This window comes from Bombus bifarius, unplaced genomic scaffold (assembly GCF_011952205.1).
Source record: "Bombus bifarius isolate JDL3187 unplaced genomic scaffold, Bbif_JDL3187 scf7180000008050, whole genome shotgun sequence".
NCBI lineage: Eukaryota > Metazoa > Arthropoda > Insecta > Hymenoptera > Apidae > Bombus > Bombus bifarius.
The window spans coordinates 356620-644977 of NW_022884416.1; the positions used below are offsets into that span (position 1 = coordinate 356620).

At 38.7% G+C, this 288358-nt stretch overlaps 14 protein-coding genes and 1 long non-coding RNA gene across 29 annotated transcripts; 6 read left to right on the forward strand and 9 right to left on the reverse strand.

Moving 5' to 3' along the window:
• The first annotated feature begins 5010 nt into the window (after window positions 1–5010).
• Window positions 5011–18637, forward strand: LOC117208041 (octopamine receptor Oamb). The gene is made up of 9 exons (XM_033448867.1): window positions 5011–5531; window positions 9998–10135; window positions 11145–11243; window positions 11319–11446; window positions 14136–14273; window positions 14533–14815; window positions 16504–16662; window positions 16834–17144; window positions 17444–18637. Exons 1-9 carry the CDS (start codon window positions 5271–5273, stop codon window positions 17559–17561), a joined length of 1635 nt encoding a protein of 544 aa, XP_033304758.1. The 5' UTR covers window positions 5011–5270; the 3' UTR covers window positions 17562–18637.
• Window positions 18638–21016: 2379 nt separating this feature from the next.
• Window positions 21017–26001, reverse strand: LOC117208054. 2 transcript variants are annotated; one of them, XM_033448882.1, is made up of 4 exons: window positions 25612–25705; window positions 24416–24608; window positions 23339–23631; window positions 21017–22474 (listed from the first exon to the last, which is right to left on the reverse strand). In XM_033448882.1, the coding sequence occupies exons 1-4, from the start codon at window positions 25615–25617 to the stop codon at window positions 22019–22021; spliced, it is 948 nt and encodes a 315-aa protein (XP_033304773.1). In that variant the 5' UTR covers window positions 25618–25705; the 3' UTR covers window positions 21017–22018. The 2 variants fall into 2 exon arrangements, with proteins under 2 accessions (XP_033304773.1, XP_033304772.1); XM_033448881.1 differs by lacking the exon at window positions 25612–25705 and adding an exon at window positions 25889–26001 and having other exon boundaries at window positions 21459–22474.
• Window positions 26002–35581: 9580 nt separating this feature from the next.
• LOC117208056 lies at window positions 35582–38680 on the reverse strand. The gene is made up of 2 exons (XM_033448883.1): window positions 38293–38680; window positions 35582–37228 (listed from the first exon to the last, which is right to left on the reverse strand). Exons 1-2 carry the CDS (start codon window positions 38302–38304, stop codon window positions 35963–35965), a joined length of 1278 nt encoding a protein of 425 aa, XP_033304774.1. The 5' UTR covers window positions 38305–38680; the 3' UTR covers window positions 35582–35962.
• LOC117208057 lies at window positions 38324–38734 on the reverse strand. Its single transcript, XM_033448884.1, has one exon. The coding sequence runs from the start codon at window positions 38731–38733 to the stop codon at window positions 38347–38349; it is 387 nt and encodes a 128-aa protein (XP_033304775.1). The 5' UTR covers window position 38734; the 3' UTR covers window positions 38324–38346.
• Window positions 38735–41146: 2412 nt separating this feature from the next.
• On the reverse strand, window positions 41147–43221 carry LOC117208046 (serine protease HTRA2, mitochondrial). Its single transcript, XM_033448874.1, has 7 exons — window positions 42799–43221; window positions 42594–42717; window positions 42412–42498; window positions 42138–42332; window positions 41922–42072; window positions 41672–41840; window positions 41147–41575 (listed from the first exon to the last, which is right to left on the reverse strand). The coding sequence occupies exons 1-7, from the start codon at window positions 43185–43187 to the stop codon at window positions 41413–41415; spliced, it is 1278 nt and encodes a 425-aa protein (XP_033304765.1). The 5' UTR covers window positions 43188–43221; the 3' UTR covers window positions 41147–41412.
• A 302-nt stretch (window positions 43222–43523) lies between these two features.
• LOC117208027 (rRNA N6-adenosine-methyltransferase ZCCHC4) lies at window positions 43524–45801 on the reverse strand. Of its 2 annotated transcripts, none has more exons than XM_033448849.1 (4): window positions 45495–45801; window positions 44875–45428; window positions 44085–44784; window positions 43524–44016 (listed from the first exon to the last, which is right to left on the reverse strand). In XM_033448849.1, exons 2-4 carry the CDS (start codon window positions 45346–45348, stop codon window positions 43652–43654), a joined length of 1539 nt encoding a protein of 512 aa, XP_033304740.1. In that variant the 5' UTR covers window positions 45349–45428; window positions 45495–45801; the 3' UTR covers window positions 43524–43651. The 2 variants fall into 2 exon arrangements, with proteins under 2 accessions (XP_033304740.1, XP_033304739.1); XM_033448848.1 differs by having other exon boundaries at window positions 45528–45800.
• Window positions 45802–48010: 2209 nt separating this feature from the next.
• Window positions 48011–54943, reverse strand: LOC117208026 (phosphatidylinositide phosphatase SAC2). 2 transcript variants are annotated; one of them, XM_033448846.1, is made up of 13 exons: window positions 54712–54943; window positions 53883–54259; window positions 53536–53799; window positions 53310–53464; window positions 53056–53228; window positions 52807–52999; window positions 52402–52729; window positions 52215–52285; window positions 51657–51881; window positions 51095–51316; window positions 50675–50988; window positions 50375–50584; window positions 48011–50229 (listed from the first exon to the last, which is right to left on the reverse strand). In XM_033448846.1, exons 1-13 carry the CDS (start codon window positions 54806–54808, stop codon window positions 49274–49276), a joined length of 3585 nt encoding a protein of 1194 aa, XP_033304737.1. In that variant the 5' UTR covers window positions 54809–54943; the 3' UTR covers window positions 48011–49273. The 2 variants fall into 2 exon arrangements, with proteins under 2 accessions (XP_033304737.1, XP_033304738.1); XM_033448847.1 differs by lacking the exon at window positions 51657–51881 and having other exon boundaries at window positions 54712–54942.
• Window positions 54944–55256: 313 nt separating this feature from the next.
• Window positions 55257–57009, reverse strand: LOC117208029 (ubiquitin-like domain-containing CTD phosphatase 1). Its single transcript, XM_033448850.1, has 2 exons — window positions 56653–57009; window positions 55257–56432 (listed from the first exon to the last, which is right to left on the reverse strand). The coding sequence occupies exons 1-2, from the start codon at window positions 56810–56812 to the stop codon at window positions 55594–55596; spliced, it is 999 nt and encodes a 332-aa protein (XP_033304741.1). The 5' UTR covers window positions 56813–57009; the 3' UTR covers window positions 55257–55593.
• A 9704-nt stretch (window positions 57010–66713) lies between these two features.
• Window positions 66714–140465, forward strand: LOC117208067 (U-scoloptoxin(05)-Sm1a). The gene is made up of 4 exons (XM_033448907.1): window positions 66714–67686; window positions 116235–116365; window positions 135982–136039; window positions 140184–140465. Exons 1-4 carry the CDS (start codon window positions 67626–67628, stop codon window positions 140309–140311), a joined length of 378 nt encoding a protein of 125 aa, XP_033304798.1. The 5' UTR covers window positions 66714–67625; the 3' UTR covers window positions 140312–140465.
• On the reverse strand, window positions 110223–190697 carry LOC117208064 (MICOS complex subunit Mic60). 11 transcript variants are annotated; one of them, XM_033448901.1, is made up of 15 exons: window positions 190572–190691; window positions 190126–190211; window positions 189660–189737; window positions 189229–189441; window positions 189045–189130; window positions 188772–188879; window positions 188477–188687; window positions 187979–188390; window positions 187757–187891; window positions 182197–182425; window positions 166068–166226; window positions 163347–163450; window positions 162555–162742; window positions 158228–158420; window positions 110223–110267 (listed from the first exon to the last, which is right to left on the reverse strand). In XM_033448901.1, the coding sequence occupies exons 1-15, from the start codon at window positions 190623–190625 to the stop codon at window positions 110238–110240; spliced, it is 2286 nt and encodes a 761-aa protein (XP_033304792.1). In that variant the 5' UTR covers window positions 190626–190691; the 3' UTR covers window positions 110223–110237. The 11 variants fall into 11 exon arrangements, with proteins under 11 accessions (XP_033304792.1, XP_033304787.1, XP_033304786.1 ...); XM_033448896.1 differs by lacking the exon at window positions 110223–110267 and adding an exon at window positions 155718–156147 and having other exon boundaries at window positions 189669–189737; window positions 190581–190697; XM_033448895.1 differs by lacking the exon at window positions 110223–110267 and adding an exon at window positions 155718–156147 and having other exon boundaries at window positions 190581–190697.
• On the forward strand, window positions 190443–191911 carry LOC117208066 (39S ribosomal protein L35, mitochondrial). Its single transcript, XM_033448906.1, has 4 exons — window positions 190443–190744; window positions 191088–191247; window positions 191390–191530; window positions 191604–191911. Exons 1-4 carry the CDS (start codon window positions 190714–190716, stop codon window positions 191836–191838), a joined length of 567 nt encoding a protein of 188 aa, XP_033304797.1. The 5' UTR covers window positions 190443–190713; the 3' UTR covers window positions 191839–191911.
• Window positions 191912–192394: 483 nt separating this feature from the next.
• On the forward strand, window positions 192395–203312 carry LOC117208065 (fumarylacetoacetate hydrolase domain-containing protein 2A). 2 transcript variants are annotated; one of them, XM_033448904.1, is made up of 7 exons: window positions 192395–192669; window positions 195049–195210; window positions 195681–195716; window positions 200930–201146; window positions 202017–202351; window positions 202495–202582; window positions 202848–203312. In XM_033448904.1, exons 1-7 carry the CDS (start codon window positions 192530–192532, stop codon window positions 202908–202910), a joined length of 1041 nt encoding a protein of 346 aa, XP_033304795.1. In that variant the 5' UTR covers window positions 192395–192529; the 3' UTR covers window positions 202911–203312. The 2 variants fall into 2 exon arrangements, with proteins under 2 accessions (XP_033304795.1, XP_033304796.1); XM_033448905.1 differs by lacking the exon at window positions 195681–195716 and having other exon boundaries at window positions 192396–192669.
• A 17658-nt stretch (window positions 203313–220970) lies between these two features.
• LOC117208040 lies at window positions 220971–222036 on the reverse strand. The gene is made up of 3 exons (XM_033448866.1): window positions 221711–222036; window positions 221566–221637; window positions 220971–221487 (listed from the first exon to the last, which is right to left on the reverse strand). The coding sequence occupies exons 2-3, from the start codon at window positions 221611–221613 to the stop codon at window positions 221074–221076; spliced, it is 462 nt and encodes a 153-aa protein (XP_033304757.1). The 5' UTR covers window positions 221614–221637; window positions 221711–222036; the 3' UTR covers window positions 220971–221073.
• Window positions 222037–239297: 17261 nt separating this feature from the next.
• Window positions 239298–240159, forward strand: LOC117208052 (histone-lysine N-methyltransferase SETMAR-like). The gene is made up of 2 exons (XM_033448880.1): window positions 239298–239660; window positions 240047–240159. Exons 1-2 carry the CDS (start codon window positions 239298–239300, stop codon window positions 240068–240070), a joined length of 387 nt encoding a protein of 128 aa, XP_033304771.1. The 3' UTR covers window positions 240071–240159.
• A 7318-nt stretch (window positions 240160–247477) lies between these two features.
• On the forward strand, window positions 247478–249777 carry LOC117208047. The gene is made up of 2 exons (XR_004487623.1): window positions 247478–247518; window positions 249277–249777. It is a non-coding gene; the product is annotated as an uncharacterized LOC117208047 (long non-coding RNA).
• The last annotated feature ends 38581 nt before the right edge of the window (window positions 249778–288358 follow it).

Here is a 288358-nt window from a genome sequence, read left to right on the forward strand (position 1 = left end):
TTTTCAACAAAAAAGATCCTCTGTTTGCTATACGTTATATGTTATCTGGAAACAGCAATACACATACATTTTCCTCGCAAAACAGCGACCTAAAATCTCTGTTTTTTTTTTCAGATTCCACAAAGCACATGCCAAGAATACAGTTCTCCGGTGGGACAGCCCAACAAGGTCTATCAACTTGCTGGAAAAAATAATGCGAGCGAAGCGCATCAAGGAGGAGACGCGCTTCAGATTGCTGAGGTACACGCTCCGCGCCAAGTGTCGCAAGATCATTTAGTCGGCCCTCGTGTTAATCTTCTCAGAAGCAGATTTCCACTTGTTGTCGAACGAAAATCAATCGATCTTGGTCGATCATCCGCAGTGGCTGTGATTTGTCTTCGTGATAACGATTATATCCGAACGTCGCGATAAAAATAACGAAATCGCTGCGTGTGTGCACACGTGCTGCATGTTTCGACGTGTGTACCTATCAAATAATATACTCGTATGTGTAGTGATCGAGAGACCGAAAACCGAGGCTGGGGACACGGAAAAATATGCTCGTAATTGTAAGCTCCGCGGCTATCGATCGTTCCGCGGGGAACGTCGCCCAATAGGAGTCGTTCTTCGGTACTCGGCTTCGAGAAACACCTGGCTGTACCCGATGCTGAATTTTTGGTTTCGTCGAAACACCGCGATTCGAAGAAATTCGATGAAAATTTCGGTTGCATCGAAATAGCCAGGTTTCGTCGTCGAATCATAAGTACTTTGGTGCTATTCCAACTGACGTAGATAAAACACGCTGTCGAATAACTGATACGAAAGAAAAAACAAATTTGGAATATCGTGAAAAGGTTATGCCGTTTATAAAAGAAAGTACTAAAGAAGAGTACTGAATTTTCGACTAAATTGCATTCGTTGAAAAATATAAAGTAAATTGCAAAGTCTAATAGAGAGCCGAATAAAAGAGACGATCGATGTTACGAAAGATAGAATAACGAATAGCTCTGAGTTTTGAGCTGAATGGAATTTAGACTGAATTAGATCCGTCAAAGAATATAGTAAAATATGATTCTTATTAGAGGATTACTGTTACAAAAGAAAATTTTATATAAAATTGTTTGAAAATCGTAAAGGTCGAACGGGATTGAAAAATCCGTAGTGAATTGACTATTTTAATTTGAACAAAAGATCCGAGTAATTTATATCTGCAAATAAAAATTCGAAGACTTCATACTATGGTAGCCGGAAAGGAAGTTTGCAGACGACACTACAAAGAGAATCGTTAAATTCGTTAAGTCCTCCAAGTTCGAAACAAAAGAAGAAAATTTCCCGAATAGTTAGTTAGTGTAGCTCGTATAAAAGGACGAACGTTAAAGCTTCAAACCGTGAAGAAGAAAATCCTGAAACTGTTGAAAGATTCTCGTATAAAAGGTAACAGTAAAATTTCTTGATCTGTTGAAATGTCTGTATAGAATGAGATCGAAATACAGAAAGAGGAAAATCAAAGAACGTCGATAATAGCGAAGAACATGATTTTCCATAGTTCGAATATTCGATTTAAAAAAAAAAACGAAACGAAAATGGTAATACAGAATCAGATGTGAAAATATACTCAAGAATTTTTCAATTTATTGCAAGATTTTTGGATCTGGAAAATTATGAGGTTAAAATCACGCAACGGAAAAATGTTATCGAAAGTTTTCGACAAGTTTGGAAAACATGTCACGCGAGAAATAATAATTTGAAGAAGGCTAGATTCGTTAAAAAAAGGCAGATACTTGGAATTTCTCCACAGAAAGAAGCAGACGTTTAGAAGACAGAATTGAAGGAAGATGAGAAATTCTTCGTAGCAGAGCCGTAGGAAACCGCGAAATCACTAGAAAGATCTTCAGAAAAAGCACCAACGTCTGATTGATTCATCGTCACTGTTGCCAAAATACATCGTGTTGGCAATGAAATAATATCCGGAAGTACGGTGGATCCATGATTCTCCGTCGCAGCAAGAAAGGCGCTCGAAACTCTCGTGAGATGTAAGGAGAAAAACGACAGGGTAGAAAATCTTGGAGTCGATTTTCTAACCCCTTCCCACTCGCCACGCGTTTTCCTTTAACGAAAAGTATTTCGGTACGGATATTTACAAACTTATAATAAAGTAGATGGACTTGAGGAAAGTTTTTAAGAAGCAATACAGAGGACGCGAGACTTTTTTAATTCGAGGAAATAGTTTCTGCAACTTGAAAGGGCTTAGAGGATGAGTCGGGGCACTTGAATCGCAAGTAATTATTCCTGTTAATGATGAACGTGAAAGTTACGGAGACATCGGGAAAATTGCTGGTGAAAATGAATTTGAATAAAGATTCGGAAAAATATTCAAAAATTATAGACTAGGAACGAAGCGTAGAAAAAGAAATTAACGGTTGATCCCAGTAGTTTAGGAATTTTGCGCGATTGCGTCAATTAAAAATTATGCGAAGAATTATGAACACACATACGTATGACATACGTAAGTAAAGGGCGAGGTACATTACCTTTAACCAAAATTTCATAAATATAAAACCTGTCTCGTTATCAAAATTCTACTAAAATCACTCGGATCTTCTTTATCGTAAACAAACTTTAATACATCGACAACAATATAAAGGGATCATAGAATTGACGCTGAAAGGTTGCGAAACCAACAAGAGCATTACGAAAAATCGTACAAGTATCGCACAATTGCTTTTTATCGTGAATCAACTTTAGTAGGCCGAAAAACCCAAAAGAGAAGGAAAAGTAGAAGGAAATCGGCTGGAATAAAGGGTGAAGAAGCTGGTAGTGAAAGGTGGGAGTGGAAATGGGCGAAACACGAGAGTGGAACGAGCAGCGTCAGCGTGCCGATACGATTTTCTCGATGCAGTAGAATCGGGACACGTCGGTGACGGTGAACCGAAATTTCCTGAGTGAACGCGAGACGGAGGACCGCCATCCTCGACGAACGAGCAACCGTCTCTCTGCCGGCTAAAGGATAGAAAAGGAAGGAAGAGAAAGTTGAAACGACGCGACGGCGGATACGTTTAATGAAATCGAAGTAAAATCGTGTTAAAATTGTTGAAGGCGTGGAAAAAGTCGATGTGGAAGAGAGGCTCGGGCTGAAATTAGCAACCGAAGGTGTGTGATAAGCACTCAGGACCGGAACAGCCGCTGAGATAATTGAAGTCGCCCTGGAAGAAAAATGTCTACTAGAGGGTGGTCACGAACAGAACTTGAATCGATCAAACTTTCTACCCCTTTTCTGTCTCGAAAATTTCTCTAGAAAATTTATTTCGTATAATCGCAGACACTTTTAACACGTTAGGCTACAGGGTTAAGTCGCGGATGATAATTCGTTCGTGCTAGAAACTTGACGTTTCGACTCGGCAGTTCTTTCGGCAGTTTCCGATACTCGTGTTAATCTCGAATACAAATGGTTGTTGTGCGTTTAGTGATAAAACGAATAAAGTTCTACAGGGTGATTCTAAATAAAATAAAACAAACAGATAGATATCGTATAGACAATTTCAAGCTGTAAAAAATATTGTAAGAAACACTGTACTGAAACCCTGTCGTTAGTGACAGCGGAATAAAAGTGTGTGATAAAAGAATAACAAATATCGATGGTTGTGCATTAATCCGTTGAACGTACGACTCTTTGAAATAAAATAAAATAAAAGAAAGATAGGTATCGAATAAAGGCATTTAGGAAGGAATATTAAATAGTAAATGTCGAGTCTTAAAAAATCGTACATTTCGCATATTAGATCGATAGATAGTTGAACTTGACTTTCGGTGGTGAATTCTTTTCTCGATCAAAGGTAAGAGGATAACGCAAACCGTCGAAGCGTGTCGGTGCTTGGAATGCTGTGATTTAAAGGCAGTTGAATGGTTTCTGTGTTTAAATAAGAACGTTTATACGGCACGGAGAGGAGCGTGGCTTGGTCGGGGGACTGTTCAGAGACGGTGAAGGGGTTCTATTAACGGAATTGCCCGAGTACAAGAAGTAATTAGATCGACCGATTGGAGCTAATCCTGCAGGCGACGACAGGATGATCCGTTTAGCAAACTGCGAGTAGAATAAAGGGAATGCAGGCGAAATTAGCTGGCTGACGAATGGAAAGAGACGAAACAATACGGGAAATCAGTCGCTGAAGAAGAGCAAGAACGAACGAAGGAGAAGTAAGAAGAGTCGAAAGACGGCGTTTGTCGAATTGGCTGTGAATGGTAAATCTCGAAGACGCTGATAGATTTCACTGTTCTTTCTTGGGCCGAGTTGCCGGGGAAAGAGATTGGAAGAGAAAACGTTGGTGGAAAGCAACTTTGACGATAGTTTCGTAATCGAAGTAGGAAAGTGAGAATATAAATATATGGTATTATTGATATTGGTGGAGAGAAATGACGAGGCAAAGCATGTAATGATATTAGAGGAATTTATTAATCAACTGTCGGAGAAGAGAGATAATTTCTACTAATTTTTGACAATTATACTTTCCTAACACGGTCATGCGTGTGCGATTAATCAAGTGTTGATTATCGAGTGAATGCCAAGTGAAATAATTACATATCGGACAAGCGAAGGAATCCGTGGAACTGGAAAGAAAGGATGTAAAAAAAAAGGAAAGATGAATTCTTGTCCATCTTCGACCAGCTGATTAAAATCCATTATATCCAGTTCAGAAAATAAGAAATTCCTCAAAACGTTTAGGTTGTTCGAACGTGTCTGACAGAAATAAAGAATTCACCGATTAAAATCGAAATACTATAAACGAAGAAACGAAGCGTGGTATATTTTTCAAAAAAGTTCAAAGAATCCGTCTTCAAGTTCGTAACATCCAAAAACGAATGCCGGATTAAGACTAAGCGTTGGTGAAACCGAAAAAGGAGAAGCATTACTACAAATTTTCCCTAACGTTTAAACAATTGAGAGAATTGAAAAAAGAGACGTAACTGAATTTGCCGCTCTGTCGTTTCAGCTTGCAATAACGCTTCGCGACACGCAAAAGCCTCGTAAACGTTGCTGAAATCGAACAGAAAAAAGCAAAAATTAAAAGAGGCGAAGGAAGCGAAAGGGAACGCGAAGACCGATATCGGTTGAAAACGACCGATGATCAACCGTTGATCGATCGATCGTTAATCGGTTCGCGTCGTTATGGAGGTGCAAGCGATCGCGCGACGTTTTTCCAGTAGAGTCGATCGAGGGTCTGGATTCGGGGGTTTGTTCAGCCGAAAGTGGTGCTCGGTAGTTGGAGACGCGGCGCGACAGCTTGCTAACTAAAATGCGAGAGCTGAACGCGACCGCATGTGCTGCCCTGTACGAGCGCGTTGAGTGGTCCGGCCCGTGGATTCTGGTTACTCTGATCGTGCTCGCGATCGTCAACGTGATGGTGGTCCTGGGTAACGTGCTAGTGATACTGGCTGTTTATCATACCAGCAAACTGCGAAACGTCACGAATATGTTCATCGTGAGCCTCGCGGTGGCGGATCTCATGGTCGGTTTGGCTGTGCTTCCGTTCAGCGCCACATGGGAAGTTTTTAAGGTGAGATTATTCCTGAAACATCTGTATTTCCTTTGTTTCTCCTTTAAAATTCTATCGTTTCGACCAAGTTTAGTAATTTATACATTCGGCACGATCTGTCAAATACAAAAAATTAATCGGCAAAACAAAAAGAAAATACTCGTAAAGCGAAAGGATAATCATTTGCAACCATCTCCTCGATTCGAGCCCTAAAATGCGACCTCGAAAAAGCTTCAGCCACAGAAAATCGTTCGAAAATCCGTTTTCTACGCGAACACAACCGTACAACGGTAATATATCGCGCTTTATATCTCGAAATTAGAACGCCTCGGCATCAAATAGGAACGAGACGCATCCAACGATAGAATCACTACATCCCGATCGACGATTCTTCGTCGTTCAGCAACGAATCTCGTTGCGTGCCGATCTCTCGTCCCTTCGATGGTTTATCTATCGACCATCGTCTCTTTTCTTTCGCTTTCGTTGTTCTTCACTTCCTCTTTTTCCTTTTCTTTCCATTTTTTCTTTTTCTTCTTTTCTACCTACCAAAAGGCAAGTATAACGGCGAAGCGACCAACGACGAGTTCTCGAACGCGAATCTGCGGCGAAATTCGAGACTCGCGAACGAACAGAATATCGGAGCGACGATGCGCGAATCCTAGCCTGTTAAACGTTCGTTCCACTTCAGGTATTGCTTCCGTGATTTCCACAGGGAGTAGGATTTTTTGCACGGTGATATTTTTGGTTTAGAATTGTTTACGGGTCGAAAGTTAAGGCACGGTGAACCTATTTGGCAAAGTTTTTGTTTTGTTTTGAGATAAGGTTCGTTAACCGTTACGATCTTTCGATATCTTGTTCGAGTCGAGGAAAATCTAACGAAGAGAAAAAGAAACGAGGAAACTAAAGAAAAGGAGAAATTTACCTATGCTCGTGTCGATATCCCCTCGCACGTTACTAAACTTCTCCTATATTTCTGCGTACTAAAAATTATCAAATTAACGCTGTGCTTGATCCAGACATAATAACGGGAAAATAAAATGATAAATAGATAAAATAGAAGAAATAAGACGAGACACGAGTAATATAAGAATCGACAACGAAGTCACCTCTTAAAAAATAAAGATTAAAAATAGAAAAGAAAAATCATCCGTTGAAATATTTGTTACACTCGTACATGAAAGACGCGGACATGACTAGTGAAGAACACCTCGATACAACTATCTCGACTATCAAAGATAACGTTCAACGCGCTATAATCGCGAGCCCTGAGGAACTCGTGGCAAAAAGCGTGCAGCCGAAATAACCGCGGACGGGGAGGGTTTAAGCGCAACAGTTTGCCGGCTTTCGTCCTTCGTTCCTCCCTGGCCCCCCTCTGAAAGATGAACGTTTCTAGCCAGGGGGATGAGAGCGGTGGATCGTTGCGCCTGGTATTCCGCACGAAGAAACTGGGATTTGGATTTACAGCTAGATAGAATTCGCGATAGATGGGATTTATCGTTGGTTTATCGAATGGGTGGATCCAGGAATTTTACAGATAGAAACGGTTCTCCTTATTTCGTTATATATGTCCATTTTAGATCTTTATTTTTATTTAATTTTTAGAGCCACACAGCTTTCGAAATGCGTAGATGGAATTGCTTTTCTCGAAAACTTTTTCTTAGGTGCTTCGAGGATATACTTTATTGGATCGGAGATATTTCTATACATAGATAGGCAACTGATTCTTTTTTTTTTTTTTTATCGTTATATGTCCGTTTAAAGGATTATTTAGTAGGAAAATGTCGGCCTCTATATCTTTCGTCCTTATTATCTAATTTCTAGGGATGACAGATTTCTACTTCAAATTTTCTGTTCTTTGTTCGAACGGTCGGTCGAATTTTACATAAAGAAGTGATTCTTTCTTATCGTTTTGTATAGCTAATACTATATAAAGCGATGTTTGGTAAAAGAGGAAACGAAGACGTCTTAACGGACATTTACATGAGAAATATTTCATATTATATGGTATTTCATATTTCATATTTCATATACATACACACTGTATATAAAATATTTTGTATGCGAAATATAAACATACAGGTAAATTATTAGATTTCAACGATAGCTGGAATGTATCTGGTATGTATCTGGTTAGCGTAGACCGCGGACCGTACGCTGTAGACCGGGGATCGTAGACGAACGAAACTCGAGCGTTAAAACGAGAGAGCGATGAACGGAATATAACATGCTTTCTGCATTATTTACCAAAATCATCTGTATTCGCCATCATTTCGTACAATTCTCTTACCATATTAATGAAGGCGTGTTTAATTTCAAATTGCCCGAATAATTTTTAAGAATCGTATGCTTCTCGATTCATCGATTTTTCATATACCTGGAACGATGACAAATTTGATATTCAAACTGCCAATCGGAATTTGAAAGAGAAAAGTAGGTAAAAAATTAGAGTAAAATACTTTAGAGCAGCTGAAATATTAAAAAGTAAGTTGCAATAAAAGTTGCGTTAAAAGACTAAAGTAATTTAACATTGATTAAAAGATGGGTAAAAAAGTTGGGAGAAAATACCGAGAGGTCAACGGATGAATAAAAGAAAATGATTATCTAAAGAACTGAAAGAATTCACTGACTGAGCAAAAGGAATTGGAAAATAATCGAGGTGAAAGAGTTAAATCCCAAGCAGGCGAACAAACAATCGTTTCGATGCTTGCTCTCTAGGCATACCGTATCAGATCAATGTCTAATAATTAATCATAATCCTGTTGTGAAAACAGGAATAATCCTCGTGATGAAAAATCAGAAACGCAAGAATCAATGTGGATATAGGGACAAGTATTCGATAAGTATTTTAAAGATTGTAAATAAAGAAACGAAATGGAAATTTCATAGCCCTTATGGAGCATTTAAGAACACGGGGCGTTTAATTTTATCCAGAATTTCTTATAAATTAAATTGTTGATCGTTGATATAGCGTTAAATTGCAACGCGACCTTTTCCAAGATAATTGCACTCTGGTTATTTATCGAAGAACGTATCGCATCGATGAAAAGCAAGCGGATGAACATTTTTATTGGCCGGAAGTTATTTTTACAATTACAACTGCGAATTTTCCAATGAAATTAAAATCGAACATGTTGAAAGGAATCGCCAGTTTGAATAGCCAGTCACGATTTCCGTTTCAAACATAATTCTCCATGAACACGATATTTGCTAGAAGATAAAGAGAGAACAAACATGAATTTAGATCATCTTTGAGAGATAGATAACCGTGCTTCCGTCTGTACAAAGCTTGGCAAATTTCTGAGCAGCGCGCAAACATCCGCAGGCGATCGATAATTAATTCGTTCCGAGTAACCTGGCAATGTGTATAAACCGCACGAGTAATCGATATGCGAAACTTTCATTAATGATTTCACTAACGATTCTGGCCGATGAACGAGAAAACGGTTAATTGGTATCCATGGTACGGTTATCTTCGAATATTCCGCTGATCGGTATTAATAACAAGCGTTATTGCGGAATAGAGGTTGGCGCAACGAGGGTATATTAATCGAATGGAACAGAGGCAGGGACAGGAGTAATTGGGAACAGGTGGTTGCACCGGCTACCAGCGTATGCACGTGCACTGTACGGTACAGTACAGTCAGCCGCCAATCCGCGTTACACCTACCGAGTGCAGCGTCCCGTTGCCGCGTTGGCCTGGCGTCCAGATCCAGGTGTCAGGCTACGTTCTCCTCTTATCTCGAACATAACGGACGACCCGATGGATTTTGGACGGATTTTTAACCCGGTCGATGGAATTCAGCTACGAATGTAAAAATACTATTTTGCTACTTTCAATTATCTTTGTCGTAGTATCGTAGCTGAGAAGATTTCTAGAAAAAAAAGTTTTCTTTCAATTCGTACGATATCTTCGTACGAAAAGACGAATCGAGTAAATTGCGTAAATCGGAAATTTTAGTTTTGGTATTTTAATACGATATTAGCTACTAGTATTAGTAAAGATTAGTAAAAAGAAAAAAGCCGAGGTTGCCTGAAAACGTAAAACCGCGTTCTAGTACGCGTAGTCGAGCGACGTTCCTCGGGTCAGGTTTTACCCGGCGATAGGATATACGGAGTATTGGTTTCGGCGTTGCGGAGAAGACGAGAAGATTGAAACGAAGAATAGGGGATAGACGAAGGTATCGTAGCTTGCAGAGGATGTATCGGTGAAAACGTGGATTCCACCGCGACCGTGCAACTTGGTCTCCTAAAAACGAAGGAAATGAGAGGAAAATTTATACGAGGCCCCTTTATGATAAAATAGTAGCAATTACCTCAATGTATATCGTGTACGTGACATCTACTTTGAAAAACTTATCGCATAATTAGGGATTACGGATTCAAGTATATTTGAACGTTTGAAAAATGAACGAATATGATACAATAGGATGGGAGAACATTGTCGAAACGTTTTTCGAATTTGTGACTTTTGTACGTTATGTTGGAAGGTGTGGATATTCGGTGATCTATGGTGCTCGATCTGGCTGGCGGTGGACGTATGGATGTGCACGGCATCGATATTGAATTTGTGCGCCATCAGCCTGGATAGATACTTAGCAGTGACCAGGCCAGTGAGTTATCCTCAGGCAAGTACCATTTACCGATTATTCGATTTCGCGGTACAAGGTGTACAGCTATGGGAACGCTCGATAAAGCCATTTGTCTACTATTCTACGCCTCTGTTTCCTCTCTTCTATTCTACGCTTCTGTTTGCCGCCTCCTATTCTATACGCCTCAGTTTCCACCTCAAATAGTCTCTGTGTTCGACGTTTCCCTTCCAACGGCTTAATTGATCGATCGTTTGTTCAACTTGCTACGTTTGACTTTCGCGACCGCTTCGTAATAACGTTGTTACCACTCTATTCCATGAAATTCTGCGATCCGAACGTTCAGTTTTGTTTCGTACGTCTACGGAGAAGTTTCTTACAGAAACACGTGTAGCTAAAACCTTCTTCAATATCGAATGGTCTGAAGAAATGTCCAATTTTTACTTTATTATATTATCGTGATATATTACACAAACAATGCAAATAATAACAATACAAATAATAAGATATATAGATACAAAGAATTGTTGGTAATTGTTTGTTTCTTTCTGTGAAAATATTATCGCATTACAATTGGTACGGAAAATGTAAAGAATCGTTAGTGGTTTGTTTGACCATCGCGCACGTTCAAATTTGAGAAAATCCTCGAAGGGATTTTCCGACCATTCGAGGCGGTTTCACTCGCCGGTTTCTATATTTCTGTATATTTTCTAGGAATTCTTAAATATTTCAAAAGATTTTGCAAGATTCCCAAAGGTTTTCTAAAGGCATTGAATAACGATCGTCATAAAGGTGTTCGATATTTAGAAATTTCCCAACATGTCGAAACGTTTACCCATATCCTTTTTCAATAACGCGAAGTAAAAAATTCTCGGCAATGATAAATTCTTTCGAAGAATGAAAAACAATCTGACGTCTAAAGACATTGAATTCGGTTGTTAAAATTCTTGTTTTACCGATATTTACTCCCTTTATTTTTAGCTTTATTATTAGCTTTATTATTCACGGTGTTTCAGTAAGCCTGTTATCATAACCCTTTAAAATCTAGATCATGTCACCGAGAAGAGCAAGGCTGCTAGTGGCAACCGTGTGGATCTTGAGCTTCGTTATCTGTTTCCCACCCCTGGTTGGCTGGAAAGACAAACGGGTAACTACCATCGACGTCGACAGTTTGTTCGCTCGTTACACGGTGTCCTTGTACATTTTTGCGCTCGTTTCGCAGTCTCACCCCACGTACAACGCGACGTTCGCTCAGAACGGACCGTTCAACACCACCACTATACTCATCCCCGTGAAACCGTGTCCCTGGATCTGTGAACTGACAAACGACGCAGGCTACGTCGTTTACAGGTAAGGAAAGAAAACGGTAGTAGGGAAAAGATATCGTCAAGATAAAGTTGATTCTTGAAATCCCCGGATCGAACATTTAAGAAAAGCTGGTGTCGTTCGAATGGCGTAGGATCTACGCTACAGCAGTAATTGGCAATTCGGCTGATGGAGATTTTGAAAAGAAATTATTTGCGACGAGGAATTCGAAATTACGAATCAAGGGAGTTAAGAGTCGAATTTACGGGAATAGAAATTTGAAAATTTCAAAATTCCGATACTTTGATATCCGAAAGTTAAGATATTTCGACGGCTTGACAGTTCTAAACTATAATATTTCGACGGGTTGACGTTTCAGAGTTTTGAAACTTGTATACCTTTGATACTGCGAATTCAGCTGCCTGTCGCTATAGTTTCTATATACATGTTTGCTATACTCCTTCTTCGATCGAAAGTACAACTTTGAAAAACTACTAGTCTCCACGATGCTATATAATATATATATATATATATAGCAAAGCGAAATGACGCACGTAAGCTTCGACTTCGATAGTTTCACTGCATCACGGGAACAGAAATTATCGAGTCGTCGAGCAGGAAGTCTGAATTTTCTGGCAAACGTCGCGTCTATTCTTACCGTGTTATCGCGATCGGCGTGTGCATCAATCCACGCCGGTTTATGCTCGACGTTGCATCTAAATCAACCTCCGAGTAGACGGTTAGCGTTCCATCGTGTGCCAGACGAATCTACATTTCTGGCTGGCAACGTTATCATTTTCACTTGGCTCGCGATATTTCAATCTTTTCCAGCTCAAGCGTAAAATCGTCTCCTTTCGAGAAACGCAGGCCGGGAACGAATAACGTATTAAAATTGACGTGGATCGATGCTGTAACAATTATCGTTAGGCAGAGAAAGATAAGGAAAACTAACTGGCAATGTACGTATTTTCTCTCGAAATACATTTTCATGGATAGCTCGCTTGTTATTCTATCGCGTCCAATTTGCCGAGAGTTATCAACTCTCAAATCAGATTGATTTACATATGTTTATGATAAATGGTATGCGGTAGAGTCTGCATCGTGGAAAATAATGGAAAATGGCAACGTGCGACTCCTTGCGAATCTAATATCTATCGACATATCGCTATGCGTATTCAAATTTTCTTTCTAATTAAAACGAGACACTCTTTCCAATCGTTGTACAAACGTATCGATTCAATTTTGTATAAATTGGATGGTTCGACGACCGTATTTATAAGCGCGTGGAAAGATATTGCGGTATAGAACTGAATTGCTTCGTGTTGTATTTTTGGAAAGGCAGTTACCGATGTTTCTTTCTATTCCACTAGATGTACATATACGTTATATCGTACGAGATAATAGGAACATTTGTCGAATCGAACGTGCCGACAAAAATGAAGATTCTTTTCATGGAAATTCGATAGTCGCCATTTATTATATCGAAGGATTTCTCGTCATTTGGAATATAGCGAACGAACGGGGACAGTAATAAATCGAAAGGATTGGCGAATATTTTTGAATTTTCAAATGCACGAGCCAAGAGCCTGAATTGAGACGTGGCTTGTCGTATTTTACGAAATATCATTGCAATGTTATCAAACTTTTTTTTCTCTGTGAAATATTTATTGTCGACCACAATTGAATTGTCTAAATGATTGTTCGGATCAGGGGTGTACAGTGCTTGGATCCGTGAGCGCGACATAGAATTTCATAGCACAGTTCGTTTCGTTTTTCCAGCGTCGCAGGTGCGATCGAAAGATAAAAGATAAAACGCTCTCTATTCATCGGCATCTATTGTGCCTGTGCCAACAAAGGGACACAACTTGATCCCTTATCTGATACAAAGAGCAATACCGTAGACAAACAGTAGCTTTATCCATAGACGCGAAGTTTACAAGGCTATCTGCGTGCCAGAGTTCCGTATCTTGTCGCCACGCCGCGCCATATAGAAAAAGATACGCCAAAGCGAAACTGCAAATTCAATGAAACTCGCTATCGCGCATCGCGTCCTTTTCGATACCACGTTTCCTCTCCCGTCTCTTCCATTCGTTCCTCATCTTCCGACATATTCTATAAATCGAATCGCAGAGAATAACCTGCAACTGTATCAATTTTTAACGATATAGGTGATCCTTTTATTCCAAAATCGTTTAACAACCAGCAATTTGTATGCGATAGACGCCCTTCTTTCCAAGTTGAACGAATTCTACCCGTAAATCTACGATTAATTTTTGACGGCAGTAACGATCTATCTTTCTAATGTTCCAACATCGGATTAAACGGAATTTACAAATCCTTTCTTGACAAAACTCTCGATAATTTCGCGTGACCCATGATGTGATTAACCGTTACCTTACGTAATCTCACAACCCTTCACTCGATATCCTTAAGTTTATAATTTTCAACTAATCCATCCGACCTCGACAAAATTCACCATTCTCCGATCAATTTCCTGCGCTTCGTCTGCAACCTTCCTAGAAACTCGAGGAAACACCACGACTCGATAAGAGAAAATAAGAAGGAACTTGACAAACAGGTGGCTCCATTAAACGCGATTCTCGTCTAATTGTAAGAATGCCCGAGAGAGAGAGAGAGACGAAGGACGCTTCCTCGTTGTAAAACGAAGTTATCCTTCTCCCTTCTTTTGCCACCTTCTCTATGTACGATGAAATTAAACAGTTGTTATTTGCAGCGCGCTCGGCTCTTTCTATATACCAATGCTGGTCATGCTGTTTTTCTACTGGAGGATCTACAACGCAGCCGTCTCCACTACGAAAGCCATTAATCAAGGCTTTCGTACGACAAAGGGCTCGAAAATGCTTGGCTCTAGGTAAATCCAACGCACCATAGCTTCTCCAAGGAATTGAAAAGATGGAGAATCGTGATACGTTGCTACTCTTTTGTCATTTTTTTGCCGTCATTTCAAACGAGTTCGATCAACAGCGATTTGGCTGCGAGTTTTATCGGGGTTAACCAGCTTCTTCATCTTTCTCGCTTTCCTCTTTTTCTTTCTATTCTTCGTCGATCTCTGATTCGTTAAAAAAGAAAAAAAAGACACAGCCTCTGGAACTTTGGACGATTGCTTACAGATTCGACGAGCAAAGGTTGACCTTGAGGATTCACCGTGGTCGAGGTAGTGTCCACAACGGGAGCAACAACGGGAGCCCGAGGAGTCCAGAGTCGAATAGCCGTAGCTCGGTGAAAAGGGAAAAGATAAAGATCTCGGTGTCGTATCCGAGCACGGAGACGTTGAATACAAAGTGTAACACCCTCGAGAGGACGCCCTCGAGGTGTTCTCAGACCTCCGTGCACTATAGTAACGGGCAAACGCACAGTCAACTGTGTCCCTCCCCCAGGAACACGCATCTCAAGGTAATTCCGCGTATACCACTGTACTGACCTTCTTCAAAGTGGCCTCGATGTCATATTTTTACATTTAGCGATGGATCGTATAGATTGAAACTATCGTATCCTGGCGAATAGATCGTAGCGCTTTTTAAATACTTGCACGAGTTTTCTTCAATCTTCGATTAAATGTGTTACGCCGCGCGACTCTCTGCCTGGCCCAGGTCACACACCGCGGGCCAGACGGACACCAGATGTCCGCTCTTCCGTACGGCGTACCCTCAATAGCCTAAGTACCCGTCATAAACCCGAGTAATTTGCTCGTTAAGGTCCTTCAGACCCTACAAATGTCCTTTTCTAAATCAGTTTCTAAAGACTATTGTTTACTACGGCTTGGCAAGGGAAAGTTGGGTTTTTCCACGTACGATGCTTCCTAATAACAACTTTCTATCAAGGGCAGCTAAGACCCTTCCTAATCCACCAACCTTCGTTTAACCAATTAAAAACGAAGCCTATTCCCTCACTCTCCTAAATAACATCGGCTCCAACAAATCCGATGGTCCCGTGCGCTGGAGGGACCGATCCTTAGCCTTCCACCGAGACAGCATCGTCTCCTAACGGCACTGATTCTACATCCTTCGAACGGTCAACATCCTTCGAGCGGGTATACACACCCGCAGATCAGTCACTCACTCATCTCGTACATACGCACCAGTGTAACTATCCTCGTTATAAGTTGTGGAATAAACGGTGACCTAACTTACTCCTGTGCAATATTCAATCAACCACCTCTGTTATCCTACCCGAAACAGGGGAACGACTACTTCGCGGCGTCGATTCACCGAATCGTAGCGAGAATTTACGCCTCTCGCTGACGCGTTTTCCTAGCGACCGCGTCTCTCCGCGATCGGTCGTAACAAAATGTAATGCTTGTTGCTTCTTCTCCCAGTTTATAAATAATAAATAATAAATAACAAATAATAAATAGTATACAATATATAATATATAATACACGTTGTCGATAATACATTTATCGTAGGAACGTGCAGGTTGAAGGACTCTCTGTATTCTATTTCTCTGAAGTAATTCAAGTCAGAGATACATGCTCGTATATTCAAATTTGTGAATTTAAAAAAATTCCAGATCGATATCCTCGGTTGGTTTATTCGCCTTCTTTTGGCAGCTATTCAATTTTCTGAAATGTAAATCACGCCACGCGAAAGAGAGAAGCCAAAAGCGATTACAGAGCGCCATAAATATGCATCAGCGGCAGGATACGCTACGAAATCTCCGGCTCTTTCTACCCTTAACCCTTACCAATAAAAATTCATTACCTTCAAATTCATAATTGTCCTCGTACCTATCGAGTATAGTTTGCCGAAACTATTTGCGTAAAGGAATTCTTACTTTACAGAGAAATTTGTTCTAATTACTTTCGATCGAAATCAGAAATCGGAAATCACAATTAGAAAAAGTCCACAACTAACATCAAATATATTTTTCCTTACTGATGGAATTAGCAAATCCCTTGATTAACATTGTTTTGCCGACTTTTGCCTCGATTATCCTTGCCTGAATCGGTAATTCTTGCAAAAAGCCGATAGAAAGCGAATATAATACGATCGTAAAATCGTGAAATGCTGATGACAAGTTTCCCTGGGGGAAAACGCCAGAGAAGGTTGTGGTTAAAGGTCGGTTCGATACGTCGGTGACAGGTGAGCGGTATCAACAGGGTTGGCAGCGCCAGGAGACCCAGCAGGCGGAGTAGCTGCGAGAGTCAAACGGGGGATGAGATGTCGTTGCGAGAGCTCAGCCAGGGTCCCGAGGAGAAGCCCAGGGCGATGAAGATGGGGAAGAGGAATATCAAAGCTCAGGTATCCCACTGAATTTTCGAGAAACACTGAAATTAAGTTGAGAGGAAAGGAGACCGGTACGTCCTTGCATTGTTATTCCATTCGCGCTTTACGCGACCGTTAGAACAAACAAAACAGATTTGAAGACTATACGGGAAGCAATTGATGCGTAAAGTATGATTAACGGTGCAGGTGAAAAGATTCCGAATGGAAACGAAGGCAGCCAAGACATTGGGCATCATCGTCGGTGGATTCATCCTCTGTTGGCTTCCCTTCTTCACGATGTATCTGGTGCGCGCCTTCTGTCCCAATTGTATTCATCCCACGGTGTTTAGCGTGTTATTTTGGCTGGGCTACTGCAATTCCGCGATAAATCCGTGTATCTACGCGCTTTTTAGCAAAGACTTCCGGTTCGCGTTCAAGAGAATTATTTGCAAATGCTTCTGCAAGCGGCGGGCGAATACTTTGAGACGTGGCAGCGATGGCAGCCAATTAGCCACGAGGTGAGCTTAAACTTAGTTTAAAGAATAATATAAATAACACGACCGATCCCTTTCGATCGTGAAAGCCGACGCGCACACGCCCCTTGAATAAAACACGTTCTAGCAAACGTGTTACACGCATACCATACGCATACATGTGAAAAGATGATGCAATTTGTTAGATTTTTATCAACGAGATACATAGCAAGGAGATAACAGATACATAATGCAAAAAGACCACCTTCCACCTCTTCCGATACAATTTGCAAATGTTTTGGCGAAAAAAATGTTCGTTACGATACAGACGTGTCTGTTGGCAGAAACGACCGGAGTCCCAGTTACTCGATGCAGGTGCCTCAACAAGGTGTATCCATCGACGATTCGGACCAAGATCCCAGCTCGGAACCGACGGTGCACTCGCACAGCGAATCAAGATGACTGTAGCGTGCCAGGTGTGGCGCTCAGCGCGTCACCTTCGACCCGACGACCTCGAAAGTAAGGATCCAGTCGTTCTAAATTCGAAAGAATCTCAACGATCCTCGACGACCATCCGAATCATCCGCACAACGATCCGTGCCGCGGAATCGAGCACGTTCGATCGTTTACCCAGAAACCAGTGTGTTCGCGAGTAATATATATACTAGTAGTCGCGACAAACGGTCGAGCTTCTTCGGTGTCTTACTTCGTTCCGTCAGCGAATGAAATACGAAGAGACGTTTCTTAGGAGATAAAAATTCGCTCAAGCTAGTCGTAAATCGAGACTGAAAACGATAAAATTAACAAAGAAAGAACAAATGGACCGACGAAGGATTCGCTGCCTAGAGATGGCAAACTGTTCATTGTATTCGTTGGAATAGTTAAATAGGAATTATGGCGAAAGTTGGAGCGCGAAGAAGAGGAAGAACGACGAGCGCGAGGGAAGCAACGACGGAGAATCCAGTGTACCATAAACGGATATTAAAAACGCAAGTTTCGTTATCTTTCAAAGTCAACAGCGTCTGTTGGCTATCGAAGCTGCCTTTGACTATCGAGGCTCTCGGCTAACCGTCGCGTCATCGTTGTCACCGTATTATTTCCGTAGATTTTTCACCGTTTCTCGTTGGTTATACGCAATGATGGCGTTTAACGATCGCCTTCGCTGAACACGCGACATTCTGTGCGTTGTACAGCTTTCTTCAAACATTATCGATCGTTAACTAGATCATTTTTCAGTCTGTGAAACAAGATGGTGAACGGATTTGAAAGAATTTTGTTTGGACATCCTGTAGCGAGCGTAATCGAGATACGCACGTATGCGCTGTAAAACATAAAGTATGTAAGTGTAAGTGTTGTTTCAAAAGAACGAAGGTAACTCGCTTTGGAATATTTTGTATGGACAGTTTCGATTCTTTCTCGAATGTATTACGATTGTTCGAGAGGGGACAGAGGAACGTACGAAATCGGCGAGATTCGTCGCATTATGTGATATACGTCTACGATACGTAAAGAAACAAACCGCACGAAAGAATAAATATGCGAATGAAATCCACGATAGTTGACCCCTTTCCTGCAAATTCCTCATTTCGATCCTCCGTTATTTCTGGTTTTTCGCGGAAGAACATGGAACGAGTTCGACGTTTGACGATAAAGTCTCGAATGTACCAATTTTTGCAGTTCCACATTTTGGAAAGTTTAAATTTCGAAGGCCTTGCAATTAAACAATTTTATGTTTGGAAATTGTTAACCTCGTTCCAAATTCGAAAATTTGCGAATTTGACAGTTTGCAGCCTTAAAGATTCGCAATGTTCAAGTTGCACAGGTTAAACTTTGCAGCTTCAAGTGCTCGAGATCTCGTGTTTTGAGATCCCGAATCAACAAAATAGAAGTTTAAAAATTAACAAATTTCAACGTTCGGCGATACAAGGATTTAGGACACCGGTACAGCTGCTAACCGCAGGTACGTATTTATACGTAAAATATATATATCGAGAGAGAAATACGTAAACTTATGTATTTCAATTTATCGCTCATCGAAATCTTTTTTTTTCCTATTCACATCTTTTTCCGCGTGGATCGGAACATATATATATATACATATAAAACAGTCATCCAGCAACAGTTGATAAGCTATGGAATCGAAAAAACTAACTTTTGGAATTTTTGTCCGTCCGTTTGTTTGTCCATTTGTACTGGCATCGTGTAAAAATTGTTGAATGGATTTTGATGGAATCTTCCCTTCTATAGTTTCGCGTCCGAGAAAGAAAATAGGAAACGAAAAGAAAACATTTTGTAAAAGCTGAGAAATAGCCTGGAATCCGAGTTACACGCGCTCCCATATTTGACAGAGATCAAGCAACGATGGCTATCTTTTACGCGGTGCTTGCTCAGAAATCGAATGTTTTTACAATTTTTACTACTTTTTAATTTAACTAACCGTTAATGCAAAAAATGTGTAGATATTTCGTTTATAAAAATTCATCCGCTTAAAAATTCTGCCGTATATTGGTAATTCACGCGAACCAAGTCGCGATCAAAATCTGGTTTTCTGTAAACGAAAAATTCATCGACAGGCTTTAATGTATTAAATCAACGTTTACTCCTATAATAGATCTATCGTATAATTTCCTATATTCTTTGTAACACATGCGTGAAAGCGACGATTCGAATTGAACGGAAACGGAAAGCAGATACGCGGTACACAGCATTAGGTGGAACATGGTAATTTATCGATCTATTCTAAAATCGATGGCAATTACGTAACGCGCGTTCGTTCGTCCATGCGTTAAATAATTATTCCAATCGAATCTATTTCAATTTTCGTTCGAAATTAAAAAAAAACTACGTTTTTCAATCGCTTGAAATTCCTAATGATGCGAAAAAATGAAAATAAAGAAAAAAGGTAATCGCGGACACGGAGCGAAAGCAGTTTCGGCAAAGACCGCTTAGCGACTTACAAACTAGTCGACGAAGGAGGAGAGAACGAAGAATGGAACGTGCGTTTTACGGTTAAAAGATCGTCGACACGCTCAGTTGTCCGGTCTTTTACCTTTCGTTCGCGTGATCCACGAATTCCTAACCGACGCGACGTAAGCGTAGGTCATGGTTGCCATTCGCGAGACACGAGGAAGTTGAGAGAGGCACGAGCGGCAAAGCGTCACGGACATCGAAGAAAGTATAAAACGAGTAAAAACCCGTCTCTTTCGTTTATCAAGTTGGACGAATAATTTCGTTAGTCCTTTCATCGGCATTTTTTTTTTTTTTTTTATATCAACTGCTTACGATTTAATTTCTTGCTGTTTAACGATGCAAATACGTACTACGATGTTCACGTTGTGTTAAAAATGAATATATACCGTTAAGTGTGTAGGAAAAACTGCTTGATCAAACACGTATCAGAGAATACCTTCGATTTACTTTTTGTCGATCATTGTCGGTATCACTGCCCTGCCGATCGACCGTAACTACCGAAACATTGTGTACTCTGTAGGAACCGCGCGAAACACCCATCGATAGTTTTATTATGTTTAAAAACCAGAGTTTAAAAACTAAAGTCGCTGGAAACTCCGCAGTCGAATAATTAATCGAGTAATTAATCGAGTAGTCGTCGTAAATTAATTCCGTGATGCGGTGGATCAAAGCAAATTATTCGTTCGACACGAAATCCCATCGATGGTGGCCCGTGACAGGTCAGATAGTATCCGGCTGTCCAGTAAATTAACGAATTCACCCAGTCAAAGCGGTGACCTGCTTTCGTAAAACTTTTATAAAACCCGATTACCTACCCCTGTGCGGATGCAACCGGACCAGCTGCAATTCGTGTTTTATTTTTCATCGCTAAGACAGCGGATTCCTTCGAGACGTTCCTTATTTCGCAGATACACGATGGAAGGGATTTTTATAAAGTAGTACGAGTCTGTTTACGATGTAACGTTTAATTTTTTCTTCGAAGATTTGATTATTCGGTTGTTGGATTACGTGTAAGATTCGTTCCAAAGTGAAAGACCTATTGAAAGACCTATGAAAGACTTAAAAATTACACAGGTATTAAAAATAAATAAAGAATCGAGTGAAACATAAGCCGAAATTAAGTGAAAATGAAAAGTAGACTGATTTATTCGCGTGTAAATTAATTTACTTGCGACTATTAACGAACAAGCAAGTGTAAGAGAAAAGAGAACGAATGCGAATTAAGTTCGTTCTCGTTGGTGTGTGACAGACGCGGTTGCGTGGAACGAACTCGAAAGGCATTCGTCAAGTTCGATTATCCCCTCACCGGTGAAAAAACCCCCCCGCGGCAGGAAACGCGTTTCGTCAGAAATTCTCGATCAAACGTCGCGATGCGAAGATTATTCTGCCTTTTTTCTTTTATTATTTTGACAAAGAAAGGAAAAGGCGGCTACCAATCGTTAGTAGCTTGTAACGAACCCAACTTCCCTTCCTTGGACATACGCTGTTTTTATCTCGATCGACGCGACTGTTAGAAGATAAAATTGGTTACGCCTGAGAAAACGAATCATACGAATATAGGTATGTAGAGGAGGAATTTTTCATGTCTTTATGTTGTTGATTTTATAGTTTTCTTAGCAGCGCGTAGATTTGTAACGAAAAATTTGGATTTTTCACAGAGGTCAAAAGAACTGTGCGATAAAAGCTCTTTTTTCCAATTCTATTTCTATCGCAGGACAATTATCTTGCTCCGTTACCATTTTGTCAGAATCGATTCTTCCGTTTCCAACTTTCGGTCGAATTTCGTTAATTGCGTCGTTCGAAAATCCTAGAGTTCCAAAAGGACGAAATTATAATATTCGAGAACTCTGACGATTCACCGCTCCTTTGCCAAGACGAATCGTACAATTTTCCCAAGCCGATGGTTGCTCGATAAAAAAAAACAACCAACGATCGACTCGATCGGTTGGTTACTTTGCTTGCGGCAGATTCGTGGCCATGACCCTGAACCCATTATGATCTGCCACGTAATGAACCTGTTGCAGAAGCCCGTTTGGATCGATATAGCTATAAGCACCCCTGGTCGTCCCATCCAAAGATCTAGATTCTGTTTTCGCGCTCGAATCTCCGGTATAACTGTAATCGTATTGGCCTAAAGAATCTTGAGTGTGGTGGAGGGCGCTGTGCAATAGTCTGTAGGGTAAAACCGGAAGTACATAGGGCGCAGGGACAGTTACAGGCGTCTGGATGGTGTCCACAGATGATTGTTCTTCGTTCTTGCGTTGTCTATCGGATCGAATGGATGACGATGGCGATGAGGAAATGGTCGACGAAGGCAATATCTTTGAGAGACTCGGGTCTGGCTTTGGCACCTCGATCCTTTCAGCTTCCGATTTCGACAGCAAGAATGGATTGTTCGGGTTTTGCTGAAACGGTATGACGGTTTTAGCGATTTGAAACTTTGCACGTCAATTCGCTGAAATTTGAGACAGAGAATTTTCGTCTCGTAAAATAGTAACTGTCGGTTTTTCAACGCTAAAGCTACCGATTAAAAGGATCGTGCAATCTTTACTGAAATACGTCACGCGTACAAGATGATAAATAAAGAGATATAAGGGTAATCCGCGTGCTTTCAGTAATTCCGAAGATAAAACGCTCGAGTCCAATGGTTTTCCCAATGGAACAATTATTTTAGAAAAAATTGCAGCCAATTCTACGAGATTAATAGAAAAGTCAATTCTCACTATCAGTTCTCGATGCTCGCGTAATGATAAAAGATATTTCGTATAAACTGAAATCCAAATTTATAAAACGAATATGTAATCGTGTTTTTAGACAGGAAGATTCACCGGTCGCGTTCGCAGCTAGTTTTCCAATCAACAAATTACCAAATTTTATCAAACGTTTCTCTTGTCTTGTCTCGAAGCCGGCCGGCTGAACGATATTCGGTTTTATTAACGTGCAACAAACCACTCGCGGAAAACAACAGCCGCGTTAACGTATATTTGCAGGGTTTCGTTCGTGTTTATCTTTGCGCGCGTTATATACATCTTATTAAGATCGCGGTGAATGTAGCATGTACGAGTACGTGGCAACGAGTAGTAGCAAGCAAAATTAATAAAAATTAGTTAATAGCAAAGAAAAACGATCGCAGTGCGCTATTAATTACGTACACTTGATCTTTTCAAAACGTACTTTCCTCGATCGTTTCTAGGAAACACGGAATAGTTTCGCGTCGAATTTTCATAGTTTTTATCCCTCGCCTTAAAACGTATTGAACGTGCACTCACTGCGATTTCACGAACAGCTAAATTCCTCGTGTCATGGTTCGCGAAGCTAAAATAAGGTGGCAGGATCTCGTAAGACAGGATGTTTGACTGATAATTCGATCGATCTGTCAGCCGCGACTCTTGTAGCTCCTCCGAGCGAGACTTCTTCTTCGCTTGCGGCTTATCCTGAATCACCCGAACATCGTTTTTCGGCGGCTGTGGTAAATTACTGGCGCTCACTCTGAATCCATTTTCATCGTCCGCCGTGTAAGTCACTGTTTGCAAAATGCCATTCGAGTCGATATACGAATAACCTAAACGAGCAGAAATTACTATAGAAAATCCACTTGTATACATGGAAATATACGTTTCGCTACTATCGAATGATATTAGAAAAAGATAAGAAGAAAAGATACAACGCAATTCGAATGTCGAATAACGTACGTATAGTAAGGTACATTTTTTATTTAGCACTAGAATAGAAAACGAGATAGAGGATCGGTCGTGGTACTTGGTTGGTGGAACGTACACGATGAAAAGGATGGCGGAAAAGGAAGAAGGCGCGCGTTGCTTAAGAGACTCAAGCAGCAAAGATGGATCTATCGTAGAGGCGTCGGTTGCGTAACATCGATCATCGTAAAGCGCACGTGGGCCATCCTGTCTATCTCGAAACGCTCGAGAAAGCAATGTATGGCATTCGTCGAACGATTTCACGAGTCGTCCGACAGATACGAATAAACCGTTTTATTTTATTTATAGAAGAAATATAAGGCTATGTAAAAAAAAAAATGCGATGCGATATTTCTCAATTTCTATGGAAACTACAAAAAACCTCGATACCGTGTTATCGAAAGACAAAAGGGTTAGATCATAATTAGAAAATGATATGGACGAATAAAGTTAGAAGACTCTGCCAACGAATCTTAAACTCGAAAGTATAAAATAGAATCTGTGCGAGAATGTGAGAAAAGTTAGGGACAATTTCAAGACAGTGCTTAAAAACGGGCATGACGACGATAAGATGATTCGGACGGCATTTACGGTGAAATCGCCAACAATCGAAGCAACCTTCGGGCAAAGGTAATCGCGACGACTTACCGCCCCGCGTGATGCCGTTCGAACTGGATTCCGATTTTGCGTGATGGGGTCCCGTGAATGAGTAACGATATCCGCCGGATCCGTCCTGTACGTGGTATTGCCTCAACGGCGTCACAGATCCTATCGGACTGAGCCAAACGTTCGCGATCGGAGTCGTGCAGATTCGTCCGAAAATCGCACTCAACAGAATCATCTGAAAAAAGAAAGTAACTTGTATGTTTCGTGTATACGAAATAGAGGAATTAGTAGATGGACCAGTCGCTTTTACAAAAATACGCCTAAAGGATACGTTATAGGAACAAAGTTTGGAATAAAATCTCGTTGCCTATTTTGTTGACGCTAGCGATTTCTATTCTTATTGTTAATAACTATAAAAACTATAGATCCATGTTGCGCGTTCTACCTACTACGATGGAATTGCACGATCTCGATAAGCTAGTCTTGCGGTTCACGCGAAACACGGGCATTTGCTTCCATGTGATTATGAATTCATCGGATCCGATTCTGGTCTATGCACTCGTGCTTCGCATGATACGACGATAGCGATAGCGATAGTGATAGCGATAGCGACGCGTAAGCGTTGCCGCTTTATCTTTGCTCTATTTCCATCAATTTTCCATCAGCTAGTCAAATATTAATCGTAACAGCGCTTTCATCATTTTTACCGTGCTTCCCCATATTTTACAAAATGAAAAACACGTCGTTTGAAAAAAGCTTAACAAGTTTTCACTTAACCAAACGACGAATGTATTGGTTTTTAACAGAGATATAGGCCATTTTCTTCTTTTAGCTAGTCGATAAAATTTCCAAACTTTATGCCTCTGCTTTGTATTTTACTTTATTTCCTGCATCGCGTTTTCTCTATAAGGAACAAATGCTTCCAACGATTATTATACATCGATAAATCCTCGAACCTTCGTGCCTATTTCTTTCGTTTCTCTATCTAAAATCATAAATCATAGAAAATCAGAGGAAAAATCTCTAAAATCATAGAAAAAGATAGAAAAGTAGAAAAATAGAAAAACGCAAGCGGAACAAAAATCGAGCAACGGAAATTGCAGCGAATGTCGCGTCGGTTCCACTTGATCGAAAGAAGCCACGGAACGACTAATGGATTAACAAGCGATTCGATTAGCGATAGTTTGTCGAGCAACACGACGTTGAACGGGGTGGCAGCATTCCACGCAAACGTTTACCAGCATTTAGTAGGGCGTCTGGCGCGAACACTTGCGCTTCATCCACCAATTTCCGACCCCGATCGCAGTCGTAGTCGTTGTCGCTTACTCGCACTCTTTCCACGATTATTTTATTTCCACGATATTTACGAAAGATTTACGCGTAAAAAATTCCACTTGAGATGGATCCTGTGGGAAAGCACAGACAAATACTTGACAAGAAAAGAAAGTAAAACTTATGGCCGATCGTTCCGCCCGTAAGCAAAATCGAGAACAAATATATGCATAATGCACTCACGAGTATCATGTTCGTGGTATGCAGAGCAGGTTGTGAAGAATCGGTCTCGGCAAGAGGTAAATCCCGGCGCGGCGTGGCTCGGCTAACGGTTACGTTACGAGAGTGTAAGCAGCGGCGCACGTCTTCTTATATAGCCTGGCGTACGCCGTGTCTCCCACCATGTAGACGCGGTGGTCAGAGCCCTACTACGAGCTCCTACAGGATGCTACGAGGTCCTATAGGTCCCTGTGGGACACCGTCGGCGAACCAGCTCGAAGCATTCGCGGCCATCGCAACACAAATCACCCCGAGTTCGATTTCCAGGCCGATAAATCAATGTTTATTGGCTATGGTAGGAGGCGTCGATCTCGCGCGCATTCCAGCCCGGGGATGCTCGTTTTCTAGACCGGATGCCATTCCAACGCCACCTTTTGAACCCGAGTCGGCTCGAGTTTCCTTCGATGTCGAGGCAGCGGCGTCGTTAATCCATGCTCCATCCTCCAGTCGATGGGTGGACAATGGTCCAACGAGATTGCTTGCCTACGTAGCGGAAACTCGACCATCGACTCGAACATGATTTAGTTTTAGCACACTGTTCTTCCATGTTTTGCGATTCGAAACGATCCAAGCTTCGATATCGGTTTTCAGCGGTGGATTCCATCGTTCCTGTTACCTGCTATTTTCTTCCTTCTTTACGTCTGTTTTATTTATTATCTGTCCTATCGCTGATCCTGACGATCGAACATGTACGAGTATTTTACGATAACACGATCGCAGGATGAAAATTCTTCATTTTTAATTCCTATAATAGGGATAAGTCCAACTATGTCATTGGTACCATACAGAGGATGCCTGATTATTACCTATCACACGCTATCCAAACAGTTTATTTATTTCCTTGTACGATATATACACGTATATACCCGTATATAGGTAAAAAATAGAGAAAACTGCAAACGCTCGTCAACCTTCTTATACGAGCAGCGACTCTCGCGTTCGTTGAGTCGTTTTGGACAAAAGTCGCACATTCTGCAAAGCCGAGTTCTTCCGCCCGTAGCAGAAACTACCATAACTCGTCAGGCACTAGTCGCAGAATTCTCTGAATTCTGCTGCGTGAAACAAATCTACCTTGACTCGTTTATTTCTTCAACGGTTATTGCCACCTATTTAAAAAATAGCCAACGTCTCGCTTCTCCTCTCTGCTTTCAGAAAACGACTATCCAGAATGCGAAACGGTCCAACTTTGTTAAGCGACCCGCGGGTCACAGCTGGAGCGGCAAGATGGCTAGTCGTGTAACGATGCGCCACGTCAGGCACTAGACGCGCTCCTCGAAGTAGCCTTCTCGGCTTCCAACTCGCTTTCCAACCGCCCGTTCTTGCTGTTTCGCCTATGCGCGTTGCCCGCACAGCTGCACGTTCCGTGCACGATGACTGTACGACGGCCATTCGATGCCGGCAACCACGTTTAGTGGCAATGTCAAAAGCGACGCGAGCCGCCCACGTGGTCCCGCAATGAAAAATCCTTCGTCGGCCACTCGTTGCCCGGACGCGAGTCGTGAGTTACGCCTTTACGATGGAATTGATGAACTCGTTGCGCTCCCTTTGCGTTCGTCGCATTAGCCGTGTCGAGCATAAATTTCCTACCTCGCCAGGCTTGAACTTTAAGTCCAGTCTTATCCTCTGGTTCCGTTTCTTTATTTTTTCCTTTCGCACGCCGTCTTTTGATTTTATATCAAACTTGATCGCGAATTAAACGGTAAAATTTCCTTCTGTCTTAATATCATACATCTAACGAGCCTGGTTTATTCGCCAGTTGGTTAGTCAGTTGTAGCAGTCAGTGTATGCAAATTGAAATTTTTATGAACGCAACTAAACGAGTTGGACTGGAACAGAGACTCGATCGCTCGTCGTGTTGCTTCTAGCGCAAGAACGTGTCATTCTGCAGAAGGGGAAGTTTACAAAAGACAAGAATTTTCGAAAGATCAAGATGTCTCAATCGGTCCAAGTTCAGACAGTTCAAAAGAAATTGTCCCTTCGGCCGTGATACGCAGCTTCCGAAATTATGAGCTTGCAAAGATCGGCTCGACGTCTTTATTGCGCGACGGTGCGCGTTTCGCTCGTAAAACTCTCCGCCAGAAATACATAATCCTTATGTTGCGTGCTTTTTAACGATCATTTTTTCCCTTCCTACTGGCCTATCTGTTGCTCCATCCACCTAACTCCTCCTCTGTCCCTCTCTCCCTCTCTCTCTCTCTCTCTCTCTTTGTCTCGTTCTTTCGATACAACATACCAACGCATGTGGACACGTGGGCAATTGCGTGCATACAACGTCTCTCACGCCGTACGCCCTATTGTACGTACGTGTTAAAGTGTTCAAGTAAAGGAAGCTCAGAAGAAAGATGAACAAAAACAGGTGCGTTTGTTTCTAAAAACCAAGTAAGTTGAGGATCCGGAGGATTTTTCCACGAAATCGCACATTTTTCGATAGTTTTCTTTATTATTGTAAAATAATTAATAATTAGCGATCAATTATAACGATCGATTTGGATGCAAATACAAAAAATGTCACGAATCGTCTATCCTGTGCGGAACCACGAATTAATTTCACCAGCTAAATATCGTAACGAGAACTCGTCTTTCAATATTTTTGATATTTTTGCGCTCAGCGTGTACGTTTACACTTTCAAATATCTCACAAGTATATAAAAATAGTCCACTTAATAAACCTACTAGTTAATAAAAGTAGATACATGAATATTCGCAATCCGATAAAACTCGCGTAATTTATAATTACCTTTTTGCACAAAGTTAACAACGATTGAGACTTTTGTACCTTACTGCATACGCGGCTGTAGAGACCTGTTGGTCGAATCGACACCGCGGCTATCGCAAAGAAAAATTCGCCAGGTGAAAATTACGAGCGGCTCTCGTAAAAGCTCGGCATAAATAACGTGGGGGGAGATCGTGACATAAGGGCAAAAGCGCGGTTTCAGTTCGAACCTGGAACAAAAGAAAAAGAGAGAGAATAGCGGTAGCTCGTCTCTTTAAACGTACCCCAGACCACCGTTCCTGTCGATCTCGATACGACTCTACGTTTAAGCTTTTTCCTCGATTTTATAAACCACCACCAGACGATTTCTTCGGCCGAAATAAATAACTATACGAAATAAATATCAAATATAGAATATTTGTAAAGTAGTACGATAAGTGGGAGAACTAAGTTTCTATGTATTTTATTTTTCACCCACGTAATTCTATTTACGTACAACCGTCGCTGCAAAGGGAAATTAAGACCTGAAAGTACATAAGTTACTCGCATCGAGTAAAGAACTCTCTTGCGAAAAGTTGGAAAATTTTGCCAAGGTCTGGTAGGACGTCTCTGACATTCATTTCGTAAAATACGCGAAAGGTTGGTCGGAAATTCTGGACCAGCCTTTGCTTGTCTAAAACCTGCTGGAATACGACATGACGACGTATACGTACATAAAATGTAGTACAGAAAATAATACGCGTCTTTCTTCGCAACTACGCGATACGATACCATTTTCGAACGTTCCAACCTGACAACTTTGTCTAAAACGACTTTCTTCCAACAAGTTCTACAGAATATTTATAAAGATAAAATAATAATGGAGTTAAGTGAAGCACGATAATTACTTTACGAATTCGTCAAAAGGTGCCGTGTTGGGACGCGACTGTTCCATAAATTTTTCTCCTCTTACAAGTCACCATTTTTCATACTCTATTCCCGAATCATTATCACTTTAAATATCCATCGACACGTTTTTCATATCTATTCTATCGTATTTCGTAAATATCCATTACGATTTTAAAAATCCATCGACGCATATTTTATATCAACACCGTTCGCGTTTCGCTTGATTCTATTTAAATATTTTTCCGCACGACGTTCTTCCAGCATTGTTATTTCACAAATCCAGCAAAAGTAGCCTTTATTCGGTGCTTCTAAACTCCTAGCTTCTACTATTCCGTCGACTTCCAAAGTATTTTTCTTACACGTTTCCCATCTCTTGCATCGATATCCACATTGGTCAACTGACAAACGCGACAAAATTTTGCGAAAATATTTTCCGTAACGGTTGATTTTAACGCTACTCGATTGTACAGCGTTCCCGACGATTACCCCTTCATTTCACTGTATACGTTTGAGATTCAGATGGAAGAAGATTATTTCTGTGCTAAAGATCATTGCCAAATTACGAAGAGCCTTGAAAAACATGCCATCCTCAGTGGAGAATCTGCGGAGGAAATGAACAATGCGCTAAGCGTAGAATTGGAGCTTCCTTATCGAGCAGCAATGTCAGAATTTATGGCGTATTATTCGGAATAATCGTAAATCATGGTGCAAGAGCGCAAAGGGACGATGAGAGGCTGACTGTTGAAAGCGAATCGTCGAAAAATATTCGTACGACCAGCGTTGTTGTACCGGTCTTCCCGTAAATCAGCCGGTTTTTCGACGTGGCCATCCGGCTTCTGTGCCTGTGCAGAAACCGCTGATCGATTCGTATTCGGTATTCGTATTCGTAATCGGCCAAAATCGACGTCGACTCCAAAGGGCAACAAAAAAAAAAAAAAAAAGGAAAAAAGAAAAAAGTTCATCCCACCGTAAAAGATTTTACTGCGGCGTATAAATATTACTGCTGCGTTCCTCTTGCGTAAGTATAGTCATTTTTTTGAGCCGCGAGCCGCCCGAAGAATGGGAAAGGGTTCGAAAGGTTTATCGTAACACGGTGTCGAAGGAATGTTGCTCCTTTTAGTTGCATCGCTCGTTCGTTTGTTTCCGATAATGCAAATACCAAAGTGAACGTTTGCGTCTAAATAATAAAAAAAAGCAGGAAAAATTCGTCTTACTGGTTTGGACGTGAACCTCGAGTTAACATTCAAAGTAGAAGGAAGAAGCGTGAGATCGATGGATCTCAATTGATCGGCGAACAGGCTAGATACAGCCTTGTGGTTTATCGAGTTAGGGGCTTCTAAACGTGGTCGGCGGTGAAGAAAAGTTCGCCTGGATAGTCGGCCAATCAGCAAATGGTGATCTCGGTTCGGACGTTAGTTCTTCCTTGTAGTACACACGATCGTACACGAGACTAGACTCACGATCGAGTTCACGGCAGTCGTGCATTCTCTCTGTTTATCGCTGTTCCACCTCCGCAAGCCTAATTACAGGGTTGTTTAGCGTTATCTAATCGATTTGCACGATCGTCTGCTGGAAAATCAAGGTAAAAACTGAATTCCGATATAAACGTCCAACGAGACCGTGCGAATTTCAATTTTAATCGTTATACTTTAATCGCGATACTTTATACCGATGTACTTGGTGACGTCGAAAGATGTTGTGCGTAAAATGAAACGAAATAAAGTGATTTCAGATTTTGCTGATCTATTGTGCCATGTGTATTGCGTTTGTGCTTGGTCGTTGGTGTCTTTCTCCGATATCTACGTATATTATATCTTTGAATACAAAGTCTTTTCGTTTAGCGATTCAAAGATGAGAGCTTGATAAGAGCGTTATTTCGTGTAATTACGAAACGAATTAAGTTTATTTTGCTTGGTACGTATATCGTTGTATCGCCGCATCTCTACAACGCACATGTATATCGTGTACTGTACCGATCTTGAATTGCATCCTTTGAAATAGCGAAAAAACGAATAGCGATTTCCATTGAAAACAAATAAATAAATATATACGCTAAAATTATATCTGTCATAATTTACGCAAGCGTAATATTCTATAACATGTATCTTAATATAAACATTCAAAAGTTTTCAGTATAACCGTATCGAGGAAAGGCTAAATATGTATACTTGTAGTATGAAAGTGGAAAGACAGGTTGGTTTCGCGATCTATCGACGAAGCGATCGATCCTGCTCCTCCACGTCGTTTCCCAACCAACTTGCAGATTCGATCGACGAAAGGATTCGCGTCGAGCACCTCCTACGAATTGCGTGGGCGTCGTTATCAGGCGGAAAGGGCCACGAATACGACTTTAAGTTAATATTGCTTCTCCGATAATGGATTAATTGCAAGTGGAACCGAGGATCAACTTCCTGCTTCGCGATATCTCTCGGCGAAAATAGAAATCGAGTACTTGCTCGTTATTACAGCAACGTAGAACTGAATCCCTGCTTAAATAAAACTACAAGTTTCTTACGGGCACGTCTCACTTTTCCAACGTATAACATGCAGTAAAAAATATCCGTGGTGGTTTAACTTTCGAAATTAGAAGATCTCTGGTTCTGAAATATTATCAAATAGACGAGTAAAAACGAGAAAACAGGGAGAAATGAATATTTCGAACAACCTCGTTTAAAGTCCACGCTTACGCTTTTACGCTTTAACATTTGCCTGTTGAAACAACTCGGTGAAAGAATTCGCTTCACGCTCTAAAATTCCATTTCTATTCTCGATTTCAAATTACGAATTCTTTCGAAAGTACAGAAATATGCTTAGAATCGTCGTTCAGCACACTATTCGGAAAGGATACGATTTAAAAAAATTCACAGCTGAATGCGCGCGTTTGAATAGGTGTTTTTTTCTTTTTGCAAGACAAGAGGGACTTGTTTGGCGAAAGGTCAAGATTCGTGACGACACCGTTATTACGCTTCCCGTTGTCGAACCACGAATTATCCGGTCACGGTCGCGTACGCGTAACATACGCTGAGCATTTTATCAGTGAAACTGGCTGGATGTTTGTATTATCTGGAGCGCGAATCGTCGTTCCTTTCCGCCTTCGTCGTGTTGCATCGTTGGCGGCCCCGTGCCGTGCCGTAGACACGCGCGCCAACGTTGCTCTCTTCCGTTCTACCCTTCCGCTTAAAAAGCTAATATACAAAACTATACACAGCACAACAGTGGGAATAAAACGAAACATACGTGCATGTATGTGTTGAGAAACTTGGGTTACACCAAAGTAATTCGTAAAGTTAATTATTCAAATTTTTTTAAACTATTTTATGGAAGGAGACCATAGAACTATATGCGATTAAGCGTAATTTCATTTCACTACAGGATAACGACGCGAAATATCGTTTCTCGGTACAGGGCTGACAATTACCACAAAACATAGCTACAAATTTCTTACAAGTCGTTACGTTCTTTCATGGTCTCGCAGCATGCGTCATTTATCTTAGATGTTTGCGCCTGCTTCCACCATACATTCTTCAATTCTCTATGCACCCTTAAATTCCAATTACAATTACAATTTCTTTACAAGATTACGAGTCGGTATAATCATTTGGAAAACACGATCAAACTACAGATAATGCTACATATGATGATTCCGTTTTACACGAGAGCCTACGTTTCATCCCATATTACACGTTGCAGCTTACAGCAGGATGAACCGATTGTTTTCTTATCTGAAACTCCCAAGGGAACGTTTCTATAGCAGCGTCGAATGTTTTCATTGCAAATATGGCACGGCCATCATCCAAAATCGACCACAAGATCGTTCTCACGTAGGACGAAATAAAGCGACCAATGCGAAAAACGAATATTCGGATAAACGTTGTTCCACGATATTCAAATACCGTCACTTGCTAAAGCATCAAAATCAGAAAATAAAAGTTCAAACATTCTGCTGCATACTATGTATATTTGTTTGGAATCTGGTAAAAGGTCGATCGATAATTTATCAACGTATTCACACGTTTACGAACAAGTGCATGTAACTTGGCTAAAATTCATACGTAATTTACATCAGGTTCTTTCAATTAAGGATACTAATGTTGAACATTGTCGTTCGAGTTTGCTATATTCGTTTCTTTTTACACGAGCACAGATACATACGTATAACGAGGAACGTATTATTATCATCGTAAAGAGATCAACTCGTTTGTAGATTTTGTAAAAACTCGTTGCTCTCGTAACCTTTGCATCCTATATCGATTGCATTCTAGCGTCACAAAAACGAATAAAGTATCGATCAAGTTACTATAGCGTATAAGTATTTCCAAATATAAAAGCAGATAAAACGAATTACAATGTAAAAAGTAGCGAAAAAAAAGTTAAAATGTAGCTACTTGAATCGTTTGTAAAAATCCTATTCCACGATGGAATAGTGCACAACTACGATATAACTTGCTTGGGATAATTTAACGATGAATCTATCGAAAAATGTAAAGCAATTTACATTTCTGCAAGTTCGTATAGCAAGTTAAATCGGCCTATTAATAACGCGTTAATAAATATGCTGATAAAATAAAAAATAGGATTGAGAGAAATAAGATCGAAGGATGTGAGAATTATCGGAAAATGAAGCTCGTTCGTCACGAGTCACGACACGCCCACGCGCGCGCGGACAAGCGCGACACGTATTAAGAGATACGTTCAGCCGCTTCTAATCGCGCCGCTCATCTGGCTCGAGTTCCTTCACCCTGACCGTGCACTTGACTTGGCTGGAAGGTGATCCGGATTCTTTGGCTTTTTTCCATCGGCTCGACTCTTTCCTCCGCTATCGCTCCTTCGAAAATCAACTTTATTCGAAAATAACTTTTCCATTTTATAACGGTATTGTTAAATGTACGAACCTCACGGATAACATCTATTACACGCTGTTCGAACTTTTGCGCCAATGTTTTCGCCAAGTTCTTCCCTCGCCGTTCCTTTAGATAGCCACGCAGCAAGTAATCGAGAGCCGAAATGTAATTCCACAGAGTAAATCTCTTACGTCTCAGCTCTAACATATACAAAGCGTAAACGTGAAATCAAACGAACAAGCGAGTACGACGGTACGCGGTCAGACATCTGAAAAGTCAGACTGATAACTAACACTGCTACAAGCTTATTTATCGCGATAAAGTGACACAAGGGATGGAAAATGCCAATGTAAATTGTACTTAACTGTTTCTACGATACCTTTTACTGGTTTCCGATTTCGATTCTACTTTCTCTAACTTGATAAATTTTACTTGATAAAATTATACAAAATGTTTATATTTAATATAAAAGTATGTTGGATAATAGTCTCTCGTCTCTCCCTATCCTGCAACGATTGGATGGAAAACGGTCCACGGAATTCATCGAGAAACTAGGAAGAAAGGGACTGGGAAGACGTTCGTAGTTAGCCGGGGCTAATCCGACGTTTCATTGGACACGCGCGCTGCTTTAATGCTGTAATATATTCCGGATAATGAGAAGCTGAATAGCGTTCAAGGCCAAGGGTATACGGCGCATTTCCCACGGTGAACAACGGTGACCGTGACAAACGCGCCACTACGTTTTCATCATTGCGCCGCGCCGTCCAGGGAATCCTTCCTGATTCGATACGCTAAAAACAAGCAAACGCGATAATCTGCTGCTATTTTCCAATCGGTCGACGACATGTTTTGCAGGGTGCGATAATTTATCAGTTAGTTTACACGTTCACTATATCGCTTGAAACCAGCTCTATATTGGCTAGTTTCTCGCGTTTAGTTTGTAATTTTTAAATACTTTACGCGCATCTTGCCCGAGATTATATTTCGATCGAGTCTTAATTTTCGTCATTCGATCAGCCGATCGTTAACTCGTTAACGAGACAATCCTATAATTTCATACGTATAACAGGCCGGTTATTCAACAGCTCGTTGAATTTTATCTAAATATCCGAATATTTTTTTCCCCTCTTGAGATTTCTGTCGGGAGTAGAAAGATAAAAAAGCCATTTTTAATTTTTTCATTTTCTTTTTCTTTAACTCACAAATACAAAATGTTTGAAACTGGAAAACTTTTCAATTCGATCTGAAATACGTCCAAATTGCGACATAAGCTCGTTCGAAAGATGTAGACAAGGGATGCGAAGAATCAGAAAGCAGGAATGAAAAACTATTTTACGCACGAGAAATCATTTTTATTGTCAATCACGGAGAACGATCGATCGTTAAAGTGATTCCCAACGCTAAATAGAGCGAAAAGGCGACAAAGTGTAAAGAAACGCAGTAGGCGCCGGTAGAATCAGTCATAGATCGATCGTCGATCCACACTCTCGCTTTCTGTTCGCCAGCACCGATGACCGATCTAATTTCTACTCGTTTCGCGGATCAGTTCGTTTCGATCAACACCTTTTTCCTATTTCATCCATTTTGACGAAGAATCTAACGAAGATAAATCGGTACAACATTGACAACGGGATGAAGCTGAGCAATGGGTGTAGCCTTAACTAGCCACGCAGGTTCGATATTCACCTTGGAGTCGCCATGAATCTGACTGATCCCATGACTGGAAACGGATGTAGTAACCGTAGCTGTAGCCAGATCAGCTTCCTTGGTAATTGGTATCACAGAAACAGCCTCTTTAACGATTCCAGCAGTAGTAATTGGTACGTTCTTCTTCTCCACAGCTACAGGAATACTTTCTTTAGCAACAACGTTTGGAATACCGGGGATAGCTACATCTCCGTCGGTGCTTTTCCATGGTCCATGAATCTGAGTGATACCGTGACTAGAGATGGACGTGGTTACGGACGCCGTGCCAATTTCAGCAGCTGGGATAACAGGTATAGATTGCTCGGCGATGACAGGCACCGCAGCAACAGTTCCCCTAGAGACGATGGTAGAAGCAATATGATTAGCCGGCGGAGAAGATCGGACGATGGTCAGTGGCTCTGGGTTTATCTTAACCGCATTTTTCGGCCTGTGCCCCTCGATTCCCAACTGCTTGTGCAATTCTATGCGGTTCTCGTGATAGGTAGGCGCGCGAGCGAGCACTGGCAACCCTTCCAATATGGTCTGCACCGGCAGGATCGGCTTCAGGTCAACCGGTTTCGCCTTGGCCTCGCCTTCCGCCACGTCCAACCGCGCGCTGCTATGCACTTGAACTTGACTCTGATGCGAGGTCGCCAGCGGAATGCCGTTGCTCAACAACAGAGGTTGCGACACAATCTGTGACGAATCTTGCGCGACATCCTTATCCTTATCGAAATTCTCAGATTGTCCATCCCGATTAGCATTATTTTCATTAGAATCCAGGTTTGAATCCTCCAAGCTACGTCTTCTGCGACTAAACGTCGAAGATGCTTTGTCTGCGCTCCTAGCGAGGATGATGTGAGTCGTTTCGCTGTTGGAATTTTCATCCGAAGGAATATTCGTCGCGGCTACACGGAATCCGTTCTCATCGGCGACGTAGAAGGCTGATTGAAGAATTCCATTGGCGTCCACATAGCTGTAGGAACCACGGACAATTCCATCGGCATCTTTGATTTCTTCTTTCGCGGATGGCCCACCAGCGTAGCTGTAAGCATGTTCACCTGTCCTCGTGTTCTGGAAATGGTTGAATACTGGAACAGGGGTGGACAAGTACGCGTACGGGACCAGGTTCAGACGCGCTCCTGAAGCTAGGCTCAGAGCCAGCATCAGCGGAATCTGAAAAGAAAACGGTGAATGATCAGCGGAGAAAATCGGAATATTTTATCGGAATAATTTACTTAATTAATAATATTCGATTACTCGCAGTTGAATTTTCTCGCTCTCTCTAATAAAGCACAATAATTCAAATTTCTCGAAATTATTTTGTATTGGCAACTGAAAATATCTACGTTTGTAGAGATTCACAACGTATCGTACACAACGACAGCGGTCGTTTGACTTTCAACAACGTAATCATCAAAACGACCAGTACAAGTACTCGCGTTCTAATAGGTGTTCGAGTTTGGCTTAATTACAAAAAGACATAGCAGTCCGTTTAATCAAATTAACTTGCAAGACTGCAAGTCTTATTACTTATTTTTATAGTTGAGTGTTCAGATATGCGTACTATCGTATTATAATTGCCCATGCGTTAGCAGGATTATGTAACATATAGCAGGGTTCCAAAAGATTTGAAAATTGCTGTTTCATAAGCGAAGAAAATTTTCACCAGTGATAAGGAAAATCTGAGAATTAGCATTACATACTGGACGAATTTTAACGTCTATCTGCTTTAACGTCTAACAAGCAACTGCGATTAGGCAGAAAAAATTAAATCTTCTGAATAACTAAGTATTGATCGTTAAAAAAAAGAAAAAAGTATTAATAATAATAATAGTAAGGAATAATAACCAGTTGATAACAGAAATCAGAATTTCTGTAACGTTGTTCTCATATCAACGATCTGATATCTAAAAACATGTTCCACCCCTATTCAACGAATGAATAGAAAGATATCAGAAGCGAAAAGCTATAACCTCTATCCTCGCGTCGTTGATCTTCGTATTACGATACCCAATTACCGTAACTCTCGACGAAAATCCAAATAATACAATTTCCCAATAACAAACTAGCTCAGCCCTCGTAAAAAACCATTCTCTATCCTCGAGCCTCTCTTTAGAAAATTTCAACGCTCTCATATTTAATCGCCGGATTAATCTGATGATTCATCGAATTAATAATAACTTAATCGATCATTCGCCTAACAAAAGATTAGAAGATAATAAGAGGGTGTCACTTACCAGTGATTGCATCGTGCGATCGGTTAGCGTATTCCCTGTGCGAACCTCCTTGCTCTACGAGGGACTGTTCAGGCTGTGCACCTTGCTTCCGATCTGGTTTTGACTTATATACACAGAGGCAGAGGGGAAGACCGAGTCGGCGCGGCGCGACGGTGTCTTCGAACCAGGAACCAGCGGAATCGTCGAAGGACAGGCGGATCCGTTCACCGAATCCCTCGATCCGGAATCCGGCATCTTTCGCCACGCCCTCCGCTTCTTCTTCTTCTTCTTCTTCTTCTTCCTCTTCTGCATCAATTGCCCGTTTATTTGCTCGCGTCTCGTTTTCTCATCGCTTCGGCCAAGGACTAGATCCGCGTTTTCTGTAATGGGATACCGGAGACTGCGGATACCAATGCTTTGCTCGATTGTTTGTCGAAAAGAATGGAATTTGTTTGAGATCATCCTTTAAAAATTGTATGAAAGAAATTGAAAAAGAAAAGTGAAAGTGACGCAAACATGTACATACTGCAAGCAGAAAAACAACATTTTATCTAGAAAACTTCTGAGAGAAACATTACAAACTGGTTATACTATTTACTTTGGTGGTTCTAGCGTTAAAAGAAAAGTCAATATTTTGCTATATATTATATTTTAATTCTAGCGCGAGTGTTAGATTAGAATATTCTAGAAAAGTAGCTTGTTACCCAATCCGTTTCACACTTTTACCTATTCTTGGATTTATCTTACTCCAACACTATAAGTAGAGTACTTTTTTAAACAGTTTCATCAAGTACGTATACAAGCTACTTTATGAATCGATAGCTTCTTGAATTGATAGCTTTCTAAACGTAATAGGACACATAATTACGTTTCTCGATGGCTCTCGTCTTTGCTATCTTCTGCTATCTTACAGCACGATAAAATTGTTCGGCTACCGCGGCCTTTTCCCCGGTTATCCGGGAATCCTCCCTTGTCGCGATAAAGTCGCCATGCCAAGGCTACTACTCACAATGACCCGGACGTGGCCAGACAAATGATCGAACGAACCCGATTGTCCTGTGCTGCGTATCGCGAGCATCCTGGCTCTGAAGCGTAATGGCAACAACGTGTCCGAGAAATTATTTGTCAGTGTCAACGACGACACGCAGCAAAGGCAAGTAGAATGCTTCGTTGTGCTTTTGCTGTAGTGAATTGCAATTGCAGCTAAGTTGCAGAAATGGATCCCCGAGTCTCGGGTTCTGCGTAGTACGACCTTTTCCTTGACCTTTTCATCTGTTTTTTCCAGTTCGAAGATTCATAGTAGTATCTTTAAGTAGTTGTACAATTATTTATAGGAAGATCGATTTATAGAAAGATCGACAACTCTAAGAGTGGTAGAAAACCAAAATTTTGAACGAATTTTGAACGTTTTTCTCGTTAAATCGCTAGTAATAGGAATTATCGCCTTCTCTAATCCTCTTAATTACTCCGCTAATTTCTTCGTTTTTTAAGGTGTCTTGAAGTATTTCAAGTTCCACGTATATCTTACGTTTACGTTAGTAAAGTTACGTTATACAGACTGTTTCAAAATAATAATTAAATATTTTAAATTAAACGAAGAAAGCGGTAAAATCTCAATCTTGTTTTAATGTTAATTAAAGAGAACATTGTCGACGAAGAACGGTTCAATTTGTATCGAAAAACAGAGCCTGCTCTCTTGAACGTCTCTCAGCGTGCCAGGTCTCTCAAGGAAATTTCTCGCTGTTGATCATCGTTCGATGGAAAATCAGCATGAAACTTCATCGAATCGTAGGCGATGCTGGTCGCTGTGTCGCTGTAGAGCCCTCCGATATCGAGTCTCGTTCGTCTTCATGGCCGTTTGTTCTCCAGCTACCGAGAATCGCCAAGCACGCACGTAGGAAGTGACAACGCTCCCGCGTAGGCGAGTTACGTTCGGCAAAATCGCGAACAATCGGAGGATAGATACCTGTGTACGCGAGAAACTCCAACTATCTGGCGAAAAGAAGATAAACGAGGAAAAATAGTGGAACGATGTAGAAGCGTGATGATCGTAGATAGACGCTCGAACCAAAATAGAAACTAACGCAAGGTAGCTTGGTACGTCAATTTATTTATCGTCAATTTTGTTCATCAAAGAGTGACTGAAAAGTGGAAAATATGTTCAAATATAGAACATTCGAGCACATAGAAATTATGTCTCCAAATTTAAAGATTTTATATTATTGTAATTATCGGAAGAACTGTATTGTATAGTGTATCGCTAAAACAACTACTCGTTCGTTTCTTCTTACCCGTTCTTTTTATAATACAATCTACTCGACAAAGGACCATGCATAACTACATATATACCTCAACGGAACAACTTTTAAAGTAATTTTATTAAAACATTCCACTCTAACTTATTTTACCAAATCATTGATACCCTATATACGATTTTATACAAATTTCTAGTACAAAATTACTTTTCATCCTATTCGTTAATCATTATTAATTTACAAATATTTCAAAAGTTGCCTGTTCTTATTGTTTCTAAGAGAATTATATAAGTATATATATAACATGATGACTAATGTAACGCCTATATGATGTTACAACAGTGCAAACGTAGTTAAGAATTCCAACAAGACGCTACGGCCAGTATAACGTTTTCAAAAAAAAAGAAAAAAGGATACTAAAAGTTACTCGGACCACGCCTACGCTACGCTCTTCGAGATCCGGCCACATATTTGCGGAGGTCGACTGATGTCGTAAACAACATAAACATAATACTAATGGACCACACCCGACGTACAAACGCATGTACACGTACGCAGAAGACAATCAGATAACATAATGAGGGCCTCGTCACGGCATCAATCTTCGTGACAACTGGAAAATATGAAGTAAAAGAAATGAAGACAAAGTAATAATCGGCCTGTCGGTAACTCTGCCGATTGAAATAAATCTTGTCAAATATTGTTTATTTTATTAATGAATAAATGATCGTGGCTCGCGAAACAATAACGCGGCGATACTGTATGGTATATAGATACAAAATTAAAGAAATGAAAATAATTCTAGAAAGAACGTTAATGACATATTTAGACGAAGCAGTTCTGTTTCAATTTTAGTTACAATAAATTGTACTACTAGATGCATAATTTAAATTTCTTCCGGCTCGATTCGCAAATGTAACACTTCTAGGCCTCTGATCACAGTCATTCTCAAAATCCTGGACGATTCTATGGCTTTGTAGATACTGGCGGATGATTCCACTTCTTCGTCATTCACATGCGTCACGATATCACCAGCTTGTAAACCTCCCCTGAAATTTTTACACAAACATATGTTCTTTCTGTATAGAATAGTTGCTCTTAACGGTACAACGAGTACAACGACAGTAATGATTTCTTAAACATACAAGTGTGCTGGCGACCCTACAATGACTTTATAAATCAGAACTCCATATCTGATGTTGTGTGGAATTCCTTTCAATTTTTTTTGCAATTCGTAGAAAAGATCCGGGGTAAGGGTGAGCATTGTAACCCCGATATATTGAGTTTTTGGTTTCTCTGCGGCAAATTGTGTACCTAATATAATATGGTCTCGTTTTAAAATTTTCGTCTTAAATATTTCTATTTCGCGCTTTCCTATTGTCGAGTATTATATACCTTTGCCTTTCCTGCGCATTTCTGCTTTTTTCAAAAAGTCTTTAGCATAGTCTATGGGTATCGCAAAAGAAATGCCAGATGTCACCTTCATTGCATTTATACCAATCGCTTCTGCATCTAAATTAACCAATGGACCACCTGAATTGCCAAACTGAAGCACAACATTTTTAATACGAAAATATTTCATAGAAATTACAATGCTGATGAAAAACTAACAGTGATTGCCGCATCTGTTTGTATATAGGCCATCTGTTTGTTAAGGAGGCCAAGTTCCTGGCTATGCCTGCTTACGCTGCTTATTACACCACTCGTTATTGTGTTACTTAAAGCTAATGGGGATCCAATAGCCACTACAAATTCTCCTGGTCTAAGATTTGTAGAAGAACCGAGCCTCATTACCGGTAAGTTCTTCTGTACAAAAAATAGACAATCGCGATGTCAAAATATGAAATTACGTATACTTTTTTTATCATATAGAAGATGTATAAACCTTGTTAATTCGCACAGTTGCAAGATCACTGTGCACATCGATGTCTTCCACGACGCCGGTATAAGTAGTTCCATCGTAAAGACGTACCTGTAAAATAGGTTGCATGAAAATTTCTGAAAGAACACGTACAATATTAATGCCTGTAATACAACAATAACTATTCGATATATCGCAATAGTTACCTTGACGGTTGTGTTAGGCTTAGCAGTAACAACATGAGCATTTGTCAATATCAAACCATCTGATTCAACGATGAAACCAGATCCATTGCTTATGTTGAACGGTTTACCTGTTTGAAAATCAAATCTATTTTCTCATTAATGATTACTGGAAATTACGATTACTTATGTTACAGTTATCTTCTTACAGATTGAAATCTGCATTTACCTTTTGTTGTTTTGGATTTCAATGTACACTACTGCAGGAGCTGATTTCTCAACCACATCAGCTATAAAATTATACCTACTTCTATTGTCATTTCCATCCCAAGAAACTGGTTTAGCATGTATCGTGAACATCGGATTTATCAGGTTGCTGAGTCGGTCCTGACAACCCTCTTTCCATTTGTACAAAATATAACCAAAACCGGAGAAGAAAATAGTGTAAAACAAGACATTTCTAATTGTTTTGTCAGAAATTCGCGACCTCTGATCTTGCGTGTACGAATATTTGTATTGTGTAAAACGATCCACAAACGAAATTGTTAAGAGTTGTTTATACTGGAACTGATTTCTTTTTAAAACAGACCAAGATGTACGTGTCAGGGGGGCAGCCATTTTTTGACTTCCAGCCAATAGTAGCTGAGTGTTTCAGTTGTATTGTTCAATGCCAAATACCAATCCCGCGAAAGTCGATTTCTAAATGAAAATGTATCAAACAAAAATATTAGTTACCTTCATAAAAATTATGAATAATATTCAATTCCTACAGAAATAAACAACCTTTTTACCTAAAGTATTATACTTATAGTATAATACTCAAATTCAAAAGATTATCGTAGAAACGATAACAATATTTGTAATCGCAATATCATAATGTAGCTCATATTTTCCTTCGGCTATATAGCCGATCATATGATCTGTTCGGATCATTAAAAAAATCATACAAACAAATCATATAAACACATATTTTCTTGAACAAGTTTCTTTTATTGAAGTATATGCACATATATTACATCAATAAGAAATCTTATGTACAATACAGAGAAAATGATTTGTAACATCCGTTTATGATAATCGTACTATGTTTGTTGTTTCTTTGTTCTTTTCTTTCTACTTACAACGCCGTTTGGCTTACTCTGTAACTTTTTAATTTTTTTATGCATCTTCAACAGTTGAGACTTTTTCGAAGCTTTTACTTTAAACTCCGTTGTTACTTTTCTCTTCGTTCCTTTTTTCTCCGAACTTTCCGCTGCTTTTTTAATATTTTCAATTATTGGTTCTTTCTTCTTTTCTCCGGATTCACGCGAATCGTTTACTTTCTTCTTTTTAACGTTGTTGATCACCTCTTTTTCGTCACTAGCCTTGCGTTTTTCAGTTTTCTTAGTCTCCGCCACTGTGTCTGCATGAATTTCTTCACTCGTATCACATTCTTTCTCAGTATGACCTACAAATAATAAAACAAGCCTCATATATAGTTCCATTACGTTCGTTACAAAAATAAAAATTACATACCAGCTTCATTACACTTTAAACATTTTCCGGTAACTTTCGGCTTTTGGCCACATAAATGTTTCGTTACGACACATCTTTTACATGTTATGCAATGTTTCCAATAAGGTTTTACACATCGTTTGCATATATCACAGTGTTTATATGTGAGGCCATTTTTCGAGGTACACTCTTGACATTTTTTGCAATGCTTATTCTCTTTAGCAACCCACTTCTGACATTTTTTACAATATCTATAACCATTCGATTTTGGAAGTTCAACTAAGTTTAACGGTACATTTGTAAAAATTCTAATAGGCGACGGTGACTTTGTAGCATTGGAGTCTGTTATAAATAACGGATGATTATCATAAGATACTTTGTAATCAGTCATTTTCAGGTCCTTCAGACCTCCTGGTACACCAGGTGGATTACTCTTTTGTTTCATTATAGATTCCATAAAATATGGGAATATGAACATAATTCTTAAACAATTCTCTTCATCCTCTATGTTATTCCACTTTTTATGAAGATCAGAGATTCTTTTTATAGTCCAAGACATTGGTTCCACCCTACTACCAAATGGTGGATCGCATACTAAGTATGTGCCCTTTCCCCCACCTTGCATAAGAAAGTCTTTAAACACATGGACAGCGGTTTCATTAAAAAAATGATTATTTAACAGATTATACCAACAATAATTGAGTGGTCCAAAAAAATTATGCTACAAGTAAAAAAAAAAGCACAGTATTAAGCTTATACAGTTTGTTTAGACATTACTGCCATAATTTCACAAATTTCTTAACAAACTTACGAATCTTCCATCAAAATCCAATAAAAGCGTGGACATTGTGTCTTCGTGATTTTCCAGAATATATTCATGAATTTTCGGAGTACCGATACAAAGAATTTGCTTTGCTCCTAATTTCACAAGTATATTTGCTATGTCCTCTGTTGATTGTTTTGTGAAGAAATATTGAGCTTCTTGCCTAGAATTTTCTAATGGTTTTAAAATTTCTGTTGGGTGCCTTATCTGATAATCTGTAAGACCTTCTCTTATATCATGATTTTTGTGTTTTTTCATCACATCTTTCTCAGTTTTAGATATCAATTGTTCACAAGTATAACAGTAACACCTGCTCTCAGGCGGTACCGACATTATATCATTAAAACGTACATATAATTGCCTGTGATGATAACGAGACATAAACTGTTTCCTCTCTTGTTCCCATTTAGCCGCTTGATGTTTTGTTAATTTTTCTCCCTCTCTTAAATAAAATTTACACATCTTTCTCTCGCGGCAAGCTGCACATACATAAAACTTCTTCAATTTGCCATTTTCATGCGTGCCAAATAATAAAGTTGGTCCTGCATAAACAGAATATCATAGTATAATCTTATAAAAATATTTTTTCTACAATTTCGCGCTATTACTTTATAATATAAGAAATCTTAACGAAAAATCACCATGTGGACATTGAGGATGTTTACTCAAGTCGGACCAAAAGCATTCCATGCTCGATATTTATCAAAATTATAGTTGCGGAGCAATTTAAAAACGTTTATTCGCGTCAATATCTGTTATAAGAAGAAAGATTAACCATGCTTGCTTGCGTAAATACTTATTTATTACACAATAAAATATTTATTTGTAAGAGTTGTCATCTCAGAAACCATGCGCGAAGCATTTGCTCACGTGAAAACAAAATATACCATGTGGTTTGCATAGCAACAGCAACATGAAGTTAATCGATTGTCGACTCAATTCGAGTGCCGCTTACGATTATCGAAATTATTTTAAACGCAGCGTCTTTCGCGAATAGTTCAAATGAATTTGGCTAATGATCGCTAGCAGTATATGTGATGAATCACTTTTTGGAGAATTGATCATAAAGTTGGATTAAAGAAAGGACCCGGATTGTTTGGATTAATGCAGAATACATGCTACTTCAATGTACGTATAAAATTACGAAGAAATTGTTTTATTTTAAATAGAAAAATTATTTCATTCGACGTGGAATAAGATATTGAGTATACATGGCTATTGTCCGTGACCTAATAATTTAATTGCTGAATGATTTTTTTTTAATTTTCCCTTTATATTAAGAACAGAGTTTAAACGAAAATTACAGCTTAACAAATCATAATATATTTAGAAAAATATTTGTTTAATACTTAAAAGAGTTTCACTTTAAGTGGAATAAAAAGGCGTTAGTTCGAGTTATTTATATTTTATTATAACATTTTTCCTACAATTGCTATGGTGTTTGCTGTATCACATACACGCACACACATACAGGCTGTTTCGTTTAACCGAAAATGGTAGAATATCTCACGGGAGGTTAAAGTTATCAAAAAAATGTTTTGACAAAGGTTACTTGCTTCGAAGGGGGGACAGCATGTGGTCTAGATTATCTTTTGCACATCGAGTAATACGGAAGATTTTAAAGTCAACTTCACTGTTTTAAATGGAACTATATATTTTTTAATAATACATTAATCTCGACATTCCTTATAAAAAGGTATTTTGTTTCTCCTTGTCTCTCATACGTTAATTTTTACAAATTAAAGTCAACATCCATAAACATCTTATAAATTAATAGTTTTCCAATGTAAGTAAGCTAATACTTTTCTTATAGGAAATTCCGAGATGGATCGATTAATATATTATGAAATACACGGTTCCATTTAAAATAATGAACTACTCCACTAGTCCACATGCAAAAATGTAATTTGCACCATAGAATGCCCATTTTTGCTAAAACAATTTTTTGATAACTTCAATCCTTCGTGAGACATTCTACCCTTTTTAGTCAAACAAAATATTCTGTATACGTTTATATGTATGTATTACATATACATAAGGCAATTTAAGCCTCTACAGGCTATATAAATATCTTCGTGCGTTGTTTTGTCATGATTGTTTGTAATGTCCTGTCATAAAAATACAGATAATAATATATTATATTACAATATTTGAATGTCTAATTTCAATTGGACCATAGGTATATACGTATTAATACGAAAAAGGGAACAAAAAAATATATAAATTTTCCATTTCCATCAGTAATTCTTTTCTTTCTAATACTGTATCGATAAATAAATATCTCGTGGATCGTTAAAATTATATTAAAAATAAGCTGGTCTATGTATATATACATAGAATTAATAAATCAGAATAAGATTCGTGTATTGAATTTTGTTAGAACAAGTGAAAACAGTTTTGTCTTTTATATTCGTTTTAAAGCATCTCTAAAGAATCTACAGAATCGACACATCCTTATATTTTCACGATTTTCTTTTTGTTTTTCTTTTCTTTCCCTTTTTCCTTTCTTTCTTCTAATCATTTTAGGTTGTGTTCATTCTGCTAGATTATATATCACAGACTATCCGTTTGCAGTTGGGAAAAAACATTCACTAAAAAAACTCTTACCTTGTAATACTTCTACTAACGTGTCAGTGCAACTATGAATACATGTTTACAGAATATTATTACACTAAATTGAATTATTCGTATGTACACACAAGGAAATAGCCACCTAGATTTGTAACTCGTGTTATTTGGTCTATATATACATATATTATATATATACAGGGTGGTTGGTAACTGTTGGTACAAGCGGAAAGGGGGTGATTCTACGCGAAAAAAGAAGTCGAAAATACAGAATAAAAATTTTTCGTTTGAGACTTTGTTTTCGAGAAAATCGACTGTGAATTTTCGCTCGGTACGCATGCGGTACGTTATAACGGATCTCATTGTAGATCGGTGTCTCTATGGAAAAATTAAAAAAAAAAAATTTTTTTTATTCTATATTTTCGACTTCTTTTTTCGCCTAGAATCACCCCCTTTCCGCTTGTACTACCAGTTACCAACCACTCTGTATATATATATATATAAATCATCGTACATAGATTAGTATTAAATAACAACGTGTACCTGCTTTTGCTTTATCGTCTACATATCCATATATATGCAACTCTCCTTCCTATTATTTATTAAATGTAATATACATAATACTGCAAATGTGCATGTATATGAATACTATGATTGTTCCTTTTTTCTGGAACGACTTGTATGTTTCAATTGTTATGAAATTATATACAGAAAAAAATGGATCGCCAACAAAGCACTTTTTCCTTTCCTTTCTATATCCAAAATAATTCTTGAACTTAATCATATTTGGAATTGTAAGAGTTTACCTACTGTTATCGTCGAATGTCTACGTCTAGACTTTATAATAATTAATAATTACTAGGTTTTTGCACATCAAAACGTCTTTCCCAAATTCATCTTGCTGTTACATTTTAATCAGCAATCACAACGTTGTTTCATTAAACTGCTAATGTTAAGTAATTCTTCGTATATATGTACATAATTGACTACAAAGCTTCTTCATTTAACTTACTGCATAAACAGATTTTCGGTTTACGAATGTTTACAAGTCATCACACAAACGTCGTTTGCACACGTGGCTCCAGAAATTTAGAAAACGGAAAGTCTACAACATATATTACAAATAAATAAAACCATTAAAAAATTTGTTTATGCAGCAGGCGTTAAGGCTTCAAAGAATGCTGGGATTAAATTTCATTGTATAAGCACGTACGTGTCTTTTCCTTTTTTCTTCTTCTTTTTTCTTTTCCTTTTCCTTTTTTTTTTTTTTTTTTTTTTTTGATAAATTCACAATCTCTAATGTCTAAATGCAATACTAGGAGTCGTTTGGTAAAATCCATAAAAAGGCTATCGCGATGAAAATTTCGTATAAATACGCCGGAAGCATATTGAAAATAGGTAACAATCAGTTCGTGTAGGCTTTCATCGATGTAGAGTAATAGAAAATTTGTTTGTAAGTAGATACGCACAAATAGATTTGATGCAGATTAAATATTGACCACATTGTACTCTGGAAAGTAATTTGTGAGTTTCTCCACGCGTAAGAATATATAGAGAGTATCTTATCGATTAATCGTCTCATGTTTCTTTTGCACGAAGCTTTTATTAGCAGGATGGCAATAATTGAGGTTTAAGAAATGATGGAAAATATTCAGACACGCGCACCGAGATGTTCGAACCGATTCTCTGAATTAAAAGATGCTAACAAATAACAAAATGATTATTTAAAAATCCTTTATGCAAAAGTGTCTCTAAATTATGTGGGTTTTAATTGTTTACTCGCTACTAGACATTCAGACTTCGAACTATGTTCGAAAAGTTATAAAGCTATTAGCTTGGATTGACATGAACCCCATCTCTCTTGCAATTTTCGTTGCTGTTCTACGTGATGATCTGAGAGATTTCTCTGTAATCCTACCTGTCCTGTCTTTAGCTTTCTAGGATCCAAATTTGCCCCTAAAGTCTGCACACCTTTAGCGAATTTTGAGAAAGGTGACAAGATATCTTTGGAAGTAGATGCCACAGGACTTGCTGCATTTATTATGTTAGTCTTCATTGACTTCAAAGCAGACTCACTCTGAGAAGATGTAATATTTAGACTTAAATCTTGCTCAGATGTAGACCTTTTCTTATCCTGCAATCTATTCTCAGTCTGCAATTTGCTTCCATTTATATTGCTGAGTGTCAGCTTACTATCAACCTCTCCAGTCGAATGACTGATGTTTTTGGACAGATTCAATGTTAATGGTGGCAGCATTCTTTCTTTGTCCTCAGTTACATTTTGTATAGTTATTTCAGGCGTCTTTTGAGGAGAAGCACTAAGAGTACTAGTACCAGAGCCAGATTCTGGCACGCGTAAGACTTCCTTATCGGAAGTCTGTTCAGAGAATTTATTAGGTCGTATAGAAAAATCTTGGTCTTCATTATTCTCACGAGGTTCCACTACGTCCGTGTTTTTAACACCCATTATGATACCAATAGATGGAGTATACGCCTCCATTAGATTCTTATTGTGACTGAAATTTTCTGGCTTTTCGAAAGAAACAGAAGGAACGTCAATGTCCTCGTCGTCACTACTGCTACTGCCACTGCTACGTTTCCCTTGCGCATTGCCTGAGATGTCTCTACTCCCAACGGTGAATGTCGGTTTCAGAGGTGCTTCAGACCTTCTACCTATGCTTCTTGCTATGTCAATTGGTTTCCTAGCGCTAAAGCTATGACTTAACTTATTTAGTTTGCTAAATTGCTCCGTCATGTTGCTTAAAGCTTTCGTTCCTACAATTACATAACGCATTTTGCAATTATTGCTAGTTATTACTTCAACGTTTACTTTAAATATATATTTATAAATGAAATCTGATCTAGTTTAACTAACAATTATTAATTGTTCGAAAGCCAGATTCTTTTGTTAGGAACGTACCTGCGCTTTTAAGAGCTAGTAACTGTGTCTCTGAAACATTTCTAGTCAATTCTGGGAATGACGAAATGTCCAGTAGACCCGTGGTTCCCCTGTTATTCACTATTTTACTCTTTCGTCTATCTAACGTGACGTTCATTGCTATAGGAATCTTTGGTAAACCGGCTATCTCCATCGCCACAGAGATAGCCTCGCAAATTGATCTTAAAGACTCTGAAATATACGAATTAACGTAGTAGCCAAAATTAATTGTCATAGATCCAGATATGAATATGATAGATCATATTTGAAATTATATCCTACCTATACTTTCTTCCTCTGTCTTTATAACAACAGCCATGTTATTGAAAAATCGTAAATTTGTACTGCGGAACATGTGAAAGTAACCGTACTCGTTGGCCATTTTGTAATTTATTCTAATGCAGTGGAAATGCTTATTTTTAAAAAGGGAGACAGTGCTCTCTGGCTGGCCAAACTCGATCAGTATAATGTCTTCGAGTGGAACTCTTTGGTAATTTGTGACTTTGTCGATTTGATCGTCATAATCAGCTACATAATAACTATCCCGTGTTAATATTAGAATAGTGTCCATTTCTGTCTCTGTTAAGTCACCAGTTCTGTTAAAATGGAATAAATTATAAGAGAAAACAATCCTTATGTATTATAAAAATGAAAAAGAAAGAAAAAAGAAGAAACAAATAGAAAGCTGAACATCTAACATACACAGGGTCAGCGTCTATGAGACCCCAACTGCCTAAAATAACTTCTGGATCGGGTATAAGTAGCTTCTTGCAATCCTCTATCAGCAATTTTACATGAATCGCTGTAGCAGCATTATCTTCTTCTTCTGTACGCTCTTGAAATACTTCTTCGTTCACCGAGTTTCCTAACATCATATCGATCGTGGCCTGCCTATAGACATCCTTGAAGCGATTTAAATAGTATCTGAAAGTACACGGGTCTCCTAAACACTTGCTTTAAAGCTACATAAAAAAGTAAAACAGAATTGAAATAAAAAATGATGATAGGACACTGTCATAAAGGGAGCAGGAGTTCCACTCAGGGTTATTAAGATAAACTGAAAAGCAACCCACCATGCAAAAAAAAAAAAGAAAATTCAACGTAACGTTAAACTGATTATAACGTATGGAGTCACAGTTCGAGTTTAAAATATCGTCTTGTATCGTCTTTTTTTATAAAGCAACAACTGGTTTATTGTTTTCAAAATAACACACTTTATTTATTGCTCGAGCGAAAAACTTTCAACCCAAAGCCAAGAACGAACCTTGCCAAATCATACATAGCACTGGCATAGAGAATGTCAGGATAAGTAGCAAGTTGAAGCTCTATGTTTGGTGGTTTCACGGGTATTAGCTCAAGGCAGCAATTGTCAAGGATGTCTAAATAGTGCGACCAATCGGTGTTCAGTTGATTAACATCGATAGGGTTCCCTAGCAAGGTATCTATCGCCGCTTGACGCATGTCATCCATAAAGTGTTGCTGAAAATATCTATGGGAAAATGAAAGGATAGTGTCAAGGATCGTATGTACGTATAAGATATGTCAATACTTAAGCGATGATTTGGCTTAAAGAAAAAAAAAAAGAAAAAATAAAGAAAGAAAGAAGACATTAAGTGTTATTGATATCTAACGACGATAGTAATAGCCTGTAAGACTTTATTTGTTCTAAGAAATTACAACACCTAACAGCTTGTATGTTCGCGAGATATCTTGAATAATGGACGATAATCGTAAAATGATGTATCGTGTAGGATATGTGAATGAGAATGGTATTCTATTGCAATGTGACGAGTAGTATGTCATAATTCTGATCCAATTGTACCTGTTCGCAGAATTCATGCCATCTTTCATTAAACCGGTAAACTTTCTTTCCCCTGTTCTTGTGTAATCTCCCTATAAGTAATAAAATAAACTACTATCATAGAAGTTCAACCATCTTTAGATTTTGCTTATGGTTAATTCGTAATGGTAAGAGTAAAATCAACGTGTTTTCTACGTGAGGTACGAACCTTGAGGGCGTTTGTACCGGCATATTGTTTACTGATAATGTCGCCATTATTCGCCCAAAGCAACTGAAACGTTTGTCGGATATTTGTCGGTAACGTTCCGTCCGGCGGTATTAGTCCTAGCTTTGAAAACTGCATTTCCATTACAGCTTTACCTAAAGCAGTTTGCACCACATTCGTTCTATCTAAACAATCTATGCAATTCACCCGAAACACTCCTTTCTGCATGCATATTGTGCCTTGCTTGTCGCGCCAACAGTACCCTATGTCTGACAATACCGCAGCTAATGCACTGACCAGGATAGACACATTTTCAAAATGCATCCCTCGACTGTGTTAGATATAAAAAAAAAAACATTAGCGATGATTTTTAATAATTCACTAGCTCAAATCCTTCTAACTGCTTACCAATATTCATGAAAATCGAAAGTTGTATATGTTATATCTGGATGATTATAATTTAGTACATGGTTACTATAGGCTTCCCAAATTATCTTCTCCTTGCCAGTTTGCTCTACAAGATTCATGATACAAATTGGGCCGTACAACCCTAGTTCTTCAGTAAAGTGTTTCTCGAACGCAATCTGCGTTTCTGCTTCATCTAGAGGATTGAAAATTATTATTGTTAACATTTAGATGAAATTTCTTGTTAGTTACCTCTATCTATTCGTGGTGGAGGCTTGTATTTATAGCCAGGTTGAGACCAGTATACAGGTACACTGCCTCGTACTTGGACAAAGGATACTTGGTGATCATGGTACCAAACTAATTGCTCTGTTTCTACATAGTTTGCGCATTTTCCTTCATCGTCCACACCACGTCGCTTATATCTTTATAATGGTAAAAAGATAAGATTTTTCCAAATAAATTACTCATTGGAAAAATAAGAAATAAGAAAAATATATAACTACCTCGTTCCTGCACGAAATCTACTTCTCCTCGATATTATTGCCAAATTGAAAGTTTCATGGTGTGGCTGTTCATCGATGCCCACTTCTACTTTACACTTCTCTATTTGCACATATCCCTGAATAACTGGTAATATCCATGAGTTTGCTTTGTCTGTCTACAAAAATGAAATATTTTCTTAATAATAAATATGTAACAAAAACCAATTAAATTTAGAAGAATCCTAACTTTTAAATTAATTATATCCTGTAACATGTGTTTATTCCAAAAAAATCTATCATCCACTCTTTGCCAAAGTGGTTTATTCTGTTGTTCCTCATTCCACTGTGAGTCTGTGACACAAAGCCTCTGCAAGCTATTTGTGATATCACCAGTTTGACAGAAATAAAAGGAGTCAGTTTCGGTGAAAATTTTATTTAACTCCTCCAGGATTCTCTTCTCAAATCTCTCCTTGTCTTTAACAATGCTTCGTTTACTTACTGTGGATTTTACCTGCAAACATTCTTGTCAATGCAAAATCATCTTCCTTTGTATAAATGATTTCTTTATTTCTAGTTACCCATAGGGAAACCTACTTGAGATGTTGCAAGTGCAGCTGCGTGTTGAGTAGTATTTTTTATTGTGTTTGTAGCACTTTTAATAGTTCCCCATGTTTTGGCAAAGGCTGCCTTCTGTGGCACATCAAACAGGCCACCTTGACTTCTTTTCTTTGGCAAATTCTGATGTTTCTTACATGGCAGAAGTCCAATATCATTATTTTCACTGCCAAGATGCAAAAATGCAATTGATTTGACCTTATATATAATATGACCTCCATATAACTCTCCAGCTGGTGAAACTTCTTTGATCAACATTAAACGAGGTTCCAATACGCATGGTTGTTCTATTTTCCCTACAATTCCATAAAATATTCCAAGACATTCCAAATCTTTTGGAGATGCCCATTCCCAATCTGCAAATAATTTACAACTGGTAAAATTTCATAAAAATATCAATGCAAAGAGATACTTGGCTTGAAACATAATATTATAATGCATTATTATGTTGCATTTAAATGCATTAATTAAACCATGACTTCCAGATGTTTATATAAATCATAATTTGTTGTTATTGTAAAATCTCATGCGCAGAACAGTCTTTAAGGTCTTTAAGGCTTTCTATCGCTTTGCATTATTTCAATAACGTTAATTTAATTATGGTCCAATATAAAACTCCCATTTCATCAAGTACTGTTACGAAATTGAATTCATAAATGAGAATTATGGGAAATCATTTCGATTAAGCTTCGTGGAGAATGAAAGGTGTTTTGAATAAGAACAGTGAACCGAGAATCGCAATGTGTATCGTACACTTGACAGGAATGTATGTATATACGCTCCTGTCAAATGAGAACCATGTACCCACCCGATTTAGCGGAAAACTCTCCGGTGTACTTGTCACACCATAGGCTGTGCCTCTCTTTCACAAAAATGAAATGCGTGTCGGTACGGAACAATTCCATGCTTCCGACTTTCTTACTGTACAACAATTTCTACGCAGCATGTGGAATGCCAACTCCCTGAACAAAAGTCCGCCTATAACGGACACTTCGCCATTTTGCTCGTACATGAGACTATATGAAACTGACAATAGACTGGTTTCGTCGACTATATTTTCGATCAGAGTAGATGGCGATTGGATAGGATATTAATTATATATACTTACTTGTCTATATATATAACGTTATATTATGTTTCGAAAATTTCAGCTGATAAGAATTTCCAATAATCGATGCAAGCTTATAAAATCCAATGCTCTTTTATAATTTAATAATATAGTACGAGATGTTAAATTATTTAAATAGATTCTGAAAGCGTTATATAAAAAATTTCGCTACTTTGAATCATTTTTAGTATCTTTACTAATATCTGTTGTATTAGAAAGGAAAGTAAAAGTTTCACTGTTTGAAATACACAAGATTTATTTCGATAATCTGTGATTACATATTTTATATATGTTTCACAATAACTGATAAGTACATCATAAATACAAAGAAGCGTGTGAAAATATGCAATTAACGATTAATCAAAGTACCAACGTATATTTTTCATGGAAGAATATTTAAAAGATGTCTTTTCTATACGCTGTGTTCATCTTCTGAACAAATTTAGATCATTGCCTATGAACTCGCGGGTTGGTCGATAGGTTTTAATTGAAATAGTTGAAATGTATCCTTTTTTGTAATGAAAAAATTCGTAAGATTTGACAAGCATTTAACATTCTTAAAAAAAGAAAAAAAAAGTTCGGTTACTCGGTTCTGCCTTCATTTCCTTCCTTAGTTTTCTTCTCTTCTTTGGTTTTGTCGATTATATATTCTTGCCATTTTCTGTGATTAAGTGTCTGAAAATCATCTACTTTAGCTATTAATTTTAGATATTGAGATAACTTTAATAATTCCCTATCTTTTCTTCTGGTGATGTGTGCGTGTCTGAATGGCTTTATCTTTAATCCCGATTGTGGATTCATAATAAAGTTCCTTCTGATATCGTCGAACATGATTGTGTTTTTTGCAGAGAACTGCTTGTATTTTCCCCAAATGATAGCAAGCGGTTTTGCTGTGATAGTACCATATTTTGATGTGTGAACATTGATCATAGCATTCGAGTCAAGATGACATGCTATTTTGTAATAAGGATTGCTGGAAACACCGAGCACTTTCATTTTTTCATTAATCCATTTCATACTAGTTGCTGACCAAATTACTATGTCATAATTTAGATAAGCCAGGGTTAAAAATTGATGTAGGAAGGGACGCATCAATTCCACACCACTTTCCGCTGTTGATTTGGGATCGAAAATGGTGTAGTCTATATCGAGCACCAGTAGTTTCTTTCCTTCTCTGAATGGATTTAATTCTACAAACCTGTACAAACCGATTCTACATTGGATTTGAAACAAGCACAGCTTAACATTCTCTATCTCTATCTCTTCCTCTTCAGTCTTAAAGTCATTAATTACATCAGGTAAGTCTTTTGGCGCGTGACACACTTTAGCAATGTCCTCTTCACGAGATCCCATTAACATTAGCTTGAATCCAGGCTTCATGCCCAAGTTCCTTAGGATCTCCTCATCTTGACATGCTTTGTCTGGTGAAAAGAAAGATTCTATAGACACTTGATGGAGTTTTAAACGACGTACAGTTAAACATGTCAAATCTAACATAACATGACATAATTTTAAATCAAAGCAGGAATCGCTTGAACGAATTTTATTTGAAAATTAACAACGAATCTCGAGTGATACATGTGATTTTATGTAGAGGAAACTGAAGGAAAGGAATGTCATGAAAACAGTTCAAAACATAACCTTTGGTTCGAAGGTTCAAAAGTTTTTGACGTTCCGGAAGGATGTTAGTTTCCTTGTATATTCGTTCTTTCAGACCGCGAACGGTATCATCCAGGTTCACGTCTGGAATTTCGATTCTTTTTCTGCCCCATACTATGATGATCTTCCCTACATTCTCCATTCTTTTTTTTTTTTTTTAAATAATGACGCGACACCAGATGATGTATACTACGAAATAGTCGAACGTATACAACTCTACTAGATTCTGTGTATGTATAAGAAGGCCATTGTGAAGTATGATGCACACATTGTATCTTTGTGTCGATACTGTAACGTGAAGTTCATCTTTTACTTAGATGGCGGTACGGTGGCTAGATATGGTCACAAACGAGGTACAAAATAGACGTGACATACAATGCTGTTTCGTGTCCCACGTTTGAGGGTTACTCGTACCCGTTACTATTTTCATGTTACATGTAATATTATTACTGAAAATTCTCAACGCGAGAATTGATTGTAATTTTAATAAATAAATAAAAAAAAAAAACATGTAATATTATCGATTCAGCATATAGTACCACCATTGACTAAAAACAAGATAGACATTGCATGCAATGCAGAAAGGTGTCCACGGCCTAAAGGCTACGTAGCAAGAGAAGTTTTCGCGGGGAATACGACGCTCCACAACATAAGACATCGAGGACAGTTAGGTACCGAATGAAATACAACCTATTATACAGAGTGCAACTTGTACAAAATGTGTGTATCCTTATAGCTTGCGAGTTATAAAAAATAACCGAATTTTCAGGGGTCCATTTTACTTGCTGAAAGTGACTTTGATCATCGACGATCGACAACGACGAATTCTCATGGAAATTTTGTAACATTTAATTTATATTAACTAAGACAGTGGTGTATGAACGATTCTATTGTCTTTTTATTCCAACGTGAGTATTTATTTGAAAATATATTTGATATATGTTTCATAATAGATAATTTCTTAATTATTTGGAATACTAAGACGTATGTATGAAATCATTCTCTTATTTCAAACGAATTTTTAACGGATTATCTCATCGTTTCAATGTAATCCGTGATATAGAATTCTTGATAATCTAACGATAGCTTCGTGCAGACAGAGTTTGAAACATAGAAATCTTAATAACAATAGCTTTAACTTATTTCGAGAGGTATCGTAACATTCGCTTATCGAATTCAAATTTTTTAGCTATATTATGTGAATTTCTACAGTTAACGTCATATACTTGCAACGTTTTTCATAGAGGTGGCGCGCAGTTAGGCTCAAATATTTCAAAGTAACGTTTCGCGCGCGTTTGCCATCGAGCCAAAGCTCACTGTCACTAATCTCGAACAATTACAATCGGATTGAATAACTACGATTGTTTAATTACAGCTATAGTAGACTCTAGATTACAATGTTAGGGGATTATCCTGAAGTTCCAAAGGGGAGGCTTCGATGTCCTTTCATCTCCGACATATATATGTGTTTTTTGAACACTGGTTTTCGGTATTAGAGTCAGTGACTCTAAAGGAACTCAAGAACGTAAGCAGTTTTACGTATAGTATTTCAATTTGTTCAATTTTCTATATTTTGTTCGAATCATTGTTAATTAGAAAATAAAAATTTCAAAACAAACGTTTTGGAATTTTTGGAATTATAAAACAAACGTCTAACATATTTTAGAAATCATTAAATTCTTAATGCGTAGATTCGAAACTTTTATTTTGGAGTTTCAGTTTATATATTCATTCGATATTTATTAGAATTTCAATCTTTATTATTAGTAAAATTACGAATTTAATGAACTTCCATTTTTCATTATCTTCAACTTTTCAAATAATCAGCAACCACTCATCGTGTTTTGTTTTGTAACAGGCTCTTCAGAACTTCTATTTCCACTGTTGGATTTTCAACGGTTCCTGTCTGATGTTAGTCTCCCTGATGATATTCGCTGGGATAGCACAGCATCCATGGTAACGTCCTCTGGTTCTCCGCTTAGAACGGTGAGTGGCATGCATTTCAGTTCCTCCGGTCACTCAATCATGTCGTAGGATGGAAGGTCCGAATCAGCACGAGTGACTGGTTGTATTACGTAGAAATTTTTGCGAGTATAGTGATCGCTGGTATTTTTTATACCCGTGAGTAGTAACATTCCTTTTTCAAATATATTAGTTTAGGATAGGTCTTCTTGCACATCGTGATTATAATAATTAGTTTTTTAATAGTTGATTTAAGCATACACATTTGAGAATAAATTTGTGGTACTCGTAAATATGTATATTAGTATTGAGTGAGAATATTTGCAAAAGGCAAATATCTACACGAACATATCTGTATGACACAAGTATAGTCGATCTTAAGCAGTGAATTTCAGTATAAACAAGAGATATCGAAATGATCTTGTTTGAGCATTTTGTAGTGGAGATATCGGATACCCTTCGATTTCGTTGCTATGAAAGCTGCAATTATCGCTCAATGGTAATGACGATACAGGCAATACACGATACAATAAATAACGTTGAATTTAATTTTCTCTTTCGTAACAATATAAAGTCACATTCGTTTATTCGACTTTAGATAGAGTTTAAAATACGAGTTAAAATTCATTTTTTTTCTTTTATCGTACAAGAATGCGTAAAGTTTTATGCGCAAGAAGAAACTTCGCGGCAGGCAGATTTTTGACTCGAGGCAATAATTTTGAACGCTGCTTCTGCATTTTTGAAAAAATGCTTTGACGAAAAGATCGCCTGAGATTATTTCTATCTTAGTAATACATTTCGATTTAACCATTTAAACATCGAGTCTTAGTCCTTCTTCAATTAATGCTACTTTTTTTGTAATATTAAAATTTCAGTCATTTATTAAATTAATAAAGTAGAGTTATTATAATCTGAAACTAAGTAATAAAATATAAAATCGGGGAATGTTAGTCCGTTAAATACAAATTAGACAAACTAATCATATTTTTAGATCAGGATTTTCGGATTTAACCCTTTCCGTGCCCATTGTCAGGGTCTCGCTCACGTGCCCAGGTGCTACTTGGATGGGAGAAAGACATTGGGCACGATGACCATAATTAATGCAAAAGTTTCTCAGCGATTGACGATGTGTTATTGTATCGTGCACGACGAATATTCCACATTACGTGTGTGTGTGTGTGGTTAGGCTGTGGAATTGCGTCGTGTTTTCATTCGTTACAACTTGGAGTATTAAAAATGTTGAGACATATATTAATTCAATGTATGTATCAATAAAATCAGAATTTGTGATAATATCACGTACGCGACTAAGTATAACCGCAGTGTTAACATTTCTGTCAGTTACAATCATAATTCCAAGTCTACTTATATTTATTCTAACGAGATAATTTCTTTAGACGTGTTTTATCGCGTTTTGCGCAATGGTCACTAGCCTTCGTCAGTCGATTTCAGGAAAATGGTACCTTAGAGTGGGCATGCTGTTTGTTAAGCTCGGGTGTCGGAGGCGTCCCAGGACGTCCTCTCTATTGTAGGACCTTTGCGCCCGAGCGTTTGTGTGAGAACAGTGGAGCGAATGTATTGGTGTGCTTGTTTTGCCATTTTTTAAATATAGGGCTAGGTAGGACAGGTAGTATACTTTCTGGTGTGCCTGTTAATTATAAGTAGGTAGGGTTGGGCAGGTTGGCACAGTCTCTGGTCGGGTAGGCGCGCTTTCGTGTGATCAACCTGTTTCTGGAAATCAGATTTGAAAAATCTACGGTGAAACTGGTACGAGTAGAACATGCCCTCGTCTCTGGTTTTGTCTATTGATTTTTCGAATTTCGCGGACGCGGAAGCGACAAGTGATCGTTGGTCAGTCCATGTGCACTTGAAACAGCTTCCGCGGTTTACATTTTTAGTTTACCTTTATAAGTTTTTTTTTTTTGTTTGCGATTAGAAAGACTCGAGCTTTGATTTAAGTTTCAGCGGGCATCGCGCCCGAAGAAAGAAAAGGCTATAAGTCGAAGAGGCCCGTTAAACTGCCACTCTAGGGGGCAATTACTAATGGCTCCCTATCCTCTGGGTCATCCAGAGCATGGAAAGTCATTCTTGTTCTACTTTGTCACTATGCTCGCTTTTAGTATTTGTAGTAGTAGTAGTAGTAGCTTTTTTTTGCCAATGTATATATAGTCTCATCATCCCACTGGGCTAATCGCGGTTTTTTTTCTTAGTGTCGCGAGAGGATGATTACGGTTTGAATCAGAGTTGCGATAAAATGATAATCGTGTTTGCCTGAATTGCGAATTACGATATTGCGATTGTCTTTTGCAATTTTTATTATGAATTTTTAGAACTTCTTAGAGAATTATACGTATCAAAATTTATCCAGCTTTATATTGTTTAAAATTAAATTGTAAAATTGTTAGTTCTTAATTAATTATATAGTATTATAAGTTGGAATATCAGAATATTTGAAGTAGCCTTTTCATATAATAAATAGTAATTTCCATTGAATTCAGTTTAAGAGTTAGCGTTGCGACAATGAGTGATCGCGTTTTGTTAAGTAGAGTTGCGTTTACAAAAGACCCAAAATTCCTCCGACTGTATTTGTCGGAAACTGTTCCTGGATCGCTAGATACAGCTACAAGAGCTGTACAAGTGCGATCGTTCATCAACCTTTTAAATGGTTGCACTGAGATCTCTCGCTATTAGTGTTGCGTAGTGATTCGATACGAGTGCGTAGATTAATATTTGTTAGCGTTGCGTATCAGATGTCGGGGGTTTTCAGACCTCTTTCTATCTTTTTTCCTATTTTTCTTTTTTTTTTTTTTGTAAATGATAGATTAATTGATATTGCAGATATAATAGAGCACTCCGAGTTTGATTTTGAGAATTTTCTGTTTCACAAATATTAGTAGTAAATTAGCGTTGCGGAACAAGAAGAATATTACGTTTCACTCACTGTTTGTTGATCGGAATTATATAGAGTGGAAGACTATTGAATTTCAGTAGCCCTTCTGGCTACTGCGTTGGTTCTTTTCCAGCGCTCCGTATTAGTGCGTTTGTTATTGAAAATACTGCTACAAGACATATCCTTTTGTTAGTGTTAACGTTACAATGACTACTAAAATACGGAACTTTACTAAAATACGAATGTAATACATATATATATATGTCGGAGATGAGAGGACACCGGAGACCTTCCCTGGAACTTCGGAGAATCCGTAGAATTGTAATTAAAGTTTACAGTTGTAATTAAGCGATTTGCTATCATTGTACTTGTTTGCGATTTGTGATAATAAACTTGGGCTCGGGGCGACAGTCAGTCGCCGAACGTAGCCACGGTCACGGGATGAACGCTTTGTCTAACAAAGGCATGGAGTAATTCTATAGCTCTCTTTAAAAAGGAAATAGCCGTAACACTCGACAGTAAACATTCCAACTGTCTCTGTCCCGTAGCTCGCCACACGCAGACCCTATTCTTCGAGTAAGATGATTGCCAGATGTCGATGCGTTTCCGCAGTACATGTTCAGCTAGCCTGAGTGCCCGTTATAAATCTTAAGATTTAGCTAACTAAAGTCTTTCAAACAGACAAACAGTCTTTGTCCCAACTACGAGAAGATGGAGGAAACCTATTTTTTAACGAACGACGTCTCCCACTAGAAACTTTCTCTCGAGGGCGGCTAGCATCCTTTTCTAACTACCGATATAGAAATTGACCAATTAGCAGCAACGCCAATTTCCCTTACTTTCTGAACGAAGGTTGTCCTCGACGAATCCGATGATCTCGCGTCCTTAGGCACACCCCATCATAGTTTTCCTCGGTGGCATCATCGGGACGGAGATGCATTCCTTTTTACGATCTCATCGACGAGGAGTAACGCCTTACGGTTGGTGAGTGTTACACGCTTGAGTTAGTGTATCGCGCAAGTAGATCTATCATCCCGTTGGCCGCGGATTCGTTATTGAACCTAAGACCAATATCACTACTATCGCGAGAGTCCAACCGCCATGGTTGATTGTCAAGCCTGTACTATTCATACTCGTGTTAGCAAACCGTCTCTTTATTACACCGCGACGATGGCCAGTTCCAATGAAGATTTATCAAACGCCCACAACCCTATGGCCGTCACCTCTCCGACATATACTATACATGCATGGAATTTTGAGTGGTTTCATATGTAACAAAGTATTGAGGTGATATGTCGTGATAGGTTCGGAAGGAAAACTCAGATGTGTTCAATAATAAATGTTTATTCACTGTAATGTCGGTGAGTACACTTGATGCAAGACTCGCGGTTATATTCGGTTCGCGGATGCGCGGTTACGAGTTGGAGCTCGGTTAGCTATGATTCGAGATGCGCTACGAGTGCGGACGATGATTGCACGAGATGTCGAGGGCTTAGGTAATTATTCGACTCGAACCGTGTAAGTGTAACGACCGTTGTGTGTTGACTCCCTGTAACAGACTGACTTTCCGTCACGACGCTGCTGCAAAGGAAAACTGTGTTGGGATGTGTCTAAAGATGCGAGGACATCGGATTCGTTGAGAAAAGCTTTGGTTCGGAAAGTGAGGGAAATGTACGTTAATGTTCATTGGCTAATTCGCGTTGGTCGTTGGAAAAGGACGCTAGCTGCCCTTGAGAGGATGTTGCTAGCGAGAAGCGTCGTACGTGAGAGAAAGCAGATTTCTCGTGTGTTCCTGTAACGTCAATTCACATCAGAGACCAGGCCACACACCACGGACAGAATGGCACCCAGATGTCTGCATATCCTTGGTGCGCACCCTCAATAGTCTTAAGTACCCACCAGGGGCCTTGGCATTTTCATAGTTAAGGTCCTTCGGACCAAGCGAGTATTTCCCTTTACGTTTATTGTCTACCACGTATTAGCTTAGAAAGTTGGTTTTCTTCACATCTGGTATGTTCCGTTAGCAACTTTCTCGCGAGGGCGGCTAAAACCCTTTCTGGTCCACCAACCGTCTTATTATCCAATCGGAGACGGTGTCTACTGCCCTCACTTCCTTAACCAAAATTGTCATCAACAAATCCGATACGGGACCGTGTCCTTAGACACACCCACACCCTAGCTTTCCTCAGACACAGTATCGTCAGTAAAACTTCACTTATTCTGTATCCTTAGAATAGTCAACATATCTATATCGGTCTCTACCCTTATAAGTCGCGTACTTAATGTATTGTTGTAACTAAGTCTTACATAACGTGGTTGGAGTGAATTGTGAAACGGTGTCACAAGACACGTATGTATCTCGTTTTATGCTAACAACTTTTAACTAGCAAGTAACAAAATACTAATTACAGGGTTATTCGCTTAACTCGGAACCCGAGCTTACGACGACATATGAGAATAATACATCAAGTGTGGCTCGCCATCTATAAATTGTTGTTAGAAGTATAATTAGGCGAAAACACAATGAGATTTGATTGTCGTCGAAGGACTTCAAATTTCACGTCACGATAAGGATAAGACGATCGCTTAAAAGGCGAGCGTCGCGTTTCCGCCCAACGATTTTATATCCCTGCACGCTCTCCGAACTCTCGAAGCTTTTATTGTCATGAGAGTGAAAACTAATTGATTATGATTAAGAATTATAATAATTAACCATGTTTGTTAACTATCTTGTGACACCGTTTCGAAAAACGAGAAAAACTGAGGTTTCGTAGCGAATCGGTGGAAATGCATCGAACACAGAAATCCTTTGGTCCTTTGTTTACTTACGGCTGTAGGAAATTCAATGATCGGTGCCCGTGTCACGTAATTTTTAGGGTTGGTTGGTGAAAATAAAATATAGTTGAGTCGTAACACAACTATTAACTTTGTTTTAATCAACCTTTATTATGAATTCAGCAATCACAATGTAACACGCACTGAATTAACATAAATCACAATTCACTCCAACCATGTTATGTAAGACTTAGTTACAACAATACATTAAGTACGCGACTTATAAGGGTAGAGACCGATATAGATATGTTGACTATTCTAAGGATACAGAATAAGTGAAGTTTTACTGACGATACTGTGTCTGAGGAAAGCTAGGGGTGGGTGTATCTAAGGACACGGTCCCGTATCGGATTTGTTGATGACAATTTTGGTTAAGGAAGTGAGGGCAGTAGACACCGTCTCCGATTGGATAATAAGACGGTTGGTGGACCAGAAAGGGTTTTAGCCGCCCTCGCGAGAAAGTTGCTAACGGAACATACCAGATGTGAAGAAAACCAACTTTCTAAGCTAATACGTGGTAAACAATAAACGTAAAGGGAAATACTCGCTTGGTCCGAAGGACCTTAACTATGAAAATGCCAAGGCCCCCTGGTGGGCACTTAAGACTATTGAGGGTGCGCACCAAGGATATGCAGACATCTGGGTGCCATCCTGTCCGTGGTGTGTGGCCTGGTCTCTGATGTGAATTGACGTTACACCCGCGTATAATACATAGTGCATAGGCATGCGCGATGTATACACGTTACCGATAGCTGTCAAATAAATGCACGCCCGATAACGATGATGCAACTGGATATGATGTAAACGGTAAATATTCACGAGAAAGTTAACCAGGGAAATTAAACGTCGCTGAAGAAACAACCACTGTTCAAATACGGCTAAAATCTTGCGAAGGCCACTGAGCAGGGTGATCTTGATGATGTACACATACGAGGTAAAAGCGACTGCAACTGTCGTTAATTAGATGAACGGATTGCATTACACTTCTGCCGATAGTTGTTTGGACCGGGCAAGGCTAGATAAAGGCGAGATAAAGGCGGCGAATCCAGGCAGATGCTTGGAAAACGGAATTGAAGTTGGGGCATTCGATCAACAGCAGTATTAGTAAGTAGAGACGCATCGAGCGGATGTTAGTTGGTGCGATACTCGGTTACTGCAAATTGCAGGATTTTTGCTAAAATAAAATTGTATTACCAAATAAAGTTGAAGTGATTGGAGGTGAATCCCACAAACAGCATTTTTACTGCAATAGTTATCGCGGATAAATATTTTCTACATTTAATTCTTTATAAATGCATGAACATTTGTAATCCATCTTGCTTAATATTATTATTACTTTATTTTATTTGATTATTTTATTCATTGTGTGTGCGTGAAGTGTTTTCATATGTCTGAAAGTTTTCAATATGTAATTCCGTATTTATTAGCGATTTACTATTATATACTATCTCATTTTCGTACAATTCTTGAAGTTAAGCAGATTCTTACGCAAAACTTTCAAACTATGATGAAATAAACGTTGAATTTTTGAAGTTTTGTTAGAAAAATATTTATGAAATAAATGAAATTGCTCATAACATTTTCTACTACTCTCTTCGTTCTATTGATCCGTATAGGCGTAGTAACGATAAACAATGTACAGAAAATGGGTTGAAAATTTGATAGTGGAACGTCAAGGAAATTGATCGATGGCGCGATTGTAATTGAACTATTGCCACATTTAACAAGTTAACAAGAAACGATGTGAACGATGAATTTCGGGTTGCGAATATTAGGATTACCTTTGACACAGCTGCGATTGTTTCACAAATTTCTGCGACGACACGCGGATAAACGAAAGAAAGGTTTAACGGGGCGCTGAGCAAAACTGATAACTAGGAAACTGGAGGTGACCGATAAAATGATAATTAAAAAAGTTCACCGGATAAAACGCCACGAAACTAAAGTTAAAGTATTACGCTATCGATATCGAATTTTTAACAACTATTATATAAATACAGCGTTTGTAATGCATTGAAATTGAAAGGCTTTGAGAATTTGAAATTATGCTATACGATCGAATAGATACGTCGATTAGAATTTTTGAAAGAATATCTAAAAATTAGTATTTTAGCTTTTTGTTTTCTCAAAAATTAATAAAACTTATACATATATATTAAATTTATATATTAAGCGGCTGCGTACTTTTTATTGTCGACATTACAGTACATATGTATGTATATGGCAGCCTAGAATAATGTAGGTAAAATAGCGTATGGTAGTGTGCAATTAAGTTGAAGTATATCAAATTTCGTATCATCTCGTAGTACGTATATGCTTTTATGTGATGAAGAAAATCTGATAGCACGAAGATGCTGAACTAGAAGTGAATTAGAAGCAAAATTGCGTTAAAGTAAAGAAAGTCAAAATCGTAGATAACAGATCGTGCGAACTCGAACGTAAATTGTGAATTGTTTTATCGAATTTGTTTATCGAACGATAATCCGGAAGCTAAAGTGGTCAGCTTGCGCAAATTACAAAAGAGGCCAGCGAAAGGGAACAGGCCGAATTTTGTAGCGGCCGTATGCACAGGCCACACAGAAACACATGAACATACATAGATGTGTGCAAAGGAAAATGGTGGAGGGCACAGAGGTGCGAGAAGATAAGCGCGCGCGACGACGCGGCGCGGCGCGTCGCGGCGCCACTACTGCAGCGTAACGTAACGGAGAAAGTCAGTCCGACGGCGGCGCCTCACCAGTCGTACGCGTTAGGACGCGCTCTTTCGTGGCCCAGCAATCAAAAAGCGGCCACTCGTGATTTCGTGTAACCCTTCAGTGCCTCCAAACAAAAATCGTCTTCAATCGAATAAATTTTTATCCAAACAAACGGAGAACAAACAATACACGAAGCCAGTTAAACAAATCCTAAAATAAGATCAAAAGTAAGGAATAGAAGAATTTGGGAAAAGAGAGGCATAGGATCGGAAAACAAGAAGAGACACACGGAGGATCGCGATTGGATCCCCGATCTAAAGATTGTCAGTGATCGTCTTGTATTAAGAGAAAACAGAATTTTGGTCTGCAGGCTGATCGCGAACGGATCGAATCGAACGGATTGATCATCGAAGATCGAAGAGAGGTTTTCAAGAGACGAAGTCGCTGGATCAAGTGCCTTGTTCTTTCTATATCGCCCCTGGGCGGCTCCTGGCTCTCGCAAGTATCATCGGTCCAAACTGACGGACTTATTCTCAGTTCTCGCAGTACAAGCTCCAACCACCGGCAGCAGAATGTTTTCCTTCTCGAGAGCTTTCCCGCCGATTCTCTTCGCGACGCTCTTCATCTGCATCGGTGAGTTTTTCTACGCTTCTGCTTCTCGCGAAACGCAAGTGGCCAATGTAGTCAACAAAATAGAATACTTCTCGGTTCTTATCATTGAAAATTATGTGATGATGAAAATAATGGTCGCGTTATACCTTTCTTCGTTTGAAAGAGTTCTCCTCTAACGGTTTCTCCAAATTAATTGTTAAAATTACCAAATTAATTACTTGACAAATTAATTGATTGTGTGTGTGTGTGTGCGTGCGTGCGCACGCGCGTACGAGGGTAGGGGGGGGGGAGGAGCAACGGTAAAGTCTACCGATTCTTTTTATAGATCTCTACTCTCTATCGAAAATGTTTATGAATCCAATTTCAGTACGCGAATAGTAGTAAATTTCGAAAAACGTAAATTAAAAATTTATTAAGAATGAATTTTTGATAAGCACTTGGCGCTTCTTAGAGTTTTGGGGTAAGAGCCGTGCGGTCCGTAGTAATTCGCTTACCAAAAAGCATCTCTATCTTTCTTGCTCCGTGACCAGATGCATTAAGGAATAGATTTTTTGTTTTATATATATTATATTCATCGTGGATATTGGTCGGGTCGCTTGTGCCATCGGTTTATCCCCTTATCAATCTATCATTGGTCAAATTGTTTCACGTATTCTGTGGTCATGTCATGAGTGACGTGACAGTCACGTCATAGGCACCTCATAGCTCGATCAGTTTTTCAAACATTCACTCAAGCATTCAACCGAGATCCTTATTAAGCCCTCGACGCAGTCATGAATCATCGTAAGGCTAAATAGTGACGGACTATTTGGCATTATATCGGCATGAAAGTGTGTTGCCGCTAACATATTTGCGCGTGAAATTCTAAAGGGAATGGTGTATGTAGGCTGTAGATGAAGAGAAAATTGAAAGTATCTACTGGACGGTGCTTGTTAATATAAAAATACCAACAAGCGATACAACAATTTCACGAATTACACGCAACTCGATTCTAGAAACGGCCGCGGATATAATTTGAATCGGACCATCCCGTATCACGTTTCATCCTCGACTCGTTAAACGTAACCGCTCGATAACAATCGTCGAGCACGCGATATGCTTCTTCATTCCGATTAACCCCCCGAAAATCCACTAAGCTCCATTAATTATTTCCACCAGCCTATTGTCATCGTTAAACGGCTCGATTATCCACTTTCCACAAAATCAGCGTTCGAAATGTGGCCAATTGTCTGCATTCTTCCGCAAAGTACATCTATTGAATGATTCTCGAACAGAATCATTCCGCCAGTAGCTTCGTGCGATATTCTATGCGCAATGAGTTCATTATCCGATCGACTATTGGTCGTGGTCGCGAAGGGATTGTTCCAATCCCCGCGTCGCAACGAAACGCATCGCCTTTTCAATGAATAGCATTATTTCCGAGGAGAAGTTTACGCTTTGATGGAGCTGGCCGAGCAAAGCCTGGGTAGGGGCGGGTCCAACCGAATTTTCGCCATTGCTAAACGAACGGCAGGGATAGGTTGAAAGGGGTGAAAAGGGAAACAGGAATTAGGCGAATAATCGAGTTTGGTATCTCGACGAACAGACGTTCCTCGATAAAAGCGAATGGCAAGCGTATGAAAAATAGTTTCACTATGGAATCTAATTTTAAGTCAATTTTTATTAATTTTAAGTCAATGATTTTGCATTCTACAACGAGAACTCGTAGGGTTTGAACAACCCAAATTTCGTAAAAGTAGTACTGAAGCTCTGTAGGCAAAGAGGCAAAAAATACCTATTTCCTATATGTATAACATTTTTTTGTCTTTTTATTCTTCATATGTTGGATCAAATTATGAAAATATGATATATGTAACCACGTAAAGTTGGAGTAGAAAGTATAATGGTCGAACTTGCCTTCCATTCATGGCTTTTAGGATCATTGGTGGAGTGACAATAAAGAGCGTTTCAAATTACACTAGTCGAAATTCTTACTGTTCGGTTTAGAAGTTGAATATTTTGCAATCCCTAAAGCTACTCCCAAATGTTAAAACTTATTCCTTATTTCCAATTTGTTTCATTTATTACGCCATTGGCAACTTCCATGCTTGTAATTTCAAACTTGTAAATCATCCATGTTGTCACTTTCATAATACGTAACGTGCACAATATTACCGTCCAATCTATACCGATTTCTGATATTGTAATACGATATTCATAAATTCGTTGCATTCCTGGTACATTGGCGAAAAAAAGAAATTCTCATCGCCTCCAAGATCTAACGGATAGATTTCTACGCGTTATCTATAATGCCAGACCAACCTATCCTCTGCACGGAACGCACCGTAATATCATCCTAGCACCGGATACTCACAGATTCTTGCCCTTTCAGCATTACTCGCGCGAAACGACAGCTAGCACTCCCAGCATTTGGTTCTCAGTTGGTCTTGATTGGTCTTCGATTGATCTTCAATTGGTCTTTAGCCGAAAGTGCAAGTGATCTCCTCTGTTTCTTTTTCTCCGATTTTTTACTTCGAACTGACACCGTACAATGTAACGCTTTAACGCCAGTGTTTCCCTTTTGGCGGAACCCACGCCAATCAACGTAATGGAGGCTTGTTGAAGGGCATCCTGTCTTTTTTTCCTCTGTCTGTCCGTCTCTTTCCCTCTCTTGCGCTCTCTTTCTCATTCTCCATTTTTCTCTCAACCCTCGTACATCCTCGTACATTTTTGCATCGCCGTACATTTTATACGCATCTAACAAGGATACAAATATCAAGTCCCTAAAAATCAGGCCGAACATCCACACTTCAGACCCGGAATTTCTCTCTCTCTCTCCCTCTCTCACTCTTAAAAGGGATAATAAAGCGATGTGGTGCCGTAAATATACGGGCTGCACCCTTGCGGTCCTTTATCACTTTTGTTAGCCTCGTCGTCTTTGACCCGCGAAAAGGCTAGCTTCTAGCTGGAAATCCAAACTGGCTGGTGTGCCGACCTAATGCGCGTTTTTATCGCTCCACTCTCCAAGTATCGGTACCTTTTGTCGGACGATCGATTGGTTTAGATCGAGAGAGACGATTTCGTTGTGTCGGTAAAACTGAATGGCGTAAATCTGTTTAAGATCGTGTTTGTCTCTTAGTCTTTTCTTTTTAAATCGTGATCAAGCATCTTTCAGATAATTTTAGATGTAACAATATATTATATGCATAAGATAGCATACTGTAACAAGTGAATATGGATTATCATCGTAAATGCTACTTACCATATTTAGAAGAATGATAAATTATTGCGTTACTGTTTGTTCGAATGGCTTTTAATAACTTGATAAATTGTTCTCGTGTTAATTAATCATATCCCGTATTTAAATTTCAGTTTCCAGACTGTTATGTCCACTAACATATTAACTTCAATTATAAGAGCCTTGCTCTATCCTCAACGAATATTGTGCCAGTGTATCGCGTCTCTATACGCTAGCTCATTGTCGACGATATATATTATAAGCAAGGGTGTAAATTAAGTGGAAAAATATATAATTTATAATTTTGTGAATCACAGTGTTATACAAACTGAATCACCCCTATTATCTTAACGGTAATCAGGGGATCGATCAACTCGTGGTGTCGGTTATTATAATCGTAACGGGAATTTACGACTCCCGTTGACGTCTCTCCTCGCGATTGCGTCTCCCTGCGATTGGTCGAAAATTCACAGACATTTGATAGCTTAAAGATCTTCCTCACAGTGAAATTTTCCATCCTTTTAATCGATCGATATCTTTTCTTCGTGTTATCTAAAGATTTCATAAAGTTTAGTAAATTGACAGCTTATTATTTTGTTCAAAGTTTAAATTCTTTAAATCTAAATTAGCGACCGGTTTTCACTCGATATTATATGCATTTTGGTTGAAAGTATGCTGGAATCGTAAGATGGCATAAAATTTGCTATTATATTCATTTGGCTTTAGATCTAAATTAGTGCAACTTTTAACTAATTCGTACGTAAATTACCTTGTTACCATGTTATTTGAAAGCTAACGACGCGGCAAACGACCCGACGTTTAGGCGTCTTCTGTAAATTAGCAAGTTACACTTACATGTCGCTACAAGTTTCTTTGCCGATCTAAATTTGAGTGTTTATGATCGATACCGACGAGATTTTTTACGTCTAAATTCACGTTGTTGTTGATAAAAGTTCCTATGTTATTTGCCAGATTAGAATCTCAGACTGGTTGTCTGCAATTTTTCTTTTGGATGTATTCGATGAGAAGAGAGGAGAACAGTTGGTAAAAATTTGAACAATCCGATTTTCCCACAGATTATTCTGTGATACGAGAAACTCGCATGGGAAAGATTAAATCGAGGGGAGCCGATGTTATTTAAATCTAGCTGAGTTTTATTATACATAAATGATGAAAATGTTAAGGATATCTTCGGATAAGTGAGAGCTTTACTTTTAATATAACTACACGTAGTTTCTTTCTTTTCAAAAATGAAATTCCTTTCTTACAATGTTTCTTATGCTTCGAGCATAAAATTTCTTCGTATCTTTTTATTAGAAAATAAAATATACGTATATAAAGGGACCCACAAATAACTGAACGTAGCAGTTTTTCGCGAGATTTTATGTTAATACGTACATGCGTATGTACATGCCCATCATCTAATACATATCTACAGTGATAAGGGTAAAAACAGAGAAACGATTATACTAGCAAAGTCAACTAATTGCATTCTGGATCTGTTTTGTAAATTTTCCCCATCACTCATCGTAATCAAATAAATTTTCTACATACGTACGTACCAATAATTAAGAGATAATTACGAACTAAATTAAGTTGGATTTGGTATAAGAATCATTTATATCCTGGCCATCGCATAAAGCATTAATCCTTTTCGTATTAATTTTCTCCGACTAAGCATCTTTTAAAGGAAATGACGGAAATGGATTTGAAGGAAAACAAATAACTTCGTAACACCTTTAAACCCAACAACATAATAACGTAATGCTAATTATCGGCTGTTAATGAGCATGTAGTTAGGAAACGTAGACATACATATGTATCGTAATAGAATAAAATTCAACGAACCATATTTAAATGGCTGACTTTTTGATAGCAAAGTGCCGTATACACGATGTTAGTTGGCTATTCTACAAATTATCATAATTTCCTTAAAAGGCCGGTCTTTGTTTGTTTCCTTGCCAGAAAACTATCATAAAGTCTCTAACGATCTTCTGTAGTCCAAATGCTCGTTGCCGGGTATAACGGTTCTCGGTATCTTGTAATGCCGAGCTTTGATCTCGCGAGATCACCTATCATCAGTGACCAGTATTTTTACCTCCGCTCAAGGGGTTAGGTCAGGTTAGGTTAGGGTCGCGCTACAGAGCCACAGGCAGAGGGTAAACGCAAGTTAGTTGTCCTTTAGAAATAAGAGAGCTCGTTGTTAATCGTTATCCGGTAGTTGCTAGTCGTTCTACTTGGTCGTCACTCGTCACAGAGTCGACGCTCGTAGCCATCGCTCGTCCTAACTGATAGTCGCTTATTGTCTCTAGTTTCTACTTGCAAAATCCAACAAACGCCGAGCAAAGAGATTACGATATTTATGGCTGCACCGGGTATAATATTGTTAAGCCCGCGTCGCAACGTCAATGCGACCAGAGGGGATGAAAATACGCATGGACGTGGTCGTTTCATATATATCCCTTTGCAGGTGCACTCACGACACGGTTAATTTCGACGAAAAGTCAGCTTACGAAGGCGTTAGGATGTTTAAGGGAAGAATCTTACGACAAAGTGATATCTTTTTTTCTTTACACGAGTCAAAAGTATAACGTTTTAAAGATATATTTTTGAAACCTTGAGGATAATTTTGTGCAGCACTATATATATACTATGTAGTAGTAATAATTCTAAAAGCATAATATTCGTAAATCTGATTTTCCAATTTGCAGCCATACTTTATGGTACGGTCATCGATTTCTTCCCGAATGTCATGCGTCACCAATGTAAAAGTCGTAAAAGTCGTAAAATTATAATTCGCAGGGAATCCGTGAATCTGTTGGCTTGTACATCATTGGGTCGCCGCCGATAGGGCCAAATAGCTACATAATCTGGACGCAACGAAGATACGCGTGGGCACTTTGAAACACGAGTACAACCTGATTCTGTTATCATAGAGCATCGTTTTGCAGATTTGAAGATTTTTCTAAATAAAACATACGACCCGAACGTTCGTCTTTGTTAGCCGTATCGCTGTATCAAGGGATAGAGCAATCCTCGTTTCTCTGCTGTAACAAAGCTATCCTGTGGGTGCGAAACCTCGTTGAGCACGGTATCGTGAAGTTTCTCGAGTGGTGTAAAGTCTAAGGCGTGGGTTTGAAGCGAAGAAAAAAGTTGAAGCGGTCCAGTGTCCGTAGCCTTAATTTTTAATAGCGTGTGTTCAGTTTAATGGAAAGGCGCGTGTGCGTTCGTTACATGTGCCAGCCAGTTCGTGAAAAGAACCAGATCCACTAGAGGAAACTTGGAAAAAATTGGACGTGGGTGAAAGGTGAAGTAGAATTTTTCTTTCGTCGATAGTCGTAAAATTCTAAAGCTTCGAATATTCCTCAAAAAAGATATATCTAACAAAGGAAGTGTCTCGTATTACCGTTTATTATTCATTTATTATCTTAATTAGACAAGCAGAGGAGTATAGAAATGTACTAAACAGATATTTATTCTTACTTTGATGAAAAATTCGTACTATCTCGAAAGTGACATTAAACCTGATAGGTCTTCTTCGTGCAATCTCTTCCTCTCTTCCCAAAGATTGGACCGGAAGTGCTCGAACGCAACAGCAGCAAAGGTCGAATAGCTCTGCTATTCGTTCCACAATCGTGTTTCGCCCAAAATTATAGTAATTTTTCACTGTCTTCGGAGCAGCTTCTCAAAGTTTCCCTTGTACTGCACTTTTCTTCGAAAAAGAAACTAATTCGCACGTGAAATCTTACTACACAGGATATTCTCTTCGAGCAGAAAGACGAGACGTGGGTCGCGTGAAATTGACCCTCTTATAATATAAACGCTTCTTTCACTGTGAAGCATTCCAGTGTCCAAGACGACGTAGCTTTATGCGATACGTTTTGCCCTTCTACGCACGGTAATGATTGCAAATATTTCTCGGAATTATTGAAAAAAAATCTTCTTTAACAAGCCTAAGAATTCTATAAATGAAAAAAATTCCACACAAGAAATGATACGAACAAACGATTTCTATTTCCCTATAAACAAACTACTTCCTTGTTGCTAGATTGCGATAGTACGTGCACTCTACTCGAAAGTATAATAGCTAGGCACGCGTGGGAGCTTTGTAAATCGACCCTGGTCAAATGGCTGGACGGACACGAGAACGTCGACTTTTCGAAATTCTCTGTCTAAGGACCTGGCCTAAGTGTCTGACCTTTTCGAGTCTGAAGAGGTCTAACAAGTTTCGTGGATGTAGCAGGATTTCCAGCATTTGCATATACGTGCCGCACGTCGATGCGCGATGCCGCCCAATTACTGAGAATCCATCGTTTCCTTCCGCAACGTTCAATGAAATCCAAGAATCTCCGGCCTCTACTACACTCTAAAAATCTTTCCTCTTTTCTAAAGCATTTTGCATCTTTGTACGATTTCTTCCTTCGTTTTGTCTATGTTCGGGATTTGGAGTGGCCGCCTGGTAATTACCGCGACGCTTTATGTGAACCAGATGCAATCCACGGGCAGGACGACCGTCAAGGGTCTACGCTACCTTAGTGCGGACCCATCATAAACGTAACCCATAAGGTACGTAACTTCTTTATTTTATGGTACATCTCAGGAAGACCGGAAACGCGGGTTTTCCTCAAGTGTAATGTCACCCGCACGCGATCCTTCATTAGGGCGGCCAGCCCATCCTTAAACATACGTCTTTACCCAATGATCAGATAGGAACAGACTTGAGACACACCCACCACGAACTTTTCTCTACGACAGCAACATCACCAAGGATCACTCTTGCACCAGTATTCTAAGAGTCAACATATAACAGTATTCAGTCAGTGACAATTATATTTAACAGTATAACCAGTGAACTAAAAGACAGTTGTACTCAGAGTATTGAGTGGAACAGTATAACCAATGTACTAAGAGACAGTTGTAATCAGAGCATTGAGTGGAATAAATAAGATGAACTAAACCTCGCTCTTTACATTTATTATAATCCTCCACCTTGGTCTCTAATAACGTTCAAGGCTCGCGATACCAACCGATCAGTTGTGCCTGACTGGTCGCTAGTTAGTTGAGTGTTGCAACAGTCTATATCATAGTTGTTGTATACAGTTCATATAGTTGACACGGTAAAGAGCTAGATTGGACCGATACAGTGCTTTTTATAGAAAATGATTTACATGTATATCACGAGAGGAAATGAAAGGAACCTACCACGTATATTAATTTACACTTACTTGTGTTATGGTAATAAGTGGAAAAATATCACATCCCAACCCAACACGCTTCAAAATGCGCCGAATTTCGAGAATAAAAAAAGTCGAGGCAAAAAGAACTCTGAAAGATAGAGCGCAAAATTGTTGTCTGTTTTGCGCGCTCTCAGCGGGCAGCTTAAAAGTAGCAGGAGATTCTCCGTTCCACTCGAGGGATTCGCACTTTCGTGTTCAACTATCGCGTCCTTGGTACACGAATACGACACAAATCCGTCACGAATTCTTGGCAACACGCTAAAGGCGTTCCTCGGATCAGAAGAGTACGTACGTGTGCGAAATCTCAGAATCCTACGGATCCTCTGTATAAAAATACGCGAGACATAGTAAACCGGGCGTTCGATTTCGGATATACCGCGAAGGAAATCGATCTTGTGCAAATGCAGCTTTTGTGCCAGTACATTCTTCGGCAAGTCAAACGAAGCTATAAGAGAGATCTAGCAAGCTCCTTCCGATACGCGTTCCTTTTCAAATCGTACTCTGAGCTTCGATTTCCCTATTTCTTCTTTTATGCTTTTACGTTCTCTCGATTATCGCAGTTGTTTTATGGAATGTATTAGTACGAAAGAGAGTTCAGAATTATGATACGCGTATTTGAGGCAGGGCATTTCTGTTGCCAAGCGGTAGTTTATTATAACGTTATAAATATCTCGATTTCTTTAAATTTCATACGATTGTAGCTGCTATCTGATCTAGCTGAAAGAAATAGCGACAAAAGAAAAGTCGAGCGAATCTCCTTTACTAATGTAAAACGATTAAACAAAATTTTCATATAATACGTTATTATATATGTTATTTCGTCATCGTGATAGTTTCAAGTCTCTATTTTCGTCTCTGCTGCAAGAATCTCGTGTTCGTTCACATGTTTGATAAGTGGACCGTGCAAATACGTCACGGTAGCTTTTGTTATAAAGGGAATTTTAAAAATTCTTTCTCCAACATCAGCATTTAGGGATACTTTATCGTATATAGGTATGTACGTAGAATTTCTTCGTATTAGAATTTGCTGTTAGAATCAGGACACACAGTAATCGCGTACTCTCTTATTTTCGAGTCCTGAGGTATCGTATCCACAAAATCTTATTTCATGGAAAATAAATCACGGTAAAAATAATATTGCAAGTCAGAATGCATCTGATAATTTATCAATATTTTCTATTCTCCTATTTTGTTTAATATTAGCAATTAACCAAGCAACGACGAATCTTATCGTTTCTTGCCAAAAGTGTATTTCCACAAATATCTTTTTCAAATCAAACTCGATAATTCATTGCGGTTATCTTCTGTCCCATTTCAACCAAAACTCTAAAATAAATGAATTACTTTTGAAATTAATAATTTTCCTGCGTGCTGAAAAAAATCCTCTTTGAACCGTTGAAAACGTTATTTGTTCGGTTTCGTTGGAAGAAGCAGCTATAAGAGTTTCGTTTATTAAAGCCAGACAAATGGGCGTGTGCCGCGTTCAGGCCGCTGCAGGGACGAAAACGTATCGACGCGACGGTCCCCGGTCGGCATGAGGACTTTACTTTACAGCTTACGGAATAGACGAAAGAGGACGGCACAGAAAGTTCAATCTCCCGGGGAACGAGCGCGACCCAGTTTCCCGTTGCCGCTTTGACCACGTGACATTCGCGCCTCGTATGTTTCTCAGTTCCTCAGTCTGTATTTCTGCAGAAATCATTGCAATATGTCATGCTTCGACTTCGATTCGTCAGGCTTTGCTCCATCATGCCATTTAAACGCCATCACCTTCGCTAATCTTGAGATTTCTCCTGAAATTCAATACCGTATCTTAAATACTATATTCCTTAGATCCTATCTGTGATTGGAATTTGATAACAGTCCATTCCCATTTCGATAGTTAATTTTCTAGAAAAGAGGAGAATTTTCATATCATTCTTTGTCATTTTCATTCTCAATTTTCAACATTTTTATTCTTTTCATAATTAATTTTAATATACTTTTTATCATTTTCATCAATTTTCATCATTTCCGTTTTGCATGTAATAAACGAGATTTTTTGCAATAATGAGATTGTTATTGAGATTCTAACTATTAGTTGAAATGTTTTAGCCGCTCAGGGCCACGAGGTTCCCTCCCTTTTCGATAACTGAGATTTCACCGTTTGTTTTTTATTAATATTTAATTTGTGCCAAATTAATTCAAAAACGTGGGAGTTTAAAAAATGAAACTGTTTTTTACACATTCCAGTCCCCGAGATATCGAAAGAAGTCGCTCCGATCATATAGACTTGGATCTTTAATTAAAAAGAAAAGAAAAAAATAGATTTTATCGAAATGATTCGACGCAAGCCTGATATATCTCCTCGTTAGTTTATCCGAATTCGATACTACGAATCATAATTGCTCCTACATCTTGTTCGAACTTTAGTATTCCCATCTATGCTTTTTCGCCTCTGTCAGATTTATTGCTTCGATTTCTTCGATTCTACGTTCGCCAAATCTCTTCCAGATATACTAGCGTATAAATATACAATAGCGTTAAAATCTCGTCTATATTGTTTCAAATTTGGTGTGAAATGTTACGAGATGTACTTCTTCTTTCCACTAAATCTGTTTCTGGTTAATTCCTTTACAGTTACATTCTATGTATTTTATCAGCGTTTAACGTGAAAAAGTAATTGTTAACACGCGAGATTCCTCCTTTTGAATTTTTTTATATTTTAGAATGAAAGAGAGCCTGACCCCAATCTATAACACCTCGTTCGTACAACCATTAAAAATGATTGACATTGATCAGCAAATTCGACAGAGAAATTACTCTGAAATGATATACTTATTGTTACGAACGATGAAAAAGAAACAGCGAACCGTGGCACTTTGCGGGTTAGAGTAATATAAATTTTCATACTATTTGAAGAGGGCCTAACAATATCGTCGATAGCCAAGAGCTTCATTACGAGTACGGTAGAAGGAAATTGGTCGTGGAACGAGATTCTTGGAGTTGACTGGAGATCTGCATAGATTAAACATCCGGAACCTACTAATCTCTTTAAGGGTAGATCTTGATAATACAAGAGGGGGAAAAAGAGTTTCTTAAAGATCTATTTGTGAATCCATTAGCTGCACCATCTTGTATCTCGACTTGTACGAATCGTTAAAATTAATTCGAGCCTTTTTGAATTAATTTGAGAAAGCTATTGCGTTAAATTGGGATTAACGTTATAACGTGTATAATTAATACCTATATACATACGTACGTATAAGTTCATTTTTATTAAACATGCGATTTAATACCAACTGTAAGTGGAAGCTCGTTAATGTAAAATATATTCATCCATATTTGATAAATCAAATTTGTGGAACAATATTTAGTTTACAATTGGCGTCGTCACATCGAAGACAATATCAGTAAGACAGATAAGAACTTTTAAATGTATAAATAATCTCATTTACGTATTTTGTATATCTAATTGTCATTCGAATGATCATGTATCTTCTATAACGATGAAATATTCCTCATAACTGCCCAATAATGCAAGTTTAGCACCATTATCGCAAAATTTCCGATACATCCCACTAAGTACTACCAAAACCAGTAAACTAAGTAAACCAGCCTCGTGCCTAAACATTTACCAATATTAGATTTTGTTTCAATTATTCCGATTTCTCCAGGGCATGCCAAAGGATTCACGAAATCTCGGTGATTAGCTCGATGATTAGTTCGATGATCAATCAATGTTCAAGAACTTCTTATCCGGAAATGTTCGTAGATTTTGTCAAATTGAATAAAATGAAAAAATAAATTAACCTTCGCGCTCCAGATGGACACGATCTCCCCTGGAAAGCATTAAATCACCGGTGGAATCGTTTCTGGCAAGAGTTTCTGTTTTTCAACCCCCTCGCCACGGTTGCCGCCGACCCTTATCGGTTCGACGAGCCGCAAGTTTCGTTGGAAATTCGATTATCAGTCGGAGATTCTTCTGCTCGAACGGTCGGCTAAAGGGAATTGAAACGGGGTGGCGCGGCGGTGGTTGAATGAAAATCAGGGACGCGCGTCACGATACGCTAACCTATTAGCCTAAAGTAATTTCCGTTTAATTTCGTAGCTGACGAGCCGGTAAGCTTTCCCTTCTCCGCAGTACCCGTTTAACGAGCTTTTAATACCGAATACCGGGTGCTAATAATGTCCGGATAATGAGACTTATTTCTCTCGTTGCACGGGCCTTTGTGCGCCATATGCCGTCGTCGATGATAAATCACCTGATTTCCACCACTTTGGCTTACGCGTTTTGATATGTGCGGTGTTTTACCGTTGCTCGACTGTTGCTCAATTGTTGCTCTACCATTGCTTCCACTGTTTCTCCACTGTTGCTCCACTGTTGTTCGATTCCGTGTACATTTTCTAATTCGCTTTCGTCCACTCCCTATAGAATCACTATGAAAATTTCTGAAATTTTGTAGAGAGTACGGACGAATCACCGTCAGTGCATATGACTTTCTGTTTCAATGGTATATTACATTGTTTCTTAAAACGTTCGAAACCTTTTTATTAATTAATACCAAAACAATACCACATGAAATTTCCGCATGAAATTTCAAAGACTACAGCTGTTTCGACCGTTCGCGGAGAGACGCGATCGCGAGATAGCACGTCAACGAGAGTTGTAAGTTCCCGTTACGATTAAATAATCGACGCCACGAACTGATCGATCCCCTTATTTCGATTATGATAATAAGGGTAGTTCAATGAAATTCCACAGAATTAACACAAATAAATTAATGTTTATTTCAACAACTTATTAAGTAGAAAGATCTAAATGGAACAAAAAAAAATGTAACTGCGTTTTGGTTGATAAGTAATGCGCGACATATGAGATGTGTTGACGGCTCGACTTCTCGAAAAGTTCTGAACGCCTTTCGATTTTTTTCGTTTTTTCTGGAAGGCGACCCCCACTACGTTCGGATCACGCCACATTCTTTTACGCGAGGTAAAATAACGGCCACGAGTCGACGTTTCTGGAAGTCGCCCTGCTTAATGAACCATGCGGTTGCCACTACAATGTTTGTTTGCCGGGCAGACGCGACGATCCGTCTGCGACATTATAGTGCCGCGATCGATAGTTAAGAATATGACCTATGGTAAGCCGCATAGCGTAACAACAGTAGTCTCGACACATAATTACATTGCTTTAATTCGATTCAGACACTTGAAATGCTACGAAATCTCGTTGCAAAGAAAATCTTGCAAAATCGATAGCTTCTCAACGATCCACGCTCCTTTATCAACTGCCTGCCATTCGTCGGTAATTGCTAGCTCCCACGTGCGTGTTACGGTGACAAAAATATACAGGAAAATACAGAAGAAACGGAGAAATGCGATTCGATCGATCGACTGCTCTCGAGCCGAACGACGTTAACAGGCATCGAAAACTCACATACGTCAAGGAATAAAATTATCAAGTCAGAAAGGGCGGACTTATTCCGAAAATATCCTCGTTTCGTGAGCTCGAGTCGGAAAAGTTCCAAGGTTGCTGAAAGATGATCGATCGCAAGAAAGGAGCACGTAACTAATATCGCGAGATCAAGGAGGTACGAACGAACAAATAGGGGTTGAACAACGGTCGAAAACCGGCTGATAGTTGAGAAAAAAGAGTCTTCACATCGCAGGACGCCGCACGTCGCGTACTTTTTTTTTGTAAAACTTGACAAAACTTTCGGCGATACTTCTGAACGTTCATTCTTGTAATTTTTTCCTTTTGTCAACGGCTCTTCCGTTTTTCTGACGCGAGCCTTTCATAGCCTGTCGGAAGCCGAAACGAAACTAAAACGCGAAATAATGGCGACACCGGATACGAGGCGTTTCCTCGAATATTCCTGCTTCGCTGCAATTCGATCTTCGCTGGTTCGTTTTGTGGACAAGGCTGAAACCTTACTAGTTTGATTTAACGATAGGTGGATTCCGTGGAAATATGTTTTACGCTCGAAATTTGGCAAATGCGAAGATTGCACTCTGACATTATATTATCGCCAGAATATGTCTAGAATCTTTTGCGACAGATGCGACAGTTTGGCATTTCTGGCAGTGATTCCTTATTTAATTATTTTTAATTCGTCCCAACATCCGCTGTATAGGTAACCCTTTAGATACATACGACAATTTATTCCAATTATAGAAAACTGAACTTTTGACATTGTTGAAAAAGACGAGTAGCTTTTCCATAGGTTACAGTTATTCGATACACGACAAAAAGTCATCCTATAAAGTGAATCACGTGTTATTTAATATATATGTCGGAGATGAAAGGAAAACCGGAGCCTTCCCTTTGCAATTTTGACGAAGCCTTCTAATGCTTTAGCCTAGATTTTATCATAACTGTAATTAAGCAATTGTCATTTGTAATTGTTTGATATTTGTGAAAGCGAAAGTGGGTTCGAGGTGACAACTGGTCGCCGAACGTAGCCACGGTCACGGGATAAACGTTTTGCCTGACGAAGGTGTGGATTGGTTGTATTGTTCTCCCTAGAAATCACATAGAATTGTACTTTAGAGATGTCGATATAATGGGACACACGTTGTATTAGGAATCAATCTCCAGACAGAAACTGCCTAGCAACGGCGTTTGGATCTTTCTCGATGTTTCCAAAGAGTATACAACAAACTTTTGACAGAAATTGCCTAGCAACAACAATTGGAACCTTCTCGATGCCTCCAGCGAGCATATAACAAACAAATGCAGTCGTATAGCGAAAAAGATTTTCATCAGATATTCATTCGTGTGATCGCCTTGGAAAGTGATACATCGAGCAATTTACCGAGTGTCTCAGCAATCGTATTTTTGTGTTTAAAATTATTCTACGCATAGTAAAGAGTTATCCCGCTGACCGTGGATTCGTTTGAACCCCGGAACATTGTTAATAGCGTTAATTAAATTCATTCGTAAAACCTATCAATCGTTAATCTCATTATTCGTTAAATTTATTATTCGTAAGACATATTATTCGTTCCTCTTATTGTTCGTTAAACTTATTATTCTTTAATCTAATTATTAGTTAAACTTATAGTTTGTTAATCTTATCATTTGTTAAACTCATTATTCATAATATTTTGTAAAATCTTGTTTATTCGCGTAAATATATTCTCTGTTTCGTAAAACAATGGCTAATTCAAACGAAGAATCATTACGCGCCTTAAATCCTAATGATAACCCGACATATATACGTCAATTCTATGATCCTATTAAACTTTTCCTAAATTTGTCCAGTTAAATTTTCTTTCAAGTTTAGTTTAATAAATAATACCTCTGCATCTTTTCGCTCCGCATCGTATCGAAAGAAATACGACAAAAATTCAGAGACCTAAGAAAGATGATGGTTTAATTCTGATAATTGTAATAAAAAATCGGTTTATTTCTGTACATTCAACCTTATTTTGCACGCCATAAATATTCATTCGCCGTCAGGTTTATTATACACGAGTTAACTCGTTATTAATCGACGTCGAGTCACGACGCGGCGCTGGAATTCATTAGCGACTACCGGTTCCTAAAAACATGGCCGCCGACTTGGAGCTGGGCCGCACGAATCACGCCAAAGTCGACGAGAGAAATAAAGGGAAAAGGAGGCCGGATAATACGTAGGGAGTAGCCGGAAACGACCCAAGACTCGGTGGTTCATAAACGGCGCACCGAGGCAACGAAGAAAGGCTGGTTAACTTAGAGTAAATTTTCCAGAATAATTTGAAAGATCCACGGGATTAGCAACTTGGTCGTTCGTTTCGATGGACATATTTTAACGTATTCCTCGTTATTCCTTGTTCTTTCTTTTTCTTTCTTCCTCTTTTTCATTTTTTCTCTTTCTTCTTTTTTTGAGGGTGAGGGGGCGGATTAAGCTGCAATTCTCTCGAGAGGAATCGACGAGTCGAAATGTCAAACGATATCGGTGTTAGAAACGAAAATTTTTAGTAAAAATAATAAAATGCGTTTTATCATCTTTGAATTTTTCTTTGTAGATTTCAAGGCGGTATAATAAATAAACGGTGTACAATTTTTGTTTCGATCGTTTAAACTTACTTGCTTGTAATACATTTTTCAAGATTCTTCTTTCACACCGATTTCGAAGAGAAAGCTCAAAGTAAAAATTGATTAAGAAAACTGATCAGTGAACCATGTAGCAACGAAATTTTTTGTCTCTTACAATTTGCAACGCTTGGCGTTGAGCTTCGTGTTGGACGTTTATTTTAAGAGTTGAACTTTAAGAATGGAATTTTCATACAGCAGAAAGAAAAGTTGACCAGACTATAAGTGGAAATACCGTGAAAGAATCCCTTATCTCGAATGGCGCTCTTTTAAACGCTTGTCTCTCGTTCGTTTGCGACATCTATTCTCGAAAACCAAAGCTCTTCGACCCAGCGAAATATCATTTTTCTCCGGAATAGCCAATTTGCATTTTTTATAGGAAAGACGTAATAATCACAGACGGCGTGTTTTTAGTAACTCCAACACCTTTTTCGACTGTTAATTAATATATCGAAAATGACCAATCACCAGTCTGGAATCGCCGATAGTATACGTCCTTTTTTTTCTAGATACGAAGGAATACGTGTTTAACAAATAATTCTTTGAAGGGCGAATAGCTTTAGTCGTTTATAATTCATCTCGCTTCTTGTTACTTTCATTCTATCTTGCTCGCCCACAAATTGCTAATATTATTAATATTATTGCTAATATTAGTAATGTGGTTTCTCGCGCGTTTCCTGTGCATCGTGGCAGCCAAACATCGGGGACAATTAACGATCGCGGCCGAAACTTCTTGGAACGTTTCTAGACAGAGCAGACGCTAAATTACTGTGTTATTTACAAGAGAAAAGCGCTTTCACGTATTCTATGTATTGTACGTACGCTAGACGCATCCCTTGATAACTTATTACGATCGTGTACATATTATTCGTATTAGAAAACCGCAAATACCAGGGCTTATCGTCCATCGTCACAATGTCAGACTGATAAAAATGACACGCTAATACAATACGATATAACGTGGTTAACAGACGATAATGGCGTCAGACGACGACCGACGTTGCGTGTTTCGTAAGAATATTTCAACGTGGAGAAAGATTTTCTGAGGAAAACTTGCCACGACCGCATCTTAAAGCCCGAACATTGTGAAAACCAAAGTGGTCGAAACGAGTTACAGAAATTGCTGGAATACATATAGAGAGACATTGCATTTGTTGACCTATTCAGATACATTTTTCCGCAAACTGTGCTAAATATTCCTTTCCTAATTTGTTACCAAAAGTATTTGAACGCGTGCCATGGAAAACTTTTATATCCATATTATATGCGTAATTATGTTATCGTACGTTTATCGTATTAAATCGTATCGTTACTGCACGCGTAATAATGTTAATATCTCTGACGTTAAAAGTTTTTGGTGGGAACAGAAGAGAATAGAAACATTTTAAACCTGCAGGATATATTCACTTGTATCGATGATACAATCGCGTTCGAAACGCGGCTTCACAGCGTCGAGGAAAAAAGCGATTCAAGACTCTTGGTTGGTGGCTCGTAAATCACGCTGAGGAACGCACGGTCCGGACGCGATAAATCTACCCGAGAATTTTTAATCCGTGGAAAAATGGAATGGCACCGAGGAACATCGTCGAGAAAATAGGAAACCGAGTTGCTTCGAGTGGGAATAGTTTTCGTGGTTAGAATCTAGAAAGGTCTGGAGAAACTTCTTCTCGATTATCGACTTATATCGACAGCCTTGCCGCATCTTCGCAGAGTTAAAAAGCCTTTCGTTTTTTAAATGTGAAACCTTCGTTGACGACTATTTTATAAATTTACGCACATATATATTTATTCTGAAAAATATATAATTCTTAGCTATACATATTACACAATTCCACTGTTCACTAATTTTTTTATTTCATTATATATGTCGGAGATGAAAGGACACCGGAGCCTTCCCCTGGAACTTCGGGAAAATCCATAAAATCGTAATTAAAGTTTACAGTTCTAATTAAACAATTCGCCGTCATTCTGTCCAATTGTACTTGTTTGCGATTTGTGATAATAAACTTGGGCTCAAGGCGACCATCAGTCGCCGAACGTAGCCGCGGTTGTCACGTAATTTTTAGGATTGGTTGGTGAAAATAAAATATAGTTGAGTCGTAACACAACTATTAACTTTGTTTTAATCAACCTTTATTATGAATTCAGCAATCACAATGTAACACGCACTGAATTAACATAAATCACAATTCACTCCAACCACGTTATGTAAGACTTAGTTACAACAATACATTAAGTACGCGACTTATAAGGGTAGAGACCGATATAGATATGTTGACTATTCTAAGGATACAGAATAAGTGAAGTTTTACTGACGATACTGTGTCTGAGGAAAGCTAGGGGTGGGTGTGTCTAAGGACACGGTCCCGTATCGGATTTGTTGATGACAATTTTGGTTAAGGAAGTGAGGGCAGTAGACACCGTCTCCGATTGGATAATAAGACGGTTGGTGGACCAGAAAGGGTTTTAGCCGCCCTCGCGAGGAAGTTGCTAACGGAACATACCAGATGTGAAGAAAACCAACTTTCTAAGCTAATACGTGGTAGACAATAAACGTAAAGGGAAATACTCGCTTGGTCCGAAGGACCTTAACTATGAAAATGCCAAGGCCCCCTGGTGGTCCCTTAAGACTATTGAGGGTGCGCACCAAGGATATGCAGACATCTGGGTGCCATCCTGTCCGTGGTGTGTGGCCTGGTCTCTGATGTGAATTGACGTTACACGGTCAACGGGACGGGCACTCCGTCTAACAAAGGTGCGGAGTGATGTTATGACCCTCATTAAAGGAAATACCCATAGAGATACCCGACAGTAAAACATGCCAACGGTTCCTTCGGACAATGAATACCTGATGTTGAGGCACGTACACAGCACAAGTCTAGTTAGTCCGAGGACCCGCTATAAAACCTGGATTTTTTGGCAATTAAGATTTGTGCAAACGGACAGGCAGCTTTTGTCCCAAATCGACCAATCGACAGCGACGTCGATCCGAGGATCTTGTGTACTTAGACACCCCACCATAGTTTGGCCTCGGTAGCGTCATTGGGACGAAAATTCGTTCTTTCTTGAGATCTCATCGACGAAGTGAGTAGCGCCTTACGATGAGTGAGTAGTACACGTTTGAGTTAGAGCAAGGATATCTATCCTCCCGTTGACCGTGGATTCGTTATCGAACCTAAAACCATTATCACTAGTGTCGCGAGTGCCTAATCGCCGCTGTTGATTGTCGAATCGGTAGTGTTCATACTCGTAGTATCAGGCCGTATCTTCGTTATAACACAACGCTGGCCAACTCCAAGGGACGCTCACAACCCTGTTCCTGACTCTTCTCCGACATATATTTTACATACTGTTACGACCGTTCGCGGAAAGACGCGGTCGCTAGGAAAACGCGTCAGCGAGAGGCGTAAATTCTCGCTACGATTCGGTTAATCGACGCTGCGAAATAGTCGTTTCCCTGTTTCGATTGAGATAACAGAGGTGGTTAAATGAATGTAACACTGTATAATAAGTTATATCACCGTTTATTCTAACAACTTGTAAAGAAGACAGTTACGCTGGTGCGTATGTACGAGATGAGTGAGTGACTGATCTATGGGTGTGTATACCCGGTCAATGTATGTTGACCGTTCGAAGGATGTAAAATCAGTACTGTTCGGAGACGATGCTGTGGCGGAGGAAAACTAAGGATGGGTGTGTCTAGCGCACGGGGCCATCGGATTTGTTGGTGACGATTTTGGCTAAGAGAGTGAAGGAAATAGGCTTCGTTGTTAATTGGTTAAACGAAGGTTGGTGAACTAGGAAGGGTCTTAGCCGCCCTCGAGAGAAAGTGGTTAGTGGGAGGAAAGTTGCATCATACGTGAGAAAAACTAACTTTCCCTTGTCAAGCCGTAGTAAACAAAGGTCTTTAGAAATGCTGCGGAAACAGACGTTTGTTCGGTTCGAAGGACCTCGATTAGGAAATTCCTGAGATTTATGGAAGGTACTTGAGACTATTGAGGGTACGCAGTGAGTATTCGAAGACATCTGGTTGCCATCCTGTCAGCGGTGTATGGCCTGGTCTAGGTAGAATGTCGCACGACGTAACACATACCCTAGGTGCATGATTAATATTCCATTCTGAAGAAATAAATAATAGAAATAAATAAAGTTTATTCGTCGGAAAAAAGGACATAAATAATAATAGTAAATTCTCAGGTAAGTTTAAAAAGTAGCAGATACTCGTAACATCGTCTCTCTTCTGTGCTTTTTCATTTATAAAATTGTTCGATGTGGCTTCCGAACGACTCAAATATAGTATATTATATCTCTCGTACATATTTTCGACGATGTTTTACAACGTTTAATATTTTCACGAACGAAGAAGTTTTCAAACACGCAAGTTCCACATTTGCAATGTCAACGTTCTTTTCTTAGCAATACCTTACTTTTTCTAACTTATATCTTACATTTTTCGGAAAACTATTTCCACAAACACAAAAATCAAGCGACAAACAGCATATGTTCGCGTATATTGCTCCGTTATATTCAAAAAGCGAAAGAAGAAGGATAGAAAATAACTTGGAAGATCGAGATGACGTTTCTTGTCGCATCTTCGCTAATTAACCTAGCAATTTGCGAATTTCTACATCAACATCGTTTTCCATCCGTTCCCAGCAATATTCCTCATCCACGCCAGACTGTTCGTCCCATCGCATATGCGTCCGTGCAATCTCATCCCCGTTAGAAGCTCTGTTCTGTACACTTTCTTCTTTTTTCCTCCTTTTTTCTCTTTTTTTCTCTTTTTCTTTCTTTCTTTTCATCCGTTTCTTTTCGGCGAGAAAGCGGTCATCGGTGACGAGGTCCGGTTCTAACGAAGCCACACGGAGAACAGAACGAAGGGGTGATTTCCAGTTGGTTTGCGTGGGCGAGCTTACAAGCTCACATCATTAGAGTCTTTGTGCCGCGACACGAGAGGACGCTTTCAGTTCGTTTCACAGCCTCTGAAACTCCACCGCGCCGGCATAATTCTTACGCTCTGCCCGTGCCGCCATTGATACTACCCTGTGGGCCGCTAGGGAAAATCATTACGGTACGCAACACTGCCATTTATCCGAAAACACTCTTTTCCCTCCTCTCTTTCTTCTTTTTTATCTGGAAAAGAAATCCCCTTTTAGCAAAATTATCTCGTTGTAGACTGAACGGGCACGATCGATTTGCAGAGTGCGATTATCTCTTCCGATCAAAACGTATTCACTTTGAGGATTTTATGCGTTATGGAATTTTCAACATTGCGCTGCTTCGAATGGAATAAGCTGCATCGTTTAGAATGGTATTCGTTAACTCTTATATTACCTATATTGATATATGATACTATATGATTACCTATATTTTGAAGTCTTCTCGAAGTGAATTTTAAGTTCCATGTGTTCATTTAAGACTGATCTTCTGCAACTGACAGTGCCGTTGTCGTATACACTATAATTAGCAATTATTGCCATTCATTCCTTCGGGAAAAGGAAAATGGAATTAATCAAATCGAATTTTTATTTTCATAACTGAATCGATACATACATATATATTGGGGACAATGGTTATTCCTCCAAGTTCTACGAATTGTCAAACTCGTTATTGTATTCTTTTCAATGGAATAAAGCGAATCTCTCGCGAGATTACTTGTTAATTGACTTTTCTAAACGAGATATTTCACATTGAAATTGCTGAATCTGTCGAGATTTTTATTCGTTTATTACATATATCGTAGTAGATCTATCTGGCTTTCTCTTAATGGCTTCGATTCACTAAATATTATATTTTACAATTTATTACACAGAACTGTGGCTATTATTCCTTTGAAAAAGAGAGGTAAATTTTTAACTAAATTATAATTAACTGATTTTTAACTAAAAGAAGAGAAGGAAAAAGAAAAATATGATTGTTAAAGTCGAAACATTTAAAATTCCAATTATATGTATTTAACAAATATTACATCAGCTAATGGTGACTACAATTTAGTTGGAGATATCTTGTGGCAACGTAATGTGGAACGATGTTTGAAAATTGGGCAGTCGGAGAAATCGACGGTAGAATAGGATCGTGTATAGGTCACATTGGGTCGAGCATCTTGTACGCGGTAGAATAGATTCATGCTTGGTCAGTCGGACCATAGTAGAATACGTAGCTCTTGCTCGAGTATTCAGCGTTGGAGGTCTATTCAGCTGGCAGCTAGTGGAGTAGTATTATGCGTGGTCAGACATAGAACGGATAGAATGGACAAGTGCGAGACCGAAATTATTCAAAGGTACAAGTGCCTGATCGGACGTTGGGCGAGAAAGTTGCGACTGTACCTAGTCAGACACCTGTGAAATATGTCTATCTGCTACCGTAGGTATTTCATAGGATATCGTGAAATATACTCAGGATTTGAAATACAGTAATATAAATTATATACACTACATCTTTGGAAATAATTATTCTAGTTTTTTAAGAATATCTTTCGTATATTTCGAATATTTCGCTATATTTTAAAATCCGCTATCACGTATTTCTTGTATATTTTAATAATCGATTTTCGCCACTACAAGACAAATTTTTGCAACTTTTACGATCGACAAAGCGCCACTTATAGCTAAAGTTTCGTTCTATTCCATCGTACATACATATAACTACTAACCGAACAACTTTTACCATTTCTATGACCAGTTCCAGAAATCCAAATTCCACGTTTCTACTTATATTCAAGTTTACAGAAGGCGGAACGATTTCTCGGGACCCGTAATTTGTAAAGTAAGTTGTAATTTGTAATCTATCTTTTCACACGTTTCTTTTCTCTTTTGTTATACGCGAAAATCTTGGCCAATGTAGCACTTTCCTCCAACTCCGTTCTCGAGACGTTCGATAGCGATCTATCCAGTTGCCGGAATAGAAATCTGCAATTCAAAGGTATGACTGACCGGTTGTTTGGTCAGGACGGAAATTAAACGACCGAGCTGGCCCTTAATCCTTCACCTTGGCATCCACGATGCTTGACAATTTGGATTTCCTTTCGCCAATAGTATCACAGTCCCTAAATCGTCAAGTCGAATCCTCTCTTCGATGCCAGAGAAAAAGTTTCTTGGGTTCTGTTTTTCCGGAAAGCCTTCTAACTCGAACCTTTCCCTCTTCTTTTTATCATCTTTTCAATTCTATTCGATACGATATTACGTCACCTATTACAAGGCTGTATTTGACGACGCGAGGATTTAGAGAATAATATCTTCGCGTTTGACTGCTTTTCCAGATTTTATTCGTTATACCGTTGAGATTTTCTTGACAACTTTTATTTATTCGGAGATTGAATTTTTCGTATCTTGGAGGCTTACGATGAATTTTTAACTAGTTTGGTGATCGCGTGCTTGGAAATGTGTTATATTGGAATTGTTTATTTTACTCGAAATTATTTTATTCGATTTTTCGATGATTTGGAATGTTTGATAGCGCAAGTTCGGTAAAAGTTGATGATTCGGATAGAGCAATAGATGGGTCTTTAATATCAGAGTTGGAAAATTAAAAATTTTATTAAGAAAACGAACAGCTCTTCCTTTTTCTAAAACTCGAAGAAATAAGTCGCAACTTTTAATTATTTGAAATATTATAACAATTTTGAAGACGACTGTGTTTGGTCGCCTCTGAAGATGTTTAGCGAGATATTGTTACATATGCATTCTCTGTTTTATTCTTTGAAATCTACCAAGACTCAAGAAAAGTTGCTTCGCGTTTCACTAGATTTGTAAAAGTCCAGACGTGATACTTTTGATATTTTTACTTTTGGTCGTATGTATTCGAGATATCCAATATTTTTGAAGATTCATGATTTCTTTCTTTTTTCTTTTTCTTAAAAATTTTCTTTAAAATAGTTTTCAACCTTTAAGGCGTAGTTCCCTATAAAAATGTTTTTTCCACCGAATAGATAACTAATAAAAATCTTGCAAATTTCAATATCGTGGACAAGATCTCGCTTCATTTAACGTAAACACCAAGAATTCGATTCCCATCGAGATCATAAAATAGTTTACAGTAGGAAACGAGCAATAAGCGAGTCGAAGGGGGACTGATTAAAATCAGCTTCAACTCTGGTCTCGAAAACAATGGAAACTTCTCTCTCTGCTTGGAGCGAGAAAGAGGAAAAAGAAAAAAAGACAGTGCCACCTGATTCGAAGGTTCTCAACCGTAAAACGAGCGTTAATTTAACGGAGTACGCTCGACAAAGTTGGCGCATCGCGAATCTCTCTGACGATTACTTCGCGCGAACTCGAAAGCGTAAAAGAGAGGATGAAATGGGAAAAAATTGCTGACGCTTCCGTGACGCCGCGGCACGCCGTATTCCTCAAATGAGAAAATCCTACAAAGAAGTTTGTGAGCCTCGCCCGCATTGCCGAATTTTGTTTTACTTTGCAAATTGAGTTGATAAACATTTTTTCTGTTCTTTTTTTTTTAACAAAAAGGAATGAAATAAAAATAGAAAATCCGTAAGATAGCAACATTGCATAGAACTAATACGATTTCTTTATCGTGAGTTTTTAAGTGTAACAATCTTTACGGAAGAAGAGTTCTTGTTGTTTTATAGAAAGCTTTGCAGGTCTAAATTGTAAGGAATTTTTATTAGTAGTTGGCAGTACCAACGTAGTAACACCTCTTACGATTAGTGCGCTTTTTCCCGTACAAGTATCTGTTTTCGTTATTACAACAAAGAAATTAAATTACGAAAATTACAGACAGATTAATAGAAAAATCAATATCATGTTGTACATATAAAATGCTCTTAAGCATAAAAATACAACTAAAATCCACTTAGTGCTATCGTTGTAACCTTCCTTCACCCTTGACCAGACACGTTATCGCTCACTGTACACGATTCTCTGTTCTGCATCGGTAGATCTTCTCCCAATTCTTACCATTATGAATGCCTACCCATAAGAGAATCTAGCAGTAAGCATTCGCTTCTTTCAAGAATATATCAGAACGCGCGAGCGAGCCTTGATATCTCGAGAAAGGAGTCGGCTATCGCGTATTCCATTTCTTAGAACGTGACAATGGCCGCAGGCAGCTAGAGTTCCATCGGCTTCCACACGGCTTCTTTCGTCGAGTCTTACGCGCTTTTGTCGTCGCGTCCACTTCTCTCCTCTCCTCTCCTCTCTTCTCTCTCCTCTTCCTTTCCTTCTCTCCATCGTTTCTCGCAACACGGTCGTTAATTAACCCGACCCGCTCCTCCATTGATCTCGGTATTGTAGCGAACGTTCCCCTCCACGTGGCTGATGGTCGCTGTGAAAACATAATCAGCCGCGGGCTGCATCCGGCTGTGTTTGCTCTCTCGTCTTCGTTGTAAGACGTCTTGGTGTAATGTATAGGTTTGGAAAGGCGGAAAGGATACGACGAAGTTGAAGATGGTTGATCGATCGATGGTGCGACTCGAAATATTTTTACAATTTTTCCTTCTTTTTTCCTTTATCTTAAAGGAACTTCACACAATGTATAATTATACAATATACAAAGTATAATTAAGATTAACATTTTATATATATATATTTGCAAATTTATACCGTAACATAATCGTTGAATAGAGTATACATGACTTGAAATTTACAATATACATATATCAACGTACTTATATTATCGAAATATTATTTTATTTATTTCCCATTGTACCGGTGCACTAGTGTACCGTCTTACTCTGACACTAACAATACGTTCCCTTCTATTGCACTGAGATAGAAAATTTATCTACATAAACTATTAGTTACTGTCTATGAAATTACAAATAGAAGTTGCACGGAACAGGATTTTCTTACCCACGAGTAAAACACCGTTGATTAATATCGCGAATCTGTTATTGGTTACTGAGAATCTTGATATGAAAAGCTCGTGAAAGACTCGACATCTGATACCGCGAATGAAATTTCGTTTCTTCATGGACCACACACCACACGTATCGTCGTCAAACATAACCTAAAATCCACCGTACCTATGTACGAGACAGACGCCCAGTTACGATGAACAAACCACGTTTTTAATTGCAATTTGAAAACGACTCGAGGAACAGACGAGGTCGAGGAACAGCCAGGAAACGTGACGCCCAGGAAAGCAATTAATTACTGTGATTACACTGCAATGACTACGGTAGGGAAACGAAAAGGAATTAAAACGATAAAAAATCTCGTTTCTCCTCTTCAAACAATTCCACGTTCGAGGTCAACGTGTCCCTCTCGTTGATGAGAAATAAAATTCCTTTCTATCCTCTCATCCCCTCAAAGATCCATCAGGAAATACTGTAAAACATTGAAACAAACGAACGTAGATGAAACGACACGCGAAATATAACTACTTTTCGCTCATGGAAGCTTTAGCTAATCATTTAGATTAAATCTCGAGCCAACGAATTCAATGATTTCTTGTCATCCGTACGGATTCTCGCCTCCACGGTATCTATAAATAAAACCAACAATTCTTAGTAGCTACAAATCGAATTAAGAAAACTACATACTCGTAAGAAAAGCAACTCCTCCTCAAATATCGTTTTTCACAAAAATAAAATACAATGCCTATCTTGAAAATCTATAGGATATCAGCAGCGATCGCGACGATGACGTATAAGCAATTCCATAAGACATTTCCAGCTTGAAGAAATCTCTTCCATTCAAATAGAGGATTACTGGAGGTCGTGGAAATGGCATACAAAACGGTCGCTGGAAAATAGTCTATCGGCTGTAAAACCGCCGAGAAAATCCTGGTTCGACGGGAATTCGTGAAATTTTGATAGGCAAGTACGGTCGCGAATCATCTGCCACCGGATAAACTTTATCTCCGCCGCGTCGTTCAGACCGGACGGCGTAACTTGGTTAATTTTCCGCGAACAAAAGGGCCAACTTCCAATAGACGAATAGAATTACCGGCAGCAAAGCCTCGAGTTTGGAATTTGGTTGTGCTGGTTGGAGCAGTGATTAACTCGATCTGTGAATGTTTGTTACAGGAAGTTTGAATTAATTGAGAGGTGAAATTAGTAATGAATGAATAAAGAAAAACTGACGATTACATAGGATATCTTACATAGGACAGATCAACAACAATTTTACAGCTATAAATCAATTAATCGACGTTAATTCTAAATTGTACGGGCGATTCAATTTGTTGAAAATAATTAACAATAGAATAATTAAACAACTAACTTCGTAGAGGCCAAGGGTAACGAAAACAAAGAATATTTCAACATTATGGTAAACGAGATTTTTAGAATGTTGAAATTCAAAGCTGCTTCTCTGTAAAAATAAAAGAAAAAGAAAAAGTTGATATTTCTAATGTTAAGAAAGCAATAACAGTAAAGTTTTTACTTTTGATGATGCACAATTTTCTAGTCAATTTCTACTAGCATCGGGATAGTACTCGATGATCGAGAGGACGTATATTTTAAAGTGAAAAGCGAAAGATCGGGGCGGAGACTGGAATGTTAACCCTCTTTTGCTTCCTCTTTCCTTGTGAGAGAACGCTAGCATTCCTCTTCTTTCTTTTAGCCACTACAAAAAATGTAGGGAAATCCTCAAGTTTCAGGACTCGCAATTGTTCAAATTTTCCAAGAATGTTTAAACATTCGCGGTCTACATTGATAGTTACATGTGTCACTGTTCCGTCTTTACCGAAGAAAGGGGTTAACAGGAGTGTTATCTTGCTAAAATTACCAAAGGTGAAACCATTCTTCCATGTTCTGGAACATGAAAAGAGCCGGTATCAGGCATCTCACGCCCTTCGCCGCAACGACTCAGCTGCTCGTAATTATCGGGACAGAACGCTCAGGGTCGCGACTCGCGCGCTTTTGTTTCGCACGCCGCCGGAAATAGTCAGTAGTTGAAATACCCCCGGCGACGCGACGGAGGCTGGCGGGTAAGCGGAACGCCGCGCCACGCCAGCGAATTAGCTGACCGAAAAGGAAAAGGGATACCAACGGGGGTGAGCGGAGAGTCGAAGAGCTGAAAACTCGGTAGAATCGAGCTTTTGAAGAATCTTGCGAGTCAGCTAGTTTTGCTCTTGTCACTCGCTGAAATATTAGAGCGCAAGTACGTCCGATTCAGATTAACGCTAGCCCGTCTGGCTTGTACTTTCCATGAATTTTCGCGGACGTTCTCCCGAGGACATGTCCCTTTTCCCTTTTTACCTTTGCTATGAATTCTTTCTAACAAACGATTTCTTCTTTTTTTCATTTTTTTCTATTTTTTTTTTTTTTTAATTCTCTTTCAGCTCTTTTCTGGTTTTTAAAGGAACGACTAGACTCTCGTATATGTTCGAAGAAACGGGACTCGGGTCAGTAAAAAATTCTTTTCGGAAACTGAGAATTTTTACTGCTTATATGTAATTTATGCGTCCAAATTTCGCATCTTAGGTTATAGTGTGATTTTGCTTTGTTGCTTTGACGAACCGAGTATCGAGTTGATCAAAATTGAATGAAAGATCGGAAGGCGCGTCAGTTTGGTTTCGACGAATTTTTGTTAAAATTTTTCCTAATTTCATAGGAACAAAAGTGAGGTATTTGGGTTTCACGAAATTCGTTAGGTAAGGATTATCCTTTGATCGTAGTAAATCAGGAGAACGATAAAAAAGTTTTCAACGAAATGACAATTGCCTCGATCCCGATCGACGAAAAATTAGCAGCTGACGTCAAAACTCTGTCGAATTTCATCGGTAGCCTCGTTATCCGTTTTTTATCGAGTTCATCGATCGACGTTCACGCTCCAGAAAATTGTTCGGTCACGAATCAAGAGACAAACGCGACCAGAAGGATTTTCCTCCAAGATTGGTCAACCTATATCTCATAATGGAAAACCGATTGCAGGATTTGACCATTTATCCTGAAAGTGTTAAATCTTTTGTATATTATAACAAGTACAAGCACAAAAGTAGAAAATTAATATATTTTTAACAATTTACTAGAATACCTAAGATAAGGTGAAAATATCGTATTAAAAACGAAACGATCGTTTTGAATCTTTTTCTGAAAAATCGAGAACTCACGACTAATAGCGCATATTTTGCGTAAGAATTTCTTAATAAACAAATTGCCATCAATACCTAAAAAGTTAATCGGTAAACAAAAAAGGCACATGCTATCGTATTAAAATTTGAGAATCTAAAATCGTATTTCAATTTGAGAATATTTAACGATTTTGCTCGATTCTAAAATAAACTACTATCAATATCGTTGTAATAATAGTTATGTACGTCCAATACTCGTTTAATAGCCGAGCACAAGTACAAATAGACCGTCGCGTCGCAATAATGTTGGTCACTTGAGTTGAAATTGAGTTCTCGTTGAAGTTTCACAAGGCCCGTAGGATCTTGACAATCTCTGGATGGTATCCGTGGCTGGAATCAAGCACGTCAATCGTAATACGTCGATTCGAGTTAAGGGATCGTACGACCGGACAGAGTTTCATTAACATTTTGGTATCTGCAGTTGTTGATTTATGACGACTTTGACAGTTCCTCATGCGGCTCGCCGAGTTGCTAATCGTGAAAATGTGTCCAATGATTCGACGAGTGTCATGTTACTGTCGTTTAAAGTGAAAAGGGCTTTTGGAATAGATTTAGAGGAGTATTCTCTATTCATTTTTTATCGAAAAGATTGTTGTTCGATGATTTTGCTCTATCGTAATGTTTCGTGAGATTTCTAGGTTTTCCTTACGACTAATCCATCTTACAAAGTATCGCTATTTAAATATACGTATCTTCTTTCTTTTATTAAGAAATTTAGATTCATTGATAAATTATTTTTCCATTTTAGCATGATATCTTTCATCTCCACTCGAGACTCGAAAAAGCCGAAGCTCTAAAATAAAAAGCACCACATGAAAATCACACATCTATAGAAGAAAGTATCTAAAGAAAGCATAGAAGGCATCGGCGGGAGTATTGTCTATAGAAGAACTGAGACTCTCGAGAGACGTTTAAACAACCTAGACATCTCGGGACAATATTGCCCCGTACGCGTGACAATGGAAGAAGCCATTGACATTCTTGGCCCCATTGTTTCGTGGTGAACAAGTGGCCGTGTATCTAGCTGTCACGGTAGAAGTTACTTAGCAGGGAGAATAGATCAGCGGAGTGAGAGCGAGAGCCGCGCGCGCGCCTGTGTGTGTGAGTAGGCGCCTCATGTGTTTTCATTGTCACAAGCTAGAAAACAATACTGAATGCCTGTCACCGACTGTCGACTGTGGCCGTCGCGTGTATATCCGTAGTTAACGATGCTAAAACGCCGTATCAGAGGGAAATGAACGCCACTGTGCTTGGGGAAGTAACTTGCAAATGAGCGATTATATTCTTATCGCGATGACCGATCCAGTACGGTATGAAGTTAGCCCTCCATCTTTTCAATCTCTTATTTTTTGTTGTTATTCCATGTTGTTCTACATTTTGTTCACATCGTTCCATAAAAATAATGAATTATTTCGATAGGTTTCCGAAACCACCTCGAGAAAGTGAATTTTCTGGTCGAAAGAGCAGTCGCTCCTATATATATATATAATGATAATTCAGAATAAAGATTATGTTTATCCGATTAAGTAACAAGATCGATATTGTATTCAACTCTTGGAGGAAAGGAAATCGAATGGTTTCGGAAAGGCCAATAAGGTCCAAGAAGACCTTGCTTTCCATTAAAGGCTCCGTGAACGATGACTCGCAAGTAGACTAATTATAAAGATATTTCAAGGATTGCCACTTGCGCGTTGTTCGTCTCGATCCATCAGTCACGGCCGTATTCTCGGTAACGTTTCCCTTGCTCGAGACACGACCGACTTTTCTTGAGATCTCGCTGTTTCGTAAGAAACTGGAGAATGATAGTTTCAGCTCGAGGAACGTGCACCAGTGATAAATAATCTTCTCTCGTCTGTCCAATTAATTTCACTGTTAGCAATATTGCTCGCCACTCGTACGATTCCTGTAAATCTTCATTCTGAACGCAGGTTATTGATTGCGTTTTTTTTTTTTCTTTAAATTGATGGCCATTTGTCGTGTCGAGCTTCAGCTTCGATCGGTGCAGTTTCATCGCCCAGGAATTTTTCGTGGCTTTTATTGGGCGACGCGAGATCGATGGTGATGGATATGTCACTTTTACGAGTGTATCGTATATCGTGTTTAGCCTTATGGCAAAACCTTTTGACATTTTTTCTATTGTTAACTGATTCTTACCCTTAACTATTCTCGCTTTTTTCTCGAATATTTATCTTGCATTTAATTGCTAAGAAATTTACTTTGGCTTGAATTCAATTAAATTCTATCTGCTTTCGTTACTTTATAATATATCGATTCAAAATTAACAAAATTATGTACTAACCAATTACGTTACGAACTCGTTCGTTAATCTCTCTTTCATCGCGTATTCTATGAAATTTGCTTACTATTTCCACTATCTAGCCTTCGCTACCAGCCTTCCATTATCTTTGCAATTGTTTTTTCGCTCAGTGGTATCGTGCGAATTCTACAATCGTTCTCATCCTAAAGATACAGATACATCTTAAACGGTAACTGTTCGTAACGTATCAAACGCTTTAACGTCTACTTGTAGCTTATTTTTTATCAATAAAAATTCTCCGGTTAAGAAAAGCACAACCTAAGAAACAAGAAGAATTATAAAGAAAGAATTATTTTTTTCATTTTTCAACATCAGCCCGTCAGTGGTCATAAGTAAACGCAGGTTATTTCTTGAAACGCAATTATCATCGTTCGAGCTTGAGTTTCACAAGGAACCCAAGAACCCAAGAAACCAAGAATATTCAATCTCGGAAGGTCATCTTTTTCCGCGCGTGTCGCGACTCATTTATCACAGTGTCTAAATCGATCATTTAATCGAGCTGAAAAGGAATCCCTATGAACGCGGCTCATTTATCATTAGCTGCCATCATCTCTGATTAACTTTTGATCTCGTTACGTCGAAGCACCTCGTTATCTGGATTACGTCTGCAATCGTAACCAATAACTAAGTGAGCTTGCTGTCGAACAACGTCCAATTTCGATCCTAATCTTAGTTTCTTATGGTAGCTGGAAAAAGAATAGGGAAGGAAAACTAGGAGACGAGATGTATGATTTACGAAGATAATTGGGAAGAAGTTGTGAAAGAGAGGTTAAAGGTTCCGATTTTTTAATAATTATTAGAAATTTTAAGGTGAAATTAAAGAGCGAAAATTAGAGCATCGACAAGCTAATTAATTGAAAAGTAAACCTTTACTTGCCAAAGAAAGTTTCTGATAACGAGTAAAAATCTCTTTAACGCTAATAAAACTTAGCCTTACCCTGGACCGAAGAATTCTCAGATATATGTCACGATAATATATGGCTTATAGAAATCAAAGATTTACCCCATGTTAAAGATGGTTAATAACGTTAGAAATCGAAAAGGGAATCGAAAATGGAAAATCCAAAACTGTCAGACGTAAATTTCTTGCGTTTCTTACAATGAATTTTTCGTGAAAAACTTCGTAAAACAAAAACTAAGAAGAATCCTCTTGGTTTTAAATATATCACGTCAAACGTAAATTTTTCACACTCGACTAGTAATTCATACTCGATAATCCCTGAAAACTTTTCACCTAAAGATAAATAAATCGAAAGACCAATCCCCCTATCTTTAAACATACGTCGCCACTTGACGAAAGAATTTTCTCAACTCCAGACTTACCAAATGCAAATTTCTCGGACTTGTCAAAAGTTGCAAAAAAATTGATACGGTAGCGACCGATCAAAAAGCAACCTTTTCATCATAAAACACGCGTGGCTCTTTGCAAACATATTTCTTACTTTCATTATCAATATAATCTGGAACGACCAGCTCTCTCAAAGAGGCTTGAAAAATGGGAAGAGCAGTAGGACAGGAAAAATTGACATCTATTTGACGGCATTGATCGTATGTCACCGATCAACGACATAGCTTGCGAAAGACTAATCGCGTCGGGGTGACGGGCTTTCGTGCGCAACTTAACGAGAGTCAAACTTTAAAGCGAAGCTCTTGCACGTCGATTCGGCAGCGGCAGCGGCAGCGGCAGCAGCAGCCAACGAAGATGGAGAAGAAGATGGTGACGCGCGGCAAGGGGCCGCAGAGGCCTGCGGCGAGCAGAGATTAAATCCTACCATGGTAAAGAGCTAATCTGTCCGTCTCTCTGCTCTTTTCTCTTCCGGCTTCCTCCTGCGGTGCATTCCTCGTCCTGCCTCATTCTCCATCACCCTCTTTTCATCCCTTGTCCCAACCTTTCTGCCTTATCCATCGGGGCTTTCCATCATTTTTCCTTCTTCGTCTTTCGTCCTTTCTTTTCTTCCTGGAAATGGAAACGTTCGAACCGTTCACGGTGGCCAACCCCCCTCGTACTCTTTTCCACGCGCAGAGCACAGGCCTTGTAACAGAAGACTCCGTTGAATTCCTCGTTTGGCTGTCGATCAAACGTTCAACTTTACGTTTTTTCCACTCTTTCTTCCTATCTCTTGCCGAGCCAACCCTGCTTTTTGACACAGTGATTCTCTTTCGTGGTCGTTTCATAGGTTATCCAATGAATGGACAAACGGATTTCAATCGTTTCGTTTTCTTCGTTTCGTGCGATTGCAACGGTGGCGGATTGGTGAACGTTTATCTCGACTGACCGAGTAACTAATTCACGCTGGAAATTTTTTTGGTAAATGTGTCGAACGAACAATCTCCTACGAATCTACATCTTAAAATAATTAGTACGAAATCACTATTTGCCCAGTTACTTTATTTTAAATTATTATTTATTGTCGTTAAATCGAAATAGAAGATATAATAGTACCTAATTATTGTACGACTTATATGAAGATCTAACCTGATAAGGAAATATATTTTCACAAAATAATCAACGAAACATCGTCGAAATTTTCTTCTTCCGCATGATGGACACTAATTTTCAGTTTCTACATTCTAATTAACATTTTGAAGAATCCTTTCGGTCAATTGAACAAATTATAACGATATTTTCAACCTTTTCATTAAATTTATTACACTGATCGAACTACTTTTCAATTCTTCAGCATGCACTTTATTATTAGTCAACTCGTACAGAATAGAAAATAGTGTTTTGAAGATCTTTTTGCCAGCAGATAACAATTTTCGTAATGTATTGAGAAATCTGTTCCTTATTGTATCTAAACAAGCTTTCTTTCTCCCGTGAAGAATCGATCTGTAAAAATTAAAGTATATTATCTATCTACGGCAATTAGAAACTTGCAACGACTTCATAGTTGAAAATTATCAGCTCTACAAGTCTCTCCACCTTTAGAATCTTTAACGATTATTTCTCCCAGAGATAATAATTTTTATGTCTGTTACTTCCAATCGTCAATTTTGCTAAGAATTGAATGGCAAAGATTAAACGAACGGGCATAACAATTTTTACAGCCTCTATCCTTTCGTTCCACGGAGATTTTTTTCAAGTCCTTCCTTCCCTCTCGAATAAATCTCGCTAGTAGAAAAAGCTACACTTTAACCGACGAGAATTTCCATAATCTGGACGAAAGGTCGTCCAACAATGTTTCAGATAACTCTTTCAGCTTCCACTTCTCCTTAATTAATTAACTTTCTTATGTACCTGGTACCCATCGACGGTTTCTAACGAACAATTCCACGCGTGTGTCTCGATTATATTTACATATCTTTCTTAATTCCCTTCGTTCGCGTTACCAGTTATTCCTTTGGTCGCGGCTACTGAAATGTCGGCAATGCGTTTCGAGAACTGAGAAGCAAACGAAGGCCGCAAATAAGAATTTCAGTCCCTCGTCTCCGAGAACAAATGTCAAGAATTTCATTATTCCTATTTTTCTGCAATTCCTCGACTGTAAGATCGCGACAGAGTTTGTTTTCCCCTCAGTGGAATTATTCGATAATTCGACCGTTTTTTTTATTATATGTATATACAGTGACGAGCAAAAGTGTAAACACACTCGATACTACGTAAAAGGCGATACTACGACTAATTTTTCAAGTGATCGGTAAAAATTAAGTAACAGTAACTACAAGCTGCGTCTGATTAACGAAATGTAATATTTTACAATAATTGTGTTTTGAAACAATGTTTACAGTTTTACACGTTTCGTCAGAAACGTTTATGATAGCATGTAAATATCAGGGAAACGAAACTGTCAATAAGCACTGATTGTCCACTGTTTCGCAGTCAACTGTTCCACACCATTGTTAGATTACTTTTCAGTTTGATATGCTTAATCCAAGATGAAGCCACTTAGTGAAGATAAAAAGAACAGTATTATTTGTTTGTGTGATAAAGGTTTGTCGTTGCGGCAAATTGCAGAGAAACGTGGTGTCAATCATACGATAGTTGCAAGAATAAGAAAAAAGTATGTTAGTACTTAGTTAATAGTAGCACCAATTTCTTCACAAAACGGTAGACCTCGACTTATTTCAGATAGAGCAGCGCGTGAAATTGCATACTGTATTCGGTCGGATAGTTACAAAACACCAAAAATTGCTGCTCAGGAAATCGAAATAAGTGCTAGCGAATGGACCATTCGTCGCTCTTTAAAGAGAATTGGTTTACGAGCGAAGGAAAAAGAAAGTAAACCAGCTCTTTCAAACAAAAATATTAAATTACGAAAACAATTTGTTGACACCTACAAAGAATGGACGACCGAAGATTGGAAAAGAGTTATATGGAGTGACGAAACAAAAATTAACAGATTCGAATCCGACGGAAGGTTTTGGTATTGGACTTCATCCGAGAATAATGATCAACCAGGTAGTACAAAACAAACTATGAAGTTTGGCGGTGGCTCGATTATGTGTTGGGGTTGCTTTACTCACAGAGGTGTTGGTTCCTTAGTTCGAATCAAAGGTATAATGCGAAAAGAGCATTATTTGATCATTCTACAAAGTAATTTGCCTTCCGTAGTTAATTCTACTGGATATAATGAACGTGAAGTAATATTTCAACAAGACGGGGATCCTAAGCATACTGCAAAAATAGTTAAAACCTGGCTAGAAAATCAAATTTTTCTGTGATGACGTGGCCAGCACAAAGTCCGGTTATGAATCCGATCGGAAATTTGTGGTCCATTTTGAAAAGAAGGCTAGCAAAATATAATAATCCACCTTCAGGTGTTCATGAATTATGGGAAAGAACACAACAGGAATGGTACAATATTGAACCACAAATAATTAAAAATTTAATTCACAGTATGCCTCGTAGATTAAAATCATGAAAAAAAAGTAAAGGAAAGTGGACGAAGTACTAGGTTGAAACCTTAATTCGACGAGTATAATTAAAGTACAAAACTGTAAACATGGTTTGAGATGTCCATTTTTGTAAAATGTCCTGTACATTATTAATGTTAATGAAAATGAACTATTACATTTCGTTAATCAGACGCAGCTTGTAGTTACTGTTACCTAATCTTTACCGATCACTTGAAAAATTGGTCGTATTATCGTCTTTTACATAAAATCAACGGAGTGTGTTTACACTTTTGCTCGTCACTGTATATATAGGTCGGAGATGAAAGGACATCGGAGCCTTCCCCTTGGAACTTCGGGAAAATCCTTTAACACCGTAATTTAGATTCTACCATAGGCGTAATTAAACAATTGTCGTCATTCGATCCGATTGTATTTGTTCGAGATTTGTGATAGTGGGCTTGGGCTCGAGGCGACAACCAGTCGCCGAACGTAGCCACGGTCACGGGATGGACGTTTTGCCTGACGGAGGTGTGGAGTGGTTGTATGGTTCTCCCTAGAAATGTAGTTGTGGCGGCATACTGCCTCGAGAACGAGCCTAGCCAAATGGGATTGTACCTCGGAGGTGTCAATATAATGGAACACACGTTGTATTAATAATCAAACTCCAGGCAGAAACTGCCTAGCAACGGCGTTTGGAACTTTCTCGATGCTTCCAACGAGTATATAACAAACAAATGCAATCGCACAGCGAGGAAAATTTCCATCAGTTTATTATTCGTGCGATTGCCTTGGAGAGTGACACATCGAGCAGTTTATACCGAGCGTCTTAGCAATCGTATTTTGTGCCTAAAATTATTCTACGCATAGTAAAGAGTCATCCCATTGACTGTGGATTCGTTTGAACCCAAGAACATTGTTAATAGCGTTCATTAAACTCATTATTCGTCAAACTTATTATTCGTTAAACTCAATATTCATTATACTTTGTAAAAGTCTTGTATATACGTGTAAATATAATCTCTGCTTCGTAAAACGATGGCTAATCCAAACGAAGAATTGTTACGCGCCCTAAATTCTAATGTTAACCCGACATATATATATAATAAATATTAAATACTTTTTATAATAGTGGATAATTATTTGTGAAGATTGTACGGGAAAGCGATACATTGTAAATGGATTATCGTGTTCTTCTTTACTTACTATTATATATTACTATACTATGCTATACTATACTATACTATACTATACTATACTATACTATACTATACTATACCATACCATACCATACCATACCATACCATACCATACCATACCATACCATATCATACCATACCATACCATACCATACCATACCATACCATACCATACCATACCATACCATACCATACCATACTATACTATACTATACTATACTATACTATGCTATACTATACTATATTATTATGTATATATACAGGAGAATGAAATCATTTAGTATCTCGTGAAATAGTACTCTCTTTAGTCTTTCATTTTCATAATTTGGAAATGTTTCAGCTTATATGTCGATTCGATATTCGCTGAATAATTTCAAAGCTGAATGAAACGTCGTTCAATATTCAGCCATAGCTTCGTAATTCTTCTTAGCACGCGCATTCCAACAGTATTCATTTGACAACTTGTAGTTTTCCAACGCACAAATTCTCTCAACTCTTTTGTATTATTTGCAGTTTAATCATCTTTCTACATATATATTCACTCGATATTGCACAATTTCAAACCAATAACATCGTCGTATTGACTAAAATTTATATACTAAAATTCCAAACGATGAAAAAGATGAAAGTTAAGAAGGTTTATTTTAAGAAGTTTCAAGGACTTTCAATCTCAAAGAGGATCTTTTCCCCTCGGCACTTACACAGAAAATTCTACTTTTCATCCTTCCTACCATCTTTATCGAAAGGAATCGAAACCAACGCTTTTTTCACATGGCAGATTTTCTTTGTAAAATGCTAACACGAAGTACTTATCGGAAATTCATAGATCTACAGGCTATCTATCATTATCGTCGCAACTAAAATAACAAAGAAAATGAAATATACCTTTGTAAACTAAAGTCTACGATAAACTGGCGGATGCTATTACGAGATTCCTAAAAAAAACAAAGAGAAACAATAATAATAAATAGTATCCAAAAGCCTGAGCCTCTCCGAACCAGATAGTCGAATGTTCATTGTCGATCTACGAACTTATCTACATGAAACAAAATTTTTCAACCGGAAAATTACTTATCACTGTATATTCTACCATTCTTAGTCTACCATAGGATTCCCCATACTCTGAAACTCTACTCTCAAATCTCTCTCAAACCTTCGTGTCGGACAAAAGACTTCGGCATCGTAAAAGACCCCACCTTCGGGATCAGCCAGCCCCTTTACCATCCACGTAATCCATACACGATTAGGCCGATGAAAATTCCGGCGGAAGCTTGTATTCGTACGAAGGCTACCAACTCTTGCTAACGGACAAAACGTTGGGTCACCGCGGGGCGGCGACTCGAAACCGAGGGGTGGAGGCTTTGGCCGTGCCGAACTACGAGGATTTCGAAGCGAAGCCCTCGTCTGGGTTGGGCAAACTGACCCAGATAGGTGAATAGTAAATGCACCCTCTACACTCCAGCACCAGCAACCTCCGTTTTGCGGAAAATATCTCTTCCCCTGTTCCTACTCTCTCGGACACCAGCCTTTCGTCGCATTGCTCCGCTTCCAACCCTCGCCAGTGAGTGACAATACAATTTCGAAATATGAATCAACGCGAGGGGATGGCCAGCCCTGTTTACAACCGCTCCGAGACAACGTCAAAAAGATGAAAATGTATCAGTCAGTCGATGGACGGCAGAAAGGAAAAGTTGCCGTGGTACTTTTTATTTATTCCATTCCTATTTTTTCTCTTGTTAATCCTTGTAATAGAGTTTATTGCTTTTTTCCTTTCCTCTAATTTTGCTTGCGGACGTTCATACATAGTTTTTTCACGTCGATACGATTACTAGGAACATTTGCAGATGAACCATGGACGAATTTTTTGGTGTCATCTTTTTTTTAATCATCGTGGAGTGGTTATTGTTCTTTCTTTCTTTATTTATTTATTCATTTATTAATTTACTTATTTATTTAATTGTAGAAAAGTTTGCGTCCTTTTTGAGTTAGTTAGTAGGAAATTAGTTAATTTTGAGTTGGTTAGTAGGAAAACGATAGGGGAAATTGGTTCGTTAGTTTTATCGGAAAATTGTGGCTTCTTTCAAAAACAGTGGCGGTTGTTTGCGAATGAAGAAAGCAAAGAAAGTAGACCGGTGCGATAAACATACCAGTGGATATTTCATAAAAATGTAATCAGGATATAAGCAGCGTAAGTAAACAAGTGATGCAAAGTAAAGGAACAATGTGAATAAACAAGGTAGGATGTCAACAACAAGCAAATCAACGATGTAAACAAACAATTTGAACCTTGAACTATATAAACTAATACAACTAGAACTATAAATAAACTGGTAGGCAAATAAGTCAAGTAATAGGTGGCGTAGGGTATAGTAATTGCAATTTCGCAGAAATTTTCTGTCATTTAGCAAAGGTATGTAGACGCGCAAATCAATCCCAAGAACCATAGAAAATTTCAATCGAACTACGTGCCCGCTACTGGGGAAGATTCACCCAAGGAGTGCTATTAATCGTATAAAGTAAGATTATAATATTTACGAAACTTGAATAATCGTTGTATTTAATTTCAAGTTTGTGCTGAAAATGTTATGCCAAAGTATTTTTCCAAGTATAGCACGATTTTCTGAAACTCATCCTTCGGTGGAACGCTCCAATGCGAAAGTATTTTATCGTTTTTATACAGAACTCGGAGGTTTATCTAAGAGAACCGAAAAATCAGTTAGGGAGTCAGAGACGGGCGAAAAAAGCCGGGACAACGCGCTCGGTTCTCGTTTATTCAAATTACTTGTGCCGGAACACACCGTGATCGCTTATCCCATCGAAACGAATTGTTATTTTGTTAAGCTTAGCCAAAGGTAGAGAAGCTCGATTATTTCGACTCGATGAATTTCAATGTTTGCCTCGTGCTGAAACCAACGAGATTATTAACATCCAGCTCTCCGTAGAGAACGTGCTAATTCTCATGGAAATTTTCGTGAAACGAAGAGAATTACTTTAACAAATGCCAAATGGAATCTTTGTTTTGCACGATGTCTTATTTGCTCATCTTTTTCCGACGAATAACGCTATTTTTAAATCGTCGATTTAATCGTGTCCTCGTTCTCACTCTACTCATTACTACTATCTTACCTTTATCCTTGCACTCCTCTATCTCGCTATTTCGTTTCATTCCCCATCTTTTGCGACGAAGAGTCGTCGACGATCCGCAAGTGCGCAAATCCGCAAATTTCATCGACCGCAATGTATCAAGTCTCGTTCGCGGAATTCAGAATAGCAATTAAGGATTCCATTCTTAGATTCCGTCGTAGTCTGTCGTTCTCTGTTGTTGTCTGTCGTTGTTCGCCGTTGTCTGCCGTTGTCTGTCGTTGTCTGCCGTTCTTCTGTCGTGCATGCAGCATCGCATAGCATCGCGCCACCGCAATGACCACTATGCAGGACTGCTATGTGACCCCACGAGGATCAGCATGTGACGCGCGCGTGCAATGCACCATCGCGGCAGGCATCCTGTTCTACCACTGTTTACGTGGAATTCGTGTTGTTCTCTAAAAAATTGAGGCCTACAACAATTGCAAGGTATTTGCACGTTCATAGCTAAATTGCGAAATTGCCAGTTTCTAGAATTTCTTAATAACATCGTGTATCGTTTATTGTCATTACATCGTCACAATTGATTAACATTTATTTTTGAAATCTCTTATAGTTGTCTTACAATTTCATGAAATAGCGCTCGTTTTTCGTCAACATCTATCAACACGTTTGCAAGTTAAATTCAGAAATTGTTTATTTCTGCAATTAAGAGAGCGCGGACAGTTGAATTTCAAACGCTCCGTACTGTGCTTCGTAGTTTTGGTAAGAATTACTATCCATGACATAAAAACGGCACAACAACTGACATCCAATATAAACGTTTCATCCTTTTTGACGATGTCTTGTTGTCAGGATAATTTACCATTGCATAATCATAGTGTACCAAGCGTTCAGCTGATTATTCCCGATCGAAACAATTTCTTCTCTACTTATTTTTCGCTAATTTTTCCAACAATCTTACATAAAATCATCACTGTAATTTGAATAGAAAATAATTTAATCAAATCACTTGCTACAAATAATCTGCCGTGCCGTTATAACTCGATTCTTTTCACTCGACTACTTCCTTCGTCAACGTTTCCAAAGACCTTGAAGATTGCCGAAATTGCCACAGGGGAATAGAAGGTCCATGGTCGGACATCGTTGACAATCAGATGACAAATGCCTCGAGCAAAGTCAAGCTTTTCTCACGTACGATTAAACGGTGTCAAGAGTAGTTCAGGTCGACGTTTCCTTCCATTCGTTCTGCACTTGGTTCGATGACTTTCATTCGACGAAAGATATTTCAACGGGATACACGACGACTGGTACCTGGTACCGCACTCTGCACGCCGGGAACACGTAGTAAACCAAACCCAGATAGTCCAGATAGCCCAGATAGGTAATTAGCTGGCTAAGCACTAGAGTACTCGGTACATGAGATCCTTGAAACAGAATGTGGCTTGGAGGTGAAGAAGCGTACGATGGCCCGCAAGCGGAAGCAGGGACAAGTAGAACGGTAGTCTGCCTGCGGCATGGCAGCCGTGACTAATCTGGATCTGTGGCTGAACAAGTACCACTTGACTAGCCTTCGTCCGGGAGTTGCCATCACTCAACGACCACTTTGCGCCCCTACGACCTCCTTAACATAATATACATATAAATATATATATAGATAGATAAAAGGTGCCTAGAAATAGGCGTCGAATAACTTCGCGAGCTAGTGGTAACGTTTTCTACTATTTCTACTATCCTTTATTAAAATGTGATATCGAAATACGGATGTATTTACTGCACTTTACGTGACTCGAAGAAGCTGTTTGCAATCGAACAAGCGGAAATAGAAATGTCAAGGTGCGATGCCGAAACCCGACTCGAAACATGCCTTAAGATATATATACAGAGTATAGTATATGTATACACCTCGCTCACCCTTCCCCTTTGTCTCTTACGATAGTTTCTACGATGAAGCTGAGATTCCAAGCGAACGCTACTTGCATTCTGCGGATCGAAATTCTTTAGAACCTGTGGATTATCGTGCATGTTACACCTGTTTCCCCAGAAACACATCTTGTCTTTCACTTCCAGATGTGAGATCCGATCGAGATAGTAAAATTTCAGTCGAGAATTGTCTGAATTTGGTTAATCTTCGATTGTGGAGCAGACAGATGACGGGCCAGTTCATTTCCGTTTGGAGATATTTTTATTTTTGTTCGAGTGTTTGTTCAATCTAAGAAGCTGCTTTGCAAATGCAAAGATACATACTTCAACATTCTTTGATTAAAAGATAACAAATTTGAGAAAAATGATTGAAACATAATAGATTATTCGCTTAGATGGAGTTTACGTACTTTTAAAGAAATGCGAACGAATTTGTCATTCAACTTAATAGGCGTTTCAAACCAAATTATTATATTAAATTATGTTCTATGCACTTTGCTTTGTCGTTAATCAAACGGGGCTATTTCGTGCTTAAAGAAAGGAGAAAAGTCGAAGAAAACTCGTTGGAAAGGGGTGAGACTCGAGGAGAACACGTGACGATTTCGCGTGACGCAAGAGAACTCACTCGGGTCTCGTTTCCTCTTTACGACGGATTTTTGCCGTCACGTTTACTTTCTCAGTGTCTCGGAAACGTACATATGCCCCTTTGTCGTCTAACTTGGCAACCTTAAATTACTCGCAAATTGTTCCTGCCACCAACAAACTTTTCCAGCAAGGATATTGCATAGTTTTCCACAACCGTATTCCTACGGTATTAAAATTTATTTTTTACAATCTTAACGAATTATCAACATGTTACCTACATTATTTTATCTGAAATAACGCAGACCAATTTATTATTTGCGAGTGATCTCATTTTATTTGTATCTCGTTTCTCCAAGTTAAATTTATTACGTTTAAATTTCGATACTGCTGTAATCTACTTTCAATTTCGATACTTTTTCGATACTTTCAAATTCAATACTACTACATCTACATCTACATCTACATCTACCATAATCGCTAAATTCATATATCATTCCCTTTTTGTTATTTTTTCTATCCCTTTCTATCTTATTTCTTGTAAAATTGTTTCCTAATTAAAATTATGTACTGTTAAAATTGGCAAAATTTTAGGCCGTGCTCTTTCCTGCTTTTTTCTCTCTTTTTTCTCTTCTTTTCCTCTTTCTTTTTCTCTCTTTTCTTTGCTTTTTTTTAATCCAGCTAGTTCTTTGTTCGAATCAGGCAATAAACAACGGAACAGTGTCCAACGGACGAAACTGTGCTCTTGATCTTGCTTCTATCAGATGTATCGGTTGGAAACTAGTTTCGTTTCCACCATTTCGAGACCCTGGATTTACGACGTTGAATCTGTTTGCCGTTTAGCGTAAACAAAGATTTAGGTCGATGAAATTTCATCTAGATACTCAAACAGTTCTGTAAAAGTTAACTAAAGGCATTTTCCTATTTAAAATGTAACAACGCCTGATATTCATTTAAGCCGAGCGATCTCCATTTTCGAAAAATATACTCGCACGAAAGCATTGTAGATTATCTCGTTGCATGCAAAAAGTTGGGGGAATTTTTGTCATTGAGAAATTATCACAGACTTTGAAAGTACTTTTAGATATTTAAAAAGAATTATCCCCGATACTCTTTTACCATGATGTGAAAATTCAACAAGATATTGACAATTTTTTAAAACAATTCTTAATGTTCGAAGAGAATTATCTATCGAAACAGCAAAGCAGATGAATTACTTTTTCACGGTAATATAACAATTGTACATGGCTTGGACTGGCTTTGGATTCATCCAAAATTCTTTAAAATCACATATCCATTTGTATGAAAAACTTATTGTGAAAAAGGGAAGATCGTTAAATCTCATTTTCACTATAACAAAACATTGCAGGGCCTAATCGTAATATAATTATCAAACTATCTTACGGATGACGCGTGAATAAACACTATGGATGCCTAATAATACACGTTATAAGAATATCGATTTCCGCCACCGAGGACCTCCTTCCATTTTCTGTGTCGCATTGAACGCCTTAAACTAACTGTCTAGATTACCAGAATATTTATCGATCGTCTGAAAAATAATTCGAAACTTTCGAGAACAATTTATTTGCAGCAATAGAAATAGGCAATTTCAAATTCATCGTAACGCGAAAGATTAAAAATCGTTATAATAATAATTGGTAAACGATCGTTTGATTTGTTCGTGATTCTCTAAATTAATCCTAAACACAAAACCTTCAAATTCACTATAATAATCGGTAGATACGCCATTTAGCGAGTAGCGTGTAATATTATTGTATTTCGTAGAATCAGCAGATGCTTGTTGTAGGAGTCGTAGGAAAAAGCGGAACGAGTTTGGTTCCGAATAAAAGTCACAGCAGAAGTTCCCTCCGCCCTCTCGCCAGTCCGAAAAATATTGCTTGTAAATTTCTAGCGGACAGACCAGTATATCTTGTCCTCTCTTGGCCACTTGATTTACCTCCTCCCATGCTCTTTTTTTTCCTCCTTTTTTCTCCCTACCACGCAACGGTTTGTTTTCACGCGCATTTTTAACGATCACTTGGACGAAGCGACGCTCGCGTTCATTTCCCGTCGCCGTAAATTCTTGCTTTCGTGATAGCATCCACCCTTACCCATCCTTATTTGCCTATTCTTTACCCAGATTATTTGTTTTCTCCAGGCAAATGCCATTACGCCAACCTTACGACGCGAATTTTTCCAAGTATCATCTAAAATAACATTGACAAAATTGACCCAGTCGATTTGAATGTTGAATTTTATGATACTTTGTCACGTATATCGCGTTCAAAACCAGGGGGATAGAAATCTTGAAAACGTATCTGCAAGATTAGTTATCTTGCCAAAAAACGTTATCTTGCCAAGTTTAGTTGATTATTTAGAAAGCGATACTTTTCGTTTAGTGGAAGATTTGTAGATCGATCAAATTTAGTTGCCCCACGCGTATACCTATTCTGTAGAAACAGCTACATACAGATACAACCGATCCAAGTGACTAGTTAGCAATGTATATACAGGGTGGTTGGTAACTGGTGGTACAAGCGGAAGGGTGGTGATTCTACGCGAAAAAAGAAGTCGAAAATATAGAATAAAAATTTTTTTTTTGTTTTTTAAATTTTTTTAAAAATCTACAGTGAGATCCGTTATAACGAGACATGATAAAGTGCACGCGTATCGAGCGAAAATTCAAAGTCGATTTTCTCGAAAACAAAGCCTCAAACGAAAAATTTTTATTCTATATTTTCGACTTTTTTTTCGCGTAGAATCACCCCCTTTCCGCTTGTACCACCAGTTACCAACCACCCTTTAGATGCGAACCTTACGCGTTTCAATCAGTTTGTAATAACTGATTTATGATAACCATAAATGTCATCTGTATCGTTGAGATTCCCATCATTGCTCTCGGATCTTATCGTTCAACATACGAGAACGCGCGTTCAAATTAACAATTGTCATTTTGTTATTATTATGATATATTAGTTACGAAAGAACTGCAAATTTATCAGTGTAAATATCTCTTGTGACAACAGAGAAGAAAGAAAGAGGATGATTTCTAGCGTTCTCAGAGTGCCATATATAGAAAAATTGGCACAGTAGAGGATATTTGTTCCGTTACTGAACGTTATCGTGCGCCAGTGTTTTCCAATTTCCAATCAAATATTTTTGTCGGTTCAGTGGTATATCTATATTAGTGATGTATAGGTATGCAAATTTGGAGAAAGCAGGCTGAAATGTAAGATCGAAGTTGTAAAAGATTATGTTTCAAGGCAGAAGTTATTTAAAATTATTTAAGATAATAGATAATTTGAACGAAGTAAAGTTTGTAAAAATTCAACGTTGCAGTTGATCTTGTAACAAATGCGATTTTTGAAATATTCAAGGTAGAAGCAGAATCTTACGATTAAGGTATATTCAACCCAGAAAATGAAGAAGAAAAAAAATAAAAGAACAGATATCTAATTAAGTCATAAAGGAGCAAATAAAACATAATAAAATAAATAAAGACAATTGATAAAGACAATTTTGGTAATATTCGATCTTAGAATTAAATGCTTCGCTAAGAAATGAGATGCGCTATTTGTCACATTTCTTTCGTTGTCTTCGATTAAAATGTTATATAGTAGAATAATAGCTTAGACGAAAACTCTTGGTGGCAACTGTAGATATTTGGGCCTGTTTTAGATCAGAATCTAGAAACTATCCTCGCCGGATACGTTAGCGGAAGTTTCGCGAATCTTCGAACATCGACGGGGCGGGCCGTAGGACGATAGAAACTTTCGAAACCCACTTGCACGGTCTGTATTGTTTCGTGGTTGTGTATCGTGTTCCTCTGGACGGGATAAGAACGCGTTTCCACAGCTCCAACAACTTCTACACGTCGAACGCGCATCGACGTCTCGGAACGCGAACGATTCTTTTCATTCTTACTCGAAACTTTTTCGCTTCAGAATGGCTACTTTGAAGTTTTAAGTTGTCCCAAGTTCGTTGCACGGGAATGGAAAATATTTCCTCTCTGTTATTTTCACGTTATTTTATATCTTTATCTTTGTTTCCATACATTAAACTATCAACTCGTTTAGGTTCTCCAAGTGTCCAAATGTACGAATATTTTGAATTTGCGATGAAATTTTTATCAAATTGAAAGAATTTCGAACGAGTTTGCCAGTATCTTCTCCGATTTTGCCAGCTTGCTTGGTGTAGCGTGGAGAATTCTACCGAGAGTGTCGCTGCCTCTCGGCGTTCCAAAGTTCAAAGCTCGTCATGGAGGCAGGTTGAAAAGTTTCGCGGCCCCTTCGACTTCAAAGCGGAAACGGGTCTGTAATTTCTACATTCGCAAGCAATCTTCCGTAGAACGGGTTACCCTAGACGACGCGACGCGACGTGGAAAGATGCGATACACTCGATTTACCGAGTTCGTGATTTAGTTCTATCGCATGGAGCTGCTTTGATCCTCTGTCGCGCTTGTACTAATTAAAAAATTCTACTTGACCCGTACCAATCGCGCAGAAATTCGTAAATTCTTTGTCAAATGAGAAAAATGTAAAATTATGGCAATTGTAGGTACGTACGTACCTACTTGTATACTACCGGTATTTAGTATCTATTCGATAATATTTTCTTTAATGTATTTTCTGCTTTTTTAACGTCTTTTCCAAATTTAGTTGTTGTTTGTTACACTACTTTTCCCCATATTTTTCAAAGCCACTCTTATTATTTTATTACTTTTATTGTTCATACTAGCATTCTTATCACAACTTGTGTTAAGGTTCAAGGTTTCAAGGTTCGGTTCAACAACTTTGAAAATAGAATTATTTTTAGCCGATTCTGCTGTTACTATGTTACCTTTTCTTTCAAATTTCTCATTAACAGACCCTTCACCATTTTTTAACTATGACAATCTCCCTATATTTATTTGTAATTTTGTCATAGTAACAATATCGTATTCGCTAACGATAGGATAATAGTAAATTTTCTTGTATAAATAATTTTAACCAGAGGTTTCGCACCATCGTTCATTTTATCAGTATTACCATTGAACAAAGGATCGTTTGAGATTTATTTCACCAAAGAATTCGCATTGTTTCAGGGCTGACACACAGTCTCAAATGTTATAAATGCGGACAGTACAACGAGGGAGTCGGTAGCATCACACCGTGTATCAATTATACCGCTCACATGCATCTAAAGGAGTGTTTACCCACGGCCGAATGGTGCATTGTAAGTAAACATTTGTCTTATCTTCTATTCCAAACGGCATTTAATTCAATTTGTTATTCATTGTCTAATAGAGGAAAGGAACGTTTTTCTTCTTTTCCTTTTTTTGCTTTTTTTGGTAACGGGGAAAATTTGGAGGATTTGATCAGTTTGAATGATGTCAATCAACGAAGAACACGAGTTTTCGTGGCCTACGCTAAAAACCGAAATTTAAGATCAACTTTCAACATACATATTTTGCTGGATGTTGTCATTTAGCGAGCAAATTGCGAGCGACAAATTTTAGCAGCAGTTCGTAGATAGCGAACGACATTTGACTGTAATGGAAAGCGTATATGTTACATTTGTCATTCTCGTATGTTCCGGCTAGCTCGGATTCCGACTCAAGTGGACAATTCTGTGTATCGATTTATAAATTAAATATTACAACTACAAGTTTGAGGTTTACAGAAAAGAAGAAAAAGAAACGAAAAAAGGAAAGAAAAAAGAGTTGGATGCAAGTAGCAGAAAGAGTTTCAAGAGACTTTCAATGAACTGGGAAAGCGAAGATCGAAGCGGGAAGTAGAACAGCGTACCGAGTCTCAAATGGCGATCGTTAATTGCGGATAATCGTGGTTGTTTCCAAGTCGTGGCTCTGTTTCGTGTTTTTGTCGAGGAACAAAGTGCCTCCAGACGCTGTACAAGTACAACGCTGTACAAAAAGTGCAGAGACGTTCACTTTTTGTCGTTGCGAGGCTGAAAAACACTTCAACTTGTTTCTTAAGAAGCGGAGCTTGTGGAATTATTTCGAGATAATGGAAAATGTTTGATACAGAGAGAAATTTCACTACTTTCTTCTTGTATAATAAATTTCTTCATTTCTATCAATATTTCGTACTTTCGTCGATTAACAAACAGGTAGACGGTTATATTCTTTATTTTAGCCCCGCAGCCCAGAAATCCTGACTCGGTGTACACTTGTTCTAACTTTACGATAAATTGAACCAAAGAACTGTAATTGGGAATTGCTGTCGACTCCATCTCTCAATTCAACGACCTCGAGACACTTAATCGAATCGCGTAATCTGTTTATCGTGTTCTGGCACGTGTCTCACAATCGCAATCCTTGCCAGGATCGTCCTTGAAGGAGATACAATCCTGGTGAATTAACGGGCCATCTCGTTCGACTCTATCAATTCCCAATCGCGCACTGCCTTCCGGCTAGATCAGCGTTCCCGTAACTGCATTATCATACCGTTGGATATTCTGACGTGGCCTTCGAATTACTGCCACCGGTGCGTTTGCCTGGTATTAATTAACATTTTGCGACAGCAACGGGATGACTGTCCGCTGTGTGAATAGATTTAGCCGATCTCCCATAGGACCGTCAGATCGTTTAATTGCGCGATAGAATTGGCAGCGAGTTAGATTCGATTTGGAAAGCGGGATTTTCGTTGTTTGGGAATTCTGTTGCTACTTGGAGTGATATATTCTACGGTGGAGAGGACGAATAGATGGCTCTTTAAAACCGGAAACGGTAACGGTAACACGTTGCAAACTTTCCAGACCAGCTACACTCGATTTAGATAGCTTCTCACTGTTTTAGTTGCGAGTCGTTCCATTTTCAAACTCTCTTTATTTGAAATTTTCCAAAAAAGGTTTTCCAAAAGGTTCCAATTAGAGATAGATCTCCGATTTGAGTGATCTTGCGTATTAAAATGTTTCGAAATGATGCAGTTAAGAAATATTCCAAATAAGAATTCGTTTAATATTAACAAATATTTCATCTATACGAGATCTCTTAAAATTAAATTAAAAGCTTCGCGATTCATCCGAATCAGAATTCTGCGAAATCGTAAAATCAGAGAATCTGTAAATTTCGGAGCTACGTATAAATCGTCTATACACGCGTTATTCGCAAATTATGATACTACCGTTTGGAAAGTATCGATATGAATGGTAGGTAGCGAAATATAAATTTCGATGTTGATTAAATGTGATCTAATTCTCGCTGACAGTGCTCGTACATACGAGTAACCGTAGCCTGTATTCGAGTGTCGCAGATACTGCCCGACTTTTATCCGGTCGAACAACGTGAAGAGGATCACGATGTATCGTGTAACCGAGAATCGATAGCAACGTTCCCGACGGTAACGGTAGAAAGAGCGTCGCACTTCTGCCGACTTCTGTCTGGTACGTTCCCGATGGAACAAGGAAAATCAGGACAGATGGTCCTACGATAAAATACAACCAGATGGAACACTGACACGTTAAACGTCCATAAAAAATTAACAATTCAATGGCAAATAAAGCGGGTAAAAGTAAATTTTCCAGATTTTCAATAGCTTGAAAATAAATAAACGGCGACCGCGTTTAATCAACGTGACCGTCAATTGCTTTCTTGAGCGATACAGCTGCTTTGCGGTGACACTGCAATCTCTATCTATCCACGCTCTAAATTCTCAATCAGACTCTAGCCGATATAGGAAACGATCAAAGTTGATATTAACGAATTGACAAAAGATATTACTACAACTATTGGCTTTTAAAAGAAGATGTTTAAAATGATTTGTCACCACAGAGTGAGCACCTCTCAGTACCAAGTTGTTCCGAGCATTTATCCAACACGATGTAAGAAATCCAATGAAACAAACAGCACAAGCAGATAGAATATGATTTGTACACTGAATACGATAAATTGAAAAGAGTGGAGCAAACAAGTAGAAAACTTTATTTGCTGGTATGACAGTCTGTTTGCGACGGTGTTGGGGAGGAAAAAGAGAAAAAGCAAGCAAGAAAAAAAAGAGACGATAGTGTATGAAAGCTACGTGATGCGCGCTTTTCCAGTTTTTCTACGTTCCACTTCTCACGTTTTAATGCATAAAACATTTAGATCGCGTCACCTCGACGCGATCCGTTTGAAGGTCGGAAGAGCTTTTTGACAAGTTTTCTAACAAAATAGGGCCACGGACAGGGTCCGGTTCCGATCTGGATGGAACCATTTCTCCAAACAAATTGATGCTCGTGTTAAAAGACACACGGTAGAGGTGTCGGAGCAGCGATACTTCTTTCTTCTCAAATTTCCTCAAGGTCTTGGAAAAAGCCCTGAGATATCGCGTTTCGTTGTTTGTTAAGTAGAAAAAGCTTGTAGCCGTTAGGAAAGGTTGACGGCGGCTACTTTGATCATATTCGGCACTACAACGACTGCATCGATTCCACTACAAAAGAATCTGCTTTCTGTTGCCCCCAAATGTCTTCATTGCTTGTGTTTCAAACGTATCCGTGTCAATCGTTCCCACCGGCAGACAAATGGCTCACAGAAAGGCGAAACTATGTTCCTTCATTTTCCAATTCTGTACTACCTAACCTCAACCAGGATTCTTTCGTATTACTTACATCAGATAAAAGTATATCTCTATCTAACCTATATCATTTGCCATATTTCTATCAAGTCTTTCGTTCGTAAAATTTCTTTACAGGCGAATATCATTCGTTTAAATTCGATTCTCAGAAACTTGTTGTCGTCTAAAATAATCTACGATACACAGCAGAGTCCTAAAATAAAATTAAGAAATAACTTAAAATTAATTTTCAATAAAAACAAACATAACTAAAGTCGCAGTTGTCAAAAGAAAGCATCATTAATTTTCACATTAGAATCCCCAAAGCTTATGCTTCTCATAACTTGTTAATTTTAATTCAAGAAACTTTGGCTAATCGATTCCGTCCCCTGAAAGCCCTTTTCATCCATCTTTCGACAACTCGTCTCTCGGAACGAAGATCGATGGATTAGCCATAGACAATCAAGCACGTGAACTCTGGGAGCCACTTACGTATTTCCAATGCTCGGCGCTAGACACCAGCGACACGATACAATACGACACGATACGAGACGATACGACAGAACGTCGATTATTCGCAGCTTGTTTTGTGATTATACATCGACTTCGTTTAAAGCTTTTTACAACGAAAAAACGCGTGCTACGCGTTTATAATTGCTGCCGAAAATGCCAAGCGGCAGTGCATGCTCGCGCGCGCTTGTGCGTCCAACTTAATCTGATTTGTAATTATTACACGAATGAAAATTTAGTAGCAGTTCTTAATTTATATAGTGTTCCAAAGTATAAACACACGCGCGTGCGCGCGTATGTATATGTGTATGTATGTATTTCTTTTCACTAAATCATACGAATTGTAGCTTTACATATGTGTACAGTATATTTATTGTATATTACACTGTAGTTAAAGGGTTAAATCGAGCTAGAAATTAGGAAAAAGCAGACAGCTTCTCTATGAACGTTGTCAGTAGCACAGTTGTTCGATTCAAGACCAACGCAACGTATTTACATTTCCCCACCCTCGTCCCCCATCCCCAACTGCTGATTCCAGTAGACATTGTTCGTATGCGTAGCGACGCGACACCAGGATTTCCTCTCCAGCCAGTACGCTTTAACCAGCAAACAGAGATGCTCGCAGTTTCGCAATGCAATTGGATCAGCGTGTACGTCGAAGTACCGTCTCCGGTTAAGAGGCGGAGAACCAGCCGTGTTGTCGATGAACGATGCTTCGAAACTTCGAGTTCGGTTAAACTTTGCTGGGACACATCTAAAACCCATCTTCCGAGATACGTAATTCTTTTTCTAACTAGAAAATCTTGCCGTGACAAGTTAAAAGAGGAGTAAAATATCTTAAAGCTGTCCTTTAGTTTTTACTACGCTTTTTAGAATTTCACTGGCTAAGGAATTATTCCGAGGTGTAAGTGTCGTCCGTGATAATTGTAGCTGCTGGCTGTAGATGTCGCTGCTGGGGTACTGCTATATTTTTCTTCCTATTTAAGAATCGTGGAAGAAAAATCGGACTACGGATGCTGGAATTTGAACCCGGGTCTCGAACGTTCGTAACCTAAGGCGCTAACCACTGCTTTTTTTTTATAACGTTTATTGACCAGTAGATGAGTATTGCATTTGTATGTTGTTCACAATAAACAATGGACTTCGATTGTGAGGTGGTTTAGGCAAAAGTATCGATACGTGACTGTACGACATAGCCATACAATGTTCTACGTGTCGAAATTACATTTTTTAGCTTACTATTTTTAAATTAGATTTAAGTCGCTGTAGAGCGGTGCTTATATATGATATCGTTTTTTTCTTCCTATCTCTGTCCTGAACACCTGATCGCAAAAACAGGACAGTTCAGTAGTCTACTTTTGGTTTCGGAGGGTCTGTGGGATTTTGGGAAGGGGTGGGAGAGGGCGGTTGGGGAGAGGAAGGGCGGGGTGTTCTGTAGAATTATTTACAATATTTACAATGTTTACAATATTTGCACTATTTTACACGTTTTGTGGCTCTTTCTCTTGTTATTTTTTTTTATTATGGTTTCGGTATCCACCAATACTTTTTTATCTTTTTTCTGTGATTGTCTTCTGTGTCTTTTTGGGAATGGGCCATGTTGTATCTCCACCTAGTGTCTACGGTCTGTCCATTTAAGTTTTCCTCGTAGAGTATTGTTTTAATCCCTATTTTTCTTTTTATATGGTAGATTATTGGGATATTAATTTGGTCTTGGAGATAGTTTCTTTCGTTTAGGTATAAAACGCTTCGGGGTGGGGGGGGGGGGGGGACCTAACCTGTTGTCAGTGTATTTTTGTAATATGAACGTTATTTGAAAATAAACAACCGAAGATTAAACTATTTTCTTTTATCTTTGCAGCTTGCGCGAAGTGGTGTTTTGTTAGTTTTAAGATGTGATAGTCGATGCGGTGGATGTTGGCTAAGTCGTAGATTCTTTTATTTTTTACGTATTTTTTTGAGTCCGCTGTGTTCGTATCTGCAAGTACTCAGGCAAGCCCTGATGCATTTTCTTTCGAATACGCGAATTTTTTCCATTAGGAGAGCTGATGTGTTGTACCAGATTGGGCAGCCGCAGGTTATGATCGGTCTGATTAGTGCTTGGTAGCACAGCATTTTTACTTTGCTGTTGAGATGTTTGGAGTAGAATAATCTTTTTGTTTTCCAGAATGCTTTACTGGCTTTGGAGAGTTGAATTTCGATGTGCTGCTTGTAGTTTAATTTGTCGTCTATATTTACGGCTAGATATTTTACGCAATTTTTATGTGGTATGAGCTCCCCTTCGTTTGCTTTTTCTCTTAGTTGAAATTTTTTACAGTGTTCTCTTTCTAGTGGGCCGATTTCACTTTACTTTGGTCTAAACAGTATGGTTTCGCATTTGCTTGCATCGATTTTTAATTTCCATGTATGGTAGTAATCGTTAATTTTGTCAAAAAGTTCTTGGAGTTCTGTTCTTATTGTTTTGGTTTTGCAAATACTATTGTAAATACTGAAAAGTAACGGAGAATTTACTGTTCCTTGTTGTAGACCTTTTTCTATGGAGAATTCTTTGCTTGATGTGTGTGAATCGTCGGTCATTACGAATGTTTTGTTTGTTATCATGTCCCAGACTATTTTAATTAAGTATTGCGGAAAGTTTTTCTTAATCATTTTGTATATAAGACCTGGGATACAAACTGTGTCGAAAGGTTTTTCGAGGTCTATTAAGGGGGGGGGGGTAAGGTTTAAGATTTTTTTGCATTTTTTTTAATTGAATGCATAACATCTTAAGAATATTGTGTCAAAATTTCAAGTCGATTGGAGCAAAATTGACGAAGTTACGAGTATTTTTATACATGTCGGATGATATTGCCTATTCGACCCGAGCGTGCTATTGTTACTTCGCAGACATTTTTTTCTCTATATAATACCTAATCTTACCCCCAGATCTATTTATAGTACTTAACGACTTAAGTACAAACCTCCTTATACCTGTACTGTATATTTTGTCAGTGTAGAGTAAAAAATTTAGTGTAGGAGTAAATATTCCATTTTCATTAAGTTTTGTGTTAAATTATTACTAAAATGCCATAAAAAAGTTACTAGATCTGATAGACAATCAACTGGTTCGAGATTATATCGACCTAGAAAAATTGTACCTCCGCATAAACGTAAATACGAAGGCACTTCAACAAATAGCGCGTCAGCTAAAAAAATAGGTCACTGTTGAAGATCAAATTACGGAGGATCGTGAAAAATATTATAGGATGATTGATTTTTTATTAGTCTTTTCAACAATTGTTACGCTAGTGAAGAGGTAAACCGATAAAATTCGCTTATGAACGTTTTATACCAGATTTTTTAGTGTTCAAAACTTTGAACCGTTTTCCCCACAACTCACGTTTTCAAAGTCGGTGCCCCCAATTACTTCAAAACTATTGCACCGATCCTTTTGAAATTTTGAAAACTACTTCTGTACATAATTTGCGAGGTAACGCTGTAGAGCTTTTTCAAATTTGTTAATTATTTTTACTTTAAAATAACAAATTAGCCGAAAATTTTCGCACAAAATCGCGTTTTTCCCTTCAAAGTGTTCCAAAAAAGTGCAAAATTGAAATTTCGAAAAAATCTTCGCACCGTTACCTGGGGAAAGCTGTTACCTAATGAACGAACTTTAATTTTTTGATTTCTGATGATCCAGCACCACGTTCTACAATTATACTTTTTTCCGAGACATGTCCGAATAATTGCTGCCATTGCCGTATTTTTTAATATTTCTCCGTGAAAATTTTATACAATATTCTTCGAATGTCATACTTTAATGTACTATTGGTTTTAAAAAAGAAATTTTAACTGTATCGTCAGAAAAAATTCACAAAAACATGCCTTTTTTTCTACGAATTAACCTTACCCCCCCCCCCCTAAGCAGGCGGCTACTCGTTGCTTTGCGTTAAGCGTCCAGCAGATGTCCGACGTAAGTTTGTTTATTGCGTGGATTGTGGAGTGTTTGTGCCGGAAGCCGAATTGAATTTCTGGAATTACGTTATTTTTTACGCAGGAGGAGGCTAGGGGGTTGTTTATGACTATTTCGAATACTTTGCTTATATTGGGGAGGAGGCTTATAGGTCGTAAGTTTGCAGGTGATGAACCGTCTTTATTCTTTTTTATAATGGCTATTAATTTGGCTTTTTCCCATTTTCTGGGAAAATACCTGTTATTTAGCGCATTGTTGAAGAGTACTGTGTAGTACCATTTTATTTTGTTACGTAAGCGTTTGAACAAAATGTTCGGGATACCATCGAAGCCGGAGGATTTGTTGTTATTTAGTTTGGAGAAGATTATTTTTAATTGGTTGTAATTTGTAAAGTAGTTTGTTTCTGGTTCTGGATGTTTGGGGTTGTCCGAGGTGTTTTCGTTTGAGAATGTGCAGACTGTTTTATTTAACGCTATGTCTTGTTCTATTTTATTTTTGAGTTTGTTTCTTTCGGCGATGATAATTCTGTTTAGTTGTTCTCGACCCATGTGATCGTTTTGTGTGTGTTTTGGAAAAGTGGGTGTCGATAATGTCTAGTTTTTTGCGTTGTTTTAGATATTTTGTTGGTATTGTGTAGCGGTGTCTTTGTTGGTATTGTGTATCGCTATACCTGCTTTTTGGATGAGCGAGGCTTTTTCTGGGGGCACTTTCAGAGATGGAGATATTTTTTATTTTGTTTGTCAAGTATTGATTTATAGAGTTTGCGAATTCTTGTTTCAGTTCCGATTTTATTTTGTATAGTAGATACTTTAGGAATTCTAAGTCTTTTGTCGTAAGAATAGTTGTATTTTAGATTGTCCAATTTCGATAGTACGTAGCTTTTGTCTCGTTATAGTTTTTTTTATTTTGTTGTTGATTTAGATTGTTTTAAGTTTGGTACGGATTCTTGAAGAGCTGTTTGTATATATTTTTCTATTTCGTCTATGAATGGGTCGATTTGTCTGTCTGTTAGGTTGACGTTGTTGTAGATTTTTAGATCGCAGTTTTGTTCGAGTAGGTTTTGGAACTTTCCCCAGTCTGTTTTTTTGTAACTGAACCTGGATATTTCGGTCTATGTTTCAAGTGTTAGGCGCTAATCACTGCGCTGTCGTTGTCCGGTAGTATCTGCTGTCAATTGCCGCAACAATTTCAGCTACGTTTGTTCGTTTAATTTTTAATTCCTAGCAGTTGAGAATTTTCGATATCAAGGGTGGTGTTATCTTCAGGAATGCAATTACCGACCGTCTCGTGAATTTTACTACTACTGTTTCAGTTCTTTTATTTCAGAAATACAGCTATAATTTTCGGATATTTAATAACCTAATTTTATCTTCTATGGAAATAGAATTTCGCTTTGATCTTACAACGATTCGCAAAAGTATTTTTCGAACATATGTACGTAATGTGTACACTTTTAAATCGATTTCAAATTTTACCAATAAAATTACAATAGCTGCCTCTCTCGCTACTTCTTTAGTATCCGTGCAAGCATACGAACTTTAATATACATTCTTATACCATATATGTATAAGTACAATTTGTTTATCGTAAGCGTTGAAATACTGTTTGTTCGACCAATCGCGGGGAGACGTAATCGCGAAGAGAGACGTCAACGGGAGTCGTAAATTCCCGTTGCGATTATAACAATCGACACCACGAATTGATCAATCCCCTAATTTCCGTTGAGATAATAGGGGGATTGAGTTTGTATAACACTGTGATTCACAGAATTATAAATTATATATTTCCAACACTTAGATTACACTGATGAGCATAGATAGATAATCACTTATCGCACGAAGATAAGATAGATATGTACGTTAGAGCAGGGCTCTTATAATTGGATTTAGTGTATTAGTGGACGTAGCACTAAAATATATTTAGTAGAGGAGATGTATGCTCGACAATATCGAGAACTGACATTCGCGTTATGCTTAGACTTAGTAGTTGACTTTTCCAACGATGTAGAAGAAGTGAAGTTGAATGACGATGCTGTGTCGGAGGAAAGCTAGTGATGGGTGTGTCTAGCGCACGGGACCATCGGATTTGTTCATGCCATTTTAGGTCAGGAAGTGAGGGCAGTATACATTGCTTCGGATTGGATAAACGAAGGTTGGTGGACCAGAAAGGGTCTTAACCGCCCTCGATAGAAAGTTGCTATGGGAAGCATCGTACGTGAGAAAACTAACTTTCCCGTGTCAAGCCGTAGTAAACAATAGTCTTTAGAAACTGATTTAGAAAAAGACATTTGCTGGGTCTGAAGGACCTTAGCAGGCAAGTTACTCGGGTTTATGACGGGTGCTTAAGGCTATTGAGGGTACGCCGTACGGAAGAGCGGACATCTGGTGTCCGTCTGGCCCGTGGTGTGTGACCTGGGCCAGGCAGAGAGTCGCCCGGCGTAACAAATACTTTTACGAGTAAAAACCCTCCTTTTTTTCTACAAATAGCCCTTTTATACAAATTTCTGTAAATCTGCACAGCCTTGATTTTCAGCGGTCGATAATTTTACCTCGATGAAATTTGTCCATCTCTCACGAACGATCAGATATCTTCAAACGATATCAAGTCGCGGAACCGGTGTTAGGACTATCGACAGGCGTGGACGAATATCGAGCCACCGTAAACTACTGTCAATCAGCGATATCCTGTTATACGTCGTTCGATCGCCGTGATTCGCGATATCCTGGTCGTTCCTTGAACGGTCAAAGGTATTCAACGGGTGACGCATCATCGGTTGGAAATGAAATTCGGTAGAACGATGCGAAGGTAATGATACAATTGCAAATTTCAAAATATTATGTTTAAAATTTAGGGGAAGATTTCTAGAATTTTTGTTGCGAAATAATTATTGCTGGGTTTAAACGGGAAATTTGGTTTATCGATTCGGTTTCGAAAAAATATCTTTTTTTACACGTATCTATTTCATACAATTTTAATCTCTATTTCCCTCGTTTATTCTTATTTGCATTTGCATTAATGCAACCATCTACCCGAAGATTAATCTTAAATTAATCTGAATAACGATTTTTATAAACCTCGTTCCGCATCCAATTTCCATTCTATCAAAGCAAACATCGCCATGCTAGCTAACAGTGTGTCGATGATACGGATAAAAGGCGAGTTCAAGAGGCTGCTGTTATATTAAACTCTATGCACAGCGCGTTTCCTAAGTGGAACAAATTTCCTCTACTTTTCACATTTTTTACATTGCAATTAATATTAGTGAATAGACTTTTCAGCGAAATTTTTGGTAAATTCTTCTGTAAGCAGACAACACATGGGCAAGAAGCAACGAAGAGCAAGCTGAAGAATTTTCCAACCACCTTTGCAACACATTTACACCACACAATATCAATAACAGCAACCTCAGACGAGGATACGTAAACCATTAGTGCCTCAACTGACAAGCACTACACCATACTTAAAACAACAGCACAAGAAATTAGAAACATAATGGAAAAAACAAAAAACAATAAAGCACCAGGAATCGACCTAATCAATGGCAAAATCTTGAAAAACCGTCCGCCAAAAGCGATAAGACAAATCGCAATAATATTTAACGCAATACTAAGAATCCAATACTTTCCTAAACTATGGAAACTAGCACAGATCATAATGTTACCTAAACCAAGCAAAGACCCACACCAAACTGCATCTTACAGTTAACTACTTCCTGTGTTTTCCAAAATACTAGAGAAAATAATATACGACCGCATAAACCGATAATAGAGAAGGAAAAATTAATACCAGATCACCAATTTGGATTCAGAAACAAACAGCCCACTATAGAGCAAATGCACAGGCTCATTAAAGAAATAATACTAACATTAGAAAACAAACAATACTATACAGCCCTCTTTATGGACATAGAGAAAGCATTTAACAAAATAAACCACGAAAGCCTACTACAAACAATCAGGAAACAATTCCCGGAGCAAATATACCAATTAATAAAATCTTACTTAAGCAGCAGAACCTTTGTAATAAAAATCAAGGACACATACTCCGAAGTTAAAGACATCAAAGCAGGGGTTGGTTCCACAAGGAAGCGTCTTAGGACCAATACTATACACACTATACACGGCCAACATGCCAACAACTACCAATAGCAAAATACTGACATTCGCGGACGACACAGCTGTACTAGTCAGGCAACCCAGAAACAACAGTCAAATTACTATAAGAACATATCACAAAAATAGAAAAGTGGCTGCAAGATAAAGAAATAAAAGCAAACCTCGATAAATGCAACCGTATTACATTCACACTGCGAAAAAAGATACCACTAAACATCCTACTGAACGGCACGCACATATCACAAACAAGGCAAGTCAAATACCTAGGACTCCATTTAGAAACACAACTCACATGGAACAGCATACTAAATCAATAATAGACAAAATACAGACAACAAGGAGACAAATACATTGGCTAACAAGTCGAAAATCCAAATTAAGCATAGAAAATAAATTAAAAATATACAAAACGATCATAAAACCAATCTGGACGTACGGAATATCACTATGAGGGACAGCAGCAATGAGCTATATAAGTAAAATAGAGACAATGCAAGCTAAAATTCTTAGAACAATAGTAAACGCCCCATGGTACGTTAAAAACGAGGACATTCGGAAAGACCTGGGAATACTAACGGTCAAGGAGGAGATTAGCAGATGTACAGAGAAAGATGTACCTGTGCAAGAAGGTACAGAGAAAGAATAGCAACGCACCCGAACCGACTTTTTTTTTTTGTTTATTTATTAAAATTACAATCAATTCTCGCGTTGAGAATTTTGAAAAAAGTTTCTCTGTCGTGGCGCAGTAACATGGCTAATTATTTATAATAAGTTAATACATTTATTAATTCATTATAAGTAAGTATAATTTATAAATAATAATATTATAAATACGTAAATATTACTTGTTAGAAATATCTAGCTAAATCTAGTGCTTAGGTCTAACCGATAGTGTTTTCTTAGCCTGCGGATCTAGTCCGACGTAACCTAGTAATTAACTGTTAACTCTTTTGATATATCTATTACTACATTTTGTTATTTCTTCTTTGACTATGGGTTACTTGAGGTCGCGGTGGATTATTTCGTTGGTGACATACCAAGGTGCATCCATTAAGGATCTTAGTGTTTTTGATTGAATTCGTTGAAGGATTTCTATGTTGGAGTTACTCGCTGTTCCCCATAGTTGAATCCCATAGATCTAGACAGGTTTTAGTATGGTTTTATATAGCATTATTTTGCTCTGAGTGCTTAAGTTAGAGCGACGGCCAATGAGCCAGTAAAATTTTTTAAGTTTAGCCTTGAGTTGCTTCGATTTGTCTATGATATGTTGTTTCCATGTCAATCTCCTGTCCAGAATCATGCCCAGATATCTGACTGAATCCTTGTTACGAATTGTTATATTGTTAATGGTGACCTGGCGGCAGGTTTGTTTTCGGAGCTTGAATGTTACACGTGTAGATTTTTTTTCGTTAATTTTGAAGCCCCATTTGTGAAACCACTTTTCCATAGAGTCGAGACATCGCTGGAGAGTGGAGGATGCAATTATCGGGTCTGCGTGGGATACTAATAGCGCTGTGTCATCAGTAAATGTCGCTATGGTTATCTCTGTTAAAATTGGTAAATCGGCAGTGTAGATGGAGAACAATAGGGAACCAAGGACACTACCTTGGGGTATGCCAGCTTCTATTGGAAATGTTGTGGTTGTGGCGTCTAGGTATTTAAACATGAATTGTCTATTGGCTAGGTAGGACTTTAGGATGAAGTAGTAGGTGTGTGGTAGGATTTTCTTTAGTTTGAATAAAAGTCCTTCGTGCCATACTTTTTCGAATGCCTCTTGAATGTCTAGGAATTCCGCTGAGCAATATTTTCTCTTTTCGAGGGTTTGGCGGATCGTATGGGTTATGCGATGGATTTGCTCTACTGTTGAATGTTGTTTTTGGAAGCCGAATTGGTGATCTGGGAGTATTTTCAAGTCCTCTAGGAGTGGAAGGGGTCGATTCGTGAGCATCTTCTCGAATAGTTTAGACAGGGTAGGTAAAAGACTGATTGGGCGATAGGAGCTAGTTTCGTATATCGGTTTACCGGGTTTAGGGATGAGAGTTATCATTGATATTTTCCAGGGCTTCGGATAATATTCAAGACAAAGGATTGCATTGAAAATTGATGTGATGATTGAAATCCCTTTTATGGGAAGTTCCTTGATTGCTTTATTACTTATTTGGTCATGCCCCGATGCTTTCCTGGGATTTAGGCGACGGATTAATTCTGTAACTTCTACAGAAGTGAAAGGTTCAATAGGAGGAGACATTTGGAAGGGAGAGTGCACGTATTCCGCGGCAATATTGGAGGAATGAGGTTTAAATACGTTAGATAGGTGATTAGCAAACAGGTTGACTTTTTCTATAGGGCTACGCGCCCATCCACCTTGCGGACAGCGGATAGGAGGGATTATTTGCGGGGGACGCGTAAGATTCCTGGAAGCCTTCCATAGTGAGTAGTTGGAGTCAGCTGTGGGAGACAGATTAGCGAGATATTTTTGGAAACAGTAATTTTTATAGTTTTTAATGATTTTGGTTAAATTCCTAGTTGCATTATTTAGTTTGCGTTTGTCGTCAGGTGTTCTATGACTCTGCCATATTCTTCTAAGTCTACGTTTTTCTGCGATTTGTTTTCATATGTCATGGGGATATTCATGTTTGCTGATAGAAGTCCTAGTAGTTGTGGAGGAGCGGATAGCGTTTGTTATGCCCGTGTTTAAGTATTCCGTGGCTGTTTCGATATCTTCATTTGTTTTTAGTGAAATTGAGGCTGAAGTTGAGCGATTAAAGACTTCTCTAAAGAGCTGCCAGTTGGTGAGTTGGATAAAGCCATTAGGTGGATTCTCGATAATTGTTGACCGACTGTTGCTATAACGGGGGAATGGTCAGAAGAGAGATCCGCCGAGGAATTGATTTGGACATATCTTGGCGAGATATTTTTAGTTATGAAGGAGTCAAGTAAGTCAGATATTTTGTTGTCAGTGGGTCAGTAAGTGGTGAGGTAGTTGAGTCTGTTGGTGTTTATGCTATTCAAGAAATTTTTGCCTCTTACTGTGGTATGTCTGCTGCCCCATTGGATATGTTTAGCGTTATAGTCTTCTCCAGCTATGAATCGATTACCCAGTGCATGATGGAAATTATCAAAGTCTTGTTTAGAAATGGAGTGTCTAAGAGGACAGTATACTGCTGAAGTGGTGATTGTACCATGGCAATCTTCTATCGCTACGTTTATATCTTGGAGGTAGTCATTCTGGAACGATGGAAGCTCGTAATGCTTAATGCTGGCTTTGATAATAATTCCGGTGTCGCCGTGGCACCCGTCACTAGCTTTCCTCCAACACAGCATCGTCATTTTACTTTACGTATTCTTCATCGTTAGAATAGTCAACATGTCATCATCGGGTTTCTATCCTTAAATCAATCACTTACTTAACTTATACATACGCATCAGTGTAATTATCTTCTTTACAAAGTTGTTGGAATAAACACTAATTTATACCTGTTAAATCAGTGTAAACTCAATTGAACCACCTCTTTTATCGTAACAGAAATTAGGGGATCGATCAGTTCGTGGCGTCGATTATCTAATCGTAACGGGAGTTTACGACTCCCGTTGACGTGTTTTCTCGCGATCGCGTCTCTCCGCGAATGGTCGAATAAACATCTTCAAAGAAGAAAAAGCAGGTATATTTCGTGCCTAATACATGCGTCCATGTATTTCATTGCCCGGTAAGAGAGAATCTATAATAATCTGGGGTATCGAATGCCACGCGGAAAATGCCGCAACGATAACCAGTCATACTCGATAATACGTTTACGTGCATTTGCCAGTGTTGTGTTATGTTATCTATCGGCGCAAACGACAGTCGATATTCGTGGTTGTTTGTAGCTCGTACTCCTGGATTATGCCTCGATCCACGATAGGTACGTACTTACGCACGTGCAAAAGAAACGAAAGGAAAGAAAGAAAGAGCTTGTATCCGTAATTTTAGTTGTAATTTTGGATAAAAAATTTCAGTCTATCGTCATTAAGAAATTCATGTTAGACGGAAAATGTGAGAGTCAAATAAAGTTAAGAGCGGAAAAATTTCAAGGTTGAAACGATAAATATAACAAATATGAATACTGTTTATTTTAATTCTTAGACTCGTCCGTTTTTAGGACAATTTGAATAAAAAAGGGAAAATATACTAAAATATTCCCGTGTATATATACATACGTATCAAAGTTTAAATTATTTAAAGTATCTAGAATTCGTCTCCTGCAATGTCTTTTTCATTATTTTCGATGAAAAACGTAATCGATTGAATTTAAAAGTAGGGCTAGTATCGTGTGTATTTTTTTTAAATGAAATCGAATTTTCCAGTACAGAGACTGGAAGAGGATTAACTCGTAATCGGTCGCCTCTGTGGAAAGGAGCACAATGAATTCGGTGAAATTTGAATTTATATTGGAGCCAGACTGGTCTGTGATTGTCTACCGGGCTTACTTACGATTAATTCCGTAATATTCTTGCTTCTCCCGTTCTATTTACCTATACATTATTCATGTCGACGACAGTCGTTGTAAAAATATGACGCAAGTATGAAAGCCCCACATTGGGATTTTCCATTCGCGGTTTTTAGTAGCACATACGTATATTGATAAATTTTATTTTAACTGTGAGAACTGTAGAAAATGTAGGGCGGAAGTTAAGATTGCTACTAATCGTAACTTATTAAGTTATAGTTGCTAATACATGATCAATCATCATTTTTAATCGTATAACGTCGGTAACTGTAACGATTTTATCTTCAGTTAATGACAAGTTTCATGTACACGTACCAGTTCCATTAACTTGTACGCCATTAATATATCGAGCGAAATTTGTATCCGCACGGACACGAGCAGCGTGTTGTAATTTAGCCACTAGTAAAACACAAATTTGTTGAAATTTTAATCATACGAACACAACCGAGTTGAAAGTTTCTATCCTCTTCCCGTAAAAATTAAACTCTTCTTTTCTCTCTTCTGCCCCTCTTGTACCGGCGTGAAGCCTTAGTGCGAATTCGTCAAACATCTACGTCTACTTTCCTCGGCAAATCGCTTTTTCGTATATCGGAATTTCTGAATGTCTACTTCTGTACATCTATCTGGATATCGACATTTTTATAGTTTCGGATATATACCGTTGGTCTGAATTTTGGTTTTATCGTAGACAGTGATAAGAAGAGACAGTGAATAAATCAACCGAACACTTAAGTATCGATTAATTGTTTCTCGATTCTGAAATAATGTAAAAGACGATCCGTGTAGTAAAGTTTGGAAATAGTAAGGGTAATCCGCGCACCGTATTATAATTTCACATAGAAGAAGAGAACCAAGGAAATTACAGCTCGGCTCGAGCGGAATAAGATTCCTAAAACGGAGTCAACGAGAATCGGCCACTTAATCAAAAAATAAAGTAGGTATTTGTTTTGTATCATTGCGAGTCACAGACATCGTCGCGAGTCGCATGAACGTGTAAACTCGATTGATTTTACCGACACGTCCTGTCGTGATGTTGAACGATATTTAACGTCAAATATTGATCTTCGTTCTTCGTTTTTCATCGCGCGTCGTGTACTCGTTACAGTAATAATTCTACGAGAACAGCGGGTAATTGCATGGAGCGTATTCGATATCTTTTAAGCAAAGACGATGAATTTAATGGAATGATACGGACACTGATCTGTGAAAAGAGATGTACATACTTGAGTTTAGAAAACGAACCTCGCAAAACTCCAACTACCATGACAACTTAACAAATATATATGTCGGGTTTACATTAGAATCAGGGTTAGGGGCGTGAAACGAATCTTCGTTTGGATTACACGTGTCGCTATGCAATAGAGAAGACTTCGACTAATGCAAATACGATTATCATAGAACTGGACAAGTAACCGTGGTAATTAGATACTCGAGAAACTAATGACAATGATCTTAGGTTCAATAACGAATCCGCGGTCGATGGGATGATAGATGAACGTGCTCACAAAATCTAAGTAGGACGCGTAATATTCACTGGTCGTAAAGGGGTACTCTTTTCGTCGATGAGATCGCGAGAGAGAATGAATTTCCCGTCCCGATGATGCCACAGAGGAAAACTATATGGGGTGTGTCTGAGGACCCGAGATCATCGGATTCGTCGAGGATAGCCTTCGTTCAGAAGGTGAGGGAATTTGACGTTGCTGCTAATTGGTCAATCTCCATATCGGTGGTTAGAAAAAGATGCCAGCCGCCCTCGAAGGAAAGTGGCTAGTGGGAGACGCCGTTCGTTGAAAAATAGGTCTCTCCTATTTTCCCGTAGCTGGGACAAAGACTGTTTGTTTGAAGGACTTTAGTCAACTAAATCATAAGATTTAGCCAAGGACACCGGAGCCGTCCCTCTGGAACTTCGGGAAAATCCGTAAAATCGTAATTAAAGTTTACAGTCGCAATTAAACAATTTGCCGTCATCCTGCCCAATTGTACTTGTTTGCAATTTGTGATAATAAACTTGGGCTCAAGGCGACCATCAGTCGCCAAACGTAGCCGTGGTCAACGGGGCGGGCGCTTCGCCTAACAAAGGTGTGGAATTATAGTATGACCCTCGTTAAAAGAAATACCAATAGAGGTACTTGACAGTAAAACATTCCAACGGTTCCTTCGGACAATGAATACCCGATGTTGAGGCACGTACACAGCACAAGTCCAGTTAGCCCGAGAACCCGCTATAAAACCTGGGTTTTTCCGGCAATTAAGATTTTCCAAACGGACAGACGGTCTTTGCCCCAAACTGGCCAATTGACAGCGACGTCAATCTCCCTTACTTTCAGAACGAGGGCTATACTCGACAAATCCGATGATCTCGTGTCCTTAGACACACCCCATCATAGTTTTCCTCTGTGGCACCATTGGGACGAAAATTCATTCTTTCTTGAGATCCCACCGACGAAGGGAGCAGCGCCTGACGATCAGTGAGTTTGAGTTAGAGCAAGTATACCTTTCATCCCGTTGACCGTGGATTCGTTATCGAACCTAAGACCAACGTCACTAACATCGCAAGTGCCCAACCACCGCTGTTGATTGTCGAATCGGTAGTGTCCATACTCGTAACATCAGGCCGTATCTTCGTTATCACGCAACGATGGCCAACTCCAAGGGAGGCCTATCAAACGCCCACAACCCTGTTCCTGACTCTTCTCCGACATACATATAACGGGAAAAATTGTTCCTAACCTAACAATTTTCCCAACCACGATACCGAATAATCAACATATTCTTTATCAACACTGTCCACGTGAAAGCAAGATAGAAATTTCATAGCATGGTTTATGATCGCTCTAACACACATCTCTCGTGTTGATCAGTCGTTTAGATGTCTCTTGATTATTTTTCCAATATACGATTACATACACATACACATATACATATACATACAGCGCTGTGCAAAAGGCTCGATCCGTTTTTATCGATTTTGTTAATCGAAATATGGCTAGACAAATTATTTTAATCCTTTACGCTATTAAAACTTTTACAATACGATCATCTAGTACAGTGCCATAAACAATTTTTATACCGTCAATCGCTATCGACTTCTCTATCGTTTTCAACCGACAATGAGTAACTATTATCATCATTCTTATCTATTTTCTAAAAAAAAAAAAAGAAAAAACATTGCTTCGCAACAAAGCTTGAACTGTATAGAAGTAATTAATCGAGTAATTTGTCCTATTTCTTTCAGAAATATGTCAGCGAGGGCTCAACTGTTCGAGACTGCGTGCCAGTGTGCACAGAGAAGGGTGAGTTGCATCCCCGTTACTAGTTTATCGCGATCTATTACTGCGATCCAATCGTAAGAAGAAAAGTCTTAGCTTTAACTTTAACACTAGAATTATCAATCTTTAACTCATACGTACGTACTGCATGTTAGTCTATATTCCTAAGGATTATATGCTCGTTATTCAAGAGTTATTATCTCCTTTGAAATCTTAGATTAGAATGAACAGGACGTATAGCATCCTACAGGGTAAATAAATGAAAAGTCCATAAATTTAACGTCGCACTAAAAATTTTACGTTTGTGATAATAACATTACATTTTTTTCATTTATATCCGTTTACCGAGTTTCCCAACTGTGTTAATCAATTTCTTTAATCCAATCAATTCTAACATTCGTGTTACCAATTCTTTCCATTCTACTTACATCCATTATGTGATTTGTGCGTTGTCATTCGTTATCGAGGCAAGGAGAGACGAAAGTAGAAAATTTGAAAATCCCGCTGCTTATCAAAATTGCTACAAATTCACGTAATTTCTCTTATCGTAAAGATATATCGTAAAGAATCGTTGGGAAATCGAAAAAAAGTCGACTTCATTTTTCTTTTTCTTTCCTTTTTTTTGTGGACGCATGCATTTATTTATCGTTTAAAAGTGAAGATTTAAAAACGTTTAATTACTTTTCTTCGCATTTTAGAAAGAGACCAACATATCCTTAACTCATCGACACCGAGGTATATCTGGCTATCCGGCACATTTCTAGTGGACAAATCACGTTGTCTGCAGACAGTCTCGATACGTCTTTTGTCGACTGTCGGCGTACGATATATTGTAATATCGTAAAAGAGTTTGATTAGAAGTCGGTTGAAAATAGAAAAAACCGTGTACGTCGTCCTTCTGTGGTTTGTCTACATTTAAGGGCGCCTATGTGACTAAAGTCACCTAGTTCTTGCAGAGATATGAAAAAACCAATAAACAACGCTAGAACAGAAGGACAGTTTCGGGTTCAAGGAGGGATGACCGAGAGGTCAGAGTGTGCGAGTCGAAAAGTGAGTGTGTGGCGAGAATCAGAGTTGATCGAGACATGGAAGAGTAGAATTGAGAGAGCTAATCGAGTCGTTTAAGTGTTGTGGAGTTGAAAGAGAGAGAGAGAGAGAGAGATTCGTCGTGACGAGAGTTGCCAAATAACTGTGAAGTTATTTAAGATAGATACGAGTATCGCATTTAGTTTCAGTTAAACAAACATCGTTTTCTGTCCAATTAATACCTGTATATTCAATTCATTATTAATAAATTGTAAGTAATCGGGAAAAAATTTATATCTTAATTTCCACGATACTACAATATGCAGACAGTCGACAGTGTAGACGAGGCTGAATCAACGAACGTATACGAGAAATAGATAGATTAATCGATTTAGTGGCCTCTCCGTCGAGAATTTATCTGTTACGACCGTTCGCGGAGAGACGCGGTCGCGAGGAAAACGCGTCAGCGAGAGGCGTAAATTCTCGCTACGATTCGGTTAATCGACGCCGCGAATTAGTCTTTCCCCTGTTTCGGTTAAGATAACAGAGATGGTTAAATGAATGTAACACAGCATAGTAAGTTATATATCACTGTTTATTCTAACAACTTGTAAAGAAGATAGTTACGCTGATGCGTATGTACGAGATGAGTGAGTGACTGATCTACGGGTGTATTCCCGGTCAAAGTATGTTGACCATTCGAAGGATGTAAAATCAGTACTGTCTTGGGAGACGATGCTGTGTCGGAGGAAAGCTAAGGATGGGTGTGTCTAGCGCATGGGACCATCGGATTTGTTGGTGACGATTTTGGCTAAGAGAGTGAGGGAAATAGGCTTCGTTGTTAATTGGTTAAACGAAGGTTGGTGGACTAGGAAGGGTCTTAGCCACCCTCGATAGAAAGTGGTTAGTAGGACGTGGTTAGTACGTTAGAAAAACTAACTTTCCCTTGTCGAGCCGTAGTAGACAATGGTCTTTAGAAATGCTTCGGAAACAGATGTTTGTTCGGTTTGAAGGACCTCGACTAGGAAATTCCTGAGGTTTATGGAAGGTACTTGAGACTATTGAGGGTACGCAGTAAGTATCCGAAGACATCTGGTTGCCATCTTGCCCGCGGTGTGTGGCCTGGTCTAGGTAAAGTGTTACGCGACGTAACACTATCGTTAAAAAGCTTTCCGGCAACGAAAATGACTCCCTGGGGGTTCGCGAACGCGTCACAACATTTTCATTCTCTGTTATCATTATTATTATTATTATTCCACGATATAGCAACGACGCGACGTACTTTCAACATTTTAAACCTGAATCATTGTATCGTATCATATCGAAACTCTAATAATTTTCAATCTTGAGAGATTATCATTTATCGCAACAATGATGTCGCATAGAATAAAAGAAAATGTTCTAACGTGGACACATAAGTAATCGATAAACGAACTTCAAACGAGTCTTAATCAGAATTCAAATCGATCGATCGCATCATTGAAAAAAAGCAATGGAAAGGAATAAGAATTAAGAGTCAGACAACTGGAGCAATGGTCTCGAAAAGCATGGAATCGGCTATCGATGGGGTAAGTGACCTTCACCCGTCAATATCCCAATAAAATAGAGTGTCGAATGTCTGCCGGGAAAAAGTTGAGGAGCTTTGGACATCTTGAACGAACGAGAGAAAAAGAGAAGCAAGTCGTTGGAAAAAATTCGAGTAACGCGATCGAGTGTAGATGAGACGCTTTCAAATTGAAAATCCGGCCTACACTTTTGTAAACTTGTAATCGGCCAGTGCGTTAAAATAGTCAAAATGTTAAAACGGAGCGTTCGCGTCGATGCACTCAACCCTCTCGGAAATTCTGTTTCACCAGATCCTCTGGCCTACCTCTGTGACAACTTTGCTGTCTGGTTGCTTCAAATACATAGTTTTATTTTCACCTCTTTCGCTACAATCTGTTTTATCCTGTACGTGTATTTTCGACTTTTATCTTAGTTTTTATTTTCAAGTTGGCAGGGGTTTAGTTGCGAAACAACTTTTCCGAATAGACTCTCGTATAATGCCGCGACCCCTCTTCATCCTTCTCATTCATCTACCTTTCACGGAAGAATTTTGACAAATTTTTACGCCACTTTTACTACACTAAATGTCGCCGTCGATTTATATTCTTGTTTACCAGCTGTGCTGGCGAAACGGCTGCCAGAAACAGTTCTCCCATACTCAGAACGGAAAACAAGGAATTCCTCGAATAGACAGAAAAACGCCATTTCAGACTTTCAATACGCTTTTCTTTTTCCTCTTCCTATCTTTTATTTCCGTCTATCTCCCGCCCTTTTTCTTTTTTCTTTTCTTTTCCTTTCTTTCCTCTATAAATTGATATTCGTTGAACTTTTCTCCACGATTCGATTGGAGTAAACGTTAAACGGAAATCCTTTCGTCGATGAACCTTCCTTCTTAACGAGGTCTTTTACCCCTCTTTTGTTTCAATAACTTTTCTCGTCCCTCTGGCCTACTTTTAACAAGTTTCTCATTTGCCTTACTTTTCAATGGCGGAAAGGGGGAGAAAGGTTCTTTCAGATTAGAAGAAATTGCCTTATTTTCTGACGATGCGTGAACGCTTTCATTCACGAAACCGCTTCTTCTATTTCTTCCGTTACTGTACGCGCCTTTTACGATGGTTCGTGTTTCTGCTTTTTCGAATTTCATTCAATGGGAGAGGATTATTCGAACAATGATAAAAGCAGTGACTTTATTTAACAACGAACTATATTTAATTGGACTAGTCCAACAACTGATTTTATATTGGTTAATATCATGGTTAATGATATAAATTACATTGTGCTGACAATAAATATATTAATAATATCATTGTTCACCCCTCCCCCTCAAATGATAGCTTTTCATATTCTGAAACGTTCTTATTCGTATTAGAACAAAAGAAATTTAGTCTAATTCTTGTAGCAAGCGTTCAAATAATTTCGTCTGAAATTCTCAAAAAAATATAGTCTAAAATTTTGAATCTAAAATCCGTGTGGTGTCCAATATTGCAAGATTCGATTATCGGACAAAACAAACTAATTCCTCGATACTAATTATTATGAAGCTCGATCGCGTAATAATTCTTGGAAATGAAATAAAGAATAAATCGTACTGTTTCAGAGGCCTGGAGCACGAGGACGTACTGTTGTCAGGAAGACGGTTGCAACTCAGCTCCATCGTTCGTATCTAGCAGCTGCTTGACGATGCTTGCGATCACGATGGCGGCCTTCCTGATGCTTCGTGGCTAATACGTCGTTTCCGGCGACCAAGAGACCGCGAATGGAAGCAACGGGATCCCTGTAACGCGAGAATCACCGCGCTAACCGATTATCGTCGATTATTGTCCTGGCCCTCTTGCTGACTGGACGCTGACCAATCGATAGTCGTCGCCGATCGATCGGCCCAAACCCTATCGCGTTCCTACCCTAATCGATTTTTCTTCTGCACGTTGGATAATTTCCTATAATCACCCCTCGCGAATGCAAAATATTTTCTGCTTCTTAATAGCAACGACTTATTTCTCCTTCTTGTTCTTCTTCTTCTATGAATTGATTTTAGTCACGAGATTGGAACAATGATAATCATTTAGGATAATATTGTTAAACGAATGGAAAATCTTTCATGACTTTTATTCTCGTCCATTTTCTCTTCTTTTCTCCCGCAGCAATTTATCTTTTCATTGTTGAAAGAAATATCTATCGGAGAACTGTATTTGCTAATGAACATGGTTTTACTAGTATAATACTCGGTTCGAACAAATTCATGTACAAATAACAACAAAATATAAACAACCAAGTGCTATCATTCCTTGTGGTTAAAAGTAATTCAAATATAAGTAGGAACGATCTTATTCAACTTAAATTTATTATATTAGCCATTTAAAATACTTTTATTTCGTTCTACAAATAAGGCTAATTGCGAAAAAATTCAATTTTCTTTCTTCTCCTAGGAACTCTTACGCGGGTACTCTTCTCCCCGGCCGAAACATTTCCGACATATTCCCAATCTAAATGCATATTTTTATATAAATTAAACGTATATTCTAAGTTTTCAAATATTTAGCATCGTAATTATTATAATCGCCGGCGTATATGTTGCCTAGTAAATTATTTTATATAATAATTCTGTTGACGCAATTATTATGTTCTTGCGAAACGAATCGAATATTCATTACCATTGCATCTACACTCTTAGAAGAAGAGCATCATACCGAACTTGTAGTTACCCTATATACTGTTCCATAAATTCTCAACTATCGGTATACTCGAATAAAAATTGACGACAAAGCAGGTTGCTAAGATACTCCTTATAAGACAGAAAGTACTAATTTTAAGAGTTCTTACATTTATTTCATCCTCTGAGGAGACAAAGTTAAATTTTAGTAGCAACAAAGAAGAAACTCGGTCTTACCGGTGAATTTCCATCGATCAAGCCGAATTTACATTATTTCACTTTGGAGGAAAGGTGTAAATTCGGCTTCGGATGTTCTTCCTCTTACGCTGTTGCTCGCCTCCAACATCTTCGCTACTGATCCTTCCATTCGATTTATTCCAAAACTTTCCATTCCATCACTGTGTTTCCTTGACTTCCCGTTCGCGGTTGCGTCCCGTCGCCATTATGAGCGTTGGATTTCTTCAGTCAGGCGTCCGCTCAAACTCGAGTTAAACCAATGAAACTCATTCTTCGAGATTTTGAATGTGTACTTCGATATCTTATTCGTATTATGTACTCGTTTTGAACATTTTTTTAGTATCGTGGAATAATTTTTCAACTTCTTAACTGATCAAACTAAGTTAATTCACTATTTAGATTCACGATTCATGATTAAATATAATTTTTGTATTTATAGAATATTTATTATTTAATCAACTAACCGTTATAGGTTTCATTTGGGGATTAAACAAGCTATATCGCATAGAAAACTTTTATTTTCGAAATAAACGATATTCAAAAACATATCGATCGAATCTACCGAAAATATAGATCTAAACCTGTTGATAAATCTAGAGCAAAGAATGAACCTAAATGTATAAAAAATAACCTGAAAATATTGGAAATGTTTTTATATACAGGTATATGTAGGTATGTATGTACGTACATATGTATGTATAAATACATACACACATAAAATAATACAATAATCTTAAAAAAGAAGTTATTTATCACTACCACACTGATATATCGTTTCATTTTTGTTAAACATGAAAAACAAACATAAATTATACCACGTTTATACTTGCATCGGATAAAGCCGCCTTATTAAATTAAATGTTTACATTGTATTTGATTTATCTAAACTCTGCAGATATTCTAATTTATAATTATTCATCGTTCAATTTTTTACTTCGACTTTAGTAGTTTTTCTTTTTCATCTTACGTCGATTGGGAGGCTCGAAGAGTACGGTAGATTTCTCTGTCGAAAGTGAATTTTACTTGGCATTCTGTATTTAACAAGAACGATGATCTTCTTTTCATTTTCAATGAAAAATTACTCCCTCCCCGTATTCTTTGTTCGCCGCGAAACCTTACTTCTCCGCTTCCCGCCTTAAAAGACTTCCTTTGGTTCTCGATAATCGATTTTCGATTTCTTCATTCCCTCAGAATCCTGCTCATTTTACAATCGGTTTTCCATTTGGCTCCTCAACTTCTTCCATTTACCAAGCTTATTCTTCCACATTTTCCTTCGTAACGCCTGCTTTTTTGTTTCTTCGCTGAACCTTTCCCGATACTCGAAATATGTTCTTCGATTCGCTCCTTCCAATCTTCCACGACGTTCATCCGATCCTTTTTCTCAACGAGACAAATCAATAAATAAAATAAAGCAAAACGGAAGGGAGACAAAAATATAAAATAAAGCACAAACAAAAGAAATATTAAGCCAAATATAACCGCGACGACTATCGATTCCAGTCGAGCAAGGATGGTCACCGTGATCTCGAGGCAAAATATGTCGGACCACAAGAAACTCGTGCTCGTGATCTCGATGGCGAATGAGCGCCAAACGTGAAATCGGAAACAAAAAAGAACACAGCGCGAAGATAAAGGGATTCCCAAACTGGCTGGATCGTTCGTGGTCGATCCATCTTTCTATAGATCGTAAGATTTCAGAACGAAAAAAGATGGAGGATTTGCGGGTAAACAACGCGATGAAAGTTGAAAGAGGAGAAAGATAGGAACCGCGGAAGAAAAAAAATTGAACCCGCGTGAATATACATACAATGTATATTATGTAACCTACATACAGACAACAGTTTAACGAGGAACAGTGAGGATAATAATGATAACGTTATTACTATGGATTATTATTACTATTATTATTATTGATTTATTATTATTATTATCGTGAATTATTATTACTATATTGCTACTAATTACTACTAATCACTACTATTACGATTAACTATTACCATTACTAAAGATTAACGACACTAAACAGGAAACATCACACCGATTATACATAAACTGAATTATGCATATATGTATGTATGTGTATATATATGTGTATATATATATATACACACATATATACATAGTAGAGATAAAGACCGATAGACGGCGAAATTGAGTGGAAAGTTTGTCGATTATTACTACTACCGTATTGTAACTTGTAACCGCTTTGAAGTAGCCTTAATAATTGTAATTAACGAACGCACGCGTGAGATATTAAAACAAACTGCGTGTACGTTATTGGTTGGCGTGAGGGGACAGCGCATTGCCCCGTTTCAATTCTCTCTACATTATATCTTTCTTTCTTTCATTCTTCTTCTTCTTTTCCTTTCTTGCTAAATCAAATCTACCAGGAAATCACCCTGTGGAATCTTGTGAGATTTTAAATTTAAGGAATAGCTTCTCAATCAACAGTTTCAATTTTTCCACAATTTCACTATTTCCACACTGCTCACAAGGTCTGTCAATTAACAGATCATTCGTCTAACAATGAATCGATTATCAAGAGTAGAGTATTTACGAGAGTAGCGATTGTTGCACGAGGTAGTTTCCGGTTCCATTCTATCACCGAAGCACCGGATTACATGTCTGTCTGTCTGTCTGTCTCTCTCTCTCTCTCTCTCTCTTTCTAGGCTTTACAAATTTAAATCAAATTAAAAAAAGCATAAATTTTCCTTCTCTACCAAGTTCTTTATTTTTTTTTATTAAATGGTAAACCGTCGTGCTCGCGATTTTTTTAATAATTTTACAAATTAAGTAAGAAACAAAGTGCCACTTATTTTCAATTGTCATCATTTTTAAAACACGGAATTCGGTCACATGATCGAGATCGAAACGAGCGCATCCGCTCTCTTCTCTCCGCTGACCAGCGTCTGAAAATTCCTAAACAGTATGAACGTAGTACTATTCATAGTAGTACTATTAGTCGGTAAGAGTAAGCCAAGCGAGTCACAAAACTGTAGAGGAAACGGTAATCTATCAGTTTCGCGAACGAGTGCAAAGAAAAACTAAAAAATCTAAAAAAAAGATCACGAACGTAGCGCGTCAGAAATTTACTAGCGATTACATATCTGTTCTTGTGAAATTAGGCCAAGAGACGATTTATCTAAAGTGAGACTTAGCTTGAGTCTAGCGTAAACGATACTTAACGCTTAATCAGTTTCCCGTCATGGATGTCGACCGATTGTTGTTGTTATTGTTGGGCGAATGTTTCGAGGTAGATATAGTAACGTGAAACTGTGAAGCGTAAAGTAAATATTTAAATTATTCGATTTCTTTAGGAAGATAACGCAAGTAAGCGGATTTACCTAGTCGCGGGTTTTTGATGAAACGTTATTTCATTCACGATGAAAAAGTTAGATTAAGTTTGGGTTAGGTACTGCCATTATGCACTGCAATGGAAATTTGTGAATTTGAATAGATAATGGATATAACGGAGAAATAGTATAACATGTACACGACAAAAAGAATTAAAGGTGGAAAAGTTAGCGCAGAATGGGATGGAATTTGAAATAAAAATTTCTCGTCTGGCGAGATCCGACGTAAAAATATATCAAGGCGCATCAAGGAAAGTACATGCATATACGATGATGAAAATTGTTTTAATATTCAGTGGTATCAGTATTGGAAATTTGTCAAGTCACGGTATCATGCGATATGGTACAAATGTTAGAAATTTGTCAAACGTTGTCACGTTGCAATATTCGTCATTCTTCCGATATTCACACCATATCCTTCTGCGCAACTATTCTTATATATAGTTAATTATATACATGCGTGTATATAATTAATATTCTGGTACTTACAATTAGTATAACGAAAGACACGATCACGAATTGAACTTAACAACGACACAACACGAACCACTCGTTGAAGCTTCCAATGTTTAAATCCGATAGCAATAAGGCGCTTCAGGCTTGAATTACGAAAAGCTACACGAGTTATCGATTTGATAATTAATTAAGAAAGATGTTTCGTCAGAGACGCAGGAGAAATCGAGTACGAATATCCTAATTCTATGATATTTTGAAGTAAAGAAAGAATGTTCGCATTACGGGCACAATCGTCGTGGATTGCCAGTTCAAGTATCGCTTACACTTTATCCATGTATTTTTATAACGCAAAGTGGTGTACGCGTAGATTCACGATCGTTGTGGCTCAAACCTCCATCTTCCACGCAGACATATGATACACGCGTGCATGATGATTGAACTTAACCCTTTCATAGGCGGCGAAAATAGTTGAAAATAAATTTCCCCTTTCCTCTATGCTGCTAAATCAAACGCGTAAACAATCGTAGAAAACGGAAAATCAAATTTTAGTATAAATATGAATTTAATAAAATATATTCGGCACAGCTGATGATATTTACCGCCATATTATTTACCACCCTTGTTTCTAAGGGATGGTACAAAGGAAAGAGATAAATTGGTTTTACCGAACTAATCGCACGTTTTATTTAATATGGTTTATGTCGAAAATATCGTATTAAAATTGTGATTTTACACGTGTGATAATTAATAAGCATCTACTACCCTTATTCGTAAGCAATGGTAGAAAGAAAGAGAGATAAATTAATGAAAACAAACATAGAATATATTTTATTGAATACGATGCTTTGTACTGAAATTGTTGCTTTCTTACAAAAATTAGTAGCGTCGAAGAAAATTTTGTGCCCACGAAAGGGTTAAGAAAAATCAAAAGTAGTAAAAAAAAACATAGATTTTTAATGATCTCTACCTCGAATCATTTCGTATTGTTATACGTATACAATAGAGAAAGGATTGTGAGAAGGAAAGGACGAAATGAGTCATTGAAGAAGAGAAGAGAGAACGAGATCAATGAAATGCTTTCGAACAATAAATTAACGAGTTGCAACGCCATATCACGATAATTCTAGACGACTTGTTTAGCGTGTAAGATTTTACTATATCCAACGAGGGAGTCGTTGTCTGTAACGATAATAAATCTAACATCGTTCCAAGCTCTTAATAAGTTGGCAAAGGTCAACGAGTAGACGAGAATAAAGAACGGAGTAAACGAGAAATTAGAAAAAAGACAAGCTTGCGCCTGAAATCGAAGAAACGCGTGTCGCGCAAACGAAGACCGACGTGCGCACGTGGACACATGATTTTCGCGAGAAAAAGTTGTTTGTGGCTGCGAGTATAGATGTTACGACGCTCGCTTCCGGCACTGTTTTGGTAGGTACGTTATTAAAGAGGTTCGTGAGAGATAAAAACCGATAAAAAAAACATACGTCTAAATAAGACAATTGTCCTTTTTTACTTCCTCTTTTTTCGTTTCTTAATTTAGAGTAAATAGTATGCGCAAAGAGAAGGACGAAGGGAAATGCGAGATCAGAAGGTTAAAAACTTAAGAAGAGTTGCGCAAAACTTTATTCGCTCGCTTCGGTGAATGAATAAACTCGTACTGTCGTCTTCTCTTTTTTCTTCCTGTAATGGTTTAGAAAGATGGTGGTAAGAGACGAAGTAGAGTGTGAGACTAGAAAGGGAAAAGAATTTTATGAAAGTTCATTTGTTCTTTACGGTGAATTATAAATTCTTGCGAGTGTACTAATAATTTGCATTCCGACGATTTATTATTTAGCGTGATGTGCGATTTATGTAGCGGTGGCTTCGAGTGCAAGAATTTTATTCTTCTGTTATTTTTCATTTTATTAATTATCGTGGAAGGAATTAACAGTTCTCGAAGTTTTAAGACGAAAGAGCAAGAGAGACAAAAGTGGTCAAAAGTGGAAAGAGCAAAGTGGTCAAGCTGGCTCATCGGATGGATATATACAGGGTGTTCGGCGGCAGATGTAACAAAATTTAAGGAGTGACTTTTAAAGCTAAAATAAAATGAAAGTCGAGAATAGACTTGACAGCATATCGGAAATTTTGCATAGAGTAGAAAGGACTAACGTTTCCTCGAATTCTTTGCCTCTGTAAATAACTAACAAGTATAAACATAGTAGCAGGTATAAACGATGTTTATATAAATTTCACACATGCACCGCGATCGTCCCGTCCGCGGCTGACCACACAACAATCGTATCAAGGATAACGATCGTTTTATATTACAGTAAACGTTCAATATAGCCTCTGTTTTCTTGCAAATAAGGTACATAAGAAGCACGATACATACAAGACACACTGTACACGCTCCACTGTACATACAGCTGCATACACTACACACCCAAATCACCCGCGTTGCAATGAAATAATACTTGATATTTCCCTTCTCTATGGAAATACATAGTTTGGTCGACTACAACTGCTGGTTTTCAAACCTCGACGCAAGGAACGAGATGGAAGTAGAAACTCGACCAACCGCACACTTTTCACGAGCTTCCGGTGGACCGCGTACTCGCGGTCGAGATTTCTGCCAATTACAAGACCGCATCGAGTGCTTGATTAAATTTGTAGAAACGTTCCACCACCAACACAGAAACGTGTAACTATATGTTAAAAGTGGAGAGCTGTGTCGCGGAGGAATCATCCGTTAGGTAGATGATCTCAATAATTTCAAAGAATATGCTTTTTACAATTACGTAGCCTTTATGTAATCATTGTAGAAATTACGTGGTAGAGTCAAGACAAGATTGGATTTCGTGTAGAAGGTCGGGGAATAGAACAGCTGTTCTACTTCTGTACATTGTATTTCAGTGATTCAAGTACCAGGGTGCAAGTAGATATTATTATTATTAGGATTCGAATCGAATAACTAGAAAGTTTCGAACCTTCTGGGACTATTTGCAACAAAAAAAAAAGAAATAACAAAAGATAAGAACAATACAAGTTTTAAGTAAATTGCGACTAAACGACGCAAATCCGAACTTTTTAGTCGTTATAGAAGCACTTTGAGAGATACACAGAGATACAGCCAAGTGCGATCAAACCATAACCAAGTATGTTGAAATATTCAATAAATATGTATACTTTAACCATTTATCAAAGTTATTTAGCCGATATTTTTTAAATGCATATCCTATATCGAGTAATAAATGTATACATTTATTAAATTGTCTGCTTGTACTCTAGCTTTAACAAAATAAGTCGTTTATTTGTGCTATCGTGCAACAGATTCCCGTCCGTTTTATTATAAATCCTGTTAAAAGTTTCATATTGCAACGCACCTTTTTCTGCTTTCACGGTGGCATGATAATGATTACCGAGAGAGAGAAATTGAATTGCGACACGCATAGTCCTATAGGGCAAATATATTACGTCGTAAACGGTGGATTTTCCGAACACAGGCTGGAAACATAGAAAATCAGACTGGAAATGTTGCTTGAGATGTTCTACCTGTGGATATTTTATATTGTAAATATTTTATATCCAAAGACTTGTATCAGCACGTGAAAGAGATTCTCAGAGTTTCTTTAAAAACGGCTGCATATCTAGTTGCAGTTTTTCGAAATTCGACTGTGTTACGTTATTTATTTTAGAATTTGTACGCTCTGTTGTCACAAACGATCTCACAGAGCGTACCGATTCTTTAATAAGTGTCGTCAACGATTACCACCCCCTGTGGATTAATCAAAACCATGAACTTTGACAAAGAACGAGTCTCAAATGATTCAGAGCAAGAAGATGATTCTATTCTACGATATATATGCATATATAGATATGAGGATAAACACACATTTTTAGTTTATGGAATCTGTTTTGATAAACGATTAAATAATAAAGCTACTATTAAGAAACGGAATCGTTTTATTTTTCTACTTGGTAGACAATTCCTGATATAGATGTATAGATGTTTCGGATACGAAATTTAGGGTGTCTAAAAAAAGCAGATTACAATTCAAAATCAGTCATCAGTTTTAGCCCGAAAACCGAAGCGTGCAGAAGTGTGTCTAGTGCCCTGCGAAGTTCACAAAACAACACGTGACGCTCATCCGTCGAAAGTGAATCGAAACAAACATAATCCAAGTGTTTCCTATCTTATTAGTGAAAAACCCCAACGCTCCTAAGCTCTACCCGAATCATAGCCTCATAGCCTCTCGAGTAGTTATTCAACTTGAATTAAGCTTAATTGAAGCTCGATGATGGCCCAAGAATCGCGACCAGGCTCCCTTGAGTAAGGCCATGATTGCACTGCGCTACCTCCTCCGTGGCAGGGGAGCAATATATCCCTCCATACTGTTGACACCAAAAACATTAAAAAGCGTAAACTCGAATCAGTTAAAACAAACGCAAACGCTAATCAGAACGAACAGTCAAGAAGCTGTGTAACCACATACGATAGATACTCAATACTAGAATTCACAAACGACTCCACGGACGTTGCAGATTCACCAACTAACCAACACACGCAAAAAAATTCCCCTCCCCCACCTATATTTGTTGACCATGTCATCGATATACAAACAATGGTAAAGTCCATTAAGAAAGAAATCAACAAAGAGGAATATAAACTAAAAATAAACAACAACCAAGACAAAATTCTACCGGCTAACCCAGGCACATATAGAAAGATAACAAAACTATTAAAAACATTGAATGCTAACTATCACACCTACCAACTTAAACAAGAAAGATCTTATCGAGTGTTACTACGCAACATCCACCACTCGGCTAACTTAGACGAACTGAAGTTCGAACTCCTTAAACTTGGTCATGAAGTAATTAACATCAGCAACATAAGACATAGAATCTCAAAAACCCCGCTATCCCTATTCTTCATCGACTTAAAACAAAAACCAAATAACAAACAAATCTATAACATAACTCGACTAATGAACTCGGTAGTAAAAATCGAACCTCCTTTAATAAAAAAAAAGAAATAGTGCAATGTAAAAGGTGCCAAAGGTACGGTCACACGCAAAAATACTGCAACCATACCTTCCGCTGCGTTAAATGTGCAGGTACACACCCCACTGACCAGTGCAGTAAATCACCGGAAACCTCAACGAAGTGCATCCACTGTCAAGGAGACCATCCTGCTAACTACAAAGATTGCTCAGCCTACAAAACTCTATACATAAAGAAGTATCCTAAACTCAGAGCCAAAGAGACAACCAACCAAATACCCAGTCCTCTAAAATTCACTACTACTTCAATCTCCTATGCCCAAGCAGTACAAGGAAATCAAAATAATCCGAAAACCCATAGGGACCATTCTCAAACTAGTGTTCCCAATCCACAAAACACAGACAACTTCTCTAGACTCGAAAAATTAATCGAAAAACAATCAGAACAAATAAATAACTTACTATCATTATTAATACTTATCATGGATAAATTAATTTGCCTCGACGCAAAATAAAACCAAGAAGCATAGCTCTTTGGAATGCCAACGGTCTAGCTCAACACAAATACGAACTAGAATTCTTCCTAAAACAACAGCAAATCGACATAATGCTCATATCTGAAACCCACTTCACAGACAAAAACTATCTGAAAATAAACGGTTATAACTTCTACCACACTCAACATCCCAGTGGAAAGGCCCACGGCGGCACCGGAATCATTATCAAATCCAGCATTAAACATTACGAGCTTCCATCATTCCAAAAGGACTACCTCCAAGCTACAAACGTAGCAATAGAAGACTGTCATGACACAATCACCACCTCAGCAGTATATTGCCCTCCCAGACACTGCATTGCTAAAGAAGACTTCGATAACTTCCTTGATACCTCACCACATATGAACCCAAATACAGGCCCACTGATACTAACAAAATATCTGACTTACTTGACTCCTTCATAACTAAAAATATCTCGCCAAGATATGTCCAAATCAATTCCTCGGCGGATCTCTCTTCTGACCATTCCCCCGTTATAGCAACAGTCGGTCAACAATTATCGAGAATCCACCTAATGGCTTTATCCAACTCACCAACTGGCAGCTCTTTAGAGAAGTCTTTAATCACTTAACTTCAGCCTCAATTTCGCTAAAAACAAATGAAGATATCGAAACAGCCACGGAATACTTAAACACGGGCATAACAAACGCTATCCGCTCCTCCACACCTACTAAGACTTCTATCAGCAAAAATGAATATCGCCATGACATATTAAAAAAAATCGCAGAAAAACGTAGACTAAGAAGAGTATGGCAGACCCATAGAACACCGGATGACAAACGCAAACTAAACAACGCAACTAGGAAGTTAACCAAAATCATCAAAAAATATAAAAACGGCTGTTTTCAAAAATATCTCGTCAATTTGTCCTCCACAGCTGATTCCAACTACCCACTATGGAAGGCTTCCAGGAAACTCACGCGTCCCCCGCAAATAATCCCTTCAATTCGCTGTCCGCAAGGCGGATAGGCACAGTCCTAAAGATGAGCATAGTCCTAAAGAAAAAGCCAACCTATTCGCTAAACATCTATCCAACGTATTTAAACCCCATTCCTCCAACATTGCCCCGGAAATAACGGAATATCTGCACTCTCCCTTCCAATTAAACCTTTCACTTCTCTAGAGGTTACAGAATTAATCCGTCGCCTAAATCCCAGGAAAGCATCGGGGCATGACCAAATAAGTAATAAAGCAATCAAGGAACTTCCCATAAAAGGGATTTCAATCATCACATCAATTTTCAATGCAATCCTTTGTCTTGAATATTATCCGAAGCCCTGGAAAATATCAATGATAACTCTCATCCCTAAACCCGGAAAACCAATACAAGAAACTAGCTCCTACCGCCCAATTAGCCTTCTACCCACTTTATAGGCAGATATAACACAAGAGTCAACAACCCATTACTACCCATTACAACCCAACTACTTGACCCGACGGACCAGATCCGCAGACTAAAAAGAAAATACCCTTCAGATTGAAGCATTAAATTCAACTAGAATCAACATAATATAAATTATTATAAACCAAGCTATTGTACCACGCCAAATGAAGTTACTTAAAATTCTCTACGAGAATTAATTGTAAATTGTCTACCAAAAAAAAAAAAAAAAAAAAAAATTCAAAATTCTGTGGCGGCACTTAGCAGCAACCCGGGTTCGAATCCCGGTGACCGGAGTCAGATTTTCCTTCCACGCCTATAAATGAGAAGAAAAAGCAGCAATACCCCAGCAGCAGCGACATCTACAGCCAGCGCTACAATTATCACGGACAACATCTGCACCTCAATCCAATATATCAGATATTAGATACCTACTGTGTATATTATATTAGAAGAAGCCAGCTTATAACACCGAGAAAGTTTAAGTGCGTGGTAACGTAAATAGATAGGCAAAACAACCTCAAAAGTCAACCACAATGTTATCTGTTCATCTTGGACTTGGCAAGTAGCGATTAGGTACATTAGGTGAATCACGGTTATACATCACAAACTAGAAGCTTTTACTGCAAATATGATATTTGCTTAATCTCCATCATGTATTTATGCTTGCTGCAGACACTGCAGAATATCCTAGATCTTTTCATCTGAATTTCATAATTTTGAAATTTGGATTAGATTTTGTATATTTGTAATTTGAATTGAATTTCGTGTATTCGAGCTCCAGGATTGTTTATCTTAAAGATTTGAAATTTCAATTGAATTTTATAAGCTTGAGATTTAATCTTTATTTTCGATTCCCTTCTTAATCAACGTCAACGTCAACGTCACCGTCAACGTCAACATCAACGGATAAGAATGTTAGGTTTGTTATTTCATATTTAAATCTGAAAACTGGCATTAAAGGTACATAGTTTCAATTCCAACTTACGTACGTAGAATCTGTATTTATTTTATACATCTGTATCCTTCATTCGTATCGCAATTTGTCATATAAACTTGATAATCATAAACGAACTGATTGTTAAACTAACAAACTGAAACTAGCCTCTAGACTTGATTGAAAATTAAAACTAATAGGAAAACAGGGCGTTGCAGGTACAGTTTCTACAAAGTTCTATTTACAATTACAGAACACAGTAATCAGTGTCGAATACCATTTATTGCTCGAATCTCTCGGCTTGATAATTGCATTGAAGCAATTAAACTTTCTTTACAAAAGTTTACATGCCATTTACAATACGTGATTTACTCCCGTTTGTCTCGTTTTTTCGTTCGATCCTGACTCACCATTTAAGACGTACCAGAGGTATTTCACCTTCTGCCGCCGATAGACTTCGTTATCGTCAAATTCTGTGAGTTACTCTCATTCTGCTTTGCCAATTCTAAGTAGGAAGAAGCTTTATTTAAGTAACTGTGCGCCTATTTAACTATTCGACTAACCTAAACGCTTCATCATCAGCAAGTAAAGGAGAAGCACAGAAGAAGCAACATTTTCTCTTCAGTTTCCCATTCTGAAACATGACACTTGGCAAATGAGCTCTCTCAAACTCTACTAAAAACAGACAAATGAAAGAAAAGGAAGAAATGGGCGAGAGAGAGAGAGAGAGAGAGAGAGAGAGAGAGTGAGAAGTAGGAAAAACCTACCTCATCGGCAAGCCTCGTTAGTGACTCGTTTCAAAAGGGGTAGTCATCTGGTTTAAAATTCTTTCATGTTCGAGGATTATTCCAAGTATTGCATTTTCGTTTTTTTTTTCGTTGATTTAAAGTTAAGATATAACAGCAGCAATTCGTTCAGACGGCATAGACGTTGTTATGGGATATTATAGATTTGAAACCGTCCAAAGATGGTGCTGGTAAAGCTTGAATTTTTGTTTTCAATTATATCGAACCAAAAGGATGACAAATTAGTATTTTGAATTGTATAGAACGGATGGTTACAAGGAGAACGTAACACTATTGCAGAGTTTGTGGACTTGAAAAATTCGTAGCTACTTCCTGTGACGATGTTCGTAGATTAAATTAGAATTTTTCAGCAGCTATTCTTATAAGATACGATGAAATAATTAAAGTTTGCGCGAAATCTTCCGCGAAATGGCACTTTACAATATTTTAAAAAAATATTTGTGGCGGCACTCGACAACAACTATGACCGGACGACGGCAGCGCAGTAGTTAGCGTCTTTGGTTTACAAACGTTCGAATCCTGGGTTCAAATGTCGACGCCCATAGTCCGATTTTTCTTCCACGACACCTTAATGAGAAGAAAGCAGCAGTGACATGTATCATACACCAGCAGTAGCACTATCACCACGACTACTATCGCACCTCATATCAAACGCCATATTATTAAATTAAATGATTTTCATATTTAATAGATGTAAAAAACAATTCTTTTTTGGCTGAAATTGTCATTAATTAATTTCTTTTTAGAAAAGTAATACCGATACATTTTTCGTGTTTCTTTCTTATCAAAAGAAATAAAAGAAAAATTGAATAAACAAACAAAATATTTATAAATAATGTAATTACCATATACAATTTAAACGCTAATAAGATGAACAAATTTCGAATACCTAAATATTTTGCACACTACCTAACGTTCTTCCTTTTACAACTTAAAAAGTCTATTTTCGCTTGTTTAAGATTTTCGCACATCGATCGTCGCGAAATGTCTACAATGTTGTCTGAAACGAGCAGATTTTGATCAGATTTTGTCGCTGCGGCACGATCTCGCCAACTTTTTCAAAGTCCTCTGGTTGTTTGTCTGAAACGAGCGGTGCCCCAGATGGTAGGTATGTATGTGATAAATCCGGGATTAAGCATCGGAAACGCGAAATAAAACATTTTAATCCTGCAGATAACCTTCCACCGTGCAGATTTCATATTTCTCTACGTTAAGACAGATAACCCTCTTCCTAAAATTTTTTAACATTTCTCCTTGTTTCTTCCATTTTATGCTTTATTTATTTATTTATTTTTATTTATTTCTTATTTCTTTTTTCCTCTTTTTTATTTTTTAGAAACGTTTCACAGGAAACAGCAACGTATCCTCGACTTAACACTTCCGTTTGTTCGTTCGAAATGTTGGAAACACACATCTTCTGCTACACTCTAATTGTCTTATCCCTATTTCTGTTGAACACTTTGATATCAATCGTACATTATTATTAAACAGATCATATGTATATCACAACAATAATAATGATAGCGATAGTGATAGTAATGATAATGATAATAACAATAATAATAATAATAATAACAACAACAATAATAATAATATTTCTCTTAATCGTTACACAGTACTTTATAGCCAAAGAAAATACAGAATGTATTCGGCAAAAATTTCATACTTTTCGTTTCTCATTCGTGAAAATATCGTATGATCCTATTGATTAAATATCCGTACATCGCGGCACCATACACCATTGTGGCAAATGGTAATTTTTTATCCAAAAAGTTCGGTGAAAAGGTTCTTGCGGGAAATACAGATTTTAAAAATTCGTTAAATCGTAATCGTAATAGTAATATTCTACGAATCTCTCTGCAGCAGAAGGATCGTTTTGCCTGCTTTCTCGTTCCAGCTTGAGTCTAACTGCAAAGAAACCTGAAATTTCGCTCGTTTCGCATTCGCAGAAATCCCAGATGTCTTTTTCCCACCTTCCCACAATTTCCATCCGAGAATACGATCGATAGCAGTCTGAACGCTGTTGTACGTCCATCCACGTGTCCTCAGCCTTCTTTGACGACGTTCCCGCGCGAGAATTCTTCTTCTTCTTTGACGACGTTCCCGCGCGAGAATTCTTCTTCTTCTTTGACGACGTTTCCACGCGAGCATTCTCCCCCTTCGTCGGTCCACGGCTTTTTCCAGGTGAGGCTTGCTGGAACACTTCGAACAACAACGAAAGGAACGTTCTCCAGTGTCGACGTTTCCCCTGTTTTTATTTTTTTTCATATTTTTATTATTTTTGTCTTTTGTATCGCATTTTTAGTTTTGTTTTTCCTTTCTTTCTTCTTTTTTTTTTTGTTTCGATTTCATGAAGCTGTCGATCGTTTGTTTCTTTGAAATGGTTTTTTTTCAATTTTGGTTTGCTTTAGATCTCTCGCTGTTCGTTTATGGTCGATTTCGGTATCGGCGGTTTGACGCGAGAATTCAAGAAACGACGAGAGCATTATGGCCGGCGGAAGTCGTTTCGATTTCTGTCGATTTTGCCAGCCCTTTGCTCTTTCTTTTTACTGCAAGCAAAAAATCGTGAATCATACTGTTAACGCAGCAAGAAGAGGGCGGTCAACCTTTCCAGAGGTGAATTTGTGTTTTGTCTTTCGTGTTATATATATACGTATGTTGGGCTGAAAATCATAACGATGTATCCATGTCGAGATTTTGAGAAGGTATTTCAGCTGTTAAAAGTATGATCGAACGAAACTAGGTGAGCTTAAATCACTATAGGATTCTCAACCCTCCATACGAACACCTTTCTTCGTATCTCGAGTTTTTCGTCTTTTTGTTTATTTAACAATCTACTAGTAATAGTATTATTATAGATGTATTTATTGAACAGTATTGTAAATCAAACGTTCGTGTAACACACCACTGGAACGATCAACACTGCTACGTTCTACCCTGCTTCGGCTCGCTTGGTTCAGCCAATCGTGTTTTTCTATCGTTAAACAAGTTTCCCAAGTTGAAGGAAAGTATGAAAGAGCCCTTTTCTTTAATCCTTTGCCTTATAACCTTTTTCGTACATACGTACATACGTACTTACGAAAATTTTAGCCGTTCACTGTTGTAATAAGAAGATATTATACCAAATTGTATGAAAATATTGAAATATTATTTATAATTTAAAAACTAAAAGCTGAGATTCAAGTTGAAAGTTACTCTAACGAACACGACATTACATTATGTCTTTGTTGAATTGAAATTATAACTTTTTTCCTTCTATAATATATAACCGTTATATAATAGTTTCAACACTTATAAGCAATCTGTGGACGTGTATGCAATATCTTTGTTCGTATCATAGTGAATTATTTAAAAAATTATTAAAGGAATAGAATCTAAGTGAAGTTTTGTTTCGTTCATTAAATACTGTCATTTTAGTTGAAGAGTTCTAACTTTGGATTTTATATAATACATTCTTACGCAATTTCTCATACGTTGTATACATTTGTTCCACGTTTCCTATAAATACATAATCATCCAGAGTCTAGGTATAAGACAAGGGGTTAATAGGTATATGCGTGTATCTTGTGCTTTAATTTCATGCTAAAGTTTCTCTCAAATACAAATACTCAAAGATAAAGGATGTTGAAAGAAAAAAAAACAAGTTTATTAAGTAAATTATGAGAGGAGGGAAGAAGAATAACGATGATTAATCTTCGATGGATAAATTTAGGCTATTTTTATTGACGATTTTGATACACTATTCAAAAAATTCGTGTCCATGAAGTTCGAACAGACCATACTCGAGCTATGCTCGATCCACAAAATTATTTAACAAAGTATCAAAGCTTCCGATACGAATCTCTTTTTTCTCTTTTTAATCCAATCGAAAAAATCGAAAAATATCGAAAGTATGAGACGATAGAAAAAACAGAAGATGCAACCGAAAATTATAAATAACGCAGTTGGAGAATTCTGTTAAACAATCCCAGTATATTTAAGTAGTATCTTCCAATCATTTATAAACAATTAAAAATACATCGATCGGACTGTCACCTCGAATTTGAATTTGGCATTTTTCTTTTTTTCTTTTTTCTTTTTCTTTTTTCTTTTTTTCTTCTTTTTATGTGAAATCCGTTGAAAGCGGAATTTCACCGAGAAAACTGAATACATTTTCGCGATACTTTGACAGAATTCTAGTTGAAACTATACAAAAATTTGCCCTAGACAAGATGTCTCTCGTTCTCTATTATACGTGATTCCCTTTTGTTGTTTTTGTTTTATTCTAATCGTTTCGACTGACCTTCGAATCTCCAGCGCCGAGGAACACTAGACCTATAGCACCAGCATACGCCAATAGCGTGTCCACCGCTTGCTGAGTCTCCAGAAGGATCCTAGTTTCGTTCATCCAGTCTCTGGCGATGGATCTTGACGCTCCTTTCAGGAGGTTCATGTAGCGGAGAGTCATCTTGAAGTCTCCACGATCGAGCCAATATCTGAAAGCAAAGATTCCAGAGCTATTAATCAATTTGTTAACCGGGGAGGACGAATTAAATTGTCAGTCAGATTCTAAATTTCTTCTTATTAATTAAATATCGATTTTACACGAAATGGAAATTATATTTATGTATACTTGAAAGAATTAAAATCCATTCCATATTAGAGAAATTTCTAGTTAACTGGATAATTTGGTTAACAGCTTCAAATATTGCTCAATTTTCTATAGTAAAACTAGACCTGCTACTACACCTACTAGTAAACTTTACTTTTCATTTCAATAACCATTGCGTCGTTTAATATCTCAATCATTGCCACGTACGTTTCATTTTTATCATCGAAATTTATAAAATTCATCTGGATCGAACGAATAGAATCGAAATAAGACGAAGGAGATAAAGAGATAAAGAGATAAAAAACAGTTGTGAAAATCAGTCGGAAATCAGAGTCTGATATCTGAGAATATCGTTGGCAGATGGTAGGCGAGGGGCTCGGGAAACTATCATCCGAATTACCTGTCGACCAATCAATGAACGAGTCATAGATATAAAAGCGTACTAGGCGAAAACCGGCAATTGCGCTCGTCACGAAAAATTTCTTTTCGAGTTTCGACTATTCGACCAAATTGCCTGGGCAATGGTTAAACTGCAGCTTTAGATCAACTTCTTGCACACCTCTGTATCATCTGTAGTATCTGTATTACGTTACATAGCTTCGTTTCCAACAAATATAGCCTACTTTATCAAAAGAACAATATAAACAATGCTTCGAAGAATCGGGATTTGACGCAAACGAGGTAGATCGCACAAGATAAGTAAAACCTGGATTATCAAGTGTCTGTGGATACAGATGCTCGGAGTATACTTGACATTTTTTTTAATATCTCGTTTGTTACGTCGCGCTTCAAACACTTCAACTTCCTTTATCCACAAATTTGAAGATTGAAGTAGGCGAGTTGAAATCGTTCCATTGATAACAAGCATCTCTCACCAAAAACTCGCAACTGTTAAAGGAACTATAACGGTTAATAACGTGTGACGCGTCAACCACTCTTGGAACGCAGTCGAACTCGAGGATGAATCGCTCATTTCCATTTCCATTTCCATTTCCATTTCCATTTCCATTTCCAGGCTAGGGGTTGATGTAACGGCTGTGTCGTCGATCGTTCTCCAAGAACTTCACCACGCGTATCGATTAATCGGCGCACGCCAGGATCGAGCTCTGTTTTGTCATGGATATCGTTACATAAAAATGGAAGAAGAACCTGTGATTGGTTTTGGCTTAATAGGCTTTCCGATAGAATTTCAATGAGAGTCGGGGAGATTGGATTGCATGTATGAAAAAAGGAGGGTACAGAAAATGGAAAAGGATTGTTTTGTGATTTGCGGACGTGTGTAATACGAATTCAAGTGGAACGTAAAACAGGAAAAACAAAAATATTCTATCGCATGCGTAAACAAGTAAAGGAGTACAGAAAGAGACGAGAATGTTGCAAGACGCAAGAAAGGCGAAAAAGTGTCAGGAGTAAAATTCGAGCAGCGTCCAGTGCCATTTGTCGGACGTTAAACTTCAATTTCCGATACTGTTATCAAGAATTAGTATAATTTTATCAATTACTAGGCTGATAATGCTAAAAGAAGAAATGAATTTATTAAAGAAGCCTGTATCGTGTACGTGATTCTCCAATTATTTAGAGCAGTTTATTTGAAAGATTCGAAGTTGCGGGAAAGCGGAAACATACTTTAGATGTGTCTGTGACAATTTTATAGAACGAAGTTATTTAGAACTCGTTTAAAGCGTTTAAAGAAACACACAAGAGGACAACTCTATACATCCTTTAACTTTATAAATGTCGTTGCTATTAATTGCGCACCATCACCGTATCAGAACTCGTTTGCTTCTCAAATTTGTAACATAAAATTGAGAAATTGCCGTGTGGTGCTATTCGCAATCGCGTGACTGTTTTATTATGGCTTGTTTATGGGTTGCGCCGTTTACCGAATTTCGATGCTAACAAGTTGAAAATCATTTGAAGAAACCAGCAAGACTTGTGTAAACCGCGAACAGCAACCATGAGCTCGTATCGTTAATGTTGCACAGCGGTATGACATTGCGCGACATGAGAACAACCAAGCCTTAATGCTGATATCGCAAACCAAGAAACAAGTTTCCCTCGCTTTACAAAAAGGTTCTCTTTCTTACATACCCTACATAATTCACGAAAATTCCGTAAATTATTCTATGTAATTCTCGTCAAACTACTCGTTTTCTAATTATCTTGAATTATTTGGGGTTCGTTCGCTCCGGAAAGTGAACGAATTTGACCAAAAATTTAATCACGAAATTCTCATACGACTAGAATAAACTGTCTAAAGAGAAGAAATTATTCATTATAAATAATTAATTACTGTTTTAGAGAATGGTTTTAAGCTGTTGGGGAACGCCAATATATATGTATTTATACATTTAGTTTTTCGTTCAGTCCAAATAAGATAATAATGGCCACTTACGATGTGCAATTTCAGAATATTTCCTAGTATTATTTGTCTTGTTCAATATTTATTTATAAATATATTTTAGATGCGCGCAACTAAAAGATAAGAAATACTTGATTCTTTTTCTGACCTTAACGAATTCATCAAATTCATCAAACAGATTGAGAAAGTGTTGCTCGATAAATCTTTCAAATTCGCTCCTCTTTCTTAAATGCAATATATATAGTATAATAATATTACAGTTTTCTTTATTATTATTCTATTCTAAAATCTTGCCTAAAATAAAAAATCTCTTATAACTTATTTCAACAAGAATTTCATATATACCGACAACAAATTTTCAGAGCAAGAACACTTTTATAATTTATAATCCGGTGGAAAGTACGATATAAAGACGACTTCGTTGTTCGATCATCGATCGCCACGTTTCAACCCGTGGCCAGAGAGGCTGGCAAACGGTATAACAAAGTCTAGAACGTGTTGGTGAACAAAGGGTCGACGACAATATCGTCCCATCGTCATCAAATCGCATCGCAGTCGCCTCGCCAAGAAGAAACAACGAAAACGTGATTGAACGCGATGTTGATAAACGTGGGCCGGAAAATTAATTTCTCTGTTTGGTCACAGTTGCTCGCTCGTTCCTTCCACAGGAATTCTCTTCATCTGCTAATTAGCAGACGCGACCCGATTTTCACAATCATATTCGACACTGTAATTATGCTTGTACTGTGATTCCGCGTTAACAACCATTGATAGAAACTGCCTCGATTCGCTTTTACAACGATTAACTTTACTACCATACATTGCACTATGTATTTCTATTGGTTCTAATAGGGCTTCCAATATACACTTAAAACGTACTCTGCCCTATTTCTAATTTTCTATTTCATAATTCTTCTCTAACTAAAATAATTTAAATAATTAAAAAATGAATCTTTGAGAGGATTTGAATGATATAGGTTTGAACGAAAGTTTTCAGCCCAAAATTTTTCTTGTCTGAAGTAGACGTATCATTAGTGAGTAAAAGAATATAAAGATATAACGTAGGTAATTGTGAACTTTTGAACAAAATTCGCCGAATATGAATAAATGAAGATAAAATGTCGGTTATATTTAAGCGAACTCGTCAGCACGCTACAAACTACGACTGAATTTTCTTTGATCGATAAATTGATAAATTTTGAATATATACATTATAATATCGATATATCTAATACAAATAAATGATTTCTTGGTACGTTTTCGTGGAATTGGTGATGAAACGGCTAGTGTAATATTTCTTCAAGTTGCACTATTTCTCCAACATATTTAACGATTCAGCGAAAATGAAGAATAATTTTTCAAAAATAAGTTAAATGTATCAAAAATAGTTCTGTTGCCAAGTTGACTATTTTCATTTACATTTTATCTACCAATAATTAAAATATTTATTTCTATATTATACGATATATGCATATACATACACACACACATATATTGCAAATAAATAAAAAGCAAACGATATAAATATATATATATAAATATAAAATTAAGAACAGGAAAAATTATATTGGGAGAAAACAATAGATAACATTCGAAAATAACTACCAGATCGATGACTGACAGTAAAACAAAATTCAGGTCGGAAAAGGTACCTACCTGGCCCGATGAAGAATCTCGAATGTGTTAAGATTGCTCGCATCAATCGGCTTGTCCTCGATCTCACTTTGAGGAATGGGATTGGCGTTCTTAATCATCAAATAGCTTTGAAGATAACTAAGGAAATAGACAGGCAGTGCAGCACCTTCCTCGGGTACCATGGCTAATCGTCTGGCCACCTCTTCCACCTGAAACGTAAAAATGGTAGACCATAAATTTGTCCTGTCCCTCGAATAACTCCTTATCATAAACTTTGTAATCGTTGGATCGACCAGCCATCACTGAAAATCCATCGAAATAAAAAAAAAGGATAGTGGCATCCGAACTGCAAAATTTTTTATCTGAATGAGTTTTATCAACGGTATTGTAGATCGTTAAAGGCGATAACCGGAGGCAGTTTTCACAGAAATGAACAGTTTAGAAAATTTGGCCCTATGAACATTTGACCGACAAAGGTGTTAACTGCAGAAATCCGCGTAAGATCGTGATACGGTAATAGAACGGTAAGCGGTAACAACTAGCGAGCAGGAAAACAAGCGATGTTGCAAAATATGTTATAAAATTGCAAAACGCAACGGCTAAATATGTTCTCAGAGTTTATGCAATGTCTTGTATTTTTCAAAGTTATTATGTAGTTTTCAACTCAGGACAAACAAGTGGTAAAGAGTTTACAAGGGTTGGATAAAGCGTAGGAAACATTTTTGGGTGCTTCTACAGTTAGCTGTATCTTTAACATATTCGTAGGGACTTGAAATTTTGACGCGATAATGACAAAAGTCAGTGTGAAATTACCTTAAGGAACCTTGCACGAAGCACATCCTCTGGGAACACTCCCCTCTTCGCAGCCTCCTCTGGAATGCCTTGAATCGCTGCTTGCACCAAAGGATCCTCTTTGGCTGGCAGAACAGAACAGAATGAATAAACCTATTAACGAATTTCTCGCAAATAATACATTTGTTTCTGAGAACTGAAAAAACAATCGATCGTTAAGCAATGCGATTAATATTTCGAATTCTATACGAGAAATTATTTGTTTAATATTTCCTACATTTAACATGTCGTGTTCTTTCCATTATCTTTTGTCTTCGTTCGTTCGTTCGTTCGTTCGCTGTTACGTTATCGTTCTATGAAAGAACAGATCGAGTGTCATTATTATATATTGGCTAACAAGTCGAAAATCCAAGCTAAGTATAGAAAATAAACTAAAAATATATAAAATGATCATAAAACCAATCTGGACGTACGGAATACCACTATAAGGAACAGCAGCAATGAACCATATAACCAAGATAGAGGCAATGCAAGCTAAAATACTTAGAACAATAGTAAATGCGCCATGGTACGTTAGAAACGAGGACATTCGGAAAGACCTGGGAATACGAACGATCAAGGAGGAGATTAGCAGATGTGCAAGAAGGTACAGAGAAAGAATAGCAACGCACCCGAACCGGCTGGCAGCGGAAACGGTCAACACATCAAGCACAGAAAGAAGACTAAAAAGGAAACACCCAACAGATCTCACAAAGGACATAACCTAACAAACACGATGATGGACCCCGCTGGGGGTAGCCACCCACATGTTATATTATATTATACTGCTATAATATTTTACCAAATGTCCTACTGGACAAATTGTAGAATTTAAATAAATAAATAAAAAAAAATTATTATATATGAGACTAATACACAGATCAATAGGTAAAACTGCGGAAAAGCTACCTCATCTGAAATTTTTTGCATGATTTTTGGATATGTTTTAGAAATTGATATTTTCAACCACTCTTTGAGCAGTGAAGATTCGGATAGACGTGTCGTGTCAAGTTAACATACTGCGTTAGTATTGGCGAGAGAAGTCGGATGTGTTTAGGAAAGGCGGCTAACGGCGTTGAGAGAGGGAAAACTCACTCTCAGAGAAAATGACTACGGAATCAAAACTCATAATAACAACTAAAATCGGTAAATCACCTCCTACCTATATTCACGAACAGATAATAGAACAATTAAGGCAACTTGTAAATGACATTGCAGGAATTCACAACTATAAACAGCTGAACTTGAATCAAGCAAAAGTAACTCGGGCACTTAAAATGAAATTATAACTGAAAGCAGCTATAAGGTTGTCGTTAGAGGCGTGATGACATGAGGCGAGTGTTTTAAAGCGTATGAGTGTATTAAAGCGAAAAACATATCGTCAACCGAAAAACTGCAAATAATGCGAACAACTGGAGAACATTAGGAAACGTAAACCTCTTTCGTTGTAACATGATATTTTATAAAGACTGAATACTACAGGTTACAGGTGAAACATGTATAATAGATCTATGATAGCAGTCAACACATCGTAGAAGAACTAACCATAGTTCTTCTATGCTTCTCTTCGGAATAGAAGATTTTTGAAAATGATCGAGATTTGAAGAGAAATTAAGCCAGTTTATTCGCGTAATTAACAGAAATTAAACGCGCGCAGGGGGAGAAAGGGGGTGTAACAGTTAAAAGGGCGCGAAATTACCACTCTTATTTCACCGATATTTCAAACCGAAATTTCCAGTGGAAAATTAATTAACATCGGACAACGTTGACACACTCACTCCCCTAACCCGATTCCTCTTTAACAAATCGCATTACACCAGATGCCGTTGCTTGTACCGACATACATTACTTTGCAATATTACGAAATTTTGCGAAATTTTGTTCGGCACATGGAAAATGCGTGACAAATGGCCAGAAAATTTATTCGTTCGGTGGCGATACTTGTACCGTAATATCGGCACTGCGGTGAAAAAAAAAAACAGAAAACAACGTGGTAATTGTTCTTTGAAGCTATTGAGAGACAAACTGATCAACTCTGTTTTTTATAAAATTCTCCACTCACGATTCACAAGAGAACGTGTTTCCTTTTTCGCGTTTACATATTCATGTTGAAGGGGCGAAAACTCTTAAGCATAGCATTATGTACGGCGGTACTAATTCTGCTTACTCAAGAGAAACGAACGAATCACAGTATATCATAGTCATATAGAACGTAGAAGATCACAAATCGTTGGGACTTTTACTATTTTTACGAAAGAAAAGCATGGTTAGATCAACAAACAGATTGTTAGGTAGGTAGATTATCAAATTCTATCCAAGTGTAAAATTATAAAATTAATTCTATAATATTGTAAAATTTTGAGATTAGTTCTGTCGTTAGTTGTAATCTTTCTTCCTGATTTCTACCGCAAAAAGGCATGATCTTTGTGTGGAATTTTTATTCTCTTGTTCATTGCAGATCGGGGTAACCGGTTTGCTAACATCATCGGCTACGAACCTTCCTCTAATCCCACGAAACCACAAATTGCGTCACGTTTCAGTATTCTAATTCAAAGAAATTTCATTTTAATCCATTCGAAGTATACTAGTATCAGATCACGATCGCGACAGGAGTAAAACAATGTTATATTATAAAACTTGATAGCTTTTGTTGGTATCAAAGCAAGGAACGTAGATTATTTGAAAATATATTGGAGTGCTTACGTGCTGCCTTGGTGACGGCCTTGATTTCCGGTTCCAGAGGCCTGATGACTTCCTCTACGGGCACACCTGCTGGCGCTGATTTAACAGCTCGAGCCAAGGCTTGGCAAGCTGACCAAAGAATTTGAGCATTCGATGCACCCCTTTCTTCCTCCATGCGAGCTGAAACAGAAAGCAGTACAAAAAACATTATGAAATATAATCGAAATAAAAATACAGTTACACACACGTGTATAGGGTAATGATATCTAGCGCCAGATACCACATAAGCTTTTACACTTAGATTCCATTTCCTTAATCCTTAATCATATTCATACATAATTATAATTATCGGCGACTCGATAATATAATTCTTTTCTCCACCTTATCAAATCTTATTCCATAGAAAGAAAGAAACGGAACGAGACAACGAAGAAAAATAGATTTTTACGTAAAAGGCGGTCGAATAGCCGCTTATCCGCCGCTTCTTACTCGTGGCCAGTCTTTCGGCTAACGGCCTAGCGTCAAAGATCAAAGGATCGCTTGGTTTCACCGTTAAACAATGCAACCTCAAAGAACCACGTTTCTCGTTTGGAACGTTTCTCGATGGAAGAAACATCGGAAAGAATTTACGAACTCGTCTCTCGCTGAAAACGCACGAACGTGCAGAATATGTACATATATGTACGTATATCGTTTGAAGAAGCTAGGGAACGGATATTTCAGCTGAAAAGCGACGGATTCGATGTGCCTTTTAACGGAGCTTTTTAGTTGACAGTCTCTTTCAAACGTGTAATATCCTCTGAAGTATAATGTCTTGCTAAGTTATGCGCCATGACAAGGAAGGGACCAAGGTAGATATCGGGACGTGTTACGTCGCGTGAGATGGTCCGTGCGACGCCCTTCATTGTCTGACCTTCAAGGCCCAAGCACCATTATACAGACCCTCAATAAACCTAAGGCCCCATCATAAACTGACTTTATTAACTTTATTATCTTATTAGCTGACAGGAACCTTTAATCATGCAAGTATTTTTGGTTTATGGCTGGTCCTTAGAACAGTCCTTAGGTTTATTGCGTGTTCTTACAAATTACGGAGAAAGCGGATATATGTCTAACGGAGAAGCAGGTTTTTCCAATAAACAATGTCGCCCATGAGCCACGTTGGTAGGAGGCTTCTTCCTCCTATCTTCATTCCTAACATTGGTCATAACCAATGGGCATCGCAGATCGTTACCCTCACTTTCCTAACGGAAAGTGTCCGCTTTCTTCATACAACAAAGACACCCACTCCGAGCTTTCCTGCGTAATCACACCAGAACGAACTTCACTTGTTCTCCTAACTACAGAGCAGTCACCTCATCTCTATACTTGTTCTCACGACTGCAGAACAGTCAACTTGTGCTCTAGACGTCCACAGTAACATTCCAGTAACAGTCTAAGTCAGTTAACATCAACTCGAGTTAAAACACAGTTCAAGGAACAGCAGGAGTCAGAAGTCAAGCCATCAGAATCTCCAAGTCGAAGACAGTCAATCGACAGAAGATACATTATCACAGTAGCCAACACGAAGCGAGTCTCAGGTCGTACTGATTCATAGTTTGTCATTCCACTTACGTAACCATGTATCTCATTGAAGTTGTTGGACCGTTAAAAATATATATTAACCCGTTAATACCAGCGTTATATTCATTCAACCAGCCTTATTATCTGAACCGAAATAAGGAATCGAACGATTCGTGGCGTCGATTAGTTAAATCGTAACGGAAATTTATGACTCCCGTTGGCGCGCTTCTTCGAGATCGCGTCTCTCCGCAAACGGTCGAAAGTTCAGGAGGAGCACGCAGAAGGAAACCTTCACAGCGAGAAATATGCAGGAATATATCGTTATAAATGGTTTCGACATTTTAAAATTGCAAATAATTGTAACATTCTTGGAAAATATTAGCTCATCCTGAAAATTTCCACCATCTTTTTCTTTATCTGATTATCCACCCACTAATTTCACTCTCTCGTTGCTGATTTAATCACTACCGTGATTTAAACTCCACTTATACAACTCGTCAGGCATACGTTTGGATGACATTCGAACACTCAATCTGTCCGTTCGTATCGTCGATTCGACTTCTAATTGAAGATTTCGCTTTCATTTTCTGCATGAGATTCTATATAATATCGACGTATTCGTAGAATTGGGTCGTTTCCATTAATAGGCAAAATAATGAAACTTGTATGTACACTTCACGAGTACATGCAACCTTATAACACGTTTCACGTAAAAAGAGAGATACATCCTGCTCCGGTTTCTCGATACAAATTAAGAAAACTTTTATTGCTACGAAACACCTTTCTTTCTTCTAACGTACGATGCGTTCTTTCACTTCATTTCTTTCAGAATTTTCGGCATTTTCGTAACAAGAGAAAAATTTATCAATAGATTAGCTTTCTTTGAAGAAAATCGACGACGTACGGATGTATGAATTAAAATGAACAAAGGAATATTCAAACATTATTTTTCCCGCTAATAACACTTAAAACATCCGAAAATAGAGTAAGGAAAAGCCCCTTAATTCTTAAAACAACAAAGATTAGAAGAAACGGAAAATCGAGAAAGACCCATATATCGAAGAAAAAGATATGAAGTCTTTAATGCTGTAAAAATTGAAAAATCCAAAGATCGGACGAAAAAGAAATTCTAAAATCCGTAAACACTGAAAATGCAAGAAATCCAAAGTGAGAGTAAAAGAAAATTCGCAGAACGATTCCCTCGAAAAGCTATCGATCGACCAAAAATCCAATAAACAAAAACCTCACCCCCAACCCACCCCATCGAAACAATGTAAATTTCAGTTGAAACGAATTGGACGAGGAAGGGAAGGATCTAGAAGGATCGCGAGAATTCGATCGTCTGAATACCTGAAAGAGAGGAAGCCTCGAACAGGTGGTAGTATGTTGGAAGATAGAAGGGGTTGTGACACTTCGCATGGAGACGGGGTTACTTGGATCAAATTATTCGGATTGACACGTATAATAAATCACGGCAGCGGCACCACTTGATCCACATATATTTCGTTTTTCTCGTGGCCGACATTACTGATAAGCTTGATTGACAGAATCTTGCCGATTCGCATAATTTACAGTCCATCGATTACGAATTGCAATCGAACACGGGTTACAACGTGTTACAACGGGTTACAGGGCAGAGGCGCGACGAATGTTTACGCAGTCACTTATTAAACTTGCATTACCGACAAGATTCGTCATGAATACTCGCGTGTGTTAAGATAATAGCCGTAAGTCGTGATCGACTGAATATCGTTTGATCCTTTTGTTTCTTTGCGAAATTTCTTGTTTCTGTCTTGCGCAGAGGTAGGCACTTTTCAATCGCTATACTGTGCGCGCATTCGTACAGAGAGTAAAATGCCAAGAAAGAGATCGAACGTCACCGCGAATCAGTTTCGCGTTGATCTCCACGAGACAGTAATCTTTGGAAACATGCAACCCCTCTCCATCTTTTCAAACCAGTCTGCCCTTCATGGCGCTTTCGTTGGATAAGCAAACTGCGGCTTGCGAGAGAGAAAGAGAGAGAGAGAGAGAGAGAGAGGGACAGAGAGGGAGAGAGAGAGGGACAGAGAGGGGGAGAGAGAGAGGGAGAGGGAGAGAGAGAGAGAGAGAGAGGGGGGGGATAATGCCGCGACGTGCCGGCTCTAAGAATACCGAAGAACCCTTCTAAACGTAGCATTTATTCTTATTTACGTGTTCCGTTTTGCGATAGAGGACGATCATAAGAGTCTGAAATATGAAGTAAATGAAGTAAAAGTTCGAGCTGCTCTTCGGCATTGGAAAATAAAGAGAGAACTCGATATTGTTCGCTAGTCAGAAGTAAGATTTGAAGAGTACCCAAGGTGTGTTGCAGCTCCTTTATTTGGATTTCCGAGTTTTGTAAATACGTAAATACGTATTACGTAGATGGGTAGATTCTTCTGGTTTGCATCCGATTCACGTAATCAAAAAATGGCCAGTTGGGAAACTGCCGCGCAGTCTGTTCTTTAGGAAATATCAAAGTATTTAGAATATTGTTTCTTCCTTTCGATATAAATCCGCATTACCAGTAAGAAAATACAGGCGACGCGAGGGTTAACAAAGTCTGTTACATGCTGTCGGCCTATCGGACATCGTCTAATCGATTTTCTAAATGTTTAACAAGAATACACACGTGTTCCTTCTCCCTATATTACTTACACACATTAACGGTCTCCTACCTCATTCGCAACTTGCCCGTCAACGTGACGCTATCGTTCCACGGTAAAAGCAACTATCTCGTTGCAGAGTATAGATGGAGACTAGAGGAGCCGGAAAACCCAAGTTAAATCGACAGAGGACGATTAAGCCCGACGAGCTATGGCCTGTCCATGTGACGTTTCACGCTTCGAAAGCCTAGAAAATTTGACACGCCTCTCTCCCAATTATCGTTCTATTCTATCGTCCTTCAACTTTTCTTGGAGAAGCCGTTTCTTCTCCGCTTTCTTCCTTCATTTTGCATCACATTTTCACCATAGGCGTTTGCTTTCTAGTAGTAATACCTTTCCTTTCCTTCTTCTTAGCCATAGCATTTCTTCTTTTCCTACCACGAGTCTTGATTCTTTCGTATTCGTCCCTATTTCACGTTCCATCCGCTTATCCGTCTTCCCATTTAGCCGGATCGTTCCATCCTTCTTTCAGACGTTATTCTTTTGTTACTCTCGTTTCTACTACCCCTGTTTGTCAAGTTATTTTCGTCTGTTCCGTGTCCTCCACCCATCCAGTTTCCATCGTGCTTTATACCGTTTCGTTTCCCCTATCTCCTTTCTTTTGTCCGTACGTTGCGTTGCAGCTTCAGGATCCTCTGTATCCGTTCCATTTCGCATTTCTTCTCTCTCTGTCTGTCTATGATTCCTTTGTATCCTGCTTTTCATATCACTTTTCACCATTATAATTCGTCCACTCTTTTTCTTTATGTGACATCTCTCCTCTTTATTACCCTCACCACCATCAACGTCTACATTCTTGGTGCATTCTTGTTCGCCCTTTTTTCTCTCCTTTTTGTTCTCTTTGTTCTTTTCAAACTTTGTGTTTGTATTTTTGTTCTCTCCTTACGCGTTCTTTGCCTTCTCGGTTACATGTTTCTCATCATATTCTTCACTTTCTAACCCCCGATTGAAAACCTCGCGGTGAAATTTATAATCCATAATATCAGCGTACATCAATTATATCAATTATATCAAGATACAAAAAATATGTATACCAGAGTAACAGACGTTTTATGCGGATGAAGGCTCCCTAAACAAATTTCAGCCGCAAGAAGGTTTCATATAGATATAGCAGCGTTATGCTTAAATGCACGATGTTACGACGGGCGACCCTCTGCCTAGATCACGCCATATACCGCGGGCCAGACGGGAACCAGATGTCCGCTCATCCTTGCTGCGTACCCTCAATAGTCTTAAGGACCCATCATGAATCTCAGTAATTTGCTAGCTAAGGTCCTTCAGACCCAACAAATATCTTTTTTCCGAATCATTTCTAAAGATTATTGTCTACTACGGCTTTTTTTTTTAATATTTATTAAAATTACAATCAATTCTCACGTTGAGAATTTTCAGTAATTTTTCTGACGTGGCGCAGTAACATGGCTAATTATTTATAATAAGTTAATACTTATTGTAGATAAGTATAATTTGTAAGTACGTATTATAAATAAGTAAATATTACTTAATTTAAATAACTAATTGAATCTATTGTTTAGGTCTAGCGGGTAGTGTCTCTTCAGCCTGCGGATCTGGTCCGACGTATCAAGTAGTCCAGTGATTAGCGGGTTTCGGTGTTTGTTGACTCTTTTGCTATATCTGTCGCTATATTTTGCTATTTCCTTCTTGACTGTGGGTATCTTGAGGTCGCGATGTATTGTTTCGTTGGTAACATTCCAAGGTGCATCAATTAAGGATCTTAGCGTTTTCGATTGGAAGCGTTGAAGTATTTCAATGTTGGAGTTACTTGCTGTTCCTCATAGTTGGATTCCGTAGGTCTAGACAGGTTTTATTACGGTCTTGTAGACGGTAATTTTATTCTGTATGTTTAGTTTGGAGCGTCGGCCCGTGAGCAAATAGAATTTTTTTAGTTTGTCCTTTAGTTGCTTCGTTTTATCTGAGATGTGTGTCTTCCACGTTAGTCTCCTGTCCAGGGTCATGCCCAGGTATCTGACTGAGTCCTTGCTAAGAATTGTTGTATTGTTGATGGTGACCTGGGGACAGGTTTGTTTTCGGAGCGTGAAGGTTACATGTGAGGATATTTTTCGTTAATTTTGAAGCCCCATTTATGAAACCACTTTTCCATAGATTCGAGACATCGCTGGAGAGTGGATGAGGCAATTACCGGGTCTGCGTGGGAAGCTAATAGCGCTGTGTCGTCAGCAAATGTTGCTATTGTTATCTCGTTTGATATAGGTAAGTCGGTAGTGTAGATGGACAACAGCAGGGGTCCGAGGACACTACCTTGGGGTATGCCAGATTCTATTGGGAATGTTGTGGAAGTGGGGTCTAAGCATTTAACCATGAATTGTCTATTGGTTAGGTAGGACTTTAGGATGGAGTAGTAGGGGTGTGGTAGGATCTTTTTAAGTTTGTATAGTAGCCCTTCATGCCATACTTTGTCGAATGTCTGTTGGATGTCTAGGAAATCCGCTGAGCAATATTTTTCTTTTCAAGGGTTTGGCTGATCATGTGAGTTATGCGATGGATTTGCTCTACTGTTGAATGCTGTTTCCGAAAGCCGAATTGGTGATCTGGGAGTGTTCTCAAATCCTCTAGGAGTGGAAGGAGTCAATTCGTTAGCATCTTCTCGAATAGTTTAGACAGGGTAGGTAAAAGACTAATTAGACGATAGGAGCTAGTTTCGTATATCGGTTTTCCGGGTTTAGGGATGAGGGTAATCGGTGAGATTTTCCAGGCCTTAGAAAAGTATTGAAGGCGAAGAATAGCGTTAAAAATCGATGTGATGAGTGCAATCCCTTTTATGGGAAGTTCCTTGATTGCTTTATTGCCTATTAGGTCGTACCCTGCTGCTTCCTTGGGATTTAGGCGACTAATTGATTCCATAATCCCTGCAGAAGTGAAGGGTTCAATAGGAGGGGACATTTGGAAGGGAAAGTGCAGGTATTCAGTAACGTCCGCGGCAGCTTTGGAGGAATGGGGTTTGAATACTTTAGACAAGTATTTAGCAAACAGGTTGGCTTTTTCTATAGGGCTACGCGCCCATTCACCTTGCGGACGGCGGATTGGAGGGATTATTTGGGGAGGGGGGGCGAGTTTCCTGGAGGCCTTTCATAGTGAGTAGTTGGAGTCAGCTGTGGGGGACAAATTGGCGAAATATTTATGAAAACAGTCATTTTTGTAATTTTTTATGGTTTTGGATAGCTTTCTAGTTGCGTTGTTTAGTTTGCGTTTGTCATCCGGTGTTCTATGGGTCTGCCATACTCTTCTTAGTCTACGATTTCCTGCTATTTTTTTTAGTATGTATTGGGGATATTCTTGTTTGCTGATGGACGTCTTTGTCGGTGTTGAGAGGCGGATGGCGTTTATTATGCTCGTGTTTAAGTATTCCGTGGCTGCTTCGATTTCTTCCTTAGTTTTTAGTGAAGTTAAGGCTGAAGTTGAGTGTGTAAAGACTTCTTTAAAGAGCTGCCAGTTGGTGTGTTGGTTGTGAATGGAGCCATTAGGTGTATTCTCGATAATTGTTGAACTGACTGTTGCTATTACTGGGAAGAGAGATCAGCCGAGGAGTTGATTTGTACGTATCTTGGCGGGATATTTTTAGTTATGAAGAAGTCAAGAAGGTCAGGTATTTTGTTAGTGTCAGTGGGCCAGTATGTGGGTTCGTATGTGGTGAGGTAGTTGAGGTTGTTGGTTATTATGCTGTTTAAGAGATTTTTGCCTCTTACTGTGACTTGCCAGTCTGCTGCCCCATTGGGTATTTTTGGCGTTATAGTCTCCTCCAGCTATGAATCTACTGCCCAGGGTGTCAAGGAAGTTATCAAAGTCTTCTTTGGCGATGGAGTGTCTGGGAGGGCAGTATACTGCTGAAGTGGCGATTGTACCATGGCAGTCTTCTATTGCTACGTTTGTTGCTTGGAGGTAGTCTTTCTGGAATGATGGAAGTTCGTAGTGCTTAATGCTGGATTTGATTATGATTCGGGTGCCGCCGTGGGCCTTTCCGCTGGGATGTTGGGTATGGTAGAATTTATAACCATTTATTTCCAGATAGTTTTTGTCGGTGAAGTGGGTTTCCGATACGAGCATTACGTCGATTTGCAGCTGTTTTAGGAAGAGTTCTAGTTCAAATTTGTGTTGAGCTAGACTGTTGGCATTCCAAAGAGCTATGCGTCTTGGTTTCATTTTGGGTCGGGGCGTATTAATTTATCCATGATGAGTGTTAATAAAGATAGTAAGTTATTTATTTGTTCTGATTGTTTTTCGATTAATTTTTCGAGTCTAGAGAAGTTGTCTGTGTTTTATGGATTGGGGATACTATTTTAAGAACGGTCCCTGTGGCTATTCGGATTATTTTGGATTCCTTGTACTGCTTGGGCATAAGAGGTTGAAGTAGTGGTGAATTTAGGAGAACTGGGTATTTGATTGGTTATCTCTTTTGCTCTGAGTTTAGGGTACTTATTTATGTACAGGGTTTTGTAGGCTGAGCAGCCTTTGTAGTTAGCAGGATGGTCACCTTGACAGTGGATGCACTTCGCTGGGGTTTCCGGTGATTTACTACACTGGTCAGTGGGGTGTGTACCTGCACATTTAACGCAGCGGAAGGTATGGTTGCAGTATTTTTGCGTGTGACCGTACCTTTGGCACCTTTTACATTGCCACAGCGGTGGTTCGAATTTTATTATTGCGTTCATTAGGCGACTGATGTTGTAAATTTCCTTATTGTTAGGTTTTTGCTTTATGTCGATAAAAAATAAGGATAACGGGTCTTTCGAGACTCTATGCCTTATGTTACTAACGTTGACGACTTCGTGGCCGAGTTTTAAGAGTTCGAATTTGAGTTCATCTATGTCCGCTGAGTGGTGGATGTTGCGTAGAACCACTCGAAAAGGTCTTTCTTGTTTGAGCTGGTAAGTGTGAAAGTTGGCGTTTAAGGTCTTAAGTAGTTTGGTGAGTCTTCTGTATGCATCAGGGTTTGTCGGTAGAATTTTTACTTTGTTGTTGTTGATTTTAAGGTTGCATTCTTCTTTGGAGATATCTCTTTCTATGGACTTGATCATCGTTTGTATGTCAATGACATCATCAACAAATATTGGTGGGGGAGGGGAATTTCTTTGTGTGTCGTTTGTGTTTGTTTTTGGTGTTTCTATCTTTCGCTTCTTAGAATTTTTGGCGTCATTGGTACGGAGGGATCTGTTGCACTTTTGCCACGGAGGAGGTAGCGCGGAGCAGTTATGAATTTGCTCAGGAGAGCCTGGTCGTGATTCATGGGCCATCATCGAGCTAGTTAATTCAAAATGAATAACTAGTCGTGAGGCTATGAGGCTAGTAATTCGGGTAGAGGTTAGGAGCGTGGGATTTTTTTCTCTAAAGGATAGGAAACACTTGGCTGTGTTCATTTTCGACGGTTGGGCGACACGTGTTGTTTTACGAACTTCACAGAGCACTAGACACACGTCTGCACGCTTCGGTACTCAACAGCGAACTGACTACGGCTTGACAAGGGAAAGTTAGTTTTTCTCACGTACGATGCTTCCTACTAGCAACTTTCTATCGAGGGCGACTAAGACCCTTCCTAGTCCACCAACCTTCGTTTATCCAATCAGAAGCAATGTATACTGCCCTCACTTTCCTGACCAAAAATGTCATGAACAAATCCGATGGTCCCGTGCGCTAGACAAACCCATCGCTAGCTTTCCTCCGACACAGCATCGTCACTCAAACTTACTTCTTCTACATCGCTAGAAAAGTCAACAACTATGTAGAAAAAATCTAACGCCTAACGTCTAAGTCTAAGCACAACGCTAGAGGAGTATAACTCACATCAACTATCTAAGTCGGTTATCGGGATTATCGAACATTCACCTCCTCTATTAAGTATCCTCTAGTGCTACGTCCACTAACATACTAAATTCAACTAGAGCCTTGCTCTATTGTGCATATCTATCTTATATTCGTGCGACAAGTTGTTATCTACGATTTATACCTACTCAACAGTGTAACTTAAGTGTTGGAAATATATAACTTATAATTCTGTGAATCACAGTGTTATACTAACTGAATCACCCCTATTATCTTAACCGAAATCAGGGGATCGATCAACTCGTGGTGTCGATTACTATAATCGTAACGGGAATTTACGATTCCCGTTGACGCCTCTCCTCGCGATTGCGTCTCCCCGCGATTGGTCGAAAATACACACGAATTTCTTCAAATTTCATAAAATTGCAAGAAGCAATTAACACATTCACTTAACTGACAGCTGCGAGATCGATAGATATTTTTTCTTTCCATTTTCAAATTACTGCAAATGCCATTCTAGTACTATATCTGCAAGCAATAAAATTTGCGTGGCAGTGAATGGGTTAACAGAAAACATAACGGCGAAAAATATATCAAGCGAAACTCCTTGATACACTGCTTCGTAATTAAAATATAATATTAAAAAATGTAAATCCAATAACGTAAATTGACTCTAAAGAGAAAGACGCTGCAAATAAAACATCGTATCAACACAACACAACATTAACCTTTAATGATTTACCTTTTCAAATCGTTATCGTTAAACTCTCATTTTCATTCGTCCAATCCTTCATCTACGATCCGTCCCTTTATCCCCTTCTTTTCTTTAGTGTTCCAATATTTTGTTCTAACAATTTTTGAACTGCTCGCTTCTATATTTCATTCTCTGTTCCCATTTTACACCCCCCCCCATTCCCACCCCTCTATTCCTAAGCGCGTGACCTTGTTTCGCTCTCAACGAAGCGACCGACCAATGATGCAACAAAAGCGACAAGAGCGACAAAAACGACAAAAACGGCAAAAGGACGGATTCCGAGCCGACCGAATCGATTTCCCGTCGATATGAACGCGCGTCGCTCTCTTTCGGGGCAAACGCAAATGAGCAAATTCATTGAGCGCGTAAACGACCGTGTATCGAAAACAACCGCTGCTCGTTCGACCGACATTCAGATATACAGGGTGGTTTGTAACTGGCGGTACAAGCGGAAAGGGGGTGATTCTACGCGAAAAAAGAAGTCGAAAATATAGAATAAAAATTTTTCGTTTGAGACTTTGTTTTCGAAAAAAACGACTTTGAATTTTCGCTCGGTACGCGTGCACTTTATCACGTCTCGTTATAACGGATCTCACTGTAGATCGTTGTCTCGATGGAAAAATTAAAAAAAAAATTTTTATTCTATATTTTCGACTTCTTTTTTCGCGTAGAATCACTCCCTTTCCGCTTGTACCACCAGTTACCAACCACCCTGTATAATTTTACTACGGTCTCGAAACGTGCAACTATCATCACACATATAATCGAATCTTAGTTTTGTGGAAAGTGCGCACGTTACTTTTTACAATATTATCGCGTACGTTGTCACGGACGCACACTTGTAGGCAAAATTTAGCGGTATCGACAGATTTTTGCGAATATCTGGAAAACTGGAAAGGCCCAGGGATGGGGGTTAGGTTTACACAGAATCATGCCCCCGACAAAATTACTTAAAAAATTACTGAAATCAGCGAGGTGAGCGAGACGTCGATATCACCTGTTTTGCATTCTGAGATTGGATAATAATATTGAATCATTTCACTTTAGAATTCGTAGAATTTAAAAAATTTTTAAGAATTTGTTCCGTTCCCTCTTAAAATTCGTTCCATAATTGCTATGCGATACATATTATTAGAGAAGAAGATGCGCATCCAATGTTTCATTTTTTTACGACGGTTTTCTACGCCTGATCAAATCTGAAAATAGCGATGATTTACCGCTAGATCTGTAATACGTAGATAGCGAGAGTAATTTTTAGACAAAGCGATACAACTTTTATAATAATAAATATAATTTCTATAATAATAAATGTGCTCCTTTGTCATTTTCCTTCTACTCAAAAAAGTTGTCTCGAGCGATTTATCTTCGCGTCAGAGTGAATCATCCGTTCCACGGTGACAGTTTATCTCTCCTCTCACGGAACAAAAGAAGGGACTCGATTGGTTTGCGGCTCCTTCGAACAGTTCAAATCCGGGACCCGCCTCGATTAATCTTTACCGTATACACCAGCAGCCTTCTCTACACGCTCTTTAAATCATCCCTTCGCACTTGCCCCACCCTGTATCATCGGCTACGAAATAGAATTGAACCGAACACAAAGAGAAGGAAGTGGAAACTTAAAAAATCACGTGCTTTGGATTCTCCATAGAAAGAAAGCTGCTCCTGATGCTGTTGTGCGACTGAAGGAAATAGCTTTAACGAGTTACGAAATCCTCGTTTCCATTTCTTTTACTATTCACGTTACGATGCTGTCTGTCGCTCTCTGATTCATATTTCATATTTCAAGCTCTGTTTACCTCTTTTATTATTATTTATTATTAAATATCGTAAGAAAATGTAAATTTGCAACGCCTGGCACGGCTGCCTGGCTGGCCTTCGTCACGATCCCTTGGCTGCGGGAAAAAGAAGCGTGTCAACACCGTGTCACGGTGCTATAGCGTAGCAGGCTGCAACGTTCTGCGACGACGAGATGCCCAGTATATTGCAGTATTCTTTGTGAAATGTTCGACGAGGTCGAAAACAGGCGAACGGAACCGACACTTTTACGCGTTTCCTATCCACCCCATTCATCCTTGAATAAACGCGGCGTCTCGGACAAATCGGGATCCGTCTATATCGATAATAGATTATATTCCACCGAAATTCGCTTACACTATATGATATATATTTCTTTTTAATAAGAATATTTATTTTGCTCGTGCCATATGCGTTTATAGGAATAAGAAAAATATAGTACAAGTAACACCAGCAACTCCGAGGCAAGGAATCGAGATGTATAGAGAATACAAGAATGCAGAAATTCAAATTTCCAAATCTATCAAAATCGTGCGGGGGAAAAAGGCATTCGATCGATTTTCAAGCGACTCTTAAACACGAAGAATGCGCGGTAACTCTTAAATAACAGCTTGCAGCAAAACAGAAGAGAAGAGAAGAGAAGAATAGAGTAGAACAGTGCCAATTATAATTGCGACACGTTAATTGCGGTGCGTTAGTTAGGTGATTGGACGAGGGTTGTAAAATCCATCTCTCCGCGGCCAGGTCTGCCACCGTCTGTTTATCGTTTTCGAACTGTCCAGGGAACTATGGAGCGCTCACTCCGCACCGAAACTGGCCCGAAAACATTGGCATTATGCCGGCGTGGCATAGTACCGCGAATTTATTGTCAATCGGTATAACGACTCGTTTGGAAACATTTTAGTCCCATATCAGGTTACACGACAAATCGCAGACATTCCTTGTAAAAAAATATACCTATTAATTCTATCCCTACCTAATGTCTAGAAATCTAATATCTAGAAGGCTTAGCCTTTCGAGGAATTACATAGCGCAAGGCGCAAGCGGACGATTTTAAACGGTGAAAACGAAAAGTCCCTCCCGATAAGGAATGGGAAGATATTACTTCGTATTTCCAATACGGAGCAGGATCTACGAATTACGATACCGGAATATTATTCGTAACAGAGCGATCCTTTTCAGTTCAGTCACGTAGATGCCGCGGCAACATTTCCATGCTCTGTTCCTTCCTGACCTGAGAAAGTTACAGCGGCAATACGTAAAACAGATTTCCCAGAAACTGCTTCCCCAGGTAATTTAATTTAGTTAACGTTTATGTACTTTATTCTGGCACATATATATATCGGAGATGAAAGAACACCGGGGCCTTTCTTTGGAATTCTTCGGAAAATCCCCAATACTTTAGTCTTTATGACTTAACCCGATTATAATTGTCCGAGATTTGTGATAGTGAGCTTCGGCTGGAAGTGACAACTAGTCTCTGAACGTAGCCGCGGTCACGGGATGAACGTTTTTACCTAATAGAGTTATAGAGTTGAGGTGTAAGTGTTGTCCGTGATAATTGTAGCGCTGGCTGTAGATGTCGCTGCTGGGGTACTGCTGCTTTTTCTTCTGATTTAGATGCGTGGAAGAAAAATCGGACTCTGGTCGCCGGGATTCGAGCCCGGGTTCCGAACGTTCGTAACCTAAGGTGCTAATCATTGCGCTGCCGTTATCCGACACTAGTTAGTGTCGAGTGGCTGTATTTGCTGTTGAGTGCCGCCACAGAGTAACTGTATAGCTCTCATTAAAAAGAAATAGTTGTAGCGGCACGCGACAGTAAACCCTCCAACGGTTTCTGTCCCGTGGCTTACTATACAAAGACCCCATTCTTCGGACAAGATGATTGCCAGATGTCGATACATCTTCACAGTATATTTCCAGCTAGCCTAAGAACCCGCTATAAATCTTAGGATTTTGTTAACTAAGGTCCTTCAGAAGGACAAACAGTCTTTATCCTAATAGTCCCTAAATCTACCATCTACTACGGGAAGATACAGGAAATCTGTTTTTCTTCCCGCTGGCAATTTTCTCTCAAGGGTGGTTAGCATTCTTCTTCAACCACCAACATAGAAATTAACCAATTAGCAGCAACGCCAATTTCCCTTACTTTCTGAAGGAAGGCTTTTCTCGACGAATCCGATGATCTCGTGTCCTTAGACACACCCCATTATAGTTTTCCTCTGTGGCATCATCGGGACGGGAAATTCATTCTCTCTCACGATCTCATCGATGAAAAGAGTAACCCTTTACGACCAGTGAATATTACGCGTCCGACTTAGATTTTGTGAGCACGTTCATCTATCATCCCGTCGACCGCGGATTCGTTATTGAACCTAGGATCATTGTCATTAGTTTCTCGAGTATCTAATTACCACGGTTACTTGTCCGGTTCTATGATAATCGTATTTGCACTAGTCAATGTCTTCTCTATTGCATAACGACAACGTGTAATCCAAACGAAGATTTGTTTCACGCCCCTAACCCTAATTCTAATGTAAACCCGACATATATAAAAGTAAAAAAATCCCAAAGGAAAGGCCCCGATTGAATACAGATGGTATACAGAAGAAACTTCATCTTCCTTAATATAATAATTAGTTGATGATTAGCCCGTCAAAGTCAAATTCAAAATCCAAATAAACAACATTTCATACGCATCGAACAGTTACTTAATATTACTGTATTACTAATAGCAATTATTAGTTATTACTAATAATAACCATAATCATAACCATAATTACTATTAGAAAATATTATGAAAAACGTCTTTGAATGATGAATCATCTGAATCATAAGCATCTTGCATGTCTTACAACCCTTGAATCTTATAGAAATATACAATCTTAATGAATATTTTCCTCCTTTTTAAACAATCTCACATTTATGTATGAATATAGCGGAAGGTTAGATTGATTCTCATGAATATGCAAACTAAAAGTCCACGCCAAGTTTAAAGGAAAGTTGGGAATTTTGCAAGTACGCGAACCTTATTAGGGTGTGAATTCGATTGGGAAATTATTACCTCGTGGAATAAAAACCAGCTTATCGAAAATTTTCATTTTCTCCTGTGAAAAATCTAATTTTACAGTTTTAATACAGTTCTGGATATTGATACTTATTATAAATGTTCCTCCTTGGTAAGTTGAACATTTCAACACCCTACATCTAATTAAAATTCCACTAGAAAAATTTCCGCATGTGCCCCCCAAAAAATTTAACTTTATGTTTTTCAGTTTGCTAAACTTCCTATTTCTTCAAGTGTTGTGACAATATCTTTATGTTGGTCACAAGATAGCTTCAGTCATAACTCTTACATCTTATAAACTGTACAAGTACATACATATTTATCTTGTAGAGCAAAATGCCTGTGACCACAATATAAATTGTACATATAATATAATAATAAATAAATTATACATCATAATCATACATATAGGGAACGTAGCACGTTTAATATAAACACATGTACGTGTATAATTGTCTATATTCTCTAAATTAAGTTCAAAGAGGCACTCACCTTTCAGCGCAGCTTCCAAACCACGTAACCTTCCGACGATTGCAGCAAGCTGTGACTTATACTTTAACGAATCTTTCTCAGTTTGCTCGCTGAGTGCACGTTTCAACTTCCTATCCGCTTCCTGTTCCTTTATCGCAAGTGCGTCCTGAATGTGATCGGTGTGCACCTGCCCTTGCAGTTTCAGCTGCCGTCGTATCTCGTCCTCGAATCTTTTCTGCTCCTCCAGCAACTATGATCACCACAGCATAAAAAGATTAATCATTCTTCGATCTGTCTCCGACGATTTTCGTTTCTTATTGAACAATCCGTATCAATTTAGTAGTCCATTTATTTAGACATTTATCAAACTAAAATGGATAGAACGAGTCTCCAGCGAATACAATGGGCCATCGAGCGCGTTTTCAGTCGAAGCGAAACGTCCCACGTACAGGTGAAATAAGAATAAAATGAAATAAAATAAAAATAAAAATGCGTGAAAAAGGAAAAACGAGAAGACGGGGCGGGGGGCGGCGGGCAGCGAAAAAGTGAAAAATATGATTCTTGACACTCCGGCAGTGTTTCCCACATGTTGCACCGTGAAAATTAAGTTAAACGGACGACCGACCGCCCGCGTCAACCAGAAAGAAATTTGAAAAGGGCACAAGTTAAAAAAAACCGATACTACATATCGGGATCGAACAAATCCGCTGCATCGTTTTCTAATCTATTTCGAAAGATGAGAAACTGTCCGGTCCACGGCCACCTGCCGTGATAATTGCGCAGTGAATTGGAATCGAAAGAACCGTGCATATCTGAATAATTTCACACTCGTACAAAGCAACATCGCAGAATAATCTTCTCATAAAAAAGTCGAACTTAATACAACCGACTCTAAACGTCCGAAGCAAAATGTGTTTTACTGCTCTTGGAATCTGAGTAATTTCCCATTGTCCTCGAAACTTGCAGCTCTGAGTCCAGAGATAAAAGTTGGACGGAACCGATTCACAGATCAATTTCTTCTTCGAGAGTTGCTTAAATCGACTCGAAAGTTCGGGTTTAATAACACGGAATCGAGTTTTTCACGATTGATACGTATTTCCCACCAATTTCCGACCCATTTCCGACCGACGGAACGCCTGAAAAGATATCCGGCAGTGATAGTTTCAGTTTAGCGGGCGATCCACCGGTGTCGATGTCGATAGCCACCCGATTTCGGCGACGAGAATGCACGAGTCGATTATATTAATATTCAACGGACGCCGATTCTTGCACTCGGGAACCTTTAAACTGACGGTGGGAAAAGCAGAGAAGTTTCTCGGCATGCTTCGATACTCCATCTACGAAATGAATTTTCTTCGAAATCTACCGCGAAAGTGGTAGGGAAATTTAGACGCTTCAACAATATGATTGAAAGTCGAAAGTCAATAAACTCCAATGATGTTTCTTCGATGAAATTTCACGTTGAATTTATTGATTCAACGCGTATTTTTCTAGATTTGTTGTAAAATTTCGAAATATCAGGAGCGAAATATTTAATTTTATAGAAAATACAAGTTAAATTTGATCTAGTTAAGAAGCAAATTTTGATTTTACTTCGCATTGAAATAAATAATATATAATTCTACTAAATATAAATATAGAATTGTCTGAGAGCACAACATACCAAATAAATGATAATGAGAATAAGATTCTCGTGAATATTCCTTATTTATTCTTGATTCAATTTACGAATACTTATTGCACGTACTGTAAAATAGATTTATCACATTCCCAAATATTTCAACTGTTATTTCGTAGGTAATTATTGAAATCCACGAGCAAAGCCCAAAACTAATATCTGCTGTAACAAAATAAGATTCATGAAATTAATAACAGCCGTACAGCGCAACCGAAGCTAGGAAAGAGATCAAGTAGTATTAAACCAAGTGGAGTCGGACATTCGATATTTTACAACTGTTCACGTACTGAACTGATTATAAAATCCATTCAATAAGATCTCCATATTTTCTCACAGTACTATAAAAGAAATTTCATTCGAAAAATAAGTTTTACGTAAAATATCAAAAGCAAAATATGTTTTATAATATTTAGAAAAGAAAAAAAACAGACATACTTTTATCCAAGGTTCAACATAACGTAAGAACATGACATACGAAACGTCCAAAGTAAAGTAAAGCAGATACTATTTACAATATCTATAGTATGCAAGAAATTTCTCCTTCTTCCTTTTTCTTTTCCTCTTTTTTTAAATATAACAGCGTACACAAACACTTAAATTTTCATAAATATCTGCAATCTAATTATGTGTTAGTAAAATATAGCGCATTTGAGCGCGATTCTCCAGTTTAGTTTCAGATAAGCGTCCACTCGCTCTATTCTCCCGCTGTTTAACCTCAATTTTTTACCTTAATTTCAACAACGTTGATCTATATATTCAACTCTCATTTGCGAAATAAATCAACCCGGAAAGAGGCAGAGCAGAGAGGGTTCAAATTGAAATCGCGTTACCGGAGAATTTTTCTCTCGACTATGCTTGTGGCTGGTTCTAAATTATTCCACGCTGCGTCCATAAAGTCTGGATGGCCCATAACGGGAGCAGAAGGCACACACGCCGATCGATATCGTTCGAACGGGGCAAAAGGGGGAAAAAGATCGAAAGCGTCGTCCGATCTGTCTGTGTGATCAGGCAGTTTTTCGATTTACGCACGCCCGTACCGAAAACAATGTTCATGCCTTCATCCAGGTTGCTAGCGCAACACTTGTTCAAGACGATACATTTACGAAAAACCGGATGTACGGCCTAATCTACGTTGTGCCACCATCTACCTTAAAGATCGCTCAAAAGCCGCAGCAACAACCTAAGAAATACGCTGCCTTCTTTTATATCGGTGCGTGAGGATGGAAATGCGCGTGTGACAGATACGATATATCAGCATCCGGTATGCATCGTTGTTGAATTGAAAATAGTTCAGTATAGTCGCCAAGGAAGCAAAGAAATAGAGTTTATTCAGAAGAGAAGGAAAAGCAAGAAGAACAGAATGAAAACTGTCGACTCGTGAATTTGTAATCCATTGTCTATTTGCTGTTGTAATTTGAATAATAATTTCTCGAATTCGAAAGATAATTCCGTCCAGAGAAAATCGATGAAATGTGGCGTGTTTATCGAGACTTTTGGGGATTGAATGGTCGGAATAATTTTTACATAATATTCGAGAAATTGAATATTTCAAACATCTAAAAGATTGAATCATTAGACCAGTTTTTGAGTCATTCTCTCTCTTTTCTCTTTCTCTTTTTTTTCTCTCTTCTTTTCATGATTATCGCATTAATGTAATTTGGAAGTTGAACTTTGGAAAAGAAATTTTACAAACTATCCTCAATACCATTGGTAATAGTTCACCAACTAAAAAATTGCGAAAATATGTAGATACTAGAAAAATGTCGCATTCTTATGCGTTCTTTTTATCGCTGTAACACAGGAATCAGAATTACGTCACGACTGAATGTGTTTTCATCGATGGTCCAGATCAATATTCAGGTCAAATAATCATCAGGCTTTCTGTTTGGTACCATTGACGTCAAAATTTAAGCCCTACGTGAATGTTTAATTCATGAAGGATGGATGTTTAGAACATGCGCAAACAAAGGAGAATTACAAAACACCTTTCCACATCCACACAGGATGTGAATGCTAAACGCTCGATACTAAAATTCTCGCATGAAAACACATACCGTGGTGATTTGTTGCTAAAGAAAATGAGGTACGTCAACTCTGAGCCCCTCGTTTACTGAAAATTGAAAGCCTTTGAAGAGACGCGTATAATGTTAACGCGAAGCTCTCCTGGACGGACAGAAGGAATACTTTATGCGCAAATGTCAAGTAACAATTTAGTAGGTCCACTCTTTCATCACGATCAACTCGTCCACGCCACTCTATAGCAATTTCTGTCAAAAATTCTCTCTTCCTGTCGCCCAGACTACCCTATCTATCCCTCTGTGAGGTCACGTTGACAATTATTCACGACTACCTACATTGCCAGTTTCTTAACTTACATATTCTTTCTGCGATCTCCCAAATCTTCGAATAAGACCGAAAACAGCGGATTCTCGACTGTGTATTAAGTCCTTGACGGGATTTCAAAGTCGTTCGAGGAAGAAATGATTTCATCGATATTACAAATCGTGTTCCGATCGATCGAGCAACTTTCAAAGCTTCCAAATCGACTTGAGTCTCTCAGTTCTCGGAAGGTTTATATTTTCGATTTTACGAGTCGCAACAGAAGCCGTCGTTACAATAAAAGAAATCCTGACCAAGGACATTTCATTTGCAACTAAAATGTTTCGCGTGGCTAAATTACTTTTTAGATTAAACGTGCGATCAAATGAAATGAAATTTTTAAGATATTGCAAATTTTTTCAAACATTCGTATTACATTCATAGAAATGTACGATTCATTAAATAATAATGTCTTTTGAAACAATTCTAATATTTTCAGAATTACAGGATTCGGGTACATGGCACTAGAATTTATTTCCTTAAAATACGATACAAAATACTTTTAAGTACACAAATTTAAAAAAAAAAAACAAATTTTCAAGCCCCTAAACAACAAATGTTTCAATTGAGAGTAAAATATGTACAATGAAAATAATTAAACCATATACGTCAGCGTGTAGTCAGCATACGTCCAATCGATGCACTATCGTCCTAAATTTTCTCTATGACCCAGTCAGATCCGTTAACTTGTATCCCGAATGGAATCGAGGGCAAACTCCGAAACGAACTTCGAAATGAACTCCGAAGCAAACTCCGAAGACAACTATAACGATAGCAAGTCATAGTGATTCCTCCGAGCGAGAATATCTCGGTGTGACTAGGCACGTGTATACCGGATATACTGCAAGATTAGTCTAAAGAGATAATATTGCCTACCACTAGCAAAATATTGGCGGCATGCCAAATGGAAATAGGTAAAAAGTCCGAAGGATGGCAACATGAACTCTCCAACTCTTTTTCCACTCATCATCCTTTGCCAAATAGACAGATATACGCTCGTATACGTATACAGAGATACGAGATACGTAACATTTTCCATATGCAATCGCACAGAACGACCAAAGTATGCAACGGAATGTGCCATCGCCTTTTCTAATGTCATATTCTATTCGTTATAATCATGAAACCGTGTATACCCACCGTTTACTTTCACGAGGCAGCTACCGATTCAAACCCTCTTCATACTAATTTATTGTTACCTTGCGGGGGTCATTGTCGACGGCGTCATTACCTTCACGCGTGTTTCGTTAATTTCCCACGGGAAATTGGTCACATAATTTTCAAATGGACTACGCCTGAGAATATAAATTTGAACTGCACGGTATTACGCGTGATAATACTATGATTTAATATTTTCTTCAGTCTCGTTGGAAAGTTTTGCGTTATTTCTTCCAGATTTGTGATGGGCGAATTAACGCGACCGTGATACCATACCACAGGCACATACACTCGTGTGTTTTATTTGGACATAAGGCTCAACTATGTATATATACGGAGATTTTAGAATGGAAGTAACTCTCTTACCTTTTTGTTAAACTCGTCCTGAAGAATTTGCTTCTCCTTGTCCAGCTCGAGGCATACCAAGGCGTCGAGTCTTTCCTGAGTCGCTACATCGCCCGATGATTTTAACGCTGCCTTGAGTTTACTCTCGTTGACCGTCTATAACCCGACAAAATATAGAACACTTACCGATTTTTACACTCGAATATTTGAGTGACTTATATAATATCTTATACTAATATTTACCCTCATTTTTTCCAATTCCTTTTGCAAACCATTCACTTTATTATACATGTGTAGAACGAATAAGTCAAAAGCGTCTTCGTCGATGGCCAATTTTTTCTCGTGAATGTTGATATCGGGGAAGAGTATCTGAAGTTCTTCGTTGAGATTTTCACGGGCAGTTCTGACTTGCTTCCAGTAACGCTCGGCCATATTGCTACTTTGTACTTCCATTTCGTACTTTTTCTTCGCTTCGTCCACGTCATCTAAGATTTTCTTGATATTTCTTCGAGCGGCAGTTTTCATGTGTGATGGCGCCTCGAATTTAGGGTCGTCGATTAAATTATACATCTTTTTCAACGAATCGAGTGCTTGATTGGCGTGGTCTTCCGCCTCTTTAATGGCCTCCCTCCTCTTCTCCGTTGCATCCTTTAGTCTAGAATTAATAAATAAACGTTTCTCATTTAAGAGAACATATAATTACTTTATTAATATAAAGTAGTATGCATGAGAAAAAAATACCTGTTCCAGACAGAGCTACCAACGGTGGCGTTAACACTTTCTACGACTTTTATCACATCTTGATTGTAATCTTGAATAGCACACGCTGCTGTTTGATAAGCTGCGATAGCTTTGGACGCAGTTTCGCCAGCAGAAGTTTCCAGTTCGACCAGATTTACTGGCATCAATTCCTCGGATACATCCTTGGCAGGTGGCTGAGGTTTTTCGGCCACTGAGAACATAGCATGCACGTTCATCTTCTGTTATGTAGAAAGATAAAATTTGGTCACATAGAATTACATGTTTAAAGACCTACCGATTTCGATTTCTTCTCCTTTTTCTTTACTTAATCTTATTTCGGTATAAGGATCGTTATTAGGTGGTTCCTTCTTATCAATGAGTGGTACAAAAACTGGCTTTGGTGCTATAGTACACATGTTATTATCAAATGTTAGTAAGCAAAATAGTAATTACCTAGTCCTTGTTTTAAATAAAACAGTTTTTTTTATATAGCAAAACTCTATATCTAAGGCGATTAAAAAACGAAGGAAAGGAGGGAATGGGGTTAGGAATTATTAATGGAGCTCACGTATATAGTCTTCAAGGTTCGCGCAATCTAATCTTTTCTGACCTGATTCTTTTTGTGATTCTCCTCCAAAGATAGCACTTAATAATCTAAAATAAAACAATACTTAGATTATTCTCGATTATTACGATATAATTTACGTTATAATTTATACCACAAATTCAAATAGTAGTAAAGTCCAACTTACGTTTGCTTTAACGATTCAAAGAATGTACGTATGAATTCAAAATAGGACGATTCCTCCTGAAAGATGATCTGAATTGTTTTGTCTGTACCAGGTACCCAACTTTCAAGATTTGCACGGAATTCCGGGTTATGCTTTGCGTAAAACAATACACCCGATGCTCCTATTGCCACGGCAGTTAGAGTTAGCAGTGTTCTCGAGCCTCTACTTTTCTCGCTTTAATAATAAACATTGCGAACCAGATTATACTTATTTAACAAACAGGAAAGTTTATTAATTTGTGGAAAGAAAGCTTATAATCATTTACATATTTACGCTACATTCTATAACATTTATTTTAATTTTTAAAGACACATTTCATATTCAACATTTTTTTAATGAAAGAAGATCATAATTTATTATGTAATACAATGTAACAATACTCTCACATAAACCTTGAATACCTCTTTGTTGCATCCGTGGAATACCTATGTCCAGATATTCTGGATACAAGCTCCACATCCTTGGAAAATCTAAAACATACGATGCACACGAAATGACACGTTGAAATATATTGTATAATCGGTATGAATATATATCACATGACCATTCAAAATGTATAATTACATAATAAATTTGCTCTAAATGGTAATGTAAAGCGTTCAAATACGAAATCTACGGAATAGAATATCTTGTCAAATATAACCTAACCTGCACCTAAATGGGAGTTAAATTAAAAATACACATATGTAGATTGGATAGCATATGCAGACTTCCACTTGATAAAATGTATCACGTAAGGATTCAAATAGAAACAACAATACAAAGTATTTTTCTCTTCTAGAAACAACTCAAACGATGACAAGTTTGACAATTGTGGAAATGAGTTTAGAAAACAGGCGGAGAAATCAATTCGCTTACCTATATTCCGGGTCGTATTTAACTCGTGCACGTGTCTCGTAACATCTAGTTGTCAAATACAGCCTAGAAGATCCATGCTTTTTGACCTAAAAGACCAACAGTGGCGGTGAAATCGCCTGGAATTATGTAAGCTCCTAAATATAAGCCATCTTGTCACACGAGGCGGGCAACCTTGGTCTTTGCAGGAATATTCACTGACAACTTGCGAAAACATCGTCATCGTGTTACGATCACGATTTCTCATACAAATCACGAGTTATGTCTTCCCAGAATAGCAGCAAACAACAACGAATTATTCAAATATTATCACAGGAGACAATCGCGACAGTAATGTCTAATAGCATAATGTGAGCGACAATTTTCTATAATCCTTTCGTATTTTTCGTTAAATCTGTGTAATGCAAAATCACCAGGCTCGCAAGTACAATTTCTTACTTTTTACTTACTTTACGTACCCTATTTAGACCGTTGCACGGAAATTTTAATCCAATTCGGAACATCTTTCGGGTGGCCGGTTAGGCAGCCAAAGGAAAAAGGGAACGACGGTACAAAACAGCTGGTTACCGACGGAACTAGAGGAAAAGAAGAATGTTGCGTATTCTTAGTACCGCTATTCGAGGTGCGTGACAGGTATTTCCTTATGAGTTCACTGATACTGCCCTCATCTACATCGAACGATAATTCGGTGGCTTCATTTTAAACTATTATTCGTTGGAATTCAATAGTTCACTGTGCAATAATCATTGCAAGTTCGTGCATTATAGGTTATGTTTGATTAGATCAATCAACCATTTTGATTCTCTGACGAACGGAACACGGTGGAATTGAAAACGAGCGCGATTATTAAATTGATACGCATATGTCTACCAAACATGTCTCGCTTTACAATTTAAATTAATTTTATCATGAAATCCTGTGACTTGATTATTGTTCATGTAATTAATCTTATATCAATATTTCAGATATTGCTTTGCGAGACAGTGTTGTCAATGTAACAAGTTCTCTGATCCCTAAACAATGCCCTATTACACAATGTATTCAACATAGGTTCTTTGGTGCGTTTTCTTCTACAATAAGTAAATGCAACGATGTTGGTAACACTAAACAAAAGCCAATATTTGGGTATGTACACTTATATATATATATTATATATATATTATATATATTACTACTATATTATTATATTATATATATAATATTACATAATATTATATAACATTAATCTGATATCAGTTATTGTCAGTCATGTAATTAAACTTAACAGCAAGATACAAGTTGATAGCGTTGTATCTCCAATGCTAGTAACTACAACAACTCCTGCGAGAACAGTTACAAAATATTCTAGGAAGAAAGGTAAAAGAAAGTCTGTGAAAGCTGTGCTTGATAGGTTCTATAGATTAAATTGGTAAAATTTCAATATGATTTAATATTGTAATACTTACTGTTTAGTATACTATGCAATACATGTTTAATTATAGGGGCATATGGATCAGAACTTTTGCTGGACGTCATAGAAGTTTGTGGAAAAAGTCTCAGAGAAACAAATATAGACTGAGACAGCATGTTTTTTGTAATGCAACGCAATCTACTATGTTGGACAAAATGGTAACAAGCTATTGGAAAAGACCGCACTATTATGTAGATGATCCTTATAACCCATATCACAAACGCGAAGAGTTTCCTTTCACAAGAACCAAACCAAGACCATTCTAGATAATACAGCTTGTATAAACTTTGCTGAAAAGACCTATATTTGGAAATAAAAAGTCTGTTCCCGTGTATGTAATTTCCTTGAAAAATTTAATCATTTAAGAAATTAATAGAAATTTAAGAATTAGTCCAATTATGTAATGTAATCATTCAATCTTAAGTGATATTACGTAAACTGAATAAACCTTAATTATAAAAGTTTGAAGAAGCATAACTTAACTAAGTAATGGTTAAAATCTTAACAGGTTGACTATCATAATAGTCTCCAGTGACTGCGCTTATCATGACATCCTGATGATCACTGGCGATCAGCGTTAAAGTAGTTAAAATAAGATGAATATCATTGACTAAAATAATTTTTAATAATGTAAATAATTGAGTAACATTGTTACTCAAATAAAAGTTGTATTATGTTACTATATTGTAGCTCTTAGGATAGGGCATATATACATAAACTCATGTACGGTGATCGTCGGTTACTTTTGAAGATGAATCACATTTTATCAGGATCACGTGGTTTCCCCTGCTATAAGTCGACAACGCTAGAGTGGTGCAATGTGTTCAGTTGTAGTTCGCCTTTCGTGGTGAGTCTTTTTGTTATCTGGTGATATCCGCATTTTTCTTTCCACGTCTAGGATCAATTTATAACATTGCGTTTTTATCGAGCCGATAAGGATTTTTATCGGCAAGAAAAATGCCTTTCCGTTGTAAATTGCGTTTGATTAGCAGAGTCTGCTTGGCCTTTAAAAATTCGTGTACCGAGAAAAGCAATTCGCATTTCGCTGCTAGCATAACCAACAGGAACTTCTCTATCAGTGGCACGGTCAACATGAGGTGAGTCGTAACATCTAACTAGAACTTTAATCGAATTTTTAATCTGGTAATACTCTAAAATAGTTTCTTTTATTCTTTTTTTTTATTTTGTTGTATAAAATAATTACACTTTGAGCAATACTCTGAAGTGATGGAATTTGGTGCGACATTTTTTATTGGCCTATGCTTTACATGTTTTTCTGTTTACTCTTTTAGACGCGTCTAGTTTTAAGCGAATTGATTCGCCCATTCAAAAATGGCTCGCGGTGTTAATAGACACTGTTACGTATTTGCTTCGAGATAATATGGTTTACTTTGGTTCGATGACTTGTTTAATAGGGACAAGCTTACCAAAATATAAAAGACGAATTTATATACAATTGATGTGTTTTAAGTGTTTTGGATACTATTTAGATAATAATAATATATATATATATAAATATATATATCATATATGATATATATATATATATATATGATATATATATTTATATATATATATTTATATATATATATATTATTATTATCTAAATAGTATCCAAAATATATATATATATATTTTATATATATATGATATATATATTTATCATGTTTTCTTCTAAATAGTAAAGAAAAGTTCACGAGAATGATTTCACTAGACGCATTTTTATGTTTCAATAAACATGTTAGTATCGATTTCTAAATCAGTAGGGCCGTTTACCGGTTAATCGTGTAGAGTCAATTCATTGAGGAACACGATAGTTTATTTGATTCAAACACCTGAATTCGATTAGGTGTATAATTATGTCATCGGCACTGAACAGATCTGAATTTATACACTCACGAGGCGCTTTCCACGCTGAACTTAGTTGCGTGTAATATACACATGCCAAGGAGGGATTCGATACGTTTGCATAAATCGATATCATTTTAACATACTGTTAAACTACTTATATCGCAGTGATCTCGGAAAGGAATATCGCGAGATAGTATAGGAGCTAGGATACTGCTCTCTATCGCTCACCATCACGTCATGCTATAATTTTGTTTGTATATGACACTTTTGGTCAATACGCGTGCTTAACTTTAAGATTCTATTGAATTTGTGAAAAACAACCAATCAGGCCCGCATTCCTTCCAGACGACTTCTTTTCATCCTCGTATTGTATATGAAACATCAGTGATCCACGCGGGACATTTTGTTCGAGTCGTATGATGTTTTGGTTATAGAAAGAAACTAGATTATGAAGTACTTCCTGATATCATCTGTCGGTACACAATTATAGCGTCTGTTTGCACCCCGTCGGTATATGCATATCACATATTCTTGAAATTTGCTCGACTCTACGTTGCATTGTGAACAATAATGCCAGAGTATGCAGTTACTTGCTGCGATTGCAATAAAAGAAAGTAAAAAATGTTCTGTTTTAAAATACAATTGAAAGTGAGCTTATAATATATGGAATTATACAATAATTAATTCTACTACGTTTTTTGAGTTATTTCTCGCCTAGTCGTGTTTTCTAGTGTTAAAAAATTCGTAATTAATACATATTTTATTACAATTTTATGTTAAAATCTTTTTTAAATACGGGAGCGATATTTGCTGGAATTGTTTACTGGAAATAAAATGAGATATTGTTCGTTTTTAACTATCTGCTCGAAATAAAATGAGATGTTGTTCGTTTCTAACTATCTGCTGGAAATAAAATGAGATGTTGTTCGTTTTTAATTAATGTTGAATGAATTTAAGATTCACATTCAGAGATTGATTAATTTGTTATCGTCTTATCGTCTTATCATAGTTTATTGATAACATTTTTGTTGAACAAATATTTATCAATAACTTTTACGCATAAATTTGGTCGAGTTGCATTCAAAAAGAAATGTTTGATTGAGAGCTGTATTTACCTCATTGGAGGATTACCTCTTCAAATCATCCGACAATCCATCAGTCTCGATTTTCGTTGTTCAGCTTTCCAAGATCGACACAAAAATTGTGCTGTTTATATGTTATAAAATATTACTTCAATATCATTGTTTTTCATTATGAGATCAAACAAAAACATTTCCACACTTAGAAGGTTTCTAAAGTAAGAGAAGGTAATGGCATTTGTCCTAGAGAAATTGATAAATTAGTTAATTTTATGGATATGAATTACTTCTATTTATTAGAAGTTAAGTGCAATCGTTCAGATAAGTTTATTACTTAGATAGGTTTATTTGGATATTTGCCTTTTTGGCTAATTATTAAACGTACATTTATCACGCATATAGATTGATTATTAATTATTGGATTTATTATTTTCATTGATTAGACAGATTTAAACAGTTTGATTAAATAGGATTACATTAGTGGATATTATTTGAATCATAAATAAATCCATTATTATACATATATTTATTCTTCATCTTCCGTAGGTTTGTGCAATTCACCGGCAAAGATGGCGGACCTCAGCATTTGGGGGTGCAACTTGTCCAAGGGGGTGACATAATCGCCGTTTCCGCTGTGGACTCGCGAATTCCTAACACAATGAAAAAATTTTTGGAAGGTGGCGACGACATGTTGAAAAAAGCCAAAAGGTAGGTATGGAACGATTCAAAATAATCAAGAGGCCATAATAATACGAGCTATCACGCTGTACAAATGATGTAAGCATATTGAAAAGAAAAAAAACAGAGATATTATGTTGAGGGGCACGCGATAATTTACAGATAAACAGGTCGCAGCTGATTTAGAAGAAGGTTATGATGGATCTTGGGTAGGATAACTGAACTTTTTGTATGTATGTTACATGAAGATTAATTAAAAATTTCTAAGACATTGTAAAAAAGAGAGAAAACGTACGGTTATTAGTTAAAAAATATTTGAAATAATTTCCAGAACATCCAGAATTATGTCAAAAGTTGTTGAAAAATTACGAGATATAAAGAAAGAAAAGAAGGATATGTACTCGCATATACTTCAATATGTACTTCAATAACCACATTTGACAATGAGATTCTTATTACGATATTCCGTTCCATTTCATAGATGATCATTTTGTTCCCAGGGAAGACGAAGTGAACCTGTTGACCATGGTAGAAAGGTTTGTGCCATTGAAAGAATTCAGTGTGAAAAAGATTCTTTGCGCATCATTTAAGCCCCTCTAAATTAAGCTTCTGTAAGATACCATTAATCCATAGTGTCTGTCTTTTTCTCTGCGTTTGTGTAAACAATTCCCCATTGTTCGTACTTGTATATAATTCACATATCATACTTATTTATTCTTTACCTATATTTTACAAATGTAACTATATTCTACACATCATATTTCAGAAATATATTTACACGTAGATTACAATTTTGTATTCTACAGATGAATATGTTTGAAAATTTTGAATACATTCTGTATTCTGTCTTCAGAGAAATCAATTTTTATTACTTTAGAAATAAATGTCTTATTTTTTAAATATATACGTAGAACGTACACTTTTTTAAATACTTATATATGTCAAATTTAATGGTTTCAACATGTAGATGGAATACTTCTTTTAATACATACGGATGTTTCCGCTAACTGTGGACAGCCTTTTAAATCCTGATGTATTGCAGATATGAAACATTTTTTACATGTGGATTGCATAGTATAAGGAGGATATATTTTTGATAAACAACAAAAAGACTAACCCAAATCCAATAATACATCGATGATATTCGCTTTTAATTGAGTTATAACGGACACTCTTTGCAGCCTCGAGTATACACTCATGCACGTTTAATGGGGCCTTTTAAGCTCGCCTAACTCTCGTTTATAAACATACATAAACGGCTGGTGGTCGGCAACTAAACCGACACATATGCTACCACAGACGTATATCTATAGACAGAAATACACTGTAGTAGTATTGGTAGTTTTTGGCGAATGTTTTAAAAGATAAGCGAATTCACTCACTCCATATATGTATAGGAAGAAGTTATTGAAAATATCGATTTCTACAATGTATCCAAAAATCATTAAAATCGGACGATAGGCAGTGTTTCTATAGTCTCGCGTAGTTTTCTTGTAGGAGGATGCATAGAGAACATATGAAGGTTGTTTCTTTAAACTGAAGTGTATATCTCTGTTTTTACATATATATGGATTCCTCGGAACGTACCTCGTCAAAAAGTTTTAAGATACAATATTACAAAAATTAACAATCCGCGAGATATTTTAAATTAAAATTCTTCGTCCACTGTTATCGGCAAGATATAACGAACGTTGAAGATCAGTTCCCCGAAATTTTTACAGCTGTGCTGAATATGCAGTATTGAATAGTATATAATTTTGTAATCTGTTGTATAGTTTTTATTACTTTTTAAAATTTTCATAAAGTTCTGTAATTTTTTCAATTGTCATGTAATTCCGTACAACATGTATGTACATATGCATGTAGATATGATTCATTATCAGTACCTACATTTCACCGAATTACATCGCTGATTTTTATTGTAAAATGTTGCTCTATTTTCATCGATAAACTGTATCATCATAAACATCTATAAATAAACTTCAAACAATACTACAAAATTTAGATAAACTGAAATTTGGATTTTCGGCGATATAATTAAACTTCTGTTATTATCGTCAATTCTGCATATAAATGAAGTCGCTGCTAGGCATGTATGGCTGTAAAAATTGTAAAACTTCGAATAGTTTGTGATCTTCTGTGATTATCCGTGATTTTACGTGGTTATACTATGCCTGTGTCGCTTTAGTTTTTCTTTTATTAAGCAAAATTAATATCTACGAGGTCGCGGAGTCTGAAAATTAGGATCGTTTTTTCAAGGAAATATTAGTTGATGTGTGACGTCTTTGTCACGTAAAATAACACACAAAAAAAAACAGAAAAAATAAAAAAGAAACTTTATTTTTTTTTCTAACACAGTTCACAATTTTTACTTCCGAGCTTTAGGCGTGACTTTTCAAGACTGACTCTTACAACTCGACTTCCGATCAGATTCGGTTATTTGCCTTTTGTCACCCCTCAATATTCCCACTATCCTTGAGTTTGTTAGGCGTTCGCGATCGCTGCCATGCACGCCTTCTCCTCGAATATTCGGCGGAAGGACCGTTGGGATATTGATGGCTCATTAGGCACCTGGGCGATATACATTGTCGCCGAATGCCGCCACATCTTTATCTCCGATTTTAAAGTGAGCCGCTCGTGACAGCGGCCTGATCTCTGATGTGGATTGATGTTACATCTTCATGGATCTTAATCTTTCACAAAATTTGTTATTCTTAAACTATTGTATAGTTTATTCTGTATGCATTTGAATTGTGAAATTCAATGAAATGGAATTCAATGAAAAAGAAAGACCGATTACCCTCCGATGTCGATGATTTTTGGGGATATGTTGTAAAACTCAATTTTCTCCTATAACTGGCGATCTCGCTTAACCTCCGAGATATTCGCAAAAAAATTGCCGGTACCTAGCACATTCAATTCTGTTTATAGTTTTTGTGCGTCTGTGGTACCTAGGCTAAACCTATATAAACCATAAACAAAAGATAAGAATTACGTTCGGGTTACGTGTTATTTTGTCTGGCGGCTGGTAATCAATACCGGTACGTCGCTGCCATAGCCACAAAACTATCGGTAGGGTTCACTGTAATGGTACCGAGAGGTTTTTGCGAATAGCTCGAGAGATATGAGATGAGACCGCCGGTGATATGCATAAAAAGGGTTGTTCAGAACGTTGATTTCTACAACATAGCCAAATATATATTTAAATCGGCGAGGATGTAACACATTAATATGTTCACCAATCGATGAATTGTTGGAAAATAATTATGCGCCCTGTGAAGTAACAAGGTATATTTCGTTCTGAATAATTAAGGACGATAACAGTATATTGTGCGAACGCTGCTAATCTTCTCCTATAATTAGCGAGGATCAATCTTCATTTGTTTATATTCCACATTCGTCTTATTGCATTGCTGAGCTTGCCCATTGTCCCTTTCTATTACAAGGCAGACGACACAAGAAGGCGCTATCTTACTGACTGATTGATCTTGCAACACTTGATATTATAGACAACAGCATGTGGAGATTCAACTTGCATGTGGAGATTCAACTTGCATGTGACGATAGTTGTTACGCTAAAGCTGCGTAACGGTTGCATACAACCATTGCGTACCATCGTTGCATGCGTATCCATATTCCGTATTCCGTATAGAAACTGAGGATTCGACTTGTCGCGAGAAATAGGGTCTCAGTTCCGCCCGTGATTACAGTGAGTTCACCTCTTGTGCTAGTAGCGCATTCCTAAATTTTTGTTTTACACCAATCAGAGATAATTTTTTTTTACATACCTTTTCTATCTTAATTTTCAATATTAAAAGCTAAAAAAATACACAGTATACAGAAATATAGCTGAACTAATAGAATAACAAAAAACGTTTCAATCATATTGAACTATAAATTAATAAAGTTGAGATATGTCCGCGAGATATGACTAGCTGGTCGCGTGTTGGGGAGCCCGGCGGTGGCGGTGGCGGCGGCGGCGGCTCGCCCATAGATCGACGCGATAAGCGCAAAGAATTGATCCCGCTCATATCGAAGATCGTCGAAAACTATTAAGTGACACTAAAAAGGTCATAATTTTGTGCTACCTAAAGCGAGGTTTAATTTTATTTCCTATACATATTACGAACATATAACTTCACTTTCTTCGATTCATTCTTCGACTTTACTTTCCGAGATACTATTTCTCGATGTGGGTTATCTTGATGTGGGTTAGGTTTGGGGTAGGTTCGGATTATGTTTACTTATGGATATGACCATATCTATAATAATAAATGTGTTTGTGCCGCCATATGTTCATATGTCTTATATTTCAACTTGTAAGTAAAGAGGGATAAGAAAGAACTTATCAACTTGCTAGTGTCACGTAAAATCGATACTTGGGTTGTAAGAGAAAAGAAAGCTGAGTCGTAACTCAACTATTAATTTTCTTTTATCGAATTTTATTATAATTTTGGCACTGAACCGGAGAAAAGGGGTTGCACAAGAACAGCGACTAGAACAAGAACAAGAACTGTCCGAGCTGAGTGAAGTCTCGGCTTATATATACCCTGGCTTGGGGATGTTGAGGGGTTCGATGTGGGTTCCAAAGGAGTCCGAAAGTTGGGGGTCGAGGCCTTATCTCTGATGGGGACTAAGATGCGTCGCAGCCCCTTGGTGTCCGAAAGTCGGTGGTCGAGATATTATCTCTGATGGGGTTGAGAAGTAATTGATGTCACACTAGCTTAGCCATGCGAGAGCCACGAACACATACATATAATATCAGCTTTTCGCAGATGAATTTTTACGAATGTAATGCCTGTATATTTTTTATAATAACAGTCAGGATATTCTTCGTTATTATTCTTCGTAATAAAAGATATTAAAGTATAAAAAAAATTCGATCGTAAAACAAACACAATAACCATCAATAACAACCATCGGAGCGCGAACATGGGAATGCATGCAACTAAGGTGTCAGTTGTACAAAAAAGGGAACTCCATCAAAAGTACTCCATTCAGTAGCCACTACGTAATGCTAATACCAACAGACAAATAAACAAACAGGCAAAAATTACCAAAATTATTTTCTTTTTGAGCCTCTTTTATTTTATTTTATTTTATTTTATTTTATCCTTTTCTTTTCTTTTCTTTTTTATTCAATGTACGGACAGGAATCATACCCCCAACAACATGTTTGAAAATCAATTGAAATCAAGGAAGTATTGAAATATATCACGTCTTGTCTTATCTTTTCTTACTTTTTTTATTGTGCACCTTTTTTTCTATTCTTATAACTTGTTAGTGTTACAAAAAATACATAGTCGAAATAGTAATTGCGCAATGACTAATTACGTATCTGTATTGATATAATTCAGTCATTGACAAGTCAGTCTTTACAACCGAAACTATGTACATGATTAAATAATTTCTATATCCGTAGATGTGCAGATAGACGATGAGGTTACTTAAGCTAATCTGAGAAATTATTCTTAATCTATTTCGAAATTAAAGTAAATGCCGTTTACTTTAGCACTTGTAAGTTTAGTTGCACGAAATTTCATTTAGAAATAGTAATAAATATCAACAACCGAGGGCATTTCTCCTTTAAATTTTTTTATGAAAACGAAAGGAGAAAAACTAGAAATAAATGATAAATTTGATCATAATTTGATAGAAAGGTAATCTAATTAGAATATAGCCCAATTCTGTCATCAGAAAATGATTCCCAAACGTATCTCCATGCTGAACATTAGTTTAACTATTGCAGAATAGTGGCAGAAGGACGCAGCGTGATACCAGAAACGGATGTGACTTTCTTGGCACCAGTTACAAAGATGGACAAGTTGGCGTGCGTTGGTCTAAATTATAGTGGCCATTGCGAAGAACAGGGAGTATCGCCCCCGGAATCCCCTGTAATTTTCAGCAAATTCCCTAGCAATATCATTGGACCGCGTGATAACATCATGCTTCCGTCGATTTCGGAGGTAGGTTCAGGAACGACGAAGGAAACGCATTACCGAATCTACACTATTTTTGCGTAGCCGTGATTGTTTCTATATTTATAATAGTCCAGATGATCGGGTAATAAAATTAAACTTTCGAACTAATTATAGAATAATTCACGTGGGAAAAGAAAATATCGGTTTATCGATAAATCATAAAAGATTTTTACTTGCTTTATTTTACCTACCTTATCAATCGAATTACTTGATGCACAAGATTAGTTACTACATTCCTGAGGAAGTATATAATTTAAATATTGGTCTGCATTACAATATACAGAGTGGTTGGTAACTGGTGGTACAAGCGGAAAGGGGATGATTCTACGCGAAAAAAGAAGTCGATAATATAGAATAAAAAAATTTTTTTTTTAATTTTCTTTTTCTTTTTTTTTTAATTTTTCCATCGAGACAACGATCTACAGTGAGATCCGTTATAACGAGACGTGATAAAGTGCACGCGTACCGAGCGAAAATTCAAAGTCGATTTTCTCGAAAACAAAACCTCAAATGAAAAATTTTTATTCTATATTTTCAACTTCTTTTTTCGCGTAGAATCACCCCCTTTCCGCTTGTACCACCAGTTACCAACCACCCTGTATATGAGATAGTAATGGATAAAATTGATTTTTGAATATTTCGAATGTAGAACGACGAAATGATCGATAGAAGCACTGTTGGTGATTGTATAATGAGCGAACAATTAGAAAACTATCAAGTCCATGCAGAAATGATACTGATTCTTATCTAATCACAACGGTTTACCTAACAACCATCTGATGCTGTTATGTAAAATACTAAACACAATGTTGTCCCATATTTATTTATTATTATTGGTGGTGATTATTTTGATAGAAAGTTGACTGGGAGGCCGAGCTGGTGATAGTAATCGGCAAAAAGTGCAAGGCATTGAACAAAGACGAGGGAGAAGAATGTATTTTTGGTTATACGATAGCGCAGGATATCACAGCGCGAGATTGGCAAAAATCAAAGAGAAATGGCGGTCAGTTTTTACTTGGTAAAGCTATGGACACATTCTGCCCCATGGGACCAGCTATTGTTACCAAAGAAGCCATTTGTGACATTAACAATCTTTCAGTCAAGACGTGGGTGAATGGTGATATCAAGCAAGACGGAAACACAAGCGAGTTGATCTTTAAACCACACGAAATCGTCGCATATATTTCACAGTATGTACTAGTCAAGAACATTAATATATCTGTATTACCTTGTGTAATACGCTAATTTTGCTATTCAAAATTTGTTTTCTTGATTGTTCCATCGAATACTTGTGTTTCCTTCAAGGATCTTATTACGTAATCGTTTGTTTCAGGTTTATGACGTTATTACCAGGAGACGTGATTCTAACAGGCACGCCAGCCGGCGTGGGATTTGCCCGCAAACCACCTGAATATTTACAGGTAGCTTGCTTATCAATCGATGATCCTTTTTACGATATCAAGCATTCAAGTATGGGTATATTTGAATAAATGTTTCCCTCGTACGTAGTAAAAGTAAGAAAGCGAAAATATACTCGTAATATGGAATTGAGTCGTAAATAACCAATTCCCGCATCTCAAATTCTTAACTAGGATCTTAATATTGCTCGTCGACGACAGCCATACTGAAACGATTAACTTTACGTTTATACGATATTTATACACTTTTTATTGAATATGCTTTTAGCGCGGGGACGTCCTAGAAACAGAAATAGAGGGCCTAGGTCGTCTGAGAAACAAGGTTCTCTGATCTGGCGGCGAGTGGAACATGCTCGTGGGAACCGTACGGAAGAACGATTCATCTGAAGAATGACCAAGCGTACATTACAGGAATGCGGAACTGATGTCACAGAGCCATGGGCAAATCGCGATTTCATTCTGAATTGATTTAACGCGCGGTAACACAAGGAAGGGACGATGTAATATGAAACTGATGCCAGTTTACAAAAATAGTAATAATAATTGAAAGAGAGAAAAGTTGGATATATCGCAATTTTCTCTAACAAAAGCCTAAGCCCAGCCGTACGCATTCAAATGTCTCAATAACAGTATACTTTTCACCGTGCATCATATTTACATACTTTACAGATTTGTACAAGTAGAGCGAGATTGTCTGTAAAAATATAAACTCGTATGAGTGATTTTTTATCGATCGATTGTTTTTTATTGACCTTTATGAATTTGTATAAAAATATTTTCTGACAAATTCGTCCGATGATGATTCTCGTGGACTGCTTCTTGTTTCCTCCGGACTGTTTGATGTCACGTCCCACGCCCCGCGCGATCCGTAGTGCGAAAGTAAAATTGATAATTTCTGTCAAATCAAGGTAATTTAAAACGTTTATTTGAAACCGTGTTTACAGTATTTGAAGTGAAAGACAGTTAAAGCCGCTAAAAGCTATATCTTGCGAAAACTTATCTAACCATGTTTTTACATTTAGCTAATTATGTTTTTATAACGATATTAAGACAATTTAAATTGTAAACAAAATCGGCAGTTGAACAAACGTTGGGGATCTTCCCAAACATTTTCAAAAGCAAGACCCCGATGTTTTTTCATCTCCGACAGATATAAATAAATGAAGCGACTCAGAGAAGTCAGTAACAATAATTACCGTTTGTCTATCGAGTAACTATAATTACCGTTCGTCTATCAAGTATACAATAATAATTACCGTTCGTCTATCAAGTAATAATTATTATCGTTCGTCTATCGAAGAGTTAGTCATTATTTTGTCAACCGAAGAATCATCATTTTGTCAATCGAAGAATTACCATTTTGTCAACCGAAGAATTTTATATCCGCCAGTCTGCCAGTCAATTGTCAATATCGAAATCGAGTAAGATTTGAATAAATCATTACATATTGTAAATTTACTTTCGAACAACTTTAATCCTTTCCCGTGCCAGTATTCCCGCACATAGCAGGTTAGCTGAAAGTGGAGCTTATTGCCAGTTGCATTAAACGTTAGTTAACGCTATTTTCTCGTCGACAACTAAATAGAACGAAAAATTTGATACGAGGTTTTCATTGGAAAATCAATTGTAAAATTCTGCATTACTTATTTCTTAATCGAAAGTTTCCACAATAGTCAGAGTAGAAACTTGGTATTTTACATTTTGTCACATGTTCTGAAATATATACCAATCGTTTAAATTAGTACATATATATGTCAGAGGACATCCGACCTTTTCTTTGCAATCCTTGGGAAAACCTCAATACTTTAGTCTAGATACTTATCATAAGCCGTACTTAAGTAATTGTTTGCAATTCAATTCGATTATGTTTGCCCGAGATTTGTGACAATGAGCTTGGACTTGACCAGTCGCTAAACGTAGCCGCGGTCACGGGATGAACGTTTTACCTAACAAAGGTATGGAGTAATTCTATAGCTCTCCTTAAGGGGTATTCTGATCTAGAAATTTGAAAAAATTGAAAAATTTTTTTTTCATATTTTCAAAGTTTAGACATTTAAGAATATGCCCTTAAAAGGATTTTTCAAAATTTCAATTATTTTATGTGTTACAGCCATTTTTGTGATGCGGCATCTGCTCCGGTCTGACCGGAACAAATGAATAGTAGACGGTAGACGTACGCGTTTTTCTCGAAACTACTTTTTTCGAGTTGGCGTGCACGATATCTCAAGTTCTAATGAACCGATTTATTTTAAATTTGGTCTGAATATTTCTTATATACTCCTCTATCGTCCGGATCACGCTCAGCTCAAAATCTTTAATATTACTATTTTTTATACGTTCGGAATTGTCAAAAGACGTGCGAAATAACAAATTTTTTTTCAAACGGCCGTCATTTTGTGAAAAAATGTTGTATTGACTTTTCCAAGTTATCGTTCAGACGATAGCAGCATCCTTACTAATTAAGAATCCGTTCGCATTTTTTGTCATCATTATATCATTTATATCATGCACGCCACGACACTCCATTTTTTTGGCAGCACCCACTTTGCCAGCTCATAACTTTTTAAATATTGAGTTTTTTTCAGTGAATTTTTTACGTAATCTCGAAATATCAATAAACAAATGCTAAAAAGAAGGATAGCAAAAATATTTTTTGTTTCGCTTGTACAGAGCTTCAAAAATCGCCCGAAATTCATGCCTCTAGACCAGAATACCTCCTTAAAAGAAATAGTTGTAGCGGCACGCGACAAGAAACCCTCCAACGGTTTCTGTCCCGTGGCTTACTACACAAAGACCCCATTCTTCGGACAAGATGATTGCCAGATGTCGATACATCTTCACAGTATATTTCCAGCTAGCCTAAGAACCCGTTAGAAATTTTAGGATTTATTTAGCTAAGGTTCTTCAAACTGACATATAGTCTTAGTCTTAGCAGCCCCTAAATCTATCACCTACTACGGGGAAGTACGGGAAATCGTATTTTTATTTAGCTCTCGAGAATCTACACATAATTCTATCTGAGCAGTCTTTCTTCTTCACGATAACGTAGGGCTCGCGAATGGTGAATTACTAGACCTTATGATCTTTGCTTTAATTAAATCGCTTATTTTCTCACGTACTATTCTTCGCTCTTCCTCGCTAAGTCTATAAGGACTTCCTTGTACGGTGATGTTAGGATCAATTAATCGTATTTTTAACTGGCCTGTATTTATGCGAGTATGTAGGAAAACCGTAACGAATGAATCTTTGGATTTTTTCGAGAAGAGAAATTAACCGACTTTTATCATTACCATGTACATCAGTGTCGACTTCATTAATATCGATCCCGTTTTCAGCGGTTTTATTATAGACATGTAATATCGTGATGTAATACTGTTTACAAAGAATGGACAATAGAGATGTTAATCAGACAGAAAAAGACGATTGTTGATTAACTTGAACTATTCACACCAAACGTACAGAAAACAGCGCAATCCACACTCTCTCGGCAACGCCACTCGCAACCTCCGTCTCCGCTCGACTCGCACTCGGCTCCTCGACTCGCACTCTGCTTTTCGACTCGCACTCTCGTTCTCGACTGACCCTTTCTGGCCGTTGTCGCATTCTGTTGTCCTTTTCCTAGGACCACCGCACACGTGTTCTGCAGACGCTCGTAGCCAGGGTTACGTAGGTCTTTTCCACGAAACTATGCACTTGAAAAGACCGATGACACATTGATGGGCCCGACGGCGCCTCGGCTCTTGCGACATTGTTCATAGTTCGCCCGATATTTCTTAGGCCTTTCGTCCACGATACTACAGACATTAATTATTTTGTTTTACACATAGCGAGGCTATTTTGTGTAATATCACGTCAAAACCTTGACTTAAAATTTCACAATCAATTACGATATCATATTTTAAATAGCTATCAGCAAGGACATGAAAAATTATCTCCAATGTAAAAATCATTAATACACGCGATGGACAAAATAGAAGATGTACGTGCAATACAGATATTTCCTACTCCTCGCATTACTACTATGTCAATCGTTCTTTTGCCAGAAAATCTCGAGACTACGGATTCTTTAGTTAGTGAACACTCGGCTCCAAAAATCGGGGTAAAATGGAGACGACTCACCCAGATGATTTGATCTACCGGTTGACGCTTCCACTACGTAGAAGTCGACTCGACGCTCGTTCTTTCTTTTTTTTTTTTTTAATTATAGTTTCCTCTCGGGGCACTGCTTTGTAAAGGATTCCCCTCCATAATCAGATTGACAGCTGTGCACCATACAGCGGGATCGAAGCCCGCGGTTACAGGGTTAAAACACGGTAACGAAAAATTGTTAGGTTCCACACTCGATTTTTGCACTAGCGACTGAATTAACTCGCGCACGATGGTCGTAAGCTCTTGCACTGTTATAACCGGCACTGATCCCACTTCTGATGTGTTGGAATACAACGATATTAATTGCATACAGATGAGGTGATTGATCGAACGGATTCTTTCCTTCGTTGCCCAGCGATATCCCCACTATAGCGTGCGTTCGTGAGATGTATCACGTCGGCTAGCACGTGCATACTCTTTCGAGAATTCGGCGGAAGAAGCGTAAGGATATAAAAGGAACATTGGGCATGTCACGTAAATTTAAGGGTTGGTTGATGAAATAAAATAGCTGAGTCGTAACACAACTACTGTCTTTGTTTTCTAGCACAGCACAGGTTTACACTGATCGGAGAGATGTTCACTGTTCGATGGTTTTGTCTATTTCTCTTCTAGGTATTCTCGTCTCATTACGGAGGAAAGCTTGGCGTGGATGTGCCCTTTTTAATTAACAACGCGGATTCGCTGTTCTCACCTTCCGTTAGGAAAAGTGAGGGTAACGATCCACGATGCCAATTGGTTATAGGTCATGTTAATAAATGAAGATAGGAGGAGAAAGCCTCCTACCAACGTGGCTAGTAGGTAATATTGTTTATGGGAAAAACCAGCTTTTTCGTTAGTCAAGTATTGGGTTTTTCCTATTAGGTAACTACCTGCTTTCCCCGTAATTAGTAAGGACGTATAACAACCTAAGGGCTGTTTCAAGGACCATCCATAAACAGATAATACAAGAATAATAAACTAAAAGTTTAAGTTTATGGTGGGTCCCTGGGCTAATTGAGGGTACGCGGTGAAGACCTGCACACATCCGGCCTCTAATATGAATTGACGTTACAGGCACATCGAGAAGCTACTAGAAGGTTCTGTGGCACATGTGACGGCACACAGCCATCTACACAGGTCACACTCATTACTGTATAGAGAGTGGGGTTCAAAACCTTTTCAAGGGCCATGGGTCACTAAGCCAGTCAGTCTGAGAATAACTAGGCAACTGTCTACATTCTACCACACTTACTTATATTCACTGTGAGAATTGTTTAATAAATATCACATTATATTATTTCAACACAAACACTGTGTCTTCCACAGATTATTAATCTTAATTCCAAGATTAAATTCTAACATGATGTCAGGTTCGCATTAGGATTAGGGTTAGGGGCGTGAAACGAATCTTCATTTGGATTACACATTGTTGTTATGCAATAGAGAAGACATTGACTAGTGCAAATACGGTTATTGCAGAATTTGACAAGTAACCGTGGTAATTAGATACTCGAGAAGCTAATGACAATGATCCTAGGTTCAATGACGAATCCGCGGTCAACGGGATAACAGAATGCGCTTTCTTCCAAAGCCCAAGTCGTACTCGACTTGCTTGGCCACGGTACAAGTATTACTAAACTAACTCTTTGTGAAAACGTGGAACATCCACCGAGCGTAAAGACGATAAGTAACTCGCTAATACGACCTCACGAGAGAATGACTATCCGTCGCGATGATGCTGGAGAGGAAAACTATGATGGGGTGTATCCAAGGACACGAGATCATCGGATTCGTGGAGGATAGTCTTCGTTCAGAAAGTGAGGGAAATTGACGTTGCTGTTAATTGGTCAATTTCCATGTTGGTGGTTAGAGAGAGATGCTAGCCGCCCTCGAAAGAAAGCTGCACGTGTACTGTGAAAACGCATCGACATCTGGCAATCATCTTACTTGAAGAATAGGGTCTGCAAGTAGCAAGCTACAGGACAGAGACCGTTGAACTGTTTACTGTCGAGTGTTACAACTATTTCCTTTTTAAGGAGAGCTATAGAGTTACTCCATGCCTCTGCCAGACAAAGCGTTCATCTCGTGACCGCGGCTACGTTCGGCGACTGGTTGGCGCCTCGAGCTCAAGCTCATTTTTTTTTATTTATTTATTTAAATTTTACAATTTGTCCAATAGAATATTTGGTAAAATATTATAGCGGTATAATAATATAACATGTGGGTGGCTACCCCTAGCGGGGTACCATCATCGTGTTTGTTAGGTTATGTTCTTTGGAAGTGCGTGTGCTAGTGATGGTACAACTGAACATTGATCGCTAACGTTAGAAATAAGCAGATCTGCTCAGTGGGTGTTGTCACGTGGTCGCTTCAAGTAGCTTGTGTCGGCTCCCGATTACGCGTGTAGGTTCGTGGTGCGTTTTTTATAGAGAGTGTGGGTGGCTGTGTGGTGGAGCATACGTAGGGAGGACGGAGCCGTGAGCGTACTCGAAATCTCCGGAAAACTGGAGAATTCAGGCAAGGAAGGTAACCAGAGTGAAGGATTAGCGCCCGTGAAAGCAAAGCGGGTGTAGAAACCCATGAAATCTGTGTGGAAAGGCGTTAAAGGCGGAGTTAAACCGAGGGTGAGGTTATGACGGTGGGGTAGCCATATTAGGACGCGTGACACAGCGCCGTTAGACGGGCTACCCGAGGAACTACACAGACGCAGCCATATTAGCACGTGCGTCAAAAGCGCGCCGCGCGGGCCATTCGAAAGTAACAGTGACTGGTGGAATAGCAAGTGCGGAGAAAGTGGCCATTTTTGCGCCCAATGGCGAAAAAAGTCGCAACCGTGGCGAAAGATATGGAGGTAGGGGAAATCGTCAGAGGAGGGGGCGAAGCGGAGCTGGTTGCTGAGACGTCACACGTCAGCACCAGGAGCATAACGAGGGCGGTCCCGCCAAAGAAGGGGCCCTCACACCCCACACTGAACACGGAGAACCTACAGACCGAAGAAACGACAGAGGAAGAGGGCCTAGCCGAAGAGATGTGAACCTCTACTAGCGACACTAGAGGCGGAGAACGAGGCGCTCCGAAAAGAGTTGGCCGCGCGCCCCGCCGCGGAAGAGCAGTGACACGGCGCGTCTCGCCGCAATCGAACACGAGATAGAGGAGATAAGACCCTCGCTGCACCGGTTTGAAGAACGCCTTCAAAACATGGAAAGGAGGGAAGAAAAGGAGATCGTTCCGGACGAGAGCACAAGAAGGATTGAGTCTGGAGTCCCAAACGCTCCAGTGACCAAGGGAGGACAAGCGGCTGCCACAGAATGGCAGACCGTCGAAAAGAAAAAAAAATAGAAAGAAGAAGGAAGCAGAGAAGAAACAACCGGCGAAGCTAATCCCCGGGACAGGGGCGAAGAGCCTGAGGAAAGCCCCAGATCGGAGAACGCGCGAAGAGGGGGAGGCAAGCTGCCACATACACCACGAACGTCAGCGGTAACGATTACCCTGACAGATAAATCGGGCCAATCCTACGCGGAGGTGCTGGCTGCGGTCAGAAACAGCGTCTCCCTGGTTGAGGTCGGCATCAGCACGATGAGGATGCTAAAGACCATCACCGGAGGCGTCATTCTGGAGGTCCCCGAGGATCAGGAGAGGGAGAAGGCCGCAACGCTCGCAGCACGCCTGACGCGGGCTCTGGATCCGAACAAGGTCCGCGTGGCGACACCCTTCCGAGCCGCGGAAGCAAGGGTGTCTATGATAGATATATCGGCCACCAAGGGGAAAATCCAGAATACCCTGGGGGAGAGCGGTTGCAAGCTGGAGGACGTCCGACTGGGAGAAATCCGGCCCGCCCGAAACGGCCTTGAATCAGTGTGGATATGGGGGAACGCCAGCGCCAACACATGCGGCCGCGCGCTGTCAAACTGGGCCGCGGGATTCGGACTCCTGTTGGTGAACAGGGGCTCGACCAGTACCTGCGTGGCGTGGAGAGGGAGCTCCATCGTCGACATCACATGGGCCTTCCCCGATGCATTCAGGCGGATTTCAGGTTGGAGAGTAGCCGGTCGAGACACTTTCGGACCACCTCTACATATTCATGGAGGTGGACACACCTGGACCTAGAACGGCGACTGCAGGCGATGGTCGCGGCCCGCTGAGGAAAGGACGCGCGCGCCCACCGCCAAGATGGAAGGTAAAGGAGATGAACGGAGATCTACTCCGGGCGGCTGCTATAGCAACAGCTTAGAGCTGGGAGGCCTCGACGGCGACGACCGAAACAGACGTGGAAGAGGATCTAAATCAACCAATAGACAAATAAAAATAATTCCGCCAGACATCCTCGAAAAAATGAGAGAAAAAGAAAAGCGAAAGCAAAATGGCAAAAGCATAGTACAAATGGAAACAAAAAACACCTAAACAAACTTGCAGAGGAAATAAAAAACAAAATAAAAGAACACAGCAACAACGAGTTCACAAAGTTCATTGAGTCACTACCTGCATACGAGAACAACTACTCCCTATGGAAAGCCACAAAAAAAATAAAAAAGATAATAAAACTGGTCCCAGCAATCAGAAGAGCAGATAACACATAGGCAAAAAGCAACGACGAGCAAGCTGAAGAATTTTCCAACCACCTATGCAACACATTTACACCACATAATATCAATAACAGCAACCACAATAGTCATACGGACGAGGATGCGCTAACCACTTGTACATCAACTGACAAACACTATACCATACCTAAAACAACAGCACAAGAAATTAGAAACACAATCGAGAAAACAAAAAATAATAAAGCACCAGCAATCGACCTAATCAATGGCAAAATCTTGAAAAACCTTCTGCCAAAAGCGATAAGACAGATCACAATAATATTTAACGAAATACTAAGAATTCAATACTTTCCTAAACTTTGGAAACTGGCACAGATCATAATGTTACCCAAACCAGGCAAAGACCCACATCAAACTACATCATACGGACCAATATCGTTACTTCCTGTGTTCTCAAAAATACTAGAGAAAGTAATTTACGACCGCATAAAACCAATAATAGAAAAGGAAAAATTAATACCGGATCACCAATTCGGATTCAGAAACAAACACTCCACCATAGAGCAAATGCACAGACTGGTCAACTAGCACTAAAAAATAAACAATACTGTACAGCCCTCTTTATGGACATAGAGAAAGCATTTGACAAAATAAACCACGAAAGCCTACTACAAACAATCAGGAAACAATTCCCGGAGCAAATATACCAATTAATAAAATCCTACTTAAGCAGCAGAACCTTCATAATAAAAATCAAGGACACATACTCCGAAGTCAAAGACATCAAGATAGGGGTTCCGCAAGGAAGCGTCTTAGGACCAATACTCTACACACTATACACGGCTAACGTACCAACAACTACCAATTACAAAATACTGACTTTCGCGGACGACACAGCGGTACTAGTCAGGCACACTAACCCTGTAACAGCAGTCACATTACTACAAGAACATATCACAAAAATAGAAAAGTGGCTACAAGTTAAACAAATTAAAGCAAACCCCAGTAAATGCAACCATATTACATTCACACTGCGAAAACAGATACCATCAAACATCTTTCTTAACGGCATAAACATAATACAAACAAGGTAAGTCAAATACCTAGGACTCTACATAGATACACAACTCACATGGAAACAGCATATCAAATCAATAACAGACAAAATACAGACGGCAAGGAGACAAATGCATTGGCTAACAAATCGAAAATCCAAACTAAGTATAGAAAATAAATTAAAAATATACAAAATAATCATAAAACCAATCTGGACGTACGGAATACCACTATGGAAAACAGCAGGAATGAGCCATATAAACAAAATAGAGACAATGCAAGCTAAAATTCTTAGAACAATAGTAAACGCCCCATGGTACGTTAGAAACGAGGACTTTCGGAATACTATTCATTCGGAAATACTAACGGTCAAGGAGGAGATTAGCAGATGTGCAAGAAGGTACAGAGAAAGAATAGCAACGCACCCGAACCGACTGGCAGCGGAAACGATCAACACGTCAAGCATAGAAAGAAGACTAAAAAGGAAACACCCAACAGATCTCATAAAGGATATAACCTAACAAACACGAAGATGGTACCCCGCTGGGGGTAGCCGCCCACATGATAATTAAACAGCCAAAAAATTCTACCAAATGTCCAAATCGGACAAATTGTGAATGTAAACAACTAAATAAAAAAATGAATCTCGTTTTTCTGGATCGCAGGGTACCAGATCGTAATTCATACGCATTTGCGACATCTTCCGCGAGCTCATCATTTTGCAATTTAGTGACGATTTGTGAAATCTGAGGATCCCAACGTTTGCTAACAGCCAATCTTCTGAGATTTCGGCTAGATTAATTTCTTTTTTTTGACCTTGTTAATTATACTATGATCAATGTCTATGGGATCCCGCGGAAAGAAATTACGTGAGCCATTCGTTTACCTTCTCGATACACAATGTCAAATTCCTTAGTTTTCAGCTTTTAATTCCTTTAGCTCTTAGTTTTGCTCTCAGCTTTTAGATTCTTTAGTCCTTTAGTTCTTTAGCTTTTAGTTCTTTGTTTTATTAGTTTCCAATTCTTGTTAGTCTTGTTAATCGACGTGTTTGTATTTGTCAATTTGTAAACTATCGAAAATGTATCGAAATTAAAATCTTGTAATTAATAAGAGCGAAACGTATTGCGAACGATTGTAACTCCGAGCATTCGAAATTTCAACGACTATTCTGTCAATATCCAATTAGAATACGAATAAACATTTCTTTTGTGAAGAATATTTGTCTAATAATATAGCAGGATTAAGCGAACATTTATTTTCACCGACTTTAATCCTCTCCTGTGCCAGTACTCCTGCGCATAGCAGGTTAGCCGAAACGTGGAGTTTAATTTCAAATCGCATTAAATAACAGACAATACTACAATTTAATCTAAATTCAAAAATTAACGGCAACGCAATCAAAACGAGCCAGACAAAACGTAACAGTGGTATAGATTATTCCGACCAAATAGTGTTACGCCATGCGGCTTGCCATAGATCATATTCTTAACTGTCGGTCGCGGCACTATAATGTCGCAGACGGATCGTCGCGGCTGCCCGGCAAACAAACATTGTAGTGGCAAGCGCATGGTTCATTAAGCAGGGCGACCTCCAGAAACGTCGATTCGTGGCCGTTATTTTACCTCGCGTAAAAGAATGTGGCGTGATCCGAACGTAGTGGGGGTCGCCTTCCAGAAAAAACGGAAAATATCGAAAGGCGTGCAGAACTTTTCGAGAAGCCGAACCGTCAACACATCTCTTATATCGCGCATTACTTATCAAGCAAAACGCAATTACATTTCTTTTTGTTGTTCTCTTTATGTCTTCCTAGTTGATAATTTGTTAAAATAAACGTTAATTTATTTGTGTTAATTCTGTGGAATTCATTGAACTACCCTTATTATCCTAATCGAAATAAGGGAATCGATCAGTTCGTGGCGTCGATTATTTAATCGTAACGGGAACTTACAACTCTCGTTGACGTGCTATCTCGCGATCGCGTCTCTCCACGAACGATCGAAACAAATAGTTTCTTATGTTACCACAATTCAAAAAAGGGATCAAATGGTACAGAAGACTTGGCATGCGACTCCTTCTGAGGATTTCTGTGGTAAACGCTTTGATGGTTTAAAAAATTGCAGCAAGGAAGAACATAAACATTACAACATTTAGACAAGTATTAGTCGCAAAATTATTAGGGTTGTCCGAAAATGCAAAGATCCCTGTTTTCGACGGAGTCAGCATAGTATCGCCGCTCGGAAAAACGATTCCGAAAGAAATACTAGACGTGCACGCAACCATACTATGCAAATAAAAGACGTCGAATGGGCCGAACAAAGGCAAAAAAGAATTTGAAGAAAACAACAACTTATTGTCCAAAATTGTCCATCGAGGGTAACCAATACTGTATATTTCCTAGAATTAGGATGAATAGGGATTTGGCGAAACCCGCTAGCCATGTCCAGACTAATAAAGTATTTCGCATTTGCAATCTCGCGATTTGTTCCGCAATAAGGAGTAAAGGATATCGATCCGCGACCGTATTTATATTTAGTTCTCGAAAATATTACGTCAAAACCTTGACTTAAAATTTCACGATCAATCGCGATATCATATTTTAAATAGCTATGAGCATGGACATGAAAAATTATCTCCAATGTAAAAATCATTAATACATGCGATGGACAAAATAGGAGATGTACGTGCAATACAGGTATTTCCTACTCCTCGCATTACTACTGAGGTGGATAGGACGTGATAGTGATTGAAGGAACACTCGAATTCGTTTAACAATAAATGTTTATTAACGATAATATCTAATGAGTACACTTGACGTAACTCGCGGTTATTAAATTCGGCTCGCGATTCGCGGCTACAAGTTCAAGCTCGGATGGATACGATTCGATATGCGCTACGAGTTGGGACCATGATTGCTTGAGAGGTCGAGGGACTCGGATTCAGTCTTGCTACCAACTACCAACCATCAATTCGGACAGGCGACTCGCGACTGCCTTTTCCTCACGATGATGCTGCATAGGAAAACTATGATGGGGTGTGTCTCAGGATACGAGATCATCGGATTCGTTGAGGAAAGCGTTGGTTCGGAAAGTGAGGGAAATGGGCGTCGCTGTTAATTGGCTAAATTTTGAGTCGTTGGTTGGAAAAGGATGCTAACCACCCTTGAGAGAAAGTTGCTAGCAGGAAGCGTCGCACGTTAGGGTTGAGTTGAAAGGGCTCATGCTAGCCCTGGCAGGAGCGGTTAAAATGTTCAACGTGGTGATGAAGAAGTTGAAGTTGGACAAAGATAAGGATGAGGGGATAAGGGAGATAGGCAACCTGATGAAGGGCATCCTGTCATCCTGTGTTTGGAGCTGTATGGGGATCACAAGGAAAGAGGAAGAAGGAGAAGGAGAGAGCCTGTCGAGGTTGAAGAAAGGGTAGACAGATCAGAGATGAAGAGAGAAGTGACGATAGCTAAGGGCGGATACCCAAAAAGAAAGGTAGTATCGCCGGCTGAAATTACGAGAGTTGAGGAGTATAAGAGGCCCCGAAGAGGAGAGGTCACATACGCCGAGGCATGTGGGAGGGAGAACAGAGCGATAAGGGGTGACTTCAGCGAGGACTCCGAAGGGTGGATGAGGGTAGAAAAAAGGAAGAGGGAGAGGAGAGCTCCCTTAGAGCAAGCTACTCCGATGGTGCGTCCGGGAAACAACCGGCAGGTTGGTACCGAAGAGAGAGGCGTATCAAGAAACAGGAGGAGGAAGGAAGCCATTCTAATTAAGCTGGAGGAAGGTTGTGAATGGCTTCATGTTTATAAGAGGATAATGGCGGTGAGGAGTTCATTGGAGGGAGCCACGGGGGTCCGTAGGACGAGACAGCGGGCCACATCCTAATCGAATTCGACAGGACGGTGGTGGTTAGCGAGGCGGCGGCCAAATTGAGAGCCGCCTTGAGTGATAGTACGGATGTGGCCGCTCTGGTGAACAGGGCGACCCTACAAATAAGGAACATCGATCCCCTCACCAGCAGGGAAGAGCTAGTGGAAGAGATCAGGTCGCAGTGGGGAATTGAGGACAATGCTGATATATTATAGAAGTCAAATCTATAAAAACGGTACCATGGGGCACGCAAGAGGTGGTGGTGGTCCTCTCGGCGAGTGGAGTGCCTAGTGACGAGAGAGAGAGAGAGAGAGAGAGAGGAGGCTGAGAACTGGGCTAACGATAGCTTCTGTAAGGCAGTTAGCTAATCTTCAGCGTTGTTATAGGTGCCACATGTTGGGGCATGTGGCGGTAAGGTTGCATGTCCTGGCAGGGAGTTGTGTAGGAGGTGCGGCAGCGCTGAGCATACAATGAAAGATTGTGATAAAGAGACGAGATGCGCCATGTGTTTGAAACATGGTAGCATAAATGCAAAGCATGTAACGGGTTCGTTGGCGTGCCATATGGTGCGCTTAGGTGTTAGGAATGGACGGGTCCTACAAATAAATTTTAGCAGATGCAGGCTCGCGCAAGACCTAATAATGCAGTGCGTATGCGAAAGCAGGGTGGACATAGTGGTCATCTCCGAGCCCTATAGGTAGTTGCCTTATTGGTTTAATGACGAGGATGGGGATGCATCGATATGGGTCACCCTGTTTAATGGAAAACATGCGGCGAGCGAGACCCTGATAAGAAATATGGGGACTGTAGGAGTCAGGGTTTGTAACGTGTTTTGCATCAGTGGGTATTGTTCTCCTAATAAGAGTAAGGACGACGGGAAACTACTCCTTCCGGAGAAATGGAGGGACTAGTTTCCCGGATATACTTAGTGTTAATAGACGAATGAGGTTGAGTTGGAGGGGGAGTAGGGTCCTAGATTGGTACTCAGCCTCTGACCATTTTTATATTGAGCATAAGTTTAGGGATAATATTAAGCGGGTGGAGGGTGGCGCCTTTAAATATTTGACGAAAGAGATGGATGTAGAGGGTTTTTTAAACAAATTTGACGGAGTCTATGACGAAAATGATTTTAAATTTGACGAGACGGTATGTGGCGAACGACTGCAGAAGAGTCTGGAGCATACGTGTGACGTGGACTTGAAGAAGAGATACCCGGCGAGTGCGAAGAGGAGAGCGCCAACTATTGGTGGAGCGATGAGTTCGCTACGTTAAGGAGCGAAACTCTAAGAGCTAGAAGAAGAGCCCAGCGAGCGATGGCGGCCCGCAAGGACGATGCCGAGGTCCTGGTGGCCGAATTCAAGGATGCTAAGAGGCGACTGGAAAGGGCGATCGGGCGTAGCAAGGAGGAGAGTTGGAAGGGGTTCTGCGCCACCTTGAATCAGGATTCATGGGGCAGGCCGTATCGTGTAGTGAGGAAGAAAATGATGCGGTCGGCGCCAATGGAGCTCCTTGGAAGAGATAGAGTGGAGGGAATCCTGGATGACCTCTTTGTCACCAGGCAGGACGATCATGAGAAGGGCGCAAAGGGCAGCGTTGATCCGTACGTCTACCGCCTACCGTACGGTGTCACATGGGGCTTTGTGTGTGCTTACCGGTAGCATGCCGATTTACATCAAGGCATGGTTGCGGTGGAAGCAGTATGGAGTGAAGAGGCGGATCAAGGAGAGCCCTGAAGAAGCGGCACATGCTGGGCAGGAAGAAATGAAGGTTTTGGAGATGGAGATGGATGGCAGAGGGCAGGTGGAGATTGGAGTGGGCGCTCCACAGCCCTTACAATTGGATTAAGAGACTCGTAGAAGATCTGCTGATCTTCTACAAAATAAGGAGGAGGATCAACTACCATTCGATGCAGATCCTTACGGGACACGGTATCTTTAACTGTTACCGTCATAGGATCGGCAAAGAGTCGCACACCAGCTGTTGGGATTGCGGTGCGGTGATGGATGACGCCGAGCATGTGCTATTTTGGTGCCCTGGATGGACGGAGGAGAGAGCGGAGTTGGAGGTCGAGATTGGTGAAGATTTTAAATTGGAGAACCGAGTCGTTGAGAAGATGGCAGCAGAAGAGCGGCTGTGGAACAGGTTTCATGACTTTTGTACAAAGGCGATGAAATGCCGGCTTTCTAAGGAAAGGGAGGTGGAGGACAGAGGAAGAAGGGAAGGAAGGAGGAGAAGAATGACCGGAGTCGAGGAGAGAGGATAAAGGATTGGGTACGTGGTATAGAGGCCAACCTAAAGTAATGTCGAATGACTGTACCGGGTTGGTGCCTCGAGTACCGTAGCATAGGGAGAATGAGGAGGGGTTTTTAGTGGGTATGGCGATGTCATCTGCAGAGTCTTACATAACCCGGAGACGTGGGTCTTTGGGTATGTGTAAAAGCATTTTCCACTCCTCGCTAAAAAAAAAGAAGGTTATATGTCCATATCCATAGAACACAAGGTATGACAGCCAACTGAAACAAATGGAAGAATTAACTTCAATTGTTTCGATATAAAACATAATACTACTAAATGTTTATAACAATATTGTGCTTAAACCAAAGGAAGTGTGACAGCGCTCTCATGCAGATAGTAGAAAATGTAAAAGAAAAAGGAGAATTACTATATGTGTGTTCTAACCATCATTTAAATACTCAACATGTTAATTCAATAAAATAGTTGAAAGCAGTGAAAGTTAAAAGTATCTGGTGCACAATTAATCATCGCAGAAGGAAGCGTACATGCAGGCATTTCACAGAAAAAAGTTGTGGACCCAGTCCATAGAACATAGTATACGACTGTCAGCAGAAACGAATGGATAAACTAACCTCAATTGCCTTAATATATATGGAAGAGAATAATACTATTAAAGACTTACAATAATATCTCAATTAAACTAAATGAAGCACGATAACAATCAATAACTGATGCTCAACAACAGACTTACAGTTGGCCAATGGAAAATAAAACCGAAAAAATCAAGAAAATTAATGACATTATAACGAAATAACTCAGCGTTGATACAGTAGTCTTTAATAAGAAGAAATAAAATCAGTTAATAAGTGCAGAAAGAGTCAAGAAATAACTAAGATAGGTTAAGTGAATGACAACGATAATTCACTACTCACATCGAAGAAGTTTATACAAGGGTCAACGCAGTTATGAGAAACCAACTATTCTTCGAGTAAGATGATTGCCAGATGTCGATGCGTCTCCGCAGTACATGTTCGGCTAGCCCGAGGGCCCGTTATAAATCTTAAGGTTTAGTTAACTAAAGTCCTTCAAACAGACAAACAGTCTTTGTCCCAACTATGGGAAGATAGGGTAGACATATTTTTCAACGAGCGGCGTCTCCCACTAGCAACTTTCCCTCGAAGGCGGCTAGCATCTTTTTCTAACCACCGATATGGAGATTGACCAATTAGCAGCAACGTCAATTTCCCTTACTTTCTGAACGAAGGCTTTTCTCGACGAATCCGATGATCTCGTATCCTTAAACACACCCCATTATAGTTTTCCTCTGTGGCATCATCGGGACGGGGAAGGCATTCTGGTTCGCGATCTCACTGATGAAAGGAGTAACCCTTTACGACCAGTGAATATCACGCATCCGACTTAGATTTTGTGAGTACGTTCATCTATCATCCCATCGACCGCGGATTCGTTATTGAACCTAGGATCATTGTCATTAGTTTCTCGAGCACCTAACTACCGCGGTTACTTGTCCGGTTCTATAATAATCGTATTTGCACTAGTCAATGTCTTCTCCATTGCATAATGACACCGTGTAACCCAAACGAAGATTCGTTTCACGCCCCTAACCCTAATTCTAATGTAAACCCGACACATATATATATATATATGTCGGGTTATCATTAGGATTTGAATCAAGTAATGTTTCTTCATTTGAATTAGCCATTGTTTTACAAAACAGAGAATATATTTACACGAATAAACAAGATTTTACAAAATATTATGAATAATGAATTTTATAAATGATATGACTGATTAACAAATGATAAGTTAAATTAATAATTAGATTAAAGAATAATAAGTTTTATCGAACAATAAAAGGAACGAATAATATATCTTACGAATTACTAATTTAACGAATAATGAAAATTAACGATTGATAAATTTTACAAATATTGAATTTAATTTACGCTATTAACAATGATCCGGGGTTCAAACGAATCCACGGTCAACGGGAAAACTTTAAACAATTTTATAACACAAAAATACGTTCGCTGAATCACTCGGTAAATTACTTGATGTATCACTTTCCAAGGCGATCACACGAATGCATAACTGATTAAAATCTTTTTCGTTATACGACTGCATTTTGTTTGTTATATTCTCGCTGGAAACATCGAGAAGGTTCCAATCGTTGTTGCTAGGCAATATCTGTCAAAAGTTTGCTGTATACTCTTTGGAAACATCGAGAAAGATCCAAACGCCGATACTAGGCAATTTCTGTTTGGAGATTGATTCCAAATACAACGTGTCCCATAATATCAGCATCTCTAAAGTACAATTCTATGTGATTTCTAGGGAGAACAATACAACCGATCCACACCTTCATCAAGCAAAACGTTTATCCCGTGATCGTGGCTACGTTCAGCGACCAGTTGTCACCTCGAACCCACTTTCGCTTTTCACAAATGTCAAACAATTACAGATGACAATTACTTAATTACAGTTATGATAAAATCTAGGCTAAAGCATTAGAAGGCTTCCTCAAAATTGCATAGGGAAGGCTCCAGTTTTCATTTCATCTCCGACATATATATATATATTGAACACAAAACAAAATACATCAAAAAATTAATAATAATAAGGAACATCAAACAGCGTATCAACGAAATTGAAGCAGCTACACTAAATCAAAATCGTAGCAAGGAGCTCCGGGACAAAGTTCGCTGAACTCACGCATACACCAATAACGCACAACAGGGGAAATTCCCTTTCTCCCAGAAGCATGGTGACGAAGATATGCCTCCAAAACCTCTCCGGGAATTTCATTTGCAAAACGAACTTTCACACAACGATCGGTATCAACGATTTCAACCAGAGGCGGTTCCCACTCCAATACGACGGTCTCTGCATCGAAGAAACTCTCATCAAAAGTAACCAAATCGTCGAAGCTCAATTTCGACACGGCCTCGGCACCAATGTTGAATAGTTCCTCTAACCACTCTGATACTTGTGGTTTATCACAGGGCCGCATGCGTTTGATGGGTCTTCCAGAGTCGCCCATGGGTTCTTCGGAATCCCTCTTTCGCTTGCGCTGAAAACAATACAGTATATTTTAAATAAAACGAAACAGGACGAATCAAGCGGACTAAAAACAAGACTAAATACGTACCAGGGAAGTCTGGATAGGAACCTCTGATGGAAATGACTCCGCAAACATAGTTCGAACGACGATCGCCGAAGCCTAGGGAAATAACAAAAAGGAAAAACGATCAAAATCACAAAAACAACCATAATATGCAAACATCCAAACTTACGCAAAACGACTCGAAGGAGGACGTCCTTGTTATGGGAGAGCAGCGGAATTGTGCGTGTTGCCCGAGCAAACATTGAAATGATAATGATGCTGCAGCCACCAGCCCTTCCACGCGCCGAAGAAACACCGGTAATTCCCACGGTACAGCACGTGGAAGTCTCTCGCGGAAAGGACTAGATCAGAGTGGAATGCTTCAAATCTCCTAGACGCTAGCTCAGCAGAAACACAGGACCGATAAAAACTAAGTCGAAATACGGAATTTACATTTTGTCACGTACGATTCCAAGAAACCCAAACTGCAACATCCCGATTCCCACGGAAGCCTACCCCCAGCGGACCACCACCCCGTGGAGGATGGTATTATAAATAAGCGAAGCAACATAGAGCAGCGCTCATTATTATTCTGGTGAACATTCTTATTACGCTCATTATATTTTGTGTTCATTGTTATTACGGATCATTCGTATTACGTTTATTATCCTTGCGTTCATTATTATAGTGATCATTGTTATTACCGTTCATTATTCTTGTGCTCATTATATTTTGTGTTCATTGTTACTACGTTCGTTATTGCGCTCATCATTGCGTTTAGAAATTTTGTATAGTATTTTGCGTTTCGGGGTCTTTAGTTTTTCGGTCAAGAAAAGAGAACCGCGACTAAGTAAAAGAAAGATTTTATCTTTGAAGTCCTCATTTCATCGCTTAGACAGAAACGCGCATTGTAATTGCGGTATTAATCCAGTTAGTAAATTGTTCAGTCTGTATCGAAATAGATAAATAAAGTAAAAGTTGATAGTAAACTATATTCGAGTTCAAGTAATAAACCCAACAAAAACTTCGACGACCACCGGAGCAGCTGAGGTAATGGCACCAGACAGCACCTACTCCTCAAGGTAAGAAAATTAATTTTGAAAATTTCCTTCTTCTCTGATAATCTCGTTGCCCTCGAGAATCGAATTAGAACTTCCTATCATCGATCTCGTTTTATTTTCGTGAACGGTTTTGAAGATAGAATCATTGTTTAAACTTTAAACAAAGGAGTTGTCCGCTGTGTCGGCTTGTGCGAACGGTATTTTCAGCTACTGAAACACCCACTGATCTTCGCATTCCTCCTCCCATTGTTGGCAAAATATTGCCCGTCTTTGGGCAAGGCTTGCGAAATCACACAAGTCCCGCACAGAGAGGACCATTAAATACATCGTCGGGGTCAATCGAAAATTAAGAGCAATACCGGCATTGCTATTAACCGATATTCTTGCCATCATTACATGCGATTGTAAGAGAGAAATAGCAGAACAATTTCCCTTCGAAAATTTAACCAAAGGATCGTTCGCTGTGTTGGCTTGTGCAAACGGTGTTTTCGATTATCGAAAACACCCATCGATCTTCGCATTCCTCCTCCCACTGTTGGTAAAATATTACCCGTCTTTGGGCAAGGCTTGCGAAATCACACGAGTCCCACACAGAGAGGATCGTTAGAATCATCCTCGATTATTAAACTCAAAAGGCAAAAAAATCGTGGTAACAGAATCCATCGTAGTAAATGAATTGAGTTTCGGTTCTAACGGCAAACTACTACAGCGAAATTAAAAGAGAAGAAGAAGTCAAACGTAAAAATAAATTTATATAAAACAACGAAAAATCTCACATTCCTATCCAATCCAGCAACGCTAAAATATATATATCCGGCTAATAAAATATATATAAAGGTAATAATCTAAGCAATTCTACATTCAAATAAAAATCCGTTTAACGAGGACAAATATTTATTGTTCCCAGCTTTAATCCTCTCCCGTGCCAATATCCCTGCACATAGCAGGTTAGCCGAAAAGTGGAAATCGTTTACCAGTTGCATTAAGCGTCAGTTAACGCTACCCATTAAACGAAAAAAAATAATAAAAAATAAAATATTTTGAAATAGTCCTTAGACTATTTCTGGTGGCAGCAACTACCGTATTAATTAGAAATCTAAATCAGTATTACATACACAATAATATCAATTCAGTTTATTTCCCTTCAGATTAAATTCAAACTCAAACGAAAAAAAAAATTTTTCAGTAAAATTTAAACTTAAGATTTGATCGATTTAAACAAACAAATTGATACGTAACATTAGAGATTTAAATTTTTGGTGGCAGCGGTGGGATCTGCTTCACGGAGGATTAAAGTTGGTTTAAACGGTTCGATTCGCTCCACAAAGAATTAAAGTTGTTACGATTATCGATAAAATATATACCTAAGAAATAATGTCGACTAAATTAGAATCGTTGGACAAAGACATGATCTTGATGTTGTCGGAAAAACTTAAAGCATGAGATGCGAATTTTCGCGACATGAGTACAACAATGAATAAATTACAAGACGATGTGCGTTCACTGAAAATAAAAAAAGAAAGCGAGACACCCGTATCATCGCCGATAATTTCCCAAGCGACAATACCGATAGAAGTTAATACCCAACCAATTAAGTTAAAAGATGCAATAGAGACAGTACCAGTGTTCGACGAACATCGACCCTCGGTATTTCGATTTTTAAGAGCATGCGAGCGCGCACGAAACATGGTTCCTAGGCATCAAGAATCTCAGTTAGTAAAATTATTAACGAATAAGCTTCGCGGACACGCATTTCTCGCCATAGAAGACACAGAAGTAATAAGTTTAAACGATTTCGGGAATAAATTAAAAGATATGTTCGGTCCGGGAAAAACGGTTAACGAATATAAAGGGGAATTAGCTACAATATTTCAACGACCGGGAGAAGATATTTTGGACTAGATAGAACGCGTCAAAGATCTCAGACTGGCGATAATGAACGGGGAAAGGTACGAGTACGGCACCGTATTTCAAGATAGGATAGATCGAGACACGAGGGAAGCTTTCGTTAAGGGGCTTCCAAACGAGGTGTATTTACGAGTAAAAATAGCAGGATACCAATCCTTGGACGATGCGTACCGCCAAGCCGTGAAAGCAACGCGAGAATTAAAACAAGCGAACGATAGATTTCGATACCAACATCCGACACCTTCGAATAATTATAACCGAAACAACCGCCAGGACTGGAGATTTGTACCGCCGTCGCGGAAACACCTAAACAACCCGGGAATAGAAGAAAATGTCAGGAGAGAAACAAGAACAATAACTTGGGAAGAAAAACGCACAAATAAATACCTCGATAGAGATCTAAATCAAAAGAGAGATGCTGATCATTTCAACCAACCAACTTTTCAATGCAAACACCACTCCGTTGCTGTGATAAGGGATAATGTCACGATAAATAATAAGAGGACGCACGGTGGCATAGATAGGATCATGGGTGAGAAATTTTCTGAGTTACCAAACAAGATAAATAATATTAGTGCCAAAGAACCTTCAGACGAAGCAGAAACTAGGAAATTGAACGACGAGACGACAGGCAACGCTTATCCACTGCCTAATATCACAGAGATATTGGACCCGCTGGGAAGTGCGAATTGCCTCTCCATGTTCGACTTGGCAAAGATACAAAAGCAAGACTCCGCGAATTTCGTGAATGTCTCAACCATAATAGGAAAAGAGATAGCGAGTGTATCTCACTCAAAAACTTCTATAAAACCATCAGAAGGAAACTTTATCGAACTCAAAGCCAAATCATTAAATTCCAAGGAAGATCACACTATAGAAAATAAAAATATAGCTATCCCTAAATCCAAAACAGAATCTATAAGCAAAAAGGTTTGTAATAAAAATTCAAAGAATAATTCTAAATCTATCGAAAATATTCTTAAACGTTCCATACAAATAAATAATAATTTAATTAAAATAAGCACTTCCAGTGAAACTATTTATCCTGAAAAGGTAGAGAAAAATCAAGGTGTTGGGAATAAAGTAAATAAAGAAGGAAAAAGGGTAACTAAGGAAAAGGATTCTAATCATTTTCAAGCTGAAGAAACGCAAGTTCAACGAGCTCAAAGAAATCAAAAGGGAGAAAATAGGGAATCACCAGTCGAAGATATATATAAAAACTTGAATAAATACGCTAGCCATTGGATTATAATTGGATTAAAAATACTTTATTGGTTACTACATCTAATATTTGACGTAGGCAACATAGTAAGTAATGCTGATCTTATGATTCCCCCAGGAAAATATAGATGGTATCACACTATACTATATACAAAATATTTTTGGGTTAATATGGCTGCGGCACTTTCAAAAATTTGTACTTTGAATGCTATTAACAAGCAATTGGATAATTGGATCGATGTCAGTAAACTTGCGTCTTGGCGCAAAATAAAAACTAAAATGAAGGAAAGGAACGGAATTCTCCCCGCACAAATTAGTTTCGGACATCTAGCCAGAGAACCTGTCGGTGAAGTAACAATCGAAGAGAACATGGAACCAACATGCGCAGAATATCTCGAAGATCTGTTCAATAAAATTAACACTGTACAACGAATGGCAAGAGAAAATTTGATAAAATTCAAACTAAGACCAAAAGAATATTACGATCGACGAATCAACCCTCAAGATTTTAAAATAGGAGATTCGATATATCTACTAAAAGAACCCAGTAAAGGAAAATTCTCCGATCAATATACTGGACCACACAAAGTGCTAGAAATCTTGCAGAACCAAAACGTCAAGATTGAAGTAAAAGGGATTCCGCGAACGGTGCATTTAAACAAGTTGAAACTGGCGCATAATCGAAATAAGCAATGAATAAAGCGATTTCATTGGACAACGTAGTGCGGTAGTATATGTTATAGTGCTGTTCGTCGAATAACGCAGATACCGAACACCTAAAAGGAAAAAGGAAAATTATTATACGTGTTTCAATTACTGCTCAAATATAAAACGTATTAACTCAATGAACAATTAACTAGCGAAAGTGGGAGTTACCTTGTGAACAAGTGATCAGCACACAAGAAAGTGTACGTGCAGGTATAAGTTATGGATTGTTGTTCGTGGAACGCAATGTATGACAGCTACCTGAAATAAGTGAATAAATTAGTTTCAATTGTCTCAGTGCAAAATACAAGGTTACTAAATGTTATAACTATATTATGGATAAATCAAAAGGAGGTGTGACACTGTTCGTCGAACAATACAGATAGCGAAAACCTAAAAAGAAAAAAGGAAAATTATTATGTGTACTCCAATTATTGTTTGAATATACAACGTGTCGATTCAGTAAATAATTAAAAGAGGGAAAGTGAAAGTTACCTTGTAAACAAGTAATCATCATACAAGAAGGTCTACGTGCAAAATAGGTTATGGCTCCCAGCTTGCGGAACACCATGCACCAGCTGAAAATAAACGAACGAATTAACTCCAATTGCCGTAATGCAAAGAGCAGCATCGCTAAATGTTATAACGGTGCTGTGGAGGCGTGGCACTGTTCGTCGAATGACACAGATAGCGGAAGCTTGAAGAGAAAAGGTTTATTACGAGTGCTCCAATTACTGTTTGAACGTAAAACGTATTAGTTCAACGAATAACTAAAACAGTGAAAGTGCAACCTACCTCGTGAACAATTAATCATTATACAAGGAAGTGTACATGCATGAATTTCGCAGGTTAATAAGAAGAAATAAAATAGCTGATAAAGTATAGAAAGCGGTTAGAAAATAATCAAGATAGATTAATTGAGAGTTAGTAATAAATATAACCGGAGTAAAAGGATATTTTGTTATGCATTAATCTACGTAGTACTGTTATGTTATTTTGTAATGCCCAATAGCGGTCGCGCATACAATGCATTATACACATATTGAATTAAATAAATTAAACACCACCTTTATGACCACAGATATAAGACGATTGAAGGCAGCCGTAGTAGAAGGCAGCCGTAGTAAGTATCCAAGGCATATCAAAGAATCGGATGATGTTGTGGGAACGATCCAGGTAAGTTACGCAGCATCGAAAGAGCAGAATCTGAAGAATTACAGACAATGTTAATCTAACAAATAAATTTTAATCATTAATAAGGGAACTAATTCATATCATGCATAAAATAATAACAAATAGCAAGTACAAGCAATAATAAATTAATAGGGAAAATAAGAAAGGTTAATAAACACAGAAATGGGTTAGAAATTACAATGTCAATCTAACAAATAAAATTTAATCGCTAATAAGAAAACTAATTCATATCATACACAAAATAATAACAAATAGCAAGTACATGCAATAATAAATTAATAGGGAAAATAAGAAAAGTCAATAAACACAGAAATAGGTTAGAAATTAATCAAGATAGACTAACTAAATATTAACAACAAGACATGACTGAACTCGGTGCAAAGGAATAAAGTTATGCTACACGAAAATAACTGGTAACACAATACACAAAACATTAACTAAATTAAACAAGACTTACATAAATGCAAGTCACGTATAATCAAAACAATGACTATTGAAATTCGGTAACAATACAATCCATGCTATCACATTAAAGTAGCACACGGTATTGACACAGACAATATCATGAAATACAAAACAATATTACAAAAACACTACTAAATAAAATTATAATGATTAACAATTAATTAGCTATTTCAACAACACGTTACTGTTGACATTAAACCAACGCCATACCAAAGAGACACGCGAGCGGCCATGTTGAAAAATTCGTCGCACATACAAATAATAGCCAATGCAATGTAATACAGCATCATAATAGCAATGTTAGGTACTAATAAAAAAAAAACAAACAAAAAAAGAGAGAGATAAGGAAAATATATATATAATAAATAACAACTAACATAATCATAACATATTATATATATTATATTATATACAGAGATACAGTCTTCGTACAAAGGAACAGGTCCGAACGAAACTTATAAAAAATAAAAATAAATAATATATATATACATTAACTATTTTTGTATGTGTGTGCAGAACGGATGGCGAATTCATCAACCATTCTCTGAACGACGGATGGAAGTACATGTAGGTGTTGTCCAGACGTTTCACGAGGAATCCAGAGAGCATTTTGAATCTCTGCAGAAAATCCTCCCATGCATGATCGTTACAATAATCTGACTCATCTCGAAAGAAATTTTTTTAGTCCAAGGAATAGCAATCCGCACCGTAGAACTGTAAGGCACCTGTACGCCACCCACGAAACCAAATACTTTTGCTATCCACCTGTAAACAAACAACATTTATAACTATACATATAATTCTCACTTATATCTACCAATATATATATACACGCATGTTGTAAAGTAGGCGATATTTATAACACTCACTTCCATTGATAATGCAAGTGACTCATAAAAATAAGCCGTCATATTTACCATTACACGCACATATATATATATTCAAAGACAAGCTATATTTGTAATATCTATTCCTATTGATAATATATACTTATATATTCATAACAATAAAACAAATCTCATCTATACTACTTACCAATACGTATGCATATATGTATATAATTATAACCCAAGTAGCATTCATAATATTTATTTTCACTGATAACATGTACGTAAAACCTAAAATAAAACAAAGGTTTTAACAATAAGAAAAAAAAGAGAAAAAAATACATATAAATATAAAAATTTTCTTTTTCTATATATATATATATTAATAATAATAAAAGGTTATTCTTATTTCTAACAAACTCGAAAGTAAAATGACAAATGACAACATTATACCATGATATACCGACACAAAGACGCACCACACAGAAGAAACTAATAGAGAACGCTTTAAGCTTGGCAAACTTACCGCCCGACGAATTTGCATACACCATAACCAAAACCCAAGACACATGGCTCTGATCACAGGAGAAGCGGTCCATATAGTCGAATGCATTCCGGTACAAGTAAAGGTACGACATACAACAGAATGCTACTCGGAGCTACCCGTTTGGCAAGGGAATCACACCACAGGAACTCCGCCCGGACGTGCGCCAAACGTGGCGATATTCAGCACCATCGTCGTTGGCCACGAGCGGAATATATACCCAAAAGACCTCGATGCACTACGGGACCACGTCATGTTCCCGGCAGAAAAATCTGCAGTCTTGAACACATTGGCCAGAGGAGCGACAGGAAAAACAATCGTCCCTGGAACAGTAAACATCCTGGGAATGATGGACGAAAACACATTAACGACAATAGCGAAAAATACCGTATCAAGCTTATGGACTGGTTTTATGGAATTTGGAACTGTCAGTGCAGCAATATATGGAACACTCGCAATATTTAAACTAATCAAGACAATAATAGATATAGCCGCACACGGATACCAGTTACGTGAAACTTACGAAAGTGGAATCGCCCTATTAGGAGCAATATGCGGCTCAGTCACCCACCCGCTACTATACCTCAAAAGAAGACGAAATATCGATGATCAAACAGCACAACCTCAAGGGATATCGATAACACCGGTAGTCACTCAACTACTAACGACAACTACGTCCGCCTTGAGCGAACTCAGAGATACCATCAGTCAAATTTCCTTTGGAAATTTGAACTCCAAGGGCGGGGGTGTCATGTCCCGCGCTCCGCACGCGCCGTAACAAGAACAAGAAAACCATTCTATACAAAACACGCGAATAAGGATTTGAATGCACAAACGAACACACGGCACTACGAAACGAAAGGAAGGATTAACAAAACGAGGGCGATTAACGGATCCAACCAATAAACAAAATACATATACACACAATTCTAAATAAACCAGGAAATAAGAATAACTACAAAAGGGGAAAATAATTGAAACGCCAGGAATATATATATATATAAATATATTTCAATCAATCAATTTGGAGAGTTACATATAAGTATAAACATATATGCCGAACATGTAATAACCTAGTAAATATTAGAGACAGTGCTTCCAATACTATGCAATAAATACAATATTATCAATTTATGAAATATAAGTATACATGAAGTCAAAAACTAATAGTTTAACGAATACATAAAACATACAATATTGTATTATTAAAGAAATGAAGGTTACATTGTCAGATATGTATATATGTGTGCGAATTCTATCAAACCGATAATCTAAGATACATACTTAAAACTAGAATACATTCCGGTAAAGGATAAATAAATAATTGACATTTCATTTCGTATGAATACTACACTGCCAAGAGAAATATGCATATGAATACGTATATATATATATTTATATTATCGAATACTCTATAAAATAAACTACTCAAAACAATAAATAACGCAATCGAAGAATTACAAAACGTTAGCCATATTAAAATATTAAAAATATATATATATATATATATATATATATATATATATGTCGGAGAAGCAGTGGGGGTAGGGTTGTCGGTGTTTGAGGAGTCTTCATTGAAGGTAGCCATCGTTGCGGTGTAGCGAAGATACGATTTATTGACACAGGTATGAATAACACAGGTTTGACAATCTATCACGGCGGTGAGACGTCCGCGACACTAGTGACAGTGATCTCAGGTTCAATGACGAATCCGCGGTCAACGGGATGACAGATAGGCGTTCTCGTTGAATCTAAGTCTGACTCGCAAACGATAATTGCTGAGCGTAAAGACGTTACTCTTTAGTCGACGGGAGCGCGTCAAAGAATGCCCGTCCCGTCCCGATGATTCCACAGAGGAAAACTATACTGGGGTGTGTCTAAGGACACAAGATCATCGGATTCGTCGAGGAAAGCCTTCGTTTAGGAAGTAAGGGAAATTGACGTTGCTGCTAATTGGTCAATCTCCATATCGGTGGTTAGAAAAGGATGCTAGCCGCCCTCGAGGGAAAGTTGCTAGTGGGAGACGTCGTTCGTTGAAAAATATGTCTCCCCTATCTTCCCGTAGTTGGGACAAAGACTGTATGTCTGTTTGAAGGACTTTAGTTAACTAAACCGTAAGATTTATTACGGGCCCTCGGGCTAGCCGAACATGTACTGCGGAGACGCATCGACATCTGGTAATCATCTTACTCGAAGAATAGGGTCAGCGTGTGGCGAGCTACGGGACAGAAACCGTTGGAATGTTCACTGTCACGTGTCGCCACGAATATTTCTTTTAAGGAGAGCTATAGAATTATTCCATATGTTTGTTGGGCAAAGCGTTCATCCCTTGACCGCGGCTACGTTGGGCGACAGACTGTCGCCTCGAGCCAAAGCTCACCGTCACTAATCTCGAACAATTACAATCGGATTGAATAACTACAATAGTTTAGTTACAGTTATAGTAGACTTTAGATTGCAATGTTGCGGGGCTATCCGAAGGTTCCCGGTGTCCTTTCATCTCCGACATACATATATATATATATATATATATATATATATATATATATATATATATATATATATATATGTCGGAGATGAAAGGAAAGCCGAAGCCCTTCCTTGGAAATTTTGGGAACATCCTCTAGTACCTTAGCCTAGATTTTATTATAGTTGTAATTGTTTAAGATTTGTAATAAGCGAGATTGGGTTCGAGGTGACAATCGGTCGCTGAACGTAGCCACGGTCACGGGATGGATGTTTTATCTAACGGAGGTCTGGAGTGGTTGTATGTGTTTTCCGAGAAGTGTGGTTGTGGCGGCATGCGGCCTCGAGAGCGGGCCGAGCCACGTGTGATGTTGCCTCGGAGGTGCCGATGCAATGGGACATACATTGTATTTAGTAACCAAAACTCCAGGCAGAAACTGCCTAGCAACGGCGTTTGGAACTCTCTCGATGCTTCCAACGAGTGTGCCTAGCAACGGCGTTTGGAACCTTCTCGATGCTTCCAAACGGGGATAGAAAACAAAATGCAATCGTACAGGGAGAAAAATCTCCACGAGGCTGGCATTCTTGCGATTGCCTTGGAGAGTGATACATCGAGCGTTTTCGAGGATCGCATTTGCGTCTAAGTTAGTTTCGCTTAGTAAGGAGTTATCCCGGTGACCGTGGATTCGTTTGAACTCAAACATTGCTAATAGTATTATTTAATTTAATTATTCGTAGATCGTATTATTTATTAGGCTTAGTGTTTGTTAGACTTATTATTAGTTGTACTTATTATTTGTTAAGCTTAGTGATAGACCTGTATATACGTGTAAATAAAATCTCGGCTTTGTGAAACGATGGCTAGTCCACATGAAGAGTCGTCGCGCGCCCAAAATTCGAATCCTGATCCGACATATATATATATATATATATATATATATATATATATATATATATATATATACGTATATTCACACGAACAATACTTTTGTCACTTTAAAGCAATATTAATAAATAAATGTTCTAATTGCGGTAGAATAAGGAAAAACGAGCGGCAGACGGAAAATTACTTCGATATTAAACAAAATTAAAGACCCGTCACTATAACTTTGCTGATGACATTTATGAGCAGCCATGTTAGATTTACACGCGTCACGGCGACAGGAATATTAAGGATTAATGGAAGTCAGGCGCGAGAAATAAATCATGAAAACACATTGTTAACACTTTTCTTTAATAAAATCTGTGCGCAACTACAAATGTAAAAAATATATATATGTCGGAGATGAAAGAACACCGGAGTCTGTAATTGAACAATTGTAGTTATTCAATCCGATTGTAATTGTTCGAGAGTTGTGATAATGAGCTTGGGCTCGAGGCGACAGTCAGTCGCCGAACGTAGCCGCGGTTACGGGATGAACGCTTTGCTTAACAAAGGTATGGAGTAATTCTATAGCTCTCCTTAAAAGAAATATTCGTGGCGACACGCGACAGTAAACATTCCAACGGTTTCTGTCCCGTGGCTCGCCACACGCAGACCCTATTCTTCGAGTAAGATGATTGCCAGATGTCGATGCGTCTCCGCAGTACATGTTCGGCTAGCTCGAGGGCCCGTTATAAATCTAAGAGTTAGTCAACTAAAGTCCTTCAAACAGACAAACAGTCTTTGTCCCAACTACAGGAAAATAGGGGAGACCTATTTTTCAACGAGCGGCGTCTCCCACTTGCAACTTTCCCTCGAGGGCGGCTAGCATCTTTTTCTAACCACCGATATGGAGATTGACCAATTAGCAGCAACGCCAATTTCCCTTACTTTCTGGACGAAGGCTTTTCTCGACGAATCCGATGATCTCGTGTCCTTAGACACACCCCATTATAGTTTTCCTCTGTGGCATCATCGGGACGGGAAAGGCATTCTCGCTCGCGATCTCACTGATGAAAGGAGTAACCCTTTACGACCAGTGAATATTACGCATCCGACTTAGATTTTGTGAGCCCGTACATCCACTATTCCGTTGACCGCGGATTCGTTATTGCACTTAGGATCATTGTCATTAGTTTCTCGAGTATCTAATTACCACGGTTACTTGTCCGATTCTATAATAATCGCAGTTGCACTAGTCAATGTCTTCCCTATTGCACAACGACAATGTGTAATCCAAATGAAGATTCGTTTCACGCCCCTAACCCTAATTCTAATGTAAACCCGACATTTATAATGTAAAAAATGTATATGTAATACAAAAAGAATGTAGAATATAGGTACTAATGTTTAATCTGATTTTCTGTAATTTTGACAGTTTTGTAATCTTTTATTTTTATATTTTTATATTTTCTATATCTTTGTGCTCTTGTATTTTTTATATAATTCTATATTCAAGTAACAGTATAAAAAGGATACGAAAAGTATGGAATGGCAATGCATGTAACGGTACGTGAATGTTACGCGTGCGCAAGATAACCAGGAGAGGTTGTATAGGAATCAAGAGGTCGTTGGACAAAGAGAACGTTTTTTAGCATTACGTTATGTTTAAGACATTCATATATTCTGCAGATATTAGTTCCTATCAGTATACCCACGTCGTTATTAACAAGATGTTTATGTATTTCCATTATCTTTGTTCTAAAATTCACTGTTATTTTGGGAATTTGTTAAAAAATCTCTTAATCCTTTTAGGAGATGTATCACTCTAAACTGAGATCTAAACTCAGATCACAGGTTTTTTTTTATTTTATAGATTAGATTCACAATTTGTCCAGTTTGGACATTTGGTAGAATTTTTTAGCTGTTAGATTATTATGTGGGTAGCTACCCCCAGTGGGATACCATCTTCGTGTTTGTTTGGTTGTGTCCTTTGTGAGGTCTGCTGGGTATTTCCCTTTCAGCCTTCTATCCATGTTTGAGGTGTTGATCGTTTCCGCAGCTAGCCAGTTTGGCTGTGTTCCTATTCTTTCTTTGTATTTTTCTGCGTGTCTGCTAATTTTCTCTTTGACCATTGGTATTCCCAGGTCCTTCCGTATGCCTTCGTTTCTAACGTACCATGGGGCGTTTACTATTGTTCTAAGAATTTTAGCTTGTACTGTCTCTATTTTGTTTATATGGCTCATTGCCGCTGCCCCCCATAGTGGTATTCCGTACGTCCAGATTGGTTTTATGATCGTTTTGTATATTTTTAATTTATTTTCTATGCTTAATTTGGATTTTCGACTTGTTAGCCAATGCATTTGTCTCCTTGTTGTCTGTATTTTGTCTATTATTGATTTAGTATGCTGTTTCCATGTGAGTTGTGTTTCTAGGTGGTCTAGTCCTAGGTATTTGACTTGCCTTGTTTGCGGTATGTGCGTGCCGTTCAGTAGGATGTTTGATGGTGTCTGTTTTCGCAGTGTGAGTGTAATATGGTTGCATTTATCGGGGTTTGCTTTTATTTGTTTATCTTGCAGCCACTTTTCTATTTTTGTGATATGTTCTTGTAGTAATTTGACTGCTATTTCTGGGTTAGTGTGCCTGACTAGTACAGCTGTGTCGTCCGTGAGTGTCAGTATTTTGCTATTGGTAGTTGTTGGTATGTTTTGTGTATAGTATTGATACTAAGACGCTTCCTCGCGGAACCCCTGCCTTGATGTCTTTAACTTCAGAGTATGTGTCCTTGATTTTTATTACGAAGGTTCTGCTGCTTAAGTAAGATTTTATTAATTGGTATATTTGCTCTGGAAATTGTTTCCTGATTGTTTGTAGTAGGCTTTCGTGGTTTATTTTGTCAAATGCTTTATCTATGTCCATAGAGAGGGCTGTACAGTATTGTTTGTTTTCTAATGCTAGTATTATTTCTTTAATGAGCCTGTGCATGTGCTCTATAGTGGAGTGTATGTTTCTGAATCGAAATTGGTGATCTGGTATTAATTTTTCCTTCTATATTATTGGTTTTATGCGGTTGCATATTATTTCCTCTAGTATTTTGGAAAACACAGGAAGTAGTGATATTGGTCTGTAAGATGCAGTTTGGTGTGGTTCTTTGCCTGGTTTAGGTAACATTATGTCCTGTGCTAGTTTCCACAGTTTAGGAAAGTATTGGATTCTTAGTATTGCATTGAATATTATTGTCATTAGTGTTATCGCTTTTGGCGGAAGGTTTTTCAAGATTTTACCATTGATTAGGTCGATTCGTGGTGCTTTATTGTTTTTTGTTTTCTCGATTATGTTTCTAATTTCTTGTGCTGTTGTTTTAGGTATGGTATAGTGGTTGTCAGTTGAGGTACTAGTGGTAAACGCATCCTCGTCCGTATGACATTTGGGGTTGCTGTTGTTGATATTATGTGGTATAAATGTGTTTCAAAGGTGGTTGGAAAATTCTTCAGCTTGCTCTTCGTTGCTTCTTGCCCATGTGTTGTCTGCCGTCCTGATTGCTGGGACTAGTTTTATTGGTTTCTTTTTTTTTCGTGGCTTTCCATAGGGAGTAGTTGGAGTTCTCGTGAGCAGAGAGTGACTCCATGAATTTTGTGAATTCGTTATTGTTGTGCACTTTTATTTTGTTTTTTATTTCCTTTGCAAGTTTGTTTAGGTGTTTTTTGTTTTCTCGTGTTCTATGTTTTTGCCATTTTGCTTTCGCTTTTCTTTTTTCTCTAATTTTTTCAAGTATGTCTGATGGAATTATTTTTGTTTGTCTGTTGGTTGGTTCAGGTATAGTGGTTGTCCATGATGCTTCTTGGATAGTTTCTGTCAATGGTGTTACTGCCTGTTCGACGTGTTCGGGTGTTTCCAATGGGATGCTGCAACTGGTTTTGCTCTCGATTATTTCTTTAAAAATTTGCCATTTGGTTGTCCTGTTGCATAGTGTCCCTGGATTGCTATAAAGTATTAATTTGTTTCTGTAAGCAATTGGGCTGTATGCAATGAGGCTGGGTGTTATTTTTAGTTTATTTGCGTTTAGTCCCTTTGTAACTGCAAAATCGAGTAGGCCAGGTATTTTGCTCAGGTCTGTCGGCCAGTATGTCTTCCTGTGGATAATATATTGAGGTTGTTGTTAATGTATTTTTCCAGGGTTCTACCTCGAGGTGTGGTAATTCTTGATCCCCATAGCGTGTGGTTTGCATTGTAGTCTCCCGTTGCGATATACTTGTCACCTAAGTGTTGAAAGTACTCTTCCCACGTTTGTGATGTCATTTTGTGTCGCGGTGGTACATATACTGCTGACAACTGTAAATGGTTGCTGCTAGTTTGTACAGTAACGGTGGTTGCTTGTATATATTCCTTACTAGCTTGGCTGTGTTAGTGGTGTTTAATGTCGTTTCTTATTATTACTGCGGTCCCTCCGTGTGATTTTCCTGAGGGATGCTTGGTATCATATATTCTGTAGTACGGTATTTTTATGTAACTTTTTATAGTGAAGTGTGTTTCCGATACGAGTAGTATGTCGATATTATTATTATACAGGAATGTTTTAGTTTCTAGGGCCCTTTGTTATAGTCCGTTAGAGTTCCATGCTGCTATTTCAAGCATGTCCATTTTTATTTTTTACTTAGCAAGTTTGTGAGTAGTTGTAACATGACTGTTGTTTGTTGTACTTGTTGCCTTAGTATTGTGTTTTTCTCACGTACCATTTTTCTTAATATCTCTGTACCTTTAATGGATTGTTTGAGCATTTCTTTGATTTCTGTATCGTCTTCGGTGTTGTTGCTTTGATTCTGTTTGTTTGTGGGCGTTGTTTGTCTAATGTTTTGGGTTACTTGCGCGTAGCTGCGGTTTCCTTGGGGATCGGTGTTTCCGTTTATAGCTTTTGGTTCATTTTATGCTTTCAATGTTGCTTAATTATCCGTTATACTTTGTTGTGGTTGGTAGTTATTGATTGATCTATTGCCAAGTGGTGGAAACTGTTTACGTTGTGATTGTTTTCTGATTTCGCATCCTTTATAGCTGGCTGGGTGGTTTCCATTACAGTTGTAACATTTTACTTCATTTATTTTCCCTACGTATGGACAGTGTGTTGTTAAATGCTTCGTATCGTATCTTGTCATATTGTTTATTGCTCTTGTTTGGTGACCAATTTTTGCTAATTCGTCACTTAATTTTTTTTGTGTTAGTTTTTGAATGTAGTCCTCTTATAACTATTTCGTAGCTCCTTTCCGTTTTGAGCTGGTATGTGTGGTACACAGCGTTTTTTCTTTTAATTCCTTTATCACTTTCCTATAATTTTCTGGGGTGTTTATTTGAATTTTTACTTGTTCTAATTTTGTTTGTTTTATTGTGTAGTTTTCCTTCCCAACTATATCGTTTAGTCGATCAATAAGCGGGTCTATTATCTGGGCGTCGACAAATATTGGTGGTGGTTTTGTAGTTTGCGTTGATTTAGTTGTGTTTTTGGTTGTTGGGTCGTCTATTTCTTCCGTAAGTGAGCTGAAGGAGTTTCTTAATGGTAATTCTTGCAGCCATCGCTGCTTTTCTGTATCTGAATTTCCTGTTATTTTTCGTTTCTTGTTATAACTTGCCACCTTCCAGCTTTCATCCTGTTGGGTTAATTCGTTATTGGTAATATTCTCTTCATTGTTTGGTATTGTTTCCATATCAACTTCGTTTGTAGCTGAGCATTCCTGTTCTTCGTTTATTGGTTGGCTTGGTTTTGATATGTTTGTTGTTTTATTTATGTAGTATTGTTCGTCTTTGTTAATTATTTTTATCGGTGGGATGTGCTTTTTCATTTTAGTTTTGCTTGTAGTCTTCTTAGTAGAAGACACGAGTTTCCACCATTTAGCTATGGGCGTTGCCGTTCGTAACTTTCTCTTCCCCACTTGCCGCACTTTTTCTGAAGCACTGTTTTACACGTCCGTTTAGCTCGGTTGCTCTGGCAGAACTCGATTTACAACATTGAGAACATTTATATCGAAAATTCTTTCTCGCATGAAGCTTCTGTATTAATACAAAAGGCACGAATTAAGATATATGATTGTTCACAAGTATTAGAGCACTTGCTGATCTTATAGATTTTATAGAAAATGTGATACATGATTGACCAAGATTATTAAGAAAATGAAGTTTACATCCGTATGAGATTAACGATCCGAAACACACACTTTGTGAAAATTCGTGACAGTTGGAGGAAAAGTAATGAATTAACGATTATGTGACAGCAATTAAAATCCGTCGATCTAAGGTCTTTATTAAATTAAATAGTTCAAAATTGTTTACATATTAGGTGATCCCATAAGTTTTTGTGTATATATTTATACACTTTTGTGTATATATTTCATGTGTCGATTTCTAAACATACGGCGATAAGGGACCAATGCACTTGAGCTTAGCTGATCGAGAACAGGCTAGAGTAGATCTTCGTGGGCATAAGATCGTAATATAGTGAACACAGTGACTTCTAACAGTAAAAAATCACGAGTGAAATGCGTATCCATTTTCGACATCTCATGTTATATGAATTTCGGAAAGAAAGTTCGGTAACAATTGCCAGGAAAAACATATGTGCTGTTTACGGAGAAAATGCGCTTTCATCTCGCACCTGTAGGAAGTGGTTCCAACGTTTTAGAGCTGGGAATTTCTGTTTAGAAGAGGAGGTACGCTCCGGGCGTCCTCCTCAGACAGACGGAGATAAAATTCGGGATCTTGTTGAAAAATCACCAAGTTTGACAGTTCAAGAGATGTCAAATGTCCTGAAAATACCTAAGACAACGATTCATAGGTGTTTAAAAAAAATGGGGATGGTGTCAAAGTTGAACGTTTGGGTCCCCCATGAACTTACGGAACGGAACCGTCTTGAACGAACGACAGCGTGCATGTCATTAATTGCGCGTAATAAACGTGAACCATTCCTTAAACGCCTGGTAACTGGTGATGAAAAGTGGATACTTTGCGAAAACCCTGAACGGAAACGTAGCTGATCCCAACGAAATCAGCCACCTGAACGCTGTGCAAAACCAGGGTTACATCCACGTAAAGTTCTTTTGTGTGTATGGTGGGATTATAAAGGAATACTCTATTTTGAACTTTTATCTAGTGGTGATACCATTAATTCAGACAAATATTGCGCTCAGTTAGAAAAATTAAGGGAAGCACTAGCTGAAAAACGGCCAGGTTTAGTGAATAGGAACAACGTTATCTTCCATCACGACAATGCTAAACCGCATGTCGCGAAAAGCGTTACAAAAAAATTGTCTGAATTTAATTGAAAAATTTTACCACATCCCCCATATTCCCCAGACATTGCCTCATCTGATTACCACCTGTTCAGAGCATTACAACACTTTTTAGTAGCTAAAGAATTTGAAAATATTGACACTCTCAAAAATAGCATAGAAAATTATTTTAAAGAAAAACAAGAGAACTTTTATCGAGACGGAACCTACCAGAAAAATGGGAAGAAGTTGTACAACGAGAGGGGGATTACATTTTTTCATGAAACTGAAAGGTATGTAAACGATCTTAACATATATAACCTCTCGAAAAACGGCACGAACTTATGGGATGACCTAATAATTAAACAACTATAAATATATCAAAAGATTATAATAAAAGAATGTAATAGAATATCTAATGTCCGTACTTGTAAATACAACGAAAAACGTAACGTGTAGATTGCAGATGTTTATGAATGTAAAATTTGCGAAAAGCATATGAAAGTTATACACATAAAATATACAAATATTGATATATGCACGAAAACTATGCGTATATGCACAAAGATATGTACAATTTATGAGTAATATGTCTAATATTGATTTATTAACGTTATGTGAATTGATACAAAAGGATATTTAACAATTTCGTTTTAAATAAAAATCTATTTATGACGACGCGCCAAAATTCGCATTACGATAAATTACGATAAATTATAAATTACTTTTCCGTATCTGCAGCACTCGAATTGTACAAGTAATGTGTGCGTTTGAGGGCCCGACCTTTTGGTCTACCGCGCCATACCTGCAGTAAAAACGCATACTGGTTTCGCATTTAGATGTTCGCGTTCGACTTGGGAATGGCGCGCATAAATGGTCGGCGCGCGACTTGCCCTCTCCTTGCGGATCATTGGACAAGTTAAACCTACCCTTTCGGGCGGCAGCTCGCTTAGCTGGCGCCACGCGATACCTGCCACCATATAGCTCGGTCCCAGCAGGTTGGCTCTCCAGCCGATTATTCCTGCTCGGCAACCATTTTGTATGCTTACCGCTTGCACCGACGGTCACAGGTTTCCTCTCCAGCTCGCACGCTTCGTGCTTTTTTCTGCGCCCCGGTTCTTCGTTACTGTTGTTTTCTTGGTTCTATCTTGTTTATTGTTCTATCTTCGATCCAGTGTTCTGTTTGTTGTATCCGTTTATTTCTTCGTTGCGATTCTTTATTTGGTTGTTGTTGTTGTCTCTATAAACTTGAAATATAAATGCAATTTCCTTTTAAATACAGTAACGAGGTTTATTCAATTTCGATAACATTGTATTAGTAAGATATCGAAGCTAGCAACTTTTCGTTGAAGTTTATTTTATATTTCTTAAATTATTCGGGTAAAGATAACTCCACACTGACGGCCTATTGTCCACAGACAGATGTCGTAGTAATCGGCGGACAATGTCTGTCAGTGAAACTTAAGGCGCGCACGGGCAGACTACAGGCGTCTGTAGACATTGCCTGCCGACAACACATGCCAAAACATGTATATAAACTGCCTGCAAGCAACGTCGCTTGTCCACTAGAAGTTTGCCGGGTATCACTGCGTATCGATGAGTCGAAGATGCCTTGGAGATGCAACACACGGATCGTTTAAATCTACCTGTAATCCAATCAAGCTAGCCTAAAAAAAAGACAAATTCAACATTAAATTGTATCGGACATTTTGCTACAACGCTCAACTGATAGAAATCATGCTCAGGAACAAATATATGTCTTTGCTAACTTTCTAAATATATGTAGACGACGTTTTAAATTGCTAGTAGTTGAAACAAACAATATGATATATTTTTGAGTGATCTATAAGGATTTACAGGCCCACTGGGAAATCTTATTAGTGTTCTCTTGCACTATGTATTAAAGTGCATCAACACCGATAGAAGCACTGTACACGCGATATCGTCGCGTCGTGTCTCCTGAAAATCGCCGATAAGTCGCTCGAAACTTTACTGGAAACATTTCTTCATGTTCTACTGACAATCACATAGCATGTGTCATTGCTGGAATTTGATAAATTTGGTTGAGAACACGAAAGAATTTTCCGTTTACAGTAAAGCAAGGGACTATCGAGTTGGAACAATTCGTTTCATTTAGTTCCATTCATTCCATTTAGCGTTCTATGCTAAAATAGCGGTGGAAATTATACTACATGTAAAAATGAGTCATAAAAACAAATACAATTTTCTTATTTTCTATCTTTTTTACTTTTATCGCAAGTTTGATTTCTATACATATAACTGTTTTCAATTTAAGGAGGAACTTATTTTCTTAAGGGCTTTTCATACAAATTTGAAAAATAACTGTTGTTTTTGATCCCTTATATATCGCGTTATTTCAATTATCTAATATATTTTTTACTTTTTTCATGTAAAATCATCATTTTACCAATTGTACCATAATTATTAGGAAGCTCTGTTAGAATTTAATCTTGGAATTAAGATTAATAATCTGTGGAAGACACAATGTTTGTGTTGAAACAATATAATGTGATATTTATTAAACAATTATTACAGGAATTATAAGTGTGTGTGTTCTGGAATGTAGACAGTTGACTGACTGGCACAGACACAGACACAGACTGACTGGCTTAGTGACCCATGGCCCTTGAAAAGGTTTGAACCCCACTCTCTATGCAGTAATGAGTGTGACCTGTGTGGCTGTCTGTGTGGCGTCACATGTGCCACAGAACCTTCTAGTAGCTTCTCGACGTGCCCATCGGGAATGTTCCATCCATATTCCTACGCTTCTTCCGCCGAATTCTCGAAAGAGCATGCACGTGCTAGCCGCCGTGGTACATCTCACGAACGCACGCTAATGAGGATATCGCTGAACAACGAAGGAAAGAATCCGTTCGATCAATCACCTCATCTGTATGCGATTAATATCGTTGTATTCCAACAAACTCTGAATAATAACTTAAACACGAAACTGTAATTTGTGTCTTTGTAATTTGCAACGTTGTTAAAATTTTGTATCTCCCTTTGCAAATGCAAATAATTTAAATGAAAAAATACATGGTTTTTAAATCGTTTCTCTTATATTCGTAATAATAATTTCGTTCTACAGTGAATGCATTTATTATTCAACGACGTGATTTTCGGTTGTTTATTGGAAAGTTATAATGCTGCTGATCTATAGAATTAGTACTGACTGTTATAGTAATATGCACAGCGAGTCATTTGTAATAAATTGTAATTACTTGTAATGTATATCGATTGTAATTACTCGTAAACCACTCAATTCATAAATGCATACATATGTGGCGGCACTCGACAGCACAAATACGACAACTCGACACTAACTAATACCAGACAACGGCAGCGCAGTGGCTAGCGCCTCAAGTTACGAACGTTCGGGATCTGGGTTCTTAAATCCCGGCGACCGTAGTCCGATTTTTCTTCCACGATTCTTAAATGAAAAGAAAATACAGCAGTACCCTAGCAGCGACATCTACAGCCAGCAGCTACAATTATCATTTGTGTCTTTGTTCTCTCCTAAAGGCCGTCCAAGGGACTTGAGAATGCAAAGAAGAAGTGCTGCAAGAACATAACAAATATATTTACAAACCAAAACCAATTCATTACAACGCCCATCCTTCAATTACATCCTCCGTCGCGAAAATCCTCCGCTTCCTTTCTGTCAATCCATTTTGCCCATATGTGGTTCCATAGATGCTGAATCGTATATAGACAAACAACAACTTGAGTAAGCAAGGGGGATGGATGTAGAGCCGACAAATAAAGGAAAAGGAGAGAGAAGTGTTTCGTCCTTGAGTTTATCATATTGTGATGGCCGGGGGATTCAACGCTATGTCCTCGATTCGCTCTAAGTACTCAGGTTCTAGACACCCTTGGAGGGCGGTAGATTTTTCTTCATCGCCCGCGATGCTCGCCGCCGCGAGCTATCTCTCTAGTAAGGAGAACCATAGCACTATCTTCTAGGGCATCGTCAAAGGCACGCGGACTCTTCACTGGTCGTAACTGTTTTATTCTTGTTTGACATATCGTTAGCGCGCCCGGAATCACGATAATTGAAATCTCATTAGCTCGATCACGTCGGGGTCACTTACACCTCACATATTTCAAATAAAATCTGCATAATTCTGAAGGAAACACAACTACATTTGGGTTATCTTGTTTTCACAGAAACCTGAGAATTGCTCAGAACATTTTAATAAAATATTCAACTACTTTAAAACGCAAAAAATAGTTTATTGTATGGAATATATAGAGTGGTTCACGCAATTGTTTCGGCATAATTGGAAAATTCGAAATGTGTAGCTTTAAAAATATTGCAGAGGAAAAATCGGATTCGTCGAGGACAACCTTCGTTCAGAAAGTAAGGGAAATTGGCATTGCTGCTAATTGGTCAATTTGTATATCGGTGGTTAGAAAAGGATGCTAGCCGCTCTCGAGAGAAAGTCTCTAGTGGGAGACGTCGTTCGTTAAAAAATAGGCGTTTCGACCGTTCGCGGAGAGACGCGATCGCGAGATAGCACGTCAACGAGAGTTGTAAGTTCCCGTTACGATTAAATAATCGACGCCACGAACTGATCGATCCCCTTATTTCGATTATGATAATAAGGGTAGTTCAATGAAATTCCACAGAATTAACACAAATAAATTAATGTTTATTTCAACAACTTATTAACTAGAAAGATATAAAAGGAACAAAAAAAATGTAACTGCGTTTTGGTTGATAAGTAATGCGCGACATACCACATGTGTTGACGGTTCGACTTCTCGAAAAGTTCTGAACGCCTTTCGATTTTTTTCGTTTTTTCTGGAAGGCGACCCCCACTACGTTCGGATCACGCCACATTCTTTTACTGCGAGGTAAAATACGGGCCACGAGTCGACGTTTCTGGAAGTCGCCCTGCTTAATGAACCACGCGCTTGCCACTACAATGTTTGTTTGCCGGGCAGACGCGACGATCCGTCTGCGACATTATAGTGGCGCGATCGATAGTTAAGAATATGACCTATGGTAAGCCGAATGGCGTAACATTCTCCCCCCGTTGAGAGGGTACCGATCAAACTAGGGAGGTGTGGTTGAAGTTCCCATCTCATTTCGTCTCGGTGGCTAGTTGTTCGGGTTTCTCGAGATCGGGTTGAATTGGCAGTGGGACAAGCCTTTTGACGCCCCGATCCAAAATGCTCTTTGCCGTCTGAACTGTAGCTGTCCGGATGACACCATCGGCGCCTGGATGAACCTTGATAACTCGGCCCAGAGGCCAATGCATGGAGGGAACGTTGTCCTCTCTGAGGATGACGATTGTGCCTTTTTGGATGCTGTGTCCACCCTCGCTCCATTTATTGCGGTTGGTTAGCTCGTTCAAATACTCCTTATGCCAGCGGTTTCAAAAATGTTGTTTAAGCTGTTGGATATGCTGCCATTTGGAGAGTCGGTTCGATGGAATGTCTCTGAAATCTCGATCACGTAAGCACATTAATGAATCGCCAATGAGGAAATGTCCGGGAGTGAGGGCTAGGAGATCATTTGGATCGGTGGAGATAGGAGTTAGCGGGCGGGAATTGAGGACTGCTTCTATTTCTATGATAAGAGTATTACGGTGTTAAGCTCATATGTTTCTGTTTCTCCACTCGCGCTGCGCCATAATATCCTTTGATATTTCCGATCCTCTGGTCGTACGAGGAATTGCCGATACATTTTCTCGATGTCGCCAGTGAGTACGTACTGATGAGCGCGGAATCTAATTAATATACAAAATAAATTGTGAATTGATTCGAGAATATAGGATTTCCCCATTTTCATGATTATCGTGATTTTTGTATAAATATATTTTTTAAGATACTAATAATTAGGTAGTTATAAATTAGTATTATCAATTATTTTGCATTTATAATTCCGCCTCTAGTATAAGTGTTAATTGAAAACTAACTTTATGTTTCAAAAAGTACTAGCAAAGTCGTTGAGTAACAAGCCACTGATGCTAACACAAATAGCATTGTCGTAATTAAATATTTCTAAATATTCATTTTTCATTTTGAACCTGTAGAAACAATTTATTATATATACTATTAGCTAAGTAATTGCATATTTAATTAAGTCGAAATATAAAACTTAGTTATTTTAATAATTTAAAAAATAAAAAACTGACAAACATTTCAATTTAATTTATGGTTGGAACAAAAGACAGTTATTTTTCATTAATTGAAATATTGCAATGCAGAGTACTTTCCAAAATACGCCGAGAGTATTCCTGATGGTGAAACGAGCGTTGCTTCATCTAACGCAGCTAAAGAAAACAACATCTATGTAGTTGGTGGTACGATGCCTGAAATAGAGGGCGATAAATTGTACAATACCTGTACTATTTGGGGTCCCGATGGAACTTTGATAGCAAAGCACCGAAAGGTAAGTAATATATTCCTTTATGGCTTTGAATTTGAAAATATTGGGGTGAAGAAAGTGACTCTATCTAGGAATAATTTAGGAATATACATATGTACATACGTATACTATAACCAATTCTATAATTTACGGTTTATAAAATACGTTATGATACGGGAAACGCCCATTTTTGTTGTAATGTGTTTGTTGTTGTATAAATTTTTCACATACTTAAAATATTATTATACTTATTTTTTCTCCTTTTTAAACATTATTAAATGATAAGATTTTTTAATAAAAGAAAGTGATAAAAACGCTGTCAGTTATTAAATAAAAAATAATTAAAGTTTAGGAGTTGGTAACTTTGATATTAAATTACAAAAGTTGCAGCAATAGAATTAGCGACCACATTTTTATGTTATTAGGTACATCTATTCGACATCGACATTCCTAATAAGATTACTTTTCGAGAGAGTGATTCACTCAGTCCTGGTAACTCCCTAACGATGTGAAGGGCTGCAAAATAGGTATTGGCATTTGCTATGATATTAGATTCGAGGAAATGGCACGCATTTATCGGAACAAAGGTACAGTAACTTAATCGATCAATACTTAACTAGCAAAAAATTAAATATCTTTCTTAAATATATTCTATATAAAATTAATATAATCTGCAACTCTGTATAAAAAGAAGCTTAATTTAAAAAACCAGTATATTTGCTGAAAATGAAACAAATAAAAGAATTAAAAGCACAATAAGAGGACTGTCCTCGCATATTCAGAAATGATGGAATGTGAACCGTGCAACTACGAAGTTAATTGGTATTCGGTGGCTTCATATTTCCTGCTTCTCTGGGTTAGGTTGCCAAATGCTGATATATCCAGCGGCATTCAATATGACCACTGGACCACTGCACTGGTCATTACTTCAGCGTTTCAGAGCGAATAATAATCAATTATACGTTAACTGCATATCACCGGCTCGTGTTCCTTAAGCAAGTTACGTCGCATGGGGACATACACAGTTGACCAATCCCTGGGGAAAGATTCTTTACGATTTGGAAACTCAAGAGAATATGGCAGTCACCGATATCGGTAATTTACAGCTTAAAATTAAAAGCGAGAGATCCATGATGTAATTAATTTTTAGTCTCGTTAATTTATCGATTTAGCCATCTTCCTCTGTATTTGTTGAATTTATTAGTAAGCATTACTTATTACTTCGTATGTTTCTTTTTTCTATCAGATCTAAAAGTTGTTGAGGAAGTAAGGGCTCAGATACCTACATTTTCTCAGAGACGTACAGATTTGTACGACACTGTCTGTAAGAAGGAGTAACTCTACACTAAAACAGAAAATGTTTTTTTATAATATTTCTACTACAATATCCTTTTTTGTGAATTATTACTAATTTCTTATCATTTGTACTGAATGAATGACTCAATTAAGAAAACCAAAACGTTATAAATAATAATCTGTATATCTTGTGTATCAACATGTAATTGGATATTATAATAATATAGGAATGCTATAATAATATAGGATAATAATATAGGAGAATAATAATATAGAAAAAAATACATGCTTTTAAACACCTTTAATATCGATCACATAAATTGTTATAATTCACAATGATTACGCATACATAAAAGACCCCTTGATAGTAAAATTTACGATCAAAAGGCAATTACGTATCGTTTAACAACATTTAATTTATAACACCTTTTAAACATTTAGACAGATTAACACATAACACTTCTTATATATAAACATCAATTCGAAGTTATCAGCTTGGAGAAATTGGTCGATTAATACCTGTAGATTGTCTGTCTCGATGAAAGACTTAAAGAGAGCAAAAACATGATAATGCCGCTAATATAATATTCCTTCTTTCTTGTATCTGTCTGCCTCTCAGGTCGTTTTACTAATTACAATAAGTAATTTCGACTTCTTTGCGCTCTCTTTTAACGCATTCGAGACCGAAAGAAATTCATATCAGTCAGTAGGCAAGGGTATAATATACATATTTTATATATAACTTATGTAGTAATGTATATATCATGTTAATTTCATATTTTTTTCAATATAGAATTATTATATATATATATATATATATATATATATATATATATATACTGTACATAATACATTATAGAATAACATAGTATATAATTTTATATTTTAAAAATATGAGGCATACTATTTAAGATTGTCATCGATTTAAAATCAAAGTATGAAAAGGATACCCTGGAGAGAGTAAAACACAGAATCATTCCAACTAAACATTCAGATCGTACCGACACCTAGGTATCGTTTTACAATTAAATCTCGGTCTCGAATGGATTAAAATGAAATACATCATTGCAGCTTGAACATCTTCAATATCGAGGAGATTCAAACTTTACAAATAAAAGCGGCCTGTTCCCCTTTCCACGACAGACTCTCATACCATATCCGCTCTTATCCAGGCTTTTACTTGAAACCAGCAATGCGTTCATTTACAATTTAAATTTACCCGGACCATCCACTGAATTGTCAGCCCTTTATAAATATATAATGAACCCAGAACATGTGCCTGTGCCCCTGGTATCGACACTTGTGATGTTCGTACCGGAACCTTTGTACAATTTCAATTTGTCACGCGTGAATATCGATTCTTCCAAGGGTCACAGCTTTATGCGGCTAAATCCTTTAGAACGATTAAAATGATACTAATGATATGGTATTTTTTACAAAGATTTAACATATCCATAAAATAGGAAGTTTCGTGCTCTCCTATTTTATATTAATTATAAATTAATAAGTTTTATATGTGTTATTTATAGATCTAATAAATTTTTTATTGGTTTACAGCAGGTGCTCCGGGTATAAACAGACGACAAACGAACAAATAGAAATTCAAACTATTGTCGTTGTTTAACTCGCATGGGACTATAAGCTCGAATTGGACTTAAACGTTACGATCGTCGAGAATAATTACTATGTGTACCCTGTACGACGGGCAGAGAATCTTAAGTTATTAACGGCAATTCCTTTGTGCATAATTCAGGTTTATTAACAACCAGTAATGGATAATCATCGATGAACTCTTTTTGAATAAAGTTCACATTTATAAAGCAAACACTATAAAATACGACAGGACAATTGTAATCGATAAATGACATTTTATTAGGATATTATAAGAAGCTAAGATATCGAGGTACATTAAAATTGAGTCCGCTGCAACCCTCATGACATTTAAAATCCTACGCGTATATTGAGTAAAGTTGTTATATTAAATATAATCATATTAAATACAAGCTCGTCCGCTGGATTCCCAAATTATTTGGTTAAATACTTTGAATACGAGAATACCGAGTGTTAACAGTAGTAAATCCTCTATATGGTATGTCTACTTTGCTATCTTGAATAGGTAAATAACATTTCACTTTAACGCATTTAACCAATATTAACATTTAACATTTAACCAATATTATACGCATATGCACATAATGTTACTGTTACATATAATGATATATACGTAGATATACACGTTAATTAAATCCTCTATATGGTATTTTTATATCAGTATCGTAAACATTGTAAACCGGAAATCTTTTATTACACACGTACATATACAGTCAATATTATTGTTACATATAGTGATACATACGTTGATCCACACATTAATTAAATCCTCTATATAGTATTTTTACTTTGCTATCTTGAATAGATAAATAATCTCGAATATAGACATACAGGTACACTTACGTTGATATACACCTTTGTACAAGGTGTCAAAAAATTTTTTATCACAGCGTTTTTTTAAGACGATTTTATAGCTTCGAAATTGATCTTGACACGATTTTCGTCGAGAAATTTATGTCGAGAAATTTAGATGCTAATACACAAGAGAAGTCCTTAGAGAATAAAGATGACAAGAATCCATCTCCATCTATGTTAGATAGTAGTAAACGGAGCAGTCGTTATAATGTTGCTGCAAAGCCTGCTACTTCGCCAAAATTTGAAGAAATTGTTTATAATCAAACCAGACAATCAAACACAAATAAAATTTTGCGAAGCGCTTTAAAAACGAAATTAATCGAAGACAAGTCTGAAATAATTAATAAACAAAAGGCATCGGAAAATGTAGAAAATAAATTTGCCAAAGAAGAAAAAAGAGGTGTTAAACAAAAATCAATTTCAGATAGTGAAAACGAAACAACTGATACTCGTCAACGAAGGGAAGTTCTTTTAACGAACGCAGCTAGTGATAGCGATAGGTATAAATCTGTAGAAAATGATAATGCAGTAACGGGTGTAATAGCAACTGATGAAGCGAAACATAGAGGCAGACCTAGGAGATCGGATAAAGTCGAAGTTAAAAAAGATGAAGATACAAGTGTAAATTCCGACCAATTGCGGGGAGACGTAACCGCGAGGAGAGACGTCAACGGGGGTCGTAAATCCCCGTTACGATTATAACAATCGACACCACGAATTGATCGATCCCCTGATTTCCGTTGAGATAATAGGGGTGATTGAGTTTGTATAACACTGTGATTCACTGAATTATAAATTATATATTTCCAACACTTAGATTACACTGACGTAGAGAAATAAATAGTTAACAACTTGTCGCACGAAGATGTGATAGATATGTACGCTAGAGCAGGGCTCTTATAATGGAAATTAATGTATTAATGGACTTAGCACTATAATATATTTAGGAGAGAAGATGTATGTTCGACAACACCGAGAACCGACAAAAGATTTTCGTGAAGTATGCGACTCTCGCGCTATGTGTAGACTGCCGCGTTAGGCGTTAGTTTTTAGACTGACTGTCGCTCTTTTTCTAATACAGAAGAAAAGTTCGGTGTGGGTGTGCCACTGTGCTTAAAGAACGCGGATTCGTTGTTCCCACTTTCGTTAGGAAAAGTGAGGGTAACGAACCGCGGTGTCGATTGGTCATGACCTGCACTACTGCTCGAAGGGATGAGTAGGAAGTCTCCTACCATCGTGGTGGATAGATGACTGTGTGCGTGAGGAAAACATAGCTTGTTTTATTAGAGGGCTATTCGGATTTTCCTAATGGGTGCATACCCGCTTTCTCCGTGTTTTACGTACGCCTAATAAACCCAAGGACCTCTCTAAAAACCGACTGTGTTTCGAGAATATTTTTAAGCTTTAGAAATTCTTCAAGACAAACGGATTGAAGACATATGGCGAAACAATACAGGGAAGTGAAAGTTATGGTGGGTCCTTAGGTTTATTGAGGGTCGAAGTGACGTTACGCAGGCCGGTTGTTGTCCGGTGGCGCGAGCTGGCGCGGGCTGGCGTGCAGATGTTTTAGGCGGCGTAACAACAAGGAAGATCCTAGAGAATGAGAAGGGTGGATTAGAAGAACGAAGAAAACTCCAAGAAGATACAAAAGAAGAAACTACAGAGACAGAAGTCAATTCAAAAGGTATATTAAATAATAAGTGCGATTTACTTGATACCGAAAGAGCTATTGAAATTAATGATACGGTTCAAGATATTAAATTTACTGAAGGTAGAAGCCGCACTCAAAATGATATGGAAGATGTAGTAGAAGATTCACAAGAATTATCTAATAAAAGTAAGTTATCAGAAATAAGGATTGCACTTAACAAAATTGAGTATACAAAAACTATTTTACGGAATAAAAAGAATTCATTAGAAAGAGAAAGAGGAGTAAGGGAAAAGAAGAAAATGTACAGACAGAAATTATTTCAAAAAATATATCAGATGATAAATGTGATTTGCTTTAGAAAAAAAAAAATATTATCCACAAACTACATTAGGAATTTATCTATTTTAGTGAGGAGAAAGAGAAAGGATAGAGGAGTTGATCAATAGACCGTGGATTTTGAAGCGTTTATGAAAAACTTACAATTTTAATAAAATATTCAATGTAAAGTCTTTGTTATAATATTCAGATAGATAGATGAAAAAAAAACTGAATTTGCATAATTGCTCATGGCTTATTGATCAATCATGCGACTCGTTCAGAGGTAACTCGAGTTGTAAAGGCGACAATTTATTAAAAATGGTATATCTGACGTACGATGCATTTGCTCATGTTAAACTATTTAAATAAGTATAAAAATCACGCGAAAAAAAAAAATCTACTGAAAATAATGTTGAACTAGTTAATAATAATAAATCATATAGTGAAACACAAACCTTAAATCAAGATTTTAAGTTCAAAAAAAAAAAAAAGAAAAAAAAAGAAGAAAGAAGTTGATAAAATGACAGCAACATGTAGCAGCAGGCGAGAGAAAATAAGCCAAATTTCTAAAAGAAGAAACGATGCTCAAGAACTCGGAATTTCTCGAGTGGATATGCTAAACAACGAATTTAATGAACAGTTGAAAGAACGTGAAACAGCAATAGAAGACTTACATCAAATGTTAAAGCATCAATCGGAAATTTAGTTACCTTAAATGAAGCAAGTTTGAAAATAGGAGAACTGCAGAGTGCAGTGTATCAACGTGCACTAAAAATGCAAGCAACGTGACGATTACTTTTAGAACACCACAAGCACCACGAAAACACAATCAAGACCAAACAAGATCAAGTTCAAAAGTGAAGTTACGTGAGCTTATTACTGCTAACGACCAAAAATTGAATTACGATCCCGAGCATCAACTCGCTGATCTTCAAGTAGAATGTTCCGACAAAGACAGGACGACACAAGAGTTCGAGAAGCACATAGAGGACATGAAGGAGGAAGTGCAAAAATTAGAATTAGTTACAAAAAAAAGAAAAACACACACGCACGTAAAAAGAGTTCAATCTTTTGGAATACAAATTGAAGAACTAACAATAAAATTAGAAGAAATAACACAGAAGAAATAAGTCACCAATATGAAATTGCCTGATGGCTGATGTTGATCGTTGACGTTTATAATGATTGAATTTCGTCCACGGCGCCATCTGGATCCTTGTTGAAAAATTAAAATAGCCGCAACAGCACCATTGAGCTCATCACGTTTGTTGGTGAGTCGAGGAGCTGGAGGATTTCTCATCCTCAAGGACATAAATTTCACCGGTTCCGGTAATGTTTTTTACATGGTCCAAGCATTCGAAATCACAACATCGCTTTCCAAGACGAAATTTCCTGCATGGCTGTAGTAAACAGAAATCAATCAATTGTACAGATCAATCGTCACTCGACTGCTCGAGAATTCAGGTCATCCAGAGAATAGAATAGAGACGTGGAAAAATGTAGTGCGATCATCGCAGTGGGAGGAAATAGGGGGATAGGGACCAAATGAATGAACGAGATGTTAAGGACAACTGACGACAAGTTCTTCTTTTGTCGAGAATTGCATGTTTGTGAATGGTTTGTGGGTGGTTAGGTGGAGAGAATTGAAGAGTTTGGAGGTGACTGGAAGAGAGTTTTGGGCAAGGTAGATTGCAGAATAGTTGCGGTAGCATTGTGTTAATTATGGGTTTGTACATGTAATCTTTGTATGTATCACTACATAGAACCTAACGTATATTTTTAATAATACATCAGAGTTTTAGTTATTTCATAGCTATGAATTTTATACTCTATAATCTTGACGTTTTATTTCACAGAAGCGTTTGAATATCCATAAAAATTAAATGAACCAATGTATTCATTATCTTATAGAGAAGATATATTATTTTTAATTATGTTCCAATTATTTATCATGATCCTGATTTCCTTATTCTGAAAATTTGAAAGGAAGTTTTGTAGTTTGATACTTTCAGCGACAAAGGGTCAATATTGCTTTAGTATATTTCGTCACATATACATGTATATCTATATATCCACCGAAAATGCGCTTTTGTAGACAAACGCTCGATTCGCGTCATAGCTTTTAAAGCTTGTCGCATCTCAATCCGTTGGAAAAAGTTTTTCTTGTAGCATATTTTATTTTTACGAACCAACAAGGTCTTTGTTTATTTCCTTCTTTTCTTTGCTCCAATTCGCCCATTGTTTTTTCAAGGATAGTATTTCAGAGCCATTAGTCAAGTTCATTGTAACAATAAACGTACGTTTCGGAAACATTTTGTGCTGTGAAACAGAATACACTAAAGTTTGAAGGTCACATCGATTTTCGAAAGTTTATAAATGGAGGTGTATGACAGTATCACCAGCGACAGTATCACTGTCCCCAAGCGCCAAAATACGTTCTGACTACTATTTTATGTATCTCACAGAAGTATGTCTTCATTCATCATCTCTCATGCCATCCACCAACGTGTTCTTAACATGTTATCTCCTAGTAAAATATTGATGTTGAGTCAGATATCCAACTGAATAATCTTTTCGGTGTCTACTATAAGACATTTAAAACCAAGGCTCGTACACACGTGTGCTTATACGTCAGATGTAATACTTAACACGAAACCTGCTTATATTAATATTAAATTTATGCATAGTAGGATGTTCGACCTTTGTAAAAATGAAATTATAATACATACAGTTTCACCGTGGAAAAGTGAATCTTTCTAGCATGTCCACGCAAATGCAGGGGAGGGGAGGACTGTGCATGCACCAAACAACTTTACGTTCGTAATTTTTCACACAAATGTACAACTGTAGGGAAATAATTATCTCTGATTTTTCGGATGTTAGGAATCGACAATATCGCATAACGGAATGCTGTGTTCTACGTATTCTATTTTTGTTACGAAAGTGGTACAAACGAAGTCCACATAAGAATAGTACAACAAAATCGGTTGAGGTTAGGTTATCGTGCAGATATCGCGGCTTTTGCATTGGAAATCACGCAACTGCCAGTCTCGTCGTTCCTTATAAACGAAAGAAAGGTATTGTAATCGGTCGGAATTAACATAAAACTCGTCGCATGCGACCATATGGCCTGAATGTTGAATAAACGAGAGTAGAGCGCGAGCTATGTGATTCTAACCGTTTAGGCGGAAACTAATGATTGTAACCAGAGCCGAGATATATGCCAATATTACTTTGCTCGACAAAGCGTATAAGACGAGGAGAGAATCGCGATAAGGTAGAACAAGAGACAGATATTCTCTACGTAAAGCAAGTCTGTCAACTAGATTGAAATCCTATAGCTATAACTACAGTGAATCCATATTCTGGCGAATTGTCTTTTCACAAATGAAGCTTCTGAAGAACGGAATTGATACAATAACTACTGTTCATTCATAACTACTGTTGTAAGAATCTATATATTTGTCTATCTATATCTATATATATCGATCTATATATATTTGTCAGAATGTCATTTTATCAAAAAACCCATCCTCTGTAATCATAGTTTAACGAAGCATAATTAATAGAAGAGGTAGAGCGTTAAGTGGAGATGATTTAATCACAGTTAAGTAGATAAATCTCTATATTAGTCTCTTTAATTAAAATGTCCTACGTTTTATTTGCGTCATTTTTTTTCTTCATCCAATTTAAAATGTTTAAATAACAATAGCCTATACAATATAATTTTATGTAAAAAAATTGATTATACCATGTTTATTACAGATATTTAACATTTTTGTGTACATACAAAATTTAAATTATACCTCGCTTGAGAACAAAAATTCTATTTATTTTCCTAACATGTACTAATAATTATTGATCAAACTAGAAAAAGCTGGAGGAGATTACTTAGGAAGATTACTTAGCATCTTATATTCCTGGCAAGGCTCGAACGTTTTATCTTCCTTTAGATTTTCCTAAGTTTCCATTTCTCTGACTTGCTATTTTAGTTAGCTTAGTATACGTGCTATACATAGGTATGTATAGTGTCATGATCGCGACAGTCGTGAGTTACCCACGCTTTATCCTCTGTAAACTATTTATAAAAGAAGAACAAATTACATGTTAGAACTTTCATTCAATTTACCAATACAAATAATTTTAAACAAGAAAAAAGACCTAATGCAGTGGTTTCAACTTAAACATATCCAACAGTTATTTACGAATAAATAGTATAAATCTTTTAGCAACATGAAATTCGCGATATTTATTCAAATATTTATATTTACAGTGCGCCATCAGCAAAGAAAACGTGTTTATCGAAAGGTGCGCTATCGATTTTATGCTTTTTTATGCTTTTGCCACGCAAACAGGGAAATTGCAACTCAAAATTGAATTCGCACTGCAAAGCGTCGACGTTACGACATCAATTACATACTTCAAAAACACCGAAGGTATCACACGGAATCAGAGAGATTCTATGAGAAGTTAAACGCATAGTCACCCTATTGGGAATAGGATTGCTTTGATTCGAGCTCAAACATAGGGAAAGCTGAAAGAATCTTTTGCGGATCTTCCTTCTTCTTTACGTTGGATTTTATACAAAACGACTTTAACCTTTTCAAGGAAATACGGAAATAAGGATTTTAGATAGAGAGATTTATCTGGAAGGAAATGGATAGAAAACGTAGAACCAGTTCTTGTTGATTAAAAGATTTTTTCTCTTCGCAGAGATTCAAGCTTTAAAGAACGATCAAATATGTGCGCAGATGACTTACGCGTGAAGTTATTATTAAAAAAAATTGTTGCATTTAAAAGGATAAATATTAATTTAAATTTAAAAAAATTGTTTGTTCAATTATCATAAGTTTAATTTAAATTTAAAAAAATTGTTAGTTCAATTATCATAAGTTTAAAGATATGTAGATATTGTATTTACATATCGAAAATCAGACAGCAATATTAATTAACACACCTAGTCAAACGCACACGTACTTTAAAACCGTGCTTTAAAATCGATATTCGCTGAAACAATACATCGCTCTGCACTTCCAATTTGTTTTCGCACGAAGAATCAGTCCACTCATTGTTACCGTCACCATCTCTACCGTAATCTATATTACTCGAATAAATTCTATATCTTGATTGGAAAATCACATATTTTAACGAACTTCCTTATTTTTTGTTTTTTATGACTTTAATTGGCAATTTCCATAATGTTCTATAACTTGACAATAGACTGATAATATTTCAGGATATATATATGTCGGATCACGATTCGAATTTTGGGCGCGCGACGACTCTTCATGTGGACTAGCCATCGTTTCACAAAGCCGAGATTTTATTTACACGTATATACAGGTCTATCACTAAGCTTAACAAATAATAAGTACAACTAATAATAAGTCTAACAAACACTAAGCCTAATGAATAATACGATCTACGAATAATTAAATTAAATAATACTATTAGCAATGTTTGAGTTCAAACGAATCCACGGTCACCGGGATAACTCCTTACTAAGCGAAACTAACTTAGACGCAAATGCGATCGTCGAAAATGCTCGATGTATCACTCTCCAAGGCAATCGCAAGAATGCCAGCCTCGTGGAGATTTTTCTCCCTGTACGATTGCATTTTGTTTTCTATCCCCGTTTGGAAGCATCGAGAAGGTTCCAAACGCCGTTGCTAGGCACACTCGTTGGAAGCATCGAGAAAGTTCCAAACGCCGTTGCTAGGCAGTTTCCGCCTGGAGTTTTGATTACTAAATACAATGTATGTCCCATTGCATCGGCACCTCCGAGGCAACATCACACGTGGCTCGGCCCGCTCTCGAGGCCGCATGCCGCCACAACCACACTTCTCGGAAAACACATACAACCACTCCAGACCTCCGTTAGATAAAACATCCATCCCGTGACCGTGGCTACGTTCAGCGACCGATTGTCACCTCGAACCCAATCTCGCTTATTACAAATCTTAAACAATTACAACTATAATAAAATCTAGGCTAAGGTACTAGAGGATGTTCCCAAAATTTCCAAGGAAGGGCTTCGGCTTTCCTTTCATCTCCGACATATACATACATCATGTTTTTGAGGATTCTGTAGTAAAATAATTATAGGAAAAACAAACTATTTAAGAAAAAATTACCACCTTCGAGTAATAAATTATAGAAGGTTACCAATGTAATTTAAAACTTAAAAATAATCTATTACACGTAACAAAGAAAAAGATTTCTTCGCAAACGGTAACTCGAAAATTACAGCCATTGCTGTAGAAACATAGTTTTACAGGGAGAAGAATTTCGCTAGAAATTCTCGACGATGTCACATCAAGCGAAAATTCAATAAAGCGATTACTAACCATACTACCAGCGGCAATCGTGTTACGGCAATTCGTAAATAAGTTAGTCTTCTATTTGCAGAAACGTCTCTGGCAATATCGTCACACTCTTGATTACGTCGGCGCTATCAAATGGTCTTTGGAAGAAAGTTTTCCATTATCTACTTTTGCCCATGGCGTCGTTCCAACAAATGAATTCGAGTTCTGAATCGCTTTGTCTCGTATTACGACTTTATAACCGTGTTTCTTTAAACTTTAAACGATCGTAATAAATGTATTTACGGACGATGACTGATATCTGGTCTGTCTTAAAGTTTCAACTAATTAGTGCCCCGTTACTTTGGACGTTATGAAATGTTGTATAACCAAAGACTTATCTTCTCTTTTGGTAGTTGCATAAGAGAAGACTGAGCCATTGAAACGCTCGAATAGATTAGCTGATTCGCTTAACGTATTTTTACTTCCGACGAGCTAAACACAAGAGCAGAAAGCACATAAGGAATAATACAGAAACGTCAAACGTATACAGAAATATATTTCGTAAAAGCATTAGTACGTAACATGTCTTTATAATTCTATTTATGTATAGTAAAATGGCTTGTATCCATTTTCATGAATTATGACTGACATTTCAAAGCATTCATGTAGATATGTAACTCTGGTTAATTAATAATTTAACAATGCGTCATGAAACGTATCATTTTCGTTTCTTCCTTTGTTTCGTTATACACGGAAACGAATTTGTAAATAAAGATGTATAATCAACGATAACATATGACAGCGAGTATAATAACTGTCAGCAAAGGAAGAGGTCGGTAAAATGATTGTGGTTGATTTCAGTGTATCGGTAAATAAGCTTTGACAGACGTTGCCGGGGGACTCGGTGTCGGTGAAACCGCGTCGATGAAATGATTGTCAGTAATTTAAAGATAACCCAATTTATTGATCTGTCTCCCCTTCATGGCGTTGTACGTCTCTCTATAAAACATATTCTACCTCGGAGGGCTGAAAAATTTAACTTGGTCTCACTGGACTGGACTGTAAGTAAGAAAATTGAAATGCAAAATCCACGTGTGAGCGCAACGGTTTAGATGGAAAGTTCGATAGGACAATTATGTATATTAGCCTGAAAGAAAGCTCGTGGCTTCGCACGCAACACGTAATTTCCCTCGCTGAAATAATCCTATTACAACGATACGATTTAAAATTTTCCTTAACAGACCTCGCAATGTAATTCTTCATCTACAATTTTTTATTCGGCCTGAAACAAGAGACTTTCGAAGCCTTATAGAGTCTCGCGAATCTAAAAGTCAGGTTTCAACGTATTTTCGCGTCTTATTCTATAATACTGAAAACATTAAAGGTGTTAACGATTATTGTCTCACTATGTACGTACATCAAACGAGTACTTACGTAAGAGACGAATGGAAATGGAAACAGCCGAGAATAATTGAAGATAATTTGAATACGTTCCAGGCTATAATACAATTTCTCGTGAACCGTAATTGATTCGCAGAAGGGAATTGCTGCTTCTCACGACTAGCAAAGTGTTTCGCAAAAAAAAAAAGAAAAGAAAAATGGTATCGGAAGGATAGAAAAAAAGCGGTGGCCTACATCAAGCAATCTTCACGCCGATAATGCATTTATTATTCAGTTCGTTCATTTTCTATCGCGTAACAGACACTGGGATAACTGACAGAACGAGCGTATAAATCTGAGGCTGATGGAAGGAGAGTGAGAGAGTGCGTTTCGTCCCGGGACTACCGGTGGACTCGTCAGTAAGGCTATGCCCGGTAGTCCCTGCCTTAGACGTAGAGGGAGTCTCGCTAGGTGCGGTATTTATATCAATCGCTCGTATATTCGACCGCTAGCGAGTTAGACAGACAGACTCGTTGTCGTCGTAGCCCTCTAGTGTTGGCGGTTGGTACCCGCGGATCGCCCGGGAGGTGTTGCGCCGCGTTGATGCCTCGACCTGTCGGCGTCCTGTTGATACCGATCCGCCACAAATCTTGCATCTCTCAACCTGACTTCTCCCGATGGAAAAATATTTACTGGTCTGGAATCGTGCATCGCTAATTAGTAAAAAAGTAATAAGCAAGAAAGCAATTATACTACCGGATTGGTATTTCTATTTTATTGGAGATTAATTAACCTGGGTAAACCAACAAAAACTTATCGAAAATCAATCGAAATTAAATCACCTTTTCAAACAGGCTATAAATAGCCAACTAATATTTGCAGTAATAAACTTCACTTTCGAATAAAGTATACGCTCTATAAATTGTAAATTGATAATTTCGTTATTATATCATTTTTCTTAGTCTAAACTGAATTCAGTGAAAGGAGCTTTCAATTGAATTACACACTTCATTAGTTTATGAATTATATTCGTTACCATACGTACAAAAGAAGGTTGACTGGTTTAAAAATTCAAAGGGTAGAACCTCCAAGCTCACGATTGGAAACAGATTCAGTTCAATGGTTTAATTTGCCATTTAATTGAATTCTCTGGCAATTTCAGCGAACTGTGGGCTTTAGAAGTGTCCAGCATTCAAAGACAAGACCTCCTCCATCTTTCTCTTTCTTTCAGTTCCAACTTCAAGTAATTGACCTGTTAATTCGACGCTATATTTACATGCTCGCAAGGCATTCAGACGACTTCATTGCGTTAAATTCGCAATTTAGCAAACACGAATGTCTCAATCAATTTGTAGTTCGAAACAAATAAAAGATAATCAATTTTTCAAAATAACAATCGATATGTTCAATGCATTTGTCGATGCATTTGATCGTTACGTTCATTTAGCATTTTTATAATAAAAGCATAGAACACATGTACATACACATAATATTCCATGAAATGATTTATACAGAGTCTATTATGAGTCTCGTTTTATCATTATTATATATTATATATTATATATATTATATTATATATATTAATATATTATATATATTATAAAAGAATGAATTTTTCCCAATAAATGTAACTTCATACAAAATCTCGTTTAAAAAATTCAGTTTTTATTCTCATCAAATTAATTTAATATCGGAATATGTCATTTTAGTCGTTATAAAAATTTTATGTCAAAAAGCGTTCACAGATACATATATAAATAAATGTCCAATCCTATGCATTTATTTAAGCTGAAATCTGAACTTAAATATTTATTAACAATATTCTGACGAATATGTAATGAAAGATAAAAGCAGCTTTATTTTTTTTATAGGATGGCTCATGCTTTTTATTCATTTTATGTTTTTCGTTGTCAGCGCGTAACTACCTATCAGCCGCATGAATGCCAGATTTTACTACTCAGAAGCGAAGAAGCGAAGAAGCAAATATACGTTACCTTGCATGGAAAAACGTTAGATACATATAAAAGTCATAACGTAGCTATTTACACATGGGGAATATTTATTTTTGTATGAAATATTTTTGCTTCTGAATTCTCATTATAAATGTACGTCCATTTCCTACGTTAAAGTACGTCTCTGCTTTGAAAACCTTCATTTAAATATAACGGTTAACAAAATATTATTAGAGAAATATTAAAACGAGACGCTAAAAGAACATTTTAATAAAGTACAAATGATTATTTGTTCTTTATTAAATTGCACTGCTGTAACTCTAATTTTATTAAATTCAAAATGAATCATTTATAAACTGAACCGGAATATAAAATTTTATTCCGCAAAAATCATAAAGTTGAAAGTTAGGAACGAATAACAAATGAATAACCTAGTTTCATTAAAAGGCACGTGGTTAAGGTACGCCAATCCGCGTAATAACTTTGACACTCCAATTATTATAAAATATGTATTCTTAAGGGATTTTTTTGCGCGAATGCAAAATACTTTTCATACGTGCAACTGAATAAATGGGGCGTGATTTTCAATATTTCTTTTTGTAGAATTTATAACAAAGTAACTTTTTCACAAGTGTTTTCGCTAACATTTTTACAACGTAAATGTCTTCTTTTGTAATTAATAATTTCAACATTTCTCTGAACTTTCTTCGTTGCGATAAAAAAATATACAAAGCTTATGACGTGCTTGTTTAAAAATATTTATACGGAACAAGACTTTGAATTTGTCAGACCAATCGTCCTAACGAACGAATAAATTAAACGACTTGTAACAAAAAATTATTCCTGTCCATGTTTCTCTTTGTAAAAGTAATTCAAGGCAAGTTAGATGAATCGCTGTGTACCCTATTCGCGTAGCATGTGCTTTAACGACCAGCGTGCAAGCGTTAACGGTGTGCTTTAGTTTCTCTCTGGTTGTGTTAAGTGTTTAAGTAATGAGCATATACTCACTACGGGTGGTTTGCATGAGATCACCTGGCACCACTTCGGCTTCGAATGATAGCAGATGCAGAGACTGCAAACCACAGGTCCCGGCACAAGCATAAGACCATGTCGAATGGTTTCTCCTTGAAAGTCAGTACAGTTGTCGTCTATAGCATCTGAAGACGATTCTCAGCTTGAATATCTTTGCCATTCGACGGTCGTACGCGCAGTTACGTTAACCGTTTCAACGCCACTCAGCGTGATCATGCTGTACGCGTAGTGCGGTGAACTGTGTCGCGATGTTTGGTTACGATTGTCAATTCACAACGCGCTCGGTTCCGAACGTAGCTTGTCACTAGTCTATCAGAGTTTCCTCTCGTAATTACTTTTCTTTCAAATAATCGTAAACCAAATAAAGAAAAAACTAATGTATAAATTACCTCTTGAATTGGAAAACCAATTACAGAACGTCACACAAACAAAAGGTAAAGCACGAATATTTGGCAACCTTTTGACTCTTTAGTGTAACGTTTCTGATATAGCTGATGAAGTGAAGCGTGAACGCGTTGAACGGTATGTTTCGACAAAAAAAAAGAGCAGTGCAATCGAGTTGATCGGCACTTCTCGTAAATAAATAAACGAAGCGCTATTGCGCTTCATGGTACAATCCGATACGGATTTTTAAAACATCCCTGATACTGAAACGGCTAATAGCGTTACGAAAACGATCGTGCCAGGAAATTTTTGTTCGGATCCGCAACGGATCCGCATTGCGGCTGCCACGATGCTTCTACGTAGCATTGATGCTTCATCGATGAAGCACGATTAAAATTGGATATTCGATTTTTTACTAGGGAGAGAGTTTTCATATCGTGTTTACTGTTTCACTTCGCAAGTGTGCTTTACAGTATACGTTAGAACTTGAAATCGAGCTATTTGAGTTAAAGTCGCTTGAAGCTTGAAATGACGTTTAAAGGATATAAGAATAATAGAAGGCTAAAATTCAAAAGTGTATATACGTACATATACATTTCAATAAAAATAGCAGATAATCTCAAGTAAAAAAAGTAGATTCGCGCTAGTAAAATAGTTTCAAAATACTTGTGAAAAGTCAAACGACTTGACTAATTAAAAATGGATGTAAGAGCTTAAAGGACAAAGGCGTATAAGAGTATCAATTAAGTAACAAATTCACAGTGACAAAGAGGTTTCCAGTCGATCGAATTCAAATAAATCGGCTAATTTGAACGAAACTTTAGATGCACGAGAAGCGACACACGTCCTCAAGGACTACGAAAGTTCTACTGGGATGAACGAAAACTTTTGTCTGACCCGGTGTGTATACACAAGATGCGCGAATCTCGAGTACAGCTTGCATTAATTAAAGTAATTGGTTGGTTTGATCAAATTAATCGGTTTAAGCAAATCACTTTGAGTCCAATTACCGGATGTCATCGATGCTACGTTGAAATGGCGAACACCATCCAAGTAATTGATGTCCTCTGTAATTATTTGTTAATCATGCGCGGAATCAGAACGATTCGACCTCGTTCCAAAGCAAATCGTTACTAGAGTAGAGACGGGAATTAATAATTCGTGTCAATTGTTCGATCGTGTTCACAAATTCAAATGCGGTTGAGTGGCGGAAACCATTTATAACACGTCCCATACAGCGTAGATCGCATACACGTCTTAGGATGTATTTTTGGTACTTATATATACTCTATATATATTCTTACTCTATATATACTTATATGTACTCTATATATATTCTCTATCTTAGATATACCATAAAATATTTCGTGAAATCGCGTATTCGTGTCTAATGTCAGGGATTCTCTTTCCATAAGTCTGCGTTTTCTATATTATCTTTCTTCCTTATCACTAGGCATTCTCACAATTTGTGATTAATACTGCTCGTACAGGAATGTTAGGTTTTTGACGTTGTAAAATTTCACGTGAAATAATAATGCCTATATATTGACTAATTTATCAATTAATTAAATCCGTGTATATCAAGTTTTCTATAATTTAGTACTTTCGTGTAACTACAGAAATTTGATGCAATATAAAACTTGATTAAAACAGCGATTCATTAGGAAACGAGAATAATGATGCAAATATTTTTTGTAGCCATTATATAGGATTTCGATCGCATAATTAATCAGTATCAACTTACCAGTCTTTAACGGAAGAACAGAAAGAAGGGCAGACGGTACACAGACCGCAATCATGATCATTTTCATGTAGAATGTCAAACTGCCGTACATCTTCGTTAGTCGTAAGAAGTCGCGATGAGAAGCGTAAAAGAAGTCGATGAGAAGCGGTTATTTCAACAACCACTGCGGTTATTTCAACAACCACTGTGTAGGTACTGCACTAGCCAGAAGTATCTGCGACAGAAATCAGAATACATTCGTTTTCGCATGGTTGGAACAATTTCGCGTGGGACTAACCTGATTGAACCTAACGCGGGATAATTGCTCAACTCATGACTTTAACCAGCCTGCTTGATTCTCTGTAAATGCTTGAAATTGACGCTTGGATTCTTTCCAGATTAACTAGCTTTGCCCCTCCCTCCCTTTATCTATTTTCTTAGATCGACTTAGACTGCCACAACATATTATCTTTCTTCTTTTCTTTTCTTTTCTTTTCTTTTCTTTTCTTTTGATCTTTTAAAGCCCTAAATCGCTGGCTATTTTGTATACTATATATTTTGTACACTCAATTACTCTGTAAGTCATAAGTACATATGTTTTACAACGTTATTTGTCATATTTCAGTTAAACCCCAGAAAAGCCAGAAATATATTTGCAGCGTGTTTTAACGCGTCCCTGGCAAAGATCTCAAAAACGAGTTGCGACACAATTTAAAGCGACAAATAGCACCGCGTATCTCGTTGTGGTAACACACGGTTCGCCAGTTTTTTAAAAGCGCTCTCCGTTTGCTTTTTCCTCTCTTCCCTGTCTCTTCGTTTTTTCTTAACGAGCAAAACCATTTTCGCGAGGACGAGAGTACGGAAATGACGTACTGGCAATTTTGTTTTGTGATAATACAAGCAGCTCGGTTTCAGTGAATTAAACTTGGCCCCAAGCTTCTACTTATCCCTACCTTCCTTTCCTTTATTTTCCCTTCTATATCGGTTTTGCGGTTTTCCACATTTCCATCACAATAAACCATGTTTCTTCTCGATTTTACATGTTAGCCAATGATTCACGGCAAAAGCGTCGACTGTAAAAATATTTGTAGTTGCAATAGCAACAAGTATGTTTTCTCAAATAGAAAATATTGGGAGCGTACACGCTGGCAAAACAATTCATGAATAGCTCGTCCTCTGCTTGTTATTTGTTTCGATACTGTTAGCAAACAAATTCATGAAACATACTGGTATAGTGTAAAATGAACATAAAAGTTTTGCGTACACTTGAGAGCTGAACTTTGGCTGTTATACGTATATTATATGTATACGCACACAGTTATGTATATGTATATATATGTCGGAGATGAAAGAACACCGGAGCCTTTGGAATTTTGGATAATCCCGCAACATTGTAACCTAGAGTCTACTATAGCTGTAATTGAACAATTGTAGTTATTCAATCCGATTGTAATTGTTCGAGAGTTGTGATAATGAGCTTGGGCTCGAGGCGACAGTCAGTCGCCGAACGTAGCCGCGGTCACGGGATGAACGCTTTGCCTAACAAAGGTATGGAGTAATTCTATAGCTCTCCTTAAAAGAAATATTCGTAGCGACACGCGACAGTAAACATTCCAACGGTTTCTGTCCCGTGGCTCGCCACACGCAGACCCTATTCTTCGAGCAAGATGATTGCCAGATGTCAATTACGTCTCCGGAGTAGATGTTCAGCTAGCCTGAGGGCCCGTCATAAATCTTAGAATTTAGTTGACTAAAGTCCTTCAAACAAACAGTCTTTGTCCCAGCTACGGGAAGATAGGAGAGACCTATTTTTCAACGAACGGCGTCTCCCACTAGCAACTTTCCCTCGAGGGCGGCTAGCATCTTTTTCTAACCACCGATATGGAGATTGACTAATTAGCAGCAACGCCAAATTCCCTCACCTTCTGAACGAAGGTTATCCTCGACGAATCCGTTGATCTCGTGTCCTTAGGCACACCCCATTATATTTTTCCTCTGTGGCATCATCGGGACGGGAAAGTCATTCTCTCTCGCGATCTCATCGACGAAAAGAGTAACCCCTTACGACCAGTGAATTTTGTGAGTACGTTCATCTATCATCCCGTCGACCGCGGATTCGTTATTGAACCTAGGATCATTGTCATTAGTTTCTCGAGTACCTAACTACCACGGTTACTTGTCCGGTTCTATAATAATCGTATTTGCACTAGTCAATGTCTTCTCTATTGCATAACGACAACGTGTAACCCAAACGAAGATTCGTTTCACGCCCCTAACCCTAATTCTAATGTAACCCGACATATATATTTATAGAGTATTGAACAGTTATTTAGATTTTTTTATGAAATAGTGTATTTCCGGCCTAATTAAGGGAATCCCACATTCGATCGCCGATTACTGGATACAAATTTGCTGAATCGTACTTGAGTAGATGAAGTAATATCATTTATACCGGAAGAGTATAGGAAAATGACGTACCGGGTACTCATATCTATTAATATTTAATCACCAGTCTGTTTGAATACTGCCTCGTTAATCTTATGATCGTTAACTGCCTGTTTTAACGCAATCGCGACGAAACGATTTACGGTCATTATGACTTGGCCAGCGAAAATGGTAGGTCTTCGTTGCGGTCTATATCGATACGACGTCTCACGTTAAAAATATTTTGGATAGAGAGAGGGATGCTATTTTGGATGAGAGACGGAGTTAACAAAATATTTAATTTTAATAACTGATTTACGTTGGACGGTGTGTCATTGTACGATTGATGTGATTCGGTTGAAGAAGGTTCTGAAGAATTTGAAGAACCTGAAGAAAGTTTCTCGATTGTCTGTTTTGGAATGCCCAACGCAGGAATGAACAACGCATCAAAAGTACTTATTTCTATTAGTACGAGGCATAATTTAATTAGATATAAATATATATGTCGAAGATGAAAGGAAAGCCGAAGCCTTTCCTCGGAAATTTTGGGAACATCCTCTAGTACTCTAGCCTAGATTTTATCATAGCTGTAATTGTTCAAAATTTGTGATAGCGAGATTGGGTTCAAGGTGACAATGTGTCGCCGAACGTAGCCAAGGTCACGAGATAAACGTTTTGCCTAACGGAGGTCTGGAGTGGTTGTATGGGTTTTCCGAAAAGTGTGGTTGTGGCGGCATGCGGCCTCGCGAGTGGGCCTAGCTACGTGTGGAGTTGCCTCGGAGGTGCCGATACAATGGGACATACATTGTATCAATAATCAAACTCCAGGCAGAAAATGCCTAGCAACGGCGTTTGGAACCTCCTCGATGCTTCTGTGGCGACTCGGTATCAACAGGACGCCGACAGGTCGAGGCACCAACGCGGCGCAACACCTCCCGGGTGATCCGCGGGTACCAACCGCCAACATCAGAGGGCTACGACGACAACGAGTCTATCTACCTCGCTAGCGGTCGAATATACTGGCGAACGATACAAATACCGCACCTAGCGAGACTCCCTCTACGTCTAAGGCAGGGACTACCGGGCATAGCCTTACTGACGAGTCTACCGGTAGACCCGGGACGAAACGCAACCTCTCTTTTCATCCGTGACACTTCCAAAAGAGTATAGAAAACAAACTGCAATCGTACAGCGAGAAATATCTCCACCAGGCTGGCATTCGTGCGATTGCCTTGGAGAGTGACACGTCGAGTATTTTCGTCAATCGTATTTTCGCTTTAGATTATTTTTTTACGCTTAGTAAAGAGTTAACTCGTTGACTCGTTTGAATCCCAAAAACATTGTTAATAGTGTTCATTAAATATATTATTCGTAAATCATATTATTCATTAAACTTACTGTTCGTTAAACTTATTATTCATTAGACTTATTATCTGTTAAACTTAATTATTCGTACAATTTATTATTCACTAACTTCATTGTTCATCAAACTTATTATTCATTACACTTATTATTTGTTATGCTTTGTGATAGTCTTGTATATACGTGTAAATATAATCTCGGCTTTGTGAAACGATGGCTAGCCCACGCGAAGAGTTGTCACGCGCCCAAAATTCCGATCTTAACCCGACATATATTTACGTATGTATGTACGTATGTATAATATAATCATCGAATTTATGATTAATTTATCGAGTGATGATCTCTGCAACAAGTTGTGATCGGCGGAAGTCGCGGACAGATAAATCGCCCTTTTCTGTTCCAGCAATTCAATTTGCGGTGTTAGTGTCCATGTCGTCCAGCAGTCTTCCGACTGTTGGAGCCAGTCAGGACCTGCTGCCAAATAGTCGGGCGTAGAAATTCGTCGGGCGTTTGGCCTCACGATATTAGATCCACGGAAATATCGTTGGTAGGAATATAGCGCTAATCGCGGACACTGGTGTTTGTTTGGATTTCGGAGACTCTGTTAGTGACAAATGTTTTGAGCGTGTGAGGTAATGTATTTATCCAGTGGAAGGTCATAGTGAAATCAGTCTAATGGGACAGTTCGAGTAATGTTGTGCAATAGGGCCTGCTGTAACGTCGATATCAGGGATGTAAGAAGGAGTGCTCCGCTCAGCTCGAGCCGAGGAATGGTTTGAGATTTGAGCGGGGCTACTTTTGATTATGTGGTTAGAAGCTGTGTACAGACGCGGCCGTCAGGTTTAATGGTTCGGAGATAAACACAGGCTAGGTAAGCTTTCTCGCTGGCATCGCAGATGCCATGCATTTCGATCTCCATTGAATAAAGTTACGACGCAGGGGGTTTCTAAACCCTCAGGTCCCGTCGGCATGGAGACGGTTGGGGCACCCACCTGGAGCAGATGTGGAGAGGACGGAGCCGTGAGCGTAATCGAAATCTCCGGAAAAACTGGAGAATTCGGACAAGGAAGGTAACCAGGAATGAAGGATTAGTGCCTGTGAAAGTAAAGCGGGTGTAGGAACTAACGAAATCTGGTCAAGAAAGACGTTAAAGGCAAAATTAAACCGAGTGTGAGCTTATGACGGTGAGGTAGCCACATTAGGACGCGTGACAACAGCGCCACTACACGAACTACCCGAGGAACTTCACAGATGCAGCCATATTGGCACGTGCGCCGAAAGCGCGCCGCGCGGGCCATTCGAAAATGGCAGTAACTGGTGGAGTGACAAGCGCGGAACAAGTGGCCATTTTGTGTCCAATGGGGAAAAGGGACGCAACCGCGGCGAAAGATAAGGAGATAGAGGAAACCGTGAGAGGAGGGGGTGAAGTGGAGTTGGCTGCTGAGCCGACACACGTCAGCACCAGAAGCATGAAGAAGGCGGCCCCGCATAAAGAGGGGTTCTCCTACTCCACACTGAACGCGGGGAACCTACGGACGGAAGAAACGACGGACGAAGAGGAAACCCCCGCCTGCGAAGCGCCCCGCGCGGAGAAAAGGAAGGCCGGCGGATCCCCCGAGCTCTCCACGTACCTAGCCGAAGAGATGCGAATATCTACTACGGCGGACATAGGAGCAGAACTGATCCGTCGAGCCTCTGAGGTGACCAAGGTTGCAGAGACATCTCCCAACCTCAAGGTCACACAGGGGAAAACGCTGAGAGAAGCAGCGAGGACCACTGCTGCTGGCGCAACAGAGATGGCGAGAAGAATAGACCCCGTCTCTGGCGCCCTCGCTATAATGCAAGGACGCATAGCGACACTAGAGGCGGAGAACCAGGTGCTCCGAAAGGAGCTGGCCTCGCGCCCCACCATGACGTAGCTAACTCCCGGGACAGGGCCGAAGAGCCCGAGGGAAGCCCCAGAGGGAGGATCGGAGAACGTGCGAAACGGGGGAAGCAAGCTGCCCCCCTGCTCCACATACATCGCGAACATCGGCGGTAACAATCGCACTGAGAGATAAATCGGGCTAACCCTACGCATCGGTCTGCATCCACGCGGTGAGAATGCGAAAGACCATTACCGGAGGCGCCATTCTGGAGGTCGCCGAGGACCAGGAGAGGGAGAAGGCCACTGCGCTCGCAGCACGGCTGACCCGGGCCTTGGATCCGAACAAAGTCCGCGTGGCGACACCCTTCCGAGCCGCAGAAGCAAGAGTGATTGTGATAGACATATCGGCTACTAAGGAGGAAATCAAGAAGAGTCCGAGAATCGGATCCATGTAACAACGTGTGATGGCATTGCCCGCATATGCGACAGGATCCGGCGTTACAATGTGGGAGCGTGTTTCCTGTGAGCAAGCAATTGATATACCATACGCTGATACTTCTTCGGCGGCTACAAGACGTTTCATCCTGAAGGTGTTGTAGCTTTAAATTTTATGTGGTCCGCGGTAAATCGGACAGAATGACAAAGATTGCGACGTTATAAATGCATGCCCTCGTGTTTGGCGTGTCGTTCTTATAGGTTCTATGATCTAACAACGATCGTTTAAAAACTTCAGGAGTTATTTGAACGTAGGGAATGGTGTGAATTGTGTTTTGTTCTTCCACATTAACTCAGTTTTACGATCTAACTTATGATGTGAATAAATACAGCAGCAAGGAATCGGCGGTCGGTTTTCCGAGTGGTTCCAAGGCCTCTACCTTGGTTGTATAGGACTGTAAGTCTCAATGTGATGTCCGTGTTAAGGGGGCCGTGTCAATCATCTCCTTCAAAGGTTTCTTCACGATTTTAGCCGGTTTATTGTATCGTTGTTCCAATATGTCCCAAATGGCCGAGTAATGAACTGCTGCGTTGCTTAACAATGCTATAACGATGCTGGCCAATCTTCGTAAGCCTTCGAAAATGTGGGTAACTGAATTTTCGTCAACTCGACGGAATCCGACAATGGTGTGCACGACAAGTTTGTTGTAATATTTCGAGTTATTTGCTCTTATCGCTTGTTTGCATCAATGATTTCTATCGCGCGTCCCATAATGGTATACAACATCTGTTGTAGGTCAATACGATCCTGCATTGTTTGATTCTCATCCCTATAGTCTAATTCACTTTGATTTTTCTTAAACGCCGTAGATTCTACCACTAAGTTGTCTAAATTACGTTGGATAGCAGTTGTAGGTGTCCTTTCCTCATAATTATTGAGAGCAGCGCGCAATGCTTCTAATTCTCTCCTGAACCCTTCTCGTTTCTGCACCAACTGTTTTATGCGCTCTTCCTGATTAGGAGCCATGATGGGTTTCGATATCTGAGCAACCTTACCTTGTGGTTGCGATATGGACGTTGTTGGTTTTCATAGATTCACGTGGCACTGTATAGTTACTGGTGAGTGCTCTTTTCACTTGGCACGGATCTGGCTCAAAGGACCTGTAGCGGCACTCGACAGCAAACGTTCCAACGGTTTCTGTCCCGTGGCTCGCTACACAAAGACCTTATCCTTCGGACAAGGTGATTGCCAGATGTCGATACATTCCTTCGGAACATTTTCAGCTAACTTAAGGACCCGCTATAAATCTTAGAATTTATTTAGCTAATGTCCTCCAAAGGAACAAACAGTCTTTGTCTCAACAGTCCCTGTACCTATCACCCACTACGAGAAGATGCTGGAAGTCTGCTTTCCTCACGTGCGACGCTTCCTGCTAGCAACTCTCTCTCAAGGATTGTTAGCATCCTTTCCCAACCAACGGCTCAGAATTTAGCCAATTAACAGCGACGTCCATTTCTCTCACTTTCCGAACTAACGCCTTCATCAAGGAATCCGATGATCTCGTATCCTGAGAAACACCCCATCATAGTTTTCCTATGCAGTATCATCACGAGAAGAAAGTCAGCCGCGAGTCGTCTGTCCGAATTGACAGTTAGTAGCTAGACTGAATCCGAGTTCCTCGACCTCTGCGGCAATCATCGTCCGAACTCAAAGCGTATGTCGAATCGTATTTATCGCATCTTGAACTTGTATCCGCGAACCGCGAACCGAATGTAACAACCGCGAGTTTTCGCCAAGTGCACTCCTTGGATATTACCGTTAATAAATATTTATTGTTAAACAAATTCGAGTGTTCCTTCAATCACTATCACGCCCTATCACCTCAGACCAAATGTTTCGATCGCACAGAAACGCGTCAAGGGAGTCGTAACTTCCCTTTACGATTATTTAATCGACGCTATAAAATAATCCCCTATTTAGATTATGAGAATAGAGGTGGTTGAATTGAATATTACACTGATTTTACTGGTTATGATATACAGTTTATTACGACAACTTGTTTCACATAGATTATAAATGTTCGTAGGTACTTGTGGGTTAGATTACGATGTTGCGAGATAGATAAATTGTAAATAAGATATGAACCGCGAAATGGTTTCACCGATTTAGCGACTAGTAAAGAGTTTTGAATAGCGGGAAGAAGAAATAGCGGGAGCGAAGGATGTGCTCAGGGAAACAACTAGTGCAGAAAAGACCAGGATACATCTTAATTGAAATAAACAATAAGGTATTGGCGGACGAGATCGCAAAGAAACTGACAACGGCCATGAAGAAAGACATAGACACTTTGCCGTTGGCAAACAGGGAGACTCTAGACTCAGTCGCTGACTGAGGGCATAGCTACTGAGTTGGAGATTAACGACAAAAATTGGTTTCAGATAAAATCGCTGCGATGACACCTTGGGGAACCCAGGAAACGGTGGTGGTACTTCCGGCGAATAGCATTCCAAGGAAGAAACCCACTATCAGGATTAGGATAGGGTTCTCGATAGCAACAGCTAGAGTTATCCCGAATGTCCTCAGATGCTATTGATGCCATATGCTGGGACATAACGCGACGAGGTACAAGATATTGAGTTCAGGGAAGGAGCTAAGTTGGAGGTGTGGCGATGGCGATCACACTATAAACCGATGTGGTAAGGAACCAAGGTGTGCGATGTGCGCGGCGGAAAGAAGAGCCAACATGAAACATATAACGGAATCGCTGACATGCCTAGGGGTGAAGGATAGGATGAGAAGAGGAAATACATCCAGGAGATAAAAATCCTAATAATAAATTTAAATGATGATGACAACCGGCTATTTTAACGCAAAATCTAATGCGTGGGGTGGCCAGAGAACTGATCACAGGGGTACGAGCCTGATGAATATGTTGATAAAGAACGGCATTGTAACCATTAACATGAAGGAAAGCTATACATTCTGTAGGAACAGAGGGACAAGCTTCATCGACGTGGTAAGTACCGATAGAGTATAGGCCAAGAAATACGTGGGAGGGAAAATACCAAAGGTGTGGACAGCGTCGGACCACATGTATGCCCTGCACGATTTTAGAACGAAAAAGACGAGGCGTAACCTAGAAAATTTTACTTATACGTCGAAGGATGTTTATTTAAAGAAAGTTGTCTTAAGAATCGACGGAATTTACGATAAATATTTAGAGGGAATACAGATTTAGAAGAGAAGGTATATGAGGAGAGACTACAGTTTACGGTGGAAATAGCATGTCAAATTAAAGAAGGTTTACCCGCCGATGTGCAAGAAAAACCATAATTGTTGGAATACAACGATATTAATCTCATATAGATGAGGTGATTGACGGATTCTTCCCTTCGTTGCCCAGCGATATCCCCACTAGCGTACGTTCGTTAGATGTACCGCGGCGACTGGCGCGTGCATGCTCTTCCGAGAATTCGGCGGAAGAAACGTAAGGATATGGAACATTGGGCACGTCGGTGTCGCGCTTTGGCGGCGTAGCGCTTTATTTCGCGAAGCTGCTGGAAGGTTCCGTGGCACGTGCCCCCACAGAGCATCCACACAGGGCACACTTATTACTGTATAGAGAGTGGGGTTCAAAACCTATTCAAGGGCCATGGGTCACTAAGTCAGTCAGACTGAGAATAACTAGCCAACTGTCAACATTCCACAACGCTCACTTATGTTTCTTGTAATTTTTGTTTAATAAATATCACATAATATTGTTTCAATATAAACATTGTGTCTTCCACAGATTATTAATCTCAATTTCGAGATTAAATTCTAACAATAGTTACTGGTGGAGTGGGGAATTGGCAAAATTGAGAAAGGAGACGATGATGACGAGAAAAAGAGCTCAGAGGGCAATGGCGAGAGGAAATAGCGATGCGGCACAGTGAGCTCAGGAGTGGAGGAAAAGAAGAAGGAGACGAAGAATATGATACGAGCCAACAAGGGGAAGGGCTGGAAGGAGTTTTGTGCTATGGTGGAAAGGGATCCATACAGGGATCAAAGGTCATACAGAGAGATCATGAAAAAATTAATCCCGAAAGCCCGAACTGATGGTCGTCGTATGGACAAAGTGCGAGGTATTGTTCACGAGCTCTTCTTAACGAGATCGAGAGATTTTATTTGCAGAATCGGCGGGAGTATCAGTATGAGCGAAGGCGAGGACATCCGCTTGATTACTCAGGAAGCGATACTAAATGCTGGAGCTGGGATAAACCCTAATAAAGCGGTAGGCGTGAACAGCATACCGGGAATGGTGGTGAAGGAGTTAATTGAGAAGAGGATTGACAAGATGCTGAGAGTGTTGAACGCGGTAAATGTCAGTGGAAGGATACCTGCGATGTGGAAAGTGGCGAAGGTGGTACTTATTCCAAAACCGGATAGGGACCCCGCATTACCATCATCGTACCGGCCGATCAGTATATTGCCAGCGCTCAGTAATGTCTGGGAACACACTTTCAAGAATCTGATGGCGGAAAGGCTGGAGCTCGAACACTTCCATATAAATCAGTTTGGATTTCGTAGGAGGAAGACTACGGTGGTAGTAGTAAGTACCTACCGGGTAGGTAAATTGATGGACAGCTCTAAGAGAAGAAAACGGATAAGAGTGCTCACAGCGGTAGATATCAGGAATGCGTTCAATGCTCTCGGATGGAATAAGATTTATCTGGAGGTTGAGGCGAGAGGGATGCCCCGGTAAATTTCATGTCTTGTAGGCAGCTACCTAGAAGACAGGAAGATTGTAGTCCGTAACAACGGAGGGACGTTGAAGAGGAACGTTTACGCGGGAGTCCTACGTGGTTCCACGCTAGGTCCCCTGTTATGGAATCTTGTCTACGACGGCCTCCTGATAGAGCTTCAGGATATTCCTCGTAGCCTTTGCCGACGACCTGGCACTGATACTTGACGTGGCCAGCCTGGGGGAGATCGGGATAAGCTTGGGCAGGGCAATGAATATAGCGACGAGGTGGTATGCTGACAGTGGACTAGTGATAGGACACGAAAAGACGAAGATAATCCTGCTCACCGGGAAACGTATTACAAGGTCATGGATATCCACATTGAGGACCATCAATTGAAAACTAAGAAAGAGATCAGTTACCTTGGGGTACAGTTGGATAAAGGCAGGAGGTATCGGGCTCACTTTGAGAAAGTTTGTGGTACTGGCTCAGTTAGGAAGCGTTACTATGGAGTATGAGAGCCAGTGGTGCTTTATGCGTCCCCGGTATGGGCCAAACCGCTGTTGACGAAGAATAACAGAAACATCTTGAAGAGGGCAGAAAGGGCCGCACTCATAAGATCGTGTACGGCCTACAGAACTGTGTTGCAAGCAGCGCTGTGCGTATTGACGGGCACAATGCCAATTGTGCGGCTGCGGGCTGAGATCTACGAACTAAAGATGTATCAACGAGAATATGATGGGAACAGGAATCAGAGAAAATTCTATCTAGAGCAGGAATTGCTGAAAGTTCTGTACAAACAAGGAGGACGGTGGAAGAACGTATAGACGACAGGTGTAGGGATAAATGGAGTGTGTACAGAGAAGATAATGGGATAAAGAAATTAGTGTGTGAGGCTTGTGCCTTTAAGAAGTACAAAAGAAATGCTGATCATTGGACGATGCAACTGTTGACCGGACACGGGATATTCAACGCGTATCTTAGGACGATTAGCAAAGAGGTTCACTTCAAATGCTGCGATTGTGACGCGGAAATAGACGACGCGGAGCATGCGTTGTTACACTGCTCTAGGTAATCCCTTGATAGGACGGAACTGGAGAGCTATGTTGAAATAAAGTAGTAAAATAGTAATAGTAAAGTTAAAGAGTAAGACATGTGGGCAGCAAAGTTTTAAGTATTTATTCTTCGTCGGGCCATTTATACGTTTTACACAAATTTAAGACTAATATTTGCACCGGCAAGTCGAAATATTTTAAGTAATCGACAAGGGAACTCGAACCTGATGTTTTTATAGAGAAATTGGACGAAATGTTGACAGACGAGATTGTAAATAATACTGACTTAGCCGACAGAGCGGTAAGAATACGGAGGTGCATAGAAAAAACATGTAAGTAAAAATTGAAAAAAAGCAGGTAGCGCGGCGAAGCATAAATGCAGAAACTATTGGTGGGACAACGAAATTAGTGACCTAAAAACGTGACCAAAGCGAGGAGGAACGTGACGAGAACGAAGAGAAAAGTAAATATAGCAATAGATGTTCTTATAAAGGAATTCAAGGAAATGAGGAGGAAGATGAAGTACGAAATTGCTAAAAGCAAAAAGAGAGCGTAAACGGCATTTTGTGAGGTCTTAGAAAGAGACCCCTGTGGAAAGCCATACCGTACGGTTATGGCAAGAATAAATTTCCGCCAGATGATATGCCGGTTAATAAGGTAAGGACAATCATAAATGAGCTATTTATATTCGACGCACGGACCGTTACAGCAGAATATTGTAGTAATGGACACGACCGACGAAGAGGAACACGATTTAATAGTAGAGAAGGACGATGTAAAAGAAATCGCAGAGAAAATTAGCTTTAAGAGGACGGTAGGGATTGACGGAGTAACATCATTAAGTTAATTGTAGGTCACAGAAACGACATAATAACGGAAATGATAAACGGGTTCAACGAAACAGAGCAAATTCCAAAGAGATGGAAAGTAGCCAGGTTGATTTTCCTCGCCGTGGCTAAGGGCCTTAGGAGCGGTCCTTCCGATCTGGGATGTTTGGTTGAACGGTGGCGCCCCCTCACCTTAACTACAGGGTGACGCTGGTACTCACCGGGCACGGGTGCTTCGGCGAGTATCTACATCGAATCAGGAAGGAGACGACCGCGCGTTGCCACCACTGCGACGCAGGTGTGGACTCGGCGCAGCACACGCTGGAGCACTGCCCTGCGTGGGCTGTGCCGCGCCATGCCCACACTGTGGAAAAGGCACCGAACCTCTCGCCGCCGGCGATCTTCAACGCGATACTGACGAGCGAGAGAGACAAGCGAGCCGTCGCCTCCTTCTGCGAGCAGGTTATACTCCGGAAGGAGGCGGCGGGGCGGGTGAGGGAGGGACTCCCACGCGGAGCGGATCGACGGGTGACAGAGGCCGTGGACACACCTCGGCGAGGCCCGCTGCGGTTTAAACTTAGGCGCTGAAAATCTCAGCGCCCAGGGACCGCCACGCAGGCCGGTTGGGGATCCAAGCGGCCTTGCACGGCGGTCCCAGCGACGGGCAGCGGTGTGACATAACCGCACATCATGCCACCAGCGAATGGATGGATCATCACGCGCGCGGTGGAGGCTCAGTGTTTGTTGCTTACCTACAGTTCCTGGGCCACCCTAGATCGCAACAGGGAAGGTTGGTTTTAATCGGTTGGAGTCCGACACTACCGCGCCGCTTCTCTCTCCCCCAGAAGCGATGCGGCGTCCGTGAGGATTTCCTCCACGTAAAAAAAGGTTGATTTTACTACCAAAGCCGGGTAAAGATCCGAAATTAGCCAATGCGTGTAGACCCATCAGCATACTATCAGCACTAAGCAAAGTATGGAAAAAATGCTTAAAACTGGTGATGGAGAGATGCATGAGTATGGATCCGTTCCATAGGAAGCAATATGGCTTTCGACGGAAACGCAGCAGTGTGGACGCAATAACTCCAGTTATGAAAATTGCGGACAGTTGTAAGAAGAAAGGGCAGATTTACGTGCTGGTAACGCTCGATATAAAGAACGCTTTCAGTACTCTCAGCTGGGAGAGTATAAGAAAAGAAATGATATGATCGTTATCAGCCAAGATAAGAAGGCTAGTGAAGAACTACTTGGCCGATAGAACAGTAATTGTCAGCAATGCGTTCGGCACGGTGGAAAGTGGGGTGTTTGCGGGAGTACCGCAGGGATTAGTGCTAGGACTATTCCTGTGGAACTTAGCATACGATGAATTACTTAAAAAATAACGTGACAATAAAAGCCATTGGGTTTGTGGATGACTTGGCGCTTACGTGCGCCATAAAGAAAAATGAATGTGCGAATCGGAGAATAAATGAAGTAATGAAAAAGATGGGGTGTGACTGTAGGAACCAGCCTAGTGAAGGACAAAACTGAAATCATAATGATAGCCGACAGGAGAATACCGAGGATAATCAAACTAATGTTGGGAGAGTTGGAAACCCAAACGAAAGAGGCAATTTAATACTTAGGGGTTATTATGATGGGAGGAGGAGGTTTGATAATCACATTGTTAGTGTACGGGAGAACCGGTTGTTAGGTTCGGCGCGTTGAGAAGTATCTTGCCGAACGTAAACGGATCTCCCAACTTAGTCCGTAGGTTGTATTATAACGCATGGGATGCAATAGTGATGTACGAAGTACCGATGTGGGCCGGAGCCTTGAATATTGCAAAAAATAGGAAAGTGATGAATGGGGGCAAAGAATGGCCCTGATTATAACAACTACGCCGTACGGTACAGTCTCTCATGCGGTATTATGCGTATTGTCCGGCAACATGCCGATCTACATCAAGGCAAGCATGAGGAAGGAAATATATAATAAAACAAGAAATCCTAAGAGAGTAACGCAAGTGGAACATGGGGTAGGTAATCGCAACACCCTGATGCTAGAAATTAATAATATAATACCTAATAATATAATAAATAAATAATAATTAAACTTAACGAAGAGTCGTAAATCAAATGGAATAATTATAACAAAGATAATTTCGCTGAAAAAATTGTAAAAAATGCAATAATGTTCAATATAAATAAGAAAGAAATATATCACTACACGATGCAAATGCTAACTGGGCACGGCATTATTTATTCCACAAATGCAGGAGAAAGGCAAGGAAAGACGTGGAATTAAAATGTTGGGATTATGGGGATACAGAAGACGAGGCGGAGCACGTGCTGTACATATGTCTGAAATGGATAATCTAGCGCACGGGGCTGGAAAATTTAGTGAGAGAGAGGCTAAACGCATTTGCATCATGGCCCTACTTCAGAGGACTGGTCCCTATCATCGTGCGCGGTCAGTCGTACATACAGTAAATAACATCCGAATTCTTCATGGGGTTTATCGAAAATTTATTGTTCAAAACGATTGGTGGACAATGTTACTTCGCAAACATCGCATTTGACATTCTTTATTTTTCAAGTGGGAAGAAAGAAGTGAGGTGCGGGTATAGTTGAGGTGCTAGTTCTACTACGGGTTTATATGTCGCTGGTGGGGTACTGCGGCGTTTACTTCTAATTTAAGTGTCGTGGAAGAAGAATCGGATTACGGGCGCTGGGATTTGAACCCAGATCCCGAACGTTCGTAACGTAAGGCACTAACCACTACGTACCCATCCTCCGACGTGAGTTGCTATTGAGAGCCGCCACAGAAGTACAAAATGCACAAGGATAAATAGGTAACGGATAGACGGCAACCCCGAAATAATACCGAATGGTGATGCTAAGTTTGTCTTAGGACCTATTTTTTTGTTTTTTTTCGCGAAGAGGGGAAAATGCATTACGCGTGCCAGACGACCCGCGTCGCCGGGTTATGTGGGACTCGGCTGATGGTAGTGCCATACCGACTAAAAGCCCCTCCCCTACCAATCCTTCTTTGCGCGTCAGCACTGTTAATAGTAATAATAGTTGAGGTACTTATCAAGGCACTCCTCTGTGCCCTGCAGAGTTCGCCTACTGTCTTAATCCTGCTAAGCGCATCCACCCAGACCAAGAAAGCATATAGCATGGCCGACTCCCATGCTCGATTGTAGTCCTCTGATGGCGCCTACAAACGCGTCTGCTTTAGTACAAACTACTTCGATGAGGTCACTGTATTTCCTTTCGGAGTCCAATACCACGCCTATGTATTTAACACTTTCGCGCGTGTTAAGCACCTCTCCTGTCAAAGTTATGTTAAAATTCTTTGGAGCACTTATTCAATAAAATGATCTCAGTTTTATTCTTTGCTATCTGGAGACCCGACTTTTTACACCATTTCAGGATCGTCTTCATGTGGAGATTCAAGTTGACCTACACACTTTCCTTCTTCTTCAGACCCACCAAGATAGCAAGGTCGTCCGCAAATGCAAAAGCTCTCAAATTCACTCGATTGTCAAATCTGGCCAGCAGACCATCGTAAGCTAGGTTCCACAGAAGCCTACCACAGAGCCCTGTGGAACACCAGCAAAAATTTGTTTAACGATAAGACCACTCAGGTTGTCTGGAACTACGAATCAGTCCTTGAGGTAGTTTGCGAGAACCCTCGTCAGAATGTAAGGGTGGCTCCTGCGCTTCGCCTCTTTCAGGATTACCTCCCACCGCAGGGAATTGAACGCGTTTTTAACATCGATGCACATCGTGACGCAGACCATGCCCTTCATTCTGCAAGAATCAGCGAACTTGCAGACCTACGTGATGACATCGATGGTATTTTTCCCTTTGCGAAATCCAAATTGATTTCGGTGGAATGGGTCCATTCTCAGTTTCTTCTCGATGGCCAACTTGACTGTGTATTCCCACACTTTGTTCATCGCCGGTAGGATACTTCTTAGCCAATACGACGAGACCAACATGGGATCCTTACCCGGTTTATTGAGCAAGATCAACCTGGCCATTTTCCAATTCGCTGGAACTTTTTCCATCACGTAAATAGAGTTCACCGTATCGAGCAGATCGTGCGCCCGATGCCCGAAAATCCACTGAATGACCGTTCCCGGCACCTCGTCGATCACAACGGCTTTGTTTCCATTCAGCCGACCAACCGCTACCTGAGCTCGTCCATTTGGGCCACACCAACTCCGGGGGTTCCTCCGCCATTTTCCTCTATTACGTCCTCATTAGCAACGTCCGTGTCCTCGATTAGGAAGAGTTTGGCGATAATATTCTCAGCTTGCTGAGCTTGGCAATGGCTCTTTTATATGGAAGGCACCATGGATCACGGTCGAGGGTAGCTGTGAACTCCTTCCAGGCCAGCTTCTTGCTCGAATAGATAGCTGACCTGAGCTCTTTCCTATTCTTCCTGTAATCGGCATCAAGCTGAACAGCGCGCTCCTTATTTTGTCGCCTCGATCTCTGTGTTAATCTCCTCTTCCTAAGCCCCCCCCCCCGAAGCCACGCTATCTCGTCGTTCCACCAATAATTTGGGTTTCTTTTCCCTTAGGGGGAAATACTTTATTGAGTGGTAATAGGTAATCCTCTTGTTTTATCGTCTCCCTGGGCTGATCCTTCAATAATTTATTTTTCTTGTCGTCGAAACTACTTAAAAACTTTTCGGGCATAACATCCTTCGTCGAATATTTAAAACATTTCTTCCTTCTATAATTAGCGCCTCCTCTGAACTCGTGCAAAACGTATCTGTGATCCGAAGCACTGCATTCTCCAAGGATCCCAGAACGCTTATGCTTCTCGAAGAGCTTACTGCTCGCGTTCATTATATCCAGGAAACTCCTCTTCGAGCCTCTCTGAAATGTAAAGCCATCCAGGATCCCAATAGGAGCCTCCGTCAGCGTCTTTTCCCTTCTGTCATTCTTAGGGCAACCCTATACTATGGATTTCACATTGAAATCACCAACCATGAATTCACTTCATTGCACCTCCTCGCAGTTGTCCCGATGGATATGTCGAGCCTCTCAGTGTACTGATCATAGTTAAGTACTGATCATAGGGCGAGCAGTAACCGCTCACGCAGTACACTTCCCCTATCTTGATCCCGACAAACCCCTCTTCTTCGATCAGCGTATTTTCGCTAGGGTGAAGTCCATTAAATATGGTTGCCAAGATAGATGCATCCCCCTTGTACTAAAAGGGGAGCTGTCTATTTGGTTCAGATATGATGACTACATCGACGCGCCCTTCCCAGGCCAGCATCAGGTCCTGGGCAAGCCTACTCCTATTTAAATTTATCTGAACCACCTTCAGGGTGCTCTCCCTCTAGTTGCCTCTTTCCGTATTATCCTGCTGAGCGTAGAGCAGGCTAGAGACGCCATGACATGATTAGTCCGTAATTCGTACCCCCTACTGTACAGTGTGCACTTCAGATCGTTTCCTCAATTTGATATTGTGTGCCCTTTTTTGCGCGAGAAGGGGAAAATGCTATTACGCATAACCAGACCCGCGTCACCATGTTATGTGGGACTCGACCAGATGACATCACCATACCCACTAAAAAACCCCTCCTCATTCTCTCTCTGCTACAGTACTCGAGGTACAAACCTGGTACAGTCATTCGACATTACTTCGGGTTGGCCTCTGCACAACATACCCAATCTTTATCTATCTTCTCTCCTCGTCTCTGGTCCTTCTTCTCCTCCTTCCTTCCCTTCTTCTTCTTGTGACCTCCATCTCCCTTTCGATAAACAGCCGGCATTTCATCGCCTTTGTACAGAATGCATAAGACTTGTTCCACAACTGTTCCTCCGCGGCCTCCAACTCCGTTCTCTCCACTATCCATCTAGGGCACCAAAAGAGCACATACTCGACATCATCCAGCACCGCTCCACAATCCCAACAACTGGTGTACGACTCTTTACCAATCCTGTGACGGTACCAGTTAAAGATACCGAGTCCCGTAAGGATCTGCATCGTATGATAGTTGGTCTCCCTCTTTCTTTTGTACCAGATCAACGGATTTTCTACCAGTCTCCTAGTCCAATTGTAGGGGTTGTGGAACGCCCACTCCAATTTCCACCTGTCCTCTGCCTCCGTCTCCAAATCCTTCATTTCTTCTTGCCCAACATGTGCCATTTCTTCGGGGCTCTCGTTGATCCGCCTCTTCACTCCATACTGCTTCCACCGCAACCATGCCTTGATGTAAATCGGTATGCTACCGGTAAGCACACACAGTGCCCCATGTGACACCGTAGGGTAGGCGGTAGACGTACGGATCAGCGCCGCCCTTTGTGCCCTTCTCATGATCGTCCTATTTGTGTCTCTTTCCAGAGAGGAGGCCCATATCGGTGCGCCATATAGAACCACAGACTCCCAAAGGCCATAATATAGTCTTCTTACTACATCGTTAGGCCCGCCCACGTTAGGGGCTAGGCTCCGTACGGCGCCCAAGAACCGTTCCGCTTTATCACAAACTGCTACGAGGTGGGGGGAGGGGGGAATCCCCTAGCACTATCCAACACTTACCCCTAGGTACTTCACAACACGGCTAGTGGAAATCTTCTGGCCAAGGCTATGAATGCCCTTATCTTCTCATTGATGCCGTGGGACCCTCTGACCTTGAGTAGAATCGCCAGATCGTCGACGAACGCTACTGCTTCGGTATCCTTCTCCCGGTCCAGCGCCTCCAGCACCCCATCATACACGAGATTCCACAGTAACCATTTCCATACCGCCGGTATTTTTCCATAGGTATTTATGCCGTTGAGCACTGTCAGGAGGACACTAGGTCTTTGCTCAGCCAATAACCCCACGACAGTGTCAGGAATCCCTACCACTCCAACCACCTCCCTGGGATCGCATTTCCCAACAGCCATCCTTATGTCCACTTCCTCGATGTGTAACCCTCCTTCTTCGCTAGGTGGGATCGATGTCTCTTCTTGTGTAGCCGGTCGCATTTCCTGCCTGGTGACAAAGAGGTCATGCAGGATTCCCTTCACTCTATCTCGTCCAAGGGGCTCCGTTGGAGCCGACCGCATCATTCTCTTCCTCACAACTCGATACGGCCTGCCCCATGGATCCTGATCTAAGGTGGCGCAGAACCCCTTCCGATTCTCCTCCTTGATACGCCCGATCGCTGTTTTCAGTCGCCTCCTAGCTTCCTCGAATTCGGCCACCAGGACCTCGTCATTATCCTTGCGGGCCGCCACCGCTCGCTGGGCTCTCCTTCTAGCTCTTAGAGTTTCGCTCCTTAACGTAGCGAGCTCATCGCTCTACCAATAGTTGGCGCTCCTCTTCGCACTGATATTGTGTGCCCTATCTCGCCATATTTCCGGCAGCGCTTCTTGCTAGGACTGCACGAACACTTATTCGTCATGTGCCGCATATCGTGGCAACAATAACATCTGATTATTTTAAGCAAAATCCGCATAGTGAGAACGGTAAAGCTTGTTCTCATTTTTACTCTCCCTTTCTTGCTCGCGATATACGTAGCCAGTATAACAGCAATGGCAATCTGCGTGCCCCAGGGTGCTGCTTTTAACGACTTTACCTCCACCACGCTGGTATCGTTTACTTCCAGTCCTCTTGTTATGTCCTGCATGAGATCCTCCTTAGTTTCTTGCCGGCCGATGTCCTTGATCTCCACAGGTACCCTACTCAGGAGGGTGATAACACAGACCCTATGGCTTCTTTGATCTTAATGGCAACGAGTATGTCGCCGTCCCTTGTACGCCTGACACCCGTGCTTTCACTCAATGCCTCCTTGGCCCTCGTAAGCTCCCCATACTTTTGGATCCAGTCCTCATCCTTCCGGACTATCACCAAGAGAGCCTCAAGTCTGTTACATGTCCTCGGCTTCCATTCCCTCTGTCGTCTATTAATCGTTGGTCTAGATTTGTTGCTCCTCTCTTTAAGCCTCCTTTTATCTCTCCTGGTCATGTGGACAGTTAACTCCCCACCAGAATCGCATGTTTCTCTTGTCACGAGGTCGGTGTCATGTAAAATAACAAAACAAATAAAAAAACAAATTTAAGATAAAAATAAAAAAGAAACTTTACTTTTTTTCTAACACTTGGTTTTACAATTTGCTTCTGAGCTCTAAGCATAACTTTTCAAGGCTAACTTTTCTTGCAACTTTATTTCCGATTGGAATCGGTTATTTTTCTTTTGTCACTCCTCAATATCCCCACTGTCCTCGAGTTTGTTAGGCGCCCGCGACTGTTGCCACACATGCCTTCTTCTCGAACATTCGGCGGAAGCACCGTTGGGATATTGATGGTTCATTAGGCAGTTCGCTTAGGCGATATATATTGTTGCCGATTGCCGCCACATCATTGCCTTCGGTTTTGAACTGAGCCGGTCGTGACATCGGATTCGTTCCTTCTCCTCTCGCTGCATATCTCCGCGTACGAAGTATCACGTCTCTTTGTCCTTTTTATGTCGTCGCCCTTTCTGTCCTCTGCTGGTGACACAATTTTTCTCTTACTACTGTATTCCACTAGTACTCACTTTCCCTACTTCGACTTGGGCCGAAGCGGGAGGGGGGTTATGTTGAAGCGTTTACCTCGGCGGGCACATCCACCCGCCTCCTGCCTCTACGACCCTTCTTACTCAATATTACGTTTAATTTATCCCAAACACAGCCCATTTTCATATCGGCCGATGCTGCTATTTCCCCAATCTTTGAGTCCTTGTTGGTATACCTCTTAAGCTTATCCGCCGCATGTCTCATTTCATCGGCGGCATCTGTCATAAAATTCCTTAACTCGTCCCACTCGTCGAGACTAACTAGCACATAGTTTGCTTTTTCAGGCTCGATTCTTGATGTAATAATATTTTTATTCTTCATTGCCACTCTAGAGAGTGGTTACCTCGGTTGTTTGGCTTTAAACATCATCGGAGTATTATAGCTGCTGCTCTCCGAGGCGGAAGCCTCCCCCTCGGACGCGTTAGCAGTCTTCTCGACCGTCTCATTGGTCGATTTCGCCGCCATACTCGACCAAGATACGAGGGACCTTTCCTCACTTCCGATGGCTTCTTTCACGACAGGAGTTAAGAATTCCCCTTTGTCTGTAATAACAGAGACTATTCTCGACGGCGCCCGTCCACTGCTAGTCTTTAGGCTGCCCGAGCCCTTTTTCTCTACCGCCTCTCGTATGCCGTTGGTAAACTCCAGCAACTTCGCACTCTTCTTGGGGGGAGGGGGGGAGACCCTTCGCCGCTTTATAACTCTTTCTGCTGCTCCTCTGGTTTCCTGCTCCAATTCTGCACCCCGTTGCACCATTACTATGGTCCCCGGTCGTATCACCCGATCGAGAGGGCGCCCCGGATCCCACCCTCCTCTCGTCGTTTGCCCACTCGCTAGATAACCGCCGAGTAGAGCTTGGAACGTCACTCGAGTCAGCCACGGGGCCTGGGGTCACCGAAACCCCCTGCGCCGTTACTTTTTTTCCGATAATATACTTCTCCATTTTTATTAAAGGTAAAGAATAGTCCAAGGTCATAGCCAGTCGTCGTATATCTAACCATAACGCCACTCAAAACGCAAGACAATCATAGTCCCAATGCAAGCCAACGTCGTCATAATAAATCAAAACCCTAATATGTGGCTATACATAAAGTTGATTTACTACATCATACATATGTCGGGTTAAGATCGGAATTTTGGGCGCGTGACAACTCTTCGCGTGGACTAGCCATCGTTTCACAAAGCCAAGATTATATGTACACGTATATACAAGACTGTTACAAAACTTAACAAATAATAAGTCTAATGAATAATAAGCTTAACGAATAGTAAGATTAATGAATAATATGATTTACGAATAATGAATTTAATGAACACTATTAACAATGTTTTTGTTGGGTTCAAACGAATCCACGGCCAACGAGTAACTCTTTACTAAGCGTAAAAAAATAATCTTAGGCGAAAATACGATTGACGAAAATGCTCGACGTGTCACTCTCCAAGGCAATCGCACGAATGCCTGCCTCGTGGAGATTTTTCTCGCTGTACGATTGCCTCTTGTTTTTGTATACTCGTTTGGAAGCATCGAGAAGGTTCCAAACGCTCGTTACTAGGAAACTTCTGCCTGGAATTTGATACGCACTCGTTGAAAGCATCGAGAAAGTTCCAACCGCCGTTGGTAGGCAGTTTCTGCCTGGAGTTTGTTTATTGATACAATGTATGTTCCATTGTATCGGCACCTCCGAGGCAACCTCACACGTGGCTAGGCCCGCTCTCGAGGCGGCACGCCGCCACAATCACACTTCTCGGAAAACCCATACAACCACTCCAGACCTCCGTTAGGCAAAACGTTTATCTCGTGACCGTGGCTACGTTCGGCGACCAATTGTCACCTCGAACTCAATCTCGCTATCACAAATTTTAAACAATTACAGCTATGATAAAATCTAGACTAAAGTACTAGAGGATGTTCCCAAATTTTCCAAGGAAAGGCTTCGGCTTTCCTTTCATCTCCGACACATATAATCCATTATTTTTTTTACCTTATGGTACTTATGGTATGGTAATTATTTTTACCTTATGGACTATAATCAAATTTCAAATGTCTTAAACTATTGATTATCGCAGAGCACTATGTTTTATACAATTTTTTTAAGTATTATATATTATTATATTGTTTAATATATTATTTTGTTATTTATTGTTGAAAATGACAATGTGAGTTCGTTCTCGCCATCCATGCCG

What these genes read in the sequence shown, in the direction of transcription:
- LOC117208041 (XM_033448867.1), top strand. Translation starts at nt 5,271, where the DNA reads ATGCGAGAGCTGAACGCGACCGCATGTGCTGCCCTGTACGAGCGCGTT. An exon ending in CCACATGGGAAGTTTTTAAG is followed by an intron (nt 5,532 to 9,997) that starts GTGAGATTATTC and finishes TTATGTTGGAAG; the next exon opens with GTGTGGATATTCGGTGATCT. An exon ending in GGCAGCCAATTAGCCACGAG is followed by an intron (nt 17,145 to 17,443) that starts GTGAGCTTAAAC and finishes GTCTGTTGGCAG; the next exon opens with AAACGACCGGAGTCCCAGTT.
- LOC117208054 (XM_033448881.1), bottom strand. An exon ending in GAACGGCATCACGCGGGGCG is followed by an intron (nt 23,632 to 24,415) that starts GTAAGTCGTCGC and finishes CTGCTCGTTTAG; the next exon opens with GTTATTCGTATATCGACTCG. An exon ending in TAGCTGTTCGTGAAATCGCA is followed by an intron (nt 22,475 to 23,338) that starts GTGAGTGCACGT and finishes ATACCGTTTCAG; the next exon opens with CAAAACCCGAACAATCCATT.
- LOC117208057 (XM_033448884.1), bottom strand. Translation starts at nt 38,733, where the DNA reads ATGATCTCAAACAAATTCCATTCTTTTCGACAAACAATCGAGCAAAGC.
- LOC117208046 (XM_033448874.1), bottom strand. Translation starts at nt 43,187, where the DNA reads ATGGCTGCCCCCCTGACACGTACATCTTGGTCTGTTTTAAAAAGAAAT. An exon ending in GAAATCCAAAACAACAAAAG is followed by an intron (nt 42,718 to 42,798) that starts GTAAATGCAGAT and finishes ATGAGAAAATAG; the next exon opens with ATTTGATTTTCAAACAGGTA. An exon ending in GTAGGGTCGCCAGCACACTT is followed by an intron (nt 41,576 to 41,671) that starts GTATGTTTAAGA and finishes TAAAAATTTCAG; the next exon opens with GGGAGGTTTACAAGCTGGTG.
- LOC117208027 (XM_033448848.1), bottom strand. Translation starts at nt 45,576, where the DNA reads ATGGAATGCTTTTGGTCCGACTTGAGTAAACATCCTCAATGTCCACAT. An exon ending in ACATCCTCAATGTCCACATG is followed by an intron (nt 45,429 to 45,527) that starts GTGATTTTTCGT and finishes CTGTTTATGCAG; the next exon opens with GACCAACTTTATTATTTGGC. An exon ending in TGGATTTTGATGGAAGATTC is followed by an intron (nt 44,785 to 44,874) that starts GTAAGTTTGTTA and finishes TTTTACTTGTAG; the next exon opens with CATAATTTTTTTGGACCACT.
- LOC117208026 (XM_033448846.1), bottom strand. Translation starts at nt 54,808, where the DNA reads ATGGAATTGTTCCGTACCGACACGCATTTCATTTTTGTGAAAGAGAGG. An exon ending in CTGCACTTGCAACATCTCAA is followed by an intron (nt 53,800 to 53,882) that starts GTAGGTTTCCCT and finishes GAATGTTTGCAG; the next exon opens with GTAAAATCCACAGTAAGTAA. An exon ending in GGCATGAATTCTGCGAACAG is followed by an intron (nt 51,882 to 52,214) that starts GTACAATTGGAT and finishes ATTTTCCCATAG; the next exon opens with ATATTTTCAGCAACACTTTA.
- LOC117208029 (XM_033448850.1), bottom strand. Translation starts at nt 56,812, where the DNA reads ATGGAGAATGTAGGGAAGATCATCATAGTATGGGGCAGAAAAAGAATC. An exon ending in TTTGAACCTTCGAACCAAAG is followed by an intron (nt 56,433 to 56,652) that starts GTTATGTTTTGA and finishes TCTTTTCACCAG; the next exon opens with ACAAAGCATGTCAAGATGAG.
- LOC117208067 (XM_033448907.1), top strand. Translation starts at nt 67,626, where the DNA reads ATGTTTTCCTTCTCGAGAGCTTTCCCGCCGATTCTCTTCGCGACGCTC. An exon ending in CCACGGCCGAATGGTGCATT is followed by an intron (nt 116,366 to 135,981) that starts GTAAGTAAACAT and finishes TATTTCTTTCAG; the next exon opens with AAATATGTCAGCGAGGGCTC. An exon ending in GCCAGTGTGCACAGAGAAGG is followed by an intron (nt 136,040 to 140,183) that starts GTGAGTTGCATC and finishes GTACTGTTTCAG; the next exon opens with AGGCCTGGAGCACGAGGACG.
- LOC117208064 (XM_033448893.1), bottom strand. Translation starts at nt 190,625, where the DNA reads ATGTTCCGAATTGGATTAAAATTTCCGTGCAACGGTCTAAATAGGGTA. An exon ending in GAACCTTGAAGACTATATAC is followed by an intron (nt 188,880 to 189,044) that starts GTGAGCTCCATT and finishes TGTGTACTATAG; the next exon opens with CACCAAAGCCAGTTTTTGTA. An exon ending in GGTAGCTCTGTCTGGAACAG is followed by an intron (nt 188,391 to 188,476) that starts GTATTTTTTTCT and finishes TATTAATTCTAG; the next exon opens with ACTAAAGGATGCAACGGAGA.
- LOC117208066 (XM_033448906.1), top strand. Translation starts at nt 190,714, where the DNA reads ATGTTGCGTATTCTTAGTACCGCTATTCGAG. An exon ending in AAACAAAAGCCAATATTTGG is followed by an intron (nt 191,248 to 191,389) that starts GTATGTACACTT and finishes TAAACTTAACAG; the next exon opens with CAAGATACAAGTTGATAGCG. An exon ending in AGGTTCTATAGATTAAATTG is followed by an intron (nt 191,531 to 191,603) that starts GTAAAATTTCAA and finishes GTTTAATTATAG; the next exon opens with GGGCATATGGATCAGAACTT.
- LOC117208065 (XM_033448904.1), top strand. Translation starts at nt 192,530, where the DNA reads ATGCCTTTCCGTTGTAAATTGCGTTTGATTAGCAGAGTCTGCTTGGCC. An exon ending in TGCTTCCGTCGATTTCGGAG is followed by an intron (nt 201,147 to 202,016) that starts GTAGGTTCAGGA and finishes TTATTTTGATAG; the next exon opens with AAAGTTGACTGGGAGGCCGA. An exon ending in ATCGTCGCATATATTTCACA is followed by an intron (nt 202,352 to 202,494) that starts GTATGTACTAGT and finishes CGTTTGTTTCAG; the next exon opens with GTTTATGACGTTATTACCAG.
- LOC117208040 (XM_033448866.1), bottom strand. Translation starts at nt 221,613, where the DNA reads ATGTTTGCGGAGTCATTTCCATCAGAGGTTCCTATCCAGACTTCCCTG. An exon ending in TTCCTATCCAGACTTCCCTG is followed by an intron (nt 221,488 to 221,565) that starts GTACGTATTTAG and finishes TATTGTTTTCAG; the next exon opens with CGCAAGCGAAAGAGGGATTC.
- LOC117208052 (XM_033448880.1), top strand. Translation starts at nt 239,298, where the DNA reads ATGCGTATCCATTTTCGACATCTCATGTTATATGAATTTCGGAAAGAA. An exon ending in CCCATGAACTTACGGAACGG is followed by an intron (nt 239,661 to 240,046) that starts AACCGTCTTGAA and finishes GCATGTCGCGAA; the next exon opens with AAGCGTTACAAAAAAATTGT.